General features: G+C 47.8%; 11 protein-coding genes across 27 annotated transcripts in view; 6 read left to right on the forward strand and 5 right to left on the reverse strand.

The window, feature by feature from the left end:
- Positions 1-711: 711 nt before the first annotated feature.
- LOC106863767 (GDNF family receptor alpha-4) lies at positions 712-10,182 on the forward strand. The gene is made up of 8 exons (XM_088174065.1): positions 712-826; positions 4,128-4,403; positions 5,075-5,167; positions 5,592-5,937; positions 6,011-6,120; positions 7,262-7,396; positions 8,358-8,488; positions 8,792-10,182. The coding sequence occupies exons 1-8, from the start codon at positions 784-786 to the stop codon at positions 8,924-8,926; spliced, it is 1,269 nt and encodes a 422-aa protein (XP_088030191.1). The 5' UTR covers positions 712-783; the 3' UTR covers positions 8,927-10,182.
- Positions 10,183-24,857: 14,675 nt separating this feature from the next.
- CDC23 (cell division cycle 23) lies at positions 24,858-33,511 on the forward strand. Of its 3 annotated transcripts, none has more exons than XM_014893324.2 (16): positions 24,858-25,013; positions 25,527-25,599; positions 26,478-26,615; positions 26,865-26,907; positions 27,266-27,371; positions 27,460-27,592; positions 28,573-28,750; positions 28,837-28,934; positions 29,150-29,231; positions 29,810-29,963; positions 30,092-30,211; positions 30,568-30,643; positions 30,901-30,962; positions 31,848-31,926; positions 32,019-32,138; positions 32,997-33,511. In XM_014893324.2, exons 1-16 carry the CDS (start codon positions 24,883-24,885, stop codon positions 33,165-33,167), a joined length of 1,764 nt encoding a protein of 587 aa, XP_014748810.1. In that variant the 5' UTR covers positions 24,858-24,882; the 3' UTR covers positions 33,168-33,511. The 3 variants fall into 3 exon arrangements, with proteins under 3 accessions (XP_014748810.1, XP_088030189.1, XP_088030190.1); XM_088174063.1 differs by having other exon boundaries at positions 24,859-25,013; positions 29,894-29,963; XM_088174064.1 differs by lacking the exon at positions 24,858-25,013 and adding an exon at positions 25,060-25,131.
- A 1,386-nt stretch (positions 33,512-34,897) lies between these two features.
- On the forward strand, positions 34,898-71,108 carry JAKMIP2 (janus kinase and microtubule interacting protein 2). 3 transcript variants are annotated; one of them, XR_015807086.1, is made up of 23 exons: positions 34,898-34,997; positions 42,472-42,737; positions 43,336-43,833; positions 45,036-45,245; positions 46,100-46,198; positions 46,880-47,026; positions 48,800-48,940; positions 49,832-49,888; positions 50,994-51,113; positions 52,626-52,754; positions 53,715-53,798; positions 54,112-54,174; positions 54,342-54,440; positions 55,732-55,830; positions 56,143-56,196; positions 56,920-56,985; positions 57,821-57,889; positions 58,879-58,956; positions 59,563-59,766; positions 61,665-61,730; positions 62,371-62,443; positions 65,377-65,530; positions 66,916-71,108. XR_015807086.1 is itself a non-coding variant. In XM_088174066.1 (22 exons), the coding sequence occupies exons 2-21, from the start codon at positions 42,609-42,611 to the stop codon at positions 62,419-62,421; spliced, it is 2,463 nt and encodes an 820-aa protein (XP_088030192.1). In that variant the 5' UTR covers positions 34,898-34,997; positions 42,472-42,608; the 3' UTR covers positions 62,422-62,443; positions 65,377-71,108. The 3 variants fall into 3 exon arrangements, 2 of the variants coding, with proteins under 2 accessions (XP_088030192.1, XP_014748812.1); XM_088174066.1 differs by having other exon boundaries at positions 65,377-71,108; XM_014893326.2 differs by lacking the exon at positions 65,377-65,530.
- Positions 71,109-82,289: 11,181 nt separating this feature from the next.
- DPYSL3 (dihydropyrimidinase like 3) lies at positions 82,290-109,389 on the forward strand. Of its 2 annotated transcripts, none has more exons than XM_088174067.1 (14): positions 82,290-82,595; positions 95,693-95,781; positions 98,024-98,208; positions 99,226-99,390; positions 99,599-99,660; positions 100,042-100,122; positions 101,197-101,265; positions 103,695-103,815; positions 104,452-104,608; positions 106,216-106,357; positions 106,704-106,874; positions 107,447-107,626; positions 108,123-108,285; positions 108,702-109,389. In XM_088174067.1, exons 1-14 carry the CDS (start codon positions 82,290-82,292, stop codon positions 108,788-108,790), a joined length of 1,980 nt encoding a protein of 659 aa, XP_088030193.1. In that variant the 3' UTR covers positions 108,791-109,389. The 2 variants fall into 2 exon arrangements, with proteins under 2 accessions (XP_088030193.1, XP_088030194.1); XM_088174068.1 differs by lacking the exon at positions 82,290-82,595 and adding an exon at positions 89,706-89,860.
- Positions 108,959-123,165, reverse strand: STK32A (serine/threonine kinase 32A). 5 transcript variants are annotated; one of them, XM_088174069.1, is made up of 13 exons: positions 123,012-123,117; positions 121,742-122,162; positions 121,582-121,637; positions 120,588-120,739; positions 119,488-119,661; positions 116,956-116,993; positions 114,986-115,075; positions 114,382-114,479; positions 113,478-113,594; positions 111,634-111,759; positions 110,538-110,666; positions 110,142-110,206; positions 108,959-109,881 (listed from the first exon to the last, which is right to left on the reverse strand). In XM_088174069.1, the coding sequence occupies exons 4-13, from the start codon at positions 120,704-120,706 to the stop codon at positions 109,794-109,796; spliced, it is 1,044 nt and encodes a 347-aa protein (XP_088030195.1). In that variant the 5' UTR covers positions 120,707-120,739; positions 121,582-121,637; positions 121,742-122,162; positions 123,012-123,117; the 3' UTR covers positions 108,959-109,793. The 5 variants fall into 5 exon arrangements, 4 of the variants coding, with proteins under 4 accessions (XP_088030195.1, XP_088030196.1, XP_014743803.2 ...); XM_088174070.1 differs by having other exon boundaries at positions 121,126-121,637; XM_014888317.2 differs by lacking the exon at positions 121,742-122,162 and having other exon boundaries at positions 123,012-123,165.
- A 7,233-nt stretch (positions 123,166-130,398) lies between these two features.
- On the forward strand, positions 130,399-184,831 carry PPP2R2B (protein phosphatase 2 regulatory subunit Bbeta). Of its 3 annotated transcripts, XM_088174073.1 has the most exons (10): positions 130,399-130,474; positions 130,607-130,684; positions 171,431-171,528; positions 172,706-172,871; positions 174,147-174,259; positions 179,070-179,247; positions 180,356-180,520; positions 181,599-181,768; positions 182,352-182,443; positions 182,852-184,831. In XM_088174073.1, exons 1-10 carry the CDS (start codon positions 130,465-130,467, stop codon positions 183,129-183,131), a joined length of 1,350 nt encoding a protein of 449 aa, XP_088030199.1. In that variant the 5' UTR covers positions 130,399-130,464; the 3' UTR covers positions 183,132-184,831. The 3 variants fall into 3 exon arrangements, with proteins under 3 accessions (XP_088030199.1, XP_088030200.1, XP_088030201.1); XM_088174074.1 differs by lacking the exons at positions 130,399-130,474; positions 130,607-130,684 and adding an exon at positions 146,882-147,078; XM_088174075.1 differs by lacking the exons at positions 130,399-130,474; positions 130,607-130,684 and adding an exon at positions 146,979-147,116.
- Positions 184,832-185,624: 793 nt separating this feature from the next.
- TCERG1 (transcription elongation regulator 1) lies at positions 185,625-213,801 on the reverse strand. Of its 3 annotated transcripts, none has more exons than XM_014888305.2 (21): positions 213,700-213,801; positions 212,656-212,881; positions 210,856-211,008; positions 210,484-210,721; positions 207,722-207,964; positions 204,063-204,125; positions 202,665-202,862; positions 201,322-201,437; positions 200,151-200,236; positions 199,699-199,859; positions 198,873-198,939; positions 197,740-197,875; positions 197,299-197,388; positions 196,496-196,614; positions 194,421-194,571; positions 190,016-190,180; positions 189,135-189,317; positions 188,366-188,545; positions 187,433-187,516; positions 187,083-187,183; positions 185,625-186,820 (listed from the first exon to the last, which is right to left on the reverse strand). In XM_014888305.2, exons 1-21 carry the CDS (start codon positions 213,771-213,773, stop codon positions 186,619-186,621), a joined length of 3,036 nt encoding a protein of 1,011 aa, XP_014743791.2. In that variant the 5' UTR covers positions 213,774-213,801; the 3' UTR covers positions 185,625-186,618. The 3 variants fall into 3 exon arrangements, with proteins under 3 accessions (XP_014743791.2, XP_014743790.2, XP_014743792.2); XM_014888304.2 differs by having other exon boundaries at positions 200,151-200,239; XM_014888306.2 differs by lacking the exon at positions 204,063-204,125 and having other exon boundaries at positions 200,151-200,239.
- Positions 213,802-222,024: 8,223 nt separating this feature from the next.
- On the reverse strand, positions 222,025-223,284 carry POU4F3 (POU class 4 homeobox 3). The gene is made up of 2 exons (XM_014888290.1): positions 223,165-223,284; positions 222,025-222,891 (listed from the first exon to the last, which is right to left on the reverse strand). Exons 1-2 carry the CDS (start codon positions 223,282-223,284, stop codon positions 222,025-222,027), a joined length of 987 nt encoding a protein of 328 aa, XP_014743776.1.
- A 6,646-nt stretch (positions 223,285-229,930) lies between these two features.
- RBM27 (RNA binding motif protein 27) lies at positions 229,931-251,433 on the reverse strand. Of its 3 annotated transcripts, XM_088174076.1 has the most exons (22): positions 251,308-251,433; positions 248,635-248,753; positions 247,753-247,877; positions 245,828-245,934; positions 245,097-245,287; positions 244,653-244,736; positions 244,089-244,352; positions 243,315-243,539; positions 242,153-242,287; positions 240,021-240,170; positions 238,050-238,197; positions 237,625-237,778; positions 236,705-236,959; positions 236,488-236,616; positions 235,561-235,683; positions 234,939-235,013; positions 234,665-234,829; positions 234,173-234,277; positions 233,896-234,087; positions 233,565-233,651; positions 233,317-233,427; positions 229,931-232,730 (listed from the first exon to the last, which is right to left on the reverse strand). In XM_088174076.1, the coding sequence occupies exons 1-22, from the start codon at positions 251,364-251,366 to the stop codon at positions 232,644-232,646; spliced, it is 3,090 nt and encodes a 1,029-aa protein (XP_088030202.1). In that variant the 5' UTR covers positions 251,367-251,433; the 3' UTR covers positions 229,931-232,643. The 3 variants fall into 3 exon arrangements, with proteins under 3 accessions (XP_088030202.1, XP_014743789.1, XP_088030203.1); XM_014888303.2 differs by lacking the exon at positions 244,653-244,736; XM_088174077.1 differs by lacking the exon at positions 240,021-240,170.
- A 175-nt stretch (positions 251,434-251,608) lies between these two features.
- On the forward strand, positions 251,609-275,593 carry LARS1 (leucyl-tRNA synthetase 1). Its single transcript, XM_014888302.2, has 32 exons — positions 251,609-251,865; positions 252,694-252,812; positions 254,250-254,337; positions 254,924-255,004; positions 255,433-255,573; positions 256,434-256,595; positions 257,255-257,367; positions 257,770-257,833; positions 258,366-258,433; positions 258,775-259,000; positions 260,061-260,148; positions 260,233-260,309; positions 260,968-261,021; positions 261,456-261,596; positions 262,312-262,389; positions 262,551-262,636; positions 262,727-262,792; positions 262,886-262,968; positions 263,562-263,700; positions 265,667-265,879; positions 266,733-266,790; positions 267,512-267,575; positions 268,394-268,577; positions 268,791-268,881; positions 269,799-269,939; positions 270,463-270,603; positions 270,688-270,798; positions 271,613-271,723; positions 273,036-273,140; positions 273,982-274,077; positions 274,442-274,574; positions 275,211-275,593. Exons 1-32 carry the CDS (start codon positions 251,860-251,862, stop codon positions 275,414-275,416), a joined length of 3,534 nt encoding a protein of 1,177 aa, XP_014743788.2. The 5' UTR covers positions 251,609-251,859; the 3' UTR covers positions 275,417-275,593.
- Positions 275,594-278,584: 2,991 nt separating this feature from the next.
- The window catches only part of SH3RF2 (SH3 domain containing ring finger 2), an 18,712-nt gene continuing 16,993 nt past the window's right edge, over positions 278,585-280,303 (reverse strand). The window contains exons 7-8 of one of the 2 annotated variants that reach the window (XM_014888286.2): positions 279,866-280,224; positions 278,585-278,992 (exon numbers count right to left, since the gene is read on the reverse strand). In XM_014888286.2, coding sequence (XP_014743772.2) covers positions 278,714-278,992; positions 279,866-280,224 — 638 coding nt within the window. In that variant the 3' untranslated portion in view covers positions 278,585-278,713. Of the gene's footprint in view, positions 278,993-279,865 lie in introns of those variants that run through there. The other variant, XM_088174079.1, reaches the window with a different exon arrangement.

The following is a 280,303-nucleotide window of genomic DNA, read 5'->3' on the forward strand; positions in this document are numbered from 1 at the left end:
ATTTGTCTCATTTTAATATACTAATGTTTGACATGCATGTGTTGGACTATAACTTTTTCACACTGGTTAATTTGATCTTAGGATGCGAACTAAAATGAAGTGTCTGTTCAAAAGAAGCACAGCTGCCTAAATGCCATATGGGCTCTCAGAAATGCCATCTTTCATGTGGGTGTAGACAAGCAGCTCAATCAAGACAGAGCCAGCAACAGGTGAGAAACTGAAATAACAGCCTTCATAATAAAGCCAAAAGGAAGAAGCCACAAGCTCAGTCATCCCTTCCACAGACCCAAGAATCACTTGGGGAATCTACTTAAAAGCCAGTCAGCCTCTGTATCTTCTAAGAACACTCCCTCCAGAGTGAAGGAGACCCTTCTAAGTTGGAGACTCGCAGTCCTTTACCCAAGCACGCCCCCGAGGGTGAGCAGTTACCTGCTCTCGGTACTGAGGTGTGCTATGAATCAATAAACAAATGCCCCTTTTGGAGCGTCCCTCCACTGCCCGGCCGCGGGCCCAGCGGCTCCCAGGTCGCCCTGGGGACAGCGGCCGCCGGACGACCCCCGCCACCCGGCCCACGTCGCACCAGCCCGACGGCCCCGCGGCCCCTCCGCCCACGGCGGCCCCAGGGGCGGCTCCCGGGCCCGCGGTGGGTCGGGCCGGGCTGGGCCGGGGGCGGCGCTCGCCTCCCGCACCTCGACGGGGCGGGCCGGGCTCAGCGGCACCGAGGCGGGGCTGAGCGCAGCATGCGAGCTGCAGCCCCGGCGCTCGGAGCCACCGACCGCCAGCATGGGGCTGGCGCTGCTCCTGGGGCTGCTTCTCTCCCGAGCCGGTAACAGCGCCCGGGGCGCGGGGCGGGCAGGGCAGGGCACGGCAGGGCAGGGCAGGGCACGGCACGGCGGCACCACCCCGTCCCTCTCGCGGCGGACAGACCGCGGCATCGCCCGCACCCCGGTCCCGCCGCGGGGCGGCCGTGACTTGCAGGGGCGGCGCCGGGGTCGCGGCCGCTGGGGTTGAGCGCTGCTTCCCCCGATGCCGGGCGGGCGCGGAGCGCGTCCCGAGCGCGGCGCTCGCAGCCGCTGCCCGGCTCGCTCGGCCACCGGCTCCAGCTGCCCCGGGCGCAGGCGGCGAGTAGGAATTGGCGATTCAAACCGGGAGAGGCGACAGATGTTTTGGCCCGAACGGGGAACCTCCGGTGTGGTTGTGGCCAAATTGGAGGGACACTCTGGGGAGAGAGGACCGCCTGCCCTGGAGGCGAGGCGAGAGGAGGTGCCGGGAGCCGATCCCTGAATGCGGCCGGACGGGCACAAGGCGGGGGTTCTTTCTCCTGAGCTGGTCCCAGCTGCGCCGCGCTCTCGCTAGCTTCGCCCAGAGCAGTTTTTGATAACTATCCCCCTTGCATTCGCCCTCTCGAATGCTTAAGGCCCATAGTTTTCCGAGAGTAGGCTCAGTTTGCCAAGACCAATCCATGGAACTCCTGCAGAGATGCAGCTGATTGTTCTGCTCTGCCTCCTACTACTGCCAAATCACAAGAGCTGAGGATTGAAATTATTCCTTTTTTTAGTTTATCTCTTGTCCAGTCTTCAGGGCTGATGTGACTAGGAATAAGGAAATTAGAAACTGCTCTGAAGCATTCCTAATTTCTGTCTAGAGGTGCTTTGCACCCAGAAAAAGCTGAAGCTTTTTAACTGCTAAAAGATGGGTCGCTGCACTTAGACAGTAGCAACTGGCAGCCACACGATTGCAAAAGATTTCCCACAATTTGCCATGTCCAAATGCCAATGCTTCTTTGGTAACTGTGTTTAATAAAGGAAGGGTTCCCTTCTGTAACTGTTGTCTCTTTAAGTAGCGTGGTGCACCAGGGCCAACAAGATAGACATAGCCATATGACAGGACATTGAAAAGGGAGAATAAAGGTGTATTGTATTACCTAAAATTTTTTTCTAAGGTATAAATAATCATAATGTGTTAATTGGTTATTAACTTTTTCTTTTTTTAAAAAAAAATGGGGTTCCCATGCACATACATCTTTAACATATTCTGCAGCCTAGACCACAGATCTAGGAAAGAATTAGCTTTCTTATTCTTTCACATTTTTAATGGATTACTATGACAAGATTTAAAAAAAATTAAATAACTTGCCAAACTTCAGGGCTTACAACAATACACAGCTAGTAAATGATTTCTGTAGAGGAGGACTATTTTTAAGTTGAGGTTTAGAGCAGCTTCACCTGAACCCACTGAATACTGGATACAAAGCATTCCTGATGAGAGATTTTTCAGGCAGTTTGAAAAGTCATCAAGTCTCTGTGTAAGTACCAGGTGAACTACAAAGTACAGTAAGTTGCTAGAAGAACAAAGAAACTTGTACAAGTGAGACAGAGGTACCTAGATAATATTACTGGGCTGTAGGGAAAGTAGAAACTTTGAGAAGCAGGCTGGCATGCATTCTATTGCCTATAGCAAATAAACTGATGAAGCTAGCAAAAATGAAGTAGGTGGGAGAACAAATTACACAGGGAAGATGGTACACTGGGCAATATGAATTGTACCAAGATTTCCCCCTAATTTGTAGTGATGGCTGAAATAGTACTACTGCACCTGCTGAACAAGAGAATGATAGGTAATATGATGTACCCAAAGAACACTAAAGGTAGATGTAAGGCTCAGCACAGTCATTTCCTAAAGCCAGCTAAGGAATCTTGACCTGAAAGGAAGAAACATACCAGCCTATATATAAATTTTATTAGGAAACGGTCTTGTTTCAAGACTTCATTGTACTTGTACCGTAAACATAGGTTCATATACTGCAGAAATTAAGAAAGATTAGACTGAATTAACCTACCCATGACTACATAATCATAAAATTATAGAAAGACTTGGGCTGGAAGAGACCTTACATATCATCTTGATCTACATCCCTGCCGTGGGCAGGGACGCCTTCCACTAGGCCACGTTGCCCCATGTCCCATCCAACCTGGCCTTGGACACTTCCAAGGGGCAGCCACAGCTGCTCTGGGCAACCTGTTCCAGGCCCTTACCACCGTCTGAGTAAAGAACTTCTTCCTGTATAAAATTTGCTATTCCTCCTTTTTTAAAAGTCTCCTTTAAGTACTGGAACCTGTCTCATGCAGGAGGTGCTCCAGCCCTCAGAGCATCTTTGGGCCTCCTCTGGACCCATGTGAACAGGTTAATGTCCTTCCTGGGCTGAAGGCCCCAGGGCTGGATGCAGCACTGCAGGTGGGGTCTCACAAGGGCAGAACCTACTCCTTTGATCTGCTGGCCATGCTGATTTTGATGCAGCTCAGGACATAATTGCTTTTTGGGCTGCAAGTGCACATGACCAGCTCACCCCTGAGAACCCCCAAGTCCTTCTCTGGAGGGTTGCTCTCAATTGGTTCATCTCTCAGTCTGGACTTGGGTCTGGGATTGCCCTGACTCAGGTGCAGCACCTGTACTTGAACTTGTTGAACTTCATGAGGGGATCTTATGGACCAAGCCTTCATCTGCATTTTTGGCAGGGATTTTAGGGACTGGGTTCTGTGTACTTTAATTGACTGCATATCAGCCCTTCCAATATGAAGCTACTTGCATCCTTGTTAAGGATTCATTTGATTATGCAAAGAATACACGTTCTTAATTCTTCAGGCTCATTAAAGTAGTTGTTTTTATACCCTATAAATGGCTTTTTCAGTACATCTCTTAATGACCAGCATATACTTTAGTAATTACAGCAGCACTGACTCACAGTACACAGTATGGTGTTACTATGTGCTTATTGCACTCTGGTTTTCAGTGCCCAGATAAAAGATCTTCTTCAAAGCAGGCCTCAGCAACCCCAATGTTTCACAGGGATTTACTAGTCCCTAAAATACAGCGCAATCCCTGATCCTGACCAAGTTGAAATTATTTTGGAGGCTTTTATTTAACCTTTTGTTCCCTCTTTCATTTGTACTCATCCTTTTTTTTCTAAATGGAGACAGTTCTTGTTCCTTAACTACTCCACATGAAACAACTTTTGTTTCTTGCAAGGAGTCTTTATTGAAGACAGGATCCCTGCAGAACAATGACAAGGTGCTTGTGTGGCATTCGTCTTGACTGGGGCCCTAACAGTCTTTTCTCCACCTGATCAGGGGACCTCATGGCTCTGCCCAGCAGTGACTGTGTCATGGCAGAGCAGCTGTGCCTCTCCGACTCCACCTGCAATGCCACGTACAGGACCCTGGAAAACTGTGCCCTGGCCAAGACTCGCCTCCTTTCACTGGATCACGATAGCAGGGTCAGATGTCTGAATGCAGAGCTTGACCTCGGGAACAGCTCTTTGCTGCACTGCAGGTGTCACCGGCGCATGAAGAGGCAGGAGCACTGCTTACGCATTTTCTGGACTGTTCACTCCAGCATGACAGACGGTGAGATGAAATAATACAAGTCTACAAGTTACTAGTAAGGCTTACCCCCACCTCCTAGCTGAAAACAACTGTGAAAGTCCACTTCCTAGCACTGTAGGTAATTGCTCTGGAACCATATCTCCTAGTAAAGAGAATTCATTACTGCTCTGTTTGATAAGCAGAGAAAACTGATCTGGTATGGGACCAGCCCTTCAACTACATCAGCAACCCTAAGAGAAAAAGACAGCTACACTGAGATAGTTAGATTTAGTGCTATGAAAAATACCTCAAAACGGTCCTGTATGTCCATCATTGAAAACAGATGTGATTTAAGTGTTCTGCTGCTTTCCTTTGTGGGATGCTTCTACTTGACCTCCCACTAGAGCCTGCCTATGCTGCTCGGCTCCTCATGCTTACTGAAGCTGAAAAATGCAAATGACAACATAGACCAAATTCCAGCTGGACAAAATGTAATGAGGGTTTTACACAGTAATAGCTCTGCATTTCCAAAAGAACCAGCCTTGGCATTTGGCTTTGAGTGAGACAGAGCATTTCTGAACTCCAGCCTGAGGAAAGAACCAGGCATAAATAAGAAAAATATCCTTTTAAAAATAAACAAACAAATAAATAAAGCTGGTCACAAAGCATTTCTCCCATCTCCCACTGCATTAAATATCTTGTACCTTGCCTAGGTTATTTCAATTTGGAGACGTCTCCCTATGAGAATCCAGCAAATGAAGAACACTGGAAGACAGATTATAATAAACTGGCAGCTCTGGTATCAGGTAAGAATTGTAATGATTACATGATATAATGCTGCCCTCTCTTATCTTTTCATAGGTTGAAGATTATTAAGAAAAATTTGGGGTAGTGGCTCCTTTAATCAGAGGAATGCCTGCTCTGGCTGCTAGCCTAAATTTGTCACTCCTACCAGGTGTAAATATAGCCACAGATCCAGGCCCATGAAACCAGTAATAACCCAAAATGATCCATTTTCTGAAACAAGCACCCTACTATGAACCAATAAAAAATACTGTTTTGTAACTAGTACAATTACAGTTGTCATACTGCAGGCACATAGAAGGACTGGTTTTTTTGGTTTTTTTGATTTTTCGAATCTGACCATCAAGAAAGGAGTACTCCTGCTTTTATACAGAATCTCTTCTGGAGACTTGCTTGATGGTTTTTGAGTTTCTTTTGTCTTTACAGGTTCACAGTTAGCAGGAGATGCAACAAATCCATGTCTGAGAGCAACACACGTTTGTAATCTGAGCAAGAAGTGTTTTCGTCTGCGCACAGACTATGCCTCCATCTGCACCAAGGGAGCAGGAAGTGAGGATGTGTGTGATCGGCGCAAGTGCCACAGAGGGCTAAGAAATTTCTTTGAGAAAGTTCCTGAGGATTTCACCAAAAGGATCCTGTTCTGCCCATGTCAAGATGAATTCTGTGGAGAAAGACGCCGTAAAACTATTGTTCCTGATTGTTCCTTCCAGTATAACACCAAACCAAATTGCCTCTGGCTTCTGGACTCCTGCTTAGAAGACCATATCTGCAAGTAGGTCAGGCAGCAGAGGATGTTATCCAAGAGAACAACATCGACACTGATGGTCTCATTTTCCTTCCCACAGATCCCGACTGGCTGACTTCCAACAAAATTGTCAACCTGTAGACATGTCTCCAGATGGCTGCTCTCTGCACAACCATGCTGCATGCCTGCAGGCTTACATGGGCATGATTGGTAAGTGATATCCACAGGAACATACAGAGTAGACACTTTCAGGCCACAAACTTGCAGACACTCTCTGATGCTGTGAAGAACCATCCTGGTCTCCTGCAGGAGAATATGCCTTACTAATTGATGCTAGTGCTCTCCATTCCTTGGAGGTAAATGCAGTCCAAAGAGAGCTCTTCTGGTGGCATTTTTTGCTGTACTTTGCCCCATCCTTGCCTGAGATTTCTGGAAGCCTCTCTGCATCATCAGGTGGTGCAAAGCGCTTAAAGTGCCTCAACAACAGTGCTCAGTGGGCTTGTGTGAACGAAGTCATTGTCATTCCTAAGGCGGGAGTTACACCCCATCACAGCAGTGAATAAACACTGCAGTCCATCACTGCCTGACTTTTAGACTCCTGATGGTTTGTTAGTATTGTGCACACTATGTTCTGAAGGCCAACCAGAACATAGGACTACCAGCTGTTAGAAGGAAGGTCATCTTTGGTTTTAGTTATTTACGATCTACCAACCTACTAAAACGTTTTTAGAGTGGCTCAAAAGAGGACGTAAAGAGCAGTAGTAACTCATAAGCTGTAAAACTCGACTATACCTTCCATTTTTGAGATGGCTCTGCTGGTTTTGTGCTAAATGAACACTGCCTGAGTGGCACACTACACGTGTGCAGTATTTGTTTGTCAAAAGGCACCTGGCTACATAGTGTTGCCGGCTACACAAGAAACGAGAGTACCTTTTGCTGCTGTATGTCAGTACCACAGCTGAGTCCACGCAAGTCCTTCACATCCTAAAATAAAAGTCCTTCGCGATTTAATGCTTGCTCCATTAAATTACTTTCCTCCTATCAGTTTGCACTGAGCTCTGCAGGTACAGTTCTCAGCATTGCTTCTGCTGTGCACACGTCACAATTTAATGCTTACACCAGTTCCAGTTCTCAATACATTTCAGAGTGCCTGAGTCAGGGGTAGCAATCTCAATACTTTCTCACAGCTCAGCAGACTTCAGGTAGGTTCATCAAGCCTGGGCCACCTAGATGGCACTCCTGACCTCGCCTAACATGCTTATCACAGTGGAAGGCTTCTGCCTCCAGGGCAGCATTTCCTTTAGTATAACATGATTCATAATGCTTCTTTCATCTGGGGGGTTTTGGACAGGCACACCCATGACACCCAACTATGTCAGTAACTCCAGTGTGGAGGTCTCCTTGTGGTGTACATGTGAGAACAGCGGCAACCAGAAGGAGAAATGTGACCAGATACTCGGCATGTTTGAGAGCAACAAATGCCTTGGTAAGCATCAGTCACATCACAGACAAAGAGCTCAGCAGAGAGCAATTTAAATCCTGTGGTTTCAAGATCCTGTGTTGCACTGTTTTTGTGTATAGTTCTATCTTCTTCTGCAATGTGTTCGTGATCTCCTCTGCAACCTATGGGACCAGCCTGGATCTGCTCCACAAACTGTTTCTGTATCTTTTGGCAACATTTCTGTTCATCTCAAACACCCTTGAAGCTATTTCCAAACATCATTCAAATGAAGAGCACTGCAAAAACATCACCAAGGGAAGCTCAGACATGCTGTATCCATAGGTTGCTGAGTAACCACATCTGTGCACCAGGATTATGGGTCAGGATTCCCCTTGTCCTCTGTTTCTGTACTCAGCCCTGGCCCTCATTTACTCAGTCAAGATAAGTAGCTCCTGACGCAGCCTGTTACTAGATTCAGCATAGCAGATGCAAAAGTCCTGTTACATCCAACTGTGTAATCCTAAGTCTGTATTTCTTTTATCTCTGTAGCATTTTAGCAACATACCTTAATGAGATTTAAATATTTTATGTTTTTAAAAGCTTTAAAAGCATATAAAACAGCATAATTACATAAGTGATTAATATTTAAACCTACCTCCTGCAGTATATAAAAGCCTTACACCCAGCACTATAGACACATCTACAATTTAATCATCTCATCCAAGATACTACAAACCTGCCCCTTTCAAAAGAGAGTTGAGAAAGTCACAGAGGGACCCAAAAGTCTTCAAGTACAGTCCAAACTGTTTTTGCAGTCTGCTCAATCTCACAAGTAAACCCACAAACTGAAAGGCCATTTACAAGAGAGAATACGTATTTTCTAAATAAAGGCCACACAGCCTGTGAGTGCCATTCCTAAAATAGCTTCTGTAGACTTCTGTTCACCTGACTCCAAGGCGCACACAAGAAAAGCACAGTAAGACTCTTACTTTACTTCTGTTTGCAGAAAATACCATTTGGTCTGAAATGCACCTGAAGCAGAGAGCTCTAGAAAGACGGGAAGACTTACTTTATTCATCTTCCCTAAGCTTCCAAGGAGACAGTGCCAGCACATCTCTCTCTTCAGCAATGTCCCAGGTACGCAATGCTTTGTTGCCTTCACAAAGCAGCGAATCAAGTAGTCTAGAGACAGTAGTTGAAAAACCTTGGATCTAGAAATACGTGACTTTGGACATCAAACCAAGGGATGCCATGTGCATACAGAACACTAGACTACCTTAAATTACTCCTTCCACAGACAAGCAGAAATAGGAGGCTGTATGTCTGGCCACAGGAGTTTCAATAGTCTCACATTAGTGCTCAGAACTAGAGGTTCTGCAGCCAGAAGTCTGAGCATAAATGTGTCTGTCTAACTGGGATTCATCCCTTTTTATTTCCTAGGTGTCTGAAGGGAAGACACAGCGAGACAGCTCCAAACAGAGCAGTATGCCTATTGCCTCCTCTGTATATTCTGGAGCTGCTACCTCCTGGCCTTCTCTGGCTCTGTTCCTGTCCCTGTTACTGAGCCCATATTAATGTGGCATAAATGGAATCTTTCTTTCCCATATTATTAATATTATTCCATATCCAGGCATGTCCCAATACAGATTTGCTTTTGGGAAACAGAAGGCTTTCAGACAAGAGGAATGACCTTAACCCAGAAGGCAATCACTGGAAACCTCCCACATACTTGCACCCCGCTTTTCCCCCTGTCAGTTTGTGCTGAGCTCTGCAGGTATGGTTCTCACCATTGCTTCTGCTGTGTACACATTCTGAGTACAGGCTAATGTTCCAGTTTAATAGGTTCAATCAAAGGTCTGATTTCTTTCAGAACTTGTACAGGGTTTGATTTCCGACTGTAGGGATGACCTGACAGTGTCTCCAACCACCCCACCATCTGGAGCTCCCCTTCAGGCATACAATCATTGAATGGTTTGGGTTTGAAGGGACCTTACAAAATCATTTAGCTCCAACCCTGTGTATGGTTGCCGCACGCCCCGTTCAACCTGGCCTTGAAGGGATGGGGCAAGCACAGCTTCTCTGGACAATTTATGCCAGTGCCTCACCACCCTCACCAGGAATAATTTTTTCTTAATATTCAATCTAAACATACCCTCTTTCAGTCTAAAATCATTGTTCCATATCCTGTCCCTAGAGGCCCAGGGTCAAAAGTGTCCCTCTGTGCTTATGGTCCCCCTGATGTATTGAAAAGCCACAACAAGGTCTCCACAGAGCCTTCTCTTCTCCAGACCAAACCACATCAACTGTCTCAGCCTTTCTTCATAGGAGAGGAGTTTCAGCCCTCTCATAACTTTCACAGCCTCGTCTGAACCTTGAACAGGTTGAACAGGTCCATGTCGGTCATGTGCTGGGCATTGCAGAGTTGAAGGCTGAACTCCAGGTGGGGAGGTGGGATGGGGCAGAGGGGAAGAATCACCTCTCAGCCTCCTGGCCATGCTTCTTTTTATGTAACCCAGGCTCCAGGATGGCTTTCTGGGCTGCAAGTGCATTTTACTGACTAGTTTTCCATCTAGCCATGATCCAAGTCCTTTCCTGCACAGCTGCTCTCAATCCATTCACTCCCCCACTCTGTACTGATATTGGGGGTTGTCCCAAGCCAGGTGTGGGACCTTGCACTTGGACTTGTTCCACTTAATGAGTTTTGTTGGTAACCACTTCTCAAGCCTATGAAGGCATAGAGTAGAGCTTATCATCCTAAAGAGTAGAAGCCTGTGCTTCAAGGTGGGTTGCAAGTAAAGCTCAATAAACATACATGTGAAGTCCCTAGTAAACACCATCTCTGGATTACTTTCAGTTCCCTTTTCAAATCCATTATTTTAAGTATATGAAAATTCAGATCAAGAACACTATACTAGAGTTTATGCTCCATTGTGTTTTGTCCCTTCAACATGTACCTAACCCATTATCACAGCTAGTGACACACTTGGGCTTTGTTGTTCAACATGAATGGTACTCCACTTCAGTAGATTTTGGCTTATCTCCATAACCCTTAGAGAATGCATTTGGCTCATTGAAGCTGCATTGACCACAAACCCTGGGACATTCAGTTGCAAAAATCTCCTTGTACCTGTCCACATATTCAAGTTACCATTGTTCCCTTCCAGCCACCTGCCCCATCTCCCTCCTCTGCCAAGCACTACTTCATGACCTGTTTATTCTGAATGTAATGTGTGCGCTGTGTAACTGCTGTTAGTTTGTACTGTGTTTGTTAAAATGTGGTGTTAAGTGAATATTGATTTCTGAGCATAGGTTAACAGTCTAAAATCAATTGTGTGCAAGAGTTGCCTCACTAGCCAGCCTACATATTCAAATAGCCAGAAACTCAGCTCAAAACAGCTCCTCCATGGACACACGTAGAGCCCATTGCTCATCCTGAGAGGCAACAGATCTGAACAATACTATACACATCCAGACAAGATTACAATCCTGAACAGAGGCATAATAGCGGAGTATTTCTTTTTATCCTGTGTTTTATCTGTTGCCAGGGAAGCACCAGCTAGGTAATATGCTGTGGTTCCCAGTCACTGTCAGACACCTAATTACAGAATCTTGCATCGTTGTATGTATCAAAGTAATTATCCTTCTGCAGTGGTAATATTTCCATTTCCAATTCCATACTTATGTTTATTTCCTAGGCAGGTAGAGCAAAGAAATCATGCATGCAGCAGCATCATCTCCTCTGTCACACAGAGAAGCAATGTATTATTTACATGCAGTAGGAATTAATATGTCTTCTTAATAAACAGAAGTAATAATGCTGGTATTTCCCATTACCTACTGAGATATGGCTATTTGGTGCAAGAGACAGCACTGTTCCACATGTTTGCCACCATTAGTTAATAAAAACAGAGTCCATAAGTAACCCTAATGTAGTATCTACATTAGACCATCCTCCATATGGTGGGATTTAGAAATGCGTCAAGACTCTTGACTGTAATGTAGTAGCATCTGTCATCTCTGAGAGTCAATGGAGAGTGACAGGGAAGAAGAAAATGTTATTCTTTCCACTATTCCACACAACATAGAGAATATTTGTGAGAATAATGGAGTAGATTTCTGAGTGATCTGTACCACACACACTGATACACAATGTTCTGCATTGATCTCCCACTCATCTGCGCTGTGATCTTTCCTCTTTCCCAAATTTAGTGCCGTAAGACAGATTGATATGGAAAAGGGGACTAGCATTTTCTTGTTCGTGTTTAGGGCACTAAATCCCTACTAAGAAGGTTATTGATTGCAACTGCAGTTTTCTGTCATATCCTGGATTGTACAGGAAAATGCTTGACACTTGGACAAATCATGCTCTAGACTGAAATTGAAACAAAACATGTCAGTTTGTAGGGGTTTTTTTCTAAGTGTCCTGTGTCCCTTTTTCATGCACCTTTATAAACACAGCTGCCTCTTATCTTGTTCATCAATAACTGCAAGTAAAATTCACTTCTAACTACATGTTGATTCATAGGTACACACACTGTTTGAGTAAAAATCCATTTTCACTTAGACTTTTCTAACACCTGATCTCCAAATATCAGTTTTTCAACTACACAGCATATATGCATACACAATTGCTACTAGAAATATCATGCCAATATCACTATCAATTCAGTTCTGTCAGCACCACCAGTGTTCCAAGACTGACACATTTCCTAAATCCATTCAGAACAACTTACTAACCATACTACAGGGCAATTAACAAACCCCCCTCAGTTTGGAAACGACATCCTGTGAGCACGTGTGGTCTCACAAAAGATAATCCACAAAACACAAAAATAATCCAATAAAAACTATCCAGACAGTCTTAACAGTGAGCATTCAGCAAGCATATACAAGGAGGGAACCTTCTAATTACTGTAATGTAGATTATTTTTTCAAGAGTAAAATAATGCGAGGTCTGACTAATAAAACTTATCTTGCAACTCTAGAAGTCTCCTGCTTTCCTTTGCATTTCATAGAAGCTACACTTCTTGTCTCCATTGATGGAGGCATTATGAAACAGAAAGATTAAGAACAGAGTTAGAATTTCTTACAAAGCAATCCTGACAACTTTAACAGATATCACTCACTGTCAGGTACTTCAGATGTGGCTTCTACAACTCTGATACAGCCTTATATTTCTTAATATGATCTAATGTAGCATTTAAAAAGGGCATTCATATAGTCCTCCAGCAGTAAGCTCAGCCAACTGTTAGATAAGTGGTTTCTTGTCACAAGTGGGAGAAGCAATTCACATTTCTTGCCCGAGGTCATAAGCAAGATGATGCCAGAGATAAACCTTGATTTTGTAAGTCCAAAATTAGTGTCCTTACCTCATTCAAGTAATTCTCACTGCCTCCAAGAAACGCCTATGTTGTAGTAAGAATCAAGTGGCTGGAGCTTTCCTTTTAGAAGGGGGAACAATATGTTATTGCAGATGACAAAAAGCTAAAGCACTGTTGGTTTCAAACAGTGATTCCTGGCTAGAGATCCCTGGCACACCTCTCAAAGTTAGCTGACAATAAAAGGTAATTTTCAGTTGATAGGAAAGGGCTACAGGTTCAGCATTCTTCATATAAAGAATGAAAGTGTCTTTTTCAATACATCCTAAAAATCATGTCACTCGATTTGCCAAAATGGTAGGCAACTTTATACAAGAATAAAAAGGAGAATTGTCAAAGTAATCTTTGAGGTGTCCAATGAACCAGGCAAAGCTTTTGGGGACAACAGCGGAGCAAGAGGAAGCCAATCAGCACTGCTGAGTTCCACAGGATCGTTCAGCACTCCTATGGAATCACAACCCACAGCTATTCCACAGCTGCTTCCCCCACTGAAACAGATCCTGGTAAATACAATCAAAGGCTAATCACTTCTACCCCAGGGACTTTGTGGCTGAACCTTTTTTTCATTTGAGGCAGGGTCGGTTGAGGCTGAGCTTGGTTAGTCTCTAATGGAAGCTCTTCTGATAGGTGATTAGCTCTCGTCCAGGAAGTGACTTGGTGTTTGGGTTTCTTGCAAACCCCAGGGTTAGCAGAGGTCAGGGGATGCTGCACTTTCTCCAAGTGCCTCCATGAAAATAGCCCCACATACTTTCCATTTACAGCTGATCACCTCCATTATCCCCAAGCTAGGAGGAGATGATCAGCAATTGTTAAGTGCTTGAATCAGACTAATAGCTCACTGCTAATTCCCCCAGTAATGGGAATCTAAATTCCTGGTAAACAAACGGACTGCTTTTCACACATAGGGATGAATGCCAAAAGCCTAATATTAGAGCTCTGGAACTAAAGCTTTTAGAGCAATCTTGTCCACTCCAAGATGTTTAATGACATTATGTACTAAATAATTAGAAAATGAAGGCCCGCTTGGAATCAATGAGTTACTGTCTAATTAAGATGACAAAGGGGCTCTACCCTTTTTTAAACAAGTTTATACTAAAATGGTGTACCTGATAAATGGTTCTGATAACTATGTCTTTACCTTTGGGCAGAACAAGGAGATATTAAGCTAGCACAAAAAATTGTGTGATTTTTGGCTCATCTTTCTTCTCATTGGTCCCACCTGTTTTCCTGTAAGGCATGTGATTCAGCTGTTCCTCCCCCCATCAGATGACAAAATTTATTAAGCAACACTCAAATCACTTATCCTGATGCAGAGAGAATCATCTTTACCTTTGCTTTACTGTATGGCCTGAAACACAGAGTTCACACTATGAGATGCTTGAAGAGCTAAGAGATATGGACTGGACCCTCTAGAAGCACTTTGCAGGAAGAATTGCTAGTGAGCCTGAGAACACAAGAGAAGATTATTTATATACAGAGATAACTGTAAAAATACTGAGAAATGTTCTACTGGTAATATGGCTGAGTCAAAATTGATTAGTAAATCACACAACATCCTTATCTCCAAATTTAAGAGGTAGAAGTTTGAAGGGTGGACAAATTGGTGGATAAGGAATTGGCTGGATGGATGCAACCAGAAAGTTGTGGTCAATGGCTCTATGTCCACACAGGCTGAGCAAAGTGCCATTGTACTCTCCTTCCTTTCACCATTTTTCCCTCACCAGTCTAGTACTTAAATTACTTTATCTTCAATGTAAGTTTGTCCATTAGATACTGATATTATAAGTCACTGAGCTTCACTGCAAGAAACTGAAATATCTTTAACCATCTGCATACAGTTACTTGTTCTCCAGCTTTCCAAACCATCAGCTTCTTCCTTTTTTTTTTTTTCTCCTCTCCCTAAAGAATCTTTTGATTAACTGAAGTCAATTTTGCTAAGTGCTAGTGGCTCTAAGAAGCTTGTTTTGTCAATGATCCCCAGGGCTCCATTATGTTTTCAGGGCTACAAAACAGGAATTGCTCGGTCTTTCTGTAGAAATGTGAGATTAGCAGCTAATTCTTCCTGCCACAAGGCAGGATCTTTGGATTTCCCACTCATCATTCCAAACCAGAGTATGTGCACCTGTTATGATAGTTCTAGCAGAAATCAGCTAAGAGATTTCCCATCTTTTTTTTCTCAATTTCAATCCGTTCTTGTGCAAAAATTTTAATGCACAAGGAATCCAGTTCCACGAATACACTACACAACCAATTGCTATTCTACTCCCAACTGGGAGCTGAAGTATTATCTCAACAGAAGCTCTGTTGTGCACTGAACACATCATTTTTAATACGCAAATACAAATCACAGTGTAAATGAAACTAATACAGAACCACCAATCACTGTGAAAATGTCCGTTTTATATACATTTTGAACACAGAAAGCCTCTGAAAGATTATGATTTGTCATGAAGCAATTTACTATAATATTTAGAGTAATATCTGAGCTGTTTTATTCATACTATGTAGGACATAACAGTCCCTCTACAAGGCTGAAATGCTAACACTGAGAGCTCAAGCTTGGCCTCTCTTCTCAAGCATCACTGAGTTACATCTTCCATCTGGTAAATCAGGCACAATAAAATGGTAATGAAATGGAAAAGATGATGAGTTTATCGATTTACCAGTCTATTTTTCATTTGTTTTTGACTGATCTCAGCAGATGTCAACAGGAATCCTGCTATTACTCATGATAGAATAGTATTGCTCAGGTATCCCCGAGTCTGTATTTAATTCAGATCTTCAAGCATGAACTTTTCAATTCAGATTCCAGTTGCCTATGTTAAGGTATTTCCAAAACTGACTCTAATGCCCTGTTTTAATTTTTCTTCTTCAGTTGTCATAAGAGAGATGCTGCAGTCCCCACAGCAAGAGAAAGCAGCTTCCTACAGCACCTGTCACTGGGTTTGAAACTCCTACAAAGGTAAAAATGTGAGAGAATACTGACTTCACATAATTTTTCCTGAGACTCCCAACCTTCTCCTAAAGAAAAATGGGCAAACACATATGTGGCAACAGCACACATAATGAACTCAAACAGCTGCTCATGATGAACTTCCGCAAAGTAGTGTATTTAACTTATTAAGTGATATAAAAAAACATGTATTTTATTTTTTTCATATGTGACATCAAAATTTCCCAAACTGAGAACTGGTGGTTTGTAATTTTGGCAACATGGTTTCATAAGCAGATTGCCTATTCCAATCTAGCAACATTTTTAGCTTAAGTCCCTTACATCTCAGTTGTTTCGTAACCTAAACCATATAAAATGACCCATTATCCTCAGGTCTTCATAGCCCATCTTTATCTCAATTTACACCTTTCTTGGCAGCCTCAAATCAGTCAAAGGAGCTAACAGTCCATGGGGAAGGAAGGTTTAGAAAAACACCCAGTCAATGAACCAGCTCTGGACAGGCTTCCCAGCAACACATGCCCTGGAAAAACAGGCAGAAATGGAGACAGCAGAAAGATCAACTTGCTTTACAAAGTATTTAAAAGTAAAGTCAATCCTTTAGATGGTCTATTTTGCACAGACTGACCTAATCTGGGCAATTTATAACAGAAGGACACATTTCATAACACAAACAAGTAGACAGCTTCAAGCAGGGGGCTCTTTTTCAGCCTAATGCAGATGTCAGTTAATTAGAGTAGAAGGCTCTATCATTAGCAGCCAAATCAATATAAAAGGAATTAGGAGTTTGAATAGCAAGCTTTCCTGCTTTCCAGCACAGCACCCAGGGCTGTATTTAGCTAAAATTCAATACACATTAGTCGACAATCAGTGTAGTCTTGTGTAGTCTTGTATGGGGATGTCTTCTTGAAATATTTTAATTGGACTCTCTAGTGTTATCAGTGCTAAACAAGATGTCAGATTAATGTAGATACCTTCCCAAATGGGAGCAGCAGCCCACAGGCTGGAGAAGCACATTTACTTCTATTAAAACCTCACTGGTTTTCCAACATGTATTAATAGTATTATTTTCACAGCTACCTTAAGAATGGCTGAAAAGCATCTTTACATACAGCTGCTCCATGCTGTACAACTCAGCAGCCTCCATACTGGCAACGGCAGATTCGCCAGTTCTTGCCATTTCAGTGCCAGGCTTCATTACACAAGAGCCCATCACTCATACCAGACTGACAGGTTTTACTCTGTATTTAACACCTCTGCAGAGAATACAAATCTGAATTGAAATCAGCAAATGTAAAATACTAAAGTCACAACTCCTGTAACTCGTAGGAGATTTGACATGGCAACATTACATGTTACAGCATACACTTCTCCTGACAAAAACTGAAACCACTTCCCATTCTTCAGCAACACTGTCTTGGTCCCCTAACTGGGAAGTTATTTTTACTGTGTTGAATTTTATCTTTAAAGGCACCATACAGCAGCTACATTACAAATTTTCTGCACTGTAGAGTGGATGTTGCAAAACAAAGTAAAATCTTTCCTCTGAAATGTTTCATCTAACAAGATCCAAAACAAGTAGATCTACAGAAGGACAGTAATCAGCAAAAATTCTTAAGTTTATATCAATGCAATCTGTGTAGCTTTAAAATGTCATATCACTTCCATTCTGTGTCTTGGAAAAAACATGAAGCCATTATTTCTCCCCAGTAATAAATCATCTAAGCAATCTAGTACTTTCTGTAATGGAAGCGCTATACACTCTATCTTCCATTACCTTCCAGTTTAATTAAATATTCTTTAAATAAATCTTGTGCTTACACTCTTGTGACATGTTACCAGTGCTGATTTCTCCATTTATAAACTGGCTGGATTCAGTCCAATCATCCCTGCTTATTGTACCTGTCACTTCCTGAAAACTCCAGACTCTCAGACTCAGTCCGCCTTGGACTTTTCTTTGCTAGTTACTGGTTTGACATGTGTGTAGAGCTGAATTAATCACATGACCTAGGTACCAACATACCTTTTGTACCTTGCTTCTTTGGAGTGGCCAAGAGGTTGAAGGAGGATAGGACACCAACGTTTTCTGAAGTGCAAGTACTAGAAGAAATTCAATTTACTAAGCAGCAACACAGACACTTGATTTAGGTTCGGTTTTCAGTTAGGCAGAAAGCATTGAGCATTGAGAAAGCAAGTGAGCATGAGGAGCCTCCTCTTTGCCTTTGAATACAGAATCTTCTTACTCCTCTCCCTTAACAGTGCAACAGCAGTGTGGGAAGATGACTTCAGACAAATATTGAGCAATTTAAAACACGAGTATTCTTCAAATGGCTATACATTTCTAGCACACTGAAACACCATGGCGATTTAAGCTAACCTGCTTTGCCTTTAGTAAGAACAGATGAGAGGAGAATGTATGTTCGGATGCCTTCCTTCAGCAGATGAAAGGATATCTTACAGAGAGGATGCTGTAGTCGTGTAAATCACTATTAACCTAATGATTTCAATCATCTGACCAAATGACACTGTGCAACCTTGGAAGAGACGGCCTCAAGTGCTGTAAAGTTATTCCAGATCATGTCAACACAGAATGAGGATGAGCAGTAAATCACGTGCCACTGGGAGCAAACTTACATAAAGTGGTATTTTTCTTTCCTGAACAAAGGCAGTTACCAGGAATTTCTGTAATGTTGTATTTTGATATATGCTTATAGTTACTGGGATTCATCCTAACTATTCATGGTGATAAAAAAGCAATCTATTTTTATCAAAAACATATTCTCTTGTACTGCATCTCCATTACAGAGATGCAATCTAGTGGGTTTTGTGGAGATTTTGTATTTCCTGCTCTTAAAAGAGAGGAAAAAAAGACATAATCCATACACATGTTTAAAATACTTGAACAACCTGGGCATCTAGACAAAATTCACAAAACCTCTCTCAGAAATAGTTTAAAAGTATGAATTACAGAAAAGAAATACTTCAATGGCTAGAGGTATTACTGACCATATCAGTGTCAGAGTTAAACTGGAAGTCCTTATTACCTCAATTTCTGTTGACCTGTGGAAAATTCATAGGAAACAAGCTGTCATGGAAATGACTATTGGGCTTTTTGGACTTTCAAATCCATCATAATGCAGTGAGCACCAGACAATTTAGATACACTAAATTCTGTTTCAGAACAGCATCACTCTCAAATAAAGAAAACAAAGTCAATTATGTGCAGAACATACTTTAGAAATACTTAACGTAATTTTCCTCAGGATGTCTAGTATGATACACTGATACACCAAGGAAATAAATTTTGCATTTGTATCAGATCCAGTGACAATGGAAAACACTTTTGCGGCAACTCATCAACATGGTAGAAGTCTACATACACACTACTTTGTCTTCCATCCAAATCAGTACACCTCAGTTAACAAGCTAGCATTTCTAATCTAATCAGCACAGGTTAAAAAAGCCTTGTAATCTAGCACTGCTGTTTACTTGGATACCATGATGTCCTCAGAAATTCTTCACTTGAGCAAGACTCGCAGATCATTGTGTTCCAAAAGAACTGGTGAAATTTCAGGAGTCATCACAACTATACTGAAAATTTTATTAAAATTCATTTTATCCCCACAACAGTAGAAAATAACCCGCTAAAAACCACTTTAAACTTAATTCTAACAACAGATCTATGAAGCAGAAATTTATGCACCAATTTATGCTGGGGGCCACCCAGCTAGGAAACTGCATTGCAGGAAAGTACCTTGATCCTGGAGGCATGAGGCTGCCCTTGCTGAAGATGGAGTGGGATGCATTAGGAAGAACGTTGTCAGCAGGTCGAGGGAGGTGATCCTGCCTCTCTACTCAGCACTGGTGAAGCCACACCTGGGGTGCTGTGTCCAGTTTTGGTCTGCCCAGTACAGAAGAGACACAGACCTACTGCAGAATGTCCCACAAAGTGCCATAAAGATGATGAACCAGAAATATTTCACAAATGAAGAAGGTTTTCGTAGTACAAAATGCCTTCTAAAGTGCCCTGTTTTAGACAAGTTTCTTTCTATCACATGCTAGTTTTTTTCCTGTAGGAGTAAAGGACAACACACAACCCCAGAGTTTCTGTTTCATAAACTCTTCAACTATCCTTCATTTACTCACCTGCTGAACTTCTACTTACTCTGGCTATTAAAAAAGCTCTCAAACAAACAAAACCAAAAGCAACCAACCAAAGAAAAAAGCCAAATAAAATCCAAACCAAACCTGGGCAACTCTTCACTTTATCATCTTGCTCAGACATTAGTTAGGATTTCTGCTCTTGAGCAGTAATGATGATGCTCATCAACTCTCATGTCCATACCTGCCAAGACAAGCTCTTTTTCAAGGTTAATTCTACAAAGGTATCCAGAGTACCAACATCTTTAGCATAACCGTGAAGATGTTAGCCACACCCTTTTGACAGCTATCCGCCTCTGTTTTGTTTTTGTTCTCCAGTACATAAAACTCTACTTTGCACTATGCCTTCATTTGCCTCACAGGAACTGTTATGCAGAAAACAGCCAGAACATTATTTTCTGGAGATTCACTGGTTTTATAGCAGGTATTTAAATAATTGCTTTTTCATTGATCCAGTATGCAGAAAATATTAAACACTAAGGTTCAAAAGAACATTAAAGAAACATTGTGTTTTATTTTAAAGGATCAAGTTGATGATGACATCCTTCCTATTAAATATATCCTCTCTGTAACACTGATGCAAAATGGAAATGCTACCAAGCATTCTGAGCAACCATAAGTTCCCTCTTACAATCAGGAGGAGCTGTGGGTGCCAGGCATTCAGTTATTTTGCAAGGTCAAAACTGTATAAAATAGTACTGCCTTAAAACATAGTAATGGATTTCTGTTCACCATAAAATATCCTCTTCTTTTCTCAAATGAAGAGTAAGTAAAATGAAAAGGGGCGGGGGGGGGGAAGTGCCTCGACAGACCAAATATAAGTAAGCACTTTGCAGAAAGAACTTCTAAATTTCCTGACATTAGAAAACCGTTGTGACTTGCTCAGTGACAAAGCTCACACATAAAGAAACTACTAGCAACGTTTTTACATTTTTAACCAGAGAGCTATTTACTTCCTTCCTAGAGGGAGGATAGGGAAAGAAAAAATCACAGCATATCAATAACTTCTATTTATTCCAGCATAAGCTTTCACCAATAACAAAAGGGGTAGTTCTGCCTTCCCAAATCCACTTGTTTCACTCTTCACTTCAGTAGCCCCAAGAAAAACCAGCAATGGATTTGAAACCAAATTAGTTTTTCATTACTGCCTAGGTACACAGTCATTAGCACTGAAGGGAGGATGATAGGTGGAGGACTAACCTTCTCAGCACCCACCTCACACTTGTGTCAGACAGCAGTGCCAGTGGAGCCACAGGCTGCAGGACCTTAGCACTGCCCAGGCTACTCAGCAATTGCAGATTCCAGCTGCACACATGGCAAAATGATCACTACTCCTTGTATCATCTGCAGACTCCCTTCTCCTCCACGACTTCAAGGATGCACAGCAGCACACTAAATGCAACCCAATCAAACAAATTCCTAGTTCCTAACATCCAGCCTAACCATAATTTTGACAACTGGTTAAAACAAATTTCTTGGTCTCCTGAAAAGGGGGCAAGTCCATGCTCCATTGAATGGGGAACTGCAGTTTAGCAACAATATGAAGGTTCTGGAATGCCAGCATACTAAGTATCTGCATGATTCTTTACAATCTCACTGTGATATCCAGAGGTCTTAGTGGGCAATATGCTAAGCAAATGGTGTATGCTCGTTTTCTCAGCATAATATGCTGAGACATGATATACACGCCTAACTGCTACTACTTCCAAGCTCATCCAAAGCTGCAATTAAATTGAATTTCTCAAAACCAGAAAATATAAGGCATGAGGCAATGAATTTTTCAGATAAGGAGAAGTGATTCAGGCACAATGAACACTTTTGCTGCATTAGTCCACAGCTCTCAGAGGCATTTTATGTCACTTCATCTCAATTAACCTCCCAAGGAAACAACTGAGATCTGAACACGAAGGGGGGAACGACATTACTGACTAAACAATAGCCTCCTCTGATGTCATAATGCTATATTAATTGAGTCATAGGCAGATTTCCTGGAATTCAGGTCTCCTACCCTTTGAAACTATCCCCAGCTGGTGCAAATTTATTCTTTCATCTCAATTTAAATCAAGTATAAGTGATTTCCCTCATACTTTAGGGTCACATGGTTTCCAAGTTTTAACATTAATGATGTCCCAGCAGACTACAAAAAGCAAAAGTGGGAGTTGTGTTAACTATGCTAAACGGAGAATACCAATAGTAGAAAAGAAATTCTTATCACATCAGACTTCTCAGTGTAAAATTATACAGAAAACTGTAATCATAGCTGTTCTTTAAAAAGTTTAAAAGCAGTTTTACAGCATAATTATAAAGAAGTTCAATTCTCTGTCAACAGATGAAACTAACTGTATTGCCATGACACTTCACTCGGTAAAGACCACTTACATAGGATTTCATCGAGCATCAGCTGTACATTTGAAGATCTCAACTCTGAAAAAAAAATTCCTTTTAAAGCAACTACACAATTCCCTATGATGGACACAATTCCCACCCTTTCATCACCCACCTTCCTTGTTTTTGTCAACATGTTTCTTTGAGGGACTAGAGACAATCTCATCCAGGCAGCTGTGCGATAACATGGGACACCAGTTCCCCTCTTCCTAGCACCCAGTTAGTACTGCTCAGTTAATCTGTATTTCCCCAAGATACTGTTTTCATGCACAGAGGATTTTAATTAGTCTCCTGGCTCTAAAAGCCAGCCTGGAGTGTCACTTCAGACCCATCTATTACAGAATGGAATGACAGGAAGAATTAATTACGAGTTCTCATTATGAATGAAGTATTAAGCAATTGAATTATTGAACTCGGCCAACGGGAACTTTCCTTTCACACTCTTCTTGCTGCTTCGAGAGAGCAAAGCGCCATCTCTTGCTGAGCAGCTGCAACCACAAATACTGATTCCGGCAGCTGATTACCTACTCCAGAGACTGAAATCGGTCTGGTTGGGTACCAAGAATTCAGTACGTTTTCTCACTGAACAGCTCAGTATGTCACATCTGCCAGAAACGCTGTTCTGCGAGAGGAGCAGTCATATGAACAGCTGGATTACAGCTGCCCAGGGCTCACACACCAGGAACGTGACACAAAGGGTATTTTGCCTAGATTTCAGCAAGAAGACAAGTAGCTCTTTGTGCATTTTTGCAGCAGGTTCCGTATTTTGCATTAAAATCTCACTTCGAACATATGGTCACAGTTTCCATCAAGAAAATAGCACATGATACCCAGTGGGCCCAAAACTGAAGATAAAACAGACCTTTATAAAATTACTTCATAGACCTCACACACATATACAGATTTCTTTAAATATCTTCGTATTCATGTAAAAACTGAACATCATTAAATTGAAATCGGTAGAGAATCACAGAATCATTTAAAATGTAGGATAAGAGTTCTAATATCATTGAGTCCAACTACTGGACCAATGTAATTATCAAACAAGTATCAAATACAACATTTAGGAACATAGAACACTAACAGCTGATTTCTACATATGGAGAACATAAAAGAGGTGGTAAGTACAACAAAAATTTATCATCAGAAAAAAATTTTCACATGTGTTTTGGGGTGGGGCAAAGAGAGAGAGAATGAGGTATGAGTCGGGCACTGTGTTGACTAGACGCATCTGTGTAGTAACAACAATTACAAAGAAGTTTTTATTTACATTTTGGATATATGGGCTGGCAGAGTAATAGAAGTATTTTCTGTCAAAGCTACAACTAAACTTGCAACACATTAGGCTAAAATTAAGAGAGGGAAAAACCTATGTAATGCTAAAATTTCACTTCAAGAAATGGTCTAATTTGCTTTGTCTATTTGAAAGACCTATAAGTCTATATGGAGGTCTATAAATAACTCATCATTTCCCACTTTAACAACAAACTGGGCATTTCCTATCTCTGTAAACCTTTGTAGAACAACCTTAATTTCAGCAGGTGTCTCCAGATGAAATGGTTCCAGATCAACACAACCTTGAAATTATCATCAATAAAGTGAAGGCCAGTGGTAGCCTTAGACTTTATACTGGAGTCAATATAAGAATTAGTGACATTCACAGCTCATCGAAAAAACAAAAATCTTTTTTTTACAATAATAACAAATCAAGTACAATGACACCATGCTCAGCAGTGACACTCCTTTCACGACCAGTGAACTTGCTGCCAGTTCAAACACTGCATCCTCTGGTTCAAGTAATTTCTGCAATAAAACTGATTATGAAGGACACTTTCATACTAAAGAATATTTATTGCCCTTACCATCAGAAGAAGAAAAAATCAAAAAGTGTAACTTGCAAATGACATACAATATGAAATTTCACGCTAATTCTTTCTTCACTTCTGGTTTAAAAGTGGTAATTAAAGCTGACATTCTGACCCCAGGATGAGCACACAGGTATATCGCTACTTTTCTGGAAAAGGTTAAGAAGTTGTGGAGCACAACCATCCCAAAACAAGTACTTCGATTTCTGTACTGTTAGAATCAAATACCGATTGATTCTACTTAATGTTTTTAAATTATGATTGTTAGCACAGGAATTAGCAGTATATGAGTAAAAATTCTGAAATGATGCTAAATGAGAAGGTGTTATCTATACACAGGCAAATTGAAATACTTCCTTAAGAAACCATCAACAGATCTTGAAGACTAGAACCTGAGGGTAGGATGGCACGTAATGAGTATTTCCCCTGTCAGCTAAGAACTAAACGAGAAATTAGGAAGCCTGCTGTTCTCTGGTGTCAGAGCGTCCCGATCCCTCAACGCCACCGGCGCCGAGTCCCGCGGCGGGAGCAGGGCCTGAGCCCCCCGCGGGGAGCGCGCGCCCTCCACCGCCGGCCAATCAGAAGGCACAGCTCCGGGACGCGTCTGGGATTGGTCGGACTCGCCCAGGGAGACGATTCCGTATAGGGGCGGGGAGCGCAGTGCGCGGACCTATGATTGGTCGGGCCGGCGGATGGGGCTGTGATTGGGCGGACTGGCGGGCGGGCCCGCAAGGTGCGGGGCTGTGATTGGTGGGGCCGGCGGGCGGGACTGTGATTGGCCGGGCTGGCGCGATGGCGGCGGCGGCAATGGTGGTGACGGCGGCGGGTGGTGGCGACTTCTCAGATCTGCGGGAGATCAAGAAGCAGCTGTTGAACGTGGCGGAGCGGAGCCGCGAGCGCGGTCTGCAGCACAGCGGGAAGTGGTGAGCGGCGAGGGGCGGGGCGGGGCGGGGCGGGGCACGGCACAACTGGTCGGGCCCCAGCTCGGCGGATCCTGGCCTAACATGTTCTCTGCCGGGAGGGTGGAAGAGACGGAGCTAGGTTTGTTTAGTCTCGAGAAAAGGAGGCTCGCGGGTACCTCATAATTTTCTGCAACTCACTGAAAGGAGGTTGCAGTGGGGTGGGAGCCAGTCTCTTCTGCCGTGCCCGCAGGGAGGGCACCGGAGGTAATGGCCTTAAGTTGAGATAGGGAAGATTCAGTGAGATATTGGAAAATTTCTTTTTCATTGCTCATGTGGTCAGGCACTGGAATAGGTTTCGCAGGGAGGTGGTAGAGCTACAGTCCTTGGAGGTACTTAAAAGATGTCTGCATCTGGCGCCAGGTGACGTGGTTTAGGTATTACAGTGGTAGTACTGGGCTGACGGTGGACTTAATGATCTTACGGGTCTCTTCCAGCCTTGATGATTCAATGATTCTAATGCTCCCTTTCCCACAGGGCTGCTGAACTTGCATTCGCCCTGGAGCCACTGCCACTGAACGAGCTGCCGCCTCCCCCCGAGCTCACCGAGGTACGGCCCCAGGCTGTGCTTGGGGGAGAGTGACTGTGGGCTCTAGGAGAAGGTGCTGCAGCTCTTGGGGGTGGGCTGTTTAATCTTAACTATGGAGGAGTATACGTGATTACAATCTCCAAAATCCCACGTGTGGGAGTCTGCACTGAGCTCCAGTCCTGCCATAATGCTGGGAGCATCCTTTCCGTAGTGTGTTCAGTGGGGTGACAGCTGAATGTGCTTTCGCAGATGAAAGCATTATCTGTTGCTGTGTCCTAAATGAGGCACTCTGTAAGCCAAATTTGAAATCACACGCACACTACTTTATTTTTATTCCTCTTTACTGTGGTCAAATTTTATTTTAATGCAAATTATGTTTTGCCATTAAACTTGTGCTCATTAGGACACAAGAGAAACAAGTTGGGTCTCCATTCCCACCTCTGTAGGAATGCAGAACTCATAGGTATGTGCCTGTGCTGGTGTATTGTAGAAGTCATAAATATATTTCAAGTTATACCTACCGAGAAAGTGTTGTCTTGCATGTTAGCAGATTAATATTCTTTTATATGGAATTCCTGAGCAGGTTTCTTGTTTATGATCCATTTCATACTAGTTGAATGGCTAAGTCTTGCCTTCTGGCGGCTTGCCACAATTTGTTTCTGGAATCTCATCATTTATTTTAAATGTTCCTAATAGTCTGTACTCGTTATTTGAGAACTCTAGAATTGGGGCATGTGAGGGAGTGGAGGAAGTTTTCTGATAGTACTCAAACCATCTGTAAAGATCGATAAACTACATCTTTAGGTTTTGGAGCAATTTCACTGCTATGTTTGTAACCATGATTTTCCTAAAGTATGTCAGAACTTATTGGGTCTTAAAACTCATGTGTGTCCCTGCAGGAGGATGCTCGTGATCTGGATGCCTACACATTGGCCAAGTCTTACTTCGATCTCAAAGAATATGACAGGGCTGCCTACTTTTTACAGGGCTGCAAAAGCCAGAAAGCTTACTTCTTGTACATGTACTCTAGATACCTGGTAAGGTAGAAAAAAAGGTTACCTCCTAGTAATGAACTCCCCTGCCTCCTACCCCTCCCTGGCATATTTTATTTTTTTGCTTATTCTGTTCCTAATGACCACCTTGAAGTCCAAATTGCGTGTTGGGGTAAAGGAAGATAGGGCTGTTCTGTCTGTGAAAATTCAGTTTACATACTGCTGCAAGTGCTGCAGCAAACACAGGAAATACACTGTTGTAATGTAATCTTGGATTTTCTTTCTTTTCCACAGTCAGGGGAAAAGAAGAAGGATGATGAGACAGTTGATAGTTTGGGTAAGTCTCTGGTGTCAAGAAACTCATGACGAGATAATGAAGCTTTTGCTTCATTATTCCTGATTCTTCATGTGACTCATCTTGGATCTATGGCTTTCGCCTCAGTTTTTTGGATAATAGTGTGTGGTAACATGATTTCTTTCATTCTCTTTTGATTCGTTGGTGTAATTACAGGTTACAGATTTTCATCTATTAGGTCTTCTTTTAAACTGTGTGACCAGTTAAAGTGGGGAAAATAAGCACAGGCTGGGAAGCCTTCATGTCATGTCAGTGATAATTCTGATTGTACCCTAGACTTTGCATTGCTGTGGTGAGACTCCTTATTGAAAGCTAGCTACGTGACTTTCTCTTCACGTAGGACCTCTAGAAAAAGGACAGGTGAAAAATGAAGCTCTGCGAGAATTGAGAGTTGAGCTCAGCAAGAAACACAAGGCACAGGAACTAGATGGATTTGGCCTTTATCTGTGAGTGCCTGCATGTATTTCTTATATATTTGTGTGGATATGCAGAATTCCATGATTCTTATCAACCTGATACTTTTATTTTTTACAGATATGGTGTTGTGCTGCGGAAACTGGACCTGGTGAAAGAAGCAATAGATGTGTTTGTTGAAGCTGCTCATGTCCTGCCTTTGCACTGGGGAGCCTGGCTGGAACTTTGCAACTTGATTACAGATAAAGAGATGGTAAAACTTCAGCGATACCAAGATGTGGTAACAAATCTCAAGAGTTTAGCCTGATTCAGTGGCCAGTGTTTCTGTTGCCACAAGATTGATGTTGCCCACTGCTTCATTCCGTGAGACAGTATCGGGCAAGGCAATCCATGGCTGTAAATTATATTGTTAAATCCTCTTTATCTTCAATTGCTTGCCATGGTGTAGATTGAGAATCCATATACAGGCAGGGCTAATTTCTTACCATTCACCCACAAAGTGGTTTAAGAAATTTCTAATTCATGTATTTTGGAAGTAGTTGTCACCAGGGTTATCACCTTGTCACATGAAGGAGATCCTTCTAAGAGGCTTCCCTTTTTTATTTTTCTTAATCTGGTTCTGATTCCTCTGTTATTGGGCACTTTTGATAGCTTGCAAGGATATATAGAATCACTACTTTCAAAAATGGTAATGTACGAAGCCACATAGGATGTGAATTGTATCCAAGAAACAAACTTCAGATATAAAACCAAAACAGATTATTTTTCTTTCTGCATGGAATTTGAATCCACTCCTGGAATTCTTCAGTAAATTCTGGCTGATGGAAGTATTTAAAATAGTACTTAAAAAAAAAAGTTTTAAAAAGTGATGCAGAGGAGAGCATTACCAATTTGTGGAAAAAGGGAAGTGCGTTTTTTATTATATAATTTTGAGTCTGCTCACATAGTTCATTAAATTAGTGTTATGATATTGATGTTCAAACATAGGAAGAAAGTGTGGTCTTTCAAAGGACTTCTGAATCTAATGGCTGAAACAAGAGCCAGGTGATGTCATATTTGAGGACAATTTCTTCCCCCATTGACCAAATGGGTGTAAGAAAGTGACTGCAGGAAAGCTTCCTACCTCAGGACCATCTTCTAAGTCATGGGAGGGAACATAATGGGGTCTTTGCCACATGGAGCTTGTAAAATACTTCTCATTGTTATCTCTTCTTCCTCTTTGATTCTTGCTAGCTGAAGTTCCTGTCCTTGCCAGATACATGGATGAAAGAGTTCTTTCTTGCACACATTTATACAGAGCTGCAGCTGATAGAGGAAGCTCTGCAGAAGTATCAGAGTCTCATTGATGCAGGATTTTCCAAAAGCACTTACATCATCTCTCAAATTGCAGTTGCCTACCACAATATAAGAGGTCAGTGACACTACGTAGGAGTGACCCTCTTAGTGCAAACTTTGCATTTATAGTTGTTGGTGTCACATATGCTGTTCTTTCTTCAGACATTGACAAAGCTTTATCCATCTTTAATGAGCTGAGGAAACAAGATCCTTACAGGATAGAAAACATGGACACTTTCTCCAACTTGCTCTATGTAAGGGTAAGCAGTCTTTCTGTGGCCTGTCCATGGTGATGGTATTTGTTTGAGATATGTTAAAGACTGGCAAAGCAGCTGGTGCTGTCTGGCCTGTCTGAATACAGGCTTTCTGCTTCCTAACTCCATGGAGGAGATGCATTGTATGCATTGCCAGTTGCTTAGATTTTCTTTCAAAACATAACGTACTGTCTCATTGCTTTAACCTTTTGTTCCACTAGAGCATGAAGCCTGAGTTGAGCTACCTGGCTCATAATCTCTGTGAGATAGACAAGTACCGTGTTGAGACCTGCTGTGTAATTGGTGAGAGACCGTTCTTTTACATGTTATTTTTACATCTTATTTTGCTGTCTATAGGCTGTGTGAGGGAATCTTGGAAACACTTGTGGAAGTGATCAGCCAGCAAGGCAGTCAAAATCACCACTTGGTGAATGTGGATTCAGGCAGCCTGAAAAGCAGACTAAATGACAGAGGACCCTTTTCCCTCATTTCTCTCCGACAGCTGCTGTGATATTACTAGGGTAGAAAGGAGACCCATGTACCTGAAAATCCCTTAATGATCTTCAAACTCCAATGGAAATAATTTTGTGTCAGGAGCAGGAAATTAATTTGTTAGATCATGATATTCCAAGGGGATGGAATCATAAATTGATTGCTACAGCTGGAAAAGGATTGACCAGAGCACTGGTGAACAGAGTGCAATTAGGTCTTTTGAGGTTTGAATCGGTTCTGTCTTTATTAGGACTCTTTATAATTTGTTAGGAGGTGGTAATAATACACATTACATCCTTTTTTCTACTTCTTTATTGGTGTTGGCTTTTTTTTGTTGGTTGGTTGTGGGTTTTTTAAAATTTATTGAAATATTATGACTTCTACTTTAGGAAATTATTATAGCTTGCGTTCCCAGCATGAAAAAGCAGCACTCTATTTCCAGAGGGCCTTGAAACTGAATCCTCGTTATCTAGGAGCCTGGACACTTATGGGACATGAGTATATGGAAATGAAGAACACATCTGCAGCTATCCAGGCGTATAGGTACAGCTCATGTACTGTACAAAATGGTGTTTGCTTCTGAAATAGTATCTTCTATTTTTTCTTAGTGTTTTGCTGGACTTGGTTTTGATACTAATTTTCTGTCTAGTAAATCTCCTTTTCTTTGACAGGCATGCAATAGAGGTGAACAAAAGGGACTATAGAGCATGGTACGGCTTGGGGCAAACCTATGAAATCCTCAAAATGCCATTTTACTGTCTCTATTACTACCGACGGGCCCACCAGCTCAGGTAGAGTTGAGAATGGAGCCGTGTTTATTGGTCTTCATTCTGACATGGTTGATACTGGCTAAGGAATTTACATACAAGAACTAAGTTGGGGAGGGAAAAAAAATCGATGCTTTTTGAAGTGTGTAGTCTCAATGTTTCAAATCTTTTTAGCTGTGTTAGTTAACTTTTAACAAAAGCTTTGTCAGTTAAATATTGAGGATTACTGATCTGGAGTATGAGTGATGTTTTACACTAAAGGATGACAGACTGCCAGGTGTAGATTGTTTTTTTTCCCTTGACCACCTACCCCCACCTTTCCCTTACCTTGAGATCAGCTGGAAGTCCATTAAACTACCTGAAGAATTGCTCTTTTACAGACCAAATGATTCTCGTATGCTGGTTGCTCTAGGAGAATGCTATGAGAAACTCAATCAGTTGGTGGAAGCTAAGAAGGTGAGGACTGATGTGTAGGACCTTAGGGTGTCTCAGAACACTGGGTGAAATTGCAGCAAAATTATGTAGCTAGTGCTTCCTAAACTCGTTGAAAGTTACAATTGGGGAAGTACTGCTGCAATACGACTAAAGCAGCTGTAAGGAGTTGTCTACAGATACCTACCCCTTTTGCTGACAAGCCCTATGGATTTTTGTTTCTGAGTTGCATGCTGGAGTAATTTTTGTGCCCTGCTTGACTGACTTTCCTTCCTTGGCAGTGCTATTGGAGAGCTTATGCTGTGGGAGATGTAGAGAAAATGGCACTTGTGAAACTCGCCAAGTGAGTATGTACCCTCACTGAACTGTCAGGCTTGTGTTAAATGCACTTTCATACCTAGTGATAAAATACAGAATGTAAACAAGTGTAAAAAAAAAAAAAAAAGAGCTGTGTAAGAATCGGTATCTTTAGAAAGTAAACAAGTGTAAAAAAAAAAGCTGTGTAAGAATTGGTGTCTTTAGGGCTGTAGTGACTGCAAATTTTGGTGTCCAGCTTTATCTTTGTTTCCATCAGGATAACTAGAGCGAATGATAGCATAATGTGAGTTGCAAAGGACTTCAGAATCCTGAGGTGATTAGAGCAGGCAGTGCTAGCAATTGTATTTGTCATATTGCAACTTAAAAGCAGCCCATGACGGTAGGTGATGTACACAATTGTAGTTTGAATTTATTTTTCCTTTCTAGTATATGGCTGTGACATTGGAAAAGGTCTAATGTGAATGCTATGACATTGGCACTAATTTTTTTGGTTGAGTAACATAAAGCGGGAAAAGTGAAGGGGAAAAAAGGGCAAGTGAAAAATGAAACTGCCGTACAAATTTGGGCTGTAGCAGGGGAAGAAGGAGCACTGGAGGAAATAGCAAATAAGTAGAATGGCAAAGGTCTGTTAAAAGGTTTAAAATGCAACAGAATAAACAAAGGTCCCTGCTTTGGTTGTCAGTGCTTCTAGCTGCCTAGTCACTATCTGACTGCCACCCTCTTTGTCAGCATGAATGCCAGCTGGATCATCTCTTTGTATGAGAGGCAGTACATGTTGCATGTCCTGCAAATTCTGAAGGAAAGGACCTGGCTTTAGTGCAGGTCAGGATGGACAGGTACTTTCTCATAGACCAAGAAGGTCTTCAACAGTGCAGTCTTGTTCCAGTGACCCACTTTTCTCCTTTGCTAGGTTGCATGAACAGCTGAATGAATCTGAACAGGCAGCTCAATGCTACATCAAATACATCCAGGATATCTATTCCTGTGGGGTAAGACGATATCTTGGGAATAAAAGTAAACATGGTGTAGAGCTGCTTTGGAAGGCACTTACAGATTATGATTTTTACCCCACTCACTGTAGGAGGTAGTGGAGCACCTGGAGGTCAGCACTGCGTTTCGTTACCTGGCCCAGTACTACTTCAAGTGTAAGCTTTGGGATGAAGCCTCAGCATGTGCTCAGAAATGCTGTGCCTTCAATGATGTGAGTAGCTGCACAGTCTTTGGTGCTTCTTTCTTAAGGGATATGTGACCTTGATCTTGGCTCCCCTTAGAGTAGAAGGAATCTTTTATGAAGAAATGAGGTCTGTTAGTCATACAGGTCACATCCTGAATGGTGGTTGTTGTGTATACCTGATCAGTCATGCTGAGTATGGTTGATAAAAGTCATGCAATGTGATGTAGATAGTGAAACTGAATCATATCTCATTGGTATTTACAAAGTAAAAGAATTTGAAGCTTCATATGGCAGTCTTGAGGCTGCTAAAAATCTTGGTTGTGAGGAGTTAGTTGAATGGTCACAAACTCCCACACACTGTGGAGTGGTGGTACTTCTAAAACTTCTTTTTTCTCATCTTCTCGGTGTAGACAGTGCAGAGAATATAACAGTACTTGGGGTTTGTGTGCAACTCCATACTCTGTGACTCTATAAGTGGGCAGTTTGGGGTTTTTAATTTCAGCCTAGTGGTAGACACCATGAGTGCAGGGTGTTCGGCCTATCCTCGACAAAGCTGCCTCTCTACAAACTGAATTCACCTTATTCGAAGTTTTCCCAATTTGCTTTTTGCTGGAGTATTTAGACAGCTTCAGTGGTTGATGTTCTGTTCTCTGAAATACCCAAGAAACACACCAATCAGGAGTAAAAGGAGGAAAGACTAAAACAAAAAAAAAAAAGTGATTTACCGTACACATTTCTAAGGAGCAGAAGAAAAAAGAATTGAGAATGGCTTTTTTATAGCTTGTAGCCTTACAGAATGACAAACTAAGTAACACTGCTTACATACTGAATTTGACCCAGAAACCATCCATTCATATTGCTCTGTTTTCTACAAATTCATTTCAGACTAGAGAAGAAGGAAAGGCCCTGCTGCGCCAGATCTTACAGCTTCGCAACCAAGGAGAAACATCATCCACAGATGTTGCTGCTCCCTTTTTCCTTCCTGCATCCTTGTCAGCCAACAACACTCCCACACGTCGTGTCTCCCCTCTCAATCTCTCTTCTGTAACACCATGAACAATTCTGATACTTCTAACTTGTGCATTGGATGTGACACTGCACATGGGACACGCAACCACTTACTTCTTTCTAGGGAAATTCCACCTTTTGTTGTTGCCCTCATATGAAGGGTGGGAATTAGCAGAGTTCGCAGCTGAAGACAGATGGGCCCCAACAGGCAAAGGGGAGCCTGATGTGAAAGTGCCTGTGCTGCGATGTGAGAGCCTGCTCTACTTCTTACCAAGTCATTCCAGCCAGAGGGCAGACATGTCCCACTACACAGGACTACTCCTAAGTGAGGCATTGGGAAGAGCTTGTCTGCTTGAGTTAAAATACATTTTAAGTTTGATTCTGCCAAGTTATCTCTGCTCTTTACTGCACTTCTTTGGATGACCTCTTAGTAGTATCACTGCTGTCCTCACTTAATGATTTTTGCTTTTCTTGAACTGCACGGGAGACATTTCAGTAAAGTGGTAGAATAGGCACTAGAGATAGGTCCCATGGGTATGTTAAAGGATTGGCAAATGTCAGAGGAGTCCCAAGTAGCTACAGGTGACAGCTGTCTGAGTTCTCACTGTAGATCTGGTGGATAGTTTTGGCTTTCAGTAGAAAAGCAGTCGGGATAGCATAATTTAAAAAATAACGGTGAAGTTATAGTCCTTGGGCTTCTTTATGGTGAGGCTTCCATGTGTACTGTAGCAATGGAATCAAATGAGCTATAATGGATCATTTTGTTAAGGAGGCAAAAAGATAATTATGCCTTTGTTTCAGAATTAGTGTCCTTGTTCACCCCTATAAATTTACAGCCCCTCTGTATGTCTGTGGCATGACTTCAAATGAAGGATAAAGCATTTTAAAAATCCTTTCCCATTTAGCCATAGCTTCCTGTGTTTCATGAGACCAGTTGTACAGATGGGCACATCAGGAAACCTGTGGGTCACAGCCCCGGGCCCTCTGTACAATGCATTTGCATCACGAGCGTGGAGCAGAGGGAGCCCATGTTCTTAGTTCTGGGTATATCTAGAAATTACTGTCTTATGTTCCATAGTATCCATTCAACAACCCTTACTACTGCACATGGCTTTAAACAGTAAAACTGAATCTTGATGTATTTTGCAAGAACTCTCCTAATTATTTCATGCAAACCTGAGGATATCAATGAGACCATTTGTAAAATTGTTGTCACTAGGGGCAAATTGTGCTTGATAACCTTGGTGGCCCTCTGCGTGGAGGTTAATTTGCTGCTGGTTATGATACTATTGCTTCCACACAGTGTCCTTGTTTCTAAGCTGGAAAGACATGGATTGGATAGGTGGACCCCAGGGTGCCAGCGGTCACACTCCCAAATACCGTGGCCATTGACGCGCTGTCCAAATGGAGACTAGTGATGAGGTGTGTCCCTCGTGAGTCGCAAGGCCTGGGGCGAGCTCCAGCTTGGGGCCACGGGCGCTCCGGACACCTCGTGTCCCCGTGGCTGCGGTGCGAGGGCTGCGGCCCTTCGCCCTCGGAGGCCGGCTTGGCAGGGAGTCCTGACGGAGCCGCACGGTCCGGGGCGCTGCCGGGGCTGCTCGGCCGGCTCGGCCCGCGCTCCCCGCGGCGCTGCCGGGGCTGCCGGGGCGCAGCTGCGGCGGGGCGGGCGGGGCTGCCGCAGCCCCGGACCGGCAGCGCAGCCTCGGCCGTGGGGCGGCGGCGGCGGGGCGGGCGCGCGCCCTCAGCGTCGGCGCGCAGGAGGCGGCGGGGCCGGTGCGGGCGCTGGGGCCGGTGCGGGCGCTGGGGCCGCCGCGGCGGCAGGAAGATGGATGCGCCGTGCTCATCCCTCGCCGCTCGGCATCTTTCCCTGGCGGCACGGTGAGCGGCGGCGGCCGAGAGGGTCGCCCGGTGCTCGCGGCGGTGGAACAATGACCGGCAGGCTGCGGGGGGCCGGGGCGGCGGCGCGGCGGGGGGAGAAGAAGCGATGGAGGTGATGGACGGGAGGGGAGGGGAGCACGAGCAGGAGCCGGCGCCGGTGATGGAGAGGAGATGGCGGGAGAGGTGTGGTAGGCGTAGCCCGCAGCCGCCTCAGCCTCCTGCCGGCCCTGCACCATTGTATGCCCGGCGGTCATTGTCCGCCCGAGGCGGGCGCGGCGCGCTGGGGGCGGCGGCTGGGGCAGGGAAGGGAAGGGATGCTCCGGGGCTGGGATCGGCCGTCGGCGGAGCCCGGGCTGGGCCTCGGCGCCGCGGGGGAGCCCGAGCGGAGCGAGGCCAGCGCGGCCCTGCAGGCGCTCCCTGCGCTCCTTTGCACTCGCGGCGCATCTGTGCCCGCTCCCACGGCGATACATAAGGCTTCCTGCCCGGCAGAACGTTCGCAATTGCACCTGCTCGTGTCCTGGGCTGTCAGGGTTGGCGTACCTATGTGTAAGAAGACATTCTGTCTTGCGAACACAGACCCCGCAGAATGCATCTCTTTGTACACCCAACGCATGCCTTTTTCACAGCCACTGATGGAGGAAAACTGCCTCTTGGTCTGGTATGCAATTTATGCTTAAATTACCGGACTGCCATCGCTCAGGTTCATTTTGGCCACTTATGGCAGATCTAGATCCTACATTTGAGCTACCTTATGCACTAAATACTCATTTGTAGCCTGTTTCTGGTTTTTGCTGTGAATGCAAATATTTTAAAGATGCTGCTCATACCTTATAGGTTAGGAACATAGAAACGTACATATTTTAAAAATATAATTTCACCTCTTCTAAGGAAAAAAACCCCAGAGATGCATTTTAAAAAAAGAGTTGCATTTTGATGCTGTCCTGTGCCTCACCATAAGGTGACATATTGGACTCCCATTCTCAACGTCTCTGATTTGCTGGGTCAGATTCTGCTGTGGTGCAAGTATGTGCTTGGTTTCAGCATCAGGGTAGCCCATCAGGAGAATGTTTAATTCCTTTTCAAGCAGTAATGTGACGTTTATTGCTTCTGCTCTGACTCAGGTTTTGTTTCTATTGATCTGGCCTACTGCTCTGCATAGGAATTTCAAACCCAGAGCTGCTGTGCTGTAAATGCTGCCTCTGCTGGTACTCAACCTGGCTTTGATGGGTATTTCAGTGAGGTAAACACCTGGTGATTTTAAAAGGTTTTCTAGGAATGGGTACGATTTTGGTGAAATCTGGTGAGATGGTCATTGTTGAAGACGGCACAAGACACAAGTACTCTATCAGAAGTCCTGTGTCAATCAAAAAATGCCATGGGCACCTCTATACAAGGACATCAAACTAGTGAGAGTGTATCCAGAGTAGGATGACCAAGATGGGGAAAGGTCTTGAGGACAAGGATTAGGAGGAGCAGCTGATGACATTTGTTTTGTTCAGCTTGAAGAAGAGAGGGCTGAGGGGTGATCCCATCACAGTCTACAGCTTCCTCAAGGGGGTCAGCAGAGGGGGAGGTGCTGATCTCCTCTCTCTGGTGACCAGCAGTAGGACACAAGGAAATAGAATGAAGATGCATCAAGGGAGGTTCAGACTGGACAGTAAGAAAAGCTGCTTCACTGAGAGGGTTGCTGGGTATGGGAACAGACTTTCCAGGGAAGTGGTCAGTGCACTAAACCTATCAGAGTTCAAGGACTATCTGAATGATGCTCTTAGCAATGTGGTTTAGTATTAAGTGGTCCTGTGAGAAGCAGGGAGTTGGTCTCACTGATTCGTATAGGTAACTTCCAACTTGAGATATTCTATGATTCTAATCAAGTCGTGTGACTGGAGCCAGTTCCACCCTTGCTTCCACAGGAAACAAAATCCCAAGGAGAAGCCTCAGGGAGGAAAGGCTGGAAAGTTTTTGCTGGGGTTTCCGTAGGAGTTAGCCAGTGCTGGTGGCTGCCAGGAGCTGTTGATGGATTGCCCCTTTGGCTTTGGCCGTTTCCCAGAACTGTGGCAGTTTGGTGGTCTGCTGGGATTCCCTGCTTGTCAGCAGAACTCCTGGCAGAAGGGAGTAGGCTGTCAGTGACATACTGTAACCTTTCTGACTTCCTGCCCTCTGATTGACTGTTTTGGTAGTGCCTAAGGCAGAGAAATGTGGCTCTCATCTTGGAGATGATTTCCAGTGTCCCCTCCAAGCCTAAATTCAAACTCTGTGATACTTCTAATGCATTGACTCAGCCTCCCTTCTGAAAACCTTGCTCCTGTCACCCTTCAGTGGCTTCTGATAATCTCTCTGCTTTCAGAGGCCGTTCCCAGCTCAGTGATCTTATGAATAAGAACTTTGTTATCCTTCACATTAAGAACCGAACATAAAGTGGAGCTTATGTATGTATGGTTAAGTATGGTTATGTGTGTTTGTGTTTTAAGGAGGTGATTGGCTATTTTAATTTGTAAATATATGCTGGGTTCTGATAGACCTTTTACTATCAAGGCTTCAGTGTAGCTGGAAAGATGCTTTATAAGTTCTCTGTCATTACAAAGCTTAAGTGACCTCAGGGCATTCAAGTCAGGAAAATGCTGTGAAATGTAACCATAGAACAATGCCCAGAATAATTTTCAATTTTGATCTCCATTCGTTTAATAGTTGATTTTGTGGTTTAGAAAGTTACAAAAATAATCCTCCAATTGTAACAAACGTGTGGTGGTGGATTCTAATACTCTAAGGCTGGTATAACTCACGTGTAGCTTGAGCAGTTGAAATCCAAGGAGTTTGTTAATTTTAAAGTCCAGGGTTTCCCCTCTTCTTTTTGACCAAACTGTGTGAGCCTGAAGATACAGGTTGATAGAGCTTGTCCTTGTTCTGACTTTCTTAAGTAGAGTCTCCAGTCAGTATCCATTTGCATCTTATGATGAAAAGTACTGATCCTGGAAAATGTCCACTTCCTTTTGGGATAGGGCAGGATTTTCTCTGTCAATATTAGTGTTCTCAGTGTGCATTGTGTTACGCCAGCTTCTAGGAAAATAACTGTATGGAAAGAGACAGATGGTATTTTAGCCACAGAATACTAGAATATTGTTTTAACAAATCTGCTTAGCTTTGCTGCGGGTAACAATAATGCTTCTGTCCCCTTTTTACTGTTTCCATGGAGTCGCCAGCTTGGATAGGGTTTTTTTGGTTCGTGTTTTAGAGCAAGGGCCAATGGTAATTTTAGCGTGAGCAGCCTAGCAGTACCAGATTCATTCTGTATTCCTTGTGTAGAGCTCCATATCCAAGGGATATAGTGAGCTCAGTTCAGAGCGTGTTTTGATGTTCCTGAAAATTATTATGGCATTGATTAGAAATCTAACTACAATACAGTGATTTTTGTGCAGTCAGAATCAGAGGGGGGGGTTAGGATTTGTGCTGAGGAGCTGTTCATCAAGTCTGAGCTGAGTTTTTGGGTTGATGTTGGCATGCTGAATTATGATGTAATACTAAAATAATGTAAATTATGCTTTTAATCACAGTTTTCATTAATTATGTATTTTGTCATGTGGTGTAACACACACGGGATGGTATGCAATAATTAGGGCTTGATTTTTTTCTGAATTTACAGAGGCAGTCTTTTCCAGAGTTAGCATGCAGTGACGATGTGGTTATAAATGTTTGTTTGGCAGTACTGCCCAACAGAATAGAATCCGACAAGGGTTTGCAGCTTCTTCAGGCTGCTTTCCTTTATCACCAGAGCAGCAAGTTTGACTTGGAATTGTATAGGTCAGCTTGGGAATGGATGTAGGGAAAGACTGGCTGCTATTGATTACAATCTTTTCCATTATGCTGTAGAAGCTTCCCTGACAGACAACCAGTTGATGTCAGTTTTAGTAAATAAATCTTGACAAAACTCACAGGAACTGAAGCAACAGTTTTGATACCATTTTCAACAGTGTTTAATTAATGTATGGTTTGAAGGAGTTGCTTGGTTTTGACACAGCTGTTTCATTTTTAAGTGTGACAGTATATAAATCAAAATAATATTCTCAGCAACGATGCATTGATTTCACAATAGCAGGGCATTTTAATAAGACACCTTCAATATTTCCAAAAGAAAAATACCAAGGTTTCAATTTATTTTCTGTTAGGCAGAGAAATTCTTAACTTCCAAGATTTTTCACATTACACGAACTATGACTTTTTTAAAACCAGCTCTAGACTTGGAGACTGTATTGAAATCTACTTAGATTCTGCCTCTTTCCTTCCTTCCCCCTATCCTGCAGCACTTTCTAATTTTTTAATGCTGAGAAAGGAAGAGATTTAGAAATTACACAGAGGAGATTTGTCTTACAGTCTTAATTATGATCTGGTGTTCAATATGATGCCTTCAGACTCAATAGGGCCAGCACAATTTTAGGAGGAGATGCAACCCTCTGGTTAGTAGAGTGATATTGTGAACTTACGGGGCTCTGTGAAAACCTTCATGTGTTGTGCAGATAATTGTCTTTTCTTTATTGATGACACCAAGGTCTTTGGGGGGACAAAGAAGTAAATAATATTGATTAGGAAAATAAAGTGTTGTTTGATTTGAGAAAAAATACAAGCCTGATCTTTCTCTTTCCCCTGGTAGACTTTCATCCCACAAACAAACATTTCTCAAATACGACGTTCAGCCATAGTGTAGCAGCCTACACCAACTATTCAGCCAAGCTACACTATGATTACAATATGTGTAAGCCCTCTCCACATGTCTTTTAGCGTTCAAGTCTGTGGTAAAGAGAGCTGGAGTGACACTGAAAAGAGCCCAAGCATCCAAACCAGAGAGGTTACACAGCAGAGATGAGAGTTGGGTACTTGTGCCCATCTTCAACAAACACATGGAGCAGATAGCACCTATGCAACAAAGGGAACTGTTCAGTTATGTTTTACTTTAAACATTAGTTCATATTTAAAAGTTAATTTGGCTAAATGGTGCTTCTCTGGATCTCTCTTGGGAAAGAAAATTATTATGTGTTATTATGAATAGTCTGGATACTGCTTAACATTGTTGAAGTGTTCTTAGTGAGATTAGAGCCATGAATTCTCAGCCCATCCTTACCCACCCATCACTGCAGCAGTCTGGTACAATTATGGGGCATTGTTCAAAGAGCAAGAAGAAGCATGAGTACATTAATTTAATCATTCATCAAGATGAAAGGCAGTATGGCTGATTAGGATTCTAAGAGTTAATAGAATTCTGTTTCCTTCTTTTTTCTAAGTCCCCAGGCTCATCTCTAAGTACATTTTGTGGATTTAGTTACCATGGGAAGCATACTGGTCTGCTGTTTCTGCTCCTCTTCCAGTCAATGGCAAAGTTCCCTTTCACTTTAGCACTATACAGACTGGTAAAGTGGTTTTCAGCTTCAGGTATTTTTTCATATTTCAGGTATGACTTTTTTTAACTGTACTTGGGTAGGCAGCTGGATATCTATTCTATAAGATTGGAAATTCTTATTATGAGGCTGGAACCAGTTTTGCAGTGGAAGTGTTTCTATGAGTTTTGCTATTTCAGATGCCTCTTGCATTTGGTAGTTCTCATATTGGGCAGTTGTTGCATAATTAGCAGTCTTTCTACTTGCTATAAATGTACAGCTATATGCATATTCTTCTGTAATGAGGCCTGCTGGGAGATGCACTAAGAGTAAAGGACTGTGATGGCTGTGGTACTGAAGCTGTGCAGTTAAAATGGACAGCAGCATCTGCTGTTAGAAAAGGGACAGGTTCTTCTGTGTTTTGGAAAGTACTTGGTTCACAGTAATCAAATTGGATATTTTAACAAATTATAAGATTGTTGGGGCAGAGACTACATCTAAAATTCTTGCTCATACCTCTATGGTTGCGGTAACTAACTGAGGCAGCCTTAATTTTGAGAACTTTTTAGTATGTGAGATTGTTCCTCTGACTTTGAATGGAGATATTATTGCTGAAACAGAACCTTTTGTTCTGAAATGTGACTCAGTTTCCATACTGAGTGTATCACCATCATTACAGGGTATTTATTACTGTACTTTGTGTGTTTTGTGATACTGATGGCAAATCTCATCAGCTTTTCTGCCTAAACAAGGTTTGTGGATGCTCTCAGTTGTACAAACAGCATTCCACAGCTGGAACATGACAGGGAAAGTGGCCTACAGTTTGCAAGTGATCTTTCTCTATCAGCCATAGTATTAAGCTGCTGTCAAAATGTCCTCATTCTGTCATTGTAGCACTCCAAAGAAGAACAGGGGTGAGTAAAGTGCTGCAGGAAATGTCTTCAGATGACTGGTTGGTTGGACTTACTGAAACAGCCTCAAAATTCCCTCTTGGAACACTGAAACATTAAGTTCTTTTCTTGTCCTTCCTTCTACTAATGCATGCAAGTTTTTGTTGATTTAAACAGGCTTTCATATTTGGAGGTCTCTTTACTTCTGTTTTAGCATAGGAGATTGTGATTCTATTTATGTTTTGTACCTAAATGAAATAAAATATAAAAATTAGTGTGCAACCTGATAATAATGGAGGAAAGCTTGCCTGGAATCTAGCACTGGAGGACTAATCATTATTGCCGAAGAGTTTCACCACTACCTCTACACTGTGCTCTGTCCCCCTCTTTGCAGTCTTAATGTTTCAGTGCTTTGCCTGTCTCCAAACTGATATACCAGATCTCCAAACATTGTCTCAGCTAGCAGCCACAAATGGGAATAATAATGCTATCAAATTAAAATGAATTCAGGGATAATGATGATGTTTGTCCAATGTTCAGAATTTTATTTTATACTGTTAATAACCAGATGTTAAAACCCCAATTGCTAGGTTACAGTGTTATATTGTAATTTCTTTCCTCTTTTGTAAATTAGGATATTAATCCTCCAAAAGGCACAGGCACTCATTTCTCACTCCATGGGGACAATTTCTAGTGTGAACAGGCCCTTGCACGTTATTCGTTTTCTACTTCCACAGAGACCTGGAATGCTGATGGGGACTTCACTTGCCCTTTCCTCCTGTGACAGATGATAGCAGTGCTGTGGAGAGTCTGAGTTTGGTACAGGATCATGCAGGGGATCAGGGATTGGGAAGGGGAAGAGAATGATACCATTGGTAGCTCCTTGAGACTAAAGTGTCTGCTTTGTGGTGACCTCAGACTGCACGGATTAGATTAAATAACCTGTCCCTTCTAGTCCTGTACTCTCAACAGCGCTAATCTTTATGGTAAATGAATCCCTATCTTCAGTGCATGGTGCCCCTTTCTGAGAACAGAAAAAGGGCAAACATGGAATTCCCACAAGTGTGCCAGGCTGGTGTTCAGAAGCATGATTGTGCTGGGATCTCCCTTCCAGGTTTTCAGATTGCAGTGTTTGGAGTGCTCTGTTGTGCTCTGTAAACGTGAGCTGTCCAGATGCAGTGTCCACTGGCACATAATAGTATGTCTTATTTCTCACAGGGCTTCCAAAGCAGCTGAGTGCAGGACCTTAAAGAATGTCACGCAGTAGTTGCTGAACTAACTGGCCCTGAAAGGAACAGAAAAAGATGGCAGTCCATATTTGAAATAAACACGTGGACTCTCGCTGATAAGAAACCATGTCAAAAAAAGGACGGAGCAAGGGCGAAAAGCCTGAGGCACTGATTGTTGCCCTACAGGCTGCCAATGAGGAACTCAGGACTAAGCTAACAGACATTCAAATTGAGCTGCATCAGGAGAAATCTAAGGTGAGTAAGGGTTGGGTTTTAAATAAAAGTGCCTGCTGAAGAAGACAAACATGTGGAAAAAATGGTGCCACAGAATTCAGCAGAGGCCACACAACTCTTTCTAAAACAGTGGTCTGATTCTTTCCCAACTTATAGCATAGACTGTGGATGTCCTGTAGGTTCTGTGGAAAAGACTGCATTTTACTGAGCTGCAAGTTGGGAGAAGCCTCTGGCCCTCAAATGGAGCAGTATGTCAAAGTTTTAGGAATTTTGCTATTTCTGAGCCCTCCAGTTTTCTGATGAATTTGACTGCTGGGTTAAAAAGCTTTTAGACAAATACACACATATATACAGAGTCTTATTTCCTAAGGAGATGTTAAAGGTGCATGTAGCATCATTGTGTGAGGCAAGACACCTGGAGAAGACAGGGTTTTTTGTTTGAGTAAAGACCATGTAATCTACATAAATGCCTCAGGAGCTGGCCTATGTTTTGTTTTAGGAATGTGGAGGATTGGGATCTCAGCAGGGTCTTTCTCAATTTGACATGGATGTGTCTGGGTGGGCTTATTTTGATACTGTTACGTTGGTAACAGATGACTTTTATTGTATCTCAATGTAGGTTGCTAAACTTGAAAGAGAGAAGACTCAAGAAACAAAGCGTATTCGTGAAGTGGAGCAACGCAAGCAGACCGTGCAGATCACAGAGCTGAAAGCCAAACTCCATGAGGAGAAAATGAAGGAGCTGCAGGCTGTGAGGGAGAACCTCATCAAACAGCACGAGCAGGAGATGACGAGAATGGTGAAAGTCCGGGACAGTGAAATCCAGCGGCTGAAGTCGGCGCTGTGCGCTCTGCGGGACGGGAGCAGCGACAAAGTCCGGACAGCGCTGACCATTGAGGCTCGTGAAGAGGCCAGGAAACAGTTTGACTCTGAGCGCCTTAAGCTTCTGCAGGAAATTACTGAACTGAAGTCTGCCAAAAAGCAGGTAGATGAGGCCCTTAACAATATGATCCAGGCCGATAAGATCAAGGCAGGAGATCTTCGGAGTGAGCATCAGTCCCACCAGGAAGCCATTTCCAAGATCAAATGGGAGAGTGAAAGGGATATTCGACGCCTGGTCAGTAATCGAAACAGTTCGTGTGTTCTCTGAGGCTGCACTGAATTTGTCTTTTGCGTCTCTTAGCTTTTTCTGTGTAACTGATCTCTGCAATGCAATTCACTTTGAAAAAGTATTACAAATTTCTCACTGTCATTTGTCAGGAATAAATAGATCACAGTGAGTCAGCTATAGCACTGTGATGGCAGTTAAAGCTTAATTGAGGAGAGTGATTGGTCTAATCCATAAAGATTTGGCTCTCTGGTTTGCTAATACACGCAGGATGCAAAGGGCTAGATAAAGAGGATTTGCATCTGCACTTGCAGTTTTTTGGTTTCTCCAGCCTGTGTTATGGTATCCTAAACACAATAAACCATGGCAGGAGAGGAGATGCCTTTTGGGTTGGCCTTGGTGTAGCCTTCAGTAATTACTGTGGAAAATGAACAAAAAGAAGCCCATGCCAGCAAAGGTGCAGGTTGCATTGTTTCACTGTGCTGTGGTTAGAAACTTCCCAATTTGTGCTCCCACTTAGACTTTCCAAACCATATTGATTCTTGCTCACTCCCCATCCCCTGCAGTGGGCTGGAGAGGAGAATTGGAGGCACAAAAGGTAAAGATGAGATCATGAATTGAAGTAAGACCACTTTACTGGAAACAGCAATGAAATATGTACATGAGGGAGGGGTGTGACTTATGTGCAAAATGCTCACCATGGAGCCTGTGACCCAACCACAGCCATGCTACCCTCATCCAGAAGGGAGCCCTTCCACCCTCTCCAGAAAATCACATGAGATCATTTAGAATACCTCTGGGTCCTCTGGTTACTGCAAAAATTAACCTTGTCCTGGCCAGAACCAGGACACACTCTCATGTGGAGAGCTGGACCTGCTTGTAAAAAGTTTAGCTTGATAATTGGAATTCAAGAATTGACAACTAAGTACAATAAATGGGAATTTAAACTGTCAAGAATGATACCACCCCCCGCCCCCTGCCAATTCACAGTTTGCCTCCTAGAGGTGTGTTCTTGTGTTGCCAAAATGCTCAATGAATGTGCTCCTGTGCTGGATTATGGGTATGGCTCAGACTGTTGTTTTACAACTGGTGCAGTGTGGTAGAGAAGATTTGAGGGGTGATCACTACTCTTTAGTAAATAATACAATACAAATTGGAGAAATGCTGTTGCCTTCACACAGTAATATTGTTCTGGTGTTTCTTTCATTCAGATGGACGAGATCAAGGCTAAAGACAGGATCATATTTTCCTTGGAGAAAGAACTGGAGACACAGACAGGCTATGTGCAGAAGCTGCAGCTGCAAAAGGAAGCTCTGGATGAACAGCTCTTTTTGGTGAAGGAGGCAGAATGTAACATGAGCAGTCCCAAGAGAGAGATCCCAGGAAGGGCTGGAGATGGTTCAGAGCACTGCAGCAGCCCTGTATGCAGGTTTTACTGGTCCCTGCAAAACAGTAGCATGGATGTGCATGGATGTTTCTTGCTGACATACCTTCACAGGCACTGGGAAAACATTCCCATTCATTCACTACAGACAGGTTAATGTCCATAGAGTCTTCAGAGGGCATGGTAGTTGGACAAAGCTTTGTACTGCTGGTTTTCATCAGTCGTTCTATTCACAAATATAACATATCTGAAATAATCATCGATGAAACTAACTGCCTGGATAACATGCATCCTCAAAACTAGATAGAATTAGGAGGATGAGCAGGGAGGGGCAAAGAGAAGGCTGGGCATGGAGAATCTGTAAGACTCTTAGGAGATCTCCCTCTTTGTCTGTCTTCCCACAGAGAGCCTTTGGGTGTCATTCATAAAGCACACAAGTCATCCATTGTGTGACTAAACATATATAAAAGCATATTTACATATATTCAAATGAGGAATAATAGCTGTAATTGAGACAGAAAGGGTTGTCCTGACTTTTTCACCTGAGGTAGTGGCTCAGCAAATAGAAGCAATTTATAGGAAAAGGCAATAAAAACTAGAATCTTTTTGCTTTTTCATCTCTATTTTAAAAAGTTATTATCTGTTTGGTTGTTTTCTCTTAATTTTTTTAAATGGCTTAAATTTTTCAGTTAAGGTATCCCCCAAACCGGATACTTTGTCCTAAAAATATATATCTATTTGCCAACATATTCAGTACTGTGGAAGTCCCTAAAGATAATTTGCTGATGATGACAGCTTAAGTTGACTGTTGTGTGTTTTTCAAAGATTCTTTTCCCAAGGGCGTGTTTTGAAGAGGATCAGTAACTGTGTGACATTGTTGCCCATGCACAGGACTTGCGCAGAAACCAGAAGAGGATAGCAGAGCTGAATGCCACCATCCGGAAGCTGGAAGACCGGAACACGCTGCTTGTTGACGAACGAAATGAGCTGGTATGTGAGCTTTGCACTGGCAGACAGAGGAGGCTGAGAGCCTTGGGGAAAGGCAAAGAGGGGGAGGATCCAAGGATAAAGCTGGTGATGAATAGGCCCATCACTCAGGGGGCTGAGGAGGACTTTTTATCCTAGAATTAAACAATTTCATTGAAGTTAAGTGAGTACAAAATCACAGCAGAGGTCAAGGCAGCAAGACTTGTAGGACTCTGTGTGAATGCTTTTGTTCCCTCCTTTTCAGCACACAACATGTGCCTGGTAACTTGCCTTGTACATGGTGAGACTTACCTTGTAAATGAAGTAAGGTTTGTAAGGTCTGTAGTCCAGTATTTGACCAGGTTGAAAATAGATGAGTACTGAGTTTCGAAAGAATTGACAACTGGGAATTGATCCCTTTATCTGATTTTCTACTCTGTGGTTATAGCAGTGTGTTGAATCAGGATCCTGGATATTTAACCTTTTTATATTCCTACTTCTCTTCTTAAGGACGAGGGTGATAAATTCAACTCCTGTTGGTTTTTCTTTTTCCTGAGCTAGAAATCTTAATGCAGTCCTTTCATATCAGTTTAGCTAGCTTCAGTGTTCTTTATGTCATAATTACAAAATAGATGTCAAGATTGCAAATTACAAGTATATTCATGTGTCTCTCATGACAATTATTAATTGCTATTATCAATCCAGTTGAAGCGTGTCCGAGAAGCTGAGAAACAATGTAAACCTCTTCTGGAAAAGAACAAGTGCCTCACGAAGAGAAATGATGAACTTATGCAGTCTTTGCAGCGCATGGAAGATAAACTCAAAGCAGTCACTAAAGAAAATATAGAAATGGTTGGTACTGAAGAACAGAATGAGGATTACTGGATGATCTATGTGTTGGTAGCCACATCTGCATAGTGCATGATGTATATAAATACAGAATATGCGTTGTATGTAATGTGTAATACTGTTGCTAAGATCCAGCCATGGTTTGGTCTGCATTATTCTAGATATACATACCATAACGTTGTGTATTATGTATACATGGGCAGTATACTTACATGAATGCATAATCACAGTCTTTAGTTCTATTCTCAAAGTTAGAACAGACTTTCAAGTGTCTGAAAAAAAAGAAAGAGGAAAAACTGTTATATCATTGAGGCATGTCCTACTGTGCTATTTTTCATCTGGAACTCAAAAAGGAAGCTGTTAAGAGTGATGTTTCCAGCCAGAATGATGTTCTTGCATCATGTACACTTTCTTTTTAGAGCTGATGATGACAAAGTAAACTTCTGGTATGGCGCTAAGCACATAGAATCTTTCCATAAAACATATGCATGGTAGGGGGGTATGGGAAAGGGAGAATGGTGGTGTTTAAATTTGGTTAGGGCTGTACCTATACATTTCCCATGTCAGGACCATATGAAGTGGGGTCAAGCAGTTATGTCTGCATATCCTTCAGATGGGATTGCCTTGGTTATCAGTCTGCTTCCAGGCCCTATGTTCCTACACATGCACTGATGGTGCTTTGACATTTATGAAGAGGGAGGTGGATGTTGTGAGTTGCCAGATGTAAGTTGGCAGACTGGGACAACTTCCCTTGCTAAGAGTGTTCATGGGCCTTGCCCTGACTCGTAGTAGCCATTGTCCTGAGCAGGCTAAGTGCCCTGCAGTGGGAGCAGCTTTCCTGCTGATTAGGCAGAGATTATCGGATTCACTTTCCTGTCCCACAGAAAAAAGACTTCAGTGCTACATGGTTAATCCACTTAAAGACTAGGCAATTCACCTGTGCCTAGAAGACAGATAAATTTATTGCAGGTGTCTTGTGTCAGCATTATTCTTCCACAGCTGTGGTAATGCCGGTCACAGTCCCTTGGGATCTCCCACAGCAAAGAGAAGGGACGTGGGAATCTGCAGGCATTGGCATCAGAGGGCAGCACCCTTGGTGCATATCTGTGGACACAGTGTGTATGTGCTAAGGTAGCTCCCTAGCATCTGCTCATGACACTATGGATGCCCATATCATGAAAGTTAGCAAGCTGTGGGTGGCTAGAGTAATTCTCACAAGTTTTAGCCATCTTCTTTCCCACATATGCTCAGGAGCAGGCAGGATATTGACCTTTGGTTAAAGTGGATCTGTTACAACAGTTTTTGCCTTTACTCTTGGTGTGACTGGATGCATGTCTTTCACATGAGTAAAGCATGTCCATTGCCTCACTGTGTGTGGTCCTGCACTGAATATCAGTAAGGACATGGAGTCGTGAGAGGAGATGCTTTTGCCTACCCACTAAACAGGTTCAACTCTTGTTTGCCACATGTGGGGGCATCTTGATGAACGGCCAAGGAAGAGCTATTGTATGTGACCTTTAAGGGCTACAGAGGCTGTCCTGCCACATGGTAACTAAATAGATAAAGCTTTGTTGTTCTGGCTGAAGAACTCAGCCTTGTTGTGCTGCTTTATTGTTAAGAAGCGCTGATATGCGTTAATGAAAAAATGGTGTAGCTGAAACATAGTCAAAGGTCTGTATAGCTTAAATGAAAGGTGATACTCAGTTTTTAACTAAAAGGTGGTCTTTTAATTGCTGAATCTTACTTTCTCTCTTTTATTTTTTCTTCTTACCACAGAGAGAAAAAATAACATCACATCCTCCTTTAAAGAAGTTAAGATCTCTCAATGACCTGGATCAGGCTAATGAGGAACAAGAAACGGAATTTTTAAAGCTTCAGGTCATAGAACAGCAGAACATAATTGATGAGTTAACAAGGGTATGTCCAGAGCACAAGGAAATTAGGAATGATTGCTGTGTACAGTTTACCACTGATAGTATTTCTTCTTATAACTAGAGGTCTGAGCATTAATACCTTACTCGTTTTTAACATCTGCAGATGTTTAGCTGTAGGTGTGCATGTGTGCAGTTCACTGAATTTGTAGTGGAGCATCAGCCCTTACAACTCAAAGCATAACACTGTGAATTGAGCTCCAGGAAGAAATGCAGACTAAGAACTGTGGAGTTTGAGAAGGTACCTACATGTTCACAAGGCAGGGCTGTGCTGAGGATTTCTACCATTATAACGAAGTCATGCTTAAAAAGTTTCCTTAATAAGAGGCTGGCCCACCGTGCCATATCATGTGCTGGAAAAGCATGTACAGCTAGACAGTGAGTTTCCAGTTCCATCATTTAATGCTGACAATTTCTTTGTCAGCAGACTTTGCATTACGATACTGAGGAGAAGGAGAAAGGTTCCAAAACAGGCTGTTGTCTCTTCTGAGACATCATTGCTAGGAATGATGAGATCAACGCTTCCATCATTTAATGACTTTGAGACAGAGGCAGCGTTTCCTCATCAGGGAAGGCAGACATCCCTTTGAACAATGCCCAAGCCTATGCACCAGGCCTCCCAGTGATTTTAGAGGACTATCCATCCGTTCCTGTTGTTTGACAGCTACTCAAGGCGAATGCACGAGGGCCTTTTTCAGCTGACACACAGACAAACTTGGATATGAATCTTCCCTTCTACCTGGAATCAGATTCCTGTTTGAGCATATGGAGAGAGTCACTGGAAGTTCTATTATTTATTTCCTCTGTATATTTGGCCATCTAACAGCTGCAAAGAAGAGAAGAGAAGAGAGAGTAACTTTTTAATCTTACTTTCCAGGACAGGGAGAAACTCATTCGTCGGAGAAAGCATAAAAGGAGCTCAAAACCAATCAAGGTAAGATGAAAAATCATTTCTCGTTTATGCTGTTGGAGTAGGCTGTGTAGGAAAACACACTTCAGCAGTCTGATTAAAGAGAGCTTTGTGGATTATAACAATCTGGTTATAAGGACCAAATAGTATTTTCATCAGTAAATTTTATTTCTAAACCAGAGATTATAACACTGGAGAATATGACAATTGTCTTCACTTGACAACACAACGAGCAAAAATTAAAATATATGTAAAAGCTAATTGGCATCCTTGGTACGTGTTTTTTGTGTGATTCAAACTCCAGGTTTAGAAGGTTTTAACCTGTCAGCAAAGTGAAAGATGTTTCTAAGAAGTGCTTCTTAATTGCTCGTTGATCAGTTTGTCTTCAGAATTATCCATAAGCCAAGTATTTAAATGCTCAAATCTATACCCTGAAACCAAGCCTTCAGGGGCAAGCAACTGTGTCTTCACAGGACACATCTCACGGTTTTCATTTGATTTAGTTGGGCTACGATTGGCAATAGGGACGTGTCAGGCTGTGGAGCATGAGCAATTGCTTATAACATGTGCCAGTTACTGTAGTCCTGGAAAGATGCAATGAAAATTCCTTCACGTTAGTTTTGTATGAGCATAGCTTTCACTCCCATGGTCCAACAACAATATCAGCAAGAGAAGCACATAGACATTAAAAGTATCAGCAGTGCCTGTGAGAGGAGAAGGAGGGCCTATTCTACACGTGTTTCCAGCTCCTTGTGATGTTACGTTTGCACTCTAATCTGCGTGTTGATTGATGTCTTCTGAAGAGCTTTGTGGTTAACAAACAATTCTCCTGCCTTCCTGCAAGGGCAGAGACTTTTCCTCTGGCATATTGCTGCTCACATTATGTTTTCCAATTAGACTGAGACAGACCCTCAGAAAAATTGTTCAGCAAACTTATTCTCCACCAGTACAAGACCTGGTCTTGGGTTTCCTTTGTGTTTGTTTGAAGGTGGTAATTGCAGGGGTAGCCCACTATTCATTTTTCACACCTTATCTTTTAAGTAACTAGCAACTCCCTCATCTGCCCCTCTTCAGAACACATGCTACAAGTTTACGTGAAGGTTCAGAAATCATGTTATTCCTTCTATAGAGACATGTGGTGGATACAGTTTTTGGCTATGATGATGATTCTGTGGACTCTGAAACATCCTCTGTGGCCTCATATAGAACAGACAGGACACCAGCAACCCCAGATGATGATCTAGATGAGGTAAGATCTGACTCTTTCCACAGAAAAGTTACAAGTTTTTAAGAGATGATGACTTTCAAAACAAGTGGTCAGGCTCTCAAGAACATTGAAGTTTTTATAGTGCATACTGAGTGATAAGTACTTTTTAAATTTTACCTTAATTTTGGTTACTCATATACTGAAATGCTGAGAGTTCCTTCCACAATCTAGTCCTTAGAGTCTATAGCTATGACTATCCTGCAATTTAAGGTGTTTTTTTTTTCCTCTCCCCTTTCATGGAAACAAACCTTTCACATTTCTTTCAGCTTAAAGACATATCGAAGGGTTGTAGTGAATGGGATGACATCATACTGGTGACACCACACTAGTAGGGTTTTGCAGGGCTCCGTCTTAGGCCCTGTGCTCTTCAATTTCATGATAAATTACTTGGACATGGGATTGGAGGGGATACTGAGCAAGTTATCAGGTGACACAAAATAGGGAGGAGCTGTTGACTCCCTCGAAGGAAGGAAGGCCCTGCAGAGAGACCTTGGCAAATCAGAGGGCTGGGCCATCACCAGCCATGAAGATGAAGTTCAGCCACCAAGATGAAGTTTAACAAGGGCAAGTACCAGATTCTGCACCTGGGATCACAACCCTGAATCTACAGATGGGCTGGGGAATGAGATGCTGGAAAGCAGCACCTGGAAAGGGACCCGAGGCCTGACAGAAAGTTGAATATGAGTCAGCAGTGCCTGGCAGCCAGCGGGGGCCACCCATGTCCTCAAGGGCATCAGGCTCAGCATTGCCAGCCAGTCAACGGAGGGGATTGTCCTGCTCTGCTCTTCTCTGCTCTGCTCTGCAGTGGCCTCACCTTGAATGTTGTGTGCTCTTTTGGGTGCCACAATATAAGAAAAATATTAAATTGTTAGGGAGTGTTCAAGGGAGAGCAACAAAGATGGTGAAGGGCTTTGAGGGGAAGCTGTATGAGGAGCAACTGGGGTCACTTGGTCTATTCAGCCTGGAGAAGAGACTGAGAGGAGACCTCATTGCAGTCTACAACTTCCTCGTGAGGGGAGGACGAGGGACAGACACTGTCTTCTCTGTGGTGACCAGTGATAGGGCCCGAGGGAATGGCCTGAAGTTGTGTCAGGGGAGGTTTAGGTTAGATATTAGAAAAAGCTTCTTCACCCAGAGGATGGTTGGGCACTGGAACAGTCTCTTCAGGGAAGTGGTCACAGCACCAAGCTTGACAGAGTTCAAGAAGTGTGGACGATGGTGCAGTGACTCTTGGGGATGGTGCTTTGCAGGGCCAGGAGTTGGACTCGGTGATCCTTGTAGGTACCTTCCAACTCAGATGATACTGTGATATAAATACTGTATAATCTCCCCATTTTTTAAATTTCAGATCACAGCAAGGTCACTGTGATCCAAAAAGCTATTTGAATCAAGACCTGTAAAGCAACTACTGTGCTTAACAAATCACATTTGCATTCTTTGCTTTGACAGTGCTTTGTTCTCCATGGCTTAGACATGTCCCTTCTTATTCTTCAGGGTTTAGCAGCAGAAGAGTCAGAGCTGCGGTTTCGACAGCTGACAAAGGAGTACCAGGCCCTGCAGAGAGCGTATGCACTGCTGCAGGAACAGACAGGAGGGGTCATAGATGCTGAAAGAGAAGCCAGGGTCAGTATTTGTTGGAGAGTAACAGTATTCCATTGCTGTCAGGACAAGAAACCCCTCAAAGAGACATACACTGGAATGGAGCTACATACAGCATCCATAACACGAGAAATGTTTGTTCACTTGTTTATTGAGTACATTTTTAAAGAGAGTGACCATTAAGAATGGACACAATCACTCAGTTTACAGGAAGCTGTCCTCCATCTGAACCTGAAAACTGTGCAGTCAGGCAGGCATGCCAAAGCAGACAACTCTGCAGCCTGACACAGAATCAGAAGAGTTTTCTCATCATTTGCCTAGGTGTGATGGGATTGGGTTTTAAAGGCAAATGAAGGCCTGTGGGTTTTCACAGAGGCACACACTGCACCAACTTCAGGAACATCTGAATGTTTCTAACAGAGAAATGCAAATTACATTCAAATTTTGATGTGATGCAGGCTACAGTAAGCCTTCCAAGGCTTAAGATGTTGTCCTTCTAATAAAATTATAAAAATCATTCAGGCTGGAAGGCACCTCAGGCAGTGTCCAGCCCAAATTCCTGCTCAAAGCAGTCAGCTGTGAGATGCTATCCGTTTGTTTAGTACTTAGTTGAGTCAGCTCTTGAAGACCCCCATAGCAGTTAAAATTGCCTCTTCCCACTACCTGCTGCCACTCTGATCTACTAAGCACTTTTTTTGGTAATTTAGAGGTTGCCCCTTAATTAGGGTCTTTGAGTAGAGCACCCTGAACTTGTGATTTGGATTGCTCTGATGCAATCCATGGTGGAACAGGCTTGGGTGGGGAGCTGGGGCTGATCCACTGCTCTGTTCCCTTGTGCCAGTCTGAGGGGTGGCACAAAACATCACTGAGTCAGAATCTTTTTAATGGTTGCTCACTCAGTGGAAATGACAGCATGAACCCAGGCTCTTCTGGTTTTGGTCACATTGCTGGTTTTGTTACTCTTTAACGTGATGACTTCAACAGGCTCAAGAACAACTTCAAGCTGAAGTCCAGAGGTATAAAGCCAAAATAGAAGACCTGGAGAAAACTTTGGCTCAGAAAGGGCAGGTAAGTAATTATTGTGTGTTGTGTTTTTGCCTATTTTGTATCTTACCTGCTCTGCTTACAAAATACCTAGCACAATTTCAGTATAAACTTCCATGAGATGTAATGTTGCTAGTCAGTAAACAGGCAGATCCAGCAAGTTCAGAAGCCTTGGTACACCTTGGTAAACTTAAAATGTTGTTGTTCTGTAAAACAGAACAGAACAGCTTGTTCCTGTAGGATGTTAAAGCCTGAATATTGTGGCTCCAATTTTCAATAAATGTGCCCAGCCTCATGGCATTTGATTATTCTGTAATACTGCTGCTTCATTCAACAGGACTCACACTGGGTGGAAGACAAGCAGCTTTTCATTAAGAGGAACCAAGAGCTTTTAGACAAGGTACATTCCAAAGGTTTGCATATTCACTCTGAAGGGTTATCTGGGTCCTGTGAGACATCTTAAGGGTTTAGATTTTGCACAGCCTATGCTACCTCAACTGCTACTCACCAGATACTTCATGGTCCTTGTACAGTCACACAGGTCATGATTTCACGTATTTCTGTTAGATAGAGAAAACGGAAGCAGAAAACAACCGTCTGCAACAGGAGCTGCAGGATGCACGAGACCAGAACGAGCTGCTGGAGTTCCGCAACCTGGAGCTGGAGGTGATGGATGCGCTTCTTACAGTGGAGCTGGCAGAAAATTAAATGACTGCACTTGCACTGGACACCAGCTTTAATCAAGGGTTTGCATAAATGTTGTAGCAATAAAACAGAGTAACAAATCAGGCCCAGCATTTTTAATTGTGAGCTGAAGTATGTCAGCTCTCCCTGAGCCGGGTGCCCAGTGTACACAGGTAAGCTTAGCTGATTAACATGAGCGTGCCTGTGGGCATGATTTTTCTGGTACTTGGAGAAGCCTGTCTGCCCGTGTGCAAGTGCTGTGCCTTTTGTGGGCCCTGGACACATTCCCTGTGGAGCAGCTCTCCCATGGCCTGCAGTGGGTAGTCTCTCAGTGACACTGGACATTGATGCAGGAGCTTCAGAAGCCTCTGCAGGACCTCAAGCTCCAGACTGCCTCTAGTTACAGACTCTTCTTTGGAGTGCCAGCCAACCAAAACTTCACCTGCTCTCTTCCCCAGTACAAGCCGGTTTATTTTTCAGTTGTTCTTTTCAGTTGCTGTCCAAGACCAAATACATTTGCCACACAGAGCCTTTCCTGGGTCTCATAAATTAATGCTAAGACTTGCCCCTTATTCATAGAGCTGTCACACAGTTTTACTTGACAGCTGTGTTTCTATATGGCAGAGAGCTGAACCGATGAAGTGAATTACACATTCATAAACAAAAATGTGTGTGAAAGTGAAATTTAATATTCACTTCCATGCTTACCTGAATACCTGAAAGGAATGAGAAATAGCATCTTTAATTTTTTTTGTCTCTGATCCTTTAAAACTGGACAAATATTTGTAAATTTAAAGCAATAAGGGTGTATAAATAGCTAAGTTGATCAGTTTTTTGAACACATTGTTTTCCACAGATGTTAGAATGTACAGCATGCCAGGATGAGGAAAACATGTGATCTGAGTCTCCCTATAGTCTAAAGTCATACACATGTTTCTAAAGGGAGTATTTACAACAATGTGTAGTTGTTCAACACTTCATAAAGCAAATCACTTGAATCTTAGCTAGGTGATAGCCTTTCCACAGCCAATTTGCAATTTGACTTAATTTATCAAATAATCTCTTGTTAAACAGTTACCTTGCGTTTAGGATCCTGTCCCACTTGGCTCACTTTTTCAGACTAGGTCCAGATTAGGATTTTATTTCCTTTGCTTGTAAAATGAAGAGCTTGGCTTTGCAAGCCAAGCATGATATAAACTGCAGCTATGGCATTTTCTGTGTGCATCTTCTTCATTCTAATAGATTATCTAGCATCTTTTCAATTTATTTGCAGGAAAGAGAGAGACGGTCCCCACCATTTAATCTTCAGATTCACCCATTCTCAGATGGTGTGAGTGCTCTACAGATCTACTGCATGAAGGAAGGGGTTAAGGTAGGTCAGTTGTATAAAGCAGACTTTTCCCTACAGGAGTGATGGGTGCTGCCCATATAGTCCATTACAAATAACTCCACTAAACTTCAGGTATTTAAACTCAGTCCAACGCACGAATGTGGTGACGGACAAAGTTCAATTAGACTCAAAATTCTCACCATAATGATAAAATCTGGTTCAAAGGCAACTGAAATCAATGTTTGATGCATTTCCATAGGATAAAACAAAATGGCTGACTTCCATGTAGTTCACAGGATATCTGTCTATGATAAAAGGTGCATACCATGCCTTTACCTTACTCTCTTTTTGCAGGATGTCAGCATCCCAGACCTTATAAAGCAGTTAGACATCCTAGGTGATAATGGGGTAAGTTGAAATGGGAGATATTTTCTCTTTACAAGCTGCATTTTGTACAGTGCAGTAAGTGAAATGTATAATTATGATTGTTTTCTAAGATATTTGTTAAATTATGCATTTGTTATGTGTGGTTTAGCAGACTGGGAAGAATGCCCACTGCACCCCATTCATTCAAGAAAACACATGAATGAGTTTGGCAGTCTGAGTAAACCACTCTTCATCAGGACTAGGATTCTTTCTAACAGTTTCATAAATAGGCAAGAATTATCAAATTCCCTCTGGCTTTCTAAGAGGGCATAGCTGCCCATGTAAAAGAGATCCTGTATCTCTGGCCAACATTAGATATGTCTTTAAGAAGTTTATAAGAAATTAAAACAAAGGATAATTATTTCTATTCGTGTGCTGATGTAAATCAGCACTATTTTTACAAAAACTTTAATGGAAATTCAGCTTTGTAAAACTAGCATGATGATAAACAGATGGATATAATTTTAGTTTACATTTCTCTTAAGGTGTAATGGAATTAATGATACATTTAATCCATATCATGTAGAAAGGCAAAGTAGTGGTCTTCTTAATATGTTAACAGGCTCTGAATATTTCAGTGGAAACCGCATACTCAGTACTACAGGGATCCTCTGAAAACTGTGGACCTGGTTTATAGGCTGGATTATCTTTAGTCATGCAGGAAACAGCTGCCAATTTTCCTCTTTCCTGTCTTTCTCTTCACAGAATTTAAGGAATGAAGAACAAGTGGCCATAATTCAGGCTTCCACGGTATTGTCCTTGGCAGAAAAGGTAAATGATGTGCTAGCTTTTCTCACGGCACTCACTAAAGCCTCATCTAACATATTTTCTGCCCTGTTGTTGTCATCAATGTTGTTAAACTTTCTAGTGTTGGGAGTGATTCCCCAAATAAAATAAACTGTGCCAGCACAGTCCCAAACACCTTGCTGAAGCAGCAAAAATACCAAACTGAGCTAGCCCAATCTGTGCAGTAGAAAAAACTACAAATATAAAAATAACATGAAACAAAACTTGCAATTGAAAACTTAATGAGAAATCATCAGAAATTTAAGCTGTAATTAGATAAAGTTTGGGATTTACAGTCCTGATATTTCTAAAGCTTCCAAAGGGATCTGTATGCCAAAATTTCACTGAAAGTATGTGTCTACATTCCTTGTTTCAAAAATTAAGAAGAAAGTGGAGGTTGGTTAAAATTGCTTTCTAAGGCTCAACTGCAGCACACAGTTCTTTCAGCATGACAGCTTCCAAGAGCTCTGCTCAACAATGCCTCCTCTGCAAACAGAGCTGCCATAAAGCCAACAGAGCCATTTTTGAGATGCTATAGACCCACTGTGGGCCTTTATCCGTGGGATGAAATGAGTTCCTTCTCCATCCAACGATTTTTCATCTTGTAGTGACCCAGCAGTGGAAATCCTCTTGCTGCTTCCCTGCCAAGTGTTTCCTGCAGATATCACGGCTGCCTCTGTCACAGACAGCCTCAAAATGAGCCCAGCACTAGCAATAGGCTGCTAAAAACAGACTAACAAGATGCTGCAGATATCCCACTTGCCACTGCTTATGTGCTAGAAAACACAGCACGTTACAGGTCTCACTGTCTTCTTTCCAGTGGATCCAGCAGATTGAGGGAGCTGAAGCTGCTCTGCATCAGAAGATGATGGAACTGGAAAGTGATATGGTAAGAAAACTTTCCTTATTACACATTTTAGGGACACTGGTTGTGTCACACTTATTGATGTGCCAAAAAATAATTAAGGAAAGTCTATTGGCAAATGAACTATGCAGCATTTCTCTGATTATTGGTGAATCCATAAAATTGTTCCAGTTCACATACAACAGCAGAATAACAAAAACAGAAAAAGTGAAAATTTAAAAAATTCCTCTCTCTTCTATGAGGATGACTGTTTATTATTAAGTACAGAGGGTTCAAAGGTTTCTCAATAATTTTCAGAGATGCATGCATTATTTGTATCATAAGATTCACCAGCTCTTGTGTTGCATTTTATTCAGGACCAGCATGTGAGAAATTACTGAACTGAATAATAACACTGTTGGCTTTCATTACATACTAAGTAAAGTTAGTACCTTACCCTGTTCTTATTCTAGTTAATGGCAGTAGCCTCCAAGATGAACAAAGATAACTATAAGAAATAGACAGCTGTAGTGGCTTGTGTATTTTCCTGTGGTATGTCTGTACTTGAGTCTGTTCAGCTTAAGGTGGACTGATAAGTTAAAGCACAGCAGCTGCCCCCAAGGGATGTGAATGTCTAGTTAGTTCCTGCTTAGTTCAGTCTACTTTTACACCTCTTCCCAAACAAGAGAAGGCACAAAAAGAGTAATTCCTGATGCCAGAGGAAGTATCTTTAGAAAAATCACATGGAACGCCCTAAATTTCACTACTGAAATGCCAAGCAATACCACTGAAGCTAACAGAGAGGATGGATTTAGTTCCATGGAGATCAGATGTATTCATCTACAAGAGCAATCTACAGCTATTTGCTCTTCCTTCTTTTCTAGCTGAGTCAGAGATTAGTAACTGCCAAGCATCAGTGGAAAACCAGTCTCCTCATTCTGATGAATTAGATATCTGTAAGTGATTTGATAAAACTTCCTAAAGTATTTGGAGTAATTAATTTATTTCTCTGTCCAAATGATCCTTCATTCTAGGAGCAATTTTGCAAAATTAAAGGTTATTTGGAGGAAGAATTAGACTACAGGAAGCAAGCTCTTGACCAAGCATACATGGTATGTACAAAGGAAATTCTGCAGCACATAGTGGCCAACTCTGCAATAGCACACAGACTTGTTGAATCAGGAGGAGAGATTTTTGCTTTTTTGTTAGTATCGGGCTTTCTAAAATTTGTTATTTCCTCATTATTCTGATGTATTAGCATGCAATCTGCACAGCTTCAACACAATATATTGCCTTTTCATGTCATAAAAAGGCACATATCCTGAAGTCTGAATCTTGTCATTTTAAGGCAGATATTGCTCATTAATGTCAGCTTGTCCAGCTGGAGTTTTTTAGCACAATAGGTGGAACTTTTAGAATTGGTGAAATAATTTATGCTTCAGATATGAAAATTTTATCCAACTCTATGTCTGCAACTCCATAAAAAAGTGAAGGATTTCAGCGAAAATTAATATAAAACACTTAAAAAATAAAAGTTCCTAATTTTTTTTTTCAGAACATGGAATCATTTTCTGAGTTCAGTTTTTCACATTTTTGCACACTTGAGCACAGGGACTGCCTATCATGCAGAGTCCTGAGTCTGCCATCAATCCCCCAGTTCCCAATGTGGTTTAAACCATGTTTCATCTCTAATTGACTTTTGGTATTGCATCAACCAGAGGATCCAGGAGCTTGAAGCCACCTTGTACAATGCTTTGCAGCAAGAAACAGTGATAAAGTTTGGGGAACTACTCACTGAAAAACAACAGGAAGAGCTGAGGACAGCAGTAGAAAAGCTGAGACGTCAGATGCTGAGGAAAAGCAGAGAATATGATTGCCAGATTCTTCAGGAGAGGATGGAGCTGCTCCAGCAGGCTCATCAGGTAAGAAGAAGGAACCACACACGTGGTATCTACTCAGCCTTTCTGTGTAAGGACATAATCTGAGCTCAAATTGAGGCAAATCCAGACCATGAGGGAGCCTGGCATCTAGCTTTCTGTATTGTCTCATACTTTATCTTTTCTGTGCCTGCAAGCACATGTGATACTAGCTTGTGCAAGATTGTTTTGGCATATTTTGACTTCTAAAGTTCTAGCCTAAAGTTTTCGTCCAGAATTCTGTCTTTATGGTTCTAGCTTTGTAATAAAAATGGTCCTCCCTAGTTACTGGACTGGGCACAAGAGAAACAGAGTCAATATTGTATGGCACAGGGGAGCTGTCTGTTTTTCCAGATACTACATGTCCCTCTCAAGTGGGCATTTGTACTTTTCACTGCTGAGATAAAGTAGTGCATTTCACTTTCAAAGACTGATGTTTGCTGCTCTGCAAGCTGTGAGGTTCCAGAGCAAAATGGCAAACTGTCACAGCACATTGAATAAGGTGAAAGCTGCACCATGAAACAGATGTTTATAAGAATAAGAGAAGAAGCACATCCCCAGTGGTTAGGGGGGTTTGGTTCACAAGAAAACTCAGTTCTCACAGTCTTGCCCGATCCTGAGTTGGGCACTTGAGACTGGGTCCACCCTTACCTTTTGTTGCCAGGCCTTTGCTGCATAAGAAGCTTCTTGATTTTAAACATGACAGCTGCCCCGAGGGACACTGCCCTGAGAGACGCTGCCACAGCAGTTCTGGCTTCTCAGAATGACTCTGAGCCAGCCTCAGTTGCAGGCACGGTTGGAATCAGCTGAGAAGCAAAGGAAGGAGGAGGTAGCCAAGCAATAGGACAGGAGGAGACTGTGGGCAGAAACTGTTGCATGAGAGGTTCCACCTGAACATGAAAAAGAATTTCTTCATTGTGCGAGTTACCAAGCACTGAACAGATTATCCAGAGAGGGTGTGGAGTTTCCCTCCCTGGAGATATTCCAAGGCCATGTGGATGCAATCCTGTGCCATGTGCTCTAGGAATGACACTGTTGAGCAGGGAGGTGGGACCAAGTGAACTGCTGTGGTCCCTTCCAATCTGACTCATTCTGTGATGTTGTGGCTCCATAGAATTTGAAAGCTGCCATAAGCTAGTGATCTCATCTCCAGACATTGAGGAAGACAGTCACAGGTCACCTGTTCTCCAGATGCTAGGGCTTTCAGGCATCTCCTGCATTGCCTTTTTGGATTTCTGCTATTTGCTGGACAGCTGTTTTATGACCTGACTTAATTTTAAAAAGATACTGAGATTCAAGGCCTCATTTTTCGTACTTAGAAGTTCTGTTCTGGGGGATCTCTCCTCCCAAGCAGGCAAAAGTTTGTCATTCTACATAATTTTTCTTAAAGTACCTAGCTCAGCTAAAAATACACACCTTGTCTATAAGTTACACGTATGTCACTTACCACAGAATCAGTACATTCATAGTATTGTATACATTTGTCATTTTGGACCTAATAATAACACTTTAATCCTTTTTCAACACGTCAAACTGTGAGAAATCTTAATGAATCATGATAGAATTCTAAAGTTTGTAATCATGATCTTACACTTTTCAGCTGTTTAACACAGGATTAATAAATAGATAATGCAAAAACAGATCAATCATTGATACTAATTTCCAGCATTTAAGGATCCAGTTACATATATGCAGGATCATATTTTGAGCAGTTGCACACACATGGTAAAGCTGTGGTTTGGCAGGATGAGTGGATGGTGTCACAGTATGACACAAGATTATCCCTGCCACAGAAATGGATTTGTTGATTTCTAGGCTTTTGGCACTTGGAATATTAAGCTACTTGTTCAGTGGGACAGGTTTACCGAGAATTTAGTGTAGATGCTTTCTTTTCTGATTTCCAGAGGATCCGAGATTTAGAAGATAAAACTGACATCCAGAAGAGACAAATTAAGGATCTGGAGGAAAAGGTTAGTTCTGTTATGCTTCTGAAGCACACTGATGAACTTTGTTTTGAAAGCAGTGAACCAGTTCTCTTGAACTATATGACCTTTCTGTTCTGCTCAGTCAGCTGCACCTCTGTTGATGGTCCACTGTCCTTTCTTTTCAGTTTGTGTCAGCAGATACAGACTTTAATCTTAAAATCCGACATTACATTATTAAACGTGTAATGGTGTTTGATATGTGTGTATGTACCTATAAACATATATACACATGTACATTTATACTGATATATTTATATTTATATATTTGTATTTCCAGGCTATTTCTAGCATGGATTGCAGTCACTGGTTTTTTAGCATGCTTAAAAATACAACGGGTGCTATTTTTGATATCCAGCTTTATGACTTGTCAACCTATGGGGTATCATGATGTGACAGTTACACCTCAGGCTTTCAATATGGTGCCAATTGTAATCCATCACCAAAATTATTGGGATCTGTTTTCTAAGCCTGGGAAATGGTGTGGTACTTACAGAAGTAATGAGGGAAATAACAGTGTTTTCTGAATGAATAAATACTCTAATTGTTCGGCAGAGAGCAAAAATAATTCTGATGCTTACAATGCCATTACCTTTCATTTTTACCCCATCTTATTTTTCTTTTGCAGTTTCTATTTCTGTTCTTGTTCTTCTCTCTTGCCTTTATTCTTTGGCCTTGATGTCAATGTGCCTCTTGGAAAGGTAAGACTGTTTTATTTATTTCCTCAAAGCTAGCACTTCTTGCACAGAGCAGAGGATCACATCCTTGTATATTCTTGTGGATGTTTGGAGTCAGCAAATGCAGCAGGTTGTTGCCAATTTGTAATAGTTCACAGTAGGGGGTTGTCATACTGCTGAGTTGCTGCTGATATTGTGCTATTCATGCCTGTAAAAATAAAAGCTAACAAGGAATTTCACAGCAGCAAAAAACCAAGGGAATTGCAGGAGAAATTCAATGTTGATGTTTGCAAAGGGATACAGATGAAAAAAAGTTAAAATAACCTCAACTGTAAATGCACTCTGAACTAACACTCAGGAGGAAGATGAGGGTTTTAAAACAGGTAGAGCTCTCTGTCCAGCAGCAGGAAAAATACAAAAAAGGGCAAGGAATAACGATCAGCTGCTAAGTGACAGGAAGGGAGAGACAGAGAAATGGAAGGATTTTTCTGATTCAGAAAGTGACAGTGCTAAAAGGAGGTATTGGAGAAGTCTAAAAATTTGTCATAGAATGGATGGACAGACGGACAGCTGTCTAATACAGCTGTTCACTGTCTAATACAAACAATTACTATGTGATATGCTTAAAGTAAGCAAAAATTTATAGTTAAGGATACAGGTTTTAAAGAAGTCTGTCACAATATACTTAGCAGCTGAAAGTTCAGAGTTCAAAAAGTAATATGAAGATGGAGAAATAAATCAGAGAACTATAATGGTCCCATTTTTCTCTGTGGCTGGTCACTTCCAGAACAAGGATGCTGGGCTATGACAATTTTTCTTTTGATCCAGGATAACAGAAGGTAGCCTAGAAAACATGTTAGAGTCTCAAGAGCATGTAATGAGTATAATTTTCTGATTTGGCGACAGACCCATACCATTAAATTTCTCAGTCTCTCTTGGCTCTGGCTTCAGCTGTGTCAATGAATAATTCCTCTGCTCTACACTTAAGACAAGCTGAGATACAGTTGTGTGAAAGATGTTCTGCCATGCCCTTCCATTATTTGTACCAGCTTTGTTCCCAGATACAGTTCAAGATATTGATTATAATTAAGTGGCATGGGTCCAGTTTGGTGGGTTTTCCTTTTCCCTTTAAGGAAAAGCCCCTACTTTGTGCTTCATTTCAGCTAGATCAAAGCTTTCATTTGCAGTTTTGTGCTGATGCAGAGACAGAATTATCCACATCAACTGGAATCCACTGCATCCTTGTTTGGCCAGACGTCAAAATGAATGTTTCCATGGGCTGAGGCAGCAATACACATGGAGGTTGGCTTGAATGGGTAACAGCCCATAGAAAAGAATTAGGAGAAATGTGGACAAGATCAGTGTTATTTACAGCTCTTGCAAAACAACAGTCAATATCATTATCAAGTTGCTGCTGTTTAAAACATATTGCCTTGATTCAGTGGTCTTGAAACACATTAAGTTACAACTGCATACTTAATTATGTTCCTACTGCAGGATTTCTGAGAACCATGGTACAGGATGGTATGGCTATGAGATGTTTTAAGTGGCTATGACTGGTGGAAGTTTGATTTTATAGTTTCTTGCTTATTAATAATGGAGAAAAAAAATCAGAAATTCTTCTGAAACAACCAAATCACGGACAGAATAATTTCAAGAAGCCAAGATTTTCACAGTACACAGTAGTAGTAAATAACTTTATATGACTGTGTCTTTTGCTGAACCACAGAATCCATGAATGCAGAACAAGCAGTTAACCTAGAGGGAGATTCCAAATAAAAAGAATTCTTGGATTTAAGGTGCACCTTGAAAAATCACAGGAACTGGTAGTGACATTTGCAAGAACCTGTCTGCATTATTTTTTCTATTTCCTTGTACTGTCGTTCTTTTTCAGTTCCTCTCACAACTAGAATAATGTCCTTGTGCAGCATCTGAGAATAAGTTGTGCAATGAGAGGTTGAGAGTTTTCTGTATATATAGTTTGCACCTACATTTTCCACCAGTGTGGGTGTGGCTTGGTTTTCTAGTGAGTATTTGCCTCTTCTAGTATAGCAACAGAATTGGTGAGAAGCTTATATGTCCTAGTTTTACCAGTACCAATCTCCAAATACCATTGGCTGATAACACGTCCTTTTGGCCTAAATTGAGGGCAGGTATTGGCTGGTTAGATAAACTAATAAGATGCTTAAGGTCAGAACTCAGTATTTTTCCTAAGTTCTAGGAGGTTTGCTGTTTTTCACTTGGAGTCATCCTGCCTCTGTGGGCTGCTGGGTCCTGCTCAGCTCTCGCTCTCCAGTGAGCTGATGCAAACCTTGCTGTCCTGTTCCTTGAACAGGACTAATAGTCAAAACAACAAAAACATTTCTGTGCTGTCTTTAGGGCTGACACGACTGTCGCAGCTGCATAATTCACTGATGTCATTGCAGGGGAATTTACATGGATCCCTTAGGGACTGTGTCAAGACTTCACTTCCCTCCCCACCCCTCTTTTTTTACATAACATCTAAGGTTTAGCAGGTGTAAATCCCTTTGGGATCACTTTGTTGAGCCCAGGAAGGCTGCTCTAGATGAGTTTCACTCGTTGAATTCACTGTTGCTCCATAATGGCTGGTCCCTGGAGCACACAGGGGTCCAGTTCCCCATAGAGAGGATAAGCATCAGCAGGAGCTGAAATGTGATTTACAGCCCCAGAAAGCCTGCTAGGCAGTTGTGGCACTCGTGGGACCACTCAGGAGATAAAGGATTCTTTTGCCTTTCCCATTCTCTTTTTGCATATTTGGCTTTATGAACATCAGATAGGGATCAGCAAGACAGATTACAGTGAGCTGAGTGACAGAAGAAGGAGCCATGACAGTTGTGGAGATAAAATGATTTAGAGAATCGACACTGACTATGAAAGTGGAAAAATCTTACGGGTGAGGTGTGTGTGGGGGATATATAAACTCAATGCTTTTCCAGAGGATCTGCACTGCTGTGAACTCCCTTGAACTGTAAAGACAGCTGCAGCAGGCCCAGCATCACAGCACGCATGATACCTGTAGAGTGTTTTACCAAGGCCAGTCACTCCACAGGTGCAAAGCATCAAGTCTTGTAGCAGTTCCTCAAAAACAAGGTAATGGTAAGCTCCTCATCCCCTGCCTTCACCCCTGCATTTTCCTCTATAGGATCCTTTCCCCTCAATACCTGAGGGGAAATCTCCAGACACAAGCAATTTGGGAATGGTGTTGGCAAGATGGAGAGGGATTTTAGCAAAGTCATATTTTCTGAGGCTGGAATACATGGAATTGGAGAGAATAAATAACATTGATTTGTGTTGCCCATTTGCATTAAAAAACACCTGCCTACCCAGGTGATTTAATTTTAATTCAGCAAAGGTGAGCATGGCATGGGGAGTGTGCCATCAGCATTTCTTCTTACAGCTATTGAGCTATATATATTGTGATACATATGTAATATACTGTAATATCGCAAAATGGCTTTACTTCCACTGGATGCAAGTGAACTGTCTTAGCCTTATCATAGGGGACTTCAAACAAATCAGATCCCTGATAAAACAAAACAAAACAAAAAGCCCAGCTCATTCTAGGGAGCCACTTGATGGTGAAAAGTCTTTGGTTTTGTTCATGCCTTGGTGCAGTTTATCCTTTACTGATTTTTTTAACCAGCAGAGAGAAACCCATAGTATGGTCACAGATGATACTTTCTGGTTTTTTTCTCACCCAGACTGAACACAGGACTTACTGTTGTACTGAAATAACAAAGGACAAGAATGTGCAAATAAAGGAAACCATGTGCAGCAGATACAGTATCCAGACCAGAAGCTCTCTTATTCCTGTTTATGTGGGATTTTCCTATCTGCAGTTTCTCTGTGCTTGTGAACATAAGTATTCACTTATTTGTGATCACATAAGGAAGTGTAGTCTGCGTGGATTTTGCACCCAGTGAATTTTACTATGTAGGCTTGACTGCTGAGATAACAAAGACAAAATATGCCCTTTTTTTTTCCTGGTCTCAAACCTGAGAACCAGTTCTTTTCCATAGGTAGGGTAGGCTTTCTCAGAACAGCAGCAGTTTCTGTTTGACTCAGTGCTGCATTAGCTAAAATTCCAGGCTTGCTCTGATACCCCAAGGGTATTGCCTGCTGCCACGGCTATTGTTACGGATGAATTTTAGGCAGCTTTGGTTCAAGAGTCATGGGAACTTGTGCATACTACTTATGTGATGATGCCCATGGGGACTTTTATGCACTACAGTGTGGCACTTTGTGGGGTTTAAATGGACAAGCTTAGCAAAATACACAGAATTTTCACAAAAGCTTTTCATACAGACAAAACCAGTTTCACACTGATAGCTATAAGAACTGACCTTTTCAGCTTCCTGAAAGATTGATAGATTGTAACTTGGCAAAGCTGGGATAGGTAGATAGAGGAATTTACAAAACTTGCACTTTATCTGATAATCTGATACAGATGTTATTATTTTTTTTTTAACTTTTAGAGTGCCCGACCACACCGAGAAGTTGTTATAAAGGCAAATGCTTCCACCCCTCGATGAAGAGAATATTGTTTACATCTATTTTCAAAAGTATAAAAATTAACAACCTGTAGCTAAGACTGCAACCACCTTGTATTTTAAAGCCATCACTCAAAATTTGTTACCTGACAGTTCCTGTCTAAAGCTATGATATATGCTGCATCTAATGAAATCCTGTATGTTGAAATTACAAAAGGGGAAGAAAAATAAACTGACAACCTACATCACCTAGGAAGAACTTAAAGGGAAGGAACCACTTTCAGCTGATCAAGTCAGTGTGTCTTGGGCATGGAACCAAAGTTACAATAGAAAAATCTATTCCTGCTGTGCAGGGCAATCATTTAAATGTCACCCTGTCATCTGACAAATGGATCAAAAATGGACAGCTCAGAGTAGGAGAAACTCAAGAGATTCTGACAACAAAGTGCTTGATTTGAAGTGTGTGGCTTTCTTGCTGCAGGGACTCCTGCTCTCCCTCTTTGGTTTTAACCTCAGGAACAAATGACAGCTGCAAAGTGGAAGGAAGAAAGAGGAAAAGAACAAACCAGTCTGGATTATTGCAGGATGGGCAGGACAGGTCATCATGTTTTGTGCTTGAGATTGTAAACAGCACCACCTGCCTTGGCCAAGGAATGGAAGAAGAGGGTGTCTGGCATAAGGAGGGTTTCCAGTGGAGTTGAAGCCTTACCTCTTTTCACCATCCCTCGATGAAGAACAGCCTGTCTATTATCAGATACTTTTCATACTCTTTAAAGACTGCCATTGAGATAATAATGACTATACTTGGTTTCACTGTAGAATAACCACTGAGGATCACTGAATTGGACCTACAGAATAGCTTCCGTGAAAGAAAAAAAAGTGTTGGGAGTACAGGGCAGAGAGGAAAGCTAATTCCCTTTATCCATGTGACATGATTCACAAAGCATCAGCTTCCAGCTGTTTTGTCCCAGCTTGGAAAAAATGTTTTGGTTCAGCTTGCCAACTGACTTTGTTAGTTGGCTTCCTAATTAATGATACATAGACCAAAAATGGGGAAAAACTTTGTGAACACAACCTTATTACAAACAAGAAATATCGCTAGTCTCTTTAGATTTTTCCACAGTTAAGAGTAACGAAAAGTAGTTTTCATTTCAAAGCATTACTTACCTCTGTGATCACAAAGCCTGGAACGCAGCCGTGGTGCCTCCCTGAGGTCATAGGTCCATGCACCCCAGTCCTCTTTCAGAAATGTCCCTGAGGAGCATAATGCCTGCAGCAATCACCGTGAGGGTCCTGTGCTGAAGGGAAGCAGTGCAGCAGCTGCACCCACCTTCCCTTTCTCACTGATGGGCTGACAGTGCACTTCTCAGTGCCTCTGGTTTCATTTCCCAGGAAATGGAGTCCTGCCTGTTCAGACTTGGGGGTCCTGTGGCAAGGCTCTGTCTTCTGTGATGGAGCCTTAATTTTAACTGGAAGAAATGGATTTCTGTACTACAAACTAGAAAATTAAGGGCCAGAATACAGCTTATGCATTACTTACACCTTCAAAGCAGGGATCACGTGTACCGACATCTTACGCACATCAGAAGCTTTTAAAAGTGTTTTTCAAAGAGCTTCTCCTTTGGTTGACTGTTTACTTTTACAGATGAAGCAGCTGAGGCACAAAGCAGTGAGGTCACTTGCCAGAGCAATTCAGCACATAGGAAGGAGGAAGTTCCTCTAGCATCATGGATGCTTGCCCCTCACGGATACCTTTTTTTTTTTTGCCAGAATAGCTTTTAATCAGTAATATCCATTTGCCCAGCTGCATTGCAATTCTAGGCCCAGTTTCTCCACAAAGACTGCTGACATCCTTATTTTTTTGAGTGCCAGAAGATAGTGTTAAGCCTTCTATGGAAGATTAGAAGTTATTAGCAAGTGTTTTTTTTAATCCTGCTCCTTAAAAATAATTTAAATTATAGAATGACCACATCTTCTTGAAACACTGGTTCAACCAAGGGGTTTACTGAGTTCTGGCACCAAGCTGTTTGTTTCCTGGTTCATTTTTTAAAGAAATGTTCTTGTAGGTAGATGCGTTATGTGACTGCAGGCACACTGCATGCTTTTTGTTCAAATTCCTTTTCCCTTGCAGAACACTCTGTGGATAAGGTTGACCCAAATGTACGTGTTCTTTCCACAAGCTAGCAGTTCAGTCCTGAAGCTCTGGAGTCAGGCCCTAGATGAGTGGTCCCACACTGGGACAGCTGGAGATCACTGGGAAGCTTAACAACAGCTTGTTAGCTACAAAGAAGGGGCTTTCTCTCTGCTTATTCCTTCTTCCCACCTCACTCTTTTCACCCCTGTTGCAGCATCAGGTAACGTCACACCTTCAGGCTGCTTTCCTCAGTGTTAGGGCTGGCAGTTAAAGCACAGAGTTCTTGCAGAAGAATGAGCAGCACTTCGTTTCAGTGATGGTTCAGTAACTTCCACTGCTGGTTTGGTTTAAAAAAAAAACCCTAGAAACATTTATTCCACGCAATCGTACAGAAGGTTTATGGCACAGATAGAAATACACAGTTTTACAACGTACCTGACTGGTCTTGTGGCAGGCTTCATCATTTAGACTCCCTGAGCCATGTTACGATTATTTAATTTCTCTTTTTTATCTAATTTGCCCTCCCTTACTCCTGTGTGTATACATATGCGTGCAGGTATTGCATTCCCAAGGGCTCAGGGTAGGATGGAGGCTGGTAGTCTGACCACAGCAGACCTGAGTCTGCAAACTTTTCAAAGATAATTCTTCCGTCCAGGGAGCTGAACCACCACCACTTTACTCTCCTTGCAGCCTAACACATGCCATGCCTAAAACACACTTGCTGATATGAGTTAATATGAACTTTCTGCTATCAGAATGATCAAATAGATCAAAATGAGTTTCATGTCTGTGTGTGTATATATATATATATACACATGTATGTATATGTACATCATGTCTGTGTGTGTGTATATATATATATATACATGTATGTATATGTATATGTACATATATATACATATATATGCATATATTTACCTATTCTGTATTGTATATAGACATTATTGCTATAGCTTACGAAAGTATACTTCAATCTAGGCATGGGGAACTGAATCAAGATTGTTTAGCTGCCACAGCTGGTACACTCCTCCAGGTTTTCACATCTCATGGGCAACTATTTTTTTGATTCTTCTTTCTGGACCCTTCTCTGTCCTTGGACTGTTAATCTTGGGCTTTCTGCTGTTCCTGACGTTCATTGGAGCAAAGGGTTGAAAATCTTCCCTCAGATTAGTCACCAACCTCCCTTCCCCAAAACCAAAAAGAAAAATAAAAATCAATTCAGTGCAGCGTTTGAGGACAGCAAATACAGCCCTGGATCTCTCCCGTGCACCCCTTTGAGGCTGTTCAGGAGTAGCAGCACTCCAGGCTACCCATGCCACCAAAGCAGGAGGTGAGCCGCAGAAGGTAGTAGAAATCACCATGACCACAATTTGTCTTGCTGCTTTTTTTTTTTTTTCCAATGACCAGGTTGGGAGATTTTGAAGACTATTTTTGAATTTAAGCACTTCAGATGAGGGCCTGGTTACATGAGATGAAGTCAGGAAATTGGAGTTGCAGTAAGGAAATGGCACTTCTTGCAGTGTTACCAGCCTGGCTCACAGCTCCATCCTCTTACTGGCATGCCTGGAGGACAATGGAGAATTTTTTCAACTTCCAACTCCCTACCATCATCTCAATAGGAAACATTCTCTGAAACCCAGAGTTTTCAGTTCTTTGGCATCCCATGAGGGACTGCCCAGGCCAGGCTCTCCTGACATGAGCAGGGCTCAGAGAACAAACACACTGCTGCTGGTGATCCAAAGGGTTTTCTCTTCCCCTGCCCTCTCTCACATCAGCACCTCTGTGGTTTTATATATACTTTTTGTTCTAGATTTTTTTGGTGTCTATTCCAGAACAAAATTGTAAATGACTTGGCAGAATGACCCTTTGATAAACACTGGACATGTACCTGTACTATATGTATTAATGTGTAGGAGAGAATCCTTATTGTATGTAAAGTTTTATGAATGGTTATTTTTTAATTTATGTATTTAATATAGGATTCAATGACCTCTGGTGTTTTAGTTTGTATAAAAAAATAAAAAACCCCATTTTTTAGAAAAAATACCACTGTACATTCACGGAAATATTCAGCATGTCTGGTGTCTCTTCAGAGGAATGCCGGTCAAGCTGAGCCAGGGAGGTATGCTGGGGCGCGGGGGGCTGTGATACAGCAAGGGGTGGGGAGCACACCGATTAAAGAGTGAGCAAGCTCCTGGCGCGATCACTAGGCAAACGAAGGGCAGGTAGCGGTCTCAGCGGGGGCCAAGGGTGAATTTACTGCTGTTTCTGCCTGTGCAGAAACCAAAACAAAACAGCAAACTTCTGCCTGTCTGGAGTCCACGGCGTACGCTCTGAGAGCTCTTGAAGGCTCTTACCGCAGTTTGAAATTAAAAAAACACCGCTCGCTGCCTTCACCTGGGCCCGAGACTGAGGCGGGGCCGGGGCTGAGGCGGGGCCGGGGCCGGGGCTGAGGCGGGGCCGGGGCCGGGGCTGAGGCGGGGCCGGGGCCGGGGCCGGGGCCGGGGCTGAGGCGGGGCCGGGGCTGAGGCGGGGCCGGGGCCGGGGCCGGGGCCGGGGCTGAGGCGGGGCCGGGGTCGGGGCTGAGGCGGGGCCGGGGCCGGGGCCGGGGCTGAGGCGGGGCCGGGGTCGGGGCTGAGGCGGGGCCGGGGTCGGGGCTGAGGCGGGGCCGGGGCCGGGGCCGGGGCTGAGGCGGGGCCGGGGTCGGGGCTGAGGCGGGGCCGGGGTCGGGGCTGAGGCGGGGCCGGGGCTGAGGCGGGGCCGGGGCTGAGGCGGGGCCGGGGTCGGGGCTGAGGCGGGGCCGGGGCTGAGGCGGGGCCGGGGCCGGGGCCGGGGCTGAGGCGGGGTCGGGGCTGAGGCGGGGTCGGGGCTGAGGCGGGGCCGGGGCTGAGGCGGGGCCGGGGTCGGGGCTGAGGCGGGGCCGGGGCTGAGGCGGGGCCGGGGCCGGGGTCGGGGCTGAGGCGGGGCCGGGGCTGAGGCGGGGCCGGGGCCGGGGTCGGGGCTGAGGCGGGGCCGGGGCCGGGGGCCGCTCTCCCCGCCTGCCGCCAGAGGGCAGGGCGGCGACACCGGGCCGGGCGCGGAAAGAGCGGCTTGGAAAAGTGTCGTTAGAAGCGCGGGGAAGTGACCGTAGCCCAGAGCCGTAACCGGCTACAGGGCCGCGGCTGGCTCCCGCTTCTGTTTCGCTGAGGGAGGCTGCGCCGCACCTTCGGCCCTTAGCAGGCTCAGACTCTGGAATCGCCTCCCTCCCCATCAATTTCTCTGCCTAAAATGAATTTAAAATCATAGAATCATTTCATTTTGAGGAGTGGGTCAGCAGCGCACAGCGGCGCTTCGTGGCTGTTGATGTCACAGAGACAAAATGCTCGGCACCTCCAGTCCGGGGGCACAGGGAGCTGCGTGCGCTGCCAAACAGCCCCTTGGGAAGAAAACTGTCAATAAAATCTTAGAAAGTAAATGGAAAGCATATTTGGAAATGCAAACTTGTAGCCAGGTATTTATACCTACCTCATCCTTTTTACACTCAAGAAATCTAAGCCAAGGAATATGAGGTTGTTACGGAATAGGCCATTAACGTATTCTTTACTAAAAAAATTCCAAACATTATCTTTCCCAGGATCCAGTCCCCAAGAACTGCAGTTCATATCTTTAAAGTACTCTAAGAAGACTGAAACACATTAAATTGTTCTGAAACACAGAAATTTGGATCTAGATTTAGTTCTCTACTATTAGAGAGTTCAAACGTCCATTTCCCTTGCACAATAATCTTCAAATAATGAGTGAAGCAAAGAACTTGAGCCAAGCAGTCTTGTTTCCTTTGACTGGAAAAAATTTGAAGGGGCATTTAATATTAAAATACACTAATTTAGAATTAAAGATAATAGATACGCAATATAAAATAGACGTGTGCTACAGGGCCTGTAGGATGAGCTCAGCTCAGAAGGACTTTGTGGATCCTCTCTGGGTAAAGTTGTGGGGTGCAGCTTATACGCCTGCACAAACATCCCTCACACCAAATGATGTGCTCAGTGACCAGACTAGGAGGCATTCACTTTTCTAAAAATCTCTAATAAAATTAGAACTGTATTTCAGGGAAACTGCTGGTAATGGGAGTTGGATCAGTAGGGGTGTAGAAAAGCTCCTGCATGAACTCCCAGCCTGAGCACCTGCTGGAGTAAATTAGGAGTATTTTGCTGATGGAATGCAGATAGAGTGCAAGACAACCTGCATCCTGTACAGATACAGCTCAGAATGGTAAGCCTAGGTGTTATAATATCTATTATGTCTGATTTTACCATCTCCTGTGTACACATGGAAGCATGGCCATCCAAGAGATCCTTTTATGACAACGACAAGTACTTTGCACCAGATTTTGGGTCCAGAATGCTCTGGGTGTTTCTCTGGGACAGCTGCAAGGTATCTTCAGCTACAAAACAATAAAAGGATGCGAGGGAGTTGCAGGACTGTCTTGGAACAAGCCACGGGTGGGCCTGGTGTGAGTCTGTCCCTGGTACAAAACATCACATCAGCCTGCCCCAGGCAGGGTGTGTGGTGGCTGTGTGAGGCCCCAGGTGGCAGCTGTGTGGGCTATCCTTGAGGCATCTCCATTTTGTCTGGTATTTTATAATAAAATACTTTGGCAAGCAAGGGACTAAGCCCTGTCCCAGACCGTGCTTCTGCCAGAGCAGGCACGGTGAGCACTCATGGCTAGAGTGAAGTCTGGCTATGCATTAGAAGGCCTCTGCATTGTCTCTGTAGCCCCTTTGGATGCCAGCAGTTTTCCATTGTTTGGGATATTGTCTAAACATAATAAAAGCCCTAATAACTGGCAATGTGCTATCTGCTTTGTGTTGAGGGGGGCTAAGTCTGAAAGTGACCAAAATACAAATTTCAAAACCCTGTTCCTGCTTGGGCAGAGATGCATCCTATAGCTTGTGCTACACAGACAAGAGGCCATTGTGCTACATCTGCTCCAGTGCCTGGACAGCAAGTGACAGCCATGAACAAGCTGCTTTGCACAACAAAGAAAATCCTGTGAAAACCATTTTAGAAGCCTGCTTGAAACAGGACTGAGACTAGAGATATAATGATTTCAGTGTGTACAACAGATGGAGACTTTAGAACATGGAGCCACTAATCTATGGATTACAGACTCCCTAATTATTGACTAACATTTACCATTTATGAGAGGCACTTCTGCCAAGGGAGGGATCTTGCAGGTCATAATTCACTTCTGTATCAACATATATATAAAAAATAATGGCAAGGTAAATCACTAACAGTGAATCAGAAGAGCCACAATGCAAAAGTAACCTGCCATGTTCTTAGCCATGTTCTACCAAGAGAAACCTCTTACTCCATAGCAATGGAACAAGAATAGGGAAAGGGAAAAGGATTTTAGTGCACAGAATGTGATCAGTAATTTGGCAGTTATGGGTCTGAAATTCTTAAAATTATGTCTGTTTTATGGATGCATAAAAGCTGCATTGCAGGTAAGGCATTAGCGCATCTGGGGTGCAGACTGATTTCAGTCTCAGGCATTCAAAGCTTATCATAAGAGATGCAACATTCATATGCTTTCATAGGGAAATGACTAACAAACTGCCTTTCACAACTTCTCAATCCATAACACCTTACTTCTGATAGTGTTTTGAAAGTTCACGGCAATTGATGCTGATAGCTCACCCGTGCCCTGGAAAGGACCACCAAAATGCTGCAATTTGACCTTGGGTTCCAGCCTCTCCATCAAGAAAACATCTGGCTCACCATCTGGTCACCCTCTCTCTTTGGTCTTTATTTTTTCATACTTAGTAAAATTCATAAAGCAGTGACAGTCAGTACAATGGAATTTTGTGGTGCACAATTCCCTATAGACAGCCTGCAGTCTGATGAGTCATCTCAGGTCTTTCCACCACTGTCTGCCAGGAGTATGGCACTCACAGTCATTGGTTTAGAAGTAATAAGCAGCTGAGATGAAAGAACCAAGCCAGAAGTTAGGAAAAGCAAGGAGCAAAAGTGGGTACGAACATACAGACAAAGCCTTGATTTTAATTTAATGTCTGTACAAGGTGAGGATTTCTCTGGGAAATAGCAATAAAGGGTGGTCTGAAACTGGCACAACCTGCTCTTCTCAAACTTTGGGTCTGCCATAGGCTGATGCTGACCTTGATGTAGCAGGCATTATTTGGGATTAAGCCCCCCTTTTTAATATGGTTTCTTCCAGGTGTATTTGATGCAGTGAGATTCTGGCCTTCAGACAGTCTTGGGTTTCACATGAGCAGCTGAAAAAGAGTGAACAACTAATTCCAAGACTGCATGCAAAAGAGTGGTCTTACAAAGGCTGTGTTTAGGTGATGGATTTTGGCAGTACAGAAGCCTTTTTCTTCTATTCCCTGAAAAAGAGGGGCTGTAAGCTGTGCTTGCTTTTCCCTAGGACATACTTAGTGAGCAACATAGACGGGCATTATCTATTTTTATCTATTTTAATATCTGTATGGAAGGGATAGCCCACCAGTCCTTAATGGTAGGACAACTTAACAGTGATTTCAAAGGATAATTTGGTGGGACAGTGAATACAGACTGAACACAATTTCTAACGTAACTAGATCAGCTGGAGGTATGAAAAATAAGTGAAAAATTAATAAGTGGTCCCAGCCATGGCAAGCACAGGTTCTAGCTCCTGCACGGCACCAATCATTCCAGTTTACAGAATACAGTTTTCCTCCAAAGCAGCAGCAAATGGACTGTCAGGCAAGCAGACTGGGATCTTCAGTTGCAGCCTGGTTCCTGCAGTACTTAGAGAACTTCTTTCATGCATTATACCAGGGTGTGCAGGGCCATGACAAAAAAATGCAGAAATGGCAGCTTTGTTTCCTTCACTAGCCTGGCCAAAGCGTATTTGACTGCTTGCTTCCTCAAAGTCACAAGGAACCATATAAACAAACAAGCAAACATAGTACCTTTAAATCCACTGTAATTCTACTCTGCTGACATCTAATTACTTGGTATAGGCTTGTAATCACTGGCACATAATCACTAATTATCTCTAGATACCACCTGTTTTTGCATCAGTGTGCTTCCCTGAAGCCACAGGTTGAAGGAGAGAGAGGTTGAAGGCAAGGACACTTTAGGTTTGCAATGCATGATTAGGTCAAGTGCAACACGATGGAAACAACGAAATCTCAGCTTAGTCCTCCAAGTAATTTCTGGGAATAAAAGCAGGCACAGAGGAGAGTAGCTGGTGATCCCTAAGAAAAGCTGGAATGAGAGGGACTCACAACATCAGATATGCTTGGAAGCAAGTCAGCACTTGCCATCACAACAGAGGCCAAACACAGAGTGAGACGAAGCCAGGCTTCACAGCTTAGGGAAGATGCTGGATGATGCCATACAAGAAGCAGGGAACAAACAGAAGCAGGTGGAAAAAGACTGATTTTGAGAGGCAGAACATGAATTCAGAGGAAGTGGGCTGACTGCTCTTGAAGTGAATCTCGTGGCATACGTCTAGCAGAATATTCTGGGCTTCAAACTTAAACAGAATGTGTGTTTTCTTACATAAATCCATCTCATCCAGACCTTAACAGTGCACACCACACCAAGCCAGTCAACTGTTACAAGTGGCAAAAATCTCACCATTCCTGAAATCGTGATCCTGAAGGTACCCATTGACACACAAACAACAAATGCCTACAAGTTTACTTGGCTGTTCCTAGATATCTGGAGTTACATCTCTGGGTCGGTCCATCTTAATAGAAGGTGGCTGGAGCTCACCTGATGTGCAGAACCTCCAGGGTCATCACCCATTCCTACTTTTTAGTTCAGGTGGGCCCAGTAGACTCTAGCCAGGTTGGAATAGTTGAGGTTTCATACTGATGCCAAATCTGTGCTTCTGACCCTCTTGAAAACATTACTTATCTCTGGTGCCTTCTATCCCCAACAACTTCATAATTGAGTGGCTCAGTTTGCATCTGAATGCAAGGCCTGCAGTGCCAGGGAAGTCCTTCGACACTGAGAAGACAGTAGTCCTTCCTTGGAGGACCTGGTGAGGGAGAAGAAAAGTCCAGATTCCCCACAGAAAATTTTTCAGAACTCTTTTTCCACAATTACTATTTCTTAACATTTTGGCTAGCAGCTCATTTCAGGAGGAAAAAAATACCCTACGTTTTGAAATACTAGAATTTTCCACGGGCTTTTGCTCAGCACTAAAAAAATCTAGGAACAAAAAGCATTACTGCATTTCAGAAATATTCTTGGAATAACCAAGCACAGAAGATTATAACTTCCAGCTGTTTATCAGATTTGTGGTCTCTGTTAGTATGACAGACTGACAGCATGCTGAAGTCAGGCTGTGTATGGTGCTTGAAGTTACTCCCTCCAACAATACAATAGCATTCTGCAGTAGAATTTACCACACTATTAACTCACTCTCCCTGTGGTTTTGGCATCAAATACCGAACAAGGTTTTGACAGAGTCAAATGCTTTGCCTTTCTGACTCTGCAGTGGTTTGGCTTTGGTAAAGGATTTCACCAAGGACAACACCCTGCACACAGCAGTTTCCCAGGAGCTGATATGCAGAGCAGCCTGGAGGATCAGAAAGGTCTGTCTCATCTTCTAACACGCCTATGTCTGAAAGTTTAGAAACTGGAGTGTGGTGCTGGAGGCATTAGGCACTGCTCCTCCCTAGCTGATTGAGACAGCAGGCTCATCAGTCACTTGCCCTTCATAAACATGCCGTTTCAGGGTGAACAAAACACCCATCTCTGACCTCTGCTTCTAAATGTAAGTGGGACAATCAGATTTTCTTGGCTCTTTCACAGTGTCTTCTGCACTTGTACTTACCCAGACTTTCCCTGAGGCACATGAAAGGCAGTGCTAGGGGCTGTCCTGACATGGCTGCAAGAATGATAGTAGAACAACTCTCTTTATCTGGCAGCCTCCAAAAACAGGACACACTTGTAAATCATGACTGCAGAATATGAGAAGGCAGCCCTAACTTTGCATGAAACAAGACAACTAGGACTTGATTGCAACTTATGATGAATGTAATAAAGGGATGCAGTTTTATCAAATCCTGTAGGAATCAGAAGAAATCAGTGTTAACCTGCTACTATCACTGTCCTGCTGCTTCTCCAGCTGAACTCACAGACCTTCAAAGAAAATAAGCTATGAAAGCTGATGTGCATTTATCCTGCTCACAGTGTTATGCAGTCGTTACATCACATCATTTTCACATGCAATCAAAGATCTGCTGCCTCCAGACCCACAGGAAAATCAGTATAAAACCATTCTGTATGGATCTGACATCAAGGAAGGAAATGTCCTCACTCAGGACACGGCTCAGGCTTGTCAGCATTGGTGAAGGAAGAGGTCAAATCCCACTTAATGTCAACAGTCTATTTCCTTCAAATAACACAATATTCTCTGCGTCTAATGAGCATTGTAGTCACAGCTATGGAGCCCGAGATGCTTCCTGGTGTAATGAGCAACTTCCAGTGATACAGGCAGCATTATGTCACAATCCGGGACATGCTTCACTCTTTTAAACCATTTTCTGTTTTTATTACAGATAGAATGATGTTGCACAAAGCATCTGGGACCTGGGAACCAGCACAGAAGTTTGCCAGCAGAAGATGTAGATTTTTTCGAATTAAGAATCTGCCCACTGCCCTGACAAATGAAAATAAACTAGCAAAAATATCAGAAAATACCCATCAGAGGTATTGTGCCTTGGCAGTGCCTTGGCAGTGGCAGGCAAGATGACCTAATTTGACTTCTCTGTCAACAGCTTTGCTACTTGAATGATTTATTTGTCAATTTAAATTCCTCTTCAGACATTTAAAAGATAACAATAAGTTTCACAGCCTCATGAAGAAAATGCTTGAGAAAGTTACACGACACATTGTGCCTCTCACTGGATACTCTGAGGCTTGGGTTGTCACTGCAATTCCCAGCACAGACTGACAGGAACACAGCCGGTGCTCTGACAGCAGCCAATGAGGACAAATAAAATCAGCACTGGGGTTCTGAGAGCACAGAACAAGAAAATGCATACCCCAGACAGGGTGACTATGTCCCATCTTATTAACTAATCCTTTTGCAGAAAGGGATTTGCTTAAAGACCATTTCCCAGAAGGCTGCACCATTCCCCCATTCATAACCATTGCGGCTCGCTTTGTAACATGACTGATTTCCATTTCTCAGTGTGCCTTAAACAGTTCTTACTCTAGAACTAGAAAGACATGAATTAGAAGCTTGCCACTACAGAACTTCCCATAAAATAAATGCTGTTCCCTAGATCAGAAGAGCAGCCTATTTCTATTCCTTCACAATACAACCAGCGGTGCCCACCTGGCGGGCTCAGCTCAGATTCCTGACCCAAGAGGACTAGCACTCCTGTTCTGGGGTCAGGATGTGAACCCAGCCTCTAGCCAAGGAAACCCTTGCAGGACAGACAGTTGGCTCTGGTGTGTCCTGCAGCAGCACAAAGCACATGAGCTCACATACCTATGAACTCCATTCTCCCTGGGCTCAGGCAGGGGAAACAGCCTTCCCACTGGATCCTCTCCCTGATCTCTATCTTCAATCTACTTTGTACAGAGAAGCAAGAGGAGAGCTGGTTTGCCAGCCGGGTTTGAAGTTGCACCACTCATGACTGTTTGCCTGACAAACATTTTTGTCCATGAGCATATAAACATGTGATTTAAAGAAAAGAAAATTTACTTAACTACAGGGGACAGACATTTTGTCATTGTATAATTAAAAGCTTCACATCTGATCCAAGATATACATATACAGAAATATAAATAATGCCTTCTGCTGGGCTCAACAGCAACTGTGCAGTGAACACACACTGAACACAAACTTCAATTTTCATGGTATTCTTGAACTAGTAGCTTTACAACACCTAACAAAAAATATCTTAAAAGTGAATGGCAATTTGAAAAGTAAAAATCAAGAACCATCTTTTATACAGTGAATGATTTTCATTAAAAGTCAGATTTTAAAGCCTTCACTTCCCAGAAGAGCCCTGTACTCCTTTTCTGGTGCAGATAATTTCAGTCCAACCCTCTGTGCAGCAAGGCACTAGGAGAGATAAACAATGGAATCGGGATTTAAATAAATATTGCTTTTAAAGTACAATGCTGAAACTTTTGCATGCTTGCAGAATCAGACAAAGGCCAGGCCTTGTTCCAGAGAATTTTAATTCCCCATAAAGTTGCATATGGAGATGTCCCAGCCAAAACAAGGGGTTCACTCTAACTCCACTGTGGTTAGTGCACACAGGCACAGGGCAGGCTGCAGTGCAGGGGCGTGCTGTTCCTCCCGGGAGAGGCTCACTCCTCATGTGCTATTTCTTGGCCCCGAGGAGGCAGGGGCCCAGCTCGCTGTGTGAAGCATGCCAGCCACCAACTCCAAGATCAGCACATCCCACTCACTGGGGGCAGAAGTCTGAGAGGGGGTTTCATTTTCTACTCAGTGGATCCCACTTGCAGGAGGAGGAGGACAAATTCCTTTATGCTAAGGCAGTGCCTTAGGAAGGTAAAGACCTGGTGAGCAGCCACTTTGTGTGCATTTGCTTGGCCAGTACTGGTGGTCTTCCTGCTAAGCATCTGGTTGCAGAGGAAAAGCATTTGTCAGGAGAAAAGGAGTAGAAAAAAACTCCAGAACAAATGTGTTCTGGCTATTTGAAGGAATACTTCCTTCCCTAGCTGCCAGTCACTGCTGCTGCACCTGCACCTGAAATGTGACAGCACTGAACTCTTCTCCTGGCAAATTCTGGTCAAGTGGCAACAGGGGTCTGGTGCAGGCCTGACACTCATGGTGCTGAGCATCGTGAAGCCACAGGGATGGGGCAGCTGCATATTAAAATTCATGTAAGAGCCCAAGAACAACCAACTGCAACCCACTCTGGCGCTGCTTTAGAGAAAGTAAGGGCAGACACTGACCAGTATTTCACTGTGCTGTGAAACACAAGGCTTTTAAAGTTACTCTTTCAAGATTGCAGACACAGTCAGTTTGTATTTAGTGCATCCTCTCTTCTCCTAACCCTTTATACCTGAATAATTAGTCAAAAATTCAAGTTACTGTCGATTATTCCACCTAGATGGAGAAAAAACAGACTCAGTTAATGACACTGGTACAAGTCCAGTTACAAAAGCAGACTGCTTCCCACCGGGCAAAAGGAGGGAAATGATCCCAAACCATTTCCTCCCACATAGCCTCAAGCCTCAGTCAGCCAGTGCCCCCAGACTGCCTCTTCAGGCTTAATCACAGGGTCATTTTTCGCCATGATGGGCCAGGCTCCATGTGGATTTTCTTTAAGAACCACCCAACCTCGGAGGACTGGCAGAGATAATGGCACTGTTTTGTTCTGCAGAAAAGGTTGAAAAAAGCATGACTGACAACATCTCATAACACAAAAATGTGGCATGAGAAATCACTCGACAGGATTTAGAGCCCAGGTACCATGTACACTTGTTCTAGATAAAGAAACGAGCAAAACGATTTTAGTCAAAGCTCCAGTTCTGGTGCTCACGATAGATTTCACAAGCTGCTACTACTACTGGTAGCCGTTAGCATTTGTAAGACGCAGTCTCGGCTGTCTGTCCTTCGGGCCTACAGTACTTTTGAAATGAAGTTGCAATGGAGCTCTCAAAGCAACACCTTAAACTATCCAACACACGGAGCTTGTTTGCGCGGCCAGTCAGGAACAGCTGTGCTTGCGTTTGGGCGCGGCGAAGCCTTTGTGCAGGGGACATTGCCGATGTCCGGCTAGAGCGTCCACCTAACCGCAGCGCCTCTGCGGGGACCACGGCCCGAGCAGAACGAGGTACGGCCCCGGGCTCGTGAGCCAACGCTGGTTTGGGGGCTGCACCGCGTACCGGTGGGGCAAAACGGACACGCGGCTCTCGGGGCTGTTGCCGGTGCGTCCGGGCACAGCCCACCCGCCGAGCGCCCCGCACGGCCAGCAGCGAGGCGCTCCCGTGTGTCCGCTCCGTCCTCACGGCCGGAGTGTCCCGGGAAGGCCGCTGGCAGCTCCCCGCGCCGACCCGGACGGCAGCATCCAGCCCGGAGGACAGCGAAGCAGGCGCCTCCGGCTCCGGCCGAGCGCCACCCGCCCAGGTCCCACCGCCGCTCAGCCTCACGTCGGGTCCGCCCCGCCCCGAGGCCGCGGCCCAGTCCCGCCCCGTCCCGCCCCGTCCGCGCCGTCCTGGCGGCGCAGCGGGGATGGCGGCGAACGGGCGGCGAGACGACGACGAGCTGCCGGTGTACCTGGCGCGGCCCGGCCCGGCGGCGGTGCCTCGTCAGAAGCGCGGGGGGCTCTTCTGCAGCGTCGAGGGCGCCTTCGAGAGCAAGACCCTCGACTTTGGGGCACTGCGCGTTGGGCAGCGCCGCGCCCCGCCGCCCGCCCGCCCCGGCCCCGACCCCGACCCTCCGCCCGGCGCGGTCCCTGGCCCCGGTCCGACCACCGACGACCTCCGCGCCGCCTCCGGCGAAGAGCGGCTCCAGGACCCAGTCCCTCCGGACGACAGGGTAGGAGCCGGGGGCGCGGCGGGGCTGGGCCGGGGGCTGGGCGGGGTCTCGGGGGCGCCGCGGGGCCGCGGGTGGGTCCGGCCGCCGCTCGCCCCCGGGGCTGGCCCTGGAGGAGCCGCCGGTGCTGCTGCCGTGACTCCTCCGCCCCGCAGCAGCGCCGCGGCCGTGCCCGGTGCGCGAGCGCGGTGTCGGCGGTGTCACCTCGGCACCGGCGGAGTCAGAACCGCCGGCTCGCTCTGCTGCGGGAGCTCCTTTATACTTGCATGAAAGAATACCTGCTCCCGCGCCACCGAACATGGAAAAAAAACAAAACCAGTGGGGATTTCGGAGCTGTTACGCCAAAGCAGGCAGATCCTTGTCTCTCATGGGCACAAACTAGAAGTACCACTCCAGCAGCGGGGGGCGGCACATGGATCTGAAGTGGCAGTGGTGAAGGTATCACTAGGCGCAAAGTTTCTCAACTTACATCAAAGGGAAAGTGATAAACTTATCCATCCAGCTCCACAGTGTAGTCCTGCTGGAGGGTGAGGTGGCTTGCTGTGCTGGTTTTGGTCCTATTTGCACTTGGGCAGTTGGACAGGAAGATGCTTAAGTTAATAGTGTTGAGTGAACATCTTGGTTAGGATTTTAGTGGTCCTGTGGCTCATTTTTGTATCAGACAAGTAAAGCTATTTGCCGTTGTTGGTCAATAAGTTTGTTAGGGGCTGAACTTTTTAATAGCTGTCTTAAGGTCACTCTTTTTTAATGGTGAACAGAGGCAAACCCCTTTACCCCCTCCCCATTTTTGAAGATGGAATAAAAAAATCACCTGCATCTTAGCACAGAGAGGTGGAGTGGTTGCCTTCAGGTTCTGCAGAAAGCTCCACTTGGGTCTGGAGTGCAAACTCTGATAAACAGCAGACATTTGTGATCTGGAGCCTAATCTCACCAGTTTGAGCCTAGTGGAAGCATGGCAGTGAGCTGTGGTGACTTGAGCTGTCTCGGTTTTGGGGAGAAGCATCAGGCTGTCCTAAGTGTCCACTGTCTTGTGTAGGAATGTCTAGCTAGGCAATGCTTAATTTGAGCTTTCTTCATTGCACTTTAATTTCTTCAGCCTCTGCTTTTTGCCTTCTTACTGGAACGCCTCTCAGTTCATGTTCTTGAGCTTTGCTCCGTTACAGCTGTTTTACAGAGTCAGGAACAAAATTAACATGATTCCTGTCAGTACCAACCTTGTCCACGTGGTTTAAGTAGCAGCTGCAGAACTGACCACTTCATTAACAATTTTATGCTGCTGCTTGTTGGAAAAGGAACTGAAGCTCCCGACAGCCTGTCTGCATGCTTTGCTGTGAGCTTTTCTTTATTAGCTGTGCCAAAAATTCAAAAAGAGCCTTGTTCCCTTTTAAGGTCTTATGTAGACCCTTATCTCCGGTGTTTTGTTGCTGAGGATTTCCTTCAGCAATTCCTCTCTTCCTGGTGATTTCTGCCACTAGGTTTCTTCCTGTGAGGCCTTCAGCCGATAAGCATCAGGAACCAAACCCCTTTTATCTGCACATGCTGCATAGGAGGGTGGGCAATTTCATACGTGCATTTTTGTGTGTGCATGGCTAGAAGGAATTGTATGACTTGGTACTGTGGCTTTCAAGCTTTGGGGTGATTATAATAGGACAGAGTGATGGGAAATGAACTGTGCACACTGAGTCCCATTGCCTGCATAGCCACGGGGAGTTTGCCTGTGTTGGACTCTGCAGACTCAGGGCACACAAAGGCACTTTTGTCAAGGCAAATTGAACTTTGAATAATTTCACAGATTAAGAAACAGTGAGAGCTCAAGTCATCTACTCTTGCCCAAGTAACTTGTTTATTAGAGAAGCTGAAAGTAAGAGACTTGCCTGCACCCAGGGCAACAGACAGAGATCTATCTTCTAATTTTTGCAGTGAACAGTTTATTGGAAGTGCAACAGACCAGCACACCTTTTTTCTTTTTTCGTTGCTATTTTCTCCTAGAATGACATTAATTACAATCAAAGCACCAATGCTTCTACAGGGAGACATCTGCAGTGGATAAATGCCTGGTGATAACACGAGGTGTCATGCAACTGGACAGCATATTACAGACCCAGGCACATGGTCCAACCCTGTTTTGCTTTGTCACAAAGTCTACTGGAAGGACAAAACCTGGGCTGTGTATTGGGGCGCATTGAAGCCATGGTGGGGATATAGCTCAGAGAAGATGGGAGCTGTGCCTTTGCTGTGTCAGTGGGAGTTTGGGCTTTGCCAGTGGATTTAGGGACAGAGAGTGACAGTCATTAGGGTAGAGGCCAGGGGGACTACTGTGGAGGCCATGGCTATGGGGAGCTGCCTCTGTGGGCTGGTGGGAACAAGAGACGTGCCCTTCAGGTGCTCTTTGCTCAAAGCAGGAGGTCTGTTTCCCTGTCTCTTACCCTGCTGCTGAGTTCTGCTGCAGCAAGAGTCGTTGTTGCACAACACTTAAGATTTGGAGGAACAACACTATGGGGCCAGATTCAGTGCTGGTCTGGGCTATTCGCAGAGACCGTTTTTAACAGGACTGATTTAACTCGGTGCACGTTTTAATCAGGAATAGCCAGTGTGCACTCTACCCTTCTGAAGTGTCCTGTAGTTTTCTTTGTGAGCTGTCATGCCATTTGTTTAGCCAGAGTGGATTACTATGTTCACTTTACTATCATGAAGTAAAAAGAGAGTTTCTCTGTAGGTCACAGACAACACCCTCTGAATTCCTGTGGCCAGGATGTTCATGGAAGGCTGGTGATGCATGAGCAGGTACTGGAGAGCTGCAATACTGGACATCTGCAGAGGCAGCAGGGCTTTGAGGAGCAGGGAAGGAGCCTTACACTTTGTGCCTGGTGCCTGGGAAGGTCAACGAGAAGCCTGTGAAAGCCTCCTCCATGTTCCTCCTCACTGCTCAGCCATGCAGAGACCCTGCATTTTCACCCTCCTGTGCAGTCACACAGGCAGGAGCACGTGGTGCCAAGCCCCAGACACTTGGTCCTTCCTGCTGTATGGTTCTGCAGCTGAGTCCTCATTTCCAATACAACGGGCTGTGGTCCCACAAACATGGGGTTGTGGCTTCACCTCGGGGGCAGCTCCATTGGCTGGGGAGGAAGGGGAAAAGGAACGCAAGGGAAGCTACTGGGCAGTGAAAGCAGGCAGAGTTCATCCCTGGCAGGAACCAGTCCTTGGCTTTTTCCTGGCAGTCAGCCAGTGTCATACACATCTGATTGTGTGATACCACTTAGATATCACACTCTGGAGATGCAGGCAGGGCTGCCTCAAATGGAGAACGAAGCTTGGACTAACTTGATTCTTTCTTCCTTTTTCTGACACTTGTAAAATGTGCTCTGACTTCAGCATTCAGCTTTTTGGTTTCCAATGCCAGTAATTTATAGCAGGAGAGCCAAGCCAATGGCAGTCTGTGCCTCATGAGGCAGCTTGGCACAACCTGAAGTTGCGGTTGTGCACGGCCTTTAGCAGTTTAAAATCCCGAATTTGTGGAGGGGATCCTAAAGCACTTTGATAGCATTAATTCATCACTTCAATATCACCCCATTCAGCTGCTGTGTTTTGGTTTTACTTGTTCTTTTTATAAGATAATAATTTGGAATTACATTATCTCTGCTACTTTTACAAATAATAGGAACAAATCCAACCCACTGAACTAGTTCCTACATAACAAATGCAACAGTTAAACTTGCATTACAGTTCATGGAGTTGTATGCTAAATGTTCAGGTCTTTATTGAAAAAAATCCCACATATATGTATTTGTGTTTTTTAAGAAATCTGATCCTGAAGCATAGCAATAAGAGTCAGTTCTTTGGCTGCTCGTTCTAGGACAGAGGTTATTGCCAGCACTTAAGCAAAACTGCTGAGTTTGTTATCCCACCCCCCTGTTTAAGAAGACAGATATTGGATTCCGTGGGAGTTATGCAGCAGGGCTAGATTTCAAGAGAAATGAGGGATGCAGTTGATGAGTTCCTGCTTGCTGTAAAGAGCTTATGTTTTACCACAAAACTTACCCTAGCATGGAAGCAGTTTGATTTTTCACACTACCCTGTGGCAATAGTCCTTGGTTTCCTCCTGTCCTCATTCTCAGCTCTGGGTGGTCAAGGCTTTGGAAGTGGCTGGCCCCGGTGTGTGGGCAGTGCAGTGGGAGCAGGGAGCTGGCTGGCAGGACTGGCCTCTGGGGTACCTGGCCACTGCAGCTGGGGCACTGAGGCAGCAGGCCCATCTTGAACTGCCAGGGCTTTTGATATGATGCTGTGAGTGTTATTTGGGCTGATGTGGTCTTGAAAACGTGCTCTTCTCAGGACATGTTGGTCTTTATGGAATTTTTAAGTAGAAAAAAACCTGGGGTTTGCAGCCAGGTATAAAACAGAAAGGCAGCCCCACATTGACACAGCCTGTTTTCAGGCTGCTTAAAGCAGCTATTTCCAGGAACAGGGCAGGGGCTCTGGGTAGGCAGGAACTGGTTTGGGCGCACAGGACTTCCCACTTTGGTGCAGGGATGGTGCTTCTGTCCCTTGGATTCATTGCCTCTGAGGTAACTTAACCCCTGAAAATTCATCTGCTAGGGGAGCAGAGGGGATGGTTTCATGCAGAGAATATATATGGGAGGAGGAGATTGTATGCATGGGGACAGGCTGGCCTGGCAAGTTTGCTGAACATTATGACATTTGAGCCCGGATAGTTCCATGACTGGTGATATTCACTGAATGCTGGTTGTGCCTGTATAAGAGTCATTGATCACAGACACATAGAGCTGGTGGGATTTACTTTTTTCCTTTGCATTAGAGCTAGGTCAGAAGTCTCCTGGTCCCCAGAGAGGAGGGTTGACCCAGGCTGCTGAGCACTACAGTCAGAGCTGTGTTTATTTTGGTGCCAAAGTCCTTGCAGCAGTATGGACCTTCTATTCTGTCTTCATACCACTGGTGCTCCTCACCCTGCTTCTCTCAGTTGCAGCTGTCCACAAACACCTGGAGCATGAGGAGCTTTTGAGCTCTGAGGATTGCCATTTTAAGTAACTTTCAGACTGACCATGCTTCTCATAGAGGATATTCTGAAGCATGTGAGTAGTGCCTCACACACTGCACCTGGAAGAGTTCCTATGGAAAAAGTTTTTTCCGTTTTGAATGTTTTGGGCCCAGGGCAGAGTGTTTGATTGTATTTGTGTGAGTGTCACATAGCAACCATGAAGAAAGCACATCTCTTCAAACGAGGGGTCTGAAGTCACTGTGGCTGGCTAGCATCCAGGGGGCTGATGCAAGCTCGGCTCTTGAAACTGTCCAAGTGTTGAAGTCAGCAGCATCTGCATAGTCATATATCTATTATTAACTAATTAACTGCTGCTCTTTCTGTTACTGAGTCTAGACAAAAGTTAATGTGGCACCACCAGGCGTGGCGATACTCATAAACTTTCCAGAAAATGCATGAGTGAAGTTTTGAGAGGTTTGGTGATAGGAGTTGAGGCTCCAGCCAGTCTAATTTCAGTAGAGACCAGGACCTGTTCTTGACTCTTGTGACAAGAGCAGTGTGGTCTGGTACCTGATCTTCTCCCCACAGGCTTTTAGTTGCAGAGGCTCTGGCACAGCACTGCTCCCCCATTCCCTGCCTGGTGCTTGCAGACATCCCCTGCCCATGGATCTGCCATGGAGGGGGAGGTTTCCAGTCATCTCTTGCTGACTGCAAGACATGCTGACTGGGGTGCAGCAGCTCACCAGCAGTGGCATAGGAGCTGGAACAGGGAAACAGGAGGGCCCAGCAGCCCTTGCACTTTGTCAGTATTCTCAGTCCTGGTAGTAAGAAGTAAGTTGTTGAGCATCTGCTTTGACTTTGACTTCAAACTGGTGAAAGGTTTTTGAGTTTAGAATAAATACATATTCAGTAAAACTATCCAAGAACTTCAGCAGAAGCACGCAGAGTGACAGACTCGGTGGGTAGTAAAAGCTTTAGGCTGGGTTATGCAGAGCACATGGTACTGACAGTCCATACTGCTGTCACCCACTTCTCTCAGGGCTTTGTAGCAGTCAAAGCTGGCTGCAGTGTCAGGGGTTGTGCTGTGAGATGGCTCTGCCTGTGCACACACTGGTGAGCAGGGTGCTTGTCAGGCCCCTGATGCTGTTGTTAGGTTCTAGTTCAGAAAGCAAACTGGAGGGAGGGTTTGGGTGTTGGTCACCCAGGTCAGATGGCTTGGTTTTCTGCCAGGAAATAGAATTGGATTTACAGCAATGTCCTTGCCAGGTGTGGCTGTAAGATTTTCCTAGTGGAACTGCCTGGCAGCAGGATGTGTGGGAGCATCTTGCTGATGGTGTCCAAAGCTCTGCACAAGGGTGGAGTCGCAGCTGGCCTGGAAGAGAAAGAAAGGTTCAGGATGGTCGTGGTTCTTAGGACCTGCTGGCAGCACAATGGATTGTGGCAAACAGGAAAGGGTAGATGAGTTTGTCCCATTGTGGTACAGCTTTTGCTGGCATGGTCCTGGCCAGCCATGAGCCAGGCTTGGCATCGTCTGTTTCAGCACACTCTGAGTACTTGTGAATAATTCCACCGTTTAAACCTTCCTACCAAAGTCACTGCAGAGAAAAGGGAAGAAGTCCTTGGAAGAGTCGTTGCCAGCACTTGTAGTGTTTGCATGGCATGTATGATTCCTGGAGCCAGATGTGTGGTGTATTTTATTATTTTTTAATGTTTCCAATTCTTGTGCGTATGAAAGAAAGTTGAGGTGATGCAGGTGCCTGCCAGCAGCCCGAGACAGCCTATTCTGTTACAGAGCTCGTTATTGTACTTGTCAATGTTACCTGGAAAGTCTTGGCCAGCACAGAGCCCTGATTGTGGCTGCTCCCATGGGCTGTCCCCGCGGTCTGGACGGACACACAGACTGGACAGCGCTGGTGTCCGGGGCTGGTATGGGTGCCCGTTCCCGGTGCCCGTTCCCGGTGCCCAGGGCCGGTGTCGGTGCCCGTTCCCGGTGCCCGTTCCCGGTGCCCGTTCCCGGTGCCCGTTCCCGGTGTCCGTACCTGCCGGGCGGGGCGGAGCGGGCGCGCCCTGCGCGGGCACGGGCGCCCCCTGGCGGCGGCGGGCGGCGCGGTGGGCGGGGCGGGGTCGGTGCCGTCCCGGTGCGGCGGGCGCGGGCTCGGTCTCGCCTTTGTGAGGAGCGGCGCGGAGGCGGAACGGGCGGCGGGTCGGGTCGGGCCGGGCCGGACGGCGCGGAGTCATGTCGTACCAGGGCAAGAAAAACATCCCGCGCATCACGGTGGGTGCGGCGGGCGGGAGGGGCAGGGCGCCCCGTGGGGCGGGGGGAGAGCTCGGTGCCGGCGGCGCGGGTCGGAGCGGGGCGGCGGCGGCGGCGGCGCGCAGACAAAGAGCCCGGCGGTGCCCGATGCCGCTGCGGGGATTACCCCAGAGGATAACCCGGCGGTGGCTGCTCCCGTGGGGCGCTCCCCACGCTCGGTGTCCCCCCGAGCAGCTCCTCGGTCTCGCCGTACCAGGTGCGGCGGTGCCGCTGCAGCGCTCAGGGACCCGCCTGGCCCGCGGAGGCGGCGGCTGCTGGGTTGGCCCCGAAGCTGCGGAGCCCCGGTCCTGCCGTGCCGCTCCCTCGGGGGTTTTCCTGCTCTGGTCGCTGCCGTGGCAGCTCTGCTCCGCCGCTCGCCCTGCCGAGGCTGCAGACGGCTTGCTCCTGGGAAGGCAGTCTGGGCTTTTATCTTGTCGGCTGTTTGCTGGCTTCACTGTAGCTCCTCATTTCTCTGCTGAGGACTGCTCTGGCGCTCTGAAGTAAAAGGAAGAGCAAAGCACTTGACTTCCATTATTCTTTTGCATGTACAAATGTGAATAAAATGCTCTCAAAGAAGCACTAAGATCTTGACCACTGCAAAGAGAAAATTCTTTTGTCAGCTTAGATTCAGATGCTTTCACAAGCAGTATTATGGCTTTACACATATTGCTTTTCCTGTATCCTTAGACCACCATGGAGGCACCTCAGTTGCTGATGCAGGTGGGATTTCTCCCATTCTCTGGGGCTTTTTCTTTATGATACGCTGTATCAATATGTAGGGCTTGTACCTGCTCCTCTGGGATCCAATGGCAGCTCTCTCTCCTCAGTGGTAACAAAATCTTCCAAGCTGCTTCATTCGTCCCTGTTAAATCCTTTCCTTTTTTCCTGAAGCTGAAAATGCTGTGCTTCTGTCACCCAAGCAATGGGCAGGTTGGGCTTGCATAAAGAATGTATTGGAAAACTGGGTAATTGTACTTCCCAACAGCTATTGTTCCAACTGCCTAGTGTGTTTCTGGAGATGCAGAACCCTCCTGGTTCCTCTTGTACTCAGCAGTGCTGCAGTCAGTATTTGTAATTGATTTTTGCCAGTAACATCTGAAAAACCACAGTTTGCCTATTGTATCTATTTGCAGCAGTTTCTCATCTTTTCTAGGACAGCCATTTTAGTGGAGAGGCCAGGAGCATGAGTGAATGATGCATATGTTAGTGTGAGATAAATTTCTGTGCAAATTATTCCCAGCATGAGTTGTAAAAGCCTGGTCCAATGCTGCGTGTGACAGCGTGACAGGCAAGACTGTAGTCATTGATGGAAGGCTGGGAGGTACAGGCGAGTCTGTCAGCTGTGCAGTGCAGGAAATGCAGGGAGGGGAGGTTAGCCAAGGCTTTGGACTTCTCACTGATGGCTCCATCAGCTTGGTATGGATGTGTTGCTCTTCACTGTCTTGTATTGTGCACCATGTATCAGAGACTGCTAAACATGGTATTGCTTTTCAAATCTGTTCTGATGCTAGGGAGAATAGTAATTTCAGATCTTGTGTGTCTGTTGAGAGACTTTTTATTGGTTCCTTTTCTTTGGCTGCTTGGAAAGATAATCGAAGTGTTTCCCTTCTTGCTATGTTTTTCTGAAGAAAGAGAGGTGTAAGACTAAAATCTCTTGTCCTGATTTTACAAAATACCTGTTAACAGAACTGTTGGTTGAATCAAAATTACTCAGTCTTTGTGCTTTTGTCATAAAATCCTTTCATAGGTCAGGTAGACTGGAGATCTCATGGTGAGCCATGCCCACCCCAATGCCCCTACTGGAACCCACAAACACCATCTCTGTGATGTCTCTGCCACCTCTAAAAACAAGGAGGTCTGTGTGGTTTTGGCGTGTATGTTGTATCAGGTACACATGGGGAGGAAAGCCTCAGTTACTAACTAGACAGATTTTGGTAAACTGGTAGCTATCAGTATGTAATCTCTAAGCCACAAACTATAGGGAATCACAGTGTAGCTGGCAGCTAACTATCTCTCCCTATGACACTAGCCAGAGATTCTTCCATGCTGTTGTGTGGTACATTAGTAAGGAGTAAACATGAGCTTCTGATGAAACACCAATGCAATTAGTGTCTCTGCTTTTACAAAGGAAAAAGCAGTAAAACCATACACCTGCTTCTGTGCTCCCCTAATTATGCCCTAGTACTTTGTAAACCAGGTGAGCACTGTTCTTGACTGGGTTCAGCAGCCTTCTGGAAGTGCTGCCTGCCTTTCTTTCTGCAGCATCACTCTGAAAAATGTTAAGAGACCATCTGATACTTTGGGATCTCAGAATTACCAGATGATGCTTAAGGGCATCGGGAACAGAGTGTGGGCATGAGGGAATAGGTAATGGGTTTGAAAGCTTGATACCAAACGCAAACAGGCAGAGAGACAGGGAGAGTTCTGCATAAAGACTTACCAGCGTGGAGAGGTGTTGAGGGCTGGTGGTGAATCTGGCAGGTTTTGGCAGAGCTGTGCTGGAGAGAAAGCTCCAGGCTTGGCCTCGTAGGCATCCCTTGTGCCTGCAGAAATGGATCCTCACAGAAAGCACCACACCAGTGGCAGATGGGATGTCACTGGCTGCCCGAGTGCTTTGGAGGCACTGTCAGCAGTGGGGTCAGTGCCAGCGGTCAGGCAGAGCCGTGCAGCCACAGCCAGCGCTGCATCTTGCACCTTGGCCCAGAGGCTGTGCTGGGCAGTGCCCGGGGCTCAGGCTGCTCCTTCCTGGCCGTGCTCCCGTGGCTCCTGCTGCAGGGAGGCTTTTCCTTCTGCTCAGTGGCTCATGACACCGGCTGACGCTGGCTGGCAAGAGCTGTGGTGGGTGTACAGAGCCACAGTGAGCCCTGATATGGGAACAGTGCATTTATTGTGGTCTGGAGCAGCTCTGGTAGCGTGCACTGCAGAAGCCTGGCTATTAAATCAGCCTCATTTCCTCATAACTGCTTAATTATCTTCCTTCTTCCCCTGCTTCTTGACACCTGGGTGCACTCCTGAACCATGCCTTAGCCTACAGGCATGTCATTTGAATTTTCCTTATTCAACTTAGTTGCATTTTTTTCCTTTCAGTCAGTGGGTGGGTGCCGGTGCAGTCCCTTCCCTGTCGGGTGGGCACGGTGGGTTCTAGCAGTGCCTGATCTGCTCAATGGATGCCTCGTTTGTGTTTCAGCCACTGGGTCTCTCAATTTTGTGTACTGACAGAGTCAGCGCTGAGCAGCCCTTCACATCTACTACAGAAGGAGCTCTTGTGACTGTGGAGCAGGCATATTTCTTAAGCTCATATTAACAGTTTATTCAGTAATTGTCAGTGCGACAGTCTCCTGCCCCGTGCCGCCTGTGCCTGACTCCCTTGGCTTCCTCTTGACTGATGTGCAGGGAAGGGCAGGTCAGCATCAGTATTTGCTGACGCTCCCACACTCCAGTGAGAACCAGCTCCAGGAGTTCGAGAAAGCAAGTTGGGGAGGGCAAGACAAAAAAAAAAAAAAATGGAGGACTGTTAGTGGATCTGGGCAGGGAGACATTTTTTGTTATCGTGTCTGTGCTCAGGGTCCCCAGCCCCAAAGCTGAGCATCGCCCAGCATGTGCTCCACGGAGAGAGGTGTAGTGCAGCCGGAGTCTGGGACTGCCAGGCTAGCGCACACCAGCTGTCCTTGTGCCTGGCTGCTCCTGACAGGTGGCTGTCCCCAGGTCGCTGGTCAAGATCAGGATCTCCGTGTGCTCATGGAGGTGCGTCGGTGCAGGATGTTTGAAGGAGCTGTGCATGGGGGGCTGTGGCGTGCCCTTGCTTCCAGGCCCCCCTTAGCACAGTTTGGGCAGACCTCTGCCCGATGTGTTAGCTTGGGTCGGGGAAGAAGCGGGGCTGACCCTGGGTGTGCTTGTTGGAGAGGCCGGTGAGTGGCAGGAGAACCGAGGGAGCTCACCCGAGCTCTTTTCCCCGTGGGAGGCGAGGCTCCCTATGGGCTGTGCTGGGCGGGGACGGTAAATGCGCCTTGCCGGGATTGGGGTGTCGGTGCCGGGATTGGGGTGTCGGTGCCGGGGTGTCCGGCTGGGTGCCAGGATTGGGGTGTCGGTGCCGGGCTGGGTGCCGGGCTGGGTGCTGGGCTGGGTGCTGGGCTGGGTGCCGGCTGTCTGCAGAGCCGTGGGGCGGCCCTGGCCGGGGCAGTGCGGGCAGCCCGCGGCTGTTCACACCCGAGCTGCAGCAGGGCTGAGCGCGCCCGCGTTCCCCTCCTTTCCCCACCCAGTTCCTTTGTCTTGGCTTCGTGTGGATGAGATTGCTGTAAAAACGCACACGGGGCTCTGGGCTTTGGCTGCTACCGGGATGCAGGAATATTCTTTGCATCCTTCTGTTGACAGAAAGGAGGCTGCAAATTCCCACCACGGTGGCGGTACTTCAGAAATTGCCCCGAGGGTGGCGGATGGAAGACAAACCCATTTCCCTGCAGAGCAATTAACGACGCAAGAGCGTCACAGGGCGAGGCTGGCATGTGAGCCCTGCTGATGGCTCTGGTCTGCCCTTGTCCAGGCTCAGACTGTGGAAGGGGAGTGTATTTATGTGCCAAAACCTGGGCTGTGGGCGGCAGGGGTAACAGAGCGGAATGTAAGGTGTGATCAAGAACTGAAGAGTTATTGGAGGTGTTTTAAGCAGTCAGATAGACAAGGTATTCTCTGGCACAGCAGTCAGCCTATGTCACCTGCATCCACAGCAAGCATACATGAGATCGGGTGGTTTGCCCCTGTACTGCCTGCAGTGCAGACTTGTGCAGGTGGAGGTCGGTAGAAGAGCAGGATCTCATCCATCCCAGTTCCTCTGGACAGGGTCTGTTCCCCACAGGACAGTGCCCATCATCTCCCATCAGTGTATGCCAAGCTGTCTGGTCCAAAAATGTGAATGCGGGAGCAGCATAAGCACAATTCTGGTTGGGGTGTTCCTCTGTTGTCTGGCTGTGCTCCTTTGGAGAAAGCTGCTGGCCTCTTCGGTCAGTAGAAAGGAGAACAGAAGAGATGGTAAATCATGGAGTGCAGTCCAATGCCTCCTGGTCTTTGTATAGACCTGTGAAATGCCTCAGAAGCATTACTCCAAGCACAGCAGGAGAGTGACAGATTGCCGGCTGGATGCCTGTCCTGTTGGTGGTCTTTGCAAGGTGATAACAGAGGAGAGAGTAACTTGTCTTCTTTAATGCAACTTACTCTACATGGTATCTGGATAAGATTTAAAGACATGCCTTAGTACAAACCTGCTCTAAATGCTGGTGTGTGGCTCATGCTTCCTGCACAGTTATGTGCGTAATGTCCTGGCACAGGGAGCTTTTGACTTCTCTCTGTATTTTATGGAAGCATATTTGCTGTGTCCCCAGTGACTCTCCCTTGTGCTCAGTCTGCCTCAGTGGTGTTTTTGGCAGCCCCCTCTCCCGCTTAGAAACAGCTTTAGGAGTATGACATTTTCAATCCTTGCTCTTGTACTGTTGTTTGGAGTGTGAGCACAGGTCCAGTGACCTTTCTGCAGCATCAGTGGTTGAGGTGAGCAGTGGGAGAATGCCTGTACAGAGTGCTGAGAATCGTAAAATCATAATATATTGAGGGGTTGGGATGAACCTTAAACCTCCTCTAGTGGGACACCTCCCACTAGACCAGGTAGCTCAAGGACTTAACCAGCCTGGCTTTGAATACCGCCAGGGCTGGGGCATCCATAACCTCCCTGGGCAACCTGTTCCAGTGTCTGACTACCCTCCCAGTCAAAAGTTAACGAGGCATGTGTGTTACGTGCTACTGACAGCTGCTGTACTCTTCCCTTTTCAGAGTGATCGTCTCCTTATTAAAGGAGGGCGAATAGTCAATGATGACCAGTCATTCTATGCTGACATTTACATGGAGGACGGCCTCATAAAGTAAGTATGGGATTTCTGTTATTTCCACCTCCCCTTAAACCAGCTTCAGGCTGGGTGGTTATTGGCTTTTTGTGGCTGTAGTCTGTGCCCAACTTGCCAGGCAGTAAAATAACCCTCTCTATTCAGAGGCTTAACTCTCTGCAGTGTGTGTAAGCACAGATGTGATTGTCTGATGTGCACTCAGATGAACTCCAGTAACTGAATTGCAGTCAGGCTTACGGGATTGTGATACTGTCCATTGTACAGCAAAGTTGTGACTAATTGCACCAGGAACAAGGTTTATCTCTGGCTTCTGTTTTGCCTGTGTTAACCTTATTAGCATGAATGACCCCACACAGGATCCTGTTTGTTACCACTAACAAGGACAGTGCTGTGCTGCAAGTCATCTGCATCCTTGAGATTTCCAGGAATTGCAGGGAAACCTCTGGGTTCCCCCAGCTTCTCTGTGTATGTCTCAGAGCTGAAGGAATAGTTCCATTGTATAAAGGCATTGAAACTTGGCCAAAGGTATTGTGCTGGGACCATCTCCACACTTGGTGAGGTGAAAGAGCCATGATAGTTCATGGCCCTGACACTTGAAAAGGCATTGCTTGCTCTATGGTAAGAGTTAAATATCCAGCCTTCCCAGGGTAGTATATATTTAAAATCTAGCAGCAGATAAACACTTCAAGAAGTGTGATTGTATTTTTATCTGGTGGACAAGACCATTTGTGATTGACAACTGCTTGTACACAGGCAGGGATCAGAGCCAGCTTCAGGTGTTGCTGTCGTGCATGCTTTCCTTGGGCAAATCACTGAGCCTCAGCTACACCCTAGAGGCCGCAGAATTTCACTTCTTACAAATGAATTCTGTGAAGAATACAGTGAGCAATTAAAAACCCTTAGTGATGCATTCATCTCCATAAAAGCAGTGGGAAGAGCTGGCTTATTGCTGTGAGGATAGTAAAATGAGCAGTTCTGTCCACAGAATTTTTGTTACACTAGGGGAAAAAAACTGCAAAGTGACTCATCTTGAGTGAAATGCAAAAATGGAATTTGTTTCTCAGTTTTACCTCCCCAGTGTGCCAAGGAAATCAGTTTTCCACTAAAACCAAATTATCTTTAATCTTGGTTTATCAAGGAACACTGAGAAAGGCTTGATGAAAGTAGGATTTCTGAAAGAAGAGATTTGAAGTTTGAGTTGAACATACGGACTTATAAAAGGGGATTGAGGGAACAGGGGCTGAGAAGGGGAATGTTGAGGTTCAGGTAACTTGGCCTACAGGAAGGCTGGATATGTTGAGTTGTGCTTGAACAAGACAGGCTCCAGAGCACTGTAGTTGTGTATTAGGTTACTAGTGGATTTATGCTGGAATTCTCTAGATTTCTTGTTTTCAGAAGACATTTTTAGGTACTTGTGACTTTAGCTGCGTTCACTACAGTGTGACCCTGCTGGTAGCAAAGTGGTCCTTCAGGGTCACAGAAGAGACAAGGTGACAGGGGGGAACTGTGCATTTCTTGGGAAGACAGCGAGCCCAGAGCTTGCAGGCTGTGCTATGAGCCCAGCAAGCTGCAGCCAGTCAGGCTGGGCACTTGCTGAGCTATTTCCCAGCTCCCAGGAGTCCCTTTGCTCTAGGGACTTTGTGCTTTCAGCAGCATTGCAAGTCCCTGATAAGCCCTGAGCTGGCCTAGCAGCTGTGGCATTACAGTGGAAATCATCTTTCTCTGTAAATAAGCTCAGACTTGAGCCTTACTTAGGGTGGGCAGAAGGATGGGAGACAGGAGAGATTAGGGGTGTAGCTCACTTGGAAGCAGGGCTGGTGTTGGGCTTTGTGAGCGTGCACCCTGGGTGAGCAGTCAGGACTGCTCTGCTGGAAATGCATGCCAGAGCCTGTATGGTGTGAGGTGTCCTAGGCAGGTTCTCACCACACACTGCAGAGATCACCATCAGACCATACTCCCCAGCTCCCCAGCCCAGTGCCTGCCCCAGGCAGCAGGTGCCATCCAAGTCACTCGCAGAGGAGCTGGACAGATGGCAACCACCCCTGGACTAGGCACAGCATAGGTGTGAGCAAGCCAGACAATCCTGCACACCGCTGCAGAGTGGAGTGGTTTTGCTCCAGCAAGCCCAGGTCTGGGAGCAGGACAGAGTGGGGTGTTCCTGCTGGCAGGGAGCTGCCCTGGCAGTCCCTGGCTGAACTCTTCAGAGGTTTTGTTGTGGCTGGTTTTCCTTTGTGTGAGTATCTTGGTGTGATCTCATCAGGCAGATCGGAGACAACCTGATTGTTCCTGGAGGGGTCAAAACCATAGAAGCCAATGGGAAGATGGTGATCCCTGGAGGAATTGATGTCCACACTCGCCTGCAGATGCCATACAAGGGAATGACTGCTGTGGATGATTTCTTCCAAGGAACAAAAGCAGCTCTGGCTGGTGGAACCACCATGATCAGTAAGTGCAGCAGGCACGGCCTGTGCATGACACCATCCAGCACTGCTGCAGGATCATCCAGTTCTTTCTTTTTTCTGTGCTTTTCTCAGTCTTCTGTGTTTTCAAAGTTCATGACAGTGCATTCATATTTTCTGTGATCTCTGTCAATGCAGTCTAGGGAGTAAGGATTGGGATCAATCTTTGGATCCTTAGTAATGATGAAGTGATAGGACAGGAGATGTGTGTAGGACCCCTTGCCCTTGGAGAGCCTGTGTTGTGCAGTGCTTGTCTGCAGCCACTATTGCCCCTGGGACCCTCAAAAAGGAACAATGGCATAACTTCTCTGTTAAATAACAGTAGGGTAGCATGGTGCTCAGATGGCTCTGAGCAGAGGAACAGAGCCGTGTGTTGGCATCCGGCACTGCTTGAAAATAAATAGTGCTAATGAAAAAGGAAAGGGAAATCTGAGGTCCTTCCCTGGAGGATGCTATGGCTGTGCACTGGTTTGAGGTCCAGGTGTTGTCCTGTGCAGTGGTTACAGCTGTGTGCACTTCAGGGTTTCTTGGGATGCAGGAACAAGTGTTGATCCTCCCAATAAAGGGCTGGGTTCCTTTGTCCTTCCCCCACAGTTTTTCCTTCCTCTGTGCCAAAAAAATATGTTTCGTGAAATGGTCTGTGGCAAGGCGTGGAGATTCCATGCTGAGCAATAAAAGGTACATTAGTGTTGCAGTGCAGGAGGAGGCTATGTGCTAATGGGGTGGGAGTGGAGATCGGGAAAGGCAAGGCTCTTCAGCTTCCAGCCATTTTCTTAGCAGAAGCATGTAAAAACCCCTGGTCCTGTGCCAGAGGCCATTAAGCAAAGGCTCAGTGCACTTTCCTGCCAATAAATGCACTTGAGGGGCCAAGGCATGTTGTGAAGGTGATGGGATCCTCCTGGGAGCCGCCCTGAAGCTGTTGAAGAGACCAGCCCAGCCCGGGGTGGTGGGGCTGGCTGGCTGGGAAGCCCTTGGCCAGCCCTTGCCCTGCTGTGCCCTGCAGTGGACCATGTGGTGCCAGAGCCCGAGGGCAGCCTGGCCGAGGCGCTGGAGCGCTGGCGGGAGTGGGCTGATGGCAAAGCCTGCTGCGACTACGCCCTGCACGTGGACATCCCGCGCTGGAGCCACCGCGCCAGGCAGGAGCTGCACACCGTGCTCCAGGACAAAGGTTCGTGGCCTGCTGCTCCCTGACTGGCCTTGGCCAGCTGTCCCCTGGCCAGGGAGGGCAAGAAGTGGCTGTGCTGTTGGGTGTCTGTGGGGTCCTGCACGGCTGCCAGCAGGAGCTGTGCCCCACAGGGCAGCTGGTGGGGAGGGTGGCCAGAGCAGGCAGCCTAACCTGCCCAGCTCACCTCTCTCTCCTCTCTGCCCTGCCACAGGTGTTAACTCCTTCATGGTGTACATGGCCTACAAGGATTTGTACCAGATGTCCAACACTGAGGTGAGCCGCCCTGCAGCGCCATGGTTTGTTGATTCAAGGAGCAGTGGGGGGTGACAGCCGTGGTGGGCATGGGGCAGCTCATAAGGCTGGTGGCTGCTGCCCCTGGCCAGGCCTTGCTGCTCCTCCCCTGTATCCTAGCTGCCTGTGCAGGGCTGCCCCAGGCTGTGCTCTGGGCTGGCTGGGCCCTGTGCTGCAGGCAGAGGCACAGGTCTAGTATGGAGATCGCCAAGAGCATCTGCTGGTCCCTGCACGGCCAGAGCGCTGTGTGGCCTGGCTACACTGGGTCCTGCTGCTGCCTGGGCCAAGGGTGGAAGGGCCATGAGGGGTGCCAGGGCCATGGGCAGCCTGCTCAGTAATCATTTCTTCTTGTCTCTCTTCTAGCTTTACGAGATATTCAGCTGCCTGGCAGAGCTGGGTGCCATAGCTCAAGTTCATGCAGAAAATGGGGATATAATTGCACAGGTAACTTCTTCTGGCATGCAAGAACTGAAAATCTCTTATCAGGCAGATCTGGTGTGGGGCATTAGCAAAATGGCTCTGAAGCTGGACATTTTGTGCAAGGTGATATCCTTGCTGTTCAGCAGCAATGTCAAAGTTAGCAAGATTTTTTGTTGTGAATACATTGTGCGTAAGTGAATCTGATATAGTGCATTAGCAATTACCTAAATGGAATTGAGTGTCCATCAAGTGTGATATGTTTGCTCCAGCTGCAGCTGTCTTCAGTGTGGAGAGGCAGAGACTTTTGCCTTGCACATTACAAGCCAGGAGAGGTAGAGTCCATTGAGGATTGCCTTGGCAAGAGAGACTTTCTCCCTGTAAACAAACAGGAGGCTAATGAAGCTGGATTTGCAAGGCAGGTGTTGTGAGGGATGTGGTTTAGTGATCAAATGGGTAGTGTGTATTGGCCCGCTGTGTTGTAATTGGTGCTGGATAGCAGAAGGTCCAAATGTTTTGATTCTCATTAAGACACAGAAGACATTGCTCAGTTAAGCTCTGCAGCTATTTGTTTTTTTCTCTCTTTTGTTCTTGGGAGTTGAAGGAGCATGAACCAAGAGATTATTCTTGGAGTATCTTTTCAGACTACAAGAATCAGTTTTTGTTAGAACTTTTAGAGCCATAGTGCACAGTTGGATGGCTCTTTCACATGAAAACCGAGTGGTAAGAGGAATTGTATTGGCCAGAGCTTATTTCTATTTTAGCACCTGCCTAATCATAAAATGCCCCAAAATTACTAATTGATAGCACTTCACAGGCCTGGAAATTGGAGAGGAGGGGAATTTTGTAGCCCATTTTTGTCTCCACATTGTGCTTGTTTCATTGAAGAGGTTTAAGTCAGTTCCTGCCCTCCCATTTCCCCAGGTTCCCTCCTTCTCTTTCAAATCCCTTAAGGGTACAGCAGTCTCTCACTGTGCCTGATGGTCCCACAGGACATAGGATGTTGATGGTCCTGAGGGAAGGCCTTGACACAGAAGGGATCTGCTTTTTTGGTTGATAGTTTCAGTCCTGTAATATCTCTCTGTTCTTTTGGTGTCCTAGGAACAAGCCAGGATGTTGGAGATGGGAATAACAGGCCCTGAAGGCCACGTGCTGAGCAGACCTGAGGAGGTAAGATGCAGAGGACAGTCCAGCCTTGCTTCACTGAAGAGTTTTCCCAGGCACAGTAGGGCTCAGTGTATTTAATGTGGCCAGGCAAGCACTGAGACAGGAGAGAGTGTGTGTACATCCAGGAGTATCCATTTATACAGGCAGTGCTGGCTTTTTCATCATCAGCCCAGGAAAGAGCAAGGTACATGTTTGTGACAGACATTTCTCAATCTTGCTTGAGTTGCCCAGCAGAGACAGAAGCTCTGAGTTTCACAGAGAGGAATCAATCAACCAAAGTGCTCGTATGGCTGTAGCAGCCTTTGAGGCTGCACTGGGGGCATTTGTTTTATATAGGTAACTCCATAGGTGTGAGAAGCCTAAGAAGAATCTAATAATGAGTTTTAGTTTCTCTGAGAATTCACTGTTCCCATCTAAGTGCTGATAGATTCCAGCCTGTTCCTGCTCTGTATCTGCTTAGTCTTTAAAGTGTGTTTCAGAGTCAGATGGACAAAGTGTTTGGTAGAAGGAGTGGGAGGGAAAGAGAAGGGGAATTCCCTGGTTACAAATCATTGTCAGAACACTAATGAGATTACTTCTAATTTTAGCTTGCAGGGATTTTTCTGTTTGGTCCATTAATATGAGTTGAGTCTAATTTTAGATAGGTTTCCTTCACATAACTCCCTGCTGAGAGGTGCTCTGACTTCCCACAGCATGTGAAAGAAGAAAACAATAGGAATTTGGTACAATAGCAAAGTTGAGCAGGGAAGCACAGGGGCAGATTTGTACTTCAGGGCCTGCTGAAATAAAATCAGTTGGCTTAAATTAAAAGTGTAGGAAGTTGGCTGTATTTGAGCTAGCAACAACATAAATGGCCTTGTGTAATAACAGTACTTTCTTGGAAATACAAGAGTGTAAAGCATTTTCCTGTACAGGGAAGAGTCTCAGTGTCAAACACAGTGGCTCCGAGTCCCTCTTGTTTTTATGACTCTAACCTGTTGCCACTAGTTGGCAAGCTAAGGTGCAATTACGGGATGCTGTGGTTGTGCCCAGATTTGAGAACTGTCCTGTTACCATAAGCAGTGCAGATCTCATCCAAAGCCAATAAAACATTGTTAAGTGTTTGATTTTGAAATACCATTAAAGCATAAGGCAATTGAGAACAGTGCAAGGCTGTAGATATTATCTGTTCAGCCAAATCCAGGTCTCATTGTCTTTGAAAATAAGCAGTGTCCTTCCAGAACATACTCTACCTGAGAAGATGCTAGATGGAGCACAAATGACCCTGCTGCCCCACAAAGCCTGCAGGCAGATGGCAAAGCATTAGGAGAGTGGTCTGTGGCTCCGTGGGTCTTCTCTGTCCTGGAGGGACCTCAGTGGGACTTAAAGACTTGTTCTTCTATCAGGTGATGGTGGGGACTTGGTAGGGCAGGATGATGCTGCTCCAGATTGTAATCTGCTGTGAGGGATATTCAGTGATGGCTGTTTGCTCCTGTCCACATGTTAAACCCCATCAACTACTACAGCACATAAGTACGGTGATAAAAAATGGCTTCTCGCTTAAATTTCTATTTAAAGAGTCTTTAAGAAGAGAAAAACCTCTGTACAGCAAATAGATCTGCAGAAGTCTGAGAGGTGTAGGAGTGCATGTGTGTCTGGATGCAGTGCTCTGCTTCTCTGCCCTGGGACATTTTGGCTGGCATGGTCCCAGGCATTGCCCGGAGGGCTGGATCATTGTGTCTTTTTAAGGCTTCTGTTTTGAACTTTCTCAAGCGAACACTTGAAGCCAAATTGTAGAGCAAACACTTGGAGAACTCTGGGGTTGAGCTCAGGCTGAGCACAGGCTGATGTAATAGTCCAAAGATATCCCTCCTGGTGGAAATGTGCCTCCACTGACAGCAGGACAGTGAGATGGGTGGCTGTCAGCAGGCTGGGGCAAGCAGCAGCTGCACTGCAGGATGGCCCCAGTGCCTGCCAGCTGTGCACCCTGCCCCGGGGGTGCCAGGCGACATCTGGTTAAAGCTGCTGCAGCCGTGGGACAGCCTGGAGCAGGGGAGTCTGTGAAAGGGTGGACCTCCCTCCTGCCTGGCATCAGCCTGCAAGCTGTGCTGGCAGGCTGGGCAGCAGTCCCTGGGCTCCGTGGGCTGTCGGGAGAGCTGGGACCAGGCAGTGGAAAAAACAGCAGATGCAGCTCTGCTGGTCCCCGAGCAGGGTTCAGGCAGTGCTCCTGTGCCAGGCGTTACTGTGTTACTGTAGCCTGCCTGTGGGCCAGGCCCTGGGGAAACAGAAGCTTCCCCCCCGTCAGGTCTCTGTGATTAAACTGCCCTGGGGAGTCAAGGGTAAAAGTGAGGGCACAGGGTGTCGACAGCAATCAGTGGTGTGCTGAGAGTGACAGGGGCTCCTCCCTGCCCAGCCAGTGCTCCTCTGCAGCAGTGTGCCATCCTCTCTTCCAGCTGGAAGCAGAAGCTGTCTTCCGGGCCATCACTATTGCCAGCCAGACCAACTGTCCTCTCTACGTGACTAAAGTGATGAGCAAAAGTGCTGCTGACCTCATCTCACAAGCCCGAAAAAAAGGTGAGTGGCAGCTCATGCTGCACCAGGATGCTGGATTATGTGGTCCTCACGTCCTTGTGGTTTTGCCAAGGTCAGCACTGTGCTTCCTCTTCTGCCAGGGAGCAGTTAGCTTAGGAGTTTGCCTGACTTGTGAAGGGCACATGCAGTAGGCCACATGGAGCCACCTCCTGTTGTCAGTCAGGTAACATCAGTATGTGGGGCACAGGTAGGAGCAGTGCTTTAAACACCACAGTTTGTCTGCAGCTCTGAGGGGCTCAGTGTGGATACTTGTTCAATGCCCGTGGGTTGAGCTGCTGCATATAGCTGTGGCCTCCCTTTGAAGTGCTGGCCCCTTGGAGCTACTTGTGTGCCTTTCTGGTGGCTGGGAGCTCCATTTGTCAGTGGTGGTGGAGCACAGGGATGCCCCACAAGTGTGGGCATGTGCACAGCTCTGTTGAGTGGGCTCTGTGCCCCTGCCCCAGGAGCTGTGAAGGGGGATTCTGGTGCACAAGGATTTGTGCCCTTGAGCAGGAGGACCCTATGGTGATGTCATGGGTCTGTGTATCCTTGGGACATGGCAGGCTGCTGGTAGTGCTGTGGAGCAGAGAATGCCACCAGGCTCCACCAAAACACTGTTCTTTCTGTGCCCTTCTCCAGGCATTGTGGTGTTTGGTGAGCCCATCACAGCCAGTCTGGGGACTGATGGAACACACTACTGGAGCAAGAACTGGGCAAAGGCTGCAGCATTTGTGGTCTCTCCGCCACTGAGCCCAGACCCAACCACTCCTGACTACATTAACTCCCTCCTGGCCAGGTAAGTGACAGCTCTGATGGGGGTACTGCTAGGGGAAGATGGACTCTGGATAGGGAAGAAAGGTTAGTCCAACCTGAACCACTTCACTGTAGGCAGGTAATGAGCTGAGCAGTGAAATGGCTCTGACTCCAAACTGTGTTGGTTTATCCTCGAGAGTGGAGGGAGGACACCATAAGCATAACATCACTAGTGAGAAAAATACCAGTGGCTATGAATAATTTTAAATGCCTTGAAGAAGACAAAGAAATGAGGACAAGCTGAAACAGACTTGTCAATGGAATGATTTTCCAATCTGGAGAAGTGAGGAATGGCTGTCTGGATTGGGATGCTGCAGGATACTGCACCAACGTGGAGAGCGTTGCAGGTTTTGCAGGCTGGTGGGACCCCAGTCGAATACAAAGCAGATGTATTCACACACCTATACAGGTGAGCAGTAGCAGAGCCTGCAGAGTGCAGGAGACCTTCAGGAACAGCTCCTGCACATCTGGCTGGGATGGCAGGTTGTTTCTTCATCCTGAAGGCAAGAGGATAAAGAAAGTATTTGTTGAAAACAAAGACAAACAAGGAAAGCACTTCAGCAATTTGCTGTGACCTTTCACAGTTACACTCCATCCTCTCACTGGCAAGGCCAGTGCAGCAGCTGAGGACGCTGCACATTCCTGGCCCTGTGAGTGCCATGGGTCCATCTCACACCACTCCAGCCCGTGTTTGTACATCCACTTGTGCACGTGCTGCCTGCTCTGTTAGCCAGGGGATGGCTGACACTGAGGGGGTTGTAAATGGACATGCCCTTTGAGGTAATGTTGGAAACATCTGTACCAAGATGAACAAGGGATGAACAGTCACTAAGAGGTGTCTCCAGCAGGGCGCTTTAGGATAAACCTGGGTTGTGCCAGAGTGGAGATGCTGTGTCTGGGTGTAAGAGAAATGCCAGTGCATTTGCAGTCTGAGTATGCAGCTCACCCTGCTTTTTGCTGTGGTCAGTGAACAAGGGATGCCTCAGCACATACTGGATGTATGATAAAGGTGCAGGTCTTAACAACTGGCAAGGAAATGCAAGCCCTGCTCCTGAAGTAGTTTCTAATCCTTACCTTCCAGTTCCAGTTTACCCCAGACCTCAAAGAAGTCACAAGCAATTCTTGGTCCCTGTAGCTCATAGGTGTCTGTCCTGACACTTTTGCCATACCATTTTCTGTGAGGCTGCAGCAGGAGGAGAGACCATAAGGTTGCAGCTGGGCTGGATGGCTTGTTTGTCTCCAGCAGGAGGCATGCCGTGTCGTCATTCTGGGCCTCTATCTGTACAGTTCATCAGACATATGGCAGAAATTATCAGAGGAAGATAGAGATTACCAGTGGATTAGGGCAGATTTGCAGCCTCCAGGAGAGTCACTGTGTCTGCACTGTCCAGGTGCTTGAGGCCCCTTGCCTCATGCAGGGGCTGGGGCCGGTGGAAGTCTTCAGGCTGAGGGACTGTGGAAATGAGGGTACAGAGTCAAAAAAATCTGAGCTGGGGGCTGTCTGTGGCCAGAGGAGATGCATATCCCTCATGTCTCTGTTGCTATCTGACTGTAAGTGACTGACAGTGGGTTTGTTCCACCCCTCTTCAGTGGTGATCTGCAGGTGTCGGGGAGTGCTCACTGTACCTTCAGCACCGCGCAGAAAGCCATTGGAAAAGACAACTTCACAGCGATCCCAGAGGGAACCAATGGCATAGAGGAACGAATGTCTGTCATCTGGGACAAGGCAGTGGTGAGAGTCCCACCAGGGAAGGGGCAGAGTGGGCAGAGGTGGTTGCCATCTCACACACCCATGCTACTGCCCCTCAGAGCTGGGCACCCAGCTTGTTCCCTCTCTGGCTTTGAGAGTCAAAACAAGCTGGAGCAGGAGAGGTGGCTGCCACAGGCTTGGGGTGAACATCCAGAAGCTGTAACTGTCCCCCCAGTTCTTGGTCTGTCTGGCACTAGTTAGTAAGATCAGCCTCGGAAGCTTGGGCGCAGCCAGCCAGCACCTTGTGTGGGAGTGAGGATGGTGCTTCTCTGGGCTCTTACTCACTCTTTCCCCACAGAAGGACTTAGTTCTCTTTGTGTGTGAGCAGGCCACTGGAAAGATGGATGAAAACCAGTTTGTGGCTGTGACGAGCACCAATGCTGCCAAAATCTTCAACCTGTATCCACGAAAAGGGAGAATAGCAGTGGGCTCGGACAGTGATCTGGTTATATGGGATCCTGATGCAGTAAAGATCATCACAGCGAAAACCCATCAATCTGTAAGTGCTCTGCTCATCTGTGTGAACGCTGGAGGGTGATGTGTGTGCTGTTTTGTAGATAGGTTGCTGGGAGCTTGGTACTGTCCTTCTTGACTCTGAGGAGGAGGGACCGAGCCCAGGCTGCAGGTAGTGCCTGTTGTGACTGGGGGTTGAATGTCCAGGTGCCCTAGGGGCTCATGAGGCTTTTTTCACCCTGGGTATTCTTCCCAATGCAGGTGTAAAGACACACATTCCTTCTTACCTTGGTTCCTCTCCCAGGCACAAATATTTTTCCTGGTTTTGCCACAGTGCTTTGTTCATGCCTTACCTCAAGCCTACATCCTGCTTTTGTCTGCTCTTAGAGTTCTTCCTCACAATGAGCTTCAAACCAGCAGGTCCTGGTTCATGCTGGGAGCCCTGGTGGGCTTTTACTGCAATGAGTGATCTGCAGGAGGCCTCTGAGCAGGCAAGGCTGTTAAAGGTGTCTTCTGCCTGCATTGGTGACTCCAGCAGTGAGGTGTAGAGACTGACCCCCCCTGAGTGGGCAGGCAGTGCTCTTGTCCCTCCTGACCATCATCCTGGGCTTGCTGCAGGTGGCTGAATACAACATCTTTGAGGGGATGGAGCTCCGTGGGGCCCCGCTGGTTGTCATATGCCAGGGGAAGATCATGCTGGAGGATGGCAACCTGCATGTGACCCAGGGGACTGGGCGGTTCCTGCCCTGCAGCCCTTTCCCTGACTACGTCTACAAGCGCATCAAAGCCAGGAGGAAGGTGAGGAGACGGGGATGCCAGGAGACAGAGCTGGGATACTGTTAGCCCAAATTGCCCTTAATAACTGATTTCCATTGCTGTTCTTGGTGGACCCTGTAAGCAGTGCTCCGAACTGCTGGTGTATTTGGAATGTACAAAATAGCTGAGGCTTGGATAGGGAGCCCTTTGTGTTAGTGGTGTGCCATGGAGGCAGATGCTCCTCAGGGTTAGCAGTCCTTATCCTGTCCCGCAGCAGGAATCGAGGGAAATGCTGTTTAAAATTAAAAGATTGGCCTAAATCGCCTTCTCCTCCCCCATTTGTGCAGCATAAACCCCATCTGGGTGACAGCCTGTTGCACTGGCTCTGCACACTTTACAGGGCAGTGGGGCTGTGCCAGGCCTCAGTGCTGCAGGACTTAGGGTGCACAGCAGTGTGAGATCCTTCTGCAGGGGGACTGAGGAGCTGATGTTCCCTGGGCTTAGAGAAGTGTCACTGTCCTCTTTCCTCTGGTGACAGATGGCAGAGATGCATGCTGTGCCCCGGGGCTTGTACGATGGACCCGTGTTTGACCTGAGCACCACCCCCAAGGGGGGCACCCCTGCGGGGTCAACAAGGGGTTCCCCCACACGTCAGACACCGCCCATCAGGAACCTCCATCAGTCTGGATTCAGCCTGTCAGGTGAGCACATGTGCTGGCTGGGCTGGCAGGGGGAAGAGCCACTGGCCATGTGTTCCTGGCCCTGGCCTGCGGCAAGGTCAGCACAAGAGTGGCTCATGGCAGGGCAAGATCCGGTGTGTCCCTTAAAGGACACGGCTGGAGCTGCAGCCTGCAGTAAAAGCCAGGCAGACTGTGGAGGCCAGCACAGCATCCCGTGCTATTCTTGCTCGTGGGTCTGTTCACCAAGATTCTGCAGAGACGTCCAGGCCACTGCAGCTCTCGGGGTTGCTGCTGGAGTTGGAGAGGGAGCAGGTTGTGGTGGATAGCCTCTGGAGGGCCTTGGCAAGACTCCAGGCTGCCTGGCTGCTCAGTCCTGTGATGAAGACGCTCTTAACTTTGCTTTCCTCGTTCCCTTCATACTTTCTTGTCTATCCCAGGTACCCAGGTTGATGAAGGCATGCGCTCAGCAAGCAAGCGCATTGTGGCACCCCCGGGAGGCCGCTCCAACATCACCTCCCTGAGCTAAATGTCCCGGCTGAGGAGGAAACAAAATCCCTGTTCAAGCAAAGGAAGAAAAATGGTACATTGGTGTTGAAGAATGAAAAGAAATAAACCTGTTCTGAAGAATCAATAAGCCTCAAGCCTTATGTTTCACAAATGCTACTTGCTACCTAGCTTTAAAGATGTTGCTTCATTTTGTTTTTGCATAGCCTTAAAGTTCTGTTGTTACTGTTGTGGGTTTGGTTGGGTTGTGTTTTGCTCTTCCTCTCTGTATGCATGCTGCTCGGACAGGTTGCTCGGTTCGGTGTTGTTGGTGTTGAACGTGTGTGGGATGCCGTGGTGTGGGACAGTGGGAGTGGCCCACAGGGCGACCCGGCCAGGTGAGGGGCAGGGTCTGGCCGGAGGCAGGATGCCAGATGGGGAGGGCAGGTGCACTGAGCTCGTAGGGAAAGGTGGGTCTGTCACATTCATCTCCTTCATCTCCACCCAATGCTCTGGCGTTTCATCACGAGGCCTGTGGGGGAGCTCGAATCATCTCTGTAACAGCTGTCACAGCACCTTGTGTAAGGAGTTTTACTACTTTGTACACTTTATTAAAAAAAAAAAAGTTGTTCCTTCAAACTACTCATGTTGTCAGCTGTCTCTTCTCTTCCTCGGGCTGCTGCTGCTCGGCAGGGGCGGTGCCCAGCTGCACCTGCAGGGAGCTGGGCTGGTGTGGCAGAGGGGTTTGGGTGCTCTTGGGGTGGAGGGGGCTGCAGCAAAAGGCTGTTGGGGCAACACCATGCAGTGCACACTGCTACACGTGCTAGGGTGTTGGTGTAGCTTCTACATTGCTAAGAGTGGGAAAAATGTCAAATGAGGAGGTGAAACCTCAGGCCTGTCAAAGCATTTAAATAATAGCATCATTCCTGGCATTAGCAGGAATCTGCAGTAGCAATTCTTGGCCAACCTCTGTCTTGGCAAGATCACACCAGCAGTCCCTGCTTAAATCAAGTGTGATTTCAGTGGTAGAGAGGGGTAAGCTGTTCTCAGAGGTTGTTGTTCTGATTGTCCTCCCTGTGTGGGCCTCCACTTTCTGTCAGGGTCTCTTGCATGCTGTCATGGTGGAGTCTTACCCTTGGGGATAGAAAAGGATGATTGAGCTGTGATGGAAAGCCCAGGCAGTGCCAAGACCCCACAGAGGCACTTGGAGCTCCCCACTGCCTGGCACCAGCTGCCACTCACTCCACAGCTCCTCCAGCCCTGAGTGCCCCAAACTCCCCCAACACAGGGCCCCAACACCCCCTCCCAGCTCCCCTAGCCCTGGGCCCCCAAAATCTGTCAAAGGCTTTGGCAAGGGCCAGTGCCTCTTCTGCTGCCTCTAGATCAAAACTTACTTTTCTCTGTTGAAAACAATGAAGTCCCTCTGGAGCATTTCCAGGTGCTTCTGGAGGTGGCTGGCCTTTCACATTGGAATGGAAACATTAGAGGGATAAATTCACAGTTGACACAGAAACATTGCAAGGACAGCTTCAGTGAGACATGGCAATATTTGTAGGCACAGAGCATCTTTAGCCCTGCAGTGGGGAGGAAGCATTAAGGCTCTCTGATGCAGTAAACAGTGGACACACATTCTGCCTTTCACCACAGGGAAGAGGGGGGAGAGTTTTAGGAATAAAGTTGGTCACAAGGGAAAAAAATATTCTGTTCAGTTTGCTGTGGTCTTGCTAGATGGCAATCACTGAAAAATGAAAGACCTCCTCGACCACATGCTTGTACCTGCTTGCTCTCACCTGGGATGAATTGCTTTTGCTTGTATCTTTCTCCTTCTTAGCTAAGCGCTTTTTTTTTTTGTGAAGAGGTTTGGATTCCAGGATCATTTCTTCCAGTTCAAAGGCTGGGTCACAGTTCAGTCTGCCTTTCTGGAGGGGAGAGAGAGGTGGCCTTAAGTGATCAGGGCCTGTCTTAAGGAGTCTCTTGTAACCTGGGCTGCATTTGGGAGCTGAATTTTGTAAAAAAAATGCACTAATTATAATTGCACATGTAGCCAAGAGCATGGCTATACTCGTGATATATTCTTCTGTCAGTCCCTTCAGCAAGGAGCCATATGCAAGGTGTCACAGTGGCTCCTTTTGTGCCCCTGCTTCTGCCCTGCCCTTTGGCTGCTTTGGGGTGGCAATGAGGATGAGGACAGTGTCCTGTCTGGGTTATGCCTTTTTGAGAGTAGCTCAACAGCCCAGCAGAACTGGTCTTCAAGCAATACAGAATTGTACCCACCACAGAGAAACCTAGCAACAAGGGTGGATATACAATTAACAAATATTCATAGTTTAGCCCAACTTCTGTGGAAAACCAGTTGGGGTAGTTGGACTATTCTCCATAAGGGTTGTGTTACTTGCGTGCTGTTTTAATTCAATTTAAAAAGTCCCAGAAACATAAATCTGGTGTATGTGCTATTTACTGTTAACAATGAGCTTGTTAGGGGAGGCATTGCAGGAGAAAACAATTCCCATGAGAGAGTGGGTGATCTCCAGGCTGCTGCTGAGCCCATCCTGGTGCACTGGGTTTTTGGATGTGGGGAGCAGCATGAGAGGGCTCACAGGCACTGTCCATCCCACACAGATGGACAACTCCATCCCAGCCCAGTGGGCTGTAACACCAGGTCTGCACCCGGAAATTCTGGGAACATTTCTAACAGGGCATATCAGTTTTGGGGCACCCACACTACAGTCTCCCTCCATTACTCTTTGCTACACACTCAGGGAAGACACAGCTCTGCCCTGGTCTCTCCTTTCTCCTTGTGACACCTGATGTTTCAGTGGAAATTTGTCAGAGCATCCCATGTCCCGGTGCTGGGTGTGAGGAACATTTACACTCCAATGGCCTTACCATGGGAATGAATTCTGGCATTATTCTTTTCTGGAGAACAGCATCCCAGTTGACATCAGACAGATACGGGGAGGACTGAATGTCCTTCAGCTGAGAAAAACGTTTCTCAGGGTTCAGCTCGAGCAACTGCAACAAGAGTTAAAGGGAAGAGATGAGACCATCCCCACAGGGCACACATTCTGTGGAGCACAGCGAGGACACATGGTGCCAGGGACACCTCACCAATGCTGGCATTTGGACCAGTGCCTCTCCTGCTCTGGCTCAGAGTCCCTTCACCAGGCTCACAAGCTCTGCCTCTGTTTATTCCCATTTTTACAAATTACTCTTATCCCCATTGTATGAGCAGGCAATGAGGCAGTACAGTGGCATTAAACAATTTGTCCAATGTTAAAAATAAGCATTTGTTTGGAATGGGGAGTTCCACTCAGGTGTTTCTGTTCTGCTTTAGATACTAGACCAGTAAAACATCCTTTTTTCTCACTCTATTAAAGTAATATTCTGGTGTGAAAGTATGCCTTCACACTGCTCATTTTCATAATTTTTAACGTTGCTCTAGGGATTGGTTGTGTGGAATAAAAGGGTTGAAGTTGTCTCTGTTCAATGATCATACATGGCATAAACTCCTGACACTCCTAAAACTCAGCAGGAAAACCAGATGATCCAAACCCTTTGGGGAGGGTAGGGCAAGGTGACCCCCACAGCCCTCCTCATGCTGGCATGCAGCCAGTTACAGGCACTGTCCCCTCTGTCCCCTCTGTCCCCAGTGTCCCCAGCTCCCTCTGCAGAGCTCTGCTCTCCAGCCTCACCATGGCTCTGCCAAGAACAGCATCTGCCTGGGCCAGTAAGAAATAGAGAAATCCACAGGGAATGGTTGAGCCAGGAAGGAGCCACAGTTGGCTTCATGTATAATACATAAGGCTGTTAAACCAGATGCAAAGGAGCACTGGGAAATTTAAATAACTGTGACATTGTATTATTTATTCACAAGGGAGTCTCCATGGCTTGTGGCCTGCTGTGGTCCAGGAAAAAACTGCCAGCATAGCAACAGCTAGGACATCTGCAGCAAATATTCCTGTGTTAGGCTTAATGAAATACTGGCTTCACTGAATTTTCAGCAGTAGGAGATATTCTGCAATTTCCTTCCTGGAAAATACACCATGATTCTGTCTCAGCAAAGAACTGACAGTCTCTTTTCATTAAAATGTTTTATCATCTAATTAATTAGAAATGACAGAATACATTTATATATATATATTATTTTGAACAAAAACCAGTTGAAAGCTACATTAAGTACTACTTCATTACCCACACTTAGCTGAAATTAAAATTTATTTACATACATCCCTAAAATTTGCTGCCAGTGCTGCTACTCAGGGGTAAGTGCTCAGCTTTGCTGTGACTGTGAAGCCATAGCCTTGTTTATTGAAGCTATGGCTTCATTTCAAATGGGATTTCAGCTTCAGAATTATTCCAGTAATGATTTTGAAGCAATTTTTATAGCAGCTTTATTGAAAAAAGAATTGCAGTGGAGCAAAAGCCACACAGCATCAAAGGATTACAACAGTGTCAGCACTTCTTGCAAATATTCCCATTATTGGGAAAAAATGTTTCTTGAGGATTAGAAAAATGTAATGTTGGGGCTAAATTTGTTGACACATATATCAATATCTGCTCAGAGTGCAAAGTTATAGAGGAGATTCTGGAAGCTGAGGCTGCTCCTGTCCTGAGCACAGCTGTCACCAGTGCCAGCCCAGGAGGCAGCGCTGCCACCACCCCCGTGCAGCTGACATTTGTCACACAGTGTGCTCTGACAGTCACTGACACTGGCCTGGACAGCCCCTCACCTTCCTGATGAGTGCCACCATGCCCGGGGACCAGGCGGCCGGGTACATCACCGCAGCTGTCCGGAGCACGCCGGCGATTTCCTCGCTGCAGCTGCTGGACCGAATGTGGTACGGCCTCTGTGGGAAACGCCACCACACAAGCACTTCAATTCATCTGCTCTCCAGACTCCTCGGGAATCCTGGTTAGAGCACAGAAGCTTCACACGGTCTCACTGTCCAGTCCTCAGCCTCCTGTGGGACATCTCTCCCTGCGTTTCCATGGCTCAGTTGAAAAAACAAAATGTCAGCAAGAACTAGGCTAATAACTGGGCATTTAACAGCAGGACAGCAGGAGCAAACTCCAGAAGTCAAAGTTATTATCCAGTGGGAATTTGCTTGCTCTTTTCAGTGTTTTTATCTTACAAGGCTATGACACAGTGCTGTGGTTAGAGTACTCCTGATAATCCCTGTAAAATGTTCTTCACTCACGCTGGGGACAATGCCAGTGAAAAGGAGACAGATGTCTCCCAACAGCAAAATCAGCTCAGAAAAGGATGTCCCAAGAAAGGTCACCAGCCTCGGGTGGGCATCAGGACGCAGGGTGACAGTCCCTTCTGCCCTGTGGCAGCGTCATGTCACTGGGACAGGTGAGCCATTGCAGAGGAGCACACGGTGCAGTGGAGCACCAGAGACTGCTCCTGCATCAACATGAGTGCACAGCCAGTGACACAGTGACACGTACAGGGCACGGCCAGTGACACAGTGACACGTACAGGGCACAGCCAGTGACACAGTGACCCGTGTGTTTCCTCTGCTGTAATAAGCCCTGAAGCCTTGAGTTCAGCTGTGGCACCTCTGCTATAAAGCATTCACCCTCCCAGCCGTGTCCAGCACAGAGCAGCCCAGGCCATGGCCACACCCGTACCCGAGTTCTGAGCAGCTCGTAGGCAGTGACTCCCAGTGACCACCAGTCCACGGCGAAGGAGTAGCTGGTGGGTTTTGTGGAGCTAAACATTTCAGGTGCTGTGAAATAGAGGAGGAAAAAAAATTGCCTTGCTGCAATCCCAAGTGGAAATGAGCAGCACTGAACACTGACCCACGCCCTTCTCGTGCTGCCATGCTCCTGCACATGAAGCTCTCTGTGTGTCTCTGCCCCCAAAGCCCAAAAAGAACAAATTCCTTTTGCTGACGCAGGAGTTGCCTACCATTCATTGTAAATGTGCTCCAGAATAGGAACATTCACTCCATGTAGGCACAAGGTGGCCTAAGCATCCCTTCATCTCCCCTGTGAAGTGGGACACGAACATTCCCCAGCTGCACTGAGGCATTTCTGGGGAGGGACTCCTGTCCCCACCCTGCATCCCCTCTGCAGGGTGCTCCCCATTCAAACCGTGTATGTTTTGATGTGGATCAGGAAGAAAAGAGTTCCAACCCTAATTAAAAATGTCTTCACCCGTGTCCCAGCACAGCAGACCCCCCAAGCCCACAAAATGGTGATTCAAGAACAGGTAACTGCCATTGGTTCTCACCCATGTAGGGCTTTGTGCCAGCAATGGTGGTGACAGGGCTGTCCCTCGTCAGCATCGTGGCAATATTGAAATCGGTGATGTGCACGTGTCCTGGAAGACAGAGGCCAACATGTAACAGGGATGGCTTTAATTTCACACAAGAAATAGCTCTGAATCAGAAACATAAAGTAAAATACTCCTTGGAAAGGAGTTTCCAGGTAAAAAAATCTGGTGGAGGAACTGATAGAAAATACTTCAGCTTGCAGGCTGCCTGTCTCTTGTTTCAAATATCCCCTTATTTTCCCTCTGGGGAACCAGAAAACGTAAGAGTTCTCCAAAAAAGAATTTAGTGATGATTGTTTTGAGTCTTCCTAGATTTTAGGGTCAGTCTGGGGAAAAGAATGAACTCTGTGTGTGTCCAAAGCTTTCTATATGCCTCGGAAGACAAACCTTTGCTGCCATGGGTGAAGAAAAGGAATACAGGTCACAGACAAAAGGACACTGGAGTCAAGGGTATGTCCCCAGAAAAAATACTCTGAAACCTCTGCAAGAGAGATTAAAAAATCACAGTGAGCAGAGAATAGACTCAAAACTCATTCTGAATTGTAGTGCCATTATAGAAGTTAGCAGGTTGTGTCTTCCTGGGCTGAATGCAGCTGCAGAGCCTTTTCCTCTTTTTTTTCCCTCTTCAGGGAGTGCTGACCTACATTCCCATGGCCATGGTGATCCCAGCTCCTCTCAGGAAGCCGTGTCATCCCCGTCTGAGAGGCACAGAGTTCTGGAGAATGGTGATGGGTCACCAAAGCATCCAAGAGTGAGGATGACCAAAAGCAGCCCCAAAAGCAACCCAGCAGTGCCAGGCGCCCCACACACCAGGGAGGACAGGGCTCTCCTCCTACCATCGTCTGTGGATGGGGCAAGAGCCCGACAAGGACTGAGCAAGGCAGGACAGGGGCTCCAGCAACTGGAGGCAAAGCCACTCTGCTGCCAGCTCCTAAATAAATAATCAACCAGTGCTCTGAAATTAGAGGTCATATGCTAATGGATGGAGCCTGGGCTCAGTGCTGCCAGGCAACCCTGGTCACACACACCCGGTCTCAGAGCCAGGCAGTGCCTCCCTGCAGCTGCAGCATCTCTGCTACAGCCTCTGAAGTGATCACAAATGCAGGTATGCCTCCTCCCTGCACTGACCTTTTCTCTTCAAGCACCTTGCTCTAGCTGCCAAGGAAGATTTCTCACAACAAGACAATTACTTGTTTTTTCTTAAAAAATATGAGCTAACAAAACATTTCTCTAATGAGTTACCAACTAATGAATATCAGACAGCTCTTCACTGCAAGAACTTCGCCAGGAAAAAAAATGTCACTAAAGAGCCATGGAAGAATATAGTCGAGTTTTGCCTAAGAAATACTATAAAAAAACTGAGAGCAACATTTATAACACACTTAGCCCCAAATCCTCGTCAGAGCTCTCTCCCCATGCCAAATGCTCAAGGAAAAAGAAAATATGTGAATGAGGCTTATCTACTGCACCATAATTAATTCTGTTTGTGCACAAACCCTGCCGTGACACAAGCATTGCCCTTCAAATGATGCATTTTGAGTAAGTTCTTAAAAAGAACCAAGAAAATGTTAAAATCAGGTGTGCTGGGCTCCTGACCCCAAGCAACACCAAACACATGGTCCCTGCCAGTGCCTTGTAGGGACACCATCGAGTCAGTCAGCCAAAGGAGGTGTTGGTGAAACCACCAAGGCAACCCCACAAACACCACAGCACCACAGGGTGCCCTGAAGGTACAGGGCACTGCTGCTCAAAGAGTGAGAGACAGCAAGTGGAGCACAAACGGATGGGATGATCCTGCTCTCAGTCAGGCTGAGGGAGAGAGCACAACACCAAACCATGGCACCAGCAGGCACCAGGACTGCAGCCTGGGTCTCCTGTCTCCCACTGCTTTTGTTCACATGCAGGACCACAAGGCACCTGGCACTTACCGTGCTCATCCAGCAAAATGTTGTCAGGCTTGATGTCTCTGAGAAAAGAAGCAGAGAAGGAGAGACAGCCATTAGGCTGGAGAAGTGACAGGACACACGGCTGCTGGCAGCCCAGGGCTCTGGCAGGACACTGCACCCTCAAAGCCTTGGGGTCCCAGCTCTGCTGTTGCTGTTTGATTTGGGCCCAAGGAGTGACTGATCAAAGAGTGGGAGTTGGATCAGCAGCAGCGGGCACACTGTGCAGGCTGCAGGGGTTACCTGAGCTTACCTGAGCAGCACTCAGGTAAGTGCACCCACAGTTCACTTAGAGAGTCTTTGCCATTTTCCTCCTGTTACTTTTCAATCTGCTTCAATACCGTGTTGAGAAGGGTTCCCATTTACTCAGTAGAAATTAAATTATTTTAACATCTTTGTTTTAGCTGTTAAATGGGTTATTTTATTCCTGAGTAAAAGGACCCCACAAAATAATACTCATAGCAATGCTGTAGGGAAACACTAGGACTGAAGGGAGAAAATGTACACCTGATACTCTGAGAGAGCCACCTGAGTGACTTTACAAGACATTACCTGGCTTTAATGAGCTCATTACACCAGTCCCCAGGGAGCACCTGGCCAGCTGATACCCCAGAGAGAAGGTCCCAGGCAGGAGGAGGCAACAGGTGCAGTGACCCTGTGCCACCTGGAGCTCCCCACCTGGCCCAGGAGTTCCAAGTAAAGAAATGAGCAAGCTGAGGATTTTATCTTTAAAAATTCAATCCTTAAGATACAGTTTGAATTCTCCAAGCCACTTGCAATCAAAAGCCCACAATTTATCTAATTGTCATCTAATAGCTTACAGTTCTCTGGCATCTTGTCACCCAAAACACTTCCAGTGGGTTATAAACACTGGTTACCCCCTGGTGTCATCCCATCATACAGGTGAGTATAGGGACAGGCATCATTAGCAGAGCACAGGGAAGTGTCAGGTAAGTGGCTGATTTTACCCCTAAGCACAGCAGAACTGTTTCCTTTTTTTTTTTTTTTTTAATTATTATTTTTTAATTTCTAGTGTGGCTGTTTCTGATCTCCCTCAGTCTGGCATACAGCCTCTGGAATTACACCAGCACAGTAAGATCATTCTCAGGATGCAAACAATGATCAGAGATAATTCTGGTTATTTTTCATATGTATATTTCTTTTTTATAAGCTGGTTATATAATTTCCTAACCTAAAAGATATTACCTAGTCTTTACATCTAGGTGGGAAATAATTACCGCCAGAGTTTGCTGTCTCTGCACAGCTTTGTTCAGCCAAACAAAGCCATTGCTTCTCTGTCTCCTGATGTTCCCAATTACAGCTGCTGCAGTGTAATTGACTCAGTTGAATCACTTTATCAATCAAATACGATCCCGCTGGGTAACAGTGTTAATTAAACAACCTGCATTACAGTGCTAATTAAATAACTTGCAAATTTTACAGCCCGCCATACATGTTTTGTTGTACTTGATTTACCTTATACACATGTGAAAAGCACGCTGCAGCCTCACCTGCAGTTTCTCCCCCTCCTACTCACACTGGGGCAAAGATCCCTGCAGGTAAAGCACAAAAGCAGCAGCATGGAAGGGGAGACCCGAGCAGGTGGGAGCAGAAGTGCTCAGGGCTCCTGTGGCTGCAGGGACAGGCAAGGGGTGACTGTGCCCTCACACCCTGGCCATGGCAGCTGGACACTGGACAGGAACAGGCACTCACCCTCCCCAGCTCCTCCAGTGTGTGCTTTCCCCACCAACAACCAGGACCATTGCAATTTTATGCTTTCCATGCTTAATTCTTATACTGCACAAGAATGCTCATCTGGAGTGGTATTTCCGAATGAAGTGACCTTCTCCCTGCAATTAGTGACCCTCACAGCCCCCCTGTTCATCCTCCCTGACAGCAGCTAACTTGGCTAAACTCTGTGCCCCTGAGCTTTGTGCTGCCCATGACACCAGCAGAGGAGCTGTGTGTCCATCCAGCCGGGGGAAACCTCTGCCTCCTCTGCTGCTCTGCAGGTCTTCAAAGGTATGGGAAGAGCTCGTGCACTTTTCTCATTGGCTAGGAAGCCAATGGCTATCAGCCAAAAAGAAACTCTTAGCACTTCTAGAAATGGATGTACCTCATACAGGAAAAAGCTGTGTTTGTCCTCATATTTTGGTGCAATACAGAAAGGGGGCAAAGGGAGACACCTTCAAGCATGGACACAGGAGTTCTGAGTGCTGACACCTCCCCTCCCTGGACCAGGATGGATATTAATGAGCTACAGCTAATTTAAACCTATCAGAGACAAATTTTTGCAGGATCAGTTGACAATCAAATATGCTATTTCACAGCTACCCCAGAGGGACAAATCAGATGGTCTCTGCTGTATATAAAATAGTTTTCTTGGGGAAGCCTTGCGTTTCACATAAAAGCAAACACACGTGGCAGGATATTTTGTTTACCACTTAGGCTTCTGTTTATCATTTCACATCAAGGAGGAATATGCCTGCCCACAGCACAGCCTGTGGCCTGGCTGACCTGTGGATGATGTGCCTGCTTTGCAGGTAGTCAAGGGCCAGCACCAGCTCACAGATGAAGAGTTTCACAGTTCCCTCTTGGAACCGCACATTTTGTTGGAGATGGTAGCGCAGGTCCCCTCCAAGCAGCAGGTCCACCACCATGAACATGTCCTCCTCATCCTGGAATGAGTACCTAAAACAGCACACACATGGTTCAAGGACAGTGGCATTAAAAAATGACAGGTAATAAAGGAACACGTGGTACCTCTGGGAATACTCATAATTTCTTGGAATTTTTCACTTGGGAAATTACAATTTCATGACCTTTCCATGCTCCATTTTTCACTATTGTCACACTTGTGACAATAATTTAGTCTCAGATCCATAAGAGAGTCAGAGCAGATTGTATGAACAACTCAAGATGGGCATTCTGCCTTCTTCGAGCACCAATGGGAAGTGAGCCCAGAAGCAGCACAGAGGAGCCCTGGACCAGCCCCCTGCCCAGAGCCCTGCCCTGGAGGTCCCTCTGCCAGGCAGTCTGTCTGTGACCCTGTGGGCTCCACACCACAGGGGTGCAACTGGTCTCTGCTGCTCCTCTAGAAGTGACCTCATTTGATGGACTGTGTCCCTCTGAGAGGGGCTGACAACCAGCCAGGAGCCCTTTGCTCATGGCTTTTTCCTTATCAAGGTAGCACTGATTGCTTGATGTGATGACCAGCACCACAAGCCAGACCACTGCTCCACACGAAGCTTTCAGTCTGTGTGTCACTCAGAGTGCAGGCAAGCCACAGGAATGCTGAAGGCATCCTGAAGCCAAGGACAGCATGGCAAGAACAGCAGCAGGACACTTGGATGGTTTGCTCTGCTCAGATCTCTAAATACACACACACTGGTCAGCTCTCAGCTGCTGAGCGAGCTTTGCCTGGAACTTTCTGTTCAAGTAGGAAAGACAAGTTTGGAGACATGCTATGGGAGGTGCAGCTGCACCTTTACCATTCATACCCCAGTTAGAGCAGCTCTAAATGGCAACAGCAGAAAATACCAAGAGTTCAGTGGTCTCAGAGGTGCCTGCAATTGACTGCTCTGACTCAACCAGTGAGCCAAGGAGCCACCTCTTACCATAAATTAACCAAAAAGGGGTGTTCCAGGCCCTGCATAATCTGCAGCTCCTTGAAAACATTTCTGACTTCATTACGCTCCACACACTTCTGTTTGTTCATGTATTTCATGGCGTACATCTTCTTGGTGTCAGTCTTCTGCACCACACAGACCTAAGAGAGCAATCAGGATAAACCAGAGATGATTTGCCAGCAAATTTGGGCAGGTGAGACTCAGTGACAGGAATGTTTTCCAGCAGCTTTGGCAGCGTCCACACTGCCAGGGCACAACTCCACCCACCAATGCTGCAACACTGGACACTGCCTGGAAATCTCTTGGGAATTTCATCCAAAGAGAAATTTTTGGGGAAGATGAGAAGAAATAATTTATCATCACAACATGGGAGACAGGGAATCACAGAGAAGTCGACATTTTATTTAATGTCACTCACTAACCATCACATCCATCCCTCCCACACTCATTACTGTTGGGAAGAGCCCCCTCCACCAGAGAACTACAGGTGAAACATCAAACACTGGGACCAGCACCTGATCCTCACCTTCCTGAGAAGTGTCACTCAGTTCACAGTTAATCTTGAATTCCGTTTAAGGGGCTTTGAATTTTAACCTTTCTTATATGTCACCAAATCTAGAAAGAAACATGACTTCAAGGAAAGCCTCAGAGCCTGTGAGAGTGCAGCACAAAACAGATTTTGTTTACACAATAGCTCAGGAGTTTGGGGTGAACCTGATGCTTAATAACAAACACTGTGCCTCACAGAGAAACATTTTCAGTCTTTCATTTTAATCTCATGGAACACGATTTGTGGCTACAGAATGGATAAGGAATTGGGCTTTGATTCCTTTCTGATTACCAGGAATTGAAGCTCAGGTCAAGGCTCTCTGATAATGCATGAGCTTTGGTTCTGTACTCTCATGTGAGCCTCCAACTCATCCATTTCCACCCAGTTACATCTCCAGCTGCCCACATGGTGATTAGTTCCCAAAACACTCACTTTTCCAAAGCTGCCCTTCCCAATAGCTCGCAAAATCTCAAAATGGTCGAAGGTAACTGCAAGAAAGAGTAACATTTCAATTTTAAATGACTAAGCAAACATTTGACAATATTATATTATTTCTACTTTTTCTCCCTATGAGCTGATAAAAATGAGATACCCCAGAAATGTTCTGTTCCTCTTGAAGATTTGTGTGTTGTTTAAACTTGGTGTGTTTAACAAGGTTTTTTTTCCTCTATGGTTCAACTGCAAAGGCAAGTTCCTTAGGTCAGCCTCTGTCAATGGCAGATCAGGCAGGAAATCACCAAGTGGCTTCACCTTGCTCCTGCTGAGTCCATCAAACCCTTATATCATGTGAGGATATTGCCATTGCCTTTGCAGGTATGATGGCACAGTCTAACCACAGCAAAGTTGACAGTGACCAGTTACAGCACTTGGAAGGAACACAAGCTTTTAGGCACAGATGCCCCTTCTCAAATCTGGAACAGCTGTAAATATCAAAGCAAATATAAGGTGCTGCTGTTTGAGTTTCAATGGATCTGTTTACCCGTGAGACCATCTGGGAGAAGGGTGCTGGATACCTGCAGAATAAAAAGGGAAGATGCTTATCACCTGCAAGGGAAGATGAGAGGGTTGCTTGCCTGGGGGAGAGGTCAGCTGCAGAAGACCTGTGCCATGACCCACAGCCACAACTGTGGGGAGAGAGGGATCTCTGGGCCCTGGCACTCATCTATTTTATGTTTATTACTATGTGTTTGTTTTTATCTACATAAATACATATTGTGTAGTTATTGTGTATTGTGCATATTGCTGTTGTACCCGGGTGAAAGCCCATATGGCAGTCAGCAAGCTGACTCATGCAACAGCAAATATATTTATGGAGCAATCTTTTAATGTCTGTCTCTGTAATCTTGGCAGCACAGGGACCCTGGCCTCCAATGCTGCTCCCAGCAGTATTTTTCCAACTCCTTTTCAGCCAACCCAACCTGCAGGCTTGGCCTCCCTGTGCCTGCAGGCAGCCCTGCCCAGCTGGGCAGCCACCAGGAGCACCCACGGGAGCATCCATCACTCCAGCACCCTCCCACCGTCCTTCCTACCAGTCCTCCCTGCACTGGGGCCTCCAGAGCAGCAGCATTTTGTCCCTGCCTTCGAGGTGCCTGGCAGTGTCCCAGGGACTCCCCAACACCAAACCTCTGCTGGCAACGTTGCTGTCAGAGCTGCTGGGAGAGGAGGAAAAGGACCCCAAGAGCAGACTGCAGCTCTGTAGGGACCAGGGGTCACTGCTGCTGCTCCTGCTGACCTCCACACACCTCTGCTGACCTGGGGTGCCCAGGATTTGCAGTCTCAGCACGGGCACGGGCTGGCACCCTCACAGTCAGTCTGCACTGAGAGCTCTGCAGTCCCAGACAGCAACCAGGGAAAGTTCTTACCATCCTCATTCCCATCAGAGGGTGGGGACTTGCTGGAGGTGTTTGCCCCCATGGTGTGCTCAGCCAGGCTCAGCACTCTCCACTGCTCTGGGCTGTGCTCTGGTGCAGTGCTGCCGTGGGTCAGTCCTGCCACGCCTTGGCCAGGTCCTGCTGACACATCCTGCAGAAGGCAGGAAGAAAAGTTCACCATCACTCAGGATGAAGAAACATTTACAGCCTGTGAATGTCTCACTGGAGGCTCTAAGGACAAGACTGACTGACAGAGAAAAGCACATTGTAATGGAGCTCACTAGAGAAACCAGTAACACCATAACCTTGCAGCTCAGGTCAGAACTGATTCCCACTACAGGAATGGCAGGAACAGACCAGCAGACACAAAGATTCAAGGATCTGGCTCATGTTTGCTGTATCATCCAGCACGTATTTTGTAGCTCCAGGGGTGACAAAGTATAGTGAGGCCAATATCCAAAATAATGGACATACTGACTTGGCTAGATAAAACCAAAAGTCACTTTTGACTACTGAGGTCCTGTGGAAGTGTAAAAGCTATGGAAGAAGGAATTCGAAGTGTCAATCTTTTGATGTAAGCAGTTAAACAAGTCTTTCATTTGGGAAAAAAATCATACCATTCTGGTATTTCTAATGAAAAGATTCCATGCAAAATCAAGGTACAGTTTTCACTCAGGTTCTTTAGAATTTTTTTTTTTATATGAACTATGAACAAAAGAGCAAACCTGATTTCTGCTTGGTGCTGGCTGCAGTGACTGGCTTTGCTCTCCCACTGCAAAGGGACAGGTCTGTTCATCAGCAGGGAGCACAGGAATTTTCCCATCTCTCCTGACATGTATGGGAATAGTGAAGCATAAAACTCTGTAGAGTTTACTGACACTTGAGAGAGCCTGAACACAGGTACAGCAGCCACTATATTTTTTAAGCATTCACATGCAATGCACCTTTATGTGCTTATTTTTGATACTGATATTTCTGTGACATACAACTTTATTCCTTGTTGGAAGTACAAAGCCCTAAAAGAACAAAACGAGGGAGTAACAGTGCAGCAAGATCTGGACTGGGTCCAGCCCAGAGCATTCTCCAGGGCATCCTTATGTTCACCAAACATTTTCTCAGATCTACACTTTGGAAATGCCTACTAACTAACTTCACTTTAAATTAACAAAACTATGGTACTAAGCAGGAAAGGGAGGAATCATTAGAAAGATGTTGGAGAAGAGAGAATTATTGGGAACTGGGTCTGTCATGGGATACTATGAGTTACCCCACCAGCACACACAGCTCCTTCTTTCCAGCTAACCAAAACAAAATCTTAATTTCCCATCTCAGAACTGAAACGAGATTCAGCAACAAAACAAATGAAGCAGCAAATGTTTACGATTCCCATCAGTGCTTCTGAAAAGAAGAGATCGAGCCTTCAGTCTCAAACAGAGCCACAGCAGCAGTAACTCTTTTTTGAGCCCCAAAACTTACTCTTCAGAGTAAAAATAGACCTTCAGATGCAACAGCCATAAATCAGGTTCCCATATCTCAGGTTCCCAAGGAAACTTCTTTGCATAGCGCTTTGGAGCCAAGTTCGTTTCAGAAAATACATAAATACATACGAGCCCTGAGGAACTAGCCTGAGTAATAATTACAAGGATTTGCACCTTTACAAGTGTAGCTGGGGCATGGAAATGATAAATCTTTTACTGTTTCATGCTGCAAAGTCACAAAATTATTAAAATCATTACTTTTTCTCGGGCCAAATTTAGTAGTGCCTCCACACTAACATGATGCTCAGCCGGACCCTCGCTCCATCGGCGCGGCAGCAGCTCCGCTCCGGATCAGGCACAGCGGGGATTTGGGGTAATCCCGGCTCCCACCCGAGCCCGCAGCACACCCGCACCGGCCGAACACGCCTGAGTCCCGAGAGATGAACGCAAACCCTAAACAAAACCCTAAACACAACCCTAAACACAGCCGAGGAATGCAGGCACTGGCGTGGTTTGCGTTGGCACCGCGAGCAGGATGTGCCCGGAGGGGACGGGCCAGTGCCAGAGCCACGGGCAGCGGTCACTCCGCTACAGCCACCCCCGAGGGCAGTGCCGGAGCCCTGCAAGGGGACAGCTGCCTCCAAGGGCTCACCGACCATTTCCCTCACCACCTCGGCACTACCCGAGCCCTGCTCCGCCGCGGAGCTGGGACTGGGCGGTGACACAGCCCGAAGGGACATCACCCTGAGCTCTGGTCCCAAAGAACGAACGATGACCCTGAGCCCTCCCCCGCAGCCACAAGGGCGCTCGGGAAGGACGAGGGGAGGTCCCCGAGTTTCTCCATCAGTGCACCGGGCACTGTGGGTGTCTGCTCCGGCTCTCCTCGCAGCAGTCACGGCCACGGCAACGCGACCCCAGCCCGAGCCCCGCGCGTCCCGAGCCCCGCCACGGGGACAGCGCTCAGACCCCGCTCCGGGGACACAACCGGGGAGGCGCCTACCTGGGGACAGCGGAGCGCAGGCACCGAGCAGCCCCGGCCCGGGCGGCACCAGGCTGCGGGACGAGAGGAGCCGCGGAGCCCAGGAACCGGAGCGGCCCCGCCCGCGGGGTCCCGGCCGGGCCCCGGTGGCGGCGGGAGGAGCCTGCGGCACCGCGAGCGACGCTCGGACTCGCCGCGCCCCCAGGCTGGTGTCCCTGTCCCCGCCCTGCGGCGACGAGCGACAGTCCCTCTGTGACCCCACTGCCCGAGCCCCTGTGCCGCCCCTCGCTGCCCGGGAATCCTCGCTCTCCTGCCAGCCTCGGGCCCTCTGCTGTTTTTGGAAGCGCGATGCGAGCTCTGCCTTCCGTGCCCAGTGCATGAACCCCCCACACCCGCCTGGAGACAGCGCACACAGGGGACAGGGCACACAGGGGACTGGGCACACAGGGGACAGCGCACACAGGGGACAGCGCACACAGAGGGGACAGGGCACACAGGGGACTGGGCACACAGGGGACAGCGCACACAGGGGACAGGGCACACAGAGGGGACAGCGCACACACACAGGGGACAGGGCACACAGGGGACAGAGCACACAGGGGACAGCGCACACAGGGGACTGGGCACACAGGGGACAGCGCACACAGGGGACAGAGCACACAGGGGACTGGGCACACAGGGGACAGCGCACACAGGGGACAGGGCACACCGGGGACAGCGCACACAGGGGACAGGGCACACAGGGGACAGCGCACACAGGGGACAGAGCACACAGGAGACAGCGCACACAGGGGACAGGGCACACAGGGGACAGCGCACACAGAGGGGACAGGGCACACAGGAGACAGCGCACACAGGGGACAGGGCACACAGGGGACAGCGCACACAGGGGACAGCGCACACAGGGGACAGAGCACACAGGAGACAGCGCACACAGGGGACAGCGCACACAGAGGACAGCGCACACAGAAGGGACAGGGCACACAGAAGGGACAGGGCACACAGGGGACAGGGGACACAGGGGACAGGGCACACAGGGGACAGCGCACACAGGGGACAGGGCACACAGAGGGGACAGCGCACACAGGGGACAGGGCACACAGGGGACAGGGCACACAGAGGGGACAGGGCACACACACAGGGGACAGGGCACACAGGGGACAGCGCACACAGCGGGTCCCGTCCACTCTGATCTCGCTAGGGCCGAGCGCCGGGGTCAGGCTGCCTCCCCTGCCCGTTCGCATTCCCCCTGGAAGGATCCCATAAGAAGGGAGACACCACATTTCCCACCCTATTTTCCATACTCTTCGGACGCTGGCTTCTCTCCTCTCATTCCTGAGTGCCAGGAGCAGGCTCAGGCTCTCAGGCTCTAAGGAAGAGCAGTCCTTGCCCCAGGGCAGACAGAAGTCGGAGCAGGTACCCAATTTTAGCGATATTCATGTATTACTTAGAGAAGAACCAATAAGCTGGAACACGGCTGGGCCTCCCCTAAAGTACCTAAACCAATTCAGATCGTCTGAAATCCAGACCCATGGACTGCAGAGGAAGAAAGAGGCTGGATTCCTGCAGAGCTGGGTTGGGCCAGGGAACATCTGTCCTCAACACCCAGCTCTGAGGTGAGAACAAGTACAAGGCTCTGGGGGCAGGTGAGCTCTAGGCTGGGACACCAGCTCCTGTCCGGGGAGGGGACCTGCACAGCCCTGCAGCAAGGTGGCACCCAGCAGTTACCACACAGAAATCGAGTAACAAAGTCATTTAAAGGAAACCATCTGTGCTGGGTAGGATAAGGTGCTCACACTGCAGGGAATTGTTAGTGATTTATCTACAGCTCCAGCATCAGGACATGCCCAAGATTTCCTTCCCAGCCCAAGACAAAACTCTACCTTTCAGAGGCTCCACCTGTGGTCTTCTGCATGTCTGAAGAAGCTTTTCCTGAAAAGACTAAAATCTGCTGGGTTGAGAATCCTTTCTATTTGACTTCCCACGAGTGATTTACATGAAGCTTGAAAAATTCTACCTTAAGTAATTAGAATTATTTTCTAAACATTATTCTTCAGCTTTTATTTCCAACAAAAGCTTCAATACAGGACAAACCCAGTAAAATTAGCTGAAACAGTAGTGGAAATATTAGAAAAGTAGTAGTCCAGAGCTGTTCTCTGCAGAGTGGGTCATCTGGAGAGTTTCAGGATCTTGTATGTTGGCAGAAATTAAATATTAAACTAATTACTGAGAAAATGAGAGGACAGAAGGCAGCTCTTCTGCAACAGCTCCTGTAGAACAGCCAGCTCTGTTTCCCACTGGGCAATGGGAAAACACCCTGCTTGGTGCAGCAGAGGGATTAATTTTCCATAGGAAATAGAGAGCCTCGTGTCCCAGAGCTGGGGCTTTGGTCTGCAATAAAAAGAGAGCACACTTAGAAAGAAAAATCAGTAAAACATTTCCCCCAGTTTTCTCAAGAAATGGAGCTTTTCTACTGTGTCAGCTCACAAACAGGAGGCATGTCCCAAGCCGGGGAATTTTTTCACTCGTGCTAGAAAAAGGAACTCAGGGAAGTGAAGTGAGTTCTCAGTCACCCGTCATGTACAGCAGCCACTGCCAGCTGTCCTGGCTCGAGAAATGGGAGTGCTGTAGTGGATCTCTGGTGCCTTCTAATGGAGAGGAGGCACAGCTTATCTCTCTCCTCCAAAAGGCTCCCAACACCAACCCAAACACTCCTCCAGCACATGAACCTCACCTCTCCCCTGGCCTGGGCACGCCAGGCAAACCCCTGGGGTCTGCAAAAGTCAGAGGGGGAAAAGCCCCTAATGGCTGCTACTGAATTAAAAAATAATTTAAAAAAGTTTTATTCACTTTTACAGTTTTAACTATTCAGCTAACTATACTTTTGGTTCAACTATCAAACTAATTTTTATCAATGGCTTACAAAACAGAGAAAATTTGCTATACTTATTCTATATATTTTCTAGAACTATGAGTCTTTAATGAAGTGAAATTATACTGAGCAGCCAAAACTCAGCTGTAATCTTCCAGCAAACTTTAACATTATGATATGCTTGTAATGTGTTAGATTTCAATGTTGCTGACATCTCCTGTGATGAAAGTGGGCTCACCTTCACACACTGCCCACAGCTCCTACTGAATGAGAATGGTCTTGTATCCCTTGGAGGTGCTGCCAGTCCCAAAGGGTAGGTATTGATATACATACTTAATCGAGGTTAAAACTCACTACCTTGGATATCCTTTTCATAATGCAAACCACAGTGTCCCTGCATTTTTAAACACACCAGTCCCAGCAAGATTTCTGTAGAGTCTGAGCTCCAGTTTAGAGGACACACTGAGGAATTTATTTTCCTGGCTGCAGGATGTGAAGAACTAGGATTCCTCAGCTAGGGGTCACTAGAATTTAAGGCAGTACAGGACTTCAGAATCTAAAGTGACTCGAGGGAAGACATGCTCTACAACAACTTTCTTTAAATCACCCATCTCCAACATATGAAAGGAGGGCTCAGTTACTACGGGCTTTTTCCCAGCCTGGTGTCTGCAACAGTGCAGTGTTGGTGCTCTGGAAGTCTGGGGGTACCAAGGGCTGAGAAACCCTCTCTGCTGCTGTCAGCACTTCCAGTGCAAAGTAGGAGAAACCACCCTGGTGCCAGTGTGAGAACCACAGTGGTGAGGACAAGAACAAATCCTGTCAGAGACTGTTGGGCAAAAAAATATATTGAACAGCAAAGCTTATGAGAGCGAAGACCTGAGAGAACCCTGCAAACTGCCCAGATGTTAGACTCACTGTCACTCTTATCAAAGCTTCTGCTCAAGCTGCAGAAAATGGCCATCTCCCCATTGCCTAAATGCAGCATTTAATCCTCACCCTCCCACTTTCATAACCTCAAAGCTCCATCTTTTCCTTGTATTTGGCTTGAATAATCCATTTAAGTTCACTCTTGACTTTGTACCTGTTATGTACCCAGATGATTACATTACTTCTGATATATACCTGTATTAATATACAAAAACCTGAATAAAATCAGACAGAAATCTCACAAACACATCCAGTTAGGCTACAGCACAGTGCATATAGCTTGGTCATATCCCCTACTGGACATTATCTCCCAACCCCATGTTTTCCTTTTCTTTGGTGGAGAATTGACAAGTCTGAGTCTCCATGGCATGACTCCAGACCGAGCCCAGTACCACACCTGCTCACTGTGAAATACCTACATTTTCTATTACACATTCCACTTGTGTGTAAAACAGGTGAGGTGAAATGTTCTGTTCCTCGTGGCTCCATTTTCCTGCTTTCTTCTTGCCTGGAAATTCTTCAAGATAAAATGTGTGCTAGGATGAAAGGAAGTACGTTATCCTTTGAGGCAGTGGATTTTTTTGTGGAAGAGTGAAAACTGTGTTACAGAAAGGGAAATTCTGCTGAGCAGTCAAGAAACAAGGAGCATTGGTAGATGGAATCCTAATTTCTCTTGGAGAGTCTTAACACAGAGTGTTGCTGCAGCAGCAAACACTTAAAAGCACTACAGTTTAATAACATGCCTTTCAATAGAAATGTCTGTAGTAATCTTTTAAAGCAGCTATAAGGCACTTGTGATTGCAGGCAGATTTTGAGGAAAGTGTTATAATGTATTGTAAAGCTCCATGCTAAGGTTCATTGCCAAGCAGTTCACAACTACACTGACCACAAACGTGAAAAAAATTTCTTGTGGTAGTAGGAGTAGTTCTTTTTTCCTTTTCCACTCCCTCTTTAACTGTGCTGGAAATGACTGGGAGCATTAGTATTCCGATGGAGGGAGGCTGTGACAAAGACCATGACTACAGGGCCTCCTGACTCCTGTGCTGCTGCCAGTGATGTGCAGGGGACTGACTCCGATGGCTCCGCTTCCCGAGAGCCCTGGCATGGCACGGCGAGAACAGAGGGTGATTCATACACAGCCACCATGCTCTCGGCTCTGCACTGCTGGCTGTGCACTCCGCAGGAGCTATGACACCAGGTGAGCACATATTTATCTTCATGTAGAGGTTGCACCTTCTGTGTGCATGTGTGTGCATGGATGTTCATGTAAAAAAGGACAGGGTGTGTACTAATGTCCTGTATCTTCTTTCTGATTGCGTTTTCCTGTCAGGATTTGGAAGCCTCATGCAGGATGTGCTGTGGTGCTTCAGTCAAGTAAAAGGAGCTATAGATACTGGAGTGACAGAATGTAAGTTTAATTTTCCTTTTGTTGCTATGACTAGAAATAACTGGTCACATACATCTTGCCTAGCTGGTGTGCAGGGAGGTCATTTGTGTGCTAATGGCAGCTGCTGGTACAGAGCTGAGCTACTCTCCTTGGTTTCTGCCCTCCTTATGTACTTGTGCATCTGAAAGAGACGGACCTCGAATTAGCTATTGATCCAAGAATTCATTTGGAGGCACTATAGCTTAATCATATCAATAGCCTTTGATACAGATTTTCTTTTGGTTTTCAGCTGTTATTTACAGAGTTTTTCGGGGAATTATGAGACAGCTTCTCCCACCAAAACCTTTACTGGAATAAATTCTGGAACTGAGATGAGTTATTAGACACACTTCTTCTATTTTGTTGTGGTCCATGAAATGTGATGACTTCTTTAAAAGCACAGTCTTGTGAGACTAAGAGGACTGAGTCGGCCCAGACCTCTGGGAGCAGAGCTCTGACTTCTCCTGGTGGGAATGCAGCTCTGCCTGGAGCGCTGTCACCTGTCCTGATTCAGCAGCAGGTCTGTTATGCTGCTTTTGCAGAAAAGGGTTTTAGGCTGTAATCTCTAGAGACTACAGTGGAGCACAACACTCAGAAGAATATCTAACAATTTATTAAATCTCTAGAGAAAAACACCACCATAGTGATTAAAGCCAAAATATTTTTTTACTGAGGTTTTTTCTTTGGGGTTGTTTTTGTTTGTGTGGGTTTTGTGGGTTTTTTGTTTTTGATTTTTTTTCAAAATTATTTACAAATGTTTTGATCTTTTACTGTAGAATCGGCAGATCATTGTAACTGGTCAGGAGTACTTGTTTGCTGCTTTAGGATTAATGAAATGTTAGGTTGCCTCTCTTGCTCTCTATTCTTTTCTTAATGTAACCATTTATCAGCTGAGGACTATAAGCACTTTTTTTTTTTGACCACTGGAGATTTAGTGGATGAATCCAGAGGCATGATGGCAGGAAAGTACTCCTGAGATTTTTTTCTTGGGGTAATCTGGGCTCACAGAATATATGATGAATAATATTTAAAAGCTGTATTCAGTAAAACTAGTAATGAGAAGGTGATACCACTGGTATATTTAACCTGAACAGGCACAAACAGCATGACCATGACTGAGGAGGAAGCTCACACGAGTGCTCCACGTGGGATGGGCTGTGGTTCTTGTGCTGGTTTGTGTTGGTATGTGAATGCACATGAGTATAGGTACTAATGTGTGCACATACACATGAATAAAGTCATAAATGTGGTATTACAGATGCCTCACCTTCATCAGAAGTTCATCCATAACTTATTATTATGCTAGTCTTTGTAGCACATTTTTGACCTTCATAACTCTTGGCAATATCCAAGCATCCGGAACTTGCACAATGTGATTTCTTTAGTGATTAGGAAGCACACAGTTGTGTATGGTCAGGTGAGATGTTACTATTATTACTACGCTCTGCACCTTTGAGTGTAGTAGAGCCTATCTCCTTCAGCAGAATGGACTGTCTTTCTGGCTTTAAATGATACTTCAAAAGTTGCCAACAATAATTCTGCATTAATTTTGTGATAATTGTGTGCTCTTATCCACACAGAAGCTGCACAAACAGACCTACATAAACCACCTCGTTTTGTTCTTTCCTTGTTCGTTGCTTTCTTTGCCTTGGAAAATGGTGTCACAGTCCGTGGTACTTGTCCCGATGAAACCAGTGCTGTAATGGATTCTTTAACTAAAGCAAGTGTGGGGATGAATGAACTCCCTTGTGCATAGATGGGAGGCCTGAGAAATCTTTCAGCTGCTCAAACACTGATTTCAGTGTTAAATGTGAAGTACATGATGTTGCTGACTGTCATATCACAGTGCTTTGAACTGCATTTCAGTACTGCCAAAAGTAAATAGGTCTTAGAGCTCTTGCCTTATTCTGATATATTGATTATTAGGAGTCTACTGTAGAGAACGGATTAGCTCGAGCTAAGAGGTGAAACCTCCTCGAGGCTGGTGCGGCTCCGGGCGTGCGGCAGGGTCGGGACACGCGTCGGTCCCTCCGGCCCCGCTGGTCCCGGTGCGGCGCTCCCGGTGCGGCTCCGACGGCGGCTCCCGGCGGCCGGGGGACACTGCGGCGGAGCGGAGCGGGGCGGGCCGGGGCTGTGCGGCTCCCTGCGGGGCCGGGCCGGGGTGCCGGGGGTGTGTTCGCGGGCGGGACGGGCTTAGTCAGCGCTCCCGGCCGCGCTGCAGCCGATGCGGCGGCGGCGGGGCCGGGCCGGGCGAGCCGGGGCGCTCCGCTCCGCTCCGGCAGCAGCGCGGGGACGGCACCGGCCCTCCCGCCGGTATCGGTCGGTGTCTGAGCCCGGCCCGGAAGATGAAATGCTTCTCGCGGTACCTCCCGTACCTCTTGCGGCCGCACGGCGCGCTCCGCTCCGCCAGCTGCCACGCGCAAGGTACGCGGGGCGCGGGGGCGCGGTGATGCTGCTGCACGGCTCCGGCGGTGCGGGCTTTGTAGATGTGGCTTTAAATGCATCCGGAAATTCCCAGGAAATGGAACAATCCTGCCATGCTCTGCCCTCCTCCGGTCACCCGACTCCTCTCCCGCCGTCTGTTTCCAGGTCTTGGCGAAACAGCTCTGCAGCAATTTGGGAAAAAGGAAGTGTTCTCAGCAGTGTTCCAACTTTGCATTTCTAGGGTAGGAATGCAAAGTAACGGGACTGTGTTTGCCGAGACTTCCGTGGGACTCTCGCAGCGGAGAACCCATTCTTGCGGATTCATCCCCATGTGACGTGGTGTGAGAGCTGTCGGACGGGTCTACGGGGCATCCGCAGGCACCACACAGCTCCGTGGGATTTAAATTCCCGGCATTGCTGCTCCCTGTGGGGATCCACAGCGGTTTTCCTCATTTGCTCTAAAAATCAGTTAATGAGGAAAACCATCACCCTGTCACCCAGTTTTCTGCAGACCCATCAGTCTGTGTACACGACTGAATTGCCAACCTGACCCAAGAGGAAAATCCAGGTGAATGCTGGAGGGATGTTTGGTTGCTGAGGATGTGGAAGGGGCAAGCAAGGAGCACTCGGCAGCAGACGATGACACTCCAGGTTCAGTTATTACAGCTATTCGGGTTGCTGTAGTTCAATCCAAGTAGACGGTATAGACTTTTTGTTTTGGAGTTTCTCTGAAGTTCTAAGCAGAGCAAATTATCCAAACAGATATCTGACTCTGAAGTTCTTTCTCTGAGAATTTTCCTGAATATTTCTTTTGTTTTCATGTTGACTTTTGTCTAAAGGTACAGTTCCTTGATATATCTTGAACAAATCACTTCTGGATTATTGTATGGGAACAAGTAACTCAGTGGAGAAGCTCACCTGTGTGCTGTTTTAAGGGAGGTCATATGACAGAACTGAGAAAAAAAAAAAGAGTTAAAGAAAAAATGTCACATTGGTGTGGCATAGCAAACAAGATAGAAAGAATGAACCTGGAACAGCACTCTTTCTTAGACCATGATTAGATGCATATGATAAACTTAGGGTAAAACTGAGGTCTGGGACGTTTAAAGGATCCTATTCCACACTAACTCGTAAGCAAAACCAAAAAGAGAACCCAGGTAAGAGCTGCCTCCTGCCTGAAAAGGCAGTTTAATAAATAGGTTTTAAAAACCCAGTGGGGTAAATATCATTAATTTGGCAATGAATGTTTCTTTCAAGGCCTCTGGAGAGCGGCTGGCAGCGCGCCGAGCTCAGCCTGGGCGCAGCTGCCAGGCACAGGGCAGGGTCTGTCTGCAGCCAGGGCGAGCATGGCCCTAACGCTGGGACACAAAGTCCTTGTCCTCGACCTCCAGCCTCCCCCCGAGAGAGGGCACAGCCCCGGAGCTGTCCCCAGGGCCGCCAGGACGAGTGGTGCCCGCTGGCTTGGTGCCCAGTGCCCCCGCCCAGCTGTGAGCCTGTGGCGAGCCCGGCCGGAGCTCGGCTGGCCCCGCCAGCAGTGCAGGTCTGTCCTGCAGCAGTTGAAACAGAAAGAGAGTTTACTTTTGATCTTTAAAAATTACATGAGCTTCCAAATTACAAACTGAATGTCAAGAGAGCAGCCCAGGTGAATTCTGATCCCTGCTGCTTGATAAGTCACTCCTCTGTCATCTTTTGAGTGTCTTTTCCTGTTTGGAAGTTATGATAATTTCCAGAATATTTGCATAATAGTACCCTGGCTCACACACACTCCAAAGAGTGGAATGATGCCTGTGTTTCAGTAGTCCTGAGGTAACTCTCTGTTTTCTCTGAAGCCTTTTACAATTTTCTGCTTTTACACATCTCTCAGTTTGTGTCTGGGCTCTGAACCTAGCAGCATTTTAGGAGTTTCCAGTGGAGATGGCATGAAGGCCATGAAGGGATGTTCACTCTCTTACGTTAGAGCTGATACTAAAGCTTAGCTCAAAGGTGCCCTTAAGCTACATGGTTAGATTTGTAGGGGTCTTTAAGATGAAAGCTCAGCTGGAAGCCCCTTAAAACTAAGCTCTTTACCTTAGGGGCACCTCTAGGCTAAGCTTTTGGCCTTTGAAATATTTTTGAATGATGCATGTAAAAAGTAATAATTACTTCCTCATAGACTCCAGACAGCAGATTCCTCCATGGGAAACCACAGAAAGCGTGGTCAGGTTCCAGTGGGATCAGTAGGACAGGCAAATTAACAAGCTTTTAGCACCTATTTCCCAGGGTCATGACCTCATTTGTGTTCTCTCAAAGCTGTTGGGTAGAGAGGGGAGTTGAATTTGGTTTGAGTCATGGGCGTGACATTGAGCTGCTGTTTTAAACAAATTAATGTTCATGCTCCTCTGTGACCCTTCTGAGTGAGAAAGGAACGTGCCGAGGGCATTGTCGGGGTGATTCCTTGGGGTGGGCAGGGCCACAGGGCTCGTGTGGAGCACATGGGGCTGTCTTTGATCAGATTTTGGGGGTGATAACCGCAATCAGAGGGCTGAGTGGGCCGGCGGGTGGGAGCGGACCCCAGGCGTGGAGCAAACTGCGACGACCCTGGCCCCGCCCCCGGCCCCGCCCCGGCCCCGCCCCGGCCCCGCCCCGCCGCAGGTGCGCTCCCGCCGGCTGCCGGGAGGGGGCAGTGCCGCTGCCATTGGCGGTCCCGGTGCCGTTCGCGGTCCCGGTGCCGTTGGCGGTCCCGGTGCCGTTGGCGGTGCCGGTGCCATTGGCGGTCCCGGTGCCGTTGGCGGTCCCGGTGCCGTTGGCGGTCCCGGTGCCGTTGGCGGTCCCGGTGCCGTTCACGGTCCCGGTGCCGTTGGCGGTCCCGGTGCCATTGGCGGTCCCGGTGCCGTTCACGGTCCCGGTGCTGTGAGCGCCCCGGTTCTGCGGGAGGCACCGACAGCCTCGGCGGGCGGGGTCCCACGGGCACGGCCCTCCCCGGCCGGAGGCACAGTCCCAGTCCCGGTGTTGGTGCCGGTCCCGGTGCCGGTCCCGGTGCCAGTCCAGGTCCCGGTGCCAGTCCAGGTCCCGGTGCACGCCGGCTGCGGGGAGCACCGGCCGCTCTGGCTCCGCCCGTTCGCTTCTCCCCGCGGGCTCTGAGCGCTCCGGGTCTGGCACCGCCGCGGGGATGCTCGGGGTCGTCTTTAATGACACAAAATGTCGCTGAGGGATTTTTTTAATCAAAAATACTTTTAGTTGTGAATGCTTCATCCTGGCGTTGGAGGACTTTGAAAATTATCTTTCTTCTCCCCCAGTTTGTGCCGGGATGCTGCTCCCCACACCTCTCCCTCTGATCCCATTCCTGTGTGACCATCGGCCTCTCCTGGAGCTCAGACTTCCTGCAATTTTCCATGTCGAACAGCTCCAACAAAAGCATAAGCCGAATTATAAGCACATTTCCAAGATATCTCTAGAGATATTTCCATTCTGTGACTGTATTTTCCTCACTACAGATGGGTTCAGCTGTAGCTTCCCAGCGTTCCCCTGTTGTCTATATTTAGTTAGTGCTTAAATCAGCATAAAGGTGCCTTCTGTCATCCCTCCCACTCGGAAGGGACCTGATGGAGGTTGCAGAGAAATGCTTCAGAGTGAGAGGGAAGAGCAGCTGGCGGGGGCTGAGCTTCAGAGCAGATCTCGGGCTACGGCTGCCTTTAAATGGAGTTATTTTAAGCACTTTTTGGGGGGTTACGCAGGATGGTGAGTGTGGTCTGGTCAGGGTGACCAACCAATAAGAAGAAACAGGGAAATTGTCTCTGTTGTCTCTGCCACAGGTAGTTTTGTATATCGGTGGAATTCCCAAAACCCTTCTCCTGGCCAGGGCCAGAGCCAAGGGTGCCCATTTCCCCACATCGTGGGCTACATTTGACACAGGCACAGCAGCGTCTCTGATCAGACCCAGAGATGTGCTCAGCTGCTGTACTGACCAGATGGGAAACACCCAGCGACAGCCTGCAGCCCCTTGAGTTTTGGGTGCCAAGCCCACCCAGGAATGTCACAGGTCACCACATGAAGGGTCACACATGGAACTCAATGAAAACATCAGAAAACGTAATAGTTTGAGATTTAAGCTTTTTTTTCCTCTGGAGTCAGCTTTGCAAAACAAGGTCACGAAAAAGGTCTCTGAAATTCCTTAAACGTGTTGTTGTGGTGGAGCTGTGCAGGTGCACTTGCTGTAGAGGAGATGCTGCTCTTACTGCGAACTTCTTGTGTTACACCAGCCACCCAACAAACCGTGTTTGATACTACACTAGAAATAATTTTCTGACATGGATTATAAAAGAAAACCAGGCTGTCAGAGGCTGATTTGGCTATATTTGGGAAATAAACACACTCTCGGCTTTGTAAAGCCATATGGTGGATTTATTCACAATCAGCAGTTCCTTTCAAATGCAAGTTCATGTCATTTGTAATACATTTTCCAGTATACAGCTCAGCACTCTGTTTTCTCTGTTTCCTCTTGCAGCATGTGATCTGGGAGCGGTCAGCTGGCTGCAGCCATGGGCCACCTCTTGTCTCGGCAGTGCACATTCAGCACTATAATTAAGCACTTACATTAGTGAGTTCTTACCAGCTCCTGTGGACTTCATCAGCAGTTTTTGTCCCTGCTCACTTCCAGTGCTGCTGGCTGCTATTTTCCTTTCTGTGCAGTGTTGCACAATGGTGTAACTTTTGGCTTGGTTTCTTCTGAAAACAGGGCTGTAAGACCCTGCATGGAATATTTGCTTTGGCCAGCTCCAGCTCTGGGCTTGGGGGTCTCAGAGGCACCAGCTCAGAGGGAACATGGACAGGGGGACGTCCCCCTTGGGGTAGGGGGGTCCCATTCCAGGGAGGGGCTCTGTGCCCAGAGCCAGTGCTGGGCACCAGGACCCCGAGCAGGCTCAGCAGGCAGCCAGGTGTGCTCAGCAGGCAGCCAGGTGTGCTCAGCACCTGGCCAGGGCACCTCCAGCCCCCGTGGTGCCTGTGGCGGGTTGGCAGAGCATGAGAGCTTGTGAGCTGTGAGCAGTGGGGTGCACTGCTGCTCCCCATGTGGGGCAGCCTGTGTCCCCAGGATGGGGCCCTGGGGCACTTCAGGAGGGCTCCCAGCCTGAAGATCTGGAGCGCTGCAGCTCGTGGGAGGAGAAGGTCGAGAGTTGCTGAGAGGCGTTTTCACAGGATGAAGGATGGCAGTGACAATTCCTGGTGCACGAGCGGGTCCAGGCGCCAGGACAGCTGGTGCAGAGCAAGGAGGGCTTGGCCCCATGTGGGGTGAGCAGGGGCTGTTGTGTGCCCCCAGGGGTGTCCTGTGCCTTCCCTGAAGGCAAACAGCTCCCCACGTTCTGAGTGTTCTGTGTCCTGACTGTGAGCACATGCACAGCTGCACAGCAAAGGCATTGCCTGCAGAATTACAGTCCCCTGCTGCTTGGGCTGCCCTGAAATCTTCTCCTCCTTTTTGTGCTGGCTTTGTAATTTCTCAAGGGTAGTTGTCCTTGAGAGGAAAGATATTGCAGGTTTGCTGTGCTTGACGTCGCTCCCCGTGTTGTTGAAACTTAAAAGCCATAAAATTCACCCTGATGAATTTTCACCTGTGAGTCTGTGAAGGCCACAGAGAATGTTTTTGATGGACTGTCATGCCCGTATTTTTCTGACACCCATTTTTGGAGGGCAGGAATGAGGGGAGTCTTACTGTTACATCTTGGACATTCTGTTCCCATAAATTTGGGTCTCGGGAAAATGAAGCACCGGAGCCTCTTTGTCAAAGCCCATTGGCAAAAGATGTGTATGGTGGTGCTGGATAGGTCTAAAATAAACTCTGCGGTCAGCAGGATGAAAAGTGTAGGTTTTTTAACCTTTCTTGTAGGTTATGGCAGGTTGGAGTGGAAGGGCTGAGTGAGTTACGTGTGGGAAGTGCTGGGCATGAGCCAGGGATGGTGGGGGAGCGGGGTGCTCAGTCCTCTGCCCAGGACATCCTTTGGTGTGTGTTGCTGCCCAGTGGCAGAGGGAGCTGCTAACACGTGTGACCTCATGTGAAATACACTGTTAACTCCTCTTTGTAATGAGCACAGGTACTTGTTCTGTGCCAGCAGTCGAGGTGAGACTGCTGCAAGCTGGCAGCAGTAGCTGCATGTGTGGAGGTGTGAAGGATGGCTGCAGCGTTCCATGGGCTGTGCTGTATCCACAGAACACACAGATTGACAGTGTTCATGATAATTAATCAATTACTCTCCATGCACGGATGTTTCTCCCTTTAAATGTTCAGAAATCACTCACAAACATAGCAGGAATTTAATCAGTTTTGTTTATTCAATTGGATTAAAGTAGCTGTATTCCCATGTTTACGAGGGCAATTGGATTTAATGTTACTTTGCATATTGTTCCACTCTCATCTTCAGGGGAGTAGTTGTCTGATTAGGAAGTAATTTTTTTTTAAAGGACAATAAAATCTTAATGATCACATCATCACATTTCAGTGTAGACTTTGATGCCTAGTGTCATACTGACCTCATTGCTGATGTTGTTGTTATATGTAATTCAGGAAAAAGCCTTGGAAAGGCAGGTGTGTGTGTTCCTGTGTGCTGGAGCCCATGTGCTGCTGCTTGATTCATGGCTGGGTCTGGGCTATTAGATTTCCTTCCCTCAGGCATTTTATAATCTGTTTAACATAACACAGTCGTTTGTCTTGTTTGCTGACTGCTTAACAGATGGATATGTGATTTTCATAATTACTATATGAACGTTAATAAGACATGATATCTTTTATTAATTAACAGTTTTCCAGGTTTATTTTTCCAAATGACATGAGGTAGATTATATGTAAATATTAGTGACATACAAATATTAGTTTTACAGCATTGGTATTCTGAGAAGTCAGGCAAACTTTTAAGGCTCCCCATGATGTCTCTTGTTTTTCTTTCTCCTCTCCCCTATACTCTATGAAGATTCTTTAGTAGCACAATTGGGTTTATGTGTGTTAAAGGCTGGTCTCCCCTTAGTGTAAGGAAAGCCTAGACCTGGCTGATGTCCTAGGCCATCCTCTGCATTTATCCTGCCAGTGCAGTGTTCTTCCTTCCAGCCCAATCCTATCCTCGTGTGATGCTTCCACCCCGTCTTTCCTGCTGGAGATGTCCAAGGTGGACACAAGCCCTACTTGGCTGTACAGCACAGAGGAGAACGTGGCTGTTCCTGGCAGCTCTCCCTGCTCCGTGGCTGAAGAGCAGCCTGGAGAAAGGAGGTCATCTCCCCGGGGAAGGGGTGGCAGTGCCAGGCAGGGCTCCCCAAACTCACACCTTCTGGCAGCTGTGGAACTTCAGCTAATGCCTGTGCAGAGCAGGAGGGCTGCTCTGCCAGACACAGTTTCCTTTCCTTTGGGGAGTTAATTCTGACTGATTAGCCTTTGTGCTTTCCATTTTGTAAGGCTGGCCAGGCTATGTCTGCGTGTGCTTCACTCTGCTGCTGCTGGCTGACATCTGAGGACAAGCAGAATGATTTTTATATGGTAGAAATCCCAGATCCAGGTTCCCAGTGCTCTGAAATTTACTATGTTTTTGTTGCAAGACATGGGCAGCCCTATTTTAATTGACAGCATAATTTCATTACTTTTTGATGTGGGACATATTCAATTAACTGAAGGCTGTGAAGTAATTGCAGTTTAGGAAATACAATTCACAGTGACCTGGGTGTGTTGGTGTTCCATTGGTGAACATTCTTTCAAATAAAATCCACCTTTGAGGCCGTATGAAATTTTAGCAGAATAAATGTTAAATAGTCATTCTTGCAAATAATGTCCCAGGTTATATGGGGAAGCAGCTGAGTGTCCAATGTAAATACATTGCACGACAAAGTTTGCTTTTTCAGTTCTCAGACTGATCCCTGTTTCTCTTTTGCTGGTTCTTCTGATCATCAGCTGATGGATTAACAGTTTGAGAATTGTTGCTTGTTTAATAGTGTAAAGGCAGGTGCCAGCTGCCCTGGCCAGCCCTGGTGCCCAGGAGTGCCTGGCCTGGGCCAGCTGTGGGATGTGAGTGGCTGGTGGAACAGGGCTCGGGTGTGCAGCCAGCTGACCACAAGCACTTGTGTCTGTTCCACTCAAATGTGAGTTCACATATTCCCTCCCATGGGGTGACCTAACCTAAAAAAAGCTTTTTGAGAGCTTTATTTCATATGAAATAGTCGAATTAACACTGATTTTCTTCCCCAGCTGAAAATAATCAACAGGAAAATCCAAGAAACAAAATGCTGCCTTTCTTTTTGCATTCTGTGCTTACTAGATTTAGTAGTCTGGCCTAAGACTTCCTCTCGTTCTCTCATGAGCAATGTTCCAGTGTCCTCCTGTATCCTCTTGAGCCCCGTGTCACATCAGCAGCAGTGAGCTGTGAGTGATGTGTCTGTGCCTGGGCTGTGCTCTGTGTCAGGGCTCCAGGGACCTGCACTCCTGCCCTGCAAGGAGTTTCACTCCAAACACCAACCAGTGCCAGCTTTGGTCTTCCACTGTCACCTGTGGTGGAGTCTGTTACTCCAGGTAAAACCCAAACCCAGAGGAGCAGAACAAACCCCACCACGGACCTGGACTGCAGCATGGCTCAGAGAAGCTGTTTTCAAGTGAAAAGGTATTCCTTAGTGTAGACTGTGCTACACTGGTTCAGATGCTCCAATGCTGGACGTGTGGCCTTAATCTTCAGAAGTGGCAAATCCTATTTACTGTGTAAGTATTTAAGCTAATTATATCTCTGATGTGAGGAACATGTGACAAACTGTTCACACTATATCCTTTAAAAGACATTGGTGTCTTAGACCCCCATGAAATATTCTGTGCCTCATTCTATTCTTGGGGTATTGTGTGTGTTCTGCAATGTATAACTTAGTAATAATATAGAGGTAATGAGTATGTTATGGCTGGATCAGCTATAGAATAGAGTAAGAAAAATTCATAGCAAGGTTTTCCTGGAAGCACCATGTTTATGTTGCTGTTGCACAGGTGCATTTTATTGTTGCTGTGTGGCTGTTGCATTATAGGAGAAATCTGGGGAACAGGAAGATGTCTGGGCTTTTCTAAAGCCTGGCAAAAAATGCTTAATAGGGAAAGGCTGCATCTGAAGGAAGGGCTGTAAAATGCAGCAGAAGTGGGTTGGTCTAAGGGAAGGCAGGAGGGAAAGCCCTTGGGGAGCAGCTGTTCCCCAGGCAGGCTGGGTGTGTGGCAGTGCTTGTTAATCACCTACAGCTTGTACCAGCCCCTGAGCAGCACGGCAGGGGTCAAGGCCAAGTAGATCAATTTATCATTTGACCTTTGGGAGGCAGAAGTCTTCACCTATTTTGCATTCAATGAACTGCTTCTTCCCTTTCCTGTCTCGAGGTCCTGACTCTTGTTCTCCATCATTTGGGAAGAAGAGGACTGCAGCTTGTCCTCTGCATGCAACCTGGCTTCCCAGTTTTCTCGATCTTGCTTTAATTTGGTAAATTGCTGGCCTTCCTCAAGTCATGCTACTTAAAGCTTGTATGATTGGGACTTCATCACAGATGTGGGTTATGGCTTCCCCAGCTTGCTTACATGACTTACAGGAGAAAATGTGAAAACCAAATTGACTTAGCGCAGTGAAATCAGAGTCAGCTCTTGCTGCACTGCAGGAGCACAGGGGAGGGTGCACAGGGGCTCAGCAGTGAGGGTATTAACTTCTCGTGGAGGTTGTAGGCATTCCCTGCACAGCACACTGGCTGCAGGTACAGGGGATGGTCCTGCATGAGGTGCTGACCATGAGGGTGCTCATCTGTGCATTCCCTTGGTGGCTGGATGGGAATGGTCTTTGCAGGCTGGTGGAGCTGGTGCCCCTCCTGAGCCTTGCCCAGGCTTTCTAGGCTGGCAGACAGGAGCACCAGTCTCTGGGGGCTCAGCTGGCACAATATTTATAAACTGGCTGTGAAGGACTCAGCTGTCTGTGGTCCTCTGGGGACCAGGATCCCTGACCTGTCTCTGGCCATCCCAGGGAACTCGTGCCTGTGGCACTGGATGTGTTCATCTGGGGATGGTGGGAAGCTCTGGCTTCCTGCAGGGTGTGCAGCATGGGGGGCTCTGCCATGAGACAGCCTTTTCCCTTGGGAGCTGTGCCTTAAACACGGGCCAGCCAGCCACCAGCCCAGGTGGCTGACACCAATTATATGTGGAGAACAGGAGTATAATTACCCCATTTCTGCTGCATAATTAGCATTTCAGATTTGTGAATCTAAAGTGCTGTCTTTACAGGAATCTAGGAGCTGAAGGACTTGGAGCACTGGACATGACAGGAGAAATTGTACAAGGGCCTTAAGTGCTCTCAGAGCAGTAATTGTGTGCCATGACCTTCACCCAGATCAAAGACCAGGTGCTGGCTCTGATATGTTGAGGGGTGTGATGAAAGCTCTCCCTTCCTCAGCAGAGATGGGCTTTCAGTTAAAGGATCTCAGACCTGGTCAGTGCAAGTGCCCCACTGAGGGCACTGACCTAACCATCAATTAACCAACAGAAATAATTCTTACACGTTTAAAAGAAATTTTGTTATCTTTATTTAATGGTTAAAAGACGAGAGTAATTATTCTAACCCAAAACAGTCATTAGGAAAATAGATTTAGTGCTCATGGATGAGAGGTTAAAATAAATGCTGTGAAGGAAGTTCTGTACAGAGCATAAAATTGGAAGTGTGCTTCAATTATTCTTCACACACTGTTTAGATCCCACAGAAAGCTGAGCATGGAACTCTTCAGCCTCTCTAATTGAAGCAAAAATCACTGGAGTGGAAAGTGTCCTGGCCCTTCAGGAGATGTCAAAGTACAGAACATGGTGGACACCTGGGGGTTTGGGAACCTGTGACAGCTACAAGCTGACCTTTGGTGAATTTAATCTGCAAATGGATTCCTGCTTAGGACAGCTAATGCTTTTAGTTATTGTAAAGGCTTGTTCCTGGATTTTAAAAAGCTGAGAATAAATGGATTTCATGATGCAGCTCCTATGCGTGTTGCATAATAAACAGGTGGCTTCTGGATTTATTTAAATGATACAGTGTATTGAAAAACTGCAGAACTTACGAATACATAAGTATAGTTCATGTACAGTGGGGGAATGGTTTTTGCTACTTAGTAAAGGAGAAGAGACTTGGCACTTGCTAAAATGAAAATACACTGAGGATGGAAGGGAAAGAGGAAAAGGAAGGGAAGGAGGTCACTGGTTGTGTTTATGATATTCACGGGCATTGCAGGGGCTCGTGCTCAGCTGGGCATTGCCTTTGGCTGGGCTTTGGCATCTGGGGTCTGATGGCAGGAAGTGATATGATAACAACTGTTTATTCAAAATCTGTCTTTATTTTTCCTGTCTGAAGCTGCTCTTGCCTCTTACAGGACACCTGCAGGTGAGTGTAGCTTGTAGACAGAGGGAACCCAGCTCCTGGGAGTGTTGTGATGCGGTTTTAATCTTTCTTTTTTATCCCTCTTTTCCTGTGGGAGGTCCATGTGCTTCCCTCGGGACACAGGACACCACAGGCAGAGGTGCCAGCTGCGTGCCCAGAGCCAGCAGCACTTCAGGTCCTGTGCTCTGTTGGGCTCTGGTCCCCTGCGCTGTCGCATGCACGAGGAGCTGCCAGCAACACAAAAATTATTTCTAAAGCATGATGTGAGTGCTGTGGCTCTCTGGCTTGCCAGAGAGCTTTGATCAGCATCTCTGCTCTGTGCCACGAAGCCATGGCCAGCTCCTGTGCCTTTTCACAGGGACTGAATTCACACTAACCTGTGGCTCTCACCCCGGCAGCCAAGAGCAGCCTCAGCCTCAAATACAATGTTGTTTTCTTGACTTAAACATGTGCCTGGTGATTATAGCAAGTAACTCACATTCCAGGATAATTCAGTGAAGGCTTGGGAATGGAGACTTCAGGCTTATGCCTGCCTGATGAATGCTTCTGGTTTGTCACATTAGTGATCCCTGTATTAATGAGTGGCCTGTGACGTGATGTGGTTGACTGACAAGTCCTGAAGTTACATATGCATGTGAGTAAGTGCCAGAGCTCTCCAAGGTGCAGTTTTACAATGTCTTGTAGCAGCCTCTGTATGACAGCGTGTCAGAAAACATCCTGGGGAGGCAGGCAGCTGTGGGGCTGGGAATTCACCTTTCCTCATAAGGTCACAATGGGTAGAACAAGCTTTCCCTCTCTTGCCTCTGTCTGGGAGTACCCGCACACCCCTCCAAAACGCATGTGGTGGTTGTGGGGGGTGTGCTGGTGTGGTTGTGCAGCACTGGTGTGAGTGTGCTGTCCAAAGGATGTACATACTGGAGGTACTGGAGTCTTTGAACCCTCTTGCTCAGAGGCGCTCTCAGAGCAGCCCCCAAGCAGGCAGTGAATCTCAGCAGAACAATAATACAGGCTGTAAAATCTTGCACCTTCCCAATGAGATTTTAATTATGATACTACAGTTGGGAGAGGAAATCAAGCTGCAGCGCACCACTGTATTTACAATGTTATCCACCGTCTTTGTCCATTCCCTCTGCATCCTCCTGTTCCAGTAACAATTACTCTCCCTGCTGATGTGACCCTGGGGGCTCGAGGGGCGCTGGGTGGGCACACAGCGTGAGGGGGCCACGGGCCCTGAGCCCCCGTGTGCCAGCTGGCCACCGCAGCCGGGCAGTGCCCAGCACCGAGGGTGTTCCTGCGCACAGTGAACCAAGGCAGTGCTAAGGTGGGTCCTGGCAGCAGTGTGGAGCTGTGGGTGCTGTGGGTTCTGTGGGGTGCTGTGGGGTGCTGTGGGTGCAGTGAGGTGCTGTCGGTGCTGTGGGGTTGTGTCCGTGCACCTCTTTCCTTTCAGCAGCTGAGTAGAGGAGAGTGGAGGACAGAGGGGACAGAGGGTCAGATGTGAGACTGGGGAGTAGTGGCCATCCTCTCGCTGCTGCCCAATGTGCACATTGCTGCCTGGCTGGGGATTTCTTGCGCCCTGATGCTGTAGTTGCGTTTTACTTCCAACTTCGGGTGCTGGAGTTGAGAGAACTTGCCCCCTCTGAGTTTCTTCCCTGTGTCTGCCAAAGGCTCAGCCAATGCCAAGGCTTCTTCCTGGACTCTACCAAGACACAAAATGCTTCCAGTGTGCAATTGCTTCCCTTTGGTGTGCACCAGATAATGAGTCCAGAATATTGACTGTCCTTTCAGAGATGTGACCTAAACAGGAAAGCCCTCCCTTCTCCCATAGCCCTTGTGTTCATTCTCTTCTCTGGGTGCTGCCAATCCCCCCATTCACATCCACCTTTGTGGTCGTAAGTCACCGAGCATTCCTACCCCCTTCCAAAGCCAAGACAGGTGAGCCTGGTCCAGCTGCCCGTGGGCACACACCTCCTGAACACTGCTGGCATGGCCACCGGCATGGCCCTTACTGCGTCCTCTTTCCCGGGCGCTCCTATGCTCTGGCTCTGCCACAAAAGGGTCTGCTGCCAGCCCTCGGCTGGCATCTTGGGGCAGGCAGGTCAGGGAGCAGCAATCCTTCTGCCTGAAGGCTGCAGGAGCTTCCCCAGGGGCAGCAGTGACGCCCCGGGCAGGAGCATCACCATGTATGACAGCGTCCCGGGGCAGGAGGGCGCGTCCCGGGGCAGGAGGGATCGTCCCGGGGCAGGAGCCTCCCCCGCGGAGGGAACATCCCCGTGTGCAGGAGCGCTCCTGGGGCAGGTGTGTCTCCGGGCCGCACCGTCCCGGGGGCTGGGGCCGCGCCGCGCTCCGCCCGCCCGCGCGGTGCCGGTCGGTGCCGTATGGGAGGAGCCACCGGGCACCGCCGCCCCTGCGCCCCCCCCGCCGCATTTGGCGGCCGCCGCCGCGGAGCAGGGCGCGGGGGGGGATGATGGATCCGCGGCTGCGGCTGCTGACGCCCCGCGCCCGCCTGCCCGCCGTCAATGGAGGAGGACGCTGAGACCCGTAAGATCAGCAGCAGTTTCCTGCGGGATCACAGCTATGCCACGGAAGGTGAGCCCGGCCCGCAGCCCCCGGCCCGCCCGCAGCAGGTGAGGCCGCCCCGCAGCGGCCCCGGCCCCCGCCCGCACCGCCGCGCATCGCCGCGCATCGCCCCTCGCCTTCCCCGCATCGCCCCTCGCCTTCCCCCGCATCGCCCCTCGCCTTCCCCCGCATCGCCCCTCGCCTTCCTCGCATCGCCCCTCGCCTTCCCCCGCATCGCCCCTCGCCTTCCCCCGCATCGCCCCTCGCCTTCCCCCGCATCGCCCCTCGCCTTCCCCCGCATCGCCCCGCTCCCTCCTCCTCGGCTCTGTCCCGGGACCGACCCCGCTGCCCCGCCCGGGCTACTCAGCCCCACGGCGGCGGTCCCGGGGGTCGGGGCGGGCGCGGCGAAGGCGCTCCGGTGACTCAGCAGCGCCGGGTGGCGCTGGGTGGGCTCCCCTGGGCCGGGCCGGTCCCTCGGCGGAGCGGGGGCGGCCGAGCCGGGGCACCGAGAGCCGCCCGCAGCCGCGCCCGGGACGCAGCCGCCCCCATCTCCTCGCGTCCCGCCCTGCTGCGGAGCCCCCAGCCCCGCCGGAGCCCTCCAGGAGCCCTTCCCCACTGGAGCGGAGGGATGCGGAGCCCGCGGGGCCGGAGGGATGCGGGCGGCGGCCGCGGTTCGCGATCGGCTGCCTCCGCCGCTGAGAGCGTTCGCGGCGCTGCAGGTGGCTGGAGCCGAGCTGTGAGGTGCGGGAATACGGCAAACGCTGGTGCGGGTCTCGTCAATGGAACAGTTGTCTAGGGGCTATTTTCACTACAAGCCGCTTCAGGGAGGTGTATGAATCCTGGCAGGTGCGTTGCAGATACAAGGAGATGCCAAGGCTGTTGGACGTGGATAATGTCACAGCCCTGGTGAGGCTCATGGTGCATTTGAAAGTGGTTTCCCATGATGGCTCAAGAGCAGAGAAGATGGTGTGGCCATGTTCGGTTCAGGCATCAGAACATGAGCTCAGCCTGCACATGATGCTGCAGCCACCACAAAGGCAGCTCCACCAGCGAGGGGTGAAGGAGGGATGGGGATGGAGCTGCTGTTGCCTGTGCTATCCTCCCTGGTAGCTGAAGAGCTGTCAACTTCACGTCAGCTGTGTCACAACCTCCCTTTGCTGTTTCGCTTCAGGAGGAAAGTGCAGCTGATGTAAAGCAAAACTGAACCCCCCCCACCCTTTCTGGTAGCACTGACACCTTCAACGAGGCTTCAAAAACCAGATTCCATACCAGAGTCTGAGCAGGTTTATTTATAGCTTAATTAGTAGCCAAAGAGGCTTTCCCTTACTGTGTCATCCTCATGAGACTTAGAGGTAGCCAGACTTCGGGAATTTTGTCACATGGCTAAAGGAGGGATTATCTAGTGGGAAATCTTTGGCTTGATATAGTAATGGAGAGCTTTGGATACCTGGTGAGCCAAATAAATGGTTGTTGGTGTTGCTTGTGTGAGGCTGGAATGTGAGTGCTCAGCGTGACAGCCCCCAGATTTTGGGGAGGGGCTGTCGTGGGACACCCCTGGCTCTGCTGCTCCCCTTGGGTGTTTCACACTCTGGGCCTGGGGTCCAGCAGGACTTGCTGTGGGGCTGAGGGATGGACCTCTGGAGGCCACACCACGCTGACTGGACGTTTCTGCTGAGAGGGGTGGTGTGAGCCAGTGCTTCCAGGGAGGTGCTGTGGCCAGGATGGGACTGAGCTCCCGTACCTCCAGTTGTCTGGCTCACATCACCATGTGCTGTGCTCTCTGAAGGATGAATTTGCTGTTGCTGCATTCAAAAACGCAGCTGCAACAGCCAGCAAATGTCAAATGGGGCTATAGCTACCTTGTTGTGACCTGCTGAGAACTCAGGTTTTCTGCTGGGGAAGGGTGGGGGTTGAGATGAGCCCGCAGTGATTTCTGCTGGTGACACGGGGAAGGCTGGGGATTTTCAGTGCTGAGATCCAGTCTGTCTGTAATCTGTGGCTGTGTGCTGGCATTTTCAAAAGAACCTTGTGCATCATACTAGGGAACCACAGCAATCCTCTCGGTAGAAATGAAACACACAGAGGCATTTTTGCAGTACCTGACCGAATGTGATCCGTGCTGGGGTGGCAGGGCAGGGGAAAGTACAGGGGGGGATTTAATGTCTGTGTATCAGCTGGGAGTTTTTCTTCACTTCGTATAGAACTCCTGAATCTATGCAGTGGTTCTGCTAGAGGGATGCTGACTGCACTTTGAAATGGTAGATTCTGCTAAGATAAAAAAATTTAGATAATTCAGTTTCGTTTTTTCTACATGTGAAAACAGCATATGCCTAAAACGCTGTGGTATCTGGTTAAAAAAGAAAAAAATCCTTCCAAATGCTGTGCAGCAAGTGCGGACTTGCTTTGGAAATGAAGGTGTTTCTGGTGTATCAGCTGAGGGAAATAGCAGGTTATGTAATTTGCTTTAGTGAAGTGTCGTTGTCACTTAAATAGGTCTGGTATTTTCATGCAAATGTGGGGTGATGAACGGCATCATCACAAGTGCACATTTGAATGCCTTGTTCTTGTGCAGCTCGGAGTATTGCTGAGAAGAATCGGGGCCCTTGTGCTAATTCGGGTTGCCAGGGAGGTGCTGAGGTGCAGCCACATCCCCCCGTGCCACAAGGTCTGCGGGCACAGGGAGCAGGGCGAGCGGGTTCCAGGGCAATGCCAGCTCAGATCTCAGAGCACTGCTGCAGAACGGCAGATCTCACATGAAACGTGCCCAGAAAATATGCTTGATTTGTTCTTGTTTTGCATAAATCTGTCTTCATTGGCAATTCTGCTGAGTGCCCAGCCAGAAGTAGGACAAATTGAGACATTTGAATACAAACAACCATTGGAGCAGCTTCCATTTCTAGATACGCTTGTTGGAGATGTGGCCTTAAGGAGAGAAACTCCTGAGGGAGTTTCCCAAACCAAATAGGTTTTGCTGTTGAGAAATCTATCACTAAGCCTTTATTTCCTTTTCCTGGTTTAATCTTGTTACTCCCTCTGTGACCCTCTGTCATCCTCCCAGTCATTCCCATCCTGCCTGTATCCCTGCCCTGCCATCATGCTGCAGGAAGGGGCCCTGATGCCAGGGAAGCTTGACTCGAGCTCTCTGTGGTAAGGTGGTTGCTTCTTAAAGAATCTGCATGTAGCCTCCAGGAAAGCACCAAGTGAAGCGTTTCCCAGTGCTGGTTTAGGGTAAGGGTATTTCTGTCGTTGCAAACGGTGGAAGTTGTTGTTTGGAGATCATCTGGATTGAGATTTAATTAATCCGGGAACCTCTGTGAAATTGTTTTATCACTTGAGTACTTTGGTTATGAAACACAGTCCTATCCTTTCTGCTTTTGTTTATACACACGTACTATGTTTAGACATCCCTTCCTTTTCCTGAGCCTGTGCTCCCCCAGGAGGGAAGGACCCACAGACATCTCCTTGTGCCTAATCTGGGATCGCTGCAGAAGCACAGCATAACTCAATGTTTGCAGTGCTCTACGTCAAAGCCGATTTGGGGATACTTTAATCTACAGATTAAGGAGTGAATAGATGTGCCTAGGGACTCTCTAATCTAGAGATTACTGAGAGGACTGGCAGCAGGTGATGATGTGAGTGACCCACTGCAGATGGGCTGTGAGGAGGGTGCCTGGTCACTGGTGATGTCTTGCATCTGTCTCTGTCTCCTCGACCCTGTGCAAAAGCCAAGCTGCTCCAGCAGCTCCCCTCTCCAGTGCTGGGCAAAGCTGGGTCACTCCCAGCAGGCACCAACGGCAAGTGGAGGGGTCTGGCCTTATAACCTGAAGTTACCTGGTCCCTGCTGTTGTGGGGTCCCCGTATTCTGGGGACCAGCTGGAGCAGGTCAGAACCCAGCACTGGCCAGGGCCTCAAGCCCAGGAGCCCGGGCTATGCTGTGGGTGCTCACAGGGTGATCCTTGGTGTGCCAGCCAGGACAGCCCCGTCATCAGGTTTCAAAATGGAATTGAGGGACTTGGTGAAGTGGTCAAGATTTACTAAATGTAGAGAGACCACCCCTGGTTCATGAGCCTCCTGAGCTGAACATTGCAAAGGGAAGGAGAATATTAGTGTGAACATTGCATGGTTGCTCTGTTTGTGTATCACCTGTGGTCTGTTGGGGGCAGGACACTGGGCTGGATGTGCTCCCAGTCTGACCCAGCAGATTGCCCCTGTGGCTGCTTGTGGGATCAGGAGCCTGCAGGGCTGTGCCAAACCCCTGACCCCTCCTACCAAAAGAGCTGATGAGATCTGGTGTCTGGAAGGTCAGTAGGTGGAAGGGCTTAATGCCAAGATCACCAGAGCAGGTAATCATCAGCTTCCCTAACTGCAGGCTGGAGCAGAGGTGTATCCCTGCCAGCAGAGGTGGAATCAGAAACTCATAGAATCATTAAGGTTGAAAAAGACGTCCAAGATTATTAAGTCCAGACTAGTTTGTTAGTGATTGGCTGGGGGAATAAATGCTTGTGGAAAAAAAATCCTTTGAGACTATCCATGCCAGCTGCTGGATCACTTGGAAATGCTGCAGATGTGTGAGTTGGTGCCTCCCGCAGCCGCTGTATGAATGCGCGGAGGTGAGGCGCTGAGCCGGCACACGGAGGGGAGCCGAGGCGGGCTGACCTGGCAGGATGCTGATCAGGCATCAGCTTAAAAATAGCGGCTGCTCCCTCCCTGCTCCTCCCCATCGCGGCTGTGCAAGGATGTGCTGAGCAGGCACAAAGCCGCAGCTGCAGGCAGGGCTGGCAGGGCTGGGCACGGCAGGGAGCACCGGGCAGTGCCCTGTGAGCATCCCAGGGTCTGGGCAGTGCCCTGTGAGCATCCCGGGGTCTGGGCAGTGCCCTGTGAGCATCCCCGGGGTCTGGGCACTGCCCCAGCAGTGACTGCGGGCACCTGCCAGGGGTCTGAGCAGCCAGTGCTGGTGCAGCTGCTGCATGGCTGCTCTGCCTGGAGCTGACCAAAAGACCCAGATTCTCATCTCAGAGTCCCTGTGTAGAGCTGCTGTGGCTGCCGGGCACCTGGCAGCCCTGGGCAGTGGCACCTGAGTTCTTTGCAGCCCTCCCAAAATCCCCATGAGTTGAGGGGCTGGTGATTGCCCTGCCCTGGAGAGGGGCAGCGGAGGCACAGTGAACCCAGAACTGGGCTGGGTCTGACCCCAGCGCTCTGGGAAAGGGTGAGATGCCACTGTGGCCACCTGCCCTGGTGCTTGGCCGCTGGAGGCCACATGTGTGGGCACTGGTGTGTTATTTGTACGCTGTTAGGAATGTCCCCAGCTCACGCCCCTGCCATCCTCCCAGTGAAGGTGTGATTGAGCTGTTGGAGTCAGTGTCTTCATTGAGGGCAGCACTGGTGGTGGTTTTTCCTGATGCATTTTTTTTATGTGCCTGATTTCTTGAGGGGAAAGGGTCTCCCTCTGTGGCCCAGGGAGTCCTGGGCTGGGGCAGGTGGCTGTGTGGTTTGTCTGGGGTTTCTGTTGGTTTGGTTTTCAGCCTTTATCTGCTTAAGCCTCCAGCAGCAGAGCCCTCACTGCAGCTCCAGCTCAGTGTTTCAGCTCACAGAGGGTGTTGTGGTCCCCTGGAAGCAGTGTGTACCTTGGGAAGGAGGTCACATGCCAGCCAGGTCAGGAGCTCTGTGTTGTGACACCACAGGAAGCTGCAGGGGCTCCCAGTGGGGCTCAGGAGAGCAGAGTCACTCCCAGGCAGCTGAATATCCAAAGGATCCTGCCTCGGTGGCAGTGCTGTTTGTCTGCATTGCACGGAAGTGTTGTGCAATGTTTCCTTTTTTTTGTTTCCTTTAAAGCCTTTTTCCTCACTTCCTCGGGTGCCACGGGTCAGCTGTTCAGCCACATGGACCATCTCTTCTGATGTCATGCAAAGGCAGGTCCTGGGAATGGAAATGTAACCAGAATAGAAACCAGAGACCAAAGTAGCCAATTAATCCCTCATTTTGATCTGCTCTGTCCTGCATTTCAGCTGATTCCCTGGTGCACTCATAAAACACAGCCATTATCTCAGCTTCCCCAATATGCAAACAAATTGCTGTGATTTTCCTACGCTTGGATCAGTCCATATCCATATTCTCTGAACAACAATAAAACATTAATGGAGATAAAGACTTTTATCTCCCTCATGTCTATTTTGTCATTGGAATAACAACTTTAAATGTTAAGAGTGCTGAGATTTATAATGCCAAGCCTGCTCAGCAAAAATAAATCATGTTTCATAGAGCACATTACCATTTATTGCTGCTGTATTATCTGAAGCCAGAGTGGGTGTTAACCCTGTGATAACGTCCTCAAAGGGGATTTTAAATAATTTTGTAGTTTAATTTAAAAATTCTGTTGACTGCCTGGTTTGATCTGCAACTCGTTTTAGTGCAAAGGGTATCAAAGCTGAGCCTCTCCAAATGCTGATAACGAGCTCACGAGAAGTACAGCAGGGGGGAAGCCCTGGACCATGAAACAGCTTCTGGTTCAGCTGTGGCTTCAGTGAACCCAGCCCAACTCACCACACGAGCAGGGCTCCCTAAATGTGCTCACTTTCAAGGTTTTGTAGACTTTGGAAAACCAGTGGGTTGTTAAAGTTCCATTTTGATGTTTTCATTCTTGCTGTCTGGGCCCTCATCAGCTGATAGCAAGCCCATAGCAAGAGAGACGTGTCTCATTTGGGATTTGATGTGTGAGCTGAGCTGGTGTGGCTGCACAGCCAGTGCCCTTGGGGTCCTGCCCTGCCCTCACCCTGCCCTGGCACCCTGGCTGCTGTTGGGGATGGAGCAGTTCTGTGCCACACCGGTGCCCAGTGATAGCCAGACAGCTCCAGACTGGAGTTCTGTGCCCAATGCTGGGTGTTCTGTGTTCAATGCTGGGTGTTCTGTGCCCAATGCTGGGTGTTCTGTGCCCAATGCTGGGTGTTCTGTGTTCAATGCTGGGTGTTCTGTGCCCAATGCTGGGTGTTCTGTGCCTGTGCTGGGTGTTCTGTGCCCTGTGCTGGGTGTTCTGTGCCTGTGCTGGGTGTTCTGTGCCCAATGCTGGGTGTTCTGTGCCTGTGCTGGGTGTTCTGTGCCCTGTGCTGGGTGTTCTGTGCCCAATGCTGGGTGTTCTGTGCCCTGTGCTGGGTGTTCTGTGCCAAATGCTGGGTGTTCTGTGTCAGTGCCTGGCTGCCCATTGCTGCAGCTGGTGAGCAGGGCACACAGATCACTTCCCTTGCAGGCTGAGTCCATTTCACAGAGCGAGAAGGGGACGAGGTCAGGGAGTGCAGGGGCACCAGCCCTTGGGTCTGTCTCACCACAGAGCTCAGGCTGATGGTGCCAGATGCTGACCAGTGTTGGGGGGGCTGTGCTTGTTTAACACCTGGGTCTTACCTGTTAAACTGGCACAGGCACACAGTGCACATCACCAGGTGTTTGTTCTCTCCTGTTTGTGGTGCAGCTCCTGCATGAACCTACTCTGGAAAGAGTGTAAGGGGTTTGTGTCCATCTCACGTGTGGGGTTCCAGGGGCACTGGAGCCCTATGAAAGGTGCCTGGACACCTGCAGTGTCCAGATGTGTAGGTGTAACGCTGTTTAGCAAGCGTGACATTTCTCACAAGAAGACAAGCTTGGATTCCATGGGATCCCTCTCTGTGGATTCCTGAGGTGCTGTCCTGAAGGTGGGGTGCATGGCATTGCCCCAGGAGGAGCACCAGTGGAAGCTCACCCACCTGTACCTGCCTGCAGATGAGGCACATGCCCGCTGTTCCTGGCTCCGCTGGAAGCCTCTGTAATGCTGAGGGGAACCCCTGCACTTGTGTTTTGGAGCAGGAGATGGATTCTGCTGCTGGAGGTTAGATGTCAGCAGTGGTGAACTTGCTCCAACCTCAGCTGGCAAGTTGTCCATGGAAACATGCATCTCTGTGGGATTCTGGGGAATGGAAGAGGGAGAATTAGAGAGGCAGTTTTGGAGAGCCCTCCCTCACAATCCCTAAATAAACTTGGCCTTCGTTTCAGCAGGCTGACAGATTCTTAATTATAATAACAGCGTGAGCATTGTTGCTTTGTAACTGGTTCCCCATTGGAAATTTATGGCTAGCAGGAACGGTGTGCCAGATGTCTGCCTGTGATTGCCTCTGCTCGGGAAGATCTGTTCGGGTAACGCTCTCAGCTGGAGGACACGAGGCGTGCAGGGATCCAGGGGCACTCTGGTTGTTTTCCTGATTTCTTGGCAGAAACCAGAGTCCCATCAGAATCTTCACAAGCATCTCTGCAGCAGTTTCCTCCCGCAGAACTGCTCTGTTTGAAGGCACCAGAGCAAGCAGGGACCTGCACCTTTCTCAGCAGTGACAAACCGTTGAGTTTTGGCTTAGTTTTGGTGATGCTGTTTCTTCACCCTGGGCTCAGGTGAGGACTCTGCTCTGGGGTTGGTGCAGCCACCAGAGCCAACATGATTTCTGTCTGTGGGTCATGGCTGGAGTGCTGCAGTGACAGGAGCCTGCCTGCCCCTGGTGATGCCAGTGAGTCCCAGGAGCTTTGCTGGCTTTGCTGAGCAATGCTCTGAGCTGTGAGCTGTGCTCCTGCTGTGCTCCGTGTGCTGGGTGGGAATGAGCCCAGGGAGAGAGAGGGGAGGAGGCACGGTCACTGCTGGGGAGCCTCTGGGCTGCTGCTCGCACGTGTGTTGTGGTGATGGAGAAAACCCAAAAGTGCTGATGGGCTGTCGTGCTGCTGGAGGTGCCTGAGGGAAGCCCCTCTGCCCCTGCAGAGCTCAGTACAAGCTCTCCTGCAGCAGAGATCTGGCTGTGGATCCCGTTTCATGTTGTCATTTGGCAACTGGATGTGACTTTTTCATTAGGAGTCCTGCAAAGTGCAGTGGCGAGGTGGGGCAGCTCCAGCTATGACAGGGAGCTTGTTCAGCTTCTTTCAGCAATGGAAGTCATCAGGCAGAAAAACATTGGGCATAAAAGCAAAGCCAGAGATCAGCACCTGTGGCACTAAATGGTCGAGTTCACCCGAGATTGTGAAGATGATGCTGTGCAAGATGATCTTGTAGCTGGGGCTGTTTCTGGTGGCAGTGAGGCCAGATCCATGTCTCCCATGGATCTTGACGTGGTCAGAGTTCCTCATCCTTGCAGTGCCCGTCAGTGGCAGCAGTTCCTGCTGACAGGCTGGTTTGGAGGTCAGCCTGGGCCTGAGAACTCGATCTGGGTGTAGCATTGAAGGGAGAAGAGCAGCTCTTGGTTCTCATCCAGCACACCTCCACTAGCAGGTCTCAAAGCACTTCATAAACAGGATCTTAGAGATGTATTTGTTGATTCCTGGCCATTAGTGCAGTGCCAGGCTGGGCATGGGTCTTGCTTTGAAGCTGGAGCTGAAGTCTGAGGTGTTGCCTCATTTGCACGGTGCTCTGGGGAGGACACTGAAGTCTTGTCATATTTGGACATTTGATCGAATGTAAAAAATTTCTAATTAGGATGTTTATGAGTTAATCACATGTGACACTTCGTTTGCCCCCTGCTGCAAGCCTGAGATGTGTGTGAGGATGTGGGGAAGTGGATCATCCTTTTTTTGGCTTTGTGTCACCCTAATGCATTATCTCCATCTGGTTGTCTCCTCCCTCCTTGTGTCCCTCAGCTGGAAGTGTGTACCAGTGGCTATTAATAGATGAATCCTGCAACAGTCTGTTCTTGCAGATGGGATTCTCAGCTTCTGAAGCCTAAAACTCATTACAAATAAAGCAATATGCTGTGTGGTCCTTAATACAATTAGCCTTGCTCTAAGTTAGGCTCTTGGGGCCAAATGCTGCTGTCAGTGTCCATGTGAAGGTTGCCCAGGAGTGCTGTGGCCTGTAGATCCCTTGCCCTGGCTGGTTATGGACACAGCCACGGTGCTTTGTCTGTTAAATACAGGTGTGAGATCCTGTGGGGCTGTTTTCAGATTCATTTTACTGCTCCTTGCACACTCTGGAGGGACACATCTCCTCAGGAATGCTCACGTTCCCATGTGCAGGAGGTGTCTGTCCATGTCAGGACAGGTGTCCTGTCCTGTCTCAGCATTTGCTGGGCATGGGCAAAGCATCTTGCTCGACTGCTCCGGAGTGTTCACAGAGTGTGGTTTGAGCCTGGGGAGTGCCCAGAGCAGTGAGCACGGCCGGTGCCAGCTCTGCTCCCCAGGCAGGGGCACTGCAGCCCCAGCGCCAGCTCTGCTGGGCAGCACCGAGCCCCACAGCGATGCTGCAGCCCGAGGAATGTGTGCCTTCCACTTCCCTGGCTGGGAATGATTTTCCTGGCTCAGGGAGGAGCCCTGGTCTGAGGTCCTGCTATGCAGCTGAATTCCAGGCTCGGGAGGCACTTTGTTCTTCATCTCCTGATAGCTGCTGCCTCACCAAAACTCTTTCTTTCTTTGCCATCTGTTTCTGACAATGTGCAAAGTTATTGATGAGGTGATGGAGTCAAGAGGACTAAGGTTTGCCAGAAAAAGACTTTTTTCATCTGTATATGCAGTCTCAGGCCTCCAAATGAAACCAACCCCCCGGAAAACCTGTGTGTGAGGCTCAGGGCAGCAGCTGGGCTGGTGGCCTTATGAGTCGTGGGACCAGCCAGCACCTTCTCAGTGCACACGGCAGGCCTGGGAAGGGTGTGGGTGGTAATTAGCAGTAGAAAAACACACCACAATATCATCTGAGAGAGTTCTCCCCGTTGGGTGCTCAGTGTACACCCCAGTGTGTTTCCAGCATCGCTGCCTCCCATGTGAGAGGCTAACAGGCAGCTTGGCTGGCTTGTTGGATTTCGCCTTTGTTAGTCCTTGGCAGTGCTGTTTGGAGGCTGGAAGGCTATTTTAGGTATGTTTAATTGCAGTTTTCTCTTGCTTAGTGAATAGCTGCAGTTATTAACATGCAGTGGAAAAGGTTCCAGGAGATGGCAAGTATTCAAGGCATCCTTTTGTCCTGTCCTCCAGAAGACAGAGAAAACAGAACATTTATCAGCAAGTGCCATTTTCTGACTAGCAGAGTTTGCAAGCAGTTTACTGTGTTTCTTTTACTTTTCAAAAGCCATTGATTTTCGTAATGTTGCAATTAGAAAACAAGCCTATAAACTGATGTATTCCATGTTTTCAAATGGACTTTCAGTCTCCTGCTGTCTTTTTATTGGTTTCCCCCTTCCCAGCCCTGCTGAATGTTGCTTAAGTCAGCAGGTTGTAATTGGCCTGTGGAGATCCAGGTCTGGCTGGTGTCACTTAAAACCCAAATGGCTTTGCAATAATGTCACTGTTCCTGGACTTCCTGCACAGGAGCAGAGGTGCCACTCCCACACAGCTCCTACTGCATCTCTATTGACTGGGAGCACTTGGCTAATCGCTTCCTGTAATTAAATTCTTCACTAAGAATAAAGTTAATCTTCTCAGAGCATATAAAACCTGACCTGCAGGCTGAGCAGGCAGAAATGCTGCTGTTTATAGGTGCCTTTATCCAAGTGTGAAGGGCCCATTCCCAAAGCAGAAGCAATTAGGATAATTAGATATTCCTTGTCCTGAGTCAGGGATATATAATAATAAACTATAAGTGATATGGTAGTTTTCTGCTTGAGGTTCTCAGGTTCTTGAGGATGGAAGGGACCATTTTGCACTTTCTTTATGACTCTGGTAAGACACCACTCTGCTCAGCCCTGTATATGCGAGGGCATCACCAGTTCTGCTTGTCAGGTTGATGGGGCTGGCTGGGACTGCTGGATTTTACAGTTTTTGAGATTTACTTTTTCTTTGTTTGATGATGCTCAATAAGTTTGGCAGAGAGAAATGGACGAGACTTTCCCTAACTTTTTTTCTCTTTGTTTACATAAACACATTAATAAACTAATTGCCCAAATCCTTGCTGGCTGGCAGTAGCATTAAGCTTGCTACAGGCCGCTGACCTAAACCATATGGTTTGGTCCCGAGGCTTCTTTGGGTGTTTAGAAGAGGTTTAAAAAGTGCCTGCTTGCATCATCTTGAAACATTGATATTCCAAGCACAAATAGTTTTGCATAATTTATTACTCTCGCTGTAGCTTTGCTCATGCTCCAAAGTTCAACTTCAAAGTACTGCATCCTCACTCCTCATTATTTATGTACAGCAAAACAAAACAACATTAAGTGCCATCCAGGCATTGCTGTGTTTCATTGGATGGATATAATTTCTGGTTCAATTATTAGGAGCTAAATTCAGAAGGAAGGTAACCTTTCCAGCATCCCTCCCTGGAACACAGGCTGATCAAAATCAAGTGCTTATGGAGGGAAAGTATGTGATACCCCGAGGATGCCAGGTACTTGCCATCAGCTATTTAATTTGGACAATTACAGTGCATTTGTCAGTTCCACTTTGATTCAGAGTGAAATCCACTTGCCAGTTCTCACACCCTGTTTCAGTGCAGCAGTATTTCATCAGCAGTTGGTGTCCAATATGACAGGGCTGTTATCGATTGCCCCGGTTTATTTTGTAGCACCCATTATCTTTGCAGCAAATATTGTACCTGAAATCAGCAATGTGAGTGAAACGTGCAGCCAAGTGCTGGGGAGAGCCCTAAAGCAGAGCCCTGAAACCTGGTGTGCCATGTGGGCTCCCCTGGCACAGTCTGGGGCTCCTGCCCAGCAGCTCTGCCCCAGCTCATGGACTGTCCTGTGGAGCACTGGGCACAGGCTCTCACAGTCTGCATTCCTCCCCTCATTGCAGCTTTGGGTACAGGGAAGATGTCAGCCACTGCACTAGATGGGGGCTGAATAAATCAGTGTGCACGGATCATTGAGCCTCTTTGTTGTAAAACAAATGGCCTGTGGTCACTTAATCATACAAAGAAACATCTCCCAGACCTCATGGCATTATTCATAAGTACTAAATCCTCTTGCAGTTTCATAAACAGAATCTCTGTTAAAATATGGGGAAATTACAATCTGGAACAGTGGTTAGAGATGTGGCTGCCACATACTGTGGGGCAAAAGGAGCAAGAGACTTTTTTTGTCTTGCAAAGATCTCATCTCTCCTCCATCTGAACCATCCCTTTTCCTTCAGCTCACAGGTCTCCTTGTGCTGGACACCTGTGCTTGCCTTGTCAGGTGCTGTGCGATCCTGTGATGGACAGCTCGTGCCCTGTCCTTGTCCCTGTCTCTGTCCCTGTCCCTCTCCCTGTCCCTGTCCCTATCCCTGTCCTTGTCCCTGTCCCTGTCCCTGTCCTTGGCTGTCCTTGGCTGTGGAGCCTTCAGCCCCCGTGTCCAGCCCCTGGAGTGGGATGCCTGTGGGTGCCAGCCCTGGGGCCCTGGGCAGTCTGCCTGGCCTTGGCATTGCCCCTTCCACGTGATGTGGCCATCGTGGCACTGATAAATCCCTTTTGTTTCCTGCCCTCGTTTCTCCCATGGGTGTGCTGCAGGGTTGCCTGCTCTGATGGGAGCTCCCAAATCTGCCCCCTCTGCCCCAGTGCCCACTGCTCTGTGGTGAGTGCCAGACAAGTGGGAGCAGTAGAAAGTCACAGGCTCACTGAGTTGTTTCTATCCAGATTTACCTAATTCTATGTTAAATGGCTTTGAGGTGGCTCCCAGCCATGTGAAGCTGGGCTCTCTGTGCCATGTCCAAAGGGGCAGCTACCTTCCCATGGCACCTCTCTGCTTGCTCTGTGGTCCCTGAAGACCTGGGATTGATGTTTGTTGCTTTTCCATCATGATTTGAAACAAGCCCCCTAACTGTGGTGTCCCAATTTACAGTTCGTGTTTCAAGAAAGTGGCTCTTATGTGTTGCCAGCCCTCAGCACGTTCACTTGTTAAATTATGCACATGCTAATGAAGTGTGAAAATCAGCCAAATAACAACTCTCTGTAATCGTTTAATGTCCCCAGAGCATTGTGGCTTTTTTTATTATTATTATTTTATGATTTGTGACCCATTTTGAATCATGTTTCTTCAGGGCGTTCTTCCAACAACTGGGGTTAATTAGTATTTTCACTTTTTCCCCTTCTGAACGAAGCCCAAACATGCTCACAGCCCACAGTGCAGTTTGTTTTCTGTCTTGAATTAAGTAATGCCTAAATTTCTATCAGAATGGGAAGCAGCTTCCCAGCAGAGCTGTTAAAATCCACACCCTCACCCCCAGTGCACACCTGGGCCTGTGGTCAGGGACTGCATCCGTGCTGGGTGTCCTGCAGGTGCTCTTGCTGCTTGGCTGTTCCTTGTGCCCCTGGGCTGTGTCCCCACCCTGGGGTGAAGCACTGGCTTGCCATGGGCAGCAGCAGTGGCAGGGACTGCTCTGGGACATGAGAGCAAGGGCTGAGTCCCAGCTCTCCCCTCCCTGTGTGCTGCAGCGTGCCTGATGCTGGCTGGCCCTGGCCCTGTGCTGGAGGATGGGCATGGGTGGCACTCACTGGGCACTGGAGCTGCTGTCCCCTTTGGGAACTCCTGTCCCCCCTGGGAGCTCCTGTCCCCCCTGGGACCTCCTGTCCCCCCTGGGAGCTGCTGTCCCCTTTGGGAACTCCTGTCCCCCCTGGGAGCTCCTGTCCCCGCTGGGAGCTGCTCTCAGGTGTTTGAGTGCTGCTTCATCCCCCGAGGTGGGTGTGGGAGTGCGGGTGGTCCTGACCCCGCTGGGAGCACAGGTTGTCCCACACCCCTCAGGTTGTCCCACACCCCTCGGTGTTCCAGGACACCAGCAGACTCAGGAAGGCTTGGCTGGGCTGGCAGTGACACTCGGAGTCGCTGGGGCTGGTGATGCTGTGTTTGGGTGGGGAGCTCTGAGCTGAAGCTGAGTGTGACTGAGGCAGCTGAGATCTGCTCCTGCCGAACGTGAGCCATTCCTGGTGAGCCTCAGCAGGCAGAGCGTGGGACAGGAAGCCCAGAGCCCGTGTCTGGGTGAGTGCTGGGCAGACCATGGGTGCTGTATAGGAGCAGAGCTGCCTGATGTCAGGTCACATCCAGTAACCTGCTTCCTCACTGATAATGAGGAGGAAAAGAGATGAAGTTCCCAGCTGTCACCTCATTGCTGGAAGGTGAGGTCTGTAGGACAGCATAGTGTTTATCACTGCAGCTTTTCAGTGGATGTTGCTGGATGTTGTACAGTTATGTCTAGAGGGTGTTGTCCATGTGTGCTGCAGACACCCTCACTAACCCTGCTCCTGCTGCACCCAGCAGCCAAGATTATCTCAGCCCAACAGTTTTGTCAAAAATATTTTCCCCTGATCCTGCCTGGGGAAGCACCATGTTCTGGTGTCACAGCCCTGACACCAGAAAAAGAGCTTCCAGCAAAGACTTTTAATTCCCTGGGAGAATCAACTTAATTAAATCTCATCTGACTGGAAGAGAGTTTTCACTGGATCTCCTGAATGTCCATGCTTCCATTTGGAAGTCTCTAACATCCAGGAATTTATTCCCTCTAACAAACAAGGTGTTTTTTTCCACTAAAGAGAGATGTATATACAAAATTAGTTCTTTTTCAAGCAGAAATATTTGTTAATTACACTTGCAGTTTATAAACAAGTGGTTTTCCCTCTCTGTAACTTACCAGCAGGAGGCAGGAATGCTGCCTTGCCTGGAGACCCTGGGACCTGAGGCATTTGGGTGCTTTCTGCACCCCAAGCAGCAAAACTTGTAAAGTTCAAAGCCAGGCTCATTTATAGCTGCAATCTGCTCCTTCAAGCTGCTGCACAAATCACTTGTAAGCAATTCATTTCAGCGGCTCAGGACATCACTTAATGAACCCAACTAAATTGAAAGAAAGAAAGTTTAATTAAAATACTGCAAGGAAAATGTCTTGAGACAAGCTCTTCCAGGAGCAGATTGAAAATGATGGCACAGGCATCCAGATTCCATGGAAAGAAATGTTAAAGTAGGCAGAAAATACAGTTTGTGATGAGTTTTGGAGGGAGCAGATACAGCATGTGCTGTGGTCTGGCCCCATGAGGGGCTCTGGGTTACTGTGGGCTCTTGCTCAGCCTTGTGAAGGGTTTGTGCCCCAGCAAGAGTTCTGGGCTTGACTGGGACAAAGGCAGGGGACACGCTGCTGGCAGAGCACTGTGGTGGCTGATGTCACTTGGGAACGTCCTGAGTGGCCAGACATGGGTGCTGAGGTGGGGGTGGCACAGCCCAGTGCTCTGGGTGGCTCTGCCTGCCCCAGCCCCATTGTGCTGCCATCTCTGTACTCACTACAGCCCTGATGCTGGATTAAGCCATCTTTAGCTGATTAAATTCAAATCTTTGCAACAAATGCCAGGGACTGTCTGCACAGTGTTGGTGTGTTTGCTTTCCTGTAGAACTGGAATTGGAGCGTTAAGAACATTTTTTGAAATGCCACCACTCCGATGGGCACAGCGACTTCTGTGGGTGCTTTCTGTGGAGAGGGAGACTGTGGCAGAGAAGGGTCAGAGCACCATGCAGAAGGTGTTCATATTCCATCAGCCACATTCCCCATCTGCCTGCCCCGTTCCCCACCCTGTGTCAGGCCCCTCGTGTCTCACTGCTGCCCCGTCACTGTTCCTCCCTGCTGATCCATCACCGTGTTTCTGCCCTGGTGCTGCCTCCCTGGCTGACCCCCCTGCAGGCAGCTCCTTCAGTCACCCCTGCCCGGCTTTGCCCTTGGCACCCATCCCTGGAGCCTCCACGTGTGCAGTGTGTTTTGTGATCCCTGGTGGCCCGCAGTGCCAGGTTCCCGTGAGAAGCTCCTGTCACAGGAGGTGCGTGTCGTGCCTCCATGTTCAGCCAAGGGGCTTGTTCCAGGGACACCGAGCTGGAGTAACGTGACAGAGAACGACATCAGAGCAAGATGGTAACAAAATCGGGTTGTACGCTGAAAATAGCTGCTCTGCGTGACAGCAAAGCTTGCTGCTTCTGAATTTTACTCACTTAGCTGACATTTGGGTACTTCTAATTAAAATTTTTAAACAGTCAATAGTTTTTGCTGATCAGCTAACAGATGGCTGCAGCAAGATGACCAGAAAGACAGACTGCATGGCACATGAAGTGTGCTGGAAATCATCCACGCCGTGTCTGCACACCGAGCCTTCCTCTGTAGGAGCAGTTTAATGTGGGGGTGTGAGCTCAGGGGTTCCCGGGTCTGCAGGGCAGCAGCCCCAGGACTCAGGTATGTGCTGCGGGTCACACCTGGTGCTGCAGTGTTCACCACAGTGTTACCTTTTGAGAAAAGCAGCTTTTGTGCTCCTGCTGCAGACAAAGATCTTGTAAATACAAAGAGCTCAGTATTGTTGCCATCTGTGAGTTCCTGCTTCCTGTGTCAGATGTTCAGGTTTTCAGCAACCAGTGATGTCCCTGGAAATCACAGGTTTTCAGAAGGTATTTTGGAACCAGGCCATTTTTTGGGTTGCTTACGCCTTTATGCCCATGCATGAGAAGTGCCCAGACAGTTCTGTGGCAGAAATCATTGGAGTTTGTAAAGGTTTTAGTGTGGAAAGGGTGGAGGATTTGATCAATGCTCAGCTGCTTTTTACAAATGTAATTTTTTAAGGATGTATTTTGCAGATGGACTTGGATTTTCCATCACTATTCCTAAGCCCAAATCAGCCATTTTGAGGAGGTTGTCTCTGCTGTGCTGCTGAAGCCTCTTGGCACAGGGATGGCAGCGTAAATCCTGCAGTGAGCCAAGGGACAGAGCAGTTGGATGAGCTGCCTGGAATGCTCTGGAGTGTGAGCCAGCTCCACAGCCCAGCCCAGCACAGGCAGCGGGTGCAGGGAGCAGCCAGAGCACAGGGCTGGGGGAGGCACGGCCAGCGACCCCCAGCAGTGGCACAGAGGACAGGACGGTGTCAGTGAGGAACTGTGGGTGTCAGGAATAAGGTGTCGGGAGGGCTGCCCTGATGTGCACGTGTGTGCATGCAAGAAGAATAATATAGGAAGAAAAACAGTAAATAGAGGAAAAAAATATATTCATGAAAATGTGGGTTTCAGTAATTGCCCAACTCTCTCTCAGTTTGATTAGCTCTGTTGGTTAGAGTGTGGTGCAAATCATGCCAAGGTTGTGAGTTCAGTCTCCCTGTGGGGCCGTGACGGGACTGATGGACTCAGTGATCCTGGCAGATCCAACTCAGAACATTCTGTGATTTCTTAGAAGAAGTTGCCGTGCTCTGTAGCCCGGGGTTCGTGGTTCTCTCAGGTGAATGTGCAGAGGCTCTGTCCTGCCACAGCCTGGACTGCAGCACCTGTGAGCTTCTCCCACCCCAGCCAGAGCTGGGGCCGTGCTGGGGCTGCTCTGGCTGTCCTGGCAGCAGGCTTGGCTTTCCTCACTAAGTGAGGGTTATTTGCACTGGTAGAGAGATTCTTGGGTCCCAAGCTAATTGTCTTGATTTACATACTGTTCTGCCACCACAGGTGTGATGTGTAACAGCTTAACAACATGTTCATAGCCTGACCAATTAAAAATTGCCATTAATCCAAGAGCTAATGAATTGTGCATCCTGATGCAGACAGAAGAGTTTTGTGTTGTGTGCATACCCAGGACCCAGCGGGACGGGTGGGCAGGTGTGGGTGCAGCTCTGCCTCACCTCCTCACATGGGCTAAGTTGTGCTCTGCCTGAAAGCTGCCCTTCGCTTTCTTTTCTGTTTTATTATTCTGCTCCTATTGATGACCCAACCCATCACATCCTGAGGCTGTAAGGGCTCTGCTGCTGCACTGGGCTCTGGAGAAGCCCTTGCCCACTCCTCTCATATGCTTGCCCTGGGCACCTGGGGCTGTGAGAGCCTCTGCTCCCTGTGATGATGTTAAATCCTCCTGAACTCTCTTTTTCCAGCAGTTCCAGTAAAGGACACCTGGCCAGGATGGTAGAGTGATGTGAATTCACATTCTTGCACGCTGGCATTCTGAAATGGGTGCTCTGGTGGGGGACACCGAGTGACACGGGGGCTGCTGCCAGATGGGAGTTTCTTTCCTCTAGGTTGGGTGGCACAAAATTACTCTTTGCTGTAACAAGGGCAGAGAAATTTGGTATGTGCCAGTATTTTTAGTTCTTCAATCTAGGAGAGCTATTCCATTTTGGGGAAGAAGAGCAGCTGCTGCTAGCTCTGCAGCATCAAGTCGTGGTGACAAGGAGCTGTGCCATGCCAAGGTTTTCTGTGCTTCCCTTCAAGGTGTCAACAAGCTGTGGTGTTTCAGGGCACTTTGCTGATGCTCCAGATCCTTACTGGGCTTAATGCAGTGGAATTGATTTCTGTTTCTCGAGCTATCATTCACCTCAGCAGGGGATAATCAATGCTGATCAATCACATGTGATTTTGCATGCCATTAGATTGCAGTTTAACCTCTGCTGCCCTCCCATCCCCCTGCCATGGACCACACAGATTGGGGCAGGATTGATGGCCCAGGATCCCCACCCTGTCACTGAGGGTCAGACCTGGGAGTCTTCCTCGAGAGGCTGAGGGCTGTGCTGCTTTATGCAGTTGTAATTCTAAGGTTTGTATCCTTCTCAAACCCTTTCTGAGCTCAGGGTCCATCTCCTGCCATGGCATGGTGGGATGCACTGAGACCTCCACAGGGGATCTCTGCCTGGACTTGTGCTCTGGCTCTCCCATTACCACACATTCCCTCCATAAACCTCTTAATTTTTCGTTACCTTTTTGTGCTTTCTTCATCCACCTGAGCAGTTTCAGATGTTAATTGTTCTCAATTAGCAGGACCCATTGATGTCCCACTTGCTTTCTCCCTGATGGGCAAGCAGCAGTCAGGGAGTGGCCATTGTGCCAGGGCTTGGTTGTGCTTCCTTGGGGCCACATCTCCATCTCCTTGGCAAAGCCTGCAGCCATCCCTCTGGGGGGCTCTAAGCGGGGTGAGGGATGTGGTTGTGGTGAGTTATTATCTCACACTTATCAGTATTAAACTCGATTTGGCAACTCATAGCCTGGGATTTGAATGATCTAAATCCTTCCTTTGGCAGCCTTTTGCTGTTATTTATGGTGCTGCCCAATTTACTATCATCTGCAGTTGGAGGCTTTGTGCGTGCTGCTGTCCACGAGTGATTTACAGACGCAGTAAGGACAGCAGGGTGTCCAGAGCTGTGTCCCAGGGAACGGCCTCAAGGTGGGGCAGGGGAACCTAAGGGTGGATATTGGGAAAAATTCCTTCCCTGAAAGGGCTGAGCAGTCTGGCACAGGCTGCAGTGATGGAGTCCGTGTCCCTGGAGGGATTTAACTGATGTGTAGGTGTGGCACTTGGAGACAAGGGTTAGTGGTGACCTTGACAGTGCTGGGGGAATGGTTGGATTCGATTTTAGAGGGTTTCCAACCTAAATTACTCCATGATGGTGTGTGGTCACAGACCTGCCTCTCACCTCTTGTCCCAAAGGAGGCATTTCCCTGGGAAAGCAGGCAGAGCCGCTGGGAGGGCTGGGGGCACGCTCTGCCCGGTGGCTGTGAGCCCAGGGATGTCCCTGCCCCCAGGCAGTGCCCTGGGCTCACGGGCTGGCCCAGGGGGTCGCGCCGTGTCCATCGGGAGTCACCTGTGCTCCTGGCACAGGTGTTGGCACACGTGTGGTGTCCTGTGGCCTCCCCACCAGGACAGCAGGCACCCGGGCCGTCCTGCATGGAGCTGCTGCTGGAGCAGATGGGATGTGCCAGGAGCGGGGATGATGTGCCTGGAATGCTCTGGGAGCCAGGACAAGATGCTTGGGATGCTCCAGGAGCAGGGATGGGACACCCAGACCCTGGGCAGGACAGGGGTGGCTGTGTGGGCAGCTCAGGCTGCAGATCGGGGATCCAGGTCTCAGCACTGACTGCAGCTTCCCTCGTTTATCTTCTTTCCTTTTAATAACAGATTCATTCCCTGCTCCTGGCAGAGAACATGCCTTCCTCCACGCTGGGAGAGGGGGAGGGGGGTGTGTTGTAAATTTTCCATTTTTCTGATAAAACTGTATCGCTACGGCGGAAATCAAATCCCATCTTGGATATTTTTAGCATGAGAGCGTGAAGGCACAGAGATGCCGAGGGAAGGGAGGATGGGAGGGGAGGGAGGACGGCGGGCTGGGTCTCCATGGAAACTGTTTGCTTTAAATTCCCGCATTGGGGCACTGAGTGTGTAGGAGGTGATGAAGGAAATGAAAAAGCAAAAAAGAAGCAAGGTTTTTTCCTTTCTGTTGTCACAAAACCGTTGAAGGAACCTTGGGAGAAATGGGCATAAGTTACTGATCACCTCAACGCGAATCCATGTGCATCTTCATGGGTCCCACCCTGGCTCTGGGGGCAGCGGGGGGGTGTGACTGACCTGGTTTGTTCGGACACTTTGGGAAGGAGCTGGTGCCACCCTGTGCTCCGGATCTGTTCCCTCCCTGGGATGCCCCATTTGCCCTCTGGATGCTCTTCTGTGCCAGGCTGCTGTTACTGCCCAGGCACACCAGGGAAAGGAGCCCGTGCCCAGCCCATGGGTGCTGGGGAATGATGCTTCTGTCAGCTCTGCTGGATTTGGGCTTGGGGGAGACTTCTACTCAGAAAAGGTTTTTTTAATATTTAACATATGAAAGGTGTTGTTAGCCAGGCTGTGTTGGTATCCTTGTCTGAAGTCCTGATGATGAGTAAACAGCAGGTCTGGGAGGATCTGGGGACCTGAAACCCCCTTCTCTGGGGGTGCAGTGTAAATGGGCTGGGGTGGCACAAACTGTGGTGCCTGGCCCTGGTGTCTCAGACCACTCTGCTCACAGGCTGGTGCATTAGATCATGTCTGAAAAATGCCTCACTGCAGCACACGAAGTTATTTTTAATTCATTGAAAAGGGAATGACCTAAAACTGGCAGCTGGTAATGGAGAGGATTAAATAGAGCAAAACAGGTACATTTCAAGTGAGTAATTTTAGAAGGAAGCAGCGTGTCTCATTCTGAGGGGTATGTTAGCACTGGCCAGCCATAGCCAGAGTCCCCTGGCTGCTGGAGCAGCTGTTCCCAGCCTGTTCCCAGCATCATCCAGGTGACACCTCAGTGACACCAGGCTCAGCCATGACATTGCAGTGATACTCTCCAGGGTGGGGGGCACATGCTGCAGGAATGAAAACCTCTGTGTGAGCTGGAGCTGCTGAGCCAGACTTGGTGCCAAACACAGAATTTCAGTGCTTGAGGGTGTCTGACTTTGCTCTGGCTCCTGTCAGCAGCTGTGCTTGCAGTTACCTGTGGGAACAGGAGGCTGCTTTGGGTTGTCTTCCCAGGGACGTGTTTGCTCTCATGTGTGTTAGCCCCAACAGCCATTCCATGGAATTGCAGATTGGGCTCTGGTTCTGCAGGACTGTCACAGGCTGTAGGGAGGTGGACAGGTTCCAGCAGCACAGATGGAATTTGCCCTGTCCCAGTGTCCTTCTCCAGCCTCTAACAGGTGTTAAAAATGCCTGTCCTGCCCTTTGGGAGGAATTTGCTGAATGTGGAGCTTGTGCAACCTTGCTAAATAGAAATGATATTTAACCGATTCTTCAGGTCCGAACAAGAGAGAAGAGGTGATCTGAACAAGTTCAGAATCCATTCCACAGCTTTAACTCCAAAAGACTCAGATCTCTGCCAGGTGCTCCCAGCCTGGCTGCAGTCCACCCCACTGGTGTGAGCCGGTGGAGCCCAGTCCCCCTGCAGTGCTGCTCAGCCTTCCTGAGTGCTGGCAGCAGACAGTGAAACCTTCCTGGCACTGTGTACTGGCCACGATGGCCACAGGGCACACAGGGTCCATGTGAGGGAATGTTTTGTCTCTCTTGCCCAGTGCCAGCCAGTCCAGCCCTGTTTGTCTGTGTGTTGCTGTGCACTGGTGTGTGCTGGTGTGCACTGGTGTGTGTGGTGAGCAGTGTTTTGGTGAGTCCCCACACTGCCAGCATGGGCTGTCTGTTCTGTCCTGTTCTGTTCTGACTCTCCAATCTGCCTGGAGTCTCTGGCTCAGCTGGGATGCTGTCAGGGGCACAGAGGTGTTGTATTGGGGGGGCCCATGGCTGTGGAGGGGGCTCTGGGGTGCCTTGTCTGGGTGATGCCACAGCATGGGTTTGGTGGATGCTGTCTGGGCTGGTGTCCTGGAAGACAGAACCTCAGTGGTTTTCCGAACTGCACCAGGAGCTTGGGCCAGCTGCTGCATTTTGTCTTTTCTCGTTTTCTAGTCTGTACCTGGGGTAAAACTCATGGGGAGGGAGACAGGATAGCTCAGGTTATGTTTCTGAGGTTTCTCTGCTGGCACACACCAGAGCTGACACGCAGGAGGAGCCACGGCAGTGCTGGGAGGGCTCCGAGTGCCATGGGCTGTGGGCACAGGCAGCGTTTGCAGCCGTGGCCAGCACAGAGCCTGCCCCTGCCCTGGGCTGCATCCCTGCCTGTCCAGGGGCCGCAGAAGTGGGAAGGGCAGGGAGTGCCCACGGCAGCAGTGAGCTCAGCTGCTCTGGCCAAGTGCTGTTCATCACAGAATCCACCCTGCACCCAGTGCTCCAAGGCTGCAGCCGTTCTCCCAGTTCTGCAGCTCCGTGCTGGTGGAGTGTGGCTTCCCAGGCAGTGGGAGAGCACCAGTTGGGCAGTAATTGCTGTGGAATTAACCTCTGACACTCTTCTAAAAATAGGCCAAATAAATCCAATCATTAGCAGCTCCCATGCGTCGCCTCAAGGGTAAACAATGCAGATTAAAGCGTTTGCAGTTCCAGGTCTCTGTGTCCCCTGGCTTCTCCTGCCACTGAACCCGGTGCCCTGGTTTGTGGGGAAGGGCAGTGGGGTGAGTGCAGTGGCTTTTCAGCTGATGGAGGGCTGAGAGGCATCACTTTAATTTGCCTTGGTAGGTGATGGTAGATTCAGCAATGGGCAGAGGAAAGCGGCAATGTAGATGTGGTCACCTGAGCTGTTCTACCTGGGCAGCTCAGGGAGAGAGGATGGAGCTCTCTTCATCTGTCTGTGCCCTCTCCTCTGAGGGTGAAGGCAAACCACCACCCCAGGCAGAGGGTGGCACACGGTGGCAGCAAGATCTGTCCATCAGCCAGGAGCTGAGATGAGATGCTGGGGGCACCGCTGGCACCGAGCCCTCCCCAGGTCCCAGGAATTGATTGTATCAGCCCAAGTGGTGCTGGCATGAGGGGGGCGTGCTGTGCCGTGCTGTGCCATGCTGTGCCATTCTGTGCCGTCCAGCCCTGTGCCCCTGCTGCTGACAGTGGTGCTCAGGCTGCATTTAGAACAGACACAGTACCTGGAGATCAGGTTCTCACTGGAGCCAGTGCTGGGGCACAGGCCAGGGCGGGGGCCAGGAGTACCAGGCAGGTCTGGGCTCGTGACAGCATAGTCCTGAAATGCTGAGCCCATTTAGAGATGGTGGAAAACCGGGGATTTATGGAGATGCCACAGGGTACAGAGCACTGAGGCGTGCTGCTGTACAGGGCATGGTGTTTCTGGATGCCTGTGGAAGTCAGCCTGCAGTTACTTAAATTGTCTTTGTCTTCTCTTTACCAGCTGACATCATCTCCACAGTTGAGTTCAACCACACTGGAGAGTTACTGGCAACAGGGGACAAGGGGGGCCGGGTTGTAATATTTCAGCGTGAGCAGGAGGTAAGTGCCACTGAATGCAAAATGCCCGTTTCATCCTTTTAAGTGAAACGTCCTGCTGTTCCCTAATCTGCCTGTGTCACTCCTAAGCTCAGGGCTCTCCTGCAATACTACGAGCTGAAAAGCAGCTATTAACATCAGCAGGGCCAGATTTCCTCTTTCCAAACATTGCATTGTCTGCATTCTTCTGCTCCAGGTGTAACAGGGATCAGGCAGCACATCTGAGTGTGTGACAAGTGTCGTCTCCCATCTTGGACATGACACTACCCCATGAACCCCTCATACCACCCAAATTCTGGAAAGTGTAGATGGTTGCAACAATTACATTTCCCTTCCCAAACTTTGCCCAGAAGTGTTAGGAAATGTTTTGTTGGAAGCTGGAGTTTGTGCCTGCTGGAGAAGCGTGTGTTTGGCCTCAGCATGGCCCTGTGCTGGTGGGCACCTGGCCAGCCTGCCTGGGAGAGCTGTGCCAGCTCCTGCTGCCTGGGATGGTCCCCAGCATTCCCAAAGCTGTCCCAGTTAGCTGCTCTGGCCTGAGTCAGCGGGACCTGTCCTCAGCTGCTCTGGAGGAATGCATCAGACCTGGGCGTGAGACATATCATGTCCAATGATGGCTTTAAATGTTCTCAAAGTTTAAGCTTTAAAATAATTTCTACATATGCTGAAGAGAACTCAGTGTTTAACCATCACATGTGTAGACACTTCATCAGCCTTTCCAGCACTATTTCATTTCTCCTTTTCCTCTCATTTCATTGTTCTACTGCTTTTCTTGAACTTTAAGCCTCCAGCATCACTCTGAATGTATCCACTCAGCTCCTGCTCAAGGGGACGTGGGGCTTCACCCACCCACCCAAACCAAGGCTGCCTGTCCTGTCCCTGTAGCTGCTGCCAGCAGCTCTTCTGTGGCTGGGTTCAGCACCTGGCAGGAGCTGGCACTGTGTCCCAGCCATTCACCAGGGACATTCACCCTGGATCCCTTGGGATCCCTTCCTGCTCCGTTCCCTCTCATTCCCACTCTGTTTCCACACATTTTCCTCTCCGTTCCCGCTCCGTTTCCACTCCGTTCCCTCTCCATTCCTCTCCATGCCCACCGAGCCCAGCTGTGGTGCCAGCAGAGGCTGTGCCCGGGCGCTCAGCCCTGAGCTGCCAACACCTTCAGCTCCTCCCCGTCCCTCTGCAGAGCAAGAACCAGCCCCACCGCAGGGGAGAGTACAATGTCTACAGCACCTTCCAGAGCCACGAGCCAGAGTTCGATTACCTGAAGAGCCTGGAGATTGAGGAGAAGATCAATAAGATCCGATGGCTGCCGCAGCAGAACGCGGCGTATTTCCTGCTCTCCACCAACGGTGCGTGGCCAGGCTGTCCCACCGCCAGGCGTGCTCTTGGCTGGGCTCTTTCTTTGGGGAAATATTGGTTAAAAACCCTCCCTGCAGGGTAGCACCGGTGCCTTAGGGGAGTGGGTCTGGCAGAGCAATCCCTGTGCTCCAGGTGTGTTTCATGGCAGCCCCTCCCTTTGAGGGAGAGAGGGAGGATTCTGTCCTGCCAACAACTTACATTTTTTATTCTCAGGATCCTGGGAATTTTTATTTTTTTAAAAGACAAACTGCAGGTGTTTTGTTTCAGTTTGCCGTTGTGTTTGGCTCAGCAGTTCCATGTTACGTTCTGATAAATATCATGAGGTTCTAGGAATATTATTTGGGATGAATGGGACCTTAAGATGGATGTGACTTAATTACTTCAGGAGAAAAGGAGGGGTCTAATTATCTTCTATAACCAACTTACTTTGTGTTATAGAATTGACTCTATTGATCATTGTAATAAAATTCAAAGACTTATTAAACTCGTTTGGGGGAGAATCATTGAAATGCAATGAAGATTAATTATACAGCATAATGTTCTGTTAATTGATTTTTTTAAATAGTTTTTTGATTAACAGGGATATTACCCTTCCATTTGGGTGGTGTTCCATATGCAGGCAGGTTATCAAAACAATTACTTTGGAAATACTGCTGTTTTTTTTTGTTATTACTGTTACACCAGTATTTTATAGTGAACCCTCCAAAACAGAGCATGTTAATAAACACAGAATTAATTGTGTTATTAATTGTGTTGGAGTTGCTGTGTAAGAGGGAGAATGAAGATGGATGATGGGATTTTGTATGAAACCTGGTGGAAGTGATGATAAACTATGGATGGGGTCCCTGCCAGGAGGGAGTGAAGAAAACACCATTATTGAGAATAACCCCCCACGTTCGTGGTGGTTTCTGTGGGGGCTCTGTGGCACAGGGATGGGATGCTGGGAGGAGACAGGAGCTGTGGGGTGGGAGCTGCCTTTGGTCCTGGTGGAGCTGGGCTCTGCACGGTTCTGGGTGGGGATGTCAGCACGGCTCTGGGTGAGCCACAGACACCCTGCCATGTCTGAGGGGTGTCCAGGCCAGGGTGCCCTGCCTGTCCTCGCTGCTCTGCAGGGCTGGGCACCAGCAGCTCCCTGGGGGCACAGGTACCACTTCCAGCACTGGGGGACACAGGAGGTTTTTCCAGCCCGTGTGGCCACGGTGTGTCTGTCAGTGGGTGGCTCAGGCAGCACCACCTTGATGCTCTGCTCTCCTCTCGTGCCCCAGATAAGACTGTGAAGCTCTGGAAGGTCAGCGAGCGGGACAAGAGACCGGAGGGATACAACCTCAAGGATGAGGACGGGCGTCTCCGAGACCCCTCCATGATCACCGTGCTGAGGGTGAGTGTGGGGGATCTGTGGGGCTGAGGAGCTGTTCCTGCAGGGTCCTGGCTGAGAATTGCTGCTGGTGTCACCTGAGTGCCTGGCACCTGTAATGCCATCGTGCCACGGTTGGTGTTGAAGGGCAGGGCATCCTTGTACCGGTGCTGTGACTGGTGCAGGGGCATGGCAGTGGATGGGAGAGCTGTGCTGGTGCTGGTGCTGGCAGAGGTGCTGGCAGAGATGCTGGTGCTGGCAGAGGTGCTGGCAGAGCTGTGTTGTGTCCCATGCCTGGTACCCAGTGCCACAGTGTGCTGTGCTGCCCCACGGGCTGACCCATCCCAGGGAGGAGGCAGGGCAGGAGCTCTCCCAGCTTGGAGCATTCCCAAATACAGCTGCTACTGTAGGAACAGAAGCACTTCTTCCCAATGAGTTTGCCACCTGGTCATGACATTAATCAGACCAGATTGTAATTTATTAACACCCTGTCAGAATTTGCATTTTGAGTACTTGTGGGTTTTATATTTGCACATAAAAAATTGTAACTATGATGGTGCTTGCCTCACTTTGTGGGTCCCAGTTCCATTGTGCATGAAGCCATTGAGAGCCCTGGACAGGCAGTTAATTCTTGTCTCTGTACAGGGTTGCTGCTGGTGACTGGCAGCGTTTTTCTCTACAGAGCAAGAGAGCGTTTATTTCATGTAGATGTGTATCTGCTGTTATGTTTCAGGCAACATTTCCAGCCTAACACACTGATACCTGACAGCCCATTGGAGAGGTTTGCTCTGGCTGTGGGAGCTGGGGCTGTCAGCCCTCAGCAGGTTGGGAGGCAGGATTTGCAAAGGCAGCAGTGTTAGGATGTTATCCCAGGGATGCTTTCTTCTCTGGTCAAACACACTGGGAAGGCCCTGGGATTTCTTTCTCCCATCTTGAAAGTCATACTGAAATATCAGAAAACTGAATAGGGCTGGACTTCACTCACTGCCTTTGTTTTACTCTCAGCCTGTGCATTCCTGAGCAGCTCAGTGCTGTGTGTGTGTGCCTGGATCAGCTCAGTGCTGTGTGTGTGTGCCTGGATCAGCTCAGTGCTGTGTACCTGGAGCAGCTCAGTGCTGTGTGTGTGTGTGCCTGGATCAGCTCAGTGCTGTGTGTGTGTACCTGGAGCAGCTCGGTGCTGTGTACCTGGAGCAGCTCAGTGCTGTGTGTTTGGGTGTCTGTCTCTGCACTGGGGTCAGGCACTGCCATTCCTGCTCCTGGCAGAGGCACAGGGCACTGGGAGGTCACACACGGTCTGAGTGCTGGGTGTGATGGTTATCGGTCTCTGCTGTGCAGTGCCTGTGTTCCCTGAGAACAGAAGATTGAGGAGTCTTCCACCAGCCTCATCTGATCTAATGTTTTGATGATTTTACTTAGACAGATATTTACATAGCTGTAACCCTTTTGCTGCAGCTTGGTGTAAATCTGATGCATAATTGTCCTGTGATGGGTGTGCTTTAAATTAAACCCACATCCATCCATGGTTTAATTTTCAACCACAGATAAGTGAAAAAGGGTTTTAAATGCACCTTGCTGCCATAATTTCTCACCCATTTGGTTTAATGGTTTAAATGCACTTGATGAGCATCATCCTCTGAGGGATTTCTAACCCACATAGTGCAGAAGGAATATTTAATTCTGCTCAGGCTGTGTAGTGAGGTGTTTACTGTCAGTAGAAGAGCTCTGCTGATTTGAATCATCCCCAGTCTAATATCTGCAGCCCTTTGACCTTGTGTAACTGCCTCGGTGTGCTCCCAAATACCACTCACAGTACCTGTTCCTTGGCATGTACGTGGGAGATAATGAGCACAAGTCATGTCCAGAGCTGAAACCTTTTCAAAGAGAGGATGTGTTTGCTGTGGTGCCTCACGGTGCAGGGCAGTCTGGGTGACACTGCTGGGAGGGTGCAGTGGCAGGGCCATTGTGTGCCTGTTGGTGTTGGTGACACTCACAGAGCCCTCTCTTAAGAGCTGCCACTTCACTCTCTCTGTTCCAGCAAATTCCATCATAAATCCTGGTGTGTGTGCTGAAGCACTCAGATTTTTTGGCCCCTGTGCAGTTTCCCAGGGAGGCTGTGCTGTGCCCCACTGCATCTGATTCCCCTGACTGCAGTCCCAGAGTGGCTGTGATGGGAGATGCCTTGGAGGAGCTCTGGGTGCTGCTGCTGCCTTTCTGCCTCTTTTCCTTGTGCACATTCTGCAGAGCATTTCAGGGACAAGAGCTGGGAGCAGCAGCTCCATCAGCTGCGTGGACGAGCAGTGAGGCAGCAGCTGGGTCCTCCTGCAGGAAGGTCCCTTCTGATGTCACAGGGCAGGTCGAATGTGACAAAATTCTGGGCAGTGTGAAGTTGTCAGTCTGCCGTGAAAATAGCGTTTGATGCTCATTTCATCTGCAAAATGCTGAGTTTGAGGTGGCATTGGGCAGTCACAGAATGTAACTTATGTAGGTAGGAAGTGAAGGCTGGGGAGCGTGCCTGAGGGAGCTCAGCCCCTGGGGCAGGCAGAAAACTCCCTGGATTTATCCCTGAGCACTTGCTCTGCTCCCTGGTTTGCCAGGGACCGGATTACAGTTTCCTTCTCGGACACTCAGGGCTGGGGTCAATCCAGGCTTCAGCTTGGCTAATCCCCCTTGGCCAAATCCTGTGGAGCAGCTGAGCTCTGGCCATGCTGCTGTGGAGCAGGGGCTGGGCTGGGGGAGCAGGGCTGTGCTGGCCTGGCACTGCCACGGCTCAGATGTCACCAGAGGGGGACAGAGTGTGTCCTGCTGTGGATGCAGGAGTGAGAAAAGCTCTCCCCATGTGCCAGTTCAGAGCCTGGCTGGTCAAGGTGAGCACATGGTGCCCATCAACAGGTCTCAGGGTAATCTGCCCATGGCCAGCTCTGCCACACCTGTCAGGTAACCACAGAGCTAAAAGCAGGAATCAAAATTAAGACTTACTTTGTTTTATATGAAGAGTGTCTGACGTTACCCCCTTCCTGAAAACAGAAAGTAATTGAATTTATTAGTGTTTTATTTTCTTTGACACCATCTTTCTGTGTACTTGATGCACTTTGTTGCACTGAATTACCATTTAATAATGGGTGTGTGTGACACCAGAGCCTGCCCCGAGGTGGGCTCTGGAGCTGGCACAAGGAGGGATGCACAAGGTCTGCTGTTCAGGATTGTTTTGGCACTGCTGATTGATCTGAGTGGGTTGGGCAGAAGCTGACTTGGCTTGTACCTGCTTCAAAAAACCCCAAGAACCAGTTCCAGTTGCTGTCACATTGGCCCATTTGTTGGTGTCTCCACTGTGGCTGAGGCCTGGCTGGGCACCTGCTCCCCTTGGCTGTCCCTGTGCTGCTGTTGGGGAATGAGCTCAGCTTCTGCTCCTGGCAAATTCCTGACTGCTCCTGCCTCAAAGCTTCAGTGCTCTCAGGGTTAAATCCTCATTGCTGATAGCCTTAAGCAGGAGCTTGCAGCATGTGGGCACGCTGGTTTCCATATTTCAGTGCAAACCACTGATGGATAACCAGGTTTGTCTCTCTTGTGGGGTTTTACCTGGTGACAGGCCAAGTCCCAAACATTAAAAAAAAGTCTCCCCAGGACTTGGCTCTGAAGTGATGTGTGGAGAACGTTCTTGGTTTAAGAGTTTGCTGTAGTTCTATGGTTGTGAGTGACTGCCATGTAGGAATGAGCAGGGAATTGTGCTGGGGCACGGGGAGCTGCAGTGCCATGGGCTGGTGTCAGCCCTGGATTGCCCAGGCTGGGGACAGGAACCAGCCCAGGCTCTGCCTGTGAGCTGTGCTGGGCCACAGAGTCACCTCGCTGAGCAGAACCTGCCCAGCCAGGCCAGGGCAGGCACTGAACCCTTTCATTTTGCACAGCCCCCGTGTCCCTGCAGTGCCAGCGAGGCAGGCCCAGCCCCAGCTGGCTGAGCAGGATCTGTCAGTGCAAACGGAGCATCATTGGCTGTGTCAGGTGCAATTAGTGCCCAGGCTCGTCACGTTAGGCTCAGGCTCTGAGCTGGCAGCACCAGCGCTCTCATGTCACTCGAGCTGGCTGTCACTCCCATCCCCACCTCTGCAGCCAGGGAAATCTCTGCAGGCAGCACAGATAACACGAGTAATGAAGTAGCTGGAGGAAACAGAGCAGGAGCATGGGCTGGTACGTTCCTGGTGTATTGAGTTGCCTTCAGAGCACGGAGTCCAAAGTTACCACTGACCCCACTCCTCACACACGGTCCCCTGTGCATCTCCCCACAGGGTTATGCTGATTTATCTAAAGGCAAACACTCAAAGCTCTGCTCCTGGTCCTTCCCTCTGTCCCTGCCTGTGTGTCCCATGCTCTGTCCCTTCTCATCTCTTACTTCCATCACTTCACTGTGAGACAATGCAAAAACTTTAAAGAAAAAACATACTGACCTGGCTCTCTCAAGAAATTTATTTCTGCCAGGAATGCTCCAGGAATTTCAGATCCTGGCTAACAGTGACAAAACGAGGCACAAGAGGTTCTTTGATTGTTTTTTGTTTCAAAGCTGGAACGGTTGCTGCAGCAGGGTCAGAGCCTGGTTTACTGGGCTCTCACTGCTTCACAGTGCTCTAACCATCCTGGAGCCTCTCTCAGAATTCGATGGCTTTTGTGTTTGCTCATCCTTCTGTCACACCCTTGGGAAGGCATTAGGCTGCTGTGTTAGGGGTGGGTGTGTGGAAGCACTGGCAGAGCTCTGTGGGATCCTGTGAGGGCATCCCCCGTGCCAGCTGCTGGTGTGGGTGTGGGGCCCGGCGCTGGTGCTGATGCTCTGCTCCTCGCCCCGCAGGTGCCCGTGCTCCGGCCCATGGACCTGATGGTGGAGGCCACTCCCCGCAGGGTGTTTGCCAACGCACACACCTACCACATCAACTCCATCTCTGTCAACAGCGACTACGAGACCTACATGTCAGCAGATGACCTGAGGATAAACCTGTGGAACTTTGAAATCACAAATCAAAGTTTTAGTATCCTTTGGTGTGTGTGTGGCTCTGGGGACAGCCCTGGGAAGCAGCCAGGCTGTGCCCACGCCTGTGGGGATGGGGACAGGGCAGCAGCTGCCTGAGCCCCACGCCTGGCTGTGGTGCCTCGCTGCAGGAGCTTCACCCTCTGGCAAGGCTGGCAGCAGCTCAGGAGTGTGAAACAGAGCACTGGAGTCCTCAGTGCCATTCTCAAGGCACTGCCCTCTCATCTCTGCCAGGCTGTGTCCAGAGGAGGCACCCAGCATTCACAGGGAGCCGCTCCCTGCACGGCACAGGGCTCAGCTGGCACTGCCACCACTGCTGCTGTCACCTGGTGACGTGTGGGTGACACATTTCTGAATTTGCCCGCAGGGTCTGGTGGGGCAGGCTCAGGGGGGTCTGCAGGTGATCAGGAGACAGATGCCTTGGGGAAGATGGAAGCACTGATGGTGCAGTCCCTGTGACACCCTGCACGGGTGACAGGCTGCCAGTCACCGCTCCACAAATGAGGTTGTGACAGTCACGCTTGTAACAGCCACATCGGAAATAATAAACAGGGCACGAATCATTGGTGGTATTTATGTGGTGTTTCCTGCTGAGAAATCCCTGGGGCATGATTTAGGCAGATGGAGAGGATTTCAGCAGCCACAGGCGTGTGGCTGTGGGAGCTCTGAGCGGCTGCAGGCGAGGAGAGCTGTGGTGCCTGCCTGTGTGTAAGGATGAGGTGAGGAGTGCTGTGTCAGACTCGGGGAGTTCACATGGCCCCGGGGACTTACGAGTTTTCTGTTGGTTGCTGTGCCCTGGGCTTTGCTGCCATTGCTCTTTTCACTATGGTTACCAGGCCACAGTGTTGCACTAACAGACATTTCCTGAGGATGGGGTGGGTGGCAGAGCAGGTCCCGTGCCCCACCGAGGGTCTTCAGCGCTGGTACCAGAGCTGGGGTTCCCAGCTTAGCAGCAGCCACGCTGGACGCTGCTGCTGTGGGCCGGTCCCACCCCGTGCTGCGGTTCTGCCCAGTGCTGGTGGTGCCAGCCCAGAGCACACGGCTGGCACGGGGCAGGGGGGGACAGAGCCCGGGCTGGGCTGCGTGGGCTCCTTGACTCGCCCTGCCAGACATCGTGGACATCAAACCGGCCAACATGGAGGAGCTGACGGAGGTGATCACGGCGGCCGAGTTCCACCCGCACCACTGCAACACCTTCGTGTACAGCAGCAGCAAGGGCACGATCCGCCTGTGCGACATGCGCACGGCCGCGCTGTGCGACCGCCACGCCAAGTGTGAGTGTGCCCGGGGCTGAGAGAGCACGAAAGGGAGTGCAGGGACACACCTGGGCCTGGGTGTGCCCCAGTGCCTCGGTCCCTTGTCCCCTGAGTGCCAGGCTGCGAGCCCCGTGGCCACTCATGCCCACCTGCAGGGCCGTGGCAGGGCTCGGGGCTGCCCGTGAGCAGGAGCTGCAGTGGAAGGAGGGAGCTGGCAGAAGGAGCTGGGGCGGGCAGGGCAGCACCCGCTCAGTGCCAGGAAAAGTAGGTTTGTTGTGTAAGACAGAATTAGTGCTCAGAAATCCTTTCCATGAGCTCAGCAGCCCAGATTTGCTTCTGCAGCAAGAGCAAAGCCACAGAAAAGCCTTCAGGCCAAAGCAAAAATAGGTGCCCTGAGCCCCTGCCCTGCCTGGCCACTGGCTTTGGTTCCCAGACCTGCTCAGGGACTGGGGAGCACCAGCTGTGTGCTGGGAGCCCCTCCTGGCATCTCCTCCGTGTTCATGTGTGTGCTGGGAGCCTGGCATGGCACTGCCTCTGTGCTGGGACCCCAGAGAGACCCTCTGTGCCAGCAGAGCCTGCTGCTGCCAGGGCAGGGAGAGAGGAGGATCCAATGTCCCACAGCAGAGCAGGTGGCCACAGCCCTCCTGCCCATTGCCAGAGGCACCTCACAGGGGGACCAGTGCCTCATGAAGGACCTCTGTGAGCAGCAGAGGCATGGCCTGGGCTCAGCTGCTTTCTGCCTGCCTGACACCTTTATCTTTTCATGGTGGTATCACTTCTTATATGGAAAAAGCCTCCAGGTTTCTGCTGGTGGTGAAAGGCCACAGCTCTGGGTCCTGCTGTGGGCAGTTCCTTTTCTGCATTGTAGACATCATTTATATGGGCACTTCAGACATTTTCCCTGCTATACTGGAGCTCCAGGGCTTGGTGAGAGGGTGATAAACCTAAATGCATCTGGGTGCTGGGTACAGCATCATGCCAGTGCTCTCTCCCAGAAGCTTCCTGTAGTGCCAGGACAGGGTGGCAGGTCTCTGGCATGAGATCAGGGAGCTCCTGCCTCAGCTAATGCTGGGGCTTGTTCCTTCCTCTTGTACAGTTTTTGAAGAGCCTGAAGACCCAAGTAACCGGTCATTTTTTTCTGAGATCATCTCCTCAATCTCTGATGTCAAATTCAGCCACAGTGGAAGGTACATCATGACCCGGGACTACCTCACTGTCAAGGTGTGGGACTTGAACATGGAGAACCGGCCCATTGAGACCTACCAGGTGAGTGTGGCACAGCCAGGTGTGTGCAGCAGTGGGGCACCCACTGAGCTCCTTCCTGATCCACGCTCTGGGCCAGTGGCAGGAGTGGTAGGTAAGCACTTGCTGTGTGGGAGCTTTATGGCTGTAGACAGTGGAAGGCGGAATTGTTAAATGTGGGCTCAAGTGGCCTGGTGAGTTGTCACCATGTCCCCAGCTGGGGGTGGGTGAGGAGAGAACGCTCAGGTGCTGGCAGATGGGAGAGGCAGGTGGGAGGCCTTGTGCAGAGCAGTAGCCCTGTCACTGTCACCCCTTGCCAGGGGATGTCCCCTGGCACTGCCTGGAGGTGCCCAAGCCATGTGCAGAGTGTACCTGGAGAAGAATGGTGGCTGTGGGAGGGCACAGGGTGCCAGGCAGTGCCCAGTGCTGCCAGCTCAGCTCTGGCGAGCATGGGGCTGGGCTGGGTGTGCCAGCCCCCTGTGAGCCAGGCTGTCTGTCAGTGCCCGGGCTGTGCTGGTCAGTGCAGAGCCCGGGCTGTGCTGGTCAGTGCAGGGCCTGGGCTGTGCTGGTCAGTGCAGGGCCCTCATCCTGTCCCTCCCTCCGGCAGGTCCATGACTACCTGCGGAGCAAGCTCTGCTCGCTCTACGAGAACGATTGCATCTTTGACAAGTTCGAGTGTGTCTGGAACGGCTCTGACAGGTGAGCCTTTGGCTGGGTGTGGGTCGGGAGAGGCACAGCAGGGACCACTGCACCTGCAGCCTGTACACAGGTGGGGATGTCTGAACGTCCTGCTCTCTCCTGGACAGAATCAGTTCTGCCTGGAGGAAGGTGGTGATGGGTATAGCTCCAGATTGCCAGAATTTGGGGATAATGAGTATCCAGGTGTGACTTACACCGAGCTGGGTGGCAGGAAATGTGTGAGCCCCTGGCAGGGCTGTCATGGCTTTTGTCTGAGCCATCAGAGTGAACTGACGAGGCACAGCTGGGCCTGAGACAAATTCCAGTGCTTGCGCAAATCTCATCATGCCTCTGATGTTGTCTGCCTCTGGTCACCAGCAGCCTTGCCTCTGAAAAGGTGTGAAAATCCTCTGTCCTTCCTCTTTGCAGTGTCATCATGACCGGCTCCTACAACAACTTCTTCCGCATGTTCGACCGCAACACCAAGCGCGATGTGACGCTGGAGGCGTCGCGGGAGAACAGCAAACCCCGCGCCATCCTCAAACCCCGCAAGGTCTGCGTGGGGGGGAAGCGCAGGAAAGACGAGATCAGCGTGGACAGTCTGGACTTTAGCAAAAAGATCCTGCACACAGCTTGGCACCCCTCCGAGAACATCATCGCTGTGGCAGCTACAAACAACCTGTACATATTCCAGGACAAGGTTAACTAGGAGGGCCAGGTGTTCTTTAGGAGTCTCATGTACTGATACCAGTAAACACAAGGTTTCAACTGCTCCTTTTCTTTCTTTTTCCCTTTCTTCCTTTCTTTTTCTCTCTTCCTTTCTTTCTTTTTCTTCTTTCCTTTCTTTCCTTTCTTTCTTTTTCTTTTCCTTTCCTTCCTGTTCTTTGTTCAGTTCCTGCTCTGCAGATCGCGGTTGTGCAGAGGAGCACCCTGGCCCAGGGGCCACTGGGGGCACCCCCCAGACACCAGATTTACACAGGGAGAGCTGAGACTTCTTACAGGGCAGTGTGAAGATGCCAGGCCTGGCTGTCCCGTGTCCCCAGGCAGTGCTGGGGTGGCATGGCCCTCTGCCATGGCTGAGGAGGTGATGTGGAGGGGGCTGTCAGCTGGGGAAGGGATTGATGGGATAACACACCATGGGCTCTGGCCAGCTCTGGTGGCAGTGGTCCCACCTCAATTGCTTTCAACGTGATCCCAGAAATATTCCACCTGTTGTGTTGAAGACTGGAATGTTGCCTCCCTTGGCCATTTTCCACATTTGTCTTTTTCTTACAATTATTTTGTGTTTTACCAACAGAGACAGCAAAACCAAACGTAAAATGGGAAAGTTCAGTTTTGCAATGGACAAGCTTAGGGCGGGGGGGGGTATGTGCTGCACCTCCAGATGTGTCTGCTCCAGCCAGGTTGCCCCCCCAGCCCCCAGAACCCTCCTGAGGATTTGGCTTTGTAGATACTGTGGTGCCTTCTTTGGTATATGAAATACCTTTATAAACAATGCTTCCGACCTGCATTGATCGCAAACCAAACCAACCCTGGGCTCTGCTGCAGTTCTGGGCTTTGCTTTGGTCATTTTCTCGTTCTGTTGTGAGCTCTTGCATGTCGTGACTGTCTCTCTTTCTCTCTCTTTCTCTCTTTTTTAATTAATTTATTTATTTATTCAATTTTTTTAAAGATAAAGTATAAGTTGCTAATTTATGACCTAAAAAAGAATCCAACTGTATATTGCTGTTAGCCCCTGACTGTGTCAGAGAGAGGCTGTCTGCAGTCCTACATTATAATAACAATGATAATAATAATAAAACCAGTAACTCTTTCTCTTTGCATGGCGAGGCTGCCTCTTTCTACTCCACAGATTGGTCAGGTCCCTTTTTACTTGAGCAATTGTTCAATAATAATTGTTCAATAAATAGAGATTGACTGGATTTTCTGTAGATCTGAAGACTGCTCCTGCAGTGAGAAGCAATGGAAGTCAATTACAAAATCCAGCACCGTCACTTCGGCAGTGGCTCCACAGGGGTGACCCCGTTGCCACCCCCAGCACCCACGGCCTTCAGGGAGCAGACACCGAGGGCTGGGTGTCCCTGGGACAGCCTCTCTGACCGTGAGGATCATGACCAAGGGAAGGAACTGCTGCACACCCACAGAGCTCACGGACTGCACGGAAAACCAGGAGCTGCTTGGAGCCAGGGCCCCCCCGCCACTTCCAGAGGAGCCGTTCCAAGGGAAGAACAAAGTGCACTGGCTTACGGATTTATTCCAAGGGATAGCTTTCAGGAGTAACTTTTTTTAAAAAATGAAATGGTAAAATAAAATAGCAAGAGTAAACGAACCATTTTATAAGAAAATGCTCCTTTTTGGTCCTGTAAGGAAAGCCTGCGCTGCCGTGTCAGTAAAGTTGTCCCAAACGTGTCTGAGTGGGTCACTCCTGTTGTGCCTCTCGCGCCTCGGGGACGCTGCCGTGTCTGAAGCTCCTGGGCTGGGGGTGGCTGCTGAGGGGTGACCAGAGGATCCCCTGGGGATTCTGGGTCCCTCCGAGGGTGGGGACAGTGGGGCAGTGGAACCTTGATCGAGCCCTGGAAAGATCTACCACCCCCTCCCCAGTCCCTGCCCTAATTCTGGGCTGCTCCTGCTCATGAGCTCAAACATCAGCCCTTAATTAGCAGCTCACACTTTTGGTGTTTGCCAGCTGCAATCCTCATTACCCCACTCCCAGCAAAGGCATCAAACACTGGTTTAGGATGGTTTGGGTACCCCCACACCAAAGGAAGGGGCAGACACCAAGAGGGGAGGGACACTGGCCCTGACTTTAGAGCATACACTCTCACTAGGAGCACCAGAGCTCCACATTTCCCTGGAGCACAAGTCTCCCCAGACTGTCCCAATCTTTGTCAAACAACCCCTCTCTCTTGCTGCTCAGCCTGCAAGTCCTGGCCACCAACACCAACTGCTGACAAGAAATCACTTGTCAGGGTGAGGGAGGAAGGGGCTCCTTCCCCAGCCCTTCTCTAAGAGCAAGAGACATGTGAACACAAGCAGCAGTAAGAAAGTAACTCTGCAAGCACTGCCAGCTCATGTTTAAGCAACATCGAAAGAGCTAAACTGGAAAGTCATTCTGCTCACTCCCCTTGCCCACATGCTGACCCCACACTGCTCAGTGCCACAGGCCCTGTTCTGCCCAGCACAGCCAAGAATGTAGGCAGGGTCACTTCAGTCATTTGCTTTACTCATAAATTCACAAGTCCAACAAAATCCAACAGAAATCGGGATTAGGCCTGTACAATCCATATATAAAAAGGGTTGGTTTATTGTAGTTCAAATACATAAACTGAACAATCCCAACATTTCAAAATTAAACTTTAGAAACACAAGTTTAACATTCAAAACAGGAGTATAGTTTACAAGAATTGCCCAGAGGGGGTATGCACAGTCTAATCCAGAAGTATGTAAAGATCACTTTATTGTAAATAAAAATGTGTTTATACAACCGTCCTGGCCTGCTCGGTCACCTCTGGGATTTCCAGCTTCGAGCAAAACTCATCAGACAGAACTTCACCTGGGCAGAGCAACCTGACTGCTGCAAATCGATGGCTGGGGGCAGGAACAGAGCAGCCTGTGAATAAACCTGGTTTGGTCTCCCAAGTCCCTGTTCTCCACTCTGCTCTAACCCTGGCTCTAACAGATTTAGTTCCATTCCCAAGGGTGGAAGCAGAGAACTGGGACTGGTGTTTGCAGAGGGGGCTGTCAGTGATCAGTAATTTCAGCTACCAGAGCGTGTCACCTCCTCCTGCACAGACTGCAGGCACCAGGAGGCAGCTGGTGGCACACGTGTAGGACACGCTCAAACCACAACAGGATCACCCTTGGGACTCACAGGTAGGATACTGCTGAGGGGAAAGCCCCAGGTACCAGCCACCCACACCTCACACACACTGCCCTGAGACCCACAGTCAACAGACAGCCCACACCCTGGGATTTGTCAGTCATGCTCCAATCAACTCATAAATATCTTTAATGTGGGTTTGTGTTGCTGTTGGTTTTTTCCCCCCAGAGATCATTTTATGTTCACTAATGCTGCTTCTGCCTCTGCTCCTCAGATGTTTGAATATATTCACGGCAATGGATGTGTGTAACCTGACAGATGGCTCATGCAAGCGTTTGGATTGATCAGCCACCCCTGGGGCAGGAGCATTCCGTGGCTACTTGGTGGTTCTGCGGGTGGGCTCGGAGGCCGTGGGGGGCGGGGGGGGCCCGCGCCGGTCCAGGTCGTCCACGTAGGACACGATGAGCTTGCGCCGCTCCTCGGGCACGCAGTCCAGCACCAGGTACCGCTTGTCGTTCTGCAGGATCTTCTCCACGTCCTTCAGGTGCTGATCCGACTCCTGGATCAGCTTTTTGGATCTGAAAGCAAGCGTGAGAACAGCCCTGGAGGCAGGGAAGGCTGCAGGGCCCTGGCCCCCTTCTGAGCTAGAAAGATGCCACGTTAGCTTGGCACTGGGCACAACACACTGCTCCGGGCACTGCAAACACAGTGCCTGAACCTGTGCTGTGGTAACTGAGCGCCAGGAAAGACTTAGTAAGGGAAGAACCGGCCATCAGTGTGCTGCTGTTTGTATGCAAAGCAGAACAGAACCAAGGCCTGCACTGGCAGGGCATTCCCCACCTGTAGGTGATGAATTTGGTCTCTTTGAGCAGCGTCCGGAAGTCGGCTTTGGCAGTGATGTATTTGTCTCGGATGTATTCCTCAAACTCCCTTTGCTTTTTCTGAAAGATGAAAGATAAACATGACCCACTGAATGCAGCTCCAGCACTTCCTGCAACTGAACACACTGAACACCAGCAGTAATTATATGTTAATTACACTTTTCCTTACCTTCTATGTTTTTAATTTTTTAAAAATCATATTTAACTACTAACACCTGTATCCACAGAGAGCTGAACCCACTGCAGCAGCCACCAGCTCCCTTCTCTGCACCAGACTGGAAGTTGGCAAGAGCGATGCAAACCACTCACCCTGTCACTTGAAGAGAATTTAATGCACCTTGGATCTTCTTTAATGATTTTTTTCACTTCCTTCCATGTTGATGTTAAAGTTATCTTTCAAAAGAAGCAAAAATAGTTAAAATTAAAAGTAAATTAGAATATGGAATGCAAACACTACTAACCTCTGAAGACTTTAAATATATCCCAAGTCCACTGATGATCTTGCTGTTAAGTGCTGGGTTCTGATTACTTATACTAGTACAGTTATATTTTTAAAATTAGTTGATTTTACATAGTGACTCTTCTTTCATATTTTGAGATGGCATTTTCAGATCAAGGTCCTCCAAATATCATTTACTTTCTGAAGTCTTTTTCTAGTACAATTATGTATATTGTGTTAAAAATTACCTGCAGAAATCTTGCCTATAAACTAAAATAACTAATGCATTAAAATCCATGTAAAAACCTCCAGGTTAAAAGAAAGCTGCCTGAAGTTGGCACAGAACTAAAAAAGAGGAAACCTCATTAAACCCCCAGTGCACAGAATCAGGGATGCATTCCACAGCATGAGCAGAGTAAAAGTTCAGGTTCAGCAGGAGAACATCAGAACAGATGAACTGGGTAAGACCATACTGATGGTCATTAAGTCAAACCCTGAATATCTGAAGGAGACAGACAGTGAAGAGATCAAATAACTCAGTACTGAAGAAATAAAAAGAAGATTAAAAGATTACTGATTAGAAGTTTATATGTAAATTAACTGTATGTTCAATCAAAGTAAAACTCCAGATAAGGAGGTAAGGAAACATAGTGCACAAATTTTGTTATGAAGGAGAAAATAGAGTGATGAAGCAAAGAGGTGGAAATCAAACCAAACCCATCAGACTGGGGGACAGAAAAACGGAAAAAGAGAAATCCCAGTGGGCTGCAAAGATTGTCAATTTGAACATCAACAGCTCTCACCGCTGAAGTTTCATCCAGAAGTTGCCTGAAATGCTCCCTCTTCTTTTTGGTAAGTGCCTCGATGTGCTCATTGAAGAGTTTCTCCTTCTCCTCCCTCTCGAGCAGGGACCCCGACTCCCAGCGGTGATCCTTGCGCAGAGTCCTCCTGGTGTCCGACCACGACACGTCTGAGGAGCGCACCTGCCACAAACACCACTCCTTCTCAAACCACTTCACAGTGCACCCATCATCACTGCAGCCTTCTTTGTTTATCTCATTTGAAGCGAAGGTTCAAATGAACTCTCAGCTTTTAAGAAGAGACTGTAGCAGGTTCCCCACAAACACTGAACAGGCAGTGGCAGAAGGAATCCCTCGCCCTCTGCATTGCTTTGGAGAAGACAGAGATATCCCACTGGCCTGGCTGAGCATTTTTCAAAACCAGAAAATCCCAACACCCTCCTTTCCTTCCTGCTCTGTGTGCACCACCCTGTGTTCACCAGAAACACAGTCTCGGAGAGCTTCATTTCCAGAGACACCAGGAGCTCTGCAGTGACCTGTTTCCAGCCCAGAGAGCACCCTCTGGATGAGAGCCCTAAATGCACAGCCTTCTCTTCCACCCAAGGCACCCTCTGGGTGAGCCCTAAATGCACAGCCTTCTCTTCCACCCAAGGCAAAACCAGTGGGGATTTCACCTCTTTGGAGCAGAACTCCAATGCCAAAACGCTTTTCCAGGGAGCACCCACCAGCTGAAGCGTGCCCTGAGGAGCTGAGGCGCCTGCCAGTGCCTCACCATGTCTGACAGCAGTGCCTTGAAGTTCTGGATGGCCTCCTCCCTCTTGTGCTGCTCCCGCTCACGGTCGATCTCCTTGGTCTGCTCCGAGCGCGCTTTCTGCACCTCGCGCTCGCGCTCCCGCAGGCTCGCCTCGATGCGCGCCTGCCGCTCCAGCTCCTTCTCCTTCTCAGAATCTAAATTCTGAAAGCCACCAACAGCCTTGCCTCAATAAAAGCTTTTCATTAGAAAGAGGACTGAAGGGCTATCAAACTAAAGGCAGCTCAGAACAAAACACTTTAAAGGGATTTGGGATCTGTGGATTACGAAATGTTGCTTCAAGAGCTGTGCTGAAGCATTAGAGGGTTTACGTGGGGGAGAGACAGGTCACAGATCAACTACTCCCAGGAGCTGTGTTCAGTCACAGACTCTGAATAAAGGAGGCCAAGGGGATCACTGTGTGTTGGCCCAGTCTTACATTCTCAACCATTAACTGTCTGGAAGAGAAAGGTAGGAATATTGGATTAGGAGAGAAGCAGCAGTGAAGGAGCTGGGTATGAACACACATTCCTGAAGGAAGCTCAGCTGATAGGGAAAATCAAAGCAAAGGAAATGCAGCCCATCCTAGGAGGAAGTAATCAATGTGCTGTCTGTAGCTGCTGCACTTTTACAGCCATTTTTACCATCAGTGATTTCACAGGAATCTTTGAGGCATAACTTCTCCCAGGTGTTGTGTGTGCATGCACACAGGTCCCACAAACATCCGACCAGGGACAGAACTCCTAAGTTCCAAGCTGCCATTCTGGGGTACTCCTAGAGTAACTGTGGTATGGAATTCTCCTCAGCACACATCAGCCTGCCCACAGCACACCACAGCCAGAGCCCCAGTGCTCCCCACCCACCTTGGCTATTTTCTCGATGTACTGCTTGAACAGGTCCTCCCTCTGTGAGGAGCTGTCCACCGCCTTGTACCGTGGGTCAGTCTCCACTTTGTCCTTCACTTTGCTCCAGCGAGACTGACTATCCAGGTGGTGGTTTGCCAGCAGCTCAAAGAAGTCCATTTTGATCTGTGACACACACAGAAACAGAAAGACAACACTTGAGAAAGACACTTTAATATCCCACAGTTTGCTCTTATGAAAAAAGGAGTCGACTTACCTTCATCAGAGAGATCACATTAACATTACATACCATTGCAATTTAGAGCAATCACTAAAACTCTGAATTTAGTCATAACTGCAGCCCAAATTCACTGTTCCTTGAGACAATTTGCCAAAGCAGATACATTTAGGTGATCTGCTACATCTAAGATGAACTCTATAAAGAATGATCCACCAACAGACTCCAATTTAAGCTTGTTTTTGAGCTTTTATATATGTTAATAAGTATATAAATTAACAAGTTACTGATGCTGCATGACAGCATTTTGCATATTGTACTCCAGAAGCCATGCAGTTGAAACACGGTTCTAGAGAAATCAGGTGTTTATGGATTCATCCTTCAGGTGTACAATTAAAAAAGGTAAATACTTGGATCTGCCAACAAAGAGCCATGTCTTAAAATGGATCTAACCAATAAAGAATTGTCCACATAGGGTAATTAAGAAAATTATATTTAGGATGGACATGCACATTTACATAAAAGTTTAAAGGAACTGTTTTAGTCTACTTTGTCAGTTGGAAATGGCATGTCATGTTTCTGCCACAGCCATTGCAAGGGCTGGCAGAGGATGAATCCCAGCAGGTTTTATTTCAATACAATGAGGAACAAGTTCTCATCCAGAGTCCCAGAACCAGCAGCTGTAAGGGCGCTACTGTGCCTTTATTAGACAGCTTGATTTCTGGGGAAGATGATGTCCCTGCTCCTGCTGCACTTCAGCTCTTGGGTCACCACACACTCCTGGGCTGGCAGAGGTGAGGGGCTGGGCTGCCCTGCTCAATGGGGCCAGGGGATGCTCCAGGGCAGGGCAAAAGGTTCTGCCTCCACAGCACCCCACACCCTGCCAGGCTACCAACTCCACACAGCTTTATGGCACAGGGATTAAAAACCCCAGATCCAGGAGTAGGACTGGCTGGTACTTGATACTTCCCTCCCCATCCCTTAAAAAAGGGAAAGCAGGAGAAGCAGTTTAGCTGCAGAACACTGAGATTCCTCAGGGAAGGGAGCAGATGGACAGAGCAGGCTCCAGCTTGCCAGAGACCTGGCACATCCTCATCCTCCAAAATGTGTTTAGTAATGGAATGAAGATCAGCACAAACATTCTGCAGCCTTGCCCACCAATACTTTCAGTTCTTCAAAATATTAACATATAAATATAAAAGGCTCTATAGGCTTTCTTTACTATACCAAAGGAGACTAAGACAGTAAAGCAGAGATCAGGGACCAGCCCCTTAAGTGCCAGGTGGATGTTGTGCTACAGCTACAACACTACTGCTTTATCTTAAAGGAGCTCAACAAAATGCTAAGCAAATTGTTTATTCATTGTAAAATTAAGAATGTTTCAAAACATCATAAAACATGCATGCAGTTTAAAAATATGAAGCTTTCTAAGCCATGGCATTTGAAATATTTGTTAGAAACCAAACAGTCCCCAGCTGTTACTACAGAAGTCTCTAAGGTAAGGGTATCCCCAGCTCTTGCACAAATGACCTGTGTGTGTATTGCACAGGGTGAGGTGCCAGGAGCAGTGCCACCAGCTGCCACACAAAGCTTCACCCGAGGCCACCACCACGGGCTGCAGGAAGATGCTCCTGCAGGAGCTGCCAGAGGCAACCCTGCGTCTCCTGGGAGCCCCTGCCCAGCTGTGTGACACCAAGGACACCCCTCACTCCTGAGTCCCCCTGGAGCCCCTGCCCAGCTGTGTGACACCAAGGACACCCCTCACTCCTGACCCCCCTGGAGCCCCTGCCCAGCTGAGTGACACCAAGGACACCCCTCACTCCTGAACCCCCTGGAGCCCCTGCCCAGCTGTGTAACACCAAGGACACCCCTCACTCCTGACCCCTCTGGAGCCCCTGCCCAGCTGAGTGACACCAAGGACACCCCTCCCTCCTGACCCCTCTGGAGCCCCTGCCCAGCTGTGTGGTGCCACTGGGACCAGCTGCAGCCTTTCCAGCTCCCCACTGGCCAGGAGGGCACAATCAATTCCCTCCTCAGGAAAAACACCAGCACTGCAGGCTCGCTGCTCTAAAGCAGTTTTCACTCTGCTGCACTGTACACAGCACAGGCACTGCCAGCTCATTTCAAATTTTAAAAAGAAGATGAAGATGTCTCAAATAATTGAGCCTAAAGTAACGTTTCCAGGGGGCAGCTGTGGGCAGTGAGTGTGTGTCTGCACACAGGGACCAAGGGCAGCAGCACACAGACTCTGCCTGGGGACAGTCACCAGTGCAGGGTCTGCAGCCCAACATCCCAGCCAGGCTGTGCCACCTGGGACAGCTCACCCAGGGACATGGCAAAAGGAGCAGCCTGGGCACCCCCACCTGCCCACACTGCCTTCCTTGATATCCTTAACCCCCCTGCTCCTCTCTGCCAACTGGGAAGTGCTGGCACGGGATTTACTCACTGCAATCAGGCACAGGAGTAAAAGCAGCCACTGGAAAAGCTGGCTGCTCCATCCCCATCCCATAACCCCGTCATGCAAAATCAAACATTATATTCATAATTTAAAACCCTTACGTTAAAGATTTCTGTAAAGTTGATTCTCCCTAAGTAAAGATTTTGGATAGACTGAGAAAGCTTCAGGTTAAACGCCTTAAATTTTCTTTTATGTTTTAAGCACTTTCAAAATCAAAGGAAAATAAGGCTGAAAACATTTCAGGTGTATTTAGAAGTCTTTTTTTTTTTTTTTTTTTTTGGCAGTTAACACATTGCAGGTACAACTCTCATCACTTCACAAGGAAAAAAACTAAAAAAATGTAAAGTACCGGAACTGCGGGAGGCTAAAGTCACCACACAGAGATACCAATGCTTTCCTCACTAGGGAATCCCATAATATTTGCGTGTCAGTGATTGACAGCTGTCAGACTGAACTGATTGACAGGCCGCACAGCACATAACTGTAAAGTCTATCCACTTGTTATAAAACAGAATACATAAAATGGTTACAAAAGGCTTTTGGAGAAAAAAAAAACATTATTCAAAGCAAACAAATACAATCTCTTAACTTTTCAACTTTAGAACAATCATGCAAGAACAAAACTAGTATTTATTCTTTAAAGTCTTCAACTGCACTATTAAGCTGCAAAAATGCTTTAAAATTCCATATTCACAATCAAACTGCATTATGCAAAATCTAAGCTTGAACTACATCAGTTCCCCTCTGAAAGCACAATCATTTATGGAAACCAGCGGCAATAAGGCAATGTTTGAGAAAATCAAGTACAGAATCAAATTATACCAGATCACCCAGATTTTAAAAATATGCAAAGCTTCTCAAAGAATGAAATTGTCCCCAAATCTGACCTGTTCCCCAGCATTTCTCTCTCCTGCAGGTATTCCACGCAGGGAAATCTGGAAAAACTTCACACTACATAATAAAAATTGCAGACTTCCACATATCCAAAATGATTGGCTTCAGAGGTGACCTTCTCCACTCACACACACACAGGGACGTGGCAGTTAGTGGCCCCAGGTTTTGGTGGCCCCAGGTTTTGGTGGCCCCATCTCATGTCCCATCTCCAGGGGGGAGAGCTGCTCCCCACCACTGCCAGTGCAGGCACATGACACTGGGAGTTCATTCATCTCTAAAAGCTGACCTTTAAATCTAATCAGGGGCAGTTTATACATGAGATCTACTCATTCAAAGCTTCAAAAGTCCCTCCCAAAGTGCCTGCTTTGAGATGGAAGGGGAGCTGTTTGAAACTCAAAGAGACTATCCTCAGGGAATTGCAAGTTCTGCCTGCCCCCACTGAGGGAACAGAGAGGTAATGACGAGCTTTGGGGTTCCAGCCAAACAGGGCAAGACTCCTCTGTCTTTTCATGTGTCAGGATAAAATAACTTAATAAAAAAATAAAAATCAAGCATTACTTCAGTTAAGAGGATAATGTTACTGCTTGGGTAAATTTTAAAAAGGTGTTGTTTAAGCAAACTCAGCTTCACAGATGAACACAATTCAGTTCTAAATACTTCAAAAGTCAGTAGACTGCAAACTTGAAATTGTTCAGGAAGACCAGGGGGACACCCCTGAAGTGTTTGCCTGTAAGAGCTCTAGGAAAGTCTTGGGGAAGGCTCAGGGAAGCCAAGCACTGGCTCTGTCCCATCTCACTCACACCACTCACACTGCTGGAACTCAAGAGTCCCCTTACCTTCTCTCCCCTGGTCTTCGAGTCTTCCTTCTCCTTCTTTCTTGCCGCTGTGATAAACTCATTAAACAAGGCCTCTCGATCTTTCATCTTTTCAATTGCCTTGAACCTCGAGTCTTTAGCATGCTTGGCTGCAAATTCACTAAAAGTAGTTCTGCAACAAAATGGCAAGTGAACTCATTTGGCAGAGCTGTCTGGGCTGGGAGGCAGGTTCAGCAGGGAGGTGTTTCCTCTGCTGCAATGCATGCCAGAGCACAACTGACAAATCCCAAAAGGCAAATCCTATGGTCTCACTACAGAGCTGCTCGACCAATGAACTCTATAGAAGGAGCCAGCACTCACACAACAGGTGTTTGTCAGAGACTTACAAGGGTGGGTTGGTTTGTTCAGGTACAGCCACCTGCAGAAGGGGCAGGTGTAGAGAGAGACTACATCGCAACCAAGGAGAAGAAATGAAAAAAAAACTCAGTTGTCTACAAAACTCTTTTCTTTTCTGTGGGTTAGCAGTTCAGCCACCAGTCTGTCCAGGTATTTCACAGCTGTGAAACCAAAAATCCCAGTGCATTCACTTGCAGCCAAACCATGCTAAGAGTTCACCAAGAAAGCCAGCCTTTGAGAGGAGTCCCCACAGAACAGGCTGTACCAGCTCTTCCCCCTGCAGTGCACATTGCAGAGCCTGAGCTTAAAGCACACAGGGCTGAGACCCCTTCAAACACCATGGGCAGAGGCAGCAGCTCTGGGCTTTCAACCCCTCATCCCACAGCGTTTCCCTGACTGTTCTCTCACCTCCAGGGCCAGATTCCAACCTGTGCAGTAGGTACATTACTGCCACTTACCTCGGAAAAAAATCACTACTGTGCTTTTTCCAAGCTCTGATGCAAATCTGGCCCCAAGAATACGTGAGACACTTATAATCATACGAATGTTTTCATCACAGCATGGAAATAATTAGACTTGGAAAATCCAGCCTACTGTTGCTGTAGGGTAAATTGAAACAAGAAGAGAATTTGGTAGCTTATTCAAAAGGATTAGAAAGTGAATGTACAGCTAGACTGAAGAACAAGAGCTGCTCAAGTGAAGTGGAACACAAACTCTTGAGCATGTTGGACTGAGATGGATGATAAAAAACCAGTCTGGCACTCACAGAAGTACAGCAATATCTTTAGACAAACACTGAAACCAGAAGACAAAGGATAAGATTAAACAAGACAGTATTTCAGCTGGAATTCTCTTTCCCACCCCAGCCCATAATCAGGTAAAGAATCAGTCCCAACACAATATACTGAAGGTATGCTGAAAGCTAAGGATACTAAAACTAATATAGTTTCTCAAGGCATTTCCGTGCCTCCAGTCTTCCAGCCTACCACTGAGTTATTAGTCAGCTCTGAAGCAATTTAAAAGTTACCACAGCACTGTCACCAAATTTCCAAAATGAGTCCCTGGAAAAAACTGAGCTGAAGTGAAACAAATGAGCTGTTATTTCACTGGGAAAGAATTAATGCCAGATGAGCCAAGAGATGCTGAAAGAGGATGCCTTGGAGCTTATCAGGTGACATAAGCATGTATCTCATGACCTCTGTGTGCAGAAGCTGTGAAACGAATAAAGCCAGCAGTGAAATCTTGAATGTTCATTCACTGTCATCCCCTCGCTCTGACTGCTGCTCACTGAATGCTGGGGGGGTGTAACCAGTGCTGTATTAAAGCAACCACAACATTTTATCACATCATCATTGACATAGTTTGTAACAAACATCCCTTCAGCCCCCTCCAAACCCAAGAAACCTCCCTAGTACTTCTCAAAGACTTATTAAGAAGAAACAGGGTTATTAAAGAAACTTGTGGTGGGTCCGAGGCCTTTCTCACAATCCAAGCAGCATGCTGGGGATTTCTTCAACTTGAAATATATGTCACAAGTTCTATTACTTCATGGATGAGGTGCATACAAGCACACAAAGGAAGATTTCAACAATATCTCATGATTTTTCTCCTCTTTGCCCATTTTGAGTAAGGTTAATCAACCCAATACCACCCTGCATCCTAGTAGAGCTTATGCACATGAACCACAAAGAAACTCCTACCTTGGATTAATCTTTGCTTCTTCCATCATTTTCTTGAAATCCTCCTTGGCCTGCATTATTTTATTTTTCTTCTCCTTGCGCTCCTCCTCTGCTCGGGTTTTCACATACTGATCAAACACCTACAGAAACACCAGTCACCCACAGCAAACACACAAGTGACACACAGAAGCTCTAGGGAGGAAAAATCCCACTTCTTCCCTTCTCTCTGGTTTCCCTTCCTCTCACCACAGAAGAGGCAGAAATCTTAGAGACACTTTGCATTTCAAAATGGAAATGATCCAGGGTGCTGTACCTAACACACCACCTGAGACCTGGGAACAAGTTCCTTACACATTCCAGTTAACATTTTCCTGAGTCCCATGTTTCAGACATTTCCCGTGCTCTTGAAGCTTTCCATTTCTCTACATTCACTCAACGAAAAGCTGCTGAAGTGAGAACTTGCTTAATAATAAAAATACATTTTAGGCTTCCCCCCAAACACCTTTTTCAAAGCAAATGGCTAGATTGCTCATTGTGCCAATACTCTGACAAGATACTGATGACTCTCACTGTTTCATTCAGGTTTCAGCAGAGCTCTGTAGACATACAACTTCCACTGTGTTAAAATATGAGACCTTCCAAGCAGAGGAAATAAAGACTATCAATACTTTCCCTTGCTGGTTTCTTCCATTTCCAGGCAAACCCTAATCCTGACAAAAATCCCTTGCAGCACTAATTAGAAAGGTTTGCAGAAACAAAGACTGAGGATTCAGATAAACCTGTAGTAGCTGTGTCTGCATGGGAAGTGAATTTAAATATTTCACCTGTTTCCTTTCTTTTGGGTTGAGCAGCAAGTAACGAGGATCAAACACGATCTTGTGCAGCTCCTTCTCCCATGTTGAAAAGGCAGAGACCTTTAATTAAATGAAGACAAACATACAAATTATACAGCAGTTTTACAGTTTTTCTTGAAAACACTAAGATGTGATGAAAAGATGGAACCAAATTCATCCTGGAGTTTTCATCACTAATGGATGACAGAGGCTGTCATAGAAAATTTCAACATCAATTTCTTCTGAAAACTTCTAAAGGATAATATACACTTATTTACTACTCCTGTGTGGCATTAAAAATGAAATGCACATCGAAAGAGAGCCTTAAGAAGCTGTGTTCCATAGGCAGCTGGAACCATTTCCATTTTTTAGTTACACACACAGCTCTGACCCTCCCCTCCCTCTCCCTCCTCACACACACAGGTTTCTGACCCCTCTTTCCAGCAGCATGTCCTTGAACTGCTTCATCCGAGCCTCCAGTGGGACGATGGCTCTCTCTCGAGCAGCTTTGATCTCAGCCTCCATAGCAGCCTCCTTCTCAGAATCAATGTCTTTGATATCATCTTTTCTGAAAAAAAACCCAAAGTGTAAGTTGAGAAGTACAACGGCAGCCCTGGAGGTCAGAACCTGAACCATACCAGGACAGGGTAGATATCACTGATCATACACCAAGAACAGGCTTACACTCCATGAAAGCCATTCTAAGAGGTGGACAGGAATGCTTTTACACCCAGAGCTCAGGAGCCAAGGCATTCCAGATAACTTCAGTGCCAACAGATGACTCCAAAGCAACAGTCTGGCTGTATTCAAAGGTCTTTCCAGACATGCAGTAGATTTTCCATCAACACCATTGATTTTCTAACTTTCTGCTCTGGGCCATGAGGCACTAAGGGAGTTTTTGCAGGTTGGGAAGCCCTCACAATGATACCAAGAATGCTGAGACACAGGTGAGACCTCACCCATCAAAAAGCTTCTGGAGAAGTGTGCTGATTTAGGTTTACTAAGAGCAAATGCACTTCATCCCAAACAAACCCCCAGCCCTTACTGCTAACAGTTCCATGATCCTTCCTAAGATGACACAACCACAAATAAAATCACTTCTAAACCAGCTTGTATCTCATATATCAATTCCAAAAGACAGACCAGACCAAAAGACATAAGCCAAACTTGTAAACACTTGTAACAGAGTGAAAATAGAGGAACCACTATGAAAATCTGGGTAGCAGGATATTTTGACAATGAAGTTTTGTGCCCAGGAATTAACATACAAGAGGAGCAAGCTATTTAAGACACACTACACTCAAAATATATTTTGGATTCACCAACTTATACCATTTATTTCCATTTCAAATAACTTCCAAAACACTGTCTCTCTGCAAGGGCTTCAGTTCTCTCAGGGAAATATCAAATACCTGAGCTGCTGAGCAGCAGAAAGCTGAGGACTCTTTTCACCAACCCTGCCTGTTCCATTCTACCCTGCTGGACACAACATTCATGGCTCAAGTAACAAACTTCAGTAATTTTACCTACACAGATCACTCGGTATTGAAAAAGCAAAAACTTACTTGCGCTTTTTTATTTTAATAGGCTCATCTTCGTTTGCTTCCTCTGCAGCTTCATGCTCTTCTCTAACTGTAAGAGATTTCAGTAAGACTTTAGATTTTATATTGACGAAAATTTTTAAACTTAAGAGTGAAACCTCAAGCACAAACCAAGGACCACATGTGCAGCAACTGTGTTCTGACCAAGGGAGAAGACACGTGGCTCTCAGCCACTTTCAGAGTAACACTCCGGGAGTTTGGGGACTTCAGCCAACTTGAAATTTAAAATGACAAACACTGAGCTCTTATTTTTAGGGGAAAATAACTCAGGCTGAAGAGTCTAGTGAAGCACATTTTGATCTACCTGATTACCTGCACTGAGTTCTCCTCCAACTATAAAGCCAACATGTCATGCCAGGACCATCTCCCAGAACTCAGGCCAGAGAGAAATTTCATCTCAGCAGCCTTTTGAACATTCTCTCTTGGCAGCTGTTTCCAAACTCTACTCCAGCTGGTGATCTCTAAGTTAAATCCTCTTCTGTGAGAGCCTGCTCGTACATTATGATTAATCTTTTCTCATTTCTTTCTTATAAAACAAACACAATCCCTTTTTTCAGTCAGTAAAAACTGTGGAGTTTTTCAACCTGCTGGCATTTAGCAGAACAATTAACTTTGTTAGTATCTACATTCATCAACGGGCTTTCTTTTCCCCAAAGGACTCTGCAATCTGCATTCCACCTTCACAGTATGTCCTTCAATTTCTGTCACTTATTTAAATGTTGCAAGCTCTGGAAAGCAAAGTGGTAAGTTATGTTTATGCTTCCTAAGGAGGCAATAAGATTGCTCTTACTAAGCTTTTTTGCTTCTTCCATTCCCTTTTTGTGAGGAGGCTCTTGGATGATTTTGTCCACGTCAGCTCTCCCGATGAGGTCGTCGGGCCGGTCCCACATGGAGAGCCGGGTGGTGGGGTTGTAGAAGAACACTCGCTCGTCCCCAGTCCACACCACACACCTGCACATGGGAGGGAAGCCTGGCATTACCTGCACTCTCTGGGCACCAGCCAGCTGTTCACTGACTGAACACCATGGTCACAGGCAGACCCAGCTTCCAGCGACTGCACAGCTGCCAGACATTGCTACTGCCCAGCTGTGACCCTGCTTTCCCCTGCTGCCAGATTTGAAAACACAGTAAGTGAAATTTGAAATTGAAATTTTAAAATGCAGCACGCTCTCCACACACTGCCACTTGCTCTAACTCCCCAGCAGCAGCAGCAGCGTCAGTCCCACAGCAGCAGTGACCTACCACGGGGTGCCTGGAATTGGGGTGGTGGCCACCGGCTTGGCCTTCTGAGCTGCCTTCTCTTCCTCTGTCATTTCTTCCTCTTTGGGCTCCTCAAGGAAAAAACAAGTTTGAGGATCAGGCAATGATAGCTGGCTACTTATTTATTACACAGTAACCAACATGTTTTACTGAAACCATGCTGACAAGCAGCTCACAATGACACCTCACCCATGCTTAGAACAGAAGAGCTGCAATTGCAACAACAGCTGCCACTTCAAAACCTCAATTCCAAAGCCTCAAAGCATTTAATTAACTTTTGACTTCAGCAAACTCTTACTTAAATACCTCCCTAGATCTGCATGAATCCTGGAAATCCAGGAGGGCCTGGATACAGGTGTAAGGGTGCATTTTCTGACAAAGGAGTTTTCATTTATTCTTAGAATTAGTTAATTAGAGACACACAATATGAAACAGTAAAAACCTGAAATAGCCTCTGTAGCAGAAATAGCAAACTGGTAACTACCTCAGAAATAAAAAGGGTGGAGTGGCAGCAAAACCCAGCAACTGAATTCTGTGCTTCTGCCTATTAAACCACATCGAAGTTCACAGAAATCAGGATAAAAGCTTTAATTTCTTTTAAACACCCCTTAGCATCCTCAAAAATAATGCTGTTCAGCACAGCAAAATGCCTCCAAAAGGAGAAGTTACTTTTGTTTACTGAAAACACTACAGCCCTTTCTAGGACATGTTCCTAACAGCCTCAACTTAGCAGTTACAGCACAGGGGGAACGTGTGAGCTTTGTGTCAAACTGACCAAAATAAAGAAGCAAAGAAATAGAGAAAAAAACTATTAAATATTTCCAACATTCTGGACAAGTTGCATTTTCTGAGTACCATAAAATCAGTGAGAGAACACCACATGTGTATATCAAGCTAACCTCTGTCCCATGCTCTTCTAACTTCTTAACTGACATAGTACATATGTTTCTTTTGAATGCTCTTCTTTCCTTATGTAAAAAAAAATAAAGAAATATCTGAGTCCAGAAAGGGAGGCTTTCAAATCCCCTCAAGCATTTAAGAACTTGAATTAGTTGGCATTAACAATGGCCCCTGCCAGCCTGCCTGGGCTAAGATGCAGACAAAGCAGAGGAATGTGAGACTTAAAGCTGGTTTTGGGTTCAAGGTCTTTTACCTCCTTTATCAGTTCTTTTATAGGTTCTTCTTTAGACTCTTCTTCTTCTGTCTCCATTGGTAAAGGCTCCTCCGAGGGTTCTTTAATTGGCTCTTTGACCTTTTCTTCCATTTTTTCTAAATAAAGATTACATTCTTCTTGAGGATTATTAAGAAACCACTATAGAACCACAACAATTTTTTTTTATTGGTTTAATTTTCCAGATATAACACCAACCCAAAGCTTCTTTTCAATATATTCTCAGCACTCTCTGTCCCTCATGGGCTTTACAGTGCCTGCTTATAAAGTGGTAGTTATCTCCTGTGCCAAGATCTACTTGGTACTGGAAAATGAAATCTTGTGAGGCAGCTATTATACTAAAAGGCTGACTAAAGGGTACTAACAGAAATGCTAAACTAATAATAATTCTCGACCAACAGTGCAACACTGAAGACCACTTTCACATTTTAAATGCCGCGGACAAAAAAAAAAAAAAAATCAGAGACAATGCAGAACCACCTGGGGATTTCTCTGCACTCATTTACAAAAAGCATCAAACATATAATTTTCTCTCAGCAAAATTAGTATTTGCTGTCTTGGACACTTTCATCTCAGTACAAAGACCTATTATTTAACCTGATTTGTTAGGAAAATGGGCATTAATTGAACCAATAGTGTAAGTGTCCTGCATTTGTCTAAACAAAGACTTCTTGTAACTAAAAATTCAGGAAACAATAAAAGGCATAAGTGTTTGGATTTTCTTTCTTAAAAGACTTTATAAACTGAGTAAGAGCCACAGGACTTTTGCTCCTTCCTCCTTATTTATGACACAAGAGCAATTTCCCTCCATGTAACACCACCCGTGGATCTAATGTGCATTTACATGAACACAGCGTAGGGATGTGGACAGGGGGAGGTGACATTATTTTACTTCATACTCCAAATCTATTCATACATTTCGTTTTCAAGATCTGAAATTCAGCACAATGATCTTCATTTGTTCCTGGTCTACAGCCCTTAGTATGAGTGGCTTTTCCCCTCAACTCCCCTCACTTTCTGTCTGCAGCTGGAACCTTCACCCACGTGTGCAGGCAGGTACTCACTGGCACAGGAACCCGCATTGGGCCTAGGCACAGGATTTGGAACTCTAGAACCACACACTCTCACAGTACAGTGGGAAACACGTGCAACTTTCAGCCTGAAGACCAACTCATGTGGATCTTTACAACCAGAACTTCAGGACACCCTTCAGGGAGATCAGGGATTGAAATATCCCCGCTCGCACTTTGACACACAACCACCGATGCTCTGAGCCACGTTCCCAATAAAGCTGTAGTAAAAAAACCAAACAAAACCCAAAGTACCTTTGTCCTTCAGCTCTTGGGGTTTTTCCCACGTGGACTCCAGAGTCCTGTTGTTGTAGTAGTAGGTCTTTCCATCTGCAGTTTTGTACTCTGTCCACTCGGAGACGGCGGCTCCGGCCAGCGAGGCGGGCGAGGCGGCGATGGCCACCTGAGGGTGGATCATGGGCACGATGGGGGGGGCCATGCCCGGCAGCACTCCTGGCACAGGGAACAAGGAACAAGGCAAGAGCACAGTGAGTGACCAGCCGGGGCCTGAGGAACAACACCTAACACCTCACTGACTTGACTCGCAAATATTCAACCCGTAGAAGGATTGCTTTCAAAGTTAAATTGGAATGAAAGGCATTGCTACCAAATTTCCTTCCTATGTTCTGCAACCAGTAGTGCCCATTACCAGGCAAACTGGATTTTAATTAATTTGTGTAATTCTGCAAAGCATAAAGCTCGTTAGCTTTTAGATATTTATTCTACTATTTTAAAATTAGGTTCTCTATTTATTAGGAAAGTCTTTATCAGATGCCTGCAGCAAATAATTGGGGTTAAGTCTACCCCAATGCTTAATTATGCTGCCATTGTACAAGATATTCCTATTGCTCTTTAAAAAGTCAAGTGGATTGAATTTGACCCATAGAACACAGAACTCTGATAAATACTGGCATTAACTCAGAGCCTTGGATAAAACCTGACGAGAATGAAACAGTATCAGATTGTTGGGTTTGTTGAAAAAGAAACATTTTCTTGAAATCCTAAAGCAAAATGGCAAGTAAATATCCAAAGATAAGAAAGCCAGAACGCTGCAGCATCCTATTATCTCTCCACTCATCCCAACAAACTGAATATAATGAACAGATTTGGAATGACAAGTTCTAGAACAACCAATTGGATAGGATTGGAACTCGAAGATCATAAATGTGATCCTTTAACATTGAAAAAGTCTCATTTTCAGTAACAGAAATCACACATTACACATTGCCATAACGTGTTCTCAGCGAGTGACTATTGGTAAATCCACAATTTGAAATATGAAAGTTCACACTCAGACACACAGACACGCACACAACATGCGAGCACAGCCAGCCACTGCACACGTGGAGCAGGAAAACAAAAATCCACACAAGAAACTAGGAACTAAGTATGGGCATGAGAGTCACAGTCATTACAGAACTCAATGGTTACAGAAAACTGTATGGCAGTTTGGGTACAGAATAAGCTGACACTAACAGTTACTTGGGGAAGTTATCTCCTGACCAAATATGATATTCCATTTATACCGGCTTTGAAAAGAAAGTATATGTAATCATTCAAGTGGGGAAGCAAATAAAGAAATAAAAGAAACAACCACATTCACTACCATGCCAACTTACAGACAAAACGAACTAGGATGGGTTTGGAAATTACCGGTCTTGGTGGTAGCGACTGTCTTTACATACGGGCAGCTGACTATTTGCATCATTGCTACACCTGCAAAACGGATAGGAAGCATGTTGGAAAGCTGCCATGGGACGTCAGCTACCACGGGCTGCTACGGACTTCCTGCCACAATTTGGAATGCCATTTGCAGCTGGCAGAGAAGAAGCCTTCCAGCAAGAAAATGTGAATTACTTTTGCTCCAACGTTTTGTGCCAGATCGAATACAAAACTAATTTTAAGCTGCAGCAACAGTCTCTGCCTATGTTAAACCAGCTGCTCAGCAAGTTATTGGGATGTCATTAAAAAGAAAAAACGTATTTCAGTGAAGACTCAGGGGTTTAAGTTCATCCAAGGGGGAATGCAGCTCCCCTTGTAGGGCAGGAAAATATCCCACTACTGAGGCTGCTTGCACAGGCAGCCTCTGCTGGGACAGGCCTGTGGGGAGCAGCAGCACAATGAAACTCAGGCTTGGAGCTTCCCAGTCTGCTGCTGCAGTTAGAGAGCAGAGGAAGGGTAGAAGGACAGGTCTGAACTAATCAGAGCAGCAAGGCAGGGCAGGGTGGACAGCCAAGGGCAACCCAGGGGGAAAGCTGAGGGTACCAGGGCAATTACAGCAAGGCTGGAGGTGAAAGAAAGGGGTAAAAGAAATCCAAGCAATGAAGCTGCAGACAGAGGTACACAAAGCTGCACTAGGCCAAGGGCATTTTCTTTATTTTTCATTTTCAAGAATGGCATGAGCTGAAAATGCTTTAAAAGCCAAAACTCGCCCTGAAAGGGGTGGCACCATGCACTGGTCTGCTCTCCAGCTCAGTAAGAAACGACACAAAAAGGCACGAAAAGGTGAGCAGCTCATCCTCTTCGATCAGATCAAAATCAGTGGGAAATCAGACAAGGCTGAGGGGAATGCATTTCCAAAACCTCCATTTGGGGTGCAGAAGACAACTGTAGAAGTGCCCTCTGACTGGTCCAGTCTGGATGCTCAGAAACTGAAACACTTCCCTTCAAAAGCTGAAATTCATCATGTGAGTGGGAAATGCTCCAGTGGAAAGTGAAATTAAACCCCTGTTTAAAACCAAAGCAGTTTCTGGATTTGGTCATTGGAGAACTAGTATGCAAAGCATACATAAATACTGCCAACTTATTTGAAAATAAATTTGTGAGAAGACAGAATTGTAATGTTATCTAAAAATAATTTCAATGAGAGAATTGCAACTAGTTTTATTTTTAAAAGTATTGAATTGAGACATAAAAACATTGACTCAAACAGCACTGATTGAAGTGTTTGTCTAAACTGGAAGGGTGGTCATGTTATGTACTTGACAATGGATCTGAAAATTCGTTTTGTTAAGGAAGTTACAGCATGTCTCCAACGTGAGTCAGTACAAATAACACTGTCTGGGGATTGCTGGAGTTAGGGATGCTGCAGCACAGATTAGACTGAGGAAACACCCAAGCTGTTTCTGCTGCCAAGGTCATTCTCAAACATAAAACTGACTTAAAACATAGGAATTGAGAGAAAGCAGACTTACTTTTTAAGATCTGAGATTATGGGATATAACTAATGAACTCTTCCATTACTCCTTTCTACTACAGTTTAACACAGAGATTAACTTTGAAATCACTTGACAGTGGTATTGTTCAGCTCTGTCCCTGTAACTTCAAACCTTCTGGCTGATATCACACCTGGTGCTGAAAGCCCCAAACACCTACAGCCTACCTGCATAAGACCTGACTTCACCTGATACTGTCTTGAAGTAATTTGACTTCTATTCTGTTTCTCGTTATTGTAAAATATTTTTGAGTTTTCCTTTTCTTTTATCGTGTTTAGAAACCATCACAACCAACTCAAGTCAGAATCAGCAGAAAGAAGCTGACAGATTTCATCCTGTAACTAAACAAACTGACAAATCAGACCCACTAGTGGAAGCAGCACTTTGCTGCAGGTGTCCTCCCTACGTGCTGTGGGCTCCACCTACAGCCCAGCTCACAGGGAGAACTGGTCAGAGCCAACACTTCTTACCAGGGAACTTCTGAGAAACATCATTTTCAAAAATGAATTTCAGGAGACTGATGTTCCTACTTTGTCTTTGCTTCTGTACCGCACTACTCTCAAAACTTTTTGATTAAGAGCTCACAATAAAGCCCAACCTGGGCATACACCCAGAATCTCCATTTCCACTGGCACTCTTCTCCACTGCTCTGACCATCCCATTTTACCCAACAGGTCACACTTGTGTAGATTATGTCCCTCACAGTGTGCAAGGACCCTTCATTCTATGCTGGTCCCTTGCTGGCAAGGTTAGAAATGGCAATAGAGAGCATTCAGCCAATCACCTTTAAGGCTTGACTGTTCTGATTATTCTTCCAAACTTCACCAATAAAAAGATTTCTTCCTCCTACCCTTCATTCATTTGTTGGTCAGCCTGGAATACCATGTTCAGAATATGCTTCCTGGTTTAACCCAACGAGTACTACACTGTGATTTCCTTTTCAGGCCAATACAGATTGAAGTAGCTCTGCCCAATTATTTTAGAACTATTCTAAAAGCAGAGGCAGCTAAAAGCTGTTGCTCTCTTCTAGCCAGCACTTTAACTGCTTTCAGGCTTTTTTCTCTTATCAAAGGAGTGCTCTGAAAGGTTACTTTTCATCCATCCAGTGCAGTGGGGAGGTGAAGGCCTCCCTCCACATCCACTGAGTGGCTGCATTAGGAGGACAGCAGGAAGGTCACCTCACTCAGCTTGTACAGAGAGTCAGAAACATGAAGATGCTGCTCAGAGCTGCTTGTTTGTCTTTTTAGATCTGAAACCAACTTGGATCCAATACAACTGCAATCTCCAACCTCCCTCTGCAACACAAGATCATCAGTTCCTGGTGTATGTTTAGTACCACTGTGCACTGGAACACATCAATTTTGTATCAGAACAGGAACTCAGTGGTAGCCATGCAGAGGAAGCTTGGTGTGTGAATGCTAAGTGTCATTAGTGATCTCCTGGGAGGTTCTCTGCAACAACTACAGACAGTGAGTCCAACAATTTGCCAGCCTAAAATTCCTTCCTTAGGTATCTAAATATTTCATAAAAATTTAAGTAACTGATTTATCCAGAAGAAGTTTGCTGCCATCTAAGGTTCCTTCTCTATGTTCTTTAAACCTAAAGCCTGTGGATAACAACACCCTGGCACCCCAAATGCCTCAAGTCACATCTCAACACTCAGCATCCTACCCAATGGCTGCAGCCTAAGAGAACTGGGAACACCCGATTTCACTGGGGTCATGATTTCCATGGTAATTCTTCCTGCTCATCCATGTCCTAGTGAATATTTATGCACAAGACTTAAGGTCTGAATCAAGTAGAAAAAAATTAAAGCAATATTTACTATTGCAATTAGTAAAATACAGTGCTCAATATTCTCATTTAAACATTACATGTTTAAATGCAGCTGTTTTCTGCCAAGTATAGCAAAGAAATAGAAGTCCAAAAAATATATGTTCTTTGTTAATTAAAAAGTCTGTCTGCTAACCCTGAATTCTTTCAGAGATACTCTGAGGAGAGGATCCAGGCAAGTTCTGTACACAGTGGACACATGAGTGCAAACAACTGACAACATGGACATGTAGCAGACAAGACAATTACAGTTTGCCAATTTACCTGGAAGTGGAATAGGCATGCCAGGAAGGGGGACACGAAATGGAGGTACCATTACTGGTGGAAAAGCAGGAATTGCTGCAGTTGGTTGAGGTACTGCATGAGGAACTGCAGGAGGCAATGTCTGTGGGACTGGCTGGGGTACAGTCTGCACAGGTGTAGCAGAAGGAGCAGAGGTTGAAACACTGACTGATGGTGTGGCAACTGAAACACCCGAACTCGGGGTCTGGTCTTGTGTGGTAGGTGCTGATAAAAAAACACAAAGAACACCTTGTATCTTAGACACTGCAATAAACTGCTGCAAACATGCTGCTCTGTTTCCCAGTATAGCAGGTATGCTCAGATATAACCAGCAGGAAGACACTCCTGCACAAAAAATACTTTGCCTTCTCTGGAACATTAAATATTCACAAAGAAAGTCAATTTCCAATGTTAATTTGGCCCATTCTTTACACCTAACATGGCTCTACAGCAGTAGCTGGGCTGTATCAAAGGACAAACAGAGGCTGAAACGAGGTTCTGCTCTGTTCAGAGAAACAGAAAAGGAACATTACAGCAAGTTTCCAATGGCAACAGGCTGTCCTTGTGCTACAGGTTCTGCTTTTAACAGCAGCAGCACGTGCATGACAGCAGTCTGCCTTAAACTATGCTGGGCTTTGCCCCCAGAACAGGAAAATGTCAATAAAAATGTGTAAATAAGCAAGGAAAAGGAAAATTATGTTCTTCAAAAGCTGCAAGAGCTTTCTTGGTCTTCAGTGCCTCCCAGCAGGAAAACACACAACTGGCATTCAGTTCTATAATCCTTGCAGCATGACCGGTTTCAATTTCAAATTGTTTTAATTGGGAGCAAACAGTCTCACAGCACAGGCCAACAGGAACTTGAGACAAGTCTGCTTAAACTTGTAAACTCACTCTGTAAGATTTGGTGCAGAGGAGAAGGGAAAAAGAAAAAAAATAAAGAAACCACACCACTTTACAGCCATATTCCAATGGGCACACCGTGCACTTCCTATTACTACCAAAAACATTCCAAACAACATACCAGTATTAGCATATTTAAATAAAGATTTTTGATATTTCAATTAGCGTTTCAGAAAGGGTGAAAGTTCTTAGCAGTGCCTAACATTTAGGGAAACAGAGCAGACAGTCAGTATGTGATTTGTAAGACCTAAGTCAAATCAGTACAAGGCAAGAATGAAGCTCAGCCAGAAGTCCCAGGGTTTTTTTTTTACAGGCCAAGTCTAAGAGTTATAATATTATTTTAAATTATAAAATTTCATTGTCTAGGCACAGACACCAACAGTAACAGTTCTTGAAAGCAAAGACAAAGTTCAGCAGATAGAACAGGTAGAAGTGGAACAGATTGTCAGCATTCAACATTAGGAAATTCAACTTCAGAGAAGGTGCATAAAGTGCTGCTCCCAAAGCATGGCTAGCTCTGCCCAGCCTGACACTGGGTCAGGAGTTAACATTTACCTCCCACCCCATCTGTTACTCAGCACAACAGTTAGAGCAGACCATAGCTCAACACAGAGAATTAACACCATACTGAGTTACTCTTCAAATTGAACAAAAGCCCTAAAATGCTTTGAGCAATACAAGTTCTTTGCTGCTCTAATGACGTGTCCTCCCTTCAGCCTACATGAAAGCAGAATTGGAGGAATACCTAAATTTGACTTCCTCTCACACATAGATTCTGAAGTTCAGGTTAAATGGTGAGTTAAGCTTGACTTGTCTCACCTCTTATATGAAAAAGAAGAATCCCAGAGAATGCAGCTCTACCCCACAGCAGGAGTTGGGACAGTTCACCTCCTGCACTCTGTGTGGCCTGGCTCAGCACACACGTCTGAGCCAGTGCAGCTACAATTCCCAATGTGCCATGCCAGCTTCCTGCTCAGCACCAATGCTGTCTGTGGCCCTGCATGCGAGGCAGGATGAGCTCTGAGCTGCTCCTTCCCCTGCACACCTCACTCTGGGCACGGGGCCTGACCTCCCTCACTGTCTGCTGTGGACACACTCACAAAAACAGACCCACAGGACCTAACACACACCTCTACCAACGTGCCTGGGCAGCACACACGTGCCAAAGTGCAGTGCAAACCACGCTGCTGTGTGCACAGCCATGCATTTATGTGCATGCTGCATAAATTCAGTCCCCTTTTCTTAGCTGGAAAAGCCCTACAAGCAAAGGCTCAGTCCGTGGAAGCAGCAGTAACCTCCAGGCTGTAATTCAAAGGTCATAAATGAACAAAAATGGTTCCAAGGACTTTTTTTTCTCTCTGTGGAGCTCTAGAAAATAGGAACCGAGAAGGCTTAGGCAGAAGAATAATACTAATAAAAATAATACAACAAAGAAGCTCTACTCTGTAATCAACTAGTGCTCACAGACCAGCAGCTCTGGAGCTGACCTACAGAAACAGAGCCATGGAGAAAATTGCTACAACTAAACTCCTACCTCAGATCAACATTTCTAGTGAAACATTTTTAAAAACAATTTAGCTCTATCTACAGTCAAAAGGAAATAGATGTGTAATAGCTCTGAGATGATGTGATAACAGCAGAAGAAAAATATACAAAGACCTGAAGAATTCTTTGAGATTGGGGAGAAAAAAAGTTTGCATGCAAGGTTCTTCTGGACTAAACACTGTACTTCAAATTCACACTCCATGCTGAAACAACTTTGTCCTGAACACCCAGGCTTTGCTGCAGCCATTCCCCATGCAGCATCCCCAAACCCCGAGGCTCAGGCACCCCCAGGAACTCACTGGAGTTGGTCTGGGACACGGAGGTGGCCGTGGTGGTGGTGGAGGTGGTGGAGGACTGCGTGCTGGAGGAGGTGGATGGAGAGGCTGCAGATGCAGGGCTGCTGGTGGTGGGGGTGGAGGCCCCCACGGCCTGGGCCTGGGCTGCCAGCATGGGTGTCAGCTCTGACTGCTGGATGACCTTGACCCCGTCCGGCTTGCTCCACGCTGACTCGCGTGTCCGCGCGTTGTAGAAATAGACCTGTGCAGGGAGAGCGAGTGTCACAGCACAGCTCACTGCCGGCAACAGCCCTGCTCCTCCTGCCCAGGGATCCCTGCCCAGGGCCTGCCCGGGCCACCGGGGCTCACTGCACACCCCCACGGCACCCATCTCACCTTCCCGTCCGGAGTTTTGTTCTCTACCCAGATCTCCTCAGCTGGGGGCATTGCTGGTGTTCCTGGCGCTGACACCGGCGGCATTCCTGGAGGGAACATCATACCAGGAGGTGGTGGCATGCTACCCATGGGAGGAGGCATAAATGGTGGTCTCTAAAGGCATATAATAACAATAATGATGATAATGATAACAACAACATAATTTCAAGCAGTTTTCCTTTCTTAGAGAACCAAGAGACACTACACCAGCAGTAAGGACAGCTGTGCCAGGCCTGGAAGCTTCTCTAACAATCCAGTGCTCCCAGCTCAGGGAATGTGCTTCCTGCCAACCCCCCACCCATGGCAGAACACCTGGAACCATCACTGCACTTCTGAGATGCAAACATCAAGGCACCTGAAAAAGGTGGCATGAACAGAAATGTGGTCAAAGACAAGTCCAAAAGTCCTCTCCTGAAAAGGAGAAAATATCCCAATGCAAGGAAGAGAAAGAATGGAAGAGCTGCTCCCAAACAGCTGCTGCTCAGACATCCCCATCTGTGAACCAAACACCCCAGAAACCCAATGACCCTCCCAGGAAAAAAAAAACATTAAAAAAACCTAAATTACAATTAAGCACCAAGTTTGTCAGCATAGCTAAGCAGTGGGCTTAATTAAAATCCATTACACTCCTAAATTTCCCATTAACTAAAATTCTAATTAGTGCCAATTAAAATATAAATAAGACAAAATTACATGTTCACTATTTCATGATAAGCAATCCTGACCTGTCCTGCACACAGTTACCTGAAAGCCTGGACACCAGTCTGTAATTCAAAGTACATTCAGTTCTTTCATTTTACTTGTTTACTTGGACTGTCTGAAATCCCCTATATGCAACAAGTGCAGTGAACACTTCCCTGTAAAAACAGTTGACAAAATTCACCGAGTTCTTCAGTCTGCAAACACCACAGCTGCCCTAGTTATGGCCCTCACTCCAGCTCTCACTGAGTGACAGCCTCGAGTGCCACACTCACCCTGAGCCTGCCAGGGCCACACCGGGGCTGGGACAGCCCAGGACACCCCAGGCCACAGGGAGGGGGTGGCTCAGTGACAAACTGCACACACAGGCCCTGAGCTGCCAGTGCTGCCACGTCCTTGCCTTCTGTCGGGAGCTGCCCTGAGATCCAACTTTCTGCTCTAAGGGCAGCATTTTAAACTGCTCTTTAAATCCACACACCAAACCAGTAATTATTATTTGTATTAAATACTACTAAAAAAGGAAGCCATGAGTGTATGGATGGCATTCTACACCAACAAAAAAAAGCCCTCAACTCAACTGCAGCCTGCTTTCCCTCCCCTGCACACCATAGCTATGCAGTGGTGTGTAACACCACACCTGAGCCCTGTGTTCTCATCTTGCCTTGCTGTTTCCTTCGCCCATTCCAATGTCCATTCTCATACTATTTCCACACAATCACAGAATCAATTAAATTGGAAAAGACCTCCCAGACCATCGAGTCCAACCTGTGCCCAATGTTCACCTTGTCCCCAGCCTAGAGCACTGAGTGCCACGTCCTGTCATTCCCTGGGCATCTCCCGGGACGGGGACTCCAGCACCAGCCTGAGCCTCCTTTTGTCCAGGCTAAGCCCCACCAGATCTCTCATCAGACTTGTGCTCCAGACTCTCCACCAGCCTTACTGCCCTTCTCTGGACACGCTCCAGCACCTCCATGTCCCTCCTGAAACTGAGGTGTCCAGAACTGGACACTTCCGCAAATGCAAACAAATGAAAAATCCCTAAATAGCAGGAGAATTCCTTACCTGTAGGTGTGGAGGCCCCATGGGTGGGGGGATCCCCCCCGGCGGCGGCATCGGGGGCATGCTGGGGTCAAAGGGGGGTCGGCCGAAGGGGGGCCGGGGGGGCGGAGGAGGGCCCCGCATCATCCCGAAGGGCGGGGGCGGCCGCAGGAGCGGCGGGGGCCCCCGCAGCACCGCGCTGGGAGGGGGCGCGGGGCCGCGGAACCGCAGCGCCTGCTGCTGAGCCATCCTGGGGAGAGAGGGACACAGGAACACGGGTCACTGCCACTTGCTGCGGACATGAGGGAAAAGCGGCTGTGACAAGGAACCGGGAAAAACCCAATACACACCAACAGCGTGTGCAAAACACGTCACATCTGAGTGGGTAAAGGCAAGTGTGCAACTATTTCAAGATGTTCTTCTGCTTCACAATTCAAGGTTATTAGTCCTCAGCTGTGAATTTCCCCTCATGAAAACGGATAGCCAGAGCTGGAATGGGGCACGCAGCCACTGGCAAGGGCATCCTTCCCTATCTGCCAAAGCTCCGTGAGCAGACGCGGTGCTCCGACTGCTGCCCCAGGTCCGTGCCCAGGCTCCGCAGCACCAGGGCCTGCAGCAGCTCCTGTGTCCCCCGCAGCTGGGACCCGCGGCAGGGCCTGGCCCGAGCACCGCAGTCCCCGCGCGGAGCCACCCGGCCCTCAGCACCAGCTCTCAGAAAAAACCTTCGCCCTCGGGAGCGGCGAAAGCTCCTCTGCGGCTCTGGGGGGACAGTTTCACCCAGCACTGAGTGCACTGCGATACAATGGTCGCATGAGGACTCCGACTCGAAGAAACCGAAGGTTATGAGACGGTGAGCGACAACAGACACGGTCTATCCGCACTCCGAGAGGGCCACCCGGTCCCACGCCCGGGAGCTGCCCCGGCCCGGTGAGCGGGAACAGGGCCCGTCCTGCCGCACGCGGGGCCGGGAATAGAGGCAGGAGAGCTCCCGCCGGCCCACCCGCCCCGCCTGGCCCCGCCCCAGCTCTCCCGGCAGACCAGCCCCGGCCCGGCAATGGCCCGCCGTACCGGAGGTCGGTGCCAAAGCGCTCGCTCGCCGCTGCCGCCGCTTCCCCGTCGCCGCCGCCGCCCCGCTCCGCCATGGCCGCCACCGTCGCGCGCACCCGCCCCGCCCCGCGCGGGCCCCGCCGCGTCCCATTGGTCGGCACGCCCGCCCGTCAGCGCGCGCGGGGCCGAGCCCGGCCCGCTATTGGCCGCCGCGCCCGCCGGCTTTGAATGGGGGGAGCCGGGCGCGCCGCGATTGGCTGAGCGCAGGCGGCCCGCGCCGCTCGCTCCTGGGATCACGTGAGGCGCGACCCGGGGACGGAACCGGAAGGGACTCCCGCCGCCGGGGAAGGGGCAGGAGCAGCATCCAATCAGCGGTCGGAACCACGTGCGCCAATCAGCGCCCTCAGCCGGCCGTGCGTGCCCCCCCGAAACCAAATAGGGAATGTCCCCCCCGTGACGAAACGGGGCACGGAACCAATGAACTATCCCGGCGCGGGGAGCCCGGCGGCCGCTAAGGGGCGCTGTGCGCGCGGGGCGTCCGGGAGACCCGGGGGGTTCTGAGGGACCCGGGATGTCCGGGGGACTCGGGAGCTCTTAGGGACCCGGGGGCTCTGAGGGACCCGGGGGGCTCTGAGGGACCCGGGGTGTCCGGGGGACTCGGGAGCTCTTAGGGACCCGGGGGGCTCTGAGGGACCCGGGGTGTCCGGGGGACTCGGGGGGCTCTGAGGGACCGGGGGGCTCTGAGGGATCCGGGGGGCTCTGAGGGACCCGGGGTGTCCGGGGGACTCGGGGGCTCTTAGGGACCCGGGAGGTTCTGAGGGACCCGGGGGTTCCGGGGGACTCGGGGGGTTCTGAGGGACCCGGGGGCTCTGAGGGACCCGGGGGTTCCGGGGGACTCGGGGGGTTCTGAGGGACCTAGGGAGTCCGGGGAGTGCGGGGGGCTCGGCCCTGTGCGAGGCCCCGCTGTGGCGGGGCAGGACCCCCAGGCCACGGTGGGCCGGGGTCCGCAGCCCTGGCTGGAGGCAGCACCGGCAGGAAACGGGGCGGCGGAGGCACCGCCGGCACGGGGCCGCCCTGTCCCGGGTGCCTGTGACCGACACCGTGGGCACGGGGGGAGCGGCTCCTCCTGGGGACACTCAGCCCCGCCCGGCAGCGGCACTGGGAAAACCCAGTTAGGGCTGAGCCCTGCCGTGACCTCTGCCAACACCGGGAGCTCAGCTCTGGCGGCGACGCTGCGTTTGGAATGGATGGGACATGGAACACTGCGGGAACAGCGAACACTGCGGGGACATGGAACACTGCGGGAACAGCGAACACTGCTGGGACATGGAACACTGCGGGAACAGCGAACACTGCGGGGACATGGAACACTGCGGGGACAGCGAACACTGCGGGGACATGGAACACTGCGGGGACAGCGAACACTGCTGGGCAGCTGCCGGCAGCTGCAGTGCTCCGTGCAAACGAACACCTGGATGGCAGAGAGCAAGGCCGGGACATAGTCCTGTGCCATCAGGCCTTTCCATCTCTAACTGGTTTTGTGAGCCCACATTTCCTGTTCCTCCCCTGCTCTCAATAAAAAGATCTGTCTTTTGTCAGATAACGAAAATAAGGAATTGCTAGGGCACCTTTTGCTAGGGCAGTGCCGAACAGGGTCTTTATTCATGTGTTTTCCATGAAGTTGCTGCCACTGTGAGGATTTGGGACAGGGCGGCAGGTGCTGGGACTCCGTGGGAGCCTGAGTGTCCTGCTCCATGCCACCATGTCCTGCTCCATGCCCGGGGTGGCAGCAGGGCAGGGGCCGGGGCTGTCCCTGCTCCCTGCCCGCAGGGTGAGGGCACAGTCCGTGCTCTGCTCTGCAGGGATGGGAGATGAGCTGGGGTGTCCCATCCCACATCCTCCTCACCAGCACTTTCTGATAGCAGACACTGAAACCGGCTTTGCCCACGAGTGCTCACATCCTCCACACACAGAGGGGCTGCCTGTCTTCCACATGTCTTTCATCCTCTTTTTATCTCCTGTTCCAGGCTTGTCTCCATGTTTTATTGATGTCAAGCTAGCAGGCAGGAGCAGCTGCAGGGCCCTCTCCCCGGGTTCGGGGGGGCTGGCGCCGCTGCTGTACCCCAGCCCCCTCACCTCTGTGTTCTCAAAACATTCCAGTCAGGAATTCCCAGACTGCAGCTCCTTCAGGAGCAGTTAGTTAACGGTGAGCTGCAAAACACGAGCCACTTTGACGAATTTGGTGGCAGGTCCCTGTGCTGCAGGACGTGGCTCTTGGCAGCAGTACAATTTACTGTGATTGATATGCACTTCCCTGGATTTCATTGAAATCAAGAATTCCAGTGGCTCAGATTGCTGTTTGCCTGGACACCCTCCCGAACTCCCCGTGGGCTCTGGGGGTGCAGGTGTGAGGGGACTGACCAGCAGGCTCTGTTAATCCCCTCAGGAAGCCAGGGCACTGCTCCCGGAGCTGGGAGGGTGTTGCTGGCCATGCTCCTTGGGGAACGGGGCTGTGGCGAGCTCTGGAGCCAGGGGAAATCTCTGTGGGGGAATCCCAAACCCCCACCCACTGCAGAGCTAGTGGATCAGCTGATGGAATGCTGCAAATGGAATGGCTGTGGGTACCTGGGTGTCCTGGCAGCTTTCCAGAGAAGTCTGCAGCTGGGACCCCCACTGCAGCCCTGGTTCCCCTGTGTCTCCTGCCAGTCCTCCCCAGACCCGTTGTTCCCTGGCCGGAAAGCTGCTGGCTATGCTGTGCACAGGGTGCTGTCACTGCTGCTGCTGTTGCTCCAGAAATTGTTCCCAGGGAGGTTTTAAACTGGGAACCTTTTCAAATATTTGGATCTCTGTAGTTTTTAAAAGGCTGTTTGTGACACAGTCTGACTTCTCTGCCAGGCACATGGGAAGCTGTCCTGAAACCCCACAGTGTGGATGTTCCCTCCCAAACCTGCCCATGTTGTTGTGTTTTCTTGGTCCAAGGTGAGTGGCCTTCTTCATCCTCGCTGCAGTTCTGTGCCTGAGCTGGTTCCAGCACCAGGGTTCCCTCTGGAGCAGTGTGGCAGCCTTTGAGCTGCTGTGGGCTCCCACTGCTGGGGCTGGTCCCTACAGCAGCCGTGGGGTTGTGTCGTCTCAGAGATGCCGACATCCTGCCATTCTTTTGTATTTTTTTCAGATTTCAGGTTGAAGTGTGATGACAAATTAAAAATTTTGCCCTGGGCTGTCTGCAGGGCCTCTGGGCTGCTGTGGTGCCAGCATCTGCCGAGGAGAGCCCCAGGTCCCGTGCTGGAGGGTGGCAGTGGGGGGAGGCTCCTACTGGCACCGAGGTGCTCCTGCTTCCCCAGCCCCCTCGGCCTCACGGCTCAGTGCTGAGGTGGGGGCTGAAGCCACTGGGCTCATCCCCCATCCCCTGCAGCCATGGGGGCCTTGGGGACCATGGCTGCTGTGCCCTGCTTGGCCTTGGAGCTGGGCTGGCCCGTTCTGAGGCCATGTGAGGCGTCATCTGGCATTGTGGGGAGCAAGTGGGTCTGGGCATTACTGAAATTTAACAGGGCACCTCCCTGTCTGTCAGCACGGCATGGGATGCTGCACACAGGCTCTGGGCACGGAGCTTCCTGGTCTGGTCCCAGGATTTCCCTGTATTCACATGAAAACATCCCATTTTTTTCTCTACATATGGAGCCTGCAGATTCCCTCCTGCATGGGAAATGGGAGGTGACGGCTGGAAGGAGCCCAGCAGAGCAGAGCCCAGCTGCGGGCAGCACCCGCAGCACCTGCAGCTCCTTGGCCAGCAGGGACAGTGCCGCTGGCCCTGCGAGTGCTTCTGAAAGCATCAGAGTGCCGTGACTGCACCAGCCACAGCAGGGCTGGGAGCAGGCCCTGGCCAGGAGGGCGCTGGGCCACACCCTGAAATTCTGGGAGCATCCAAGGAAAGTTCTTCTATCTGAAAACAGCCACAGAGCTGACACTAATAGAAGAAGACCACTAAAAAGCTGTGTGATATTCTGGTATTGGCTCTGCTCCCGGTCCCTCTCTCCCTCTGTTGCTGCTGGCATTTTATGAAATATTGATGTGCCAAGGTGCTGCTGCTCTCCCGTTTTCTCCTGCCGGCCCGGGGAGGGGCTGCGGGACGGGCTCAGAGCCGGGTCCCGCGGCCGAGCCGAGCAGCTCGGTCCCCGGGCTGGGGCCGGGACTGGGGCTCCTGGCTGGAGCAGGCGGGTTGGAGATGCCGTGGTCGCTTCCCTTCTCATGCGAGGCTCTTCTCCAGCTCCTGAGCACGACTTGTGATCCCTTCGAGTGCCCTCCTGCAGCCCGGGCTGCCGCGGGCTCCTCCTCCGGGCTGCCGGGGCTCTGTCCCTCGGAGGGGCGGCACAGGGGCTGCCCGGGCTCCCCGAGGGCGACAGGGCCAGGGAGGGGACACCGGCAGGGCCAGGGGAAGGGACAGCGGCAGGGTCAGCTGAGGGGACACTGGCGGGGTCAGCTGAGGGAATCCCCGCAGGCTCCAGGTCCCCTCCCCTGTGCCAGCACGCGTGACAGGGGGACAGGGAAAGGCGATCATCCTCGGAGCGCTGCAAATGTGCTCCTTCCCCGGGAGACCGGCAGCGCTCCGGCTCGGGGTGAATATTTTATGAGGCTCTAGGGCAGGAGCTGGCTCGCAGGCCAGACGAGCGCTCCCGTTCCGCGGCAGGACGGGAGGACCCCGGGGGCCCTGGCACTGGGGACGGATCCGAGCGATTCCAGAGGGCTGCTGCTCCTTGGGCTGCCTGGGACTGCGGGGAGCTGGAGCCAGCCCCTCCTGCGGCCTCGGCTCTGCTGTCCTGTCTCAGCAACGGCATCGCTGTGAAATCCCAGGATGTCTCATCTCATGGCCAATTTGCTCAGGTTCCCTCAGCGGGGGCTAATGTGTTTTCCATGTTAACGTGCCCGCACGTGGCGTCCAGCCTGACTGCAACACGGAGCCACTAATCGTACACGACTGGCACACATGCCCCGGTGGCAGGGGACACGGCTGCATGTGTTGCTGCCACGGTGCTCCTCCAGTGGCTTTTGCCTGGGCTGACCCCAGATTTACAATGTTTCAGGTTTCCTCATCAAAGGAAGAAGCAAACGATTTTTCCCACCCCAGTGTCTCTGACAAGGAAAACATTTGCTCCATCCGAAATATTTCAGGTTCCTTCATTGCCAGGTGCAGACGCCGGTCCTGGCTCCAGCCCTGGGGACCACAGCTCCCAGCCCAGAGCCCGGAGCAAAACCTGGGCAGCTGCAGAAACCACTGTCCTAAGGAACATCCTTCATCTCAAACTGAATGTGTCTCTTGAGGAGAACAAATGTCCTTGAAAACTCAGGAGAAAGGAAGCACTGAGGGCAGAAGGCATGGAGGAAAAGGGGACTGTAAATCTGGAATTTTGCAGCTGAAAACCAGTTTTCTCTGGGAAAGCAGCATGGCTCCAGCTCTCCTTGCCAGTGGCTACTTCTTGGATCTTCTGGTGCCATCACGAGCATGGGCTGGGCTCTACAACAAGCCAAGACCTTCAGCAGTTCCTGCCACTCCCACAGGACATGGGTGGCTGGGCCCTGTCCTGGTGCACACACCCACTCACCGCCATGCACACACACACACACACACACACACACACGTGTGCTCCTGCCATCAGCTATTCCCACCTGCACACCACAGCACCTGCTGCCTTGCTCCCCAACTCCCCAGACCCCTGAGCCCTCTCTCCTGTCTCCCCCCTCCTCCTCACACATGCTTTTGTACATCTAGGAGCTCCCCCGGCCCCTCGTGTTATCAGATGTGCTGCTATTGATTTCCTCCCTGCATTTGTTTTTGTTATTTATTATTAATGGGATCATTTTTCCATCCTTTGTGCATGAAGGCAAATTTTGTGTAAAAATCAATTGAGTGAGCAGCGCCAATGGCTTGTTTGGTTTTCTATGCTTTCATCTCCTGTGCACAGGTCCCGGGAGACAGAGAGCAGGATATTAAGGAACAAGCATGGAATGGGGAAAAAAAAATAATAAATCAATTGTTAGTGGTTCAGAAACCATAGACAGGGGGGTTGCCTGCTGTGTCTCTCACACGTGTCCTGGGCATTTCCTATTTCAGCAGGTTTCCCTTTCCCCTTTATCTGGGCTGTCCCTGAAAGGGAATTCCCTTTCTCAGCAAATTTCACCCGCATTTTTCATTTTACCTGTGGGAGGTGGGTTTGTGCATGGGGTGTGTTTTGAAGAATCAAGTGTCCCAAGGTGGGTCCCTACTGCCCAGGACAAGGAGCCCCAGACCCCCAAGAGAATTGTGAGTCCTGAAGCCCAGGCACGTGGAGAGGCTGATGAGGCAGGAGGGGTTGGGGTGCGGGGGCTGCGATGTGATGGGAGCTTCTCACAAACGCGGAATTCCAAGCACTGGCTCCATCCTGCCTCCCATCGCCTGCTGGCTCCGGGGCACTGCTCGTTATTCTGAGGGGAAAACGTGGGCGGCTTCTTCATCATTAAAGACCGCTTCTGAGCTATTTCGAGGCCGAAAGGAGCTCATCGCCAGCTCCAGGAAGACCAGATGAGCTCCCTGTGTCACAGCGGGTTTACCCCAGAGCTTTGAGAGCCAAACCCAGGGACAGACCCAGGCACCAACCAGCACGGACCTGACCTGCAAAATAAATCTCGAATGAAGCGATCAGGTCCTGTATGTGAAACCTGGGCAGAGCCCCCCGTCAGAGCACTGCCGGGAGAAAAGGAGTCGGGAGGGAGGGAGGGGGAGCTGAAAGATCAGGGGGCTTAAGGTGTCCCCGGTGAGCGTGTTGGAGGTGAGGAGGAGCTCCCAGGAGCTGCGGGTTTGGGAAAGTTCGTTTAGAATTAGTTTTAAATCTTTAAGGCGCTCTCCAGATCTGTGCAAAAGGGACAAACGCGGAAACGTCACAAACCCACAAAAGCTGGGCGATCTCTTTGCCACTGCAGGAACAAGCCCGGTCCGATCTCCCTCCTGGAGGTGCGCAGGGACAGAGGTGCCGGCCGTGGAGCCGTGAGGATATTCTGCACTGCCGGCTCGGAGCGGGGCTCGGTGAGGCTTAGACTGAGCTTAACCCGAACCGGGGAGGACACGGATTCCGTCCGAGAGCAGCGCTAGCGATTATTCCTGCAGGAACACAAAAGACGCGAGGCTGCGGCAGTGGCACGGCCTGGATCTGGGCTGGATCTCCATTCCCGTGCCCGGAAATGCTCCCGACCCCGCGCCCGCTCCCGCCGCCCACCCGGGCCCGGCGCGGCCGTGCCCGCTCCTCCGGCGGCCGCGGGGCCGGTCCTGCCCCGGGTCGGGGCAGCTCCCAGACACACACGGAGACGAGGGAAGAGATTAAAGCACATCTTACCTGTAAAAACACGGGCCCGGAGTCCGCAGCTGCGGGGGAAGATGCCGTCGGAGTTGCCTTCTTTATAGTGAGGAAGGCGATTAATATCGCGTGGCCCTTATTCTAAATTTTCAGAGCCCACAATATAATGTAGTGGCATAAGGGCATTTTTTGTTAAAGGGCATCTGATTGGGAAAAATCATTGAGGACAATTGGGAAAACGCGGCGCGAGGGAGCGTTACCCGCGAGGAAAAGGTGCATTCGGAGATGGCTTCCTGCCGGGGGAGGAGGAGGAGACCCGGTTCGCAAGTTCGATGTTTGTCACTCATTGAAATGCTAAAGTGGAATACCCAGAGGACGCTCACAGTTCGAACATTAATCTTTAATCGTTAAGGTGCTTCTGGGAATCGCAAATAAAAGTCCTTTCCCCCTCCTGAACAGATTCAGAAACGAACCCCTCATCGGTTTTGGTGGGGGGATGTTTCCGCTCCCCCGGGGCCGGTGGCAGCGCGGGGCCCGGCGGGGCCGAGCCCGGTCCCGTGTCCCGGGGCTCGCCCCGCTTACGGGGGTTTTATTGAGGGTGCGATTGCTCTTGCGGGTTATTTCGGGTATTCCCGTCGGGGCTGCGGCGCGAGGAGGAATGACACGTCCCGGCGGGTTGAAAAATAAAACTTTATTAGGGAGCGGGGCATGGGACTCGCTCTGCCGCGGAGTGGGGCAGAACGGAGGGCCCGGTGGGAGCGGGGCTCTGCCCGGGGCGCGCCCCGAGGCCTCGCCCGCCGCCAGCGGAGTTCGGGGACCTGCGGGATTCCTGTCGGGCCGCTCCGCTCCCGGCTCCGCTCCCCTCCGGGCTTCTGTCCCGGGCTGGCTCTGCGGGGCGGGGCGGGGCGGGGCAGGGGGGGCTCAGGGCCGTCCGTCCCGTCCCGTCCCGTCCCGTCCCGTCCCGTCCCGTCCCGTCCCGTCCCGTCCCGTCCCGTCCCGTCCCGTCCCATCGGGGCCGGGGCTGTCAGTGCACCGCCGAGTACTTCATGCGCTTCTGCTTCTGGCGCTGGTTGCAGAACCAGACGCGCACCACGTTCTTCTTGAGGTCCAGCTTCTCGGCGATGGCCGCGATTTTCTCAGCCGAGGGCCGAGGCTGCAGAGCGAAATACGCCTCCAGCGAGCGCCGCTCGGGCGCGGCGATCGAGGTCCGCCGGCGCTTGCGCTCGGCGCCGGGCGGAGGGTCGGGGCCGGCGGGGCGGGCTCGCCGGGCGGCCTCGGCGCCCTCCAGCCAGGCTTGGAGCACCGGCCGCAGCGCCGTCATGTTGTTGTGCGACAGCGTCAGCGACTCGAAGCGGCAGATCGTGCTCTGGCTGAGCGAGCCCACGCCCGGCAGCTTCAGCGCCGCCAGCGCCGCCCCCACGTCGGCCTGGGTCACCCCCAGCCGCACCCGGCGCTGCTTGAACCGCTCGGCGAACGCCTCCAGCTCCCGCGGGTCCGCGGCGGGCGCGGGAGCCCCCGGGGCGCCCACGGGCACGGGCAGAGGTCCCGGGGCGGCGGCGGGCAGCGGCGGCGGCGGCGGCAGCGGCGGGGCGGGCAGCGCGGGGGGCTCGGCCAGCCCCGCCACGGCCAGCGACGGCGAGAGGTGCTCCAGCAGATCGCCGCCGTCCAGCGCCGGGTGCGGGAGCGGGTGCGGGTGGGCGGCGAGGGCGGCGGGGTGCGGGAGGGCGGCGGCGGCGCAGGGGACGCCGCTCATGGCGTGGAAGGCGGCGTCCGGCTTGAAGTGGGGGTGGAGGTGGTGGCCCTTGGCGTGGGGGGCGATGTCCGCGGCCGCCAGCGCCTCGGCGCGGGCCAGCAGGCTCTCATCGAAGCTCCCAAATATATTGCCCTGCAGCTGCGAGCAAGAGCACGCATGGCGAGGTCAGTGGGGAATTCTGTCATCTCCGCCTGAAAAACCGGCCCCGGCACCGCGGGTCCTCCCCGGAGCTCAGGTCATAAAAATTAATAGGAAGACAGCGGCCCCGCTCCGCACGGCGCGGATCAGGGGCGGGCACGGGGGGAGCGCGGAGCCGCGACGCGCGGTGGTGCTGCCGACATGAAAAAAACATTAACCCGGTGCCTGTCAGAAAATGTGGCTTAGAGCGGTAATTGCGCCTCATCCACGTACCTGCGGGGCCGGGAGGCAAACTCTGCGCATCGCCTCGGTGCCGGCGTGCAGGCTGGGGAACTTGGGCTCCTGGAGGGCGGCGGGCACGGCGAAGGGCTGCTTGGAGTCCATGGCCATCATCTCGGCGCGGCCCGCGGGCGGGAGGCCCCGGGCATGGGCGCGGGGCTGTGTCTGCCCTGGGCACTGCCCGAGCGAGCGGTGTTCGATGGCAGAGCTCCGCCGGCGCCCGCCCCCCCTGCGCTCCCTCACTCATCTTACACCCGCACGGGCCGCGCACGCGTGATGCGCCCGGGCAGGACGGGCAGGGCACGGGCGGAGAGACCCTCCGGGACCCCGGGGCCAGCCCGGGGCTCGGGGCAGGACGCGCCGTCGCGGGTGGGCGGCCGGGAGTGACTCGCAGCCCCCGGGCCGCTCCCGCTCGGATCCCGCTCGTGCCTCGGCCGGCAGGTCCCGGGGGAAGGGAGGAGAGGGCGTTTCTCCCTGGGCAAAGCCCGCGGGCTGACGTTGGAGCAGAGGGGCCGTCGTCCACGCACCCATCCCTGGGAAAGCGCTTCTGTTCTACTACCGAGCCTTTCATTATTGCACTCCCAATCTTCACACATCTTCAGACATTACTGTACTTTGAGGGACAAGAGATGTAAATATTTTGCAAAATTCGAAGTTCTTAAGCAAAAATAAAACCAGCTCCGAGATTTAAAGTTTTTAAGACTTTAAGCCTCGGTAAATACGGACCAAGAGCAGAAGGAGCTGCTGTCTGGTTTCTGACAAACTGACTCTGATAGCGGGACTGCACTGGGGAAACGGGTTCCTTTGGGAAACACTCCCCGAGCCAGGACAGCAGGATCAAGGGCCGGGTTGGTCTGGAAGGGTCGGCCCGGCCGTGCGGGCAGCGGCGGCGGCGGGACGGGAGCGAGGGAGCAGCACCGCGGACAGCGCCGGCAGCGGGCGGGGAGCGCGGCCGCTCCGCTCCCGTTCCTCTCCCGCTCCGCTCCCGTTCCCGTCCCGCTCCGCTCCCCTCCCGTTCTTCTCCTTCCCCTCTCCCGTCCCGTTCCTGCCCTGCTCCCGCCCCGCTCCGGTTCCGCTCCCGTTCCCCTCCTGTTCCCCTCCCGTTCCGCTCCCGTTCCTCTCCCTTCCCGCTCCCGTTCCGCTCCTGCCTCGCTCCCGTTTCCCTCCCGTTCCGCCCGGGCTCCGCCGCCGGGCCGGGGGCTCGGGCCGAGCCGGGCCAGGCTGGCAGCTCCCTCCCACAGGGGGGAACCGGCGCGTTGTGGCGAAGCTGCCTGCCCTGATTTATGATAAAACATTTAAAGGAAATCATTTATATTTCAGAGGCCCTAAATAGCTGCATGAAAGTTTTATCTGTGAAGTGGCACCGCTTTAAAGGCGGCCCTGCTTGCAGGATGTAATTAATAGAGGGATAAATTTCAGGCCTTTGTTTTGTTTTGGTTTTAACCCTCCCTTTATTTAGTGCTGCCTGTTAAAGTAAACAAGAAGATGCGAACAGTGGATGCGGAGCCCCATCAGCGCCTGCTCGTCAGAGCCCGACTCCCTGGCCCCGGCTCCGTGGCTGCTCCCACAGCATTGGTCGCTTTTTCCGTCTCTCTGCTCTTGCTTCATTGTGTCCCAAGAGAGGAGAAGCTGCCGGGGACCCCGCACCCTCCTTCTGCCGCTCCCGCTGTCACTGACAGGCGGTTCACGGCCACAGCCGAGCATCGCTCTGTGACCTCGGGGCTTGGGGGATCCCTCTGCCATCCCACCCCATCCCATCCCACCCCATCCCATCCCGGCCCGGCCCATCCCATCCCATCCCATCCCATCCCATCCCATCCCATCCCATCCCATCCCATCCCATCCCACCCCATCCCATCCCATCCCACCCCAGCCCAGGACCCCCCTTCTTTAAGCACGGTCCTTCCCTCCCCTCCCACAGGCAGCCGGGCTGGGCAATGCAGCCGCTGAGCTCCCTTTAATTAATGCAGTAAAATATTGATGCTCCTGGCCCTGCCTGCTGCCGTTACACCTTCCAGCCAGGGGAGAGGAGTCCGAAGGATAAACAATAACAAGTTAAAGGAGCCCAGATGGTTTGCCATCAGAAACTGTCTGCAGACTCAAAGGTGTCACTGCAATAGATTTCAGAGATCATTCACCTACTGGTAAATAATTAATGGCATTTCTGGAAGAAAAAACCCAAACCCATACCCTGATGAAACATTGCTGGTGACTCATTGGAAATCTGAAGGCAAAAGTCAGATTAAAAGCATGTGCTATTTTATCCTTTGTAGCAGTTCATGGATTGTTATCCATTTTCCTAATACATCAAAAATATTCTGTTCTTATTCAGATTTTTATCCAAAGCTCATCACAGAGTGGTGCCAATAGGCTTTTGGTTTCATTGTATTAACTCAATTTAGTTTAAAAAATATGCAGTACATGCTGACACTGGACTGATGGGAAGTTTGAAATTAAACCTTAAGTTATTTAATCCACAATTCGTGCTGGTACCCTCTCTGCCAGTCACTGAGAGCAGCACTATGTGTTAGAGTCACAAAGCTGGCAGAACTCACCTCCTTAAATGTTCTTCTGCTGCTGTTTAGAGCAGCCACACGATGTCCTGCACACCTGGCTCCTCTGGACAAGGCTGCTGCAGAGTTTGCCTGTGAGGCAGCCCGAGCACACACACCCTTCTGCTGTGCTTGTATTCACTGCAGGTGGGGAAAAGAAATCCTGTTTCCAGACCTGAGTCAAGATTTATGTGATAAAATAACTTCTGTTGCTAAAATGCAGCCCTTATCAAAATCTTAGAATCAGGGGATGGTTTGGGTTGGAAGGGATCATCACCAGGCTTCGCTGAACCTCAGGAGGTTCCATGGACCCCCTGCTTGAGCTCGTGTGCCTGGTCCATGTGGAGGGAGAGGACTGGAGCTGGCTCTGGAAGGTTCCTCTGGACCCTGAGCTTGCACAGCACAGTTCCAGCACTCTGAAGTTGTGCTGCACCCCGGGTGATGTGGTTGTTCCACTGCACAATCTGATCGAGGAAATATCTCGAGTTACCCAGACAGTCAATTATTCATCAGCTAAATGGCCAAGCATCAATTACCTGGCCTGATTCTCTTATTCATTAAGGAGATTGAAGAACCCACCTTAACTGAAAAAAAAAAGTTGCTAAGTTACAGGAGCTGCGTGTCGCCGAGGCAGTGCCGGGCTTCCAGAGGAAGGGGCTGGCACTGAGGAATCTCTGAGTCTGCAGAGGGTCCTCCAGGGCACTCGCTGCTGTGGAGCTGCTCCACTGCGGGTCTGGCACAATGGCTTAGGGAGAGCAGCTCGAGATGTGACTGTGCCTTGTGTGGTACCACGGGGGCCTGAAAGGGAGACCTGCAGAGGAACCGCGAGGGTTAAGGGTTAAAGGGAGACCTGCAGAGGAACCGGGAGGGTTAAGGGAGGGGCCAGGACAGGACACCCAATTGCTCTGGGAAGTTTTTAATACAGGTGAGGTGGGATGGAAATCGTTTCAAAGCTGCCAGTGGCATCACAGCAAGGACAGGCTTCCTCTGCAGACAGGGAGCACTTGCAGGTCCACCCCAGCCAAACCCACCCGGGAGAGCTCCGGAGGGACTGAGGATTGGGCTGAACTTCCTTCCGAGGAGAGGGAAGGGGAAGCACCTGGGGTCTGTGCATTGCTTCAGGTTAAATTAGAAGTGCATTCTCCCTCTTCCATAATTAAAATCCAAGCAGAGCTTTGCTGGCTTTGTGGGCTCGCAGCCTCGGGCACGCCCTTGGCCTCGGGCAGTGGCACAGGCGGCTCCAGGGGCTGAGTGGGTGTTTGTGGGTGTTAATCCAGACAAACCCAAAAGCCTTTGGCATTAGCAGAGCACTGTGGCCACGTTAGAGCACAAGAAGTGTCGAAGCTGTGCTGCAGCTTTGCTGTGCTGGATGACAGGGCCAGCACAAACAGCCTTGTCCAGCAGCAGCAGGTGAAAAACTCATCAACTTAGTTCTGAATTTTTCAGGAAACAAGGTTTTGATTCGAGGTCCCAGGAAAACAGGATGCTGCTCTCTTGGTAGGGGCATCCTTTACTCCCTTGTAATGTGTATGAATTATAGAATTTGTTACTTGTATCATTCACTGAAATTAAAATTGTAAGAAAGGACACATCAGTCTTTGATGAGAACGAACTCTCCCTTCCTGCTGGAGAGGACGGGAGCAATGGGGCAGTGCTTTCCGGGGTGGAACAGAACACAGCTGCCAGGCATCTCATTGTATTTGCTCCTAATTCTAGAAATACATCTAAATGCATCCAACAGGACTCTGCCACGAGAAGTTAATGAGGAGCGAACATTAATTATTCACGCCCTGAAACAGTAGGTCTCCTAATGTTTTTGCTAATCAACAAGTGAAACAGCTGTATGTCCGTCAGGGCAGTCCTGGGGGAACAGAAGAACAAGGCTGACACATTGGAGTGTCCCCGAAGTGTCACCCTCTGACTCAGAGCGGGGTCTTTGCTCCCAGCCCAGCAAAGGCGCCACAAGTGCGGGAGCACGAGCAGCAGAGCCCAGGAGCAGCCTCTGCATCCCCACAGCCTGCTCCTGCACCCAGGACACGGATGGGACGGCCCGGGGGGCACAGGAGGGACACAGGGAAGGTGCAGGCTGTGCCCAAAGCCAGTTTAAAGCCAGACTTAACTCCCGTTGGGTGCTGACCCCAGCAGCTGGGACTGAGACTGTTCCAGAAGCCCCTCACTCCTCAGTGACCCGCAGGTAACCCAAAGACACGAGCAGCAGCAAAGGGAAGAGTGGATGGAAGCGTTGTCTGACAGAGCACACCGAGGTATGTGATGTTGACTTGGCTCCAAATCATTTTCACATGAATTCCTAAAGGAATGTATAATTTATCAGTGTTTAAATAAATCACTGGCAGGAGAGCTTTAAGGCAGGTCGGGCTATAATTAACTCCCACGTCAGGAGCGGGGCTGCTCCACGCGACACCAAGGCGAGGGACGGAAGGAATTCGGCTCCTAAAAATGCGATAAATGAGAGCAGAGCCGTGGGAGCCCCGAGCTGGGGCGGTGCCGGTGGCCCGGGGCTGTCCCCAGGCTCCAGGACAGGCGTTCCCGGGGGAGGTGACCCCGCTGGGGGCTCCTGTCCCTGCCTCTGCCCCAGCGGAGGCACCGAGTGCTGACAGCTCCTGCCATGGGCTCCATTTGGGACGGAGCCCCTTGACCAGGTAAAACGTATTTTTTAACTTCAAATCCAAGAGATGTTTCTGATAAAAAAATGTGTTTTCCAGATGCCATGAAAAAGTAGTGAAAAAACCTTTTTTTTTTTTTTTTTGTGGGACAAAGAGGAAGCCCCAGTGAAGGAGCATCTGGCAGCACTGGCACAGAGCCTTGCCCTGCCCTGCCAGCCCTGCCCAGGCTCTCCCTGGCTGCTCCCTGCACCCAGCAACAATCAGCCTGCCTGAGACCAAGCAGCCACTGAAAATTGGCTGTGGAATCATCCTGGGGAGAGAGAAACAAAGTGCTCTGTTTATGCATTCAGGTTTTGATCATCACAGCTGTAAGTCTGTTGTAGAATAAAGTGGTGGAAGCATATAAAAACCTCCAGAGAAACATCAGACAAACTTATTTTTCCCTTTTGAACGCCCCTTGTGTCAGTGATCTCATCAGTGAAGGCCCAGACACGTTACACAACCTGCTCCAGAGGACAGAACTGGGTCCCCTGTTTGCAGAGATGAGTTAAAATTAGATTGCCACCTTTGGGAACCCTCTCCAGAAGTTAGTGCTGTATTGCACACAGCCTCGGCTGGAGACAACAAAGAGATTCTGGGCCTGACAATTACACCAACAGTTTACCTCCATGTCACTGCTCCCTTCAAATGCTTCCTGTGGCCGTTTGCTTCCTGCCAAGGGGCTCCTCCACTGCTGCTGTGCTCAGGGACCTCTCAGATCACATTTGGAATGGCTGCAGCAAAAAACACCTCCAAAGCCACACACGCACAAATGCTACTCCTCTTGCAATTTTTTCTATACCTCTTTCCATTCAAATGGATTTTAATGGAATAGGAAGCAGAAGAGCTTTGGCCACTGAACCTTTCCTGCTCCATGTCAGGATGTGTCTCCTAAAGGACACTGGAATCTGCCCCAGAGCCTTTCCCTCTCCACAGCCACCAGCCAGCCTCGTTCTGCAGGAAGCAGCAAAGTTCAGCTCCTGGCACTGACATGTCCCAAAGCCACAGGTTTTGTATCACCCTCCAGCACCTGGACACAGCAGGTACAGGGAGGGGCTGCAGGAGGGAATAACAGGAACTGGACAAGGGGCCAAAGACCAAGAATAAAGGAAATAATAGAACACATTGGCTTTCACCCCAATCTGCAAAGGAGTCAGAACTGGCAGCTGTGTCCTGTCCAATAATCCAGAACCTGCAGACCTGTGAGAGCCTGGGAACCCACCCTGGACTGTACAACTTCCCCCAGCTTCTGTTAACCTTTGAGCCCCCCCAAATATCAAACAGCCTTTACTGGATTCCCTCCACCCCATCTCCCCATCCAGTTACCTGTCATACACCTTCTGTTCCAGAGCACTGAGGCACTTGGAAGATTTCTCTCAGCTCTCACCTAAAGCAAACCTGCACACACATTAGACACACATAAATCCCCCTTCACACACCCCCTTCCCCCCAAAGAAGTGATAATGCTCTTTTTCTGAGAGTTGTAGTTTTTTGAATGGTTCTCCTTCCAATTTATTTCGGTTAGAATTTTGTCTTTTCTAAATCTTGAACCATTCCATACTATAACTTTATTGCAAAAAAGTCAACATGCATCTTAGAAATTTGGCTTGTAATCAATAAAACAAACATTACATATATGAATTTTAATGTGTAAACAATTAGAAATTCAACAATATCTGCTATTATCCTATTACACAAGTTCACAATCTGTAAAAACTATAGTACAAGGTTACTATACACCAAGAGGAGCTTTGTTCCTTTTCACATGATTTTGTTAAAGCAGTGCTTTCCTAAGCAGGTGCCTGGTTTCAGATCTGAGGTGGTTTTGCTTCTTTTGCTCAGGTTAATTCAGCACGAAAAGAGAGGGAATTCTTTGCACAGTGACTTCCTTTCCCCATCCCCTCACCCTTCAGTTCTGTCCCCCAGCTCAGGCTGGCACACGTGGCTGGGGCACACAGGTACCCCGAGGGTTCTGTGAATTTCCCACGAAAGCATCACCATGAGCTGACCTGAGCTGCACTGCCCTGCTGCCTGAGGAAACACAGAAACCCAAGACAAACCCTGCCAGGACAGGCCCAGCACAGCCTAAAGCACAGGGGGTCCCTCAGCTTGGGCACAGGGCAGGGCAGCTCCACTGAGCCCCAGCCCCAGCTGTGAGCCCTCTGCCCCAGGGACAGCCAGGCTGGGGGCACTGCCAGCCCCTCGGCATGGCACCTGGCCCTCAGGGCTGCTGTGAGGACCAACATCAAACACCAACTGAGCTCTCAGACACGGCCCTTGCTCCCTCACCTGTGCCCCTGGACACAGGTGCCACCCCAGTGTCACCTTAGAGATAAAATCATATGAAAAGGAATCCATTCTGTGTGTGTCGAAGGCTACTGCAATTTTTCTTACAGCTTAATTAATCCACTGTAATTTTCATTTTCCAAATACAAAAATACAACAATTCTTATTGAAATCTATACGCCGGTAATTTTAGTACACAAAAAAAGCAAAATATTTACAAAATTATACAGTTTAAGAAAAAACTCTGTACAAAAAAATATATAAATCCTTTTGATCCCTCTCTCTTTAAGTTGTCAGGACTTGGACATGTTTGCTGCAATGGACTTCTCAAGATACACACTGTGCCACAGACATTAAAACCCCTAGAGGTGATGGGAAAAGAGCAAGACATTCTTGTAAGTTCATGGGATGGGTTTCTCCTCCATTTCTTCATGCCTGGAATTTAGTCTCAGCATTAGCAGGACAGTCCTTATTCTAGGAAGAGGAGAGGTTTGGAAAGAGACAGAATACTGGAGACATCCCCTTCAGTTGACAAGAAACAGGACATTATAGAGGTTGGATCCCTCAGCACAGCACAAGGACACTCAGCAGGGCTGTGACCCCAAAGGGTGCTGAGCACCTGCCCCTGGCCACAGCCAGAGCCACAGGCAGGCCCAGGTCAGGTACCTGGACCCAATTCCTGTCCTTCAGCCAGGAATGGCCAGGGCCTACACTGGTGATCACTCAGGAGAGAAGAGCTGTGCACAGACAGTGCTGGTTTTGTGTAGAAATGCACAGAAGCCCTGGCCACTGCTCAGCAGGTTAAGTGGGCAGGCAGGGCAGGTGCTGCTGGGTGCCCCAGGCACGAGCACAGAGCCCAGAGCCAGCCCAGCCCTGGGCTGGGACCCGGGAGGCTCCCTGTGCCACCAGCAGCACAGACCCTGCAGGGTGACAGGGACAGCAGAGCATGGGACATGGCTGGGACACATCTGGGACACATCTGGGACACGAGGGACACCCACTGCACTCCCAGCTCTGAACACCCTTGGCACACTGGGCCCTGGGCTGGGCCAGGCTCAGCAGGACAGCCCAGCCCTGTGGGTGAACCCCTGGAACACAGCTGGGACAGGGGAGCTGCTCCTGCTACACAGGGGCCAGGTCAGCTGCTTTTGAGGAAGACTGGAACTCCTTCCATTGCTCCCAAATACTGAAATGCAGAAACAGCCTGACTTACACTGAGCCTTACACTGAAATGACAAGGAAATCAAGGAGGAGTGAAAATGCACTCCAGTGTGTGTCCCTGCTGATGGCTGCTGTGAAGCAGAATTTGGAGAAACACAGTGAACTGGACAATGTTATAACAGTATCCTGTTAAATTGCTTCTTCCACCTCCCCTCACAAAAAGCAGCACAGCACAGAGACTGTGTGGCTGTCACACATACTGAACGAAATGATTTAAGAATCCAGCCACAAATAATTCCTACAACATGAGACTCCACAGGAAATAAAATGCTCCCTTTTTTCAACGAGCAAATGAGGCCAGTTTTTCTTTCATAATATTTAATGAAAGTTTGTCTTTCCCCTAACCCCGTAATATTGCTAAATAAAACCTGTAATATCTTTTCAATTATAAACTAACAAACCAATCACATTATAAAAAACCCAAAACAAGGTAATACAGGTGACAAAAAGAGGACAAGAAAATACTGATTTCCAACCCCCCCCCCCGCCTCCTTTTTTATCCTTCTTAAATAGAAAAAAAAAATCACTGCCCTGGTGAGCTTGATAATCCTGTAAGAAGTTCCTGGGCCTTTGGCTAGCTCAGTCTCACAGCTCTGTGTCCCAAATGTTCTCATACCAAACTGCTCATGGTAAATCTTGTGGTTTGAAAAGAAAGTAAAGCTCTTTTTGGCTCATCAACTTCCTTAAATAAATGTTTAAAAGATGTAGTTTGAACTATATTCCTAAAATTATACATTTCGAACATCAAGTTTCATCTTCTCCAAGAACGGGATTCATCCTCATCTTCATCATCATCGTCATCATCTTCATGCAAAAATAAATCTGAGGTTTCAGTCTCCTGGAGGAAGAAGAAAAATGAACTTTCAGACACAAGTTCCAAGCGTCCAGGGACACATCCCAGCTCACAGCACCAGCTGGGATCGGGTTTGCTGTTACCATGTCCCACACAGTTACAGCCAGTTTTGGGGTAGGAACAGCAGCCTCATGACAGCAAAGAGAGAGCAAAGCTTCAGAGGAAGCAGGAATAAATCACCACTCACTCTCTCCTAAACAAGGTTTCTGTTAAATGCCACAACGAGGTAACTTTTAAAAGCTTAAGGTGAATTACAGGGAAGAACACGACTTCCCCTACAGCAGAGCACAAAGGGTGAGGAGTAAAAGGCTTTGCAGGCTGCACATGCAGAACCCAAGGCTTGGTTACATCATTGACAAACTAACAGCCCATCCATAAAGTGTCTTTTCCCCTCCTATTTTCTCTGCTTTAAAATGTGGGAAATATACTTGATTATTCAAAAGCAGTTCAGTTCCTAGTTTGTAAAAACATCTTTTATGAAGTTTCTTCAGCACACAGGAAACTGCACCCTAAGAGCTCTCAGCTATGAGACCCCAGTAAGAACGATCAGGTTGTGAGGAGATTTTCATACCTCTTCCTTGGACTCCTCTTCCTCGACCTCTGTGGACACGGAAGGTACCTTGGGTTTGTGCCACGAGATCTGGAGCCGCCGGTCCTTGAAGCGGGAGCCCTGGTTAGCAGCCTGAGCCACGGTTAAATACACACATTTTCAGAGACAGGATCAAGTGAAGAGCTTCAACATCAGCAACAGGCCAGACCCAGAGTAGCTAAAAACTCTATTTTAGATATGTGAAAAAATACATGCATGGTTCTACTTACATTCTCAGCTTCTGAGCGGGACTTAAAAGTCACAACGACACTTAATGGGGAATCCTCTTCTTGGAGATCTTCAATATCTCCAAATTTCTGTGAGGAAAAGTTTGTTAGGGCTGGCAGTAATGTTCTCCTCCACCTCCATAATCATGTGGTACAATTGTGGTGCACTGAAATCTGATTTTTTGGACAGTAGAGTGAGAGCCAGAGGACTCCCAGCTGCATCAGCCAGCAGTATTGCAGCACTTGTATTTTTGGGCCAAAGCTCAGATTCATTGCTATTCTGAGATCTTACAGCAGTAAAGGCAAGGTGTATGAACTGCCAGGTGACACTTACAGAGAAGTGCTGTAACAATTCATCCTTCTCCTCCTCCACGAAGCCTCCCACGGTGAGCGCCTTGGGCCGGTGATCCACCACCATGTGGTTCTGCACGGCCCGGCCCCGGCCCCCGCGGCCCCGGCCCCGGCCCCGGCCCGGCCCGGCCACGGCCTTGCCTCGGCCAGCGGGCAGGATGCCCAAGCGAGCAGCCTGGGGAAAGAGCAGAGCAGGGCAGCTGAGAGGACGGGAAACACCCAGAGCACAACGCCAGCAGCAGCGGGGCTCTGCAGCTCACCTCCACCTGTAACTGGTTGAGCTTCTTGCGCAGCTCGGTCGTGTCCTCTCCAGAGGACAATCTCTTATGGAAGTCCAGCTCTGCATCCAACAGCTCCTTCTGTGCCTGCCAGCAGCAGAGGGGGCAAGAGAAAACAGAAGGAAAGGGCAGAAGTGTAAGGCACACTCGTAAGGTTTTATTCCACTTGAGCAGTACCTCCATGTAAATGATACACACAGATCAGGACCCAATAGCCATTCTCTTCTCTAAATTCAGTTTTGGTTTGGTTGCCTCTAGTCTGTGTGTGGTTTTTGGGAAGGACCCAGTATTCTCTGCTTCAGAACTGGAACAAGCATGAATGAGCCACAAGCAAAACTAGGTCATGGAGTTCCTTCAGCCATGGCTTGCTTGTCCATGGTTATCACTCACATTAAAATGCTGCATGCCATTTTTAAGACATTAATAGAAATAGTTACAAAAACCAAGCAGGCAAGTGTGTTGCACAATAAATACCTCTGTCTTGGACTTCAGTTTGGATGGTGTGGAGGTTGTAGATGAAGTTTTTAATTCATCCTTTAACTGAGATATTTTTCCTGTTAGTTCTTTTAAAGTCTTCATAATTTCTGCTCTCTCTTCTGGTTTCATGGCCTTGTTTTTCTCCAGCTTGGATATCAACATCTATACAATAATAAAGGAATAGGAACATAAAATTCCAGGAAAAACCAGTCCTGAACAGACAGGTATCTACAAAATCAGAATGTATTTACTAGCCACATCCGAGACTTACTTTCTGGCATTCTATTTGTTTTTCTAACATCTCCTGCTTCTTTTTCCTCATATCTTGCTGGAGTTTCATTGCCTCCTATAAGAGGAGAAAATTCTTTCCATCAGTAAAAAGCAGTCAAGCATTATATGTACTCATAGAGATCATGTATGTACTCATACAGATCACACTGTCCCCTTCAAGCTATGGGAGTGAAATCCACAACCAAAGTTCTGTCTGCAAAAAGCACAAGTATGAAGCGCAGCTGATTCAATAAATGAAAAATTTTAAAATGCTAATTTTCTGCTGTAAGGTTTTACTAACATTTCGCCCCCTTCAGACACCTCTTAAGTAACATTCTGTGCACTGTCATGCAAGTGTCTCATACATGCAGAGATTAAATCCAGAAAACACCAAGCAAACCCAGAAAGGCCAAAATGGCCAAGGGCATTGAGCAAGACAACCCAAAAGGACACAGACATGATTACCCCAATGTGTGTTTGCAAGGCTGTGCCATAACAATGACCAACTCCACAGCCACTTACAAAGCTGCAGAGGAGTGGCTGAGGTTTCAGGTGCCCACCAAACCTTGTGTTTAAAGCACTTTGCTCCTTACACTGTCAGTCAGCCATCAAACATTAAGTACCTGCTTTTTTTTAAGGGCTTCTTGCACATCATGAGGTTTAGACCCTGCACCAGACTTCAGAGTTGTCTTCAAGTTTGAAGAACTGTAAACCATTTTTGAGTGGCTTGTAGAAGTAGGAAATATCTGAAAGTAAAAAACACACAGTAAAATATGGAATATTTTAAAGTGACTGTGATACACCAGCAGGGAACTTCAGCAGATCATGTTCCCTGAAACACCAATCCAGATGTCACATTTGTGCAAGGAGGCAGAAAGACCAAGGCAATTAAAATACATGGATAAAGACATCAGTCCAGTTAAAAGGATTTCTGAAAAATACTGTCTTTCCTTCTCAATGGCAGACCCCCTTTGCATCCCAGCTCCCACCTGAAAGGGATCATCTGCACTTGCCTTGGTTTCAGCCCTGCAATCACATCCCACTTTCTGATCAAGTAAGGCAGCAAAAGCCACTCCATGCTTCCTTCCTTCAAGGACTTCCCCATGGCTCAGAACACATGCTGCACTACAATACCAGTGTGAATTGAACAGTACTGGCTTGAACTTTGGATACAAATACTCCCTAAGCTTCTAGCATTGCTGTTAAAGCACAGCATAAGCTCAAAAATTACTGGGAGAGCCATTACAACAAAAGGCTGGTCTCACATACAGGTTGTCAGATTTGTTTACTATCAAGCACTACCAAAAATATTTCATGCTATTTACAACACTGATGGTGCTGTAGTTGACAGTTCCTAAAGTCATTGCCCCTGCTCCATATAAACAGCTGATGAAACGAGGAAGAAGTGACTGACCATGGCTGCATGAAACATTACTGAAAAGGAACAGAACCAAGTGGGGACAATTCACAAGTTCTCTTTGCTGGCTCCTTCCTGGCTGACAAGCCAAAGCTCTACCTGAGAGCACGTCCATGGTCCACTCTCAGCATACCTGGGAGTCGTCCAGGCCAGCCCCAGGCTGGCTGAGCTCGGGCTGGCTCCCAGGGGCTGCTCCAAGGCGCCTCTTCACCGGGACTTTGTTGAGGACGTAGGCACCAGATGCCAGGGGTTTGTTCATCACCTGTGTGCCCATGGATCAGAAAACACCAAGGTTAGGTACTCTGCTTTTCTGCAGCACCTGGGAACGCTGCTGAGCCCCCCCAGCCTACCTTGGCCAGGCTGCTGTGCACAGTCACGGCGGGTGGGGTGGCCAGGGCCTGCTGCTGCAGGTGCTGCAGGGCCTGTGGGCTGCCTGCCTGGGGCTGCTGCTGCAGCAAGGGCGGCTGCTGCTCGCTGTCCCTGTGCCACAGCACCCGGATAAAGCGATTGCTCAGCACGGCCTCCGTGCTGGAAATGGCCTTCCTGGCCTCGTCATTGCTCAGGTACTGAATGAGAGCAGCCTCGGGGTCGTTCTGGAAAGCCACCTACAGCAAAAGTCCACAAACCCATTATTGTTCAAGGAATAAAACACTTTAATCGTTAGCAAACCCATCCAAAAATAACGTGCAATGATGAGTTGGGTATCCAGTGCATAAACAGCTCAAAACACTGGTAAGACATTCGATGTAATTAAAGCAAAGCAGCTTTTGATAAACATTACATGCACTTGCAGCAAAGTCTATATACATTTAAATAAATGAATGAATGAGCCTCCTCCACCAAGAGCATCACGTATTCAGAGCTCTAGGATGCCAAGTGGTAACAAACTGAGGTGGGTAAAGACTCTTCTGCAGCATCCTTGTCAAAATCCTGACCATCAAATACCATAAGACCATCATACAAAACTGTCAGATCATCTCTTTCAAAAGTTATGCACAAGCTGCTCAAAAACCTGAGTTGGTTTAGACACTGTTAAACCTGGCAGCCTTTCAAATATAGCGAGGTATCACAAAGGCAGAAGCCAGTATGTTTTACAGAATTAATATAATAATACACAGTAAACCAAGACAGGGTTTCTCTGAACTTGATTACCTCTTCTCCCAATTTGTCTCCACTAAGATTTCTCAAAGACACCATGCAGTATTCAAGCAGGCTTCAGAGAGAATAAAATACCCACACACAGCCATAAAACTGGACTTTGTTTTTTTACCTGAATGTTTACAATAGTTCCAAATTTGCTGAAGTGTTCATTGAGCTGTGTAATATTGTTCAATTCTGGTGGAATTTTTCGAACTTCTAATTTTGTATTAGTATACTGATTCTTTTTCAAAAACCCTGGCTTATTCTGGTTGTTATTTACTTGCCTAGAGAAAGGAAAAACAAGTAGAGTTCAGGTAAGTACATGTGTGCCTAAGTAAGGCAGCAAAGGTCAACACACATCTAACTGGCATTTTTCCCCTAAAAATGACACCCTCTAGACACTAACACAAGAATTTCCCCCCGACCCCATGTTTATCCCCACATTATGTGGACACAGAGTGTCTGACCCAGCCATCCCAAATTGCAGAGGCTGGTGAGCAGCAATGTTCACAGCACTGGAGTACATTTGAGTTCACATTTGTAGCTAATTCTTACTTTCCCAGCCAGGGTTTCTTCAGTGGTGGACATTCCATGCTGCTTGGAGATCTTTTCCTGCTGTCTGGTTCCAGGACGACTCTAGTGACATTGCTGCTGTTATTTGTAATGGGAATGGGAGGTTCAGTTTGGATGATAATGTTGGCAGCTGGAGGGAAGGGAAAAGGCCTGTGTTATTCCACCACACATGGAAAAGCTCTCACACAGCAAAACAGAACAGATTAAAAACACTAGGAAGACTTTGCCAAATTGGTCCGTTTTGTTTCTGAACAAAATCATTCAGATCATTCCCCAGGCTATCTAAACATCCTGAGAGAAACACACATGGTCCAGCCGGGAGGGACAGGATTTGACCTTTAAGGTTAGTACTAACTTGAAGAAAAAAAGCTAAAACTTCATTTTTCAGGTACTAAAAACTCAGCTTCTGCAGGAAAAGTACAGGAAAAAAAACCAAACAAACCCAAATCCCAACAGAACAGAAAAGGAGGAAAGGAACCATGGATGGATCCCCAGGCTTTAGGTTAGAGCTGTGCAATGGGCAGGGGCTGAAATAACAACCAGCTTGCCCTGTGTGAAACCTTGACAGAGCAAAAGCAACCAAGAACCATTCTTTCCACTGCCATCCCACTGCCAGCCCTCCAGCCAGGCTTCAGCAACAAACTCTTAATTAAGCACAACTATTACACTCTTTCAAGACATTAGATTTAAAGTTTGAAACAAATTCTACCAACAAAAAGTTTGCTAGAAATTGATTTGCAACCTTTTCAAGATTATGCCCTTGGTGTTAGTCTCCTGTGAACGCCAAATATTCAACCCCTAAAAAGAAGTCTGAGTTCTACAGCAATTCCTATGGCTTTTATAGAAGCCAGGGCTCTGCTGGTTACACTGGTGAAAACAGAGACTGGGCATTTCTGGGCATGGCACCCTCACTTTGGAGGATGATCTGAGAGCAAGCCTTTGACACCTGTGATAAAGAGTCAAACAAGTTGTGTGAGGCCCTACCACTGAGCACTCACCCCTGGCACGGGCTCTCAGAGAGAACCCGAGGGGCAGCAATTAACCCCAACCCTGCCTCTGTGACAGTCATTAAGATGCAAACACAGCAGCAATTTCTACAATAATATTTAACCATATTCCTTACGAGATGAGTCATTGGAAGGAAATACTGAAAATAAAAATACTACTAATAAAAAAATTCTCTTTCTTACCTACTGAGTAAGAAATACGGAAGTGTTACAATAAAACCCAAAATTTAACATATTTGGTTTTAAGAATCAGGGCAGGAAAAACATGAAGGAGAAAGAAGGTTTTGCTACCACAACTAAACATTGAAGAGCCTTGACCTGTGCCCGTCCCTAAAAGATCCTTTGTACACATCACCACCAAGAGACAGCAGCCACATCCATTCAGGCAGGGGCTAGGAATTACCTAAGTGCAGACTGGGATTCCCATGAGCTGGGAAATTGGAATATATTGGATATTGGATACCTGTGATGTTCATTTCAGAGAGAACACCTGGCTGGCAGAGCCAGACCATGAAGCACCAAAACATGCCAAGTTCCCTTCTTCACTACCACCACAACAGCCAGGGCAAGGAGCTTGGATCATCCCATGGCTGATCAAAAGCACTCTGCAGACTGTGCTGCTAAAGCCAGCTTTAGGCATCATTTTTCTTTCTAGGAGCAGCCAGTACCTGGAAAACACCTTTACAGGCTTAAGAGGAATAAAACCCCAACCAACCAACAAAACCCTTGTAGCATTCCCAAGCAAGTGGTTATTTTTAATCAAAAAGGCTGCTTTGACTTTAATATGGGCATGTTAGCGCTTAAAAAAGGTAGAAATGTCCAAAAAAAAAAAAAAAATGAAACACTAGATCAGTGAGACAAACTAGTGCTTTCAGCCTGAAAAGAGGGAAAGGTGTTGATGATCTTGGATAAAAATAGCAACAGCAATGACCAGAACCCTTCCTACCTCGAGGGTTTGTATCCATCTCCCCAGATGTTAGGCCAATTAGATTTGGACGCTGCATTTGTGCTCTCGTAAAGAACTGCCGATACTGAGATCTACCAGCACTGGTAATACTAGGAGCTTCAGGGTTATAGCCATCTGGCTCATATGTATCTACAAAAAAAGAAGAGAAACGACAGAATTTTTCAAGTGAGTTTAAGACTCGGGGTTAATTTTCCTTTAAGGAAGTGCAGGGATGTCCAAGAGTCAGAAGCTGTCTTGGATGAAGACAAGAGAGGTGGTACAGCCAACCTGCAAACCCTCACCTGATCTTCAGGCCTAGCCTACCTGCACACATTCTCTTTTGGTTTTTATTCTGGTGCTGTTTGTCCAAAGCACACATGTCACAATACAGAGTACTGCTGATACTGGAAAGGCCTGAGGGGTCTTTGTGACAGCGTGCACAACATCTGGCACTGTTTAAGGCAACAACACAGCCTTCGGTTTCAGCACTTATACTGCAGAGTCTAAGATGCAAAGATTTCCAGCCTTTGCTGCACAACAGTCTACTTCTCTTCAGAAAAGAATTTTAGGTGAAGAACACACTTAAATGATTTCAGTCAAAGAAAGCTGAGAAATGAGGTAATGGAACCAATACTTACCTAATGAATTCACTTTATGTAAGAGTGAGATCAGCTGCCTAGCTCAGGTAAGGTACTAATGATCATTTTCATTAGAAGGGGTCACCACAAGAATACAAGATGACAGAATTGACTCCTATTGCTCCTCCAGCCCAAGGTCCAAATTGAGGAAAACACATTTTTGTGACCTTAAAAAGGAAAAGCTGTACAAGAACTAGAATGAATGAAGTCTGTGAAGAGCCTCCACAGGAACAGAACGAGTGCCTGTACAAGGGAACCTGACAGACATGAACCCCTCCAAAATCTCAGTTCCTTATTCTGCAGCAACAAAGACAACTCTACAGTCAAAAACAGATGCCCCACAGTATCCACACTGATAGCAGAGCCTGACACTGTAAAACAAGAACTTTCTCTAACCTCAAAGGAGCTGAACCACAAGCTCCTCTTCCCTGGTTTAGAACATAATTGACTGCAAGAGGGCAACCAGCAGCTGTTACCACAACAGTCCAAGAACAGGACATGAGAATGTCCACAGAGATTCTGGAGAACAGAATTGCTGTGAAGCCCTGTGAGCTCCAACAGGCAGAATCACCCATTAGAAGTTCTGGAGCTGAAAGGATCAGATGGTGACACCTGAATGCCCAACAGGACTTGGGGATAACTGAACAGATTAACTAATAAGAACTTTGAGTGTCTGCAGTTCTGAAAAGCATGGAAGTCACAGATAAAATGACACAGATCATGAACAGAACTAGATCCTCAGTTTGAATAAAATTCAGAATATTTATGTTAAAAAAACCCAGATAAGAATATTATAAAACACTGACATTTAATTATCTTATTTTGGTCTACAGAACATGGAAATGTCATTAATCCTTTAATTATCAAAGAAATGAACTTTGTTGTATTTAAATTGAACAATCTAGGACTTTCCAGGTATTTTGCTATTTCCTTCGTAAAAACATACTTTAAAATTTTTTGATTAGGAAGAGGGACATGTTCAGTGAAAGCTAATAACTTTTAGAAAGCTAAAAGCAGGGTGATTCTGGAAAAAGAACAGAAAATATACTGATGTCTATGAAGATTGTACAGACTATTGAGATATATAGCTGGGGAAAAAAAAAAAGCTCTCATCGGTGTCAGTCCAAACTGGAGAGGAACAAAGCCTAAGTTAAACAGCAATTACAGGTTTGCAAATCCATCTTTCAGCTACTAATGTCCTACAGAATGGCTTGAAGATGAAAGGAACATTTCTTATGCAGCAATGGGATTGCTGTGAGCACATGAAACCCAGAGCTCCCCACAGTGCTCCTCCTCAGAGCAGAGCACTGCTGCCATTCCACTCCACTCCATTCCATTCCATAATGGATGATGGGCTGACCCAGGGAGAGCCATCAGACTTCTTTTTAGATTTGTATATATTGGAGCAAGACAGATCATAATTTCTAATCAATCAACAGAGAAAATTTAATTTTTTCCCATCAAACAGATTGAAACCAAAAGGCATTTGCTTACGTTCTGACACTGTATAGAGCAGGTTCTGAGGAAGAGGAGGAGGCAGCCTTGCTCCCACGGGTGCAAGACTGGGCACTGCGCTTGTCCCCGGCTGCTCACGACTGTTTATCAAGCTGGACTGAGTCAAAGGAGGTCCTGCAGAGACAGCACAGAACAGATCACACACTGACAGCCCAAAACGTGCAAACAATTCCATGCTGTGTTTGTGCACTGCTCTGAGCAAGGTCAGGGCTCTAAGTATGGCCAGTCCCACTGCAGGAACAGTAAACAGGGAAGCCTGTGCAGGTAAGCTACTCTGACTCCAACACATTTTCTCCTTCTCAGGAGAGACAAAGCTTTAAAGGGAAAAGAGTCTCTTTTCTTCCCAGTGGTTTGCTAGAGCTAGAGATGCCTTAACCACAGCAGCTCCTCCCTCAGCTCTGCCATGGAGAGCCAAGGCTTGCTCAGAGCAAGAGATCACATCAGCAGCATTTGGATTGCATTTCCCTAGCTGGCCGTGCTTGGGTTTCCCCATGTACCACACAGACATTCCACTGACTGTGTGATCAAAAAGGATCCCAAGTGACACCACAGCCCATCCTGAGCACTGTCCATTCCCTCACAGCAAGTCAGTTCCTCCCACTGAAGGGCTCAGGAAAAGTTCAGGGGTAATCCTGTATCAAATTATTCCTCATCCCATAATTGCTGATATTGGACACAATTATCACAGCATTTATTTTGTCCCTGGAACAGGCAGCACTGAAATAGAGAACGCACGTCCCTAACATGCTATTTCTTCATAGAATTTATAAGATGCAGTAAGATAACACAAAAGGCTCAACATCTCAGATCACTGCTGAGCTAAGAAAGATCTTAAACGTGTCAATAATGTATTGCTTTCTAGTGGTAGATAATGTAGCACCAATGCATCATTAAAACCTCTAGGAGACCGAATTGCAACATTTTTTGCACTATAGCAGGAGAAACACCTGGCCAGTAAGTGTCAATGCAATGACTACCAACTACCACCGAGGTGAACTGGAGACCCCCAGCTCCGCTCCCCACCCCATTTAACTCCCTTTGGAGCGCCAGGAACAGCCCGGTGCTCCAGCTGGAGGCTGGGAATTCTTAGTGCAGTGCCGTGAACAGCACAGGAGCTGCAGCGGCTCCCCCCCGGACTCACGCGGCACCGGCAGCACCACGGGCGGCGGCGGCTGCGGCACCGGGAGCCGCAGGCCCCGCACCGGCCCCGGCAGCGGCGGCAGCAGCAGCCCCGGCGGCGGCGGCGGCAGCCCCGGCGGCGGCGGCGGGAACGGGATCATGCTGGGCAAGGAAACCTCGTCCACCACCAAAGGGTCGTTGCCGTGGTCGAACTGGCACAGGTCGCCCAGGACGCAATAGCCTCGCTCTGCAAAACAGCGCGTTTCACCTCGTGTTAGCAAACAAACGCGGGCTTCCCCAAGGTTTGTAACACTGCAGGTGCTCATGGCATTTCTCACTAAAGACAACACGCATCCACTGATACAATATTATATTGTAAGGCAAGGTTTCACAAAATAATTAAAATTAGAACTATCATAAAATCATACAAGCTTACACACGTTCATCATAAAGGCTGTGGAAAAAATAGTCAGAGGTGCTGTGGTTTATTTTAAACACACATACTGCAATCTGCACCAGGAGTGCCAGGGGTTGAGGTATTTGTCTAGCATACAGAGAACTGTGAAAAAACTCCGTATGTTCTTATCCAGCAATTGCCACAGCATAGCAAACTGCATCCAGTAACACTAGTTATTTCTCCAGTACAATAAAGGTAATTTTTGCATCTGCTACATACAAAGTACACATCTCCTGCCACCGCAGTGTGACTGCTGCTCACATTTAGCGAATATATAAAAAAAAAAAGTCACAGAAACATTGAAATAAGGCATGAAACTGGAAACTAAGGAACAGTTACCATCATAATCCTGACATCTTCTTTTAGGAGGAGGGTTTCTGCCAAATGAACTGGGATTGCTGTGATTGTTGAAGTAATTTGACCAGCTCTCCGTGGTGCTTTCAAGGTGGTGCGCAGGTGCTACTACAGTTACAGCAGTGGGAATAGCTTGTGCAGAGGAATACTGCTCAGAGGATTTACTGGAGGATGCAGACACTGGATTATATGAGCCTTCCATGTCATTTTTTTCACTCTTGTATTTTGATCTCTCTCTCTCTCGGTGCTCTGTTTAAGGAAAACAAAGCTGAGTAAAGCCTTCATGTTTTGCTCTGTACATAAGACACATGAGCAAGAGATAATAACATAATCCCTGAAATACTCAGTGTTCTGCACATTGAACTGTTTTTGAGGGAGCTCACTCTTACTTAATAGAGAAATAACTAAATATAATGTAAACAGCGGTTTAACTTCAGAAAGATCAAGATTTTCTTTGCAAAATGCACATTTTACTACTCTACTACTTTCTGGTTTACAGCTCTCTTTTAAAGTAGAAAGAAGGGCAAAAGCCTGAAACAACAAACCTACCTCTGCCCTTAACTAACGCGGTCTCAAGGTGCGTGGAATGCTGTAATCTGTGCCACCTACTTTTCCGACAGACCTGAACTAGCCCTAAAAGAACAATCATATGGTAACCACCTGCAACTGCAAAGAAGCCTTCTCTAAAAAACACACAGTAACAAGATGAAAGAGGGAAACACTGCTTTGTAAAAAGTTCAGTCCTTAGGAGGAGAAAAGAGTAACATCAACAGCTTTGTCAGAACACACAGCACAAAAATATGAGCTAGCAATATCCACAGGAATACACCTGTGGATCAATTAAGAGGTTAGCAAAGAAGAAAACAAACCCCTTAATTGCTCTACTCTGAAGAACAGCATCTCAATAATTTCAAGAACACAAAGCTATCAGGATTTGCTCCAGTTCCTCAGGACACAGGAGCGAGCTCGGCTGCAGCAGCCCCGGGTACCCACCAGCCCTGCTGCCATCGCGGTCCTTGCTGCGGCCCCGGCTGCGGCTGCGGCTCCGGCTCAGCCCTCGGCTCTTGCTGCGGCTCTTGCTCCTGCCCCGGCGCCAGCCTGACTTCTCCCGGTACGGGTCACTCCTGTCGTAGTACCTGTCGTAGTCCCTCCACTTGCCGTCATCCCGCTTCTTCTCCCGGCTCCTAACAAAGACACACGTCAACGCGTCAGTGAACAGAGAAACAAGATCAACAAAGGAGCTGGCAACACGGAAACAGACTGTTCAATCCTTCTCCTCCCTTTGGGCAGTGAAACACTCCAGTCAGGATTTCACAAATTACACGATCTTAAAGCTGACTCACTGGTCTGTAGGAAGCAGGAATTGGCAAGGTTATGATACTCAAACCAGAACAGGTTTTAGAAGTGATGCTGACATGATGTGAACAACTGCCCCCAGACCCTACAGACCCCAAAAATATTCTTCTTTTATCTAACAAGGGGAACAATGGAACTGGTGACATTCCTAGGAATTGTAATTTGAAGAATGCTATCATTTTTTTGCAAGAGGGCAACTTCTTGTGGAACTCCTCATGCATGTGATCAGCATAGGAAAAACGTATCACTCAAGGGAAGGAGAAAAGCTCTATTTTTCACAAAAATCACTACCTATAAGGTAAAAAAACATAGTCAGAGATTGACAGCAAATACAGAAAAATTTCTTAATACCGTGGCTCAAAGCTAACCTTTGCTCACTGGAGTCTGCACGGCTCCTCTGGGGACTGGAATATTTCTTCTTCCTGCTCTCCCGCTCTTCTTCAACAGACTCTTGAAAATTCTGTTTAACACACAACTACAAAAAAAGGACGAGTATCACTTTTTTAAATGAAAGAAATGACACCAATATATAGTTCAAGTTCCAGACAGCATCTCAAAGAGAACAATACTCAAGTATTACTTGCCCAGACTACTGAAGCACTAGAAGTAATCAAGCATTACAAGTAGTCAATCACTTGTGATTTTCCCCACTAGTCTGTTGAAAGGTTTTGGTCTCAAAACTTTTTTTCTGCAGAATAGATGCCCCTAAATAAAACCACTTTGATGTTTTGCTTCTAAACAGGATTCATGAAAGACAAGATCTCTCTCCACTCTGCTGCCTTATTTAGCATAAGCAACTCTACAAGTGAGGTATTTCCCAAACTTTTAAACATAAAGTCTGGAGTCACCTCTCCAGGTAGGGAAGTCACTAGCTGACATTTTTAATAACTGCTTCAAGGCAAAACCCTGCTCCCATGGTGGAACTGGCCACATTCCTTGCTGGCCTCCACCATAGCAGGTTTAGCAGTCTGTCAGCTGTACCACCACTGCAAACCACAGGCCATTCTGCACTTCTGCTGCCACTTCACACTGCTTACAAGTTACAGTAAATTTTGGTGGAAAAAGCTGACATGCACTAATCTTTAAAATACTTTTTTTCCAGTTGAAATCAAAAGGAAGGCTTCCTGCATCCTTGTAAAACAGGATTATCTGGGGAGAACTGGCAGAAACACTCAAGACTTGGCTTGCCAGGGCTCTGGAGAGCTCCAGCTGCAGTCCTGCTCCCAGCACAAGGTGAAGCACAAGGCACCCGGTGTCCCCTGCAGCCCTGACCTCACTGTGATCCCACGTGGGGTTTATTTTGTGGCCTCTGTGTGTAGGAATCCCACCATACCCTGAGCTTCATGACACATCCTGAAGGCCTTGCTGATGTCAAAGTAACTAATTAACGTCCTGAATTCTGGAACTCTGTCCCATAAAGCTGTCCCAGATATCTGCTTTTGCTTATTGCCACTCCCCTCCAGCCCCCCAAACCTCCTCCTCTGCCCCCACCAGAGCACTGGTAAGACAAGGGAAGGAAATTCTACAGGACTTTCTGTAAACTATGACAGTGTTTGAGAACAGAGGGGAAAGCTCTCACAGTGAAGGTCTTGTTCAAATTATGAACTGCCATAAGCAAAGCTACTTCCATAAACTGTCATAAACGTCCATAAACTGGATGTGTCACATCCTCAGGTAAAAAAGGACATCAGAAAAGAGGAAAAAAGTTTTTGCTTTTAAATTTTAAAATTTAATTTAAATCACCTGATGAACCTACATTAGCATCAATAAGGACCTGCATCTGTTTGGGCTGACCTGGGTTTGGCTGACTGACAATTTCTGCAATTATTTGTCACCTTCTCTCAAAAATTTGATTGCTTTCAATTTTGCCAACAGAACTTAAAATCAAGGTAAAATAGTGAATGACTTTCCAAAGTAATGATTCTAATACAGAGGCTGACATATTTAAATGATGTCAAACACCACAGAAAACATTTTAAGTAATTTTCATTCCTCATAGAACATATAAAATTGGAAATGTTTTAGAATGCTTTTGCTGCTTCTCCCTCTCAAACTCTTCCAAGTAATTATCCACTGCTATTGCCAGAGCTGTGAATAGGATTTCTGAGTGCTTGATTGGAGGCAGACTCTGCAAAGGGATGTAAAATGTTCTTGTCTGAATAGTCACCTTCCATGGCTCTTTGGACACAGAGATCATTAGTCACAATAGAGGATATCTTTCAGTCACATTTTGCCTCACAAATGTAGGAGAGCTAATTTGAAAATAAAAGGCAGACAGAATAAACAACATTACCTCTTCCTTGACTTCTTCTTTCTCTTGCCCTGCAGGCTTTGCCTCTGCCTTTGTGGGCTCAGCAGAAGGAAGGTAACTCTTGGTGTACAAACTTTCAAAAAGTTTATCTACAAACCCAGAAGTTTCTGAGGATACAGAGCACAAGAAAATACTGTTACACATGCATTTCAAACATGCTTACATTTACCAGAGAAGACCCTGAAAACTGTCAGCCAGGTGAGCTGCTTGCAGCAGCAGCACCTCAGATTAATGAGCATTAGCTCCACTGAAGCAGCTGAAATTACATTTGTGGCACTTGAGGCTGTTCATTTAGAGAAAAATTTCTCAAGTGTATCACAGACAGCAAGAGAGACTTCTGTTCTAGGGGGCAAGCATGACTGGAGCCTGTGACCAAGGAACAAGCCCACAGCTACCCACAGGTTCCATCAGCTGCACTCAGCAGCCTCTTTAGGGCAATTTTTATGAGAGTAAATAATTCTCAACACCCCCATCAGCAGTTCAACATCACAAGAAATGCACAACAACCTTCCCAGTGAGTGTCAGACTTTCAGGTGTTTAAACCTTTGACTATGAAGGAAATTGCTCCCAGCAATCCGAAGGATTAACAAGGACCAGGTTTTCAAATGTCACCAACACCTGTCAGAGACGCTTCTGGCAACACTATTGACACTTTAAATTAAACTGTTTTTATTCAAGAACATTTCCTCCCACTCACTGTGAAAAGTCCAAGTTATATGACTTCATCTTATGGTTATTTTTTTTTTAATTACAAGATCTTTATTCCTCCATACTCTGTAGGAAATATTCATGGCTAGAAAGATTTTGAAGGCAGCAATGGTGCATCAGCCTCCCTCCTCCCCCAGGCAGCCGTGGCCACCACACCTTTCTGCAGGAACACATCCAGCTGGTCAGCACAGAAAGCTTTCAGCTCCTTCTCGGGCTTGTCCTTCTTCACCAACGCCACCACATAGTTGGCCAAGGCAGAGGGGTCTGCATCACATCTGGAGAGGGAGGGAGAGACACAAGTGTGTTGGGCTGCTGCAGGGTGTGACCCGGGGGGCACAGTCACTGCAGAGCCCCCGGGCTCACAGCCAGCACCAGCACTGGGCCATGGGGCCAGCAAAGGGCTCCTTGCAACCACAGCCCAATACTGGAGCTGCCTTGTGAAGCCTTCAGCTGCTGACAAAGGTGTCCCTTCTCTGCTCTTCCTGAGGGTAAAGCTCCTCTCGTTTGCCCAGACAGAGCCACTGGTGCTGAAGCTCCTCCTGGCCCAGCAGGCACAACTCACATGGCTCTACAGGCACAGCAGAGCACTGTGGGGCCAGGGCAGGCACTGTACAAAGACTGAGAAGGATTAAACTGTGTTTAAAAATTAAAACATTGTTAGAAAAGAGTTCAGCAAATGTCCCAGAGATCACATAGACAGGTTCTGCACAGCTTCAGTGACTGTCCTGATGTGCTGGGGTTTCCTCCTCAAGGACACTTCCATGGCATATTTTACAGCAACCTTTGAATGCCGGTAGAACACCTAAAGGGGAGCAATCACTGACCCAGGTTCTCTCCTCACATTCCCTCACCTGTGTCTGGCTCCACAAAGAACAAAGACACCAACTTTGTGCAGGGATACCTCACCACTAATCTTTGAACTGGATATTGCTTTAGATGCCCTTATCGAGCTGCTAGGAGCACCCCAGGTATGAAATAGAGTAACAGTGTGACTAAGTGACACCTCCTTGTTTGGCCTCTCAGAGGGTGAACGTGCCAGATATCAGGTGGGGAGAGAAACCTAAAATACTCAGAAGATATATTTTTTTAATTTACATTTAAAGAGGTGATTGTGCATTTTCTAAGAACAGTAACTCTGGAAATAGAAAGAAAAATTCTGAAGTATATATACCTCAAAATAATCCCAAGTAAGAAAAAGATCCAGAAAATAAGCAAAAAGGCAAAAAGCCAAGCAGAGGGCAACAGGTGTTGGAAATAAAATTCCTCAATGAGCAGCAATCAAGCAGCTCTGCTCTCATATAGCCTCCAACAACATCCAACCTCCACTGAAAGCCAGGGTAAATGGAGCAATTAAGAACAAAGAAACCACAAATTGACAGATTTTACAATTCTTACACACACAGAGAAATAACCTGTATGTGATGCATACACTGTGTGTGATGTGCTGGGGCCCTCACCCACTGACTATAAACCTTCAATTTCAAATAGAGGAGACAATTCCTCACTTCATAACCATTACCCTTCCTTCCTCCATACATCAGTCCCTCCCAGGCACCCCATCCCACGACGGGGTACAGGAGCACACAAGGTGAGTGCAACTCCTCCAGGTCACTCCAGTGCCACTCCAGAGTCCCTGACTGCCAGGGCCCACTGGCCAATTCCTTGATTTTCTGCCTCTCATTCCCAGGGCAGCTCAAATGCCCAAGGAACGCTGGACACTGACTGGAGCCGGCAGGGCAAGTGCAGGAGCAGGAGCCATGCTCCAGTCTACAGACTTTCAGCGGGGGTTGACCAAAAATCAGAGAAACGTGATTGTAACAAAGGAAAAAAAGTTGTGAAGCACTTCTAAAAGTCTAATACTTAATGATGGCAACTGAGCAGACCTAAGGCCTACTAAAAACTCTTCTCATGGGCCTCGGCTGTGCTTCATGGGAGACCCAAGCCTGGCCAGGCACTCACAGCAGCTTCCCCTGGCGAGACCCAGCCAGCCCTCGCTGTGCCTGCACCACCAGCACAAACCCAGCACTGCTTTGCAGCCAGGATGAGTTATCAGAGCACATAAAATGCAAGACATGACCTGGGTCCATGCTGACTCCATCCCAGTCCCGTTCCCACTGTAAGCAGCAGCAAGATGTAAACGCAGAGTTCCCACGTTTCAACATTATTCCTGACTTTGTCAGCTCTTGCAGCAACCCCTGGCTCTGCTCTGAGATAACAGAGCTGGGACTGAAGTCGACAGCACACCCGGGGCAGCAGTGGGGAGCACACAGAATCACAAAGCTTGGAAAAGAATTCCCAGACCACCAAATTCCATCAATGCCCGATGCCTGCCTTGTCACCCAGGGCAGAGCACTGAGTGCCACGTGAGCCCTTCCTTGGACACCTCCAGGTGTGACGACTCCAAACCTCCCTGCCAAGGCCTGACCACCTTTTCCATTAAGAAATTCTTCCTAGTGTTCACCCTCAGCCTCCCCTGGCCCAGCCTGAGGCTGTTCCCTCTCCTCCTGTCCCTGTTCCCAGATCCCAAATCCCTCCCGGCTGTTCCCTCCTGTCAGGGAGTTGTGCAGAGCCACAAGGGCCCCCCCTGAGCCTCCTTTTCTCCAGGCTGAGCCCCCCCAGCTGCTCCTCATCAGCCTCGTGCTCCAAACCCTTCCCCAGCTCCGCTGCACGTTGTGGGACAGAAGGCCCCCGGCACCTCCCGGGCCCGGGCTATCCCGCACTCCGGGCGCGCCGGGCCCGGGCCGGGCCAGGGCCGTAACGCCTCGGCCGGGCCCTGCCCGCGGGAAGCGCCGTGCGCCCGGTCCGCCCGGTCCGCACGCCCGCACTCACATGGGCTCCAGCAGCTTGGCCAGCCAGGACTTGAGCGCGTCGACGCTCTCGATGATCATGGTGGCCCCGCGCCGCCCGCTCTCAGCTACACCGCCGCCATCGCCGCGACCTGCCCGGCACCGCCCGCAGCGCAGCCTGCTGGGCATGGCCGGGGCGGGGCCACGCCGCCGGCACCAATCACAAAGCGCCGCTCCGCGCTGCCGACCAATGGCAGCAGCCCAGAGCCCGAGCCGAGGGTCAGGGAGAACCAGCAAGTTCGGTAGAGCGAGCACATGAACCCGCGGCGACATCTTGGGGGGGCGCTCTTAAAGGGCCAGCGTGCCGGCGGGCGCACACCTCGGACAGGCACAGCGGGCTCATTTCCCCGTCCCCGGCCGGGACGAGCGGCCGCAGCGATCGCTCCGTTCTATCTGCCCCCCGCCTTCCTTCTCCCTCCTCCCTTCAGGCTAAAGAGGGCCCGGTGTCCCCCCGCGCGCTGCCTTGGTGCGGGCTGGGCTCCCCCGCTGGCTGCCGCGTTGGCACGGCCCGTGCGGCCCCATCAGGCGCGGCAATATGGCGGTGAGTGCGGGAGCCGGGCCGGGCTTTGGCTTTGGGGCTCTCGGGGGTCTCTCACCGGCTCCTCTGGGTCGCTCTTCACCGTCGCGGTGTCCGGGCACAGGGTCCCATAGCGGCATGCGGGGGCCTTTACCCGGCGGCTGCGGCCCCTTGGTGTAAAGGTCTTAGGATTGTCTTGGTTTCGATGGGGAAAAGCTAAACCCTCCACCTTTACGAGTGCAGAATGCGTGTGTCCTTTAACAATTCCTGTGTGCTTTATGGTGAAAGAATAAGATCCTTCAATACTTGCTATGTGTTATGTGATAAAAGAACGAGGGGAAGGGCTACTGAGCACTGATTTACTTAAAATCGCTCTCTTTCCCTGACGAGCTCCACGAACTACAATTGCAGTTGTTTCCGAGCCCTCTTCCTGCGCAGGGAGCGCTGTGTCTGCCTCATACACGTCAAGAGGAGGATGCATTGTATGGGTTTATGGAGAGTGGAATAAAACCAAAATTCTGTGGGTGTTTTCACTTATGATTTATACCCTCTTCTACCTCCCCAGTTCAGACCTCTCGGAGTTTGTTCTTTATTGGAAGGTGGCCAGTGTGTGTGTGTGTGTCTTGGCTACTGTAGAGTCCTTTGCCCAGGTAAAGGGTGTTAACGCTTTCCTTGCGGATCTCGGGCTGGATCTCAGGATACCGGCTGGAGTATCACACCTGCTCTGAGCTGTTGCTGCAGTGCTCTGGAGCAGTGCTTGCCCTTGCCCAAGGAGATCAGGGTCGGTCTGTGATAGTTCTGTTATTTCTTGCCCTGTTCAGCCAGACTTCTGTTCCTTTCTCTGTTGAACAGGAGCGCAAAGGAACAGCAAAAGTGGATTTCCTGAAGAAGATTGAAAGAGAGGTCCAGCAGAAGTGGGAGCATGATCGAGTGTTTGAGATCAATGCTGCAGACAGGAAGGACCAGAGGAGGTATCGTTGTACTCGGTTTTTTACTGCTTGAAATGTCTTTTTATTCAAAATCTGGTGGGAGGAAAAGTGGCCCCTTTGTAGGGAGCAGTATTCATGGCTCAGCTGGAGGCACTTGCTCACACCTTGTTGATGTTTCTGTAGCTGATGACATAAAGCAGCTGAGTACGTGTGTGGCTGGGTTCCAGTGGGATGAGGGAAGCTTTTTCATTCCCTGGCAGTGCCAGTACCCTCTGTTCTGAAAAGCAGCTTCTCTTTGGTGACTCGTGCTGTTTGACATGGAGGAGGTTCCTCAGTGCTGCCCGAGCCCTCAGCACGGGGAGATTTCAGTGTGAGGGAAGGTCCTGCTGTGCCTCACAGAGCACAGCAGTGTTACACAAACCCCAGCTCCTGGCTCTAGCCCGGCCTCTGGTGCTTCTGTAGAACTGGAGGAAGGCCAGGTGTGGGGACAGCAGATGAGCCACCTTGGCCACCACTGCAGCCCCAGAGGGGCTGGAGCAGAGCTGTGGAAGGAGGAGCCTTTCACAGGTGCAGACAGGGGAAGACCATATGACTCTTGCTTTTATTTCTGCCCCACAGTAAACCCCGAGAAACTTGCTTATCCTCTGGGAATGCATAGTATGCTTGGAAGCACAGTTCCTCTGGAATTGGTGGGATCCAGACTCTTCTCAGCTGTGCAGAGGCTGCCTGGGGGAATGGCATTAATCCTGTGGGAAGGTCTCTGACTGGAAAAGCAGTGACCTTGGCAGTATGGGGTTAATATTTGGTGCGTGGGAAAGTCAGGCTAAAGCAAGATAAGTAACTGAAGTGGTGTAACAGGTGGCAGGTTCTTAAATTGTAGATTTTGCAAGCAAACAAAGACTTGGCCTTTATTCCTGCATGTTAATGGACCAAGGGAATGTGTGAGGGGAAGAGACAAGGTGTAAAGCAGAGTGCAAAGGTAGAAATTCAGTGTCCTAAATGTAAATATATTTTTAGCTGTTTTGAGAGCTCAGTTTCCAACACCATAATATGACCTTGAAACTTCCTCCAACGATATATCCCTGTGAAGGGAGTGATGGCTTGCAGTGTGCCCTTAAAATCTGAACTCACAGAGTGGGAGATTAAATAAATGAATTTAATCCTTTGCTGTAATTAATTTACAGAAGCAGGATTAGAATTTATAACCTTTGGGAACATGCTATGTCTATTTCAATGGTTCTGTGTGGTGTTAGTCCTCTGTGGGTTTTTTCTTGGGTGTTTATTTTTTTAAGATGATAAAGCCTGTTAGTCTATCAGCTCTTTAAAATCAAAGACTCATGTTACTGGCAGGGGAGATATTTTAACCTCACTGTGGACTGATAATAGCTGAACATACCAGTTACCTCTTCTGCTCGTGTATTGTCTGATGGTCATTTACAAAGCTAATTATGTGTTTTAATTATTTGACTTTCTTCTCAGCAAAGGGAAGTACTTTGTTACCTTTCCTTACCCCTACATGAATGGCCGCCTGCACCTGGGACACACATTTTCCTTGTCTAAATGTGAGGTAAAACTCCTCCTTTGCTGATACCTTTAAATACTGCTCTAGAGCAAATGCTGATTTTGTAGTTCAGTTTTGAGCTAACAGGATGCCATGTCAATTCCTTTGTAGCTTTAGTAATGACTTATTAAACTCTCCTTTTTTCCCCACATTTTCAGTAGGAATATTGCTAGCTGAAGGGAAATTCCATTAATGTAATTTTTAATTTGATGAGATGGGGCTGCAGGTGTTTCCCCTGTTTGTTCTTTGAAATGAGATTTTTAGGAGATGCTGCTCAATGGCTCAACCTTCACAGGAGACCTGTCCCTTTTGTTTGTGCTTGCTGTGCTGTGTGCCCTGTGTGGGAGCAGGTTTTGGGTGCTAGGGGTGGGATTCCACAGCAGCCCTGCACCCGTGGGTGTCTGGTGGAGCCAGCACAGGGGCAGGCCTGGAAACAAACTCGTGTTCCAGCTTCCTGCCAGAGCTCCTCCCCAGCTCTGTCACCTGCCAGGGGCTGCATGTTAGAGGAGGAGTCACCCCTGTGTTTGAGCAGCTGCTGGCTCAGCTGGGGCTGTTCCAGCTGTTCCAGCTGTTCTGTTTTCCCTGTCTGTAGTTTGCAGTCGGGTACCAGAGGCTGAAGGGGAAGAGCTGCCTGTTTCCCTTCGGGCTGCACTGCACGGGGATGCCCATCAAGGTGAGAGTTTTGCCCTTGTTCGGGGTTGTTTCTAATGGGTTTTTATCCCTAAGGCTGCTTGGAGCCTTGCTTACTGTCCATTCCCAATATCACCTTAGTTTATTTAAAAACTCACCAAGGCAGTGTGATTTGGAACCTGGATTTGTAATAAACATGTGTTGTGCTTGAGCTATAACATCACTTCACAAGATAAAGTGCTGGAAAACTGAATTTTACCTGTTGTATGTTTTCCTTTGCAAGAAAATCCTTGCAGTAAACCTCTTCCTGTCCTGGAAGGTGTTCTGGAAGTGGCTGGATCTCCTGGATGTTAATGCAAGGTCCAGAAAAAGTTTAAAGCATGGAATGCAAAATGTTATCAGTAAAACCCAGTCCTTGGCTGTGATTGCAGTTATCAGCCTGGCTGACACACTCTTAATTACTCTGTTCAGGCTTGTGCAGATAAGCTGAAAAGAGAAATGGAATTGTATGGTTGCCCACCGGAATTTCCTGATGAGGAGGAGGAAGAGGAAGAAAATTCTGGTAAAAAAGAAGAAGAAATTATCATCAAAGACAAAGCAAAAGGCAAAAAGGTAAAGTTTAAACTAAGCCTTCCTGGACTGAGAGCTGTGCTTTCAAAACTTTGATGTGCACATTGTAGGCTTTTCCTCCTTTGGGCTCACAGAAACCTCAGCTGGTTGTAGAGAATAGCCCTGCTTTCTCAGAGGTAGAGGATGTGTATTCCTGCTCTTCTGGTTATTGTTTTTTAAGTTGGTATCTAGCCAGTTCTGTCTAGATAAGCTCAGTAAAACCATCCAAACTATTTTCACTTAGCAGTGATTTAAATGAGATTTAGCATTTTGGGAGTGTCCCAAAGCAAGGCAAAGAATCAAGCCTAGGAGAAGTTTAGAGATGCTCTGTATGTTTATATATGGTCAAGAGATTGTCCCACCAGAACTGCTGGGTTTGGGGTTCTGGCTGCTCTGCAGGACAGAAGGTGTGACCTTGTCTGGGTCACTGCTGGGGAGAGACAGGAGATTCTCAAGAGACAACAGCTGGGAAGAGTACCATGAGCAAAGGTTTCTGGTACAGGGTGCAGGGCTATCCACCTTTCTGTGGTGCAAAAACCCATGGGTTTGAGCAGGGCCTTGACAGCAGGCAATTCCTTGCCAGGTTGTTGTGGCAGAACCTCTGCAGGTTCTGGACATCAGCATGGAACAGTTGGGAAGAGGAGGGTTAGGGAATGAGCAGTGAATACAAGGTATGGCAGAATGGAAACTGTGAATACAGGCTGTAGAATGGAACTCTAATCAATTGCCCTCACTGTTAGAGGGGGATGTGAGAATATTTGTATTAACTTGTGTATCTGGAATCAGCAACCATAACATTAACAGAGGCAAATGCTGTTGTGACAGGACTGTGGGCTTCTTCCTAATCCCAATTGTTCTTTCAGAGCAAGGCTGCTGCCAAGACTGGCTCTTCCAAATACCAGTGGGGGATCATGAAGTCTTTGGGTCTGTCTGATGAAGAAGTGGTCAGTTTTTCTGAAGCTGAGCACTGGCTGGATTATTTCCCTCCCCTTGCTATTCAGGATCTGAAGAGCATGGGATTGAAGGTGATTCTGGTGCTCCTAACCTCAGTTATCCAGGCAGCCATTGTATTGTTACTGTGTTTGAATGTGCTGCTTCTCCTTGAGATTTTCTGTGTAATATCAGCATAATTCCAGGAATGTTTCTGATAGTTATGGAATTAGTCATTTGGTGTTTTAATGGTCTTGGGTGATAATTAAGTGCTTTCTTATATAGAGCTTGTACCCTGTACAGTGATCACAGCTGGAAATGAGTCCAGTAAAGATGTTATGACCTATGGTACCCATGTGAGATAACTTGTCTGTAGTCAGAATTGACAGTAATTCTATTTAACATCACATTCTTCCTAAAAGTACTAGTCCTGCTAACAACAGATTTTTGAAAATGAAGAGAAATAAAGATGATGAAACAAGGCAGAGCTGAAATTCAGCTTGAATGGTTGGTTAAAACTACTACAAAACCCCAGGATTTCTCAGTCAGGGGAAGGACCTCGAGTCTTGGCTATCTGTGCTGTGAGAGAGCAGGCACAGATGTGTGGTTAAGCTTACACCCTTGATGGGATATGTACTTGCATTGTCTTTTTGGAGAGAAAGCTCTTTTATTTTTCAAGTAATAGTTATGGTATTGGGAGATTCCTTTGATTTCTTGGTTGTGTTTACTTACTGGGGCCTCTGCCCATTTCCAGGTGGACTGGAGGCGTTCCTTCATTACAACCAATGTCAATCCCTACTACGACTCCTTTGTGCGGTGGCAGTTCCTTACACTGAAGGAAAGAAATAAGATTAAGTTTGGCAAACGGTAAGCTGCCACTCAGCTCTGGGCTTTTGTGGATAAGCTCAGCTGTACCAAAGACAGAGCCCTGTGACACATCTCTAGAGTGTGCTTTTAACTCACATGGAACCAGAATCTTCCACTGCTGGTGCTCTGCCTGACGGGGTGAAGTGTAATTGTTGTGCCATCAAAACCTGTGAGATTTGTTTTCTGGGTTTAGTTCTTCCATGAGTGCCAACTCCAAACAAAAAAGGGTCAATTCTGAAAGCTCTTGTGAAAACTGAACATTGACACTGATGGATACAGATCCACACAAGATTTGAAAATACTCTTAAGAGGTCTTTTTTTCCCAGAGAGCTAGGTTTTTTTTCCTCCTTGCTTTATACACTATTTTACTCACTGCTAAATGAAAATACACTTTTTTTCTAGGTACACAATTTATTCCCCTAAAGATGGACAGCCTTGCATGGATCATGACAGGCAAACAGGAGAGGTAATACTTTTACTTGACACTTTAATGCATTGCTTATGGTCTTAAATACTGAGTGGAAAGTAAATTGCATCTTGGAGCAAAACATAGTTTGGGTGTGCAGAGTCACTGTCTCTCAGCTGTCAGTGCATGTGAAAATTGAATGAATCTTGAGCAGATTTGTCTGGAGCTATGGATAGTATTTTCCATTGGAGCTGGTTTCTGTCATTGTTTGGCAATCTATGCCAGCAGCATCACTCCATTGTGTTGGTGTCTGTTGAAACTAAATAAAGAAATTGTTGTTAACTTGGATGTTGCTGAGACAGTGTCTGTGACAGGTAAGTTTTTGGCTGTAGAAACACAGTATAACCTCTCTGCAGTCTGCATTTTACTGAACAGGGGTTTTTTCATATGAGTGGAAATAGGATTTATTCTGAGGAAAGCATCAGTACCTTAAATAGTGTTTGGATTAGGTTCCTACAGAATAGGATTTATTTTCTTTCTTGCTCAAGTGAGTTTCATTTATTGATTGTTGCATTGTTTGTGGGAATTGTAGGGTGTTGGGCCTCAAGAATACACACTGATAAAAATGAAGGTGTTGGATCCTTACCCTGCAAAATTGAGGTAGGTCTTGATTTTTTAGTGGCAGGTGGGCTCTGTCTCCTGGCCAGAACTGACCATTGAATTAAACAGTCTCTTTTGCCTAATGCAAAATTTAATTTCACCTGGTTATTTCCATCACTTCAAAGACCTGGTCAGAATTTTGAGATGCTCTATTCACTGTGTCTGTGTGGAACTCAAGATGGAATTTGAAAAAAGAAAAGAAAATGGAAAACCCACGAGTGAATGACCCACTTTTGTCTCTTAGGGAGCATTGCTTGAAAGTTGATGTTAGTTTAAAAGTGTGTTCTGTATGATCAGAATGATTTTATTTTGGTGACTCATCCAATACGTTTTCCCCCCAGTGGTTTGAGAGGGAAGAACATCTTCCTGGTGGCTGCCACGCTCAGGCCAGAGACCATGTTTGGGCAGACCAACTGCTGGCTGCGCCCGGACATGAAATACATCGGCTTTGAGACTGGCACTGGGGACATCTTCATCTGCACACAGCGTGCTGCCAGGAACATGTCCTACCAGGGCTTCACCAGGGACAACGGCGTCGTGCCCGTGGTCAAGGAGCTGATGGGAGAGGTGAGCACCCCGAGTGTGCTGCTCAGGCTCGGCTGCACCTCTGGGCCAGCACTTAGGAACCTGATGGTGGAGCTTGAGCTGTAAAGAAAATACAGGAGGAGTTACAGAAAGTTTGGAGTGGCTGGAATCTTTAGTGACAAGCAATGCAGGCAGCTTCCTTGGCAGCCAAGCCAGAGCTGCTGCAGGGAGGATTACCTGGTGCACTTAGCTGGGGACAGATGCATTCCTGTTCCTCAGCGTGGTGTGGTGAAGGATAGTGTTAGGTAACACTTTTCTGCTTGCAGGGAAGAGTGAATGGAAAGGGAGGGGAAAAAGTAATGGCTAGAAGGGATTGTGTGGAAAAGGCTTTTGTTGCTACTGACATTCCCAGTACATCTGTGTGAATGAAGCTGTCTTAGCTGAGTAGTGAATGTCAGTGGTTTTGGGCTTTGCTCTCATTAACTTGTGTGCAAGTGTTTATTCATCCTGATACAAAACACCTTCAGCTGTTTGCAGCCCTTGATCTCCATTCACTACAGCTTGGCACCATCTTTCTCAATCTTGCTTTGAAGAAAGAAATAGAAAATAACAGGGTTTTTTTCCTTTGCTAGTAGATATGATGTGAATTCAAGCAAATTAGCGAGGTAGAAGACAGCTGCCACATCTCCACTGCCTGCTGTCAGTGTGTGAATATCTTGACAATATACTTTTTGTTTAATGTCACTTTTGACACTGGCTTCATAAGCCATTTCTGCCTCCATGCTGTTGTGCTTCAGATACTTGGAAGCAAAGTGTCCTTCTGCTTCCTATGCTTTCCCAATTCCACATCCTAGGAGTTTAAGTTTCTTGGTATTTGGTATTTGACTTTTCTACCAATAAATAACCAGTATCCTGTCTCTAACAGTACCACGTTTTCATATGTACTTCCTCCTTGTTTGTCTGTATATAGAAATGTATTTAATTAGTTTGTAGTGTGTCAGGAAAATTTACAGAAAATTTGAGGACTATCAGCCAGGAGAGCTTACTCTAGTAGGCTGCAAGGCTCTGATTTGCTGTAATGCTGTTCCTTTGTCGTGCTCAGGAGATTCTGGGTGCTGCACTTTCAGCACCCCTCAGCACCTACAAGGTCATCTACGCCCTGCCCATGCTCACCATCAAGGAGGATAAAGGTAATTCTGCAGCAGAGCCTGCTGGATGGGCCCTGGCACTCAGCACGTGGGGACTAATCCTTCCATCTGTTTGTCTTTGCCAAGGAACTGGAGTGGTGACAAGTGTTCCCTCTGACTCTCCAGATGACTTTGCAGCCCTGAGAGATTTGAAAAAGAAGCAGGTCAGTCTGTTAACTGAATTGTTGCTGTTTCCTTTCCCTGGGGAAGAGGGTCAAAAGTGAATATCCAGTGGGTAAAATAAAACTCACTTGGATTGGCATTTTGCCATCTCTAACTTGAAATCAAAGCAGTTAAAAATAAATGAAGTTTAAACCAAGTGGGCTAGGACAGATTTTTTTTTTTCATACTTCAGGTCTGAGTTTTTGATGAGAATCATGTAACTTGTGCTGCATGTTAAGGTAGAGAACAGCACCAGTTAAACAGAAATGAATTCCTGTTGTGGAAATTACTTCCAAACATGAGATTAAGGTTTTCTATGAATTTTAAATGAGACTGAAAGTGGTGGTTACTAACTGCAGGAGTACATCAGCATTTGAACAGCTATCTTTGGCTACTGAATTTTTGTCCATTCATTTCAGAGTAGAGCAATATCAGTTTTTGCCCTTTTAAAAAATGTGGATGATTATAGCAAAAATCACCTGGAAATGAGATGTGGATTGAGCCTACGTGTCAGAAATTGTGAGAAGGCAGGGAAGTGGCTTTGTCTGATCTGTAATAAAACATTTTGTACAAAAAAGACACTGTGAATGGATAAAAACCTTTAAATCTAGAATACTTCAATCTACTGCCTTTTTTTTTTTTTTTCTTCCAACTTTGAAGGCTCTGAGGGTGAAGTATGGCATCAGAGATGAAATGGTCCTGCCCTTCGAGCCGGTGAGTGCACCCAGCCTGGCCAGAGCAGCACACAGGATGTTCTGCTCTGATGAGAAACGAGCCAGGAGCTGGGCTTCCTCTTCCAGGCTTTCTGTTTAAAGTCCTTCTCAGCTGACACAGCTGAAAAACTTAAAAGTTTTCATATTTTCCTGCAGTCACAACATTTGGTCTGTTAAGGGTTGCAACCAAGATTTGTTATTCTATGCTGTAGTTCAGAGAGAAAGGGAAGTATCAATTTTTGTGGGAATTATTGTTTTAGGAAATGGAGTGCATCATTCTACTGATAACCTGTTGGTTGATTAAAGCTTAGTGCCCTCATGGCTGGATTAGGAGGGTGTCTGTTCAATGCAAAAGAAGTGTTAGATGTCACCATGTGTGTACAGGGTGAGCTGTGGGGTGCAGGAGGGGCTTGACCACCCTTTGTTAACTCTCAGGTGCCCATCATTGAAATCCCAGACTTTGGCAGCCTTTGTGCTCCGTTTATCTGTGATGAGCTCAAAATCCAGAGCCAGAATGACAGAGAGAAGCTTGCAGAGGCCAAGGAGAGAGTGTACCTGAAAGGATTCTATGAGGGAGTAAGTAACACAACACCTTGGTAACTGGTTTCTTGGTGAGTTTAACTAGGGGAAAAAAAAGACAGGTAAAGAATTTTTTTTTTTTTTTTTTATTTTTAAATCTCAAGAAAGAGGGACCCTGTCCTTTTTTCTCAAAAAATGTCCCGAAGGACTGTTCATTTAGGCTCTTCCTGCAGCAGGGTTCTGCAGTTGGAGGAGTGATGTAGAATTGGAGAAAGTTTCCACTCATACAGGGCTTTGTTCTCTGGGCTTTGTAACCTGGTTTCTAAACAAGTGATCACCTGGGGAGCTGATCCATTTTGTTGCAAGTACAGGTAGGGAAACTGATACAAAATGAGCAAGGTGTTACTGTTTGGAGGTTTTTTTGTTTTGTTTTTAGGTTGGTTTTGGTGTTTGATTTGGTGTTTTTCTTCTCCTGTCTTTACCTCAGTAGCTCACCATGTGTATTTCTCAGCTGTTCTTTTGTAAGTAAGCAATAGTTTTTATTTCTGACTCTTTGCAATATGTCATCTATGTGAATGCTGACATATGTGCAAACTGTTTTTGGGTAAAGATGACTACACACAATGAAAAAAACCAACACCTCTACTCTTATTTTTTTAGCATGTCAAATACTGCAGTATCTGCTACTTCCTTATGTTGATTTGAACACCTATGGCACCTATTTCTTGCTAAATTTTGAAAAAAATTAACTCCTGTGACCCATCTTTAACAGGTGATGTTGGTGGGTGAATTCAAAGGACAAAAAGTTCAAGATGTGAAGAAACGCATTCAGAAGATGATGTTGGATAAGGTATGTGAGAGCACAGAGCTGCTTCTGAGCTGTGGCTTTTGTCCTTTTCCCAGGGCTGAGCTGCCATGCTCTATGCAAATCAGAATGGAGTAAGTTGTCAGGGTTTTCAATACTTTTCTCAGTACTTAAATGCCAGCTTTCATTGCCCTTCCAACTCTTAGGGGGAAGCCATGGTTTATATGGAACCTGAGAAACAAGTCATGTCGAGATCTGCTGATGAGTGTGTCGTGGCCCTTTGTGACCAGTGGTAAGTGAAACAAAGCTGGAGTTAGAGAGTTTCTCCAGTTGCACACTCCTTCTCGATGGCTTTATTACAACAAACCTCTGCTGACTGTAGGTACTTGGATTATGGTGAAGTGAGCTGGAAGAAACAGGCGTCAGAGTGCTTGCAACGCCTGGAGACGTGAGTTATGAACGTGGCTGTAGAGGAGAGTGACTCTGCTGCTCTTGGTGGGGCCTGAGAGGGCTGAAAGCAGCGAGAGCTTCTTTCTTACAGGTTCTGTGAAGAGACGAGGAGAAATTTTGAAGCTACCTTAGGTTGGCTACAAGAGCATGCGTGCTCCAGGACGTATGGCTTGGGTAGGCAAAGCATTCCTTTCTCACTTGGTGCTTTGTAAGGATGGTGCTCCTCGTTTCTTTTGGAAGGCTCAAGTGCTCTACAACATCCTCAGTGGTACAGGGGAGTGTGGGAACAGCATTGTCCAACTTGTTCCTTGGCCCAGCATCCCAGAGGGTGTGCTTTGTTGGATGTACTTGGGGCTGGTAATATTTGCACTGCTACAGGTAATCTGTGCAGCATCTTGGTAGCTTTTTGTCTGGGCATTGATTTGGAAGGGACCTCAGAAGAGGGAACTTGCACCATTTCTTGGGTTTTCTCCTCGAATTCTGATTAGCCTTCATCTTGTGTAGCCTGACATGGGACAGCAGCTGGAAGTGCACTATAACCCACAGCAGATGTTCTTGAGCTGAGCCGTGTCAGGAAACAGAATGAAAATCTGCAACTGTTTGCTCTTGAGTAAAACTTTCAAATGCATGATTTAATTTTTAAACCAAATATTTTTAAAAGCATCAGCATGAGTCCTGATGTGTGTGTTTGTGTTGCACTGAGGGTGAGGAGCTGCTGCTGTGTGGGTAGGGGGGTGTGGTGGTGCTGACACAGCCTTCCCACGCAGGGACCCGCTTGCCTTGGGATGAGCAGTGGCTCATAGAGTCTCTGTCTGACTCCACCATCTACATGGCCTACTACACCGTGGCTCACCTGCTGCAGGGAGGGAACCTGAGGGGCCAAGGAGAATCTCCTCTGGGCATCAGGTAAGGACAGGGAACCTTTAAGTTCTCTTGTTTAATTGGGTGTGCTTGTCTCCTGAATTGCTCTGCAGAAACACTTTCCAAGGAGGCTGGGTCTTTGCTTTTGTGTGTAAAAAGCATCTTTGTGAAACTTAACCTACCAAGAGCTGTGTTAGAACAGGTCTGCAGAGGGGTAATAAGGAAAGAGAGGAGTGAGATAGGTAGTGAGAAAAGGAGAGAGAGTAGAAAAATGCTTCTGAAAGCATCTCTGAAAGAGCTGTGTGGAGACTAAATCACCTTTTTCAATACTTGTTTGACTTGCCTTGAAGTGAGCCTTGGCAGGTTGTTGTGTGATTGGTTTCAGTGCCTGCTTAGGTGTCTGCTTGCTGAGACTGCTGTGCACCACAATAAATTGTATCTCCAGTGTACTGAGGGAAGAGGATTTAGCTCTTGGTTTTTGTCACTGTCACACTCCTGGAAGCTCAGGACCATCTGTTACCCACAGCTTGTCTGTGGAAGCCTTCAGAGCAAGGGGGAGGAGGAATGTGACCTCTTGGCTGCAGTGACTTTTGTGGTGATAGGGATCAGGGAGATGAGCACTGCTCAGTCTGGAGTAGAAAACCACTTCAGATTGTGCATTGAATCATCTGCTCTGGTTCTGTGTGCTTTATGGACTAATTTCTGGAGTAGTTTACATATTGGAATGGAAATTTTTCTTACTTGATGCTATAACTAATCTGAAAACCATTTCCAAAGTGAAGATTCTGATTCTTACAGCCAGAAATACCTCTGAGACCAGGCAAGGCTGTCATTTGGGCTCAAAGCTCAGTAATTACAGAGCAGCTACACACGAGCTGGTCGTGTCTAGAAACAAGCTTTGAAGTGAGCAGCCTGGGCCCTGAATTACAGATGTGATGTAATTAAACAAGTACAATTAGAGTGCTCTCCTATGCAAGTAGATAACATCTAGCAGCCTTGGAAAAAGCTTTTTACTGATACTTGCTCTGTGGTGTGAAGGAAAAGGGGGTTTATGGCCCATCCTTTCAGTCTCCTTCACTTCCAGTGGATTTGGCACCAAACACAAGCCCAGTCACAGCACAGGAGTTGAAAGCATAGAACAAGAACTGCCAGAACCAGACCAGCAAAGCTGTGCCTGTAGGATTTATTCTGGGCTGCTAGTCCAGACCATCATCTGAGGTGTTTTTTAATGTGTACTGGAAGTATTTGGGGTCCAGAATGCTTTTCCTTTCTGCATAGCACAGGTCAGAAGCCCTTAGCAGGAGCTAACACATAGCACAAACTTTGCCTTTAAAGTATTTAATTTGGAATGCATGCAGTATCTGGTGCACTCTGCTGAAGTTCTGAGGCCAGGAATAAAAATTTCTGTAGGAACAAGAGGGATATGTGTTAATGCAGCCCAGTGGCCACAGAGCTGTGGGTATCAGATGCATCTCATCACTATTTTCCTTCAAAATTGTGGATTCTACCTCTGGTAATTGGTAAGATGTGTCTTGCAGTAAATGTTAATTTTAAATGTTCATTCCATTTGAAGTGGGAAAAGACCACAAATATTTTTCATGTAGGATGCAGCCTTGAGCTGTACAGCAGTTCTCTCCTGTCCTGCTCTTTGACTTCTGGGAATGCAAAAGGAATGGCTCCATGAGACACATCAGTGAGGGGCTCTCAGTGTTCACCTGAGGTCACAGGTGGTGACATTTGGAAAAGAAATGATCAGATTTCCAGGATATTCAAGATTATGCTTTACTTATGAATCACATTTTCTTTATGGGAGTCTTTATGTTTTGTATTCTTTATGTATTGGGAAATCTCAAAGAGCAGTTTAAAGGGGCATGGCTTGAGCAGTTCTGAACTTGTTTCTGACACTGGATTCACTCAGGCAAAGGCCCTGGGTACTCTGTCCATGTTTACTGATCATGTGGAGTGTGAGGAGCTTTTACTGACTGTGTAACCTGGGGCTGATTCTGTGCAGGGCACATCAAATGACCAAAGAGGTTTGGGATTACATCTTCTTCAAGACAGCTCCATTCCCTAAAACTGAGATTCCAAAAGAAAAGTTGGATAAGCTGAAGGAGGAGTTTGAATTTTGGTATCCTGTGGATCTCAGAGTTTCTGGCAAGGATCTTGTTCCAAATCACCTGTCCTACTACCTCTACAATCACGTGGCCATGTGGTCAGAGCAGAGGTGAGCTGGGGTTGATGCAGGTAAAGCTGCAGAGTTTGCAGTTCTGTTACATTTGCTAATGGCCTTTGGACTGCACAGCATTCAGAATTGTGTTGAAAATGTATTCTCTCATGTTGCAGCTTTGATACAGTTATCTGTAATAGAAGTTATTGAAATGGAAGGGGTTTTTACCATTACTTCCCCTGCTTTTTCTGCATTGTCTCCTGTGGATTTCCCAGTGTTGAGTTGTAGTCCTGTACTGGAATTTATGTGACTTTGTTATTAAGTCTCCTCAATTCCTTCTCAAGGATGGTTAAAAGAGCCATGTACACTCTCATGGGCTGTGCAGGACTGGTTGAGAATCTTTGCCCATTGCATGATGCTTTTATGGTGAAGATACTGTTTGCATTCCCTTGAACTTTGCTTTAGGGGTTGTGTCAAGCTGTATATGGGAAAAGTGGGTTTCTCATGTATAGTAAAGATGATTGTGGGTAATTTAATATCTCCTTCCTTCATGGGCAGAGATGTGGACCCAGCACTGCTGTGTGCTCTTGGGCTGGGCCAATCACTGGCCTTTAAATTAAAAATATCTGGGTAGAGGAAGGTGACATAAATGAAGTGCAATTGCAGGTGCACTGCTCCCTACCTTGCATTTCAGCAGTGATAATCCTTAGCCTTCATACAGTAGCTCTTTTCATCTTCAGAGGCACTCCTTAATGTATTTAAGACAATCCTTAGGTATTTTTTTTGAAGATTCCACTTAGGTGTTCATCTCAAACAAACATAAAATAAAACCATAAAATGTTTGTTCCTTTTTATAAAAAGAGAAAATGTATTTACTTGGCCAAAAGGATTGTATCTTGTCTCCAAACAGAGAAAAGTGGCCAGTAGCTGTGAGAGCCAATGGACATCTGCTCCTCAATTCTGAAAAGGTAGGGTGAGGTTTTGTGTGACATGGCTTTTGTGTTGTCAAAATTTGCATTTGCTAGCCAGACTGGAAACTTCTTGGGATGCAGGGGAAAGAGTGACATTTCTTCATTAGTGCCCTCCAGCTTTTCATTCCTTGGAGGTAAAGACCTGCCTTGCCTGTGAGTCTATGTATCATTTTCTCTTAACTCAGCTCTTGTGTAGTCTCACCAATTTAGTGAGGAGTTCAGTGCATTTCTGTGAAGTTTCAGGGTAATATAGAATATTAATGTAACTAAAATTTAGCTTTTTAGAGCATTGGAGTAGGTGCAGTGAGAGGAAAAAGTTTGTGCCAGTAGCTTGCTAATATGTGCAGGTTCTGACACTGAATTGAATTAAAAGTGCCTGAACCCAGGAATTAGGCCTTGGAAACTGATATAAATGAAAAACCCTTAAACAAACCCTAGTGGAGTCTTTCTTGAAAAATCAGTACCAGGTGATCTGAAACTGCCAGTTGTAAAGTAGTATTTAAGTTGAATTTAGGGAATTTCTGGGATTGTATTTTGTTGCTGAGTGCATGCAGAGTTCAGCGTGCTTTTGCTGTGAGACCTCATTCAGATTTACCAAAGAGCTTTTTTGCTGTGATTCATGAGAAAATTGTTTGCCCAAACCCTTGTTGGGTCTGTCTTGCTTATCCACCAACACAGGGGATGTGTGAGAAAACAAACACTCTTATCTTTCTTTCAGATGTCTAAATCGACAGGCAACTTCCTCACCCTCACTCAAGCTGTTGACAAGTTTTCTGCAGATGGTGAGTGTGTTCTGACCTGCATCTGATTGTCAGTGGTGCCAAAACCACTCAAATGAGTGTTCTGCTCTCAAAGGAGTTTTATTGGAGTATTGAATGGCAATGAATCTGCCACTCACCACCTGTTGTTGTTGAAAAGGTTGGGATGTGTGTTAGCACAGCTGGTTCAGCCAGGAGCTGCTGCTGGGGCTGAGCCCTGCAGGAGCAGAGCAGCCTGCTGGATGTTTCTGCATTCCCAAAGAGATCAGAACCCAGGACACCGTGCTGGTGCACAGGGGCTGTGTCCATGTCTGTGCCCTGTGTGTCCATGTGTGCCATGCTCCTTCCATGCTCCTGTGTTTTGGGCAGTGGCTGTGCTGCTCTCCTGTCTGGTCCCTTCCCAGAGAGGGCAGTGTTCCCCTGCCAGGGGAGGTGTCTCCCTGGAGGCATCTCTGGCTGGCCAGGCAGTTTGTGACCTGGCTTTGCATTTGTTACCTCCAGCTGAAGTGAGCTGCCATGGGTGAGCAGGCATGGCACTCCATGGAGATTGGCCAGCTCGTGGCACCCAGCATGGCAGCTGATCCCCAGGGATATTCCCAGGGATATCTCCCAGCCATGGCAGCTGATCCCCAGGGATATTCCATGGATATCTCCCAGCCATGGCAGCTGATCCCCAGGGATATTCCCAGGGATATTCCAGGGATATCTCCCAGCCATGGCAGCTGATCCCCAGGGATATTCCCAGGGATATCTCCCAGCCATGGCAGCTGATCCCCAGGGATATTCCCAGGGATATTCCAGGGATATCTCCCAGCCATGGCAGCTGATCCCCTTTCCTCCAGGCATGCGTTTGGCCCTGGCTGATGCTGGAGACACTGTTGAAGATGCCAACTTTGTGGAAGCCATGGCAGATGCTGGTATTCTTCGTCTCTACACGTGGGTGGAGTGGGTGAAGGAGATGATTGCAAACAGAGACAGCCTGAGGAGTGGCCCAGCCAGCACCTTCAATGACAGAGTCTTTGCCAGGTATGCCACGAAGGTTAATATTACAGTTTGGGACAGCTTCTTCCTTGCAAGGAGGAATCCTGTAGTTATTTTTTTCTAAAAAGTAATGAATTCCATAAAACAGAGCTCATTCAGGGTAGGTTATGGGGTTTGGCTGCATTGATGACAGGTTTACAGTGTTACCATTACGTGGGGCAGACTGTGTGGTATTGATGTTGTCACTTCCCTCCCCAGTGAGATGAATGCAGGCATAATGAAGACAGACCAAAATTATGAGAAGATGATGTTTAAGGAAGCTCTGAAAACTGGCTTCTTTGAGTTTCAGGTAGGAGGTGTAAGAGAGTGACACCTGGTATTTGTTACTTTGTGGATTTCTTTTGATCCTTAAGGTCTCTGATCCTTAATTATACAGCTGAATTGGAATCAGAATTATGCCAAGAAACAAGAGGACTTCAAGGGAATAAATGTGGAATAGTAGAAGGTCTGCTTGTGTCAGTTTACACAGGTCCAGAGGAAAGCAAATGCAATTCTGCAAATAGTCCTGATATCTAATATGAGCAAGAAGCTGCTTAAAAAAAGACACTATTTAAAAGAGTGTTGCCTTTCTTTATATCTTTTGTGATAAAGACTCTTCATGAGAAATCCAGATAATGCATCAACAAAATTGTTTGGAAGCATAGTGCTTTTTGATATCCTCCATAAACCATGTCTCCAGAGTGTCTGCAGAGCCATGCTGCAGCATTTAATGAATTGCACACACTCCTTCATGTGGCTGCTTTGAGATACTCAGGAGCAGGGCTAAATAGGCTGAATTATGTGTAATGATAGATCATATTCATTGCCTTTTTCTTAGTCCTTATTAGTATCTGTATGTAAGTTATTTGGGATGACAGCACCTGATGCACAGCTCTGGATGTTTTTGTCTTTTATGTTTGTGCCAATAAACAGTTTTTTAAAGTACCACATAAATGCAAAAATCCAGTGGCCAACTGGCAGATTCACACGTGGGTGCTTCAGGAAAATACAGTTCTTAGAACTCAGTAATGGATTATGACAAACTGCTCACGTTGTGAAGGCGTGTTGGAGCCCACAGGGGGGTGTGTGTGTGTGTGACTCTGGGTGTCTGTCCCTGGCAGCACAGGGCTGATGGCTGTGCTGTTGGTGGAGCCCACAGGGGTGTGTTTGTGGCTTTGGGTGTCTGTCCCTGGCAGCACAGGGCTGATGGCTGTGCTGTTGTTCCAGGCAGCAAAGGACAAGTACAGGGAGCTGGCCATCGAGGGCATGCACAGGGACCTGGTGTTCCAGTTCATCGAGGTGCAGACTCTGCTGCTGGCCCCCATCTGCCCCCACCTGTGTGAGCACATCTGGTCCCTGCTGGGAAAGGTACTGACATTTCAGTTCTGGCATTGATTCAGATCTGAGCTTTAATTTATTTCAGTAACATCCATGTCAGTTATTACTCATGTACAAGTAGAAAATCTGTGTCAGAATCCAAGGAGTCGTAGTGGCTCCTTGTCCCTGGGACAGTGACTGCAGGGAGCTGGCCTGTTGCTGTGATGGTGTGTGCAGCATTAGTAGCAGTCACTAGCATTGTCTGCTTACAAAGACGTGATCTGAAATTAAGTGAAACAACACAACAGTCTTACACTTCTGTGTAAAGCTTAGTTTTGGTGTTTTTAAGCCGTCTGCTTGTAGCTGGCATTCCCTAGCTATGTGGCAGTTGTGGTTGTGTGTACAGTCCTGCACACACTTGCCCACAAGTGCTTGTTGGCTGTGTGCCCCTCATTTAGGGTGTTACGGGTGGGTGCTCACTGAGCTCCAAGCTGCCTGAACTCTGTTTTCCAATCAAGCTGTAACAATTGAAAACCCACCAGCTCAGTGCATTGCTGTCCTGCTCTGCCCAAAGGCTGACTCCATCATGAGGGCGTCGTGGCCAGCAGCAGGGCCCGTGGACGAGGTGTTGATCCGCTCCTCCCAGTACCTGATGGAAGCGGCTCACGAGCTGCGCCTGCGCCTCAAGAGCCACATGGCTCCCGTGAAGGGCAAGGTGAGGGGCTGTGTGTGTGTGCAAGAGTGAGTGAGAATTCTCTCTTGCCTGGGGACTCCTTCCTCATTTGCTTTCTTTCCTCAGAAAAGTACCAAAGAGCCTCCCCAGAAGCCTTCTCACTGCACCATCTACGTGGCGAAGAGCTACCCCCCCTGGCAGCACACCACGCTGTCCGTGCTGCGCAGGCACTTCCAGGTGCTCCTCCCCTCCTCCAGTGCTCCCCTGCTGCTTTTCCATCTGTAGAAAGTTTGTAAGATGTACCTTGTTACCAAATTATTCCAATAGGTCATTTTCTCCATGCTTTTACAACTGTAAGTTTTGATGGTTAATGAAAATGTCCCAAGGACTGTCATTGATTTGACAGCTGCATTTCGTTGGTTTTGACAGTCTGAGTAAAAATGTGCCTATGCTCTGTTGTTTCTTCCATTTGTAAGTGGTTAGCTTTTAAATACTAATATATTTTTGAGGAAGGATGGTTGGCTGCCAGACTACTGCTGCTTTGCTTTGCAAGGGGCTTATAGCTTTATTCTAGTCCTTGAGTAAGTGTATGCCACTCAGCAGTGTGACAAGAAATAGCTGAAATGGAGTAAGTCAGTCATAAGAAGAAATATATTAAGAAAGCAGAAGGATCTATGCTTCTGACATGGGGAAACTGCTGAGAGTGGCTCTTGGGATCCTGATCAACCATCCTTAGCTTGAGCACACCGGGGTTGTAGCTGATAGATTTGGGAGTCCTGACTACTCCAGCTTGAGGCAATGAGATAAACCAATATTCCTCATGTGGAATTTGTTCTTGGAGGTATTCACCTTTGGGCATTGTATAGGCTTTTCTTCTGTATTAGTGGTAAATGCTCTTTGGGTTTCAAAAGGATAAGAAAACTATCTGTGGAATCAGTGATGCTGATAAACCTTGCTGGTATTTATGGGAAAGCAGGAAAGGTATATGATGTTGAAGGGCGAGTTTTTTCATGATAGCTGTTCTCCTTAATGCTTGTTCATCCCTGTTTAGGGCAGTGGAGGTCAGCTGCCAGATAATAAAGTGATTGCCAGTGAGCTGAACACCTTGCCAGAGCTGAAGAAGTACATGAAGAAGGTGATGCCTTTTGTTGCCATGGTTAAGGTAAGTGGCAGAGGGACAGTTCTGCTACAGGAAAGGCTTTTGTGGATGCAGTGTCCCCCCCTTGCCCTTTGCTTATTTGGCATCTTCAAGGGTTTGATTATAAACATCGTTTACATCTCTAGAAGAACTACATAATAAAAATGTCTCCATGTGAATTATGAGAAGGCCAGGTGAAAGCCTTCAGAGGAGCAGAGAGCAGTTCTGGAGTTTCCTGTCTAAGTTTATAAGAACAGCAGGGATGTGTTAGATCCACTGATCCAGCTGGGAAAGGTCAGACAAGCTCTCAGTCCTAGGAGTTAGGGCTGAAATATTGCTGTTTTGGTGTCTTGGGTCTGGCAGCAGTGAGTGATCCCGGGGCACGTGGGGAAGGAGTTGAGACTTTCCTCAAATCCATCTTTTCACTTCCAAAGAGCAGCAACCTATTTCCCACAGAGCCATGGAAACATCTGAGCTTGGACTCCCCTGAGCAGTGTCTTTCTCTGAAACCAATTATTCATCAGTTCCAGGGCACAAGGAGCATTTCTGCTTGTGCTTCCTTCTCATCAGAGGAGGCCTGAAATGTAGGAGCACCTCTGTGATTTACAAAGGGAAGCAGTTCCACGTTAAAAGGGAATCTTTCACATTACACTGATGAGGAAACCAGGAAACCACAACCATGCTGAGGCTGACAAAGCAGAGCTTCAAAGGAGACAGCTGGCTCAGCATGTGAGAGCCAGGCAGGGGCAGATTAAACTCCAAAGAGGAAGTTCTGTTTTAGTGAAAAAAAAAAAAAAAAAATGGTGTGGTTTTTATAGTGCCTTTAATACTGTGTCTCTTGTGACTGTTGCTGCTGGCTTTCTGGACTAATTAAGTTACTTTTATGTTAACGCACAAAGTGGTGATTATTTCCCTGCAGAGAACTCTCTGAGCACGTCCAGGTGTTGTGGGCTTGTCCTTTCTTTTAAACTGGGTCATAAGCCTGAGTTTCCTGCTGTGAAATACCACTGAAATGCTGACTGATTTTTGTGAATTCTCAACCTGCACATTAAGTAGGGATTTAAATAACTGTGAATGTCAAACACCTTTTCAATTCTATATTAAAAATGTGTTCTAATTGCTCTTACTCCTCCCATCAGTGTCACCAGCTCCCTGTAGAAGAAGCCCTGTTACAAGAAAATTATTGCTCCAATGTTAATGTTGTGCCAGCAGAGAGCTCTCAGATTTACAAGCCTATTCTTTTCATGACTAATGTGGATAGTTTGCCATTTTGAAGCATCATTTTACTTGCAGCCTTTAGAGGGTTTTAATGCTTTTTTCCCCCCCTCCCCCACAGGAAAACTTGGAGAAAAATGGTTCTCGTGTTCTTGATCTTGAACTGGAGTTTGATGAGCGTGCAGTGCTCATGGAGAACATTGTCTATTTGACAAATTCCCTGGAGGTTGGTACAGACCTGGCACCTGCTTCTTGGCATTTATTGGGAGAGCTGGAGCAGCAGCCTTCCCTAAGGCTCTTTACAGTAATTTCTGGGTGTGCATTGTCAAGTAACAATTTTTTATCAACTTTGTTTCCATTTGTCAAACAGATGCATATAGATCTGTTCAGTCGTTCCTGGCATGTTCCCTGTGCAAGGAGCAGGCTCTGAGCAGGAAAAGGCTGTGCTATGGAAAAGGCATCCAGTGTGGCAGCAGCTGTGCTGCCTCAAATGAGGAGCAGAATTTAGTTTAATAGGCAGCATGGTAGTGAGGGGACAGCTCAGGCACTTGGTGTTAAAAAACCCAAAACAAACAAAACCAAACACCACCAACACCAAAACTCAAAATCAAAAGCAATTGTTTTTTAAGAATTAGGAGCTGTATATATTACAGAACTGCATGTAACCTGTGCAGTATGAAACAAGTGTGGCCTTATTGGGCTTGTCCCATGTCAGAGCAAAGCTGAGAGTGAGCAGCAACTTTTATTGTAAATTATCTGTAAATCTTCAGAGCCCCTGACAGGGGAGGGAGCAGTGTGTTCCCAGAACAGGGATACACTGCTGGGAACTGCCAGAGGGGCTGGGGGGTTTCTGGGGTCCCTGTCCTTGGAGACTGACAGTGGGGTCTGGGCACCTCACACAGGGAGTAGGTGACCCTCAGAGGTCCCTTCCAAACGGGGTTTTGTGGGTTCAGGTGTGCTTTTGTTGCTTTGTCAGTGCAGGTTTGCTGGGGCTGTAACCTCTGCTCTTCCCTCTAAAGCCATTAAACTCCTGCTTATTCCCTCTTCCCCCATTCTTTCTGTGACAGCTGGATCACATTGAGGTGAAGTTTGCATCTGAAGCAGAAGATAAAATCAAAGAAGACTGCTGTCCTGGAAAACCATTTTCTGTATTCAGAACTGAGGTAAAATCAGAAATTCAGATATTGGAAGTCTAAAAACTTAATTAAAAAACTTAACTTGAAACTTTACTTTTGTCTGGGGTTTTTTAAATATACCATTTAAAACCTTTGATCAGACATGAATGTTTATCATGTATGAGTGTTTCTAACTCTAAAAATGTTGTTGATTTCCCTAAATATGTCTTAAACCCTTGTTACACCTTGGGCTGCATATTAGAGTTGGGGCAGTGCTGGTATCCAGGTTCTAAAGGGATTTCATCCCTCTGGAAGGTTTATTAACAGCAGGTGTTTATTTGGTTTAGTTTCACGTTTCTGCTGAGGGATCACATGCACAGGCTCTCCTTTAAGGTGTGTGTTGTTCTCCCAGCCTGGCGTGTCTGTGTTCCTGGTGAACCCTCAGCCCTCCAACGGCCACTTCTCCACAAAAATGGACATCAGGCAAGGGGACAGCAGAGAGACCATCATCAGGCGCCTGATGAAGATGGACAGGGGCATCAAAGGTAGCAGCAGTGCAGCTGTGCCAGCTGCTGAGGGGGGCACAGGGGGTGACAGCCATGGCCTGTGTGTGCAGGGGGTGACAGCACGAGGGCCATGGTCTGTGTGTGCAGGGGGTGGGTTCTGCCAGCTCCTGCTGCTGAGCCTTGGGAATGGAGTGAGATGAAACAGGGAGTGCTCCCTGTCTTCCCAGAAGGTGTCAGTGTGCTCTTGGGCACAGGGCTGGGAAGCTGCCCTTGAAGGCTGAGCTGAAGGGTCCCAGGCTTCCTGGTCTGCCTCTTGATAGGGAATTGCACCGAAATCAGCTCTCACCTTCCTCTTCCTCCCAGTCTGCAGCCCATTCCTCAGAAAATGAGGAATAACTGCTCAGTTACTCAGACCTGTCCTGAGCCAGATCAAGCAAGTTCAGTGCTTGGGCTGTGGCATTAGGAGCTGCTGTTTCTGTGTGGTTTATCCCCGTTTTTGTTGGTAACTCTGTGTAACCATTGAAGGACATGTTGTATTGCTGTAAACCTTAACGTGACAGGATTGCCATGAGAATGGATTTCCTTGGAGCAGGTGTGGCAGTTCCAAGGGCTCAGCACTGCTGTGGCTGGCTCTGTGTGCAGCTGCCATGCCTGACAGCTGCTCTGTCTCTGCAGATCTCTCCAAAGTGAAGCTGATGAGGTTTGATGATCCCGTGCTCGGGCCCCGCCGTGTTCCAGTCCTTGGCAAAGAGGAAGCAGGGAAAACTCCCATCCTGGACCAAGCCACCTTCTACATCGACCTGGCCCAGAGGCACGTGTGTGTCACTGAGAATGGCCTCACAAGGGACATTGGGGACACAATTGTTTACCTGGTTCACTGAACTGGTGTGTGCCTGGCAGTGAGAAGGTTCGTGGAGGGAGTTTGAAGCATCTGGATTAAACAAAGGGGAGAATTTGTTCTGTAAAGAAAACCAGCCCAGCCAAACCAACCTGAGTTCACGTGGTTGTTGCCCCTGCTCTTTTAAACAGAGATTTAATAAAATTATTTTCCTCTGGTGCTTTGGCTTCTCTTGAAAAGAAACAGTTCCCCTGGAGCCCCTTCCTTTGCAGGTGTGGGCAGGGTGAGATGTGAATGCCACACTTAGACTTGCACTCGTTGGTGCAGGGAGCTGTGCTGCTGCTCAGCTGCATCCAGCTCAGCCTTGGCTGGAGAGCCTGGTGGGGAGGGGGTGGCCCTGGCAGGTGGGAGCTGGTGTGACAAAAGGCAGGGACTGTGCTGGTGTCACCTGTGCTGGCTCAAAGCCCTTCTGCCACATTGCATGTCTGAGTTCTCATCATTATTTTTTCTCTCCTGGGTACTGCCTGAGGGTCAGACTTCTTTTCATTCCATTTCATACCCACAGTCAGGTACCCCCCGCTCCCCTTGCCATCTGTCCCCAGCAGGCAAAACCTGAAATAAGAAAGTGAAAATAAACATTCTTGGGCTTTTTCATGCAAAAAGTTTTAATGGTGCCACAGCAGCTCCCATGGGCTGGTGGGTGCCAAAGCTTTCCTGAGCCCCCAGTGCTTCCAGTGCATGAGGGGCTGTAATTCATTCAGCCCCAATTAATTTAATTATCTACAGGCTACAGAGCTAAGCATTAGTGCTACAAACTTAGATGAATAAACTTCTGAAAACTTAAAATGTCTTTAAACCATTGCTTTTTTTTTTTTTACAGAAATACAAAATAAATAGCTTGAGGATTAATACAAATTAGGAAACTAAGATCTTCTTGTTTATTGACTTTTCTCCCAAATACTACCTTAAATTGAAAAAAGCTTTTAAAAAAATGAACTTCACTTCATGGAAAAAATAGTCAGCGTCCCTGAATTTGTCCAAGTGTCTGAACAATAAACTAAACATATTTGATTTATTCCTCCTACCCATCACCGACTAAGCAAAGATTATACATCCTACTGTTTCTAAGATATATATGTAAAAATAGTAATTTATGAGTAATTTATGATTTCTCACTGATGGTGACCTGGCTGCTCATTGGAGCATTCCCTGGGCTGGGTGCAGGAAGGAGACAATGGAGCTCCCTGCTTGGTCGTGTGCATGTAAAGGATCAGGGAACTTTGGTGTGAAAAGATCCTTTCCCCCTTCATTACCCTTCAGTCCTCCTCAGCCTGGCACTCGGGGTCCCTTGGGTGCAATCTCAGATCCAGCCCTGCTTCCCACTGGGAAGTCCCCAACTCTTCATGGACAGTTTGGGGTTCTAAACGCTGGTTTCATGAATATTTGGAAATGTTACTTTTTAAATGGGACAGATACTGAAGTTGTTGACAAAAAACCTGAAAAGTCTTGAGCTGTGATTACACTTCAAGCATGCCATTTCACAAATTAACTGCAATGACTGTTGGGCAATGAATAAACCTCCTAAGAATGATAAATGTGTGATTTTACACAGTCCCAGGCTGCTCTGGTGTTTCCAGCTAAAATGTTTTGGAGCCAGTGTTTGCATTCTTAGTTCCCAGAGGGAGAGGGGGCTGATGGACTGAGTGCAATTCTGTTTTCTGTTCGTTTCTGAGGGTGCTGGGATATGTGGATGTGTCTCAGTGACAGAGCCAGCTGCTTTCTGGTTCAGCTTTAAAGAGTCCTCAGCACAGAACCGGCTCCTGTCCCCGAGGCACTCAGCTGAGCTGGACTCGCCCTCATTTTGCAGCTGCTGCCACCTTTTATACCTGGGCACAGAGCGTGCTTCCAGCTGCCAGGGTGTTTGTGCAGGAGCTGGAATACTGACAGAGCACAGAGGGAGAACAGATCTGTGCCTTGGAGGTTGCTGTGCCACTGAAAATCCCCACAGGCAGACCCGGCTTTCCTGCTCTACAAACAGAAGAGGGAAGGTCCAGGGGCTGTGGTGTAGTTTTATTGTTTTATCCATTCCCTTTGTGTAGTTTTAGGAAATAATGTCCTTCCCTGAGGCTGTGCCAGGGAGAGTCTGCATTGCCCAGTGGAGTTCCTTCCCTGGGTTTGTGTGCAGGTAACCAAGGATGGAATTTCAGGGCAGTTTTGGAGGGAGCACAGCTCCTGCTGTCAGGTGCCTGCAGCTGGGCTGGGAACTGCTGATGATAAACCAGCAATGAAAACCAAAATCTGTTGTGCAGAGGTTTGTTGGAGAGCTGGCACAGCTGTGAGCCAGCACAGCTCTGCTGGCTTCCCTGGGACTCACAGCAGAACGCTTGGGCTGGGGCAGCTGGGGCATGGGGAACTCTGAATTCTGCTTTCGGTTACACAGACAGTGCTTCATGCATCTGAAACCCATGAGTCCACTGAAGATATTTACAACAGCCACATGTGAGTGGGTGGGTGCTGGGGAGGGGCTGGAAGGAGCTGGTGGGCAGGAGGTAGCTGACAGGTGATCAGAGGAAAACAAGCAATGAGGAAAGGGAGATTCAGTGCCCTCACTGCAGAGCCTGGGTGACTGCAGTGATGGCAAAGCCCTTTCCATTGGCTCTTTGCTCTCCAAATCACCTTTTCGACTTCTGTGTTAAAATTCCTGGGCTAAAACCAATGAGAAAAGCAAGCAAGCGAGCAACCACCCTAACAAAGAATCGGAGTGACCCTCTCCCCTCAAAGGCAGCGTGAACCATCAGCCAGGAGCCGACTGGTTCAGATTTATGGTTTCTTTATCCTGAGACAGGCAGGTAATGAGCCAGTGTTTGATCTCTGTGGGCTTCCCTGCAGCCCCGAGGAGATCAAAACGAGTGAAACTCCTGCTGGTACCTGCACGCTTTCCTCCCCTGCCGCTGCTGCCGTGGTGCGGAGCAGGCAGCGACCTGGGGACGGACGGATGGACGGATGGATGGACGGATGGACGGATGGACGAATGAATGAATGAATGAATGAATGAATGAATGAATGAATGAATGAATGAATGAATGAATGAATGAATGAATGAATGAATGAATGCCGGGTCTGTGGAGGTCACAGACCCCGGGCTCATCTCCCCGTGCTCGAGCAGCCCCGGGCCAGGGGGATCTCTCGGGGGTCCCCTCAGCTCCCTGCAAGCCCCGAAGGTCCGAGGGAGCGGCGGCCCCAGCCCAGGCGGGGAGCGGGGCGAGGATGCAGCGCTGGGCGCTCGCCCTGCGCCGAGGGAGAGGAGCAGGAGCGGGGAGGAAGGCGAAGGGTCACCCGGTCAGTTTGCAGAGATGCTGCTGTAGCTCTTCTTGATGGGGAAGGTCAGCTGTCCCGACAGGTCCAGCGACAGCGCCTTGGGGTGCAGCGCCCGGCGCGGGTGCAGGGGGCTGGAGCCCAGGCGGGGCGAGTAGAGCACCAGCAGCTCGGGGCCCAGGCGGGGCTCGGCCAGGAGCCCCTCGGGCTCTGTCCTGCTGCGGACCAGCCTCGGCGAGGGCTGCAGGCTGTGCCGCTTGGGCGGCGGCGGGCTGTGGTTCTGGAACCTCACCGTCTTCACTTGCTGCAGCGAGAAGGGACCAGGGTCAGGAGGGAGCTCAGAGCCAGCCCGCCCGCCCCAGTGCTCCTGCAGAACCGGGATCCTTGTGGGATCTCTTGCTGGGGGATCCCTGTGGGGCACAGGACCCTGCACAGGAGCCCAGGGTGATGTGCAGGTGGGAGAGAGCCCCAGGGCCCGGCCCAGCTGTGCTGGCAGCTGCCGGAGCCCGGCGAGGGCTGGTCCGGGAGCAGAGGCAGGACAGCACCAGCAGGTCCTGCCCTGGGAGCTCTGAGCCTGCCTCGGCTTTGGGGGGCGTGTGGAGAGAGTTGGGCACGTCTTGGGGTGCTATGGGAAGGGAAAGCTGTCCCTTCCTAGGGCGATTTTTAGAATGATTTTACCTTTACGGAATTTCTCTCTGGCTGCCAGAAGGGAAAGAAATTCGCATTCCAATTGACTCAGCCCAAGCGATGTGAGGGAGGTGGGGGAGTTCTGAAAACCTCTGCCTGACATTAGCTCCGTGGCGTTTGCTCCCGAACTCACAGATTCTTGCCCAATTTATGACCTCAGAAAAGTCTCGGGATTTACTTTGACTGAACTTGGTGACAAGGACAGAGCCCCTGCCGCGTCCTGCCTTTCTTCAGGGCTTAATCTGAGCAGCTGCGTCAGCAACACAAACACGCGATTATTTCCTAAGGCATGTGTCAATCCCAGTGACTTCCAGTGGAAGGAAAGCTTTGAGGATGGAGCAAAGCCCTGGGTTAGGTTTGGCAGACACTACTGGTTCCAAGGGGATGCTCTGGGCACTGGGGGCTTCTGGGGGGTTCTTGGGGGTTCTGGTGTGTTCTGGGGGGTTCTGGGGGTTCTTGGGGGTTCTGGTGTGTTCTGGGGGTTCTGTACCTTCTCGGCGCTGTTGCGGGAGGTCTCTGGTTTCACCAGGATGGACGGCGGGGCTGATGCTGGCGGTTTTGGGGCTGCCTCGCTCTTGCCCGGGGGCTCTTTGGGGTCCAGGATCACGGAGCTGCACACGGACGGGCTCCGGCTCTCCCCTGCCCTGAGCGGCAGCGCCGGGGCAGCCTCGGAGGAGCCGCTTGGCCTCGGCTCGTCCAGGGCAGCGCCGGCAGCGATGCTGAGCGGGCCGGAGCTGCCGTGCGGGTAAAGCTGGAAGTGCTGAGGACGCCCCGCAGCCGAGGGACGCCTGAGGGAGCCGGTGACCGGCACGGGGGTCCCGGCCTGCCCCGGCCTCTGCAGGGATCCATCTGGGGAGCAAGGAAAGGAAAGGAATTTAATCCAAAACGTGCAGAGTGAGCAGCGCTTACAGCCCCGCAGCAGCAGCTC

This window comes from Sturnus vulgaris, chromosome 15 (genome assembly GCF_052056855.1).
Source record: "Sturnus vulgaris isolate bStuVul1 chromosome 15, bStuVul1.hap1, whole genome shotgun sequence".
Taxonomy (NCBI): Eukaryota; Metazoa; Chordata; class Aves; order Passeriformes; family Sturnidae; genus Sturnus; species Sturnus vulgaris.

Excerpts from the sequence above, each read along its gene's own strand:
- RBM27 (XM_088174076.1), bottom strand. The coding sequence starts at position 251,366 with ATGATCATCGAGAGCGTCGACGCGCTCAAGTCCTGGCTGGCCAAGCTG. Across the intron at positions 245,288-245,827 it reads GCAGACTCCAGTGAGCAAAG|GAGCCGGGAGAAGAAGCGGG; the intron begins GTTAGCTTTGAG and ends TGTCTTTGTTAG. Across the intron at positions 233,428-233,564 it reads CCCGCTCAGAAGCTGAGAAT|GCTGCTAACCAGGGCTCCCG; the intron begins GTAAGTAGAACC and ends ACCGTGGCTCAG.
- LARS1 (XM_014888302.2), top strand. Across the intron at positions 255,574-256,433 it reads ACAAAGCAAAAGGCAAAAAG|AGCAAGGCTGCTGCCAAGAC; the intron begins GTAAAGTTTAAA and ends TTGTTCTTTCAG. Across the intron at positions 261,597-262,311 it reads TGAAAGGATTCTATGAGGGA|GTGATGTTGGTGGGTGAATT; the intron begins GTAAGTAACACA and ends CATCTTTAACAG.
- JAKMIP2 (XM_088174066.1), top strand. The coding sequence starts at position 42,609 with ATGTCAAAAAAAGGACGGAGCAAGGGCGAAAAGCCTGAGGCACTGATT. Across the intron at positions 45,246-46,099 it reads CAGAGCACTGCAGCAGCCCT|GACTTGCGCAGAAACCAGAA; the intron begins GTATGCAGGTTT and ends GCCCATGCACAG. Across the intron at positions 56,986-57,820 it reads TATTGTCCTTGGCAGAAAAG|TGGATCCAGCAGATTGAGGG; the intron begins GTAAATGATGTG and ends TCTTCTTTCCAG.
- STK32A (XM_014888317.2), bottom strand. The coding sequence starts at position 123,063 with ATGGGGGCAAACACCTCCAGCAAGTCCCCACCCTCTGATGGGAATGAG. Across the intron at positions 121,638-123,011 it reads CTCTGATGGGAATGAGGATG|TTACCTTCGACCATTTTGAG; the intron begins GTAAGAACTTTC and ends TCTTTCTTGCAG. Across the intron at positions 116,994-119,487 it reads AGCAGGCACATCATCCACAG|AGACATCAAGCCTGACAACA; the intron begins GTCAGCCAGGCC and ends TTCTTTTCTCAG.
- CDC23 (XM_014893324.2), top strand. The coding sequence starts at position 24,883 with ATGGCGGCGGCGGCAATGGTGGTGACGGCGGCGGGTGGTGGCGACTTC. Across the intron at positions 25,014-25,526 it reads CTGCAGCACAGCGGGAAGTG|GGCTGCTGAACTTGCATTCG; the intron begins GTGAGCGGCGAG and ends CCTTTCCCACAG. Across the intron at positions 29,232-29,809 it reads TGAGACCTGCTGTGTAATTG|GAAATTATTATAGCTTGCGT; the intron begins GTGAGAGACCGT and ends CTTCTACTTTAG.
- POU4F3 (XM_014888290.1), bottom strand. The coding sequence starts at position 223,284 with ATGATGGCCATGGACTCCAAGCAGCCCTTCGCCGTGCCCGCCGCCCTC. Across the intron at positions 222,892-223,164 it reads TTTGCCTCCCGGCCCCGCAG|CTGCAGGGCAATATATTTGG; the intron begins GTACGTGGATGA and ends TCTTGCTCGCAG.
- PPP2R2B (XM_088174073.1), top strand. Across the intron at positions 172,872-174,146 it reads TTTCCTGCTCTCCACCAACG|ATAAGACTGTGAAGCTCTGG; the intron begins GTGCGTGGCCAG and ends CTCGTGCCCCAG. Across the intron at positions 179,248-180,355 it reads AATCACAAATCAAAGTTTTA|ACATCGTGGACATCAAACCG; the intron begins GTATCCTTTGGT and ends TCGCCCTGCCAG.
- LOC106863767 (XM_088174065.1), top strand. The coding sequence starts at position 784 with ATGGGGCTGGCGCTGCTCCTGGGGCTGCTTCTCTCCCGAGCCG. Across the intron at positions 827-4,127 it reads GCTGCTTCTCTCCCGAGCCG|GGGACCTCATGGCTCTGCCC; the intron begins GTAACAGCGCCC and ends CCACCTGATCAG. Across the intron at positions 5,938-6,010 it reads TTAGAAGACCATATCTGCAA|ATCCCGACTGGCTGACTTCC; the intron begins GTAGGTCAGGCA and ends TCCTTCCCACAG.
- TCERG1 (XM_014888304.2), bottom strand. The coding sequence starts at position 213,773 with ATGGCGGAGCGGGGCGGCGGCGGCGACGGGGAAGCGGCGGCAGCGGCG. Across the intron at positions 204,126-207,721 it reads CATGCCTATTCCACTTCCAG|GTGTAGCAATGATGCAAATA; the intron begins GTAAATTGGCAA and ends TCCGTTTTGCAG. Across the intron at positions 197,389-197,739 it reads ACATGCTGCTGGAAAGAGGG|GTCTCTGCCTTTTCAACATG; the intron begins GTCAGAAACCTG and ends ATTTAATTAAAG.
- DPYSL3 (XM_088174067.1), top strand. The coding sequence starts at position 82,290 with ATGGCGGCGAACGGGCGGCGAGACGACGACGAGCTGCCGGTGTACCTG. Across the intron at positions 99,391-99,598 it reads CACCGTGCTCCAGGACAAAG|GTGTTAACTCCTTCATGGTG; the intron begins GTTCGTGGCCTG and ends GCCCTGCCACAG. Across the intron at positions 104,609-106,215 it reads ATTAACTCCCTCCTGGCCAG|TGGTGATCTGCAGGTGTCGG; the intron begins GTAAGTGACAGC and ends ACCCCTCTTCAG.